The sequence below is a fragment of the Bombina bombina genome, chromosome 3 (assembly GCF_027579735.1).
Source record: "Bombina bombina isolate aBomBom1 chromosome 3, aBomBom1.pri, whole genome shotgun sequence".
NCBI classification, from domain to species: domain Eukaryota; kingdom Metazoa; phylum Chordata; class Amphibia; order Anura; family Bombinatoridae; genus Bombina; species Bombina bombina.
In genome coordinates, this window is record NC_069501.1 from 645,901,649 (window position 1) to 646,162,675 (window position 261,027).

The window sequence follows — 261,027 nt, forward strand, 5'->3', positions numbered from 1 at the left end:
TGTTCTCAATGTATTTTTTTGTTAAAGAAATACCTAGGTATGTAGTGTGCACGTGTCCCAAGAACTATGGCAGCATATTTGCAAAGAATACTTTTTAAGCACTAGATGGCAGCAGTATTTTTACAATATATAACACTTCCAAATGCATTATACAAAAACTACTGCCATATAGTGCTGCACACACATGCACCCTCCTGAGCCTTCCTAACTGCTTATCAATAAAGGATGCAAAGAGAGCAAAGAGATTAGGGTCCCTGGCATCTATTCATGATGGGATAAGCTACATACAGATGTCTTGTTATAGTGCCCAGGTATTGCTATAGGTGCAGTGACATCCATGCAGCCTTTGCCAGTGCAGTTGTTTCTGGATTAATTTAGTCTAACATAGTGCCCATATTATATGCTACCCAAGTGTCAAGACCTTCTGTCCCAAATCCCATTTCATTAACAGGACTACTTAATTCCTAATTCTAGATAATAATGTTATACAGACAAGGTAATGCTATTATTACTACCGGTTTAGACTTCAATATAAGCAGCAGAATCTGAATTAATATTTCACTGTTGTGTCAAAATCATAATCCATGATTAATTTTGATACTTATTTTCTTCATAAATGGAAAGAGTCCACAGCTGCATTCATTACTTTTGGGAATTCAGAACCTGGCCACCAGGAGGAGGCAAAGACACCCCAGCCAAAGGCTTAAATACCTCTCCAACTTCCCCCATCCCCCAGTCACTCTTTGCCTTTCATCCCAGGAGGTTGGCAGAGAAGTGTCAGAAGTTTTGAATAGTATCTTATGGAGGGTAGTACTCTTCGGCATGGGACTGGAGTTTTAAGTAGTCCTGTCAGCCTTTAAGTGAAAGCTTGGATGAAAGTTAGAGTCCGGAGATGCAGGTAGAGTCTTTCAGCGAAACCATCCCGATTAAGTTTAACAGCTCCACAAGCAATCGGCATTGACGAGTTTCGCTGCCTGCTTTCTTCTCTCAAGTCCATGGCAGAAGCAATGCACTATCTGTCACACTTGAAGGGCTGTGTTCCTGTTCCACGACGTAGATTACGGTAAGATCGTTATATTTTACTTCATGAAATGTACTGTATTACAGATGTTTTCCCAAGGGGCTACTACCTAGTGGGACTAACTTATACCAAAGGGTCTCAGTGATGCTCCTTTTGTATCTTGGAATCAAGGGTTAATATCTCCTGAGGGGGTTTTATTAATCATGTTTGTTATATGATTCAACCTGCTTATGTGTAGTGTTGTTTGGCTCATGGCTTGTGGAACATAACAGCTTTTTGGAAAGTGAAGCAGCCTTACGGTTGGGCATGCTTTTTTGGACTATACGGTTTTCCTGGTGACTGGGCGTGGTCAAGTTTTTGGCCTCCATTTCCGCATTCTCCTGACCGTGGCAACAGAGAAATTCTGGTCTGCTGGTGTTGGGTTCATAGGAGGTGGTGAGTGCCTCGGACATTGTGGGTGTCAGGTGCCGTTTAGATTTTTTGGCCCAATCTTTTGTATTTAATATCCTAGTTATGGAGGAGACTGATATTGTGTAGACGGACGCCTTTGTTTCAGTTTCTCCTCCTTGCGCAGAATGCGTATTGCCCCGGATGATACAAGACTATCAGTTATGTTCTGAATGCCATATTAGAGTGCTTAATTCCTTGGAATCGGGGAATCAAGGGGCCGCTGAGCCATCCGCCTCTGGGGCTTCTGTCCTCAGTGTGGCGAGTTCCCTTCAACCATCGTTTACTACGCATGCAGGTAACCCTTCTCTGGAAGGTGGCTTGTTCCCGCCGGTGGTTTCGGCACGTTTTAGCATGTCCATAATTTTGGCGCTGATGCATCTGCAACTTCCAGAAGTTGGTTTAAGATATTGTTCGTGTTCCGTAATCCAGGGATCTTCAGGCATGGGATGGCCTGTTCAGCTCTCTGGGGGAACGACTGTCCCTGAGGCTTCAGGGGATCAACCTTTGGGGCCGGAGTCGTCTTTTTGCTCCGGTGGGGGTATGCTGTGCTTTTCATTATAGACTACGCGCCTTCGTGTTTTATTGAGGCACGCTTTGGCATTGTCGGAAGATCCAAGGGGATGAGGTAATCTTCTTATAGTCTTGTTTATTGAGTATCCCTTTCCAGCTCTGAGCTTGGAAGAACAGGGTCCCTGTTGGGCCGGTCCTGCGTGTGTGCCTGTTCTTCTTAGGCCATAACCTTCGGGTTGCCTTATATTTTCTTTATTTCCGGTTAGGATTGTCTTTATTTGGTTAAAGCTCATGTTGGTTTTATATTTCCTCCTGGAATTTTATCTGGAATCGATACTCGCGATTGTTTGATTGCACTGTTGCTTCTAAGGAAGATTGTTCTGGACGTGTTTTAGTCCTATGTTTGCTGTTTATTTCTCCCTCTCTAGGGGGGATTCTATGCGGCCTTGACAGTGAGCGCCCTTGGTTTCAGGCTGGTCCTGATTGGGTTCAGATCCTTTTGTTTAGGGGCCTAATCACACATGTGGCGTCTGTTTTGCCTGGCTGGTCAGGTTAGGACTCTGAGTGCTTCGCATTATTTGTGTTATTTTTGTTTTTCTTAAGTTTTAGCTAAGCATTCTGAGAGGACCTGAGGGTCCGTGAGGCATGGGGAATTGGCTCTGTCCTCATTAGCCTGTCATGTTGGCCGACTGGGTCTAGGAGTGCTACGGCAACACACTCAATTGATTCCATTTTTCTGTCGAGTCTTGGAGTGTCTCCTTCCCCGCATGGGTTGGAGGTCTTCGGTCCTCCTTTGCTGCCGGTTCCTGGCGGTCTTGCCTTCAGGGGCTCTTTGGTCTTTTGAGGTTCTCTTCCTTCGGGACGAGATTTCTGGACTTTGTCTTTTTCTACTTGATGGTTTTTGCCGTCTAAATTTGGAAGTGAGGGCTTTTCATACTTCTGGAAGTTAGTAGTCTCAATATCAGGGATGATAGGCTGTGTTGTCTCCTTCTCCAAGCTTCGCTTAGGGTTTTTTTTCTACCGGGGTTTGGGATGCTTTGCATTCTTCTTCCTTGGGTGTGGTCCTCAGGTTATATATCCTGAGAGGACTATGGAGTCTAGCCTTTGTTCTACTTTCTACATTCGGGTGACTCTGTCCTTGTTTTTCCCCTTGGTCTTAGACTTCCTGTGGTTGTCCTTGACGCCCTTGGGCTCTAGAGAATTTGCGCCCTAGCTTATTTTTGGAGGGGGACTCCTGCTAGGGGTGTCTCTTCCCTTGGGCTGGGAACACAGGCTTTGGCTTCATGGCTAGCTCGTTGAGCCTGCATACAGCTGAGCCAGGATTTACATTCAACTTTGGGTGCTAGCATGTTCCTTATGGCCTGTTTTGTCCTTGGACAGTGTCCCGCAATGGTTTAGTTGTAGGCTTTGCGGGCTTGTAAGCTGGCAGTTGAGAGTTCAATTCCAGCTATGGCTACATGTTCTTCACAGTGCATGTCCTTTCACTTTGTGGTGGTTCTGTGTTACAATAGTATGCACATGGACTTTTACGAAGTGTGTTTAGGGAGTTTTTTCTCTGGTGGTGTCTGGATGAATTATATTCGGTCCGTGGTTTGAGCAGACTGTTTTTATTGTCTTGTGGGCATGTGCGCTGTCATTTATCTGTGCTTCCCCTTTGAGGGGGTAGATTGTCTCCCTTAAGAGGTGGGGTTTTCCCCTCTCGAGAGGGTTGTTGTCCTGCCCTGTCTGCAGGAGGTTGGAACAGGTGCTAAGGGATAGTGATCTGCGGTCCTGGGGCTTGTTCTGTTCCAACTATGGAATTTGAAGTCTCCATGTCGGGACTGATATAGAGTTGTGCCAGATATTCTCAGGGAGCTACTGCACTTTTTTCTGTTCAGGTCCTAGGGGGTTCTCCTTGGGAGTACCTAAAATGAAAGCTCGGATTGGGTGACACTCAAGCTCTGTTGGGGTGGGTGAGATTCTCCCATTCTTTCCATTCCCTGGGGGCTTGTGGTTGGGGGTTTTCTGTTCCCCCTGTCTTTCAGACGTGCTGGTCTGGTGTTTGGAGCAGGATCTGTGATCGGTTACTCTGCTGCTTCGTCCTCTGGCCTCGAGGTATGGTGAGCCTCCTTGAGGGCTCTGTGTCTTCTCCACGTTCAGAATCTGTGGGAAGGACTGGCAGCTCTTGGATAGCCCGTGACGTGTCCACTGCATAGTGGATGCTTAGCAGTCTGACGGTTTGGAACCTTTCTTCCGCTGCTGTCAAATTTCAGAGTCATCTTTGGATGACTGTAGCATGCAGTGTTTTGACTCGGTTGTTTACCTATTTGTGCTGCACGTGGTTTCGGTCTCTGAAGATCTAGATATTCTGAGCGACCTTTGTGACTCTGGGGACTTTCATCTTCAGTTGTCTTCTAAGGTGCGGTTGCACTGTGTTTGGGAGAAGATCTCTTCTCTGTTTCAGATTCCCGGTCCTACTCTGTGGTTTCTGTACAATCTGCGGTCTGGGCGTTGCCTCCCCTTGTTTCTTCGAGACTGCTTGGGTCTCTGTGAGCTTGGCCCAGTTTCTCTGGTTTTTGCCTTGTATTTTTATTTGGGACTCATTGTACCCTCTTTAGGGTTTTTCTGGAAGTCCTTGATGGATGTTCATCCGTGTCCTTTCCCTTTGTGGGAGATTACGGTAGTCTGATCCCTTTCTCTAGTAAGGGGTGTGTTGTTTGGGACCGACTGCTTGGCGACGGTGTTTCCTGGAGGCTTGTTGGCTCAGTCGTGTCTAATTACTGCGGTCTCTAGCAAGGTTTGGGGACTATCTGTGGGTCAGTGTCATTGGGGCCCTTTCCTTTTTTCAAGGATTTCTCGGCTTTTAGCATTCAGTGTCCTCTATAGCTTTAGTATTGTTTTCCCAAAAATAATGAATGCAGCTGTGGACTCTTTCCACATCTCCCCGTGCGTATTTTTTCGGTGGGGTGTCTGGTATTTTTATTCTTCTGGCACCTTTTCACCCTGATATTTCTTTTACTGTTTCTTATTCCTCGGCAGAATGACTGGGGGGATGGGGGAAGTGGGGTAGGTATTTAAGCCTTTGGCTGTGGTGTCTTTGCCTCCTCCTGGTGGCCAGGTTCTGAATTCCCAAAAGTAATGAATGCAACTGTGGACTCTTTCCATCTGAAGAAAAGAAAATTTGCATTTCCTCAAAAGTTTTTTTTTTTTTTTTTTTTTTTTTGCTGAAAGTAGTCTGATGTTATGATGCAAGGTAGAGGAAGTTGCAGCAAGTAAGAAGTAATTTCCTCTAAGCTGTCATAATCGAAACCTTGTCTTAGAAGTATAAGATAATAAATCATTATTTTCTAGTGGTATTTTGAACTCATCCTTTCCTCTTTTCAATGCCACTTGATGCACTCTTTCAACTGGAAAGGGAATTCTGTCTTCTGGAAGCTGTAACATCCTTGGGAGGATAGTAAAAGCAAGTTCTAAAAAATGTCTGCTGGGTACTTACTGTCTCAGAAAGGACAACCAGGTGGATGTTCTCAGTATCTGATATTGGTTGTTCTGCATGAGACAATTGTGTGGAAAATTGCTTAATATCTCTTGTTAATGTCCATGCCATTTTGTAACTGCTGTAAGCTGTTGTACATTTAGGTGTAACCTATTTCTCCCAAAATCTTATGCTCTTTCTTCTATAGACTGATCAGCATGTACTTCTGTCAGGTGTTTCATTCTTTATTCATGGTGCCTATTTTTGGCTGCCAAAGTTTCTGATAATTTAGTAGGTTATTGCAAGATTGTTTCCATATGTAATCAAGATATTACGCACATTTATAATATACTGACCAGAAACAACATTGAGCAGGGGTAAGTGCTTTAAAAAGCTTTTAAAGAAAAAGAAAAACTTTGCACGCCCATAGCCAGATATTTTACACAGTCATTAGATTCCTACAATACAATGGATATATATTACAGATAACTTTAAATGTTAGTAACGTGCTTAGTATGATCCTTCCAACTCTGCTGGATTACCTGGTTACAGCCTGTCTATCACAAATTATAAACCACAACTGTTTGTGTCTATCATGTCTATTAATCACATTTTCTCTTGTAACCTATGAGGACATTTATGCAGTTATAAATCCAATAGGATTTGTTAGACTTCACGTAATCTTTCTTTTAAGTGCAATTAAATTTAATTTAAAAAATACAGGCCTTGTCATTGTTACAGTGTGTATTTTAATGCCCTCCTCTACATAGGCCTTCAAGAAGTTTTCCTGCCTTGTTAAGTCAGCACCCTGACAGGCCTGCCGCTGACTGATTCATCTCATTCTCTCACAGCTAATATCTAGTTCAGCATCTCCTCTGTGCATGTGGGGGAAGTTGGTGTCTGCTAGACATTATTTCCATGTTTTTGAGCTTTCTGATTTCTTTCTGTAAGCCTCTATTGCAGATTTTTCATCAGGTTAAGGATTTTCTCAGAACAAACTATTAATTTCTTACAAAGATGCTATGCATGGACACTATTAATCAGGGAATTATTGTACCTGTCTTTTTGTCCAGCTCCTAAGAATCTTAAAGGGACATTGTAGCCAAAATTTGAATTTACATAGATGCATTTCAGTTATGAATAGAAATGTCTGTATATTATATATGCATTAGCAAACATGCTTCTAATAAAAGCTATAGCTGTTTCAAAAGTATATTTAAATATGCACCGTGCACCAGTATATTAAACACAAAGCATTGCTCAGAGAGCCTAATGTGCTTTTACCATCTGGTAATGACTCAATGTGTTAATTGCTGACAGGATACAAGCCCCACTGGTGCTCTGAGCAGCTGCAACATTTAAAATGCTGGTTCACTGAGAATATCTTGCTATTGAGTCACATGCACGTGCAGAGAAAAAATGTTAACACTGAAACTGTGATAACTTTTACTAGAAGCATTTCTCCAACATTGGTGTGTCCGGTCCACGGCGTCATCCTTACTTGTGGGAATATCTCTTCCCCAACAGGAAATGGCAAAGAGTCCCAGCAAAGCTGGCCATATAGTCCCTCCTAGGCTCCGCCCACCCCAGTCATTCTCTTTGCCGTTGCACAGGCAACATCTCCACGGAGATGGTTAAGAGTATGTGGTGTTTAGTTGTAGTTTTTTTATTCTACTATCAAGAGTTTGTTATTTTAAAATAGTGCTGGTATGTACTATTTACTCTGAAACAGAAAAAGATGAAGATTTCTGTTTGTGAGAGGAAGATGATTTTAGCAGACAGTAACTAAAATCGATTGCTGTTTCCACATAGGACTGTTGAGATGAAGTAACTTCAGTTGGGGGAAACAGTTAGCAGACTTTTCTGCTTAAGGTATGACTAGCCATATTTCTAACAAGACTGTGTAATGCTGGAAGGCTGTCATTTCCCCTCATGGGGACCGGTAAGCCATTTTCTTAGTCTCAAACAGAATAAAGGGCTTAATATGGGCTATAAAACTGGTAGACACTTTTATGGGCTAAATCGATTGCTTTATTTGGACATTTTATACATGTTTATGCTGATAATTCACACTTATAAACTTGGGGAACGTTTTTTAACGTCAGGCACTATGTTAGACACCTTTTCCAGTCAGGAAGGGCCTTCCCAGTTGTAGGCTGAGCCTCATTTTCGCGCCATTACTGCGCAGTTGTTTTTGAGAGCAAGACATGCAGATGTATGTGTGAGGACCTGAAAGTAGTTGGAAAAGTTCCTAGAAGGCGTCTTTTGGTATCGTATTCCCCTCTGGGCTTGGTAAAGTCACAGCAAAGGGGTTAAATCTGTAACCGGCTCTGGTTTCGTTATTTTAAGGGTTAAAGCTCTGAAAATTGGTGTGCAATACTTTTAATGCTTTAAGACACTGTGGTGAAATTTTGGTAAATTTTGAACAAGTCCTTCATAGTTTTTCACATATTCAGTAATAAATTGTGCTCTGTTTAATATTTAAAGAGACAGTAACGGTTTTGTTTTAAAACGGTTTTTGTGCTTTATTGACAAGTTTAAGCCTGTTTAACATGTCTGTGCCCAGATAAGCTATGTTCTATATATATGAAAGTCAATGTGTCTCCCCCTTAAAAATTGTGTGATAATTGTGCCATAGCGTCCAAACAATGTAAGGACAATACTGTCACAGATAATGAAGTTGCCCAAGATGATTCATCAGATGAAGGGAGTAGACATGGTTCTACATCATCTCCTTCTGTGTCTATACCAGTTTTGCCCACGCAGGAGGCCCCTAGTACTTCTAGCGCGCCAATGCTTATTACCATGCAACAATTGACGGCTGTAATGGATAACTCCATAGCAAATATTTTATCCAAAATGCCTGCATATCAGAGAAAGCGTGATTGCTCTGTTTTAAACACTGAAGAGCAGGAGGGCGCTGATGATAATTGTTCTGTCATACCCTCACACCAATCTGAAGGGGCCATGAGGGTGGTTTTGTCAGATGGGGAAATTTCAGATTCAGAAAAAATTTCTCAACAGGCTGAACCTGATGTTGTGACATTTAAATCTAAATTAGAACATCTCTGCGCACTGCTTAAGGAGGTGTTATCTACTCTGGATGATTGTGACAACTTGGTCATTCCAGAAAAATTATGCAAGATGGACAAGTTCCTAGAGGTTCCGGTGCACCCCGACGCTTTTCCTATACCCAAGCGGGTGGCGGACATAGTGAATAAGGAGTGGGAGAAGCCCGGCATACCTTTTGTTCCCCCTCCTATATTTAAGAAATTATTTCCTATGGTCGACCCCAGAAAGGACTTTTGGCAGACAGTCCCTAAGGTCGAGGGGGCAGTTTCTACTCTAAACAAGCGCACTACTATTCCTATCGAGGATAGTTGTGCTTTCAAAGATCCTATGGATAAAAAATTGGAGGGTTTGCTTAAAAAGATTTTTGTACAGCAAGGTTACCTTCTACAACCCATTTCGTGCATTGTTCCTGTCACTACAGCAGCGTGGTTCTGGTTCGAGGAACTAGAAAAGTCGCTCAGTAGAGAGACTCCATATGAGGAGGTTATGGACAGAGTTCACACACTTAAGTTGGCTAACTCTTTTATTTTAGATGCCGCTTTGCAATTAGCTAGATTAGCGGCGAAAAATTCAGGGTTTGCAATTGTGGCGCGCAGAGCGCTTTGGCTAAAGTCTTGGTCAGCGGATGTATCATCCAAGACAAAATTGCTTAACATCCCCTTCAAGGGTAAAACTCTCTTTGGACCAGAATTGAAAGAGATTATCTCAGACATCACTGGGGGAAAGGGCCACGCCCTCCCACAAGATAGGCCTTTCAAGGCCAAGAATAAGTCTAATTTTCGTTCCTTTCGTAATTTCAGGAACGGACCGGCCTCTAATTCTGCATCCTCTAAGCAAGAGGGTAATGCCTCACAGTCCAAACCAGCCTGGAAATCGATGCAAGGCTGGAACAAGGGTAAGCAGACCAAGAAGCCTGCTACCGCTAACAAAACAGCATGAAGGAGTAGCCCCCAATCCGGGACCGGATCTAGTGGGGGGCAGACTCTCTCTCTTTGCTCAGGCTTGGGCAAGAGATGTTCAGGATCCCTGGACGCTAGAAATAGTTTCTCAGGGTTATCTTCTGGAATTCAAGGAACTTACCCCCAAGGGGAAAGTTCCACATGTCTCACTTATCCTCAAACCAAATAAAGAGACAGGCGTTCTTACATTGTGTAGAAGACATGTTAAAGATGGGAGTGATACACCCAGTTCCAATGACGGAACAAGGAATGGGATTTTACTCAAATCTGTTCGTAGTTCCCAAAATAGAGGGAACCTTCAGACCAATTCTGGATTTAAAGATCCTAAACAAATTTCTCAGGGTACCATCGTTCAAAATGGAAACCATTCGAACGATTCTACCCACTATCCAGGAAGGAATTTATGACTACCGTGGATCTAAAGTATGCGTACCTACATATTCCTATCCATAAAGAACATCATCAGTTCCTAAGGTTCGCCTTTCTGGACAAACATTACCAGTTTGTGGCCCTCCCATTCGGATTAGCCACTGCTCCAAGGATTTTCACAAAGGTACTCGGGTCTCTTCTAGCGGTTCTAAGACCGAGGGGCATTGCAGTAGTACCATACTTGGACGACATTCTAATACAGGCGTCGTCCCTTTCAAAAGCAAAGGCTCATACAGACATCGTTCTGGCCTTTCTCAGATCTCACGGATGGAAGGTGAACATAGAAAAAAGTTCTCTGTCTCCGTCAACAAGAGTTCCCTTCTTGGGAACAATAATAGATTCCTTAGAAATGAGGATTTTTCTGACAGATGTCAGAAAGTCAAAACTTCTAAGCGCTTGTCAAGTTCTTCATTCTGTTCCACGTCCTTCCATAGCTCAGTGCATGGAAGTAGTAGGCTTGATGGTTGCAGCAATGGACATAGTTCCTTTTGCGCGAATTCATCTAAGACCATTACAACTGTGCATGCTGAAACAGTGGAATAGGGACTATACAGACTTGTCTCCAGTGATTCAAGTAGATCAGAAGACCAGAGATTCACTCCGTTGGTGGCTAACCCTGGGCCACCTATCCCAGGGAATGAGCTTCCGCAGACCAGAGTGGGTCATTGTCACGATCGACTCCAGTCTAGTGGGCTGGGGCGCGGTCTGGGACGCGGTCTGGGAATCCCTGAAAGCTCAGGGACTATGGTCTTGGGAAGAGTCTCTTCTCCCGATAAACATTCTGGAACTAAGAGCGATATTCAATGCTCTCAGGGCTTGGCCTCAGCTTGCAAAGGCCAGATTCATAAGATTCCAATCAGACAACATGATGACTGTTGCGTATATCAATCATCAGGGGGGAACAAGGAGTTCCCTGGCGATGAAAGAAGTGACCAAAATAATACAATGGGCGGAGGATCACTCCTGCCATCTATCTGCGATCCACATCCCAGGTGTGGAAAACTGGGAAGCGGATTATCTGAGTCGTCAGACATTCCATCCGGGGGAGTGGGAACTCCACCCGGAGATCTTTGCCCAGTTGACTCAATTATGGGGCATTCCAGACATGGATCTGATGGCGTCTCGTCAGAACTTCAAGGTTCCTTGCTACGGGTCCAGATCCAGGGATCCCAAGGCGACTCTAGTGGATGCACTAGTAGCACCTTGGACCTTCAACCTAGCTTATGTGTTTCCACCGTTTCCTCTCATTCCCAGGCTGGTAGCCAGGATCAAACAGGAGAGGGCCTCGGTGATCTTGATAGCTCCTGCGTGGCCACGCAGGACTTGGTATGCAGACCTGGTGAATATGTCATCGGTTCCACCATGGAAGCTACCTTTGAGACAGGACCTTCTTGTTCAGGGTCCATTCAAACATCCAAATCTGGTCTCCCTCCAGCTGACGGCTTGGAGATTGAACGCTTGATTCTATCAAAGCGTGGGTTTTCAGATTCTGTGATAGATACTCTGGTTCAGGCCAGAAAACCGGTAACTAGAAAGATTTACCATAAAATATGGAAAAGATATATCTGCTGGTGTGAATCCAAGGGATTCCCATGGAATAAGATAAAAATTCCTAAGATTCTTTCCTTTCTGCAAGAAGGTTTGGATAAAGGATTATCTGCGAGTTCTCTAAAGGGACAGATTTCTGCTTTATCTGTCTTACTACACAAACGACTGGCAGCTGTGCCAGATGTTCAAGCATTTGTTCAGGCTCTGGTTAGGATCAAGCCTGTTTACAGACCTTTGACTCCTCCCTGGAGTTTAAATCTAGTTCTTTCAGTTCTTCAAGGGGTTCTGTTTGAACCTCTACATTCCATAGATATTAAGTTGTTATCTTGGAAAGTTTTGTTTTTGGTTGCTATTTCTTCTGCTAGAAGAGTTTCAGAGTTATCTGCTCTGCAGTGTTCTCCGCCCTATCTGGTGTTCCATGCAGATAAGGTGGTTTTGCGTACTAAGCCTGGTTTTCTTCCAAAGGTTGTTTCTAACAAAAATATTAACCAGGAGATAGTTGTACCTTCTTTGTGTCCGAATCCAGTTTCAAAGAAGGAACGTTTGTTACACAATTTGGACGTAGTCCGTGCTCTAAAATTCTATTTAGAAGCTACAAAAGATTTCAGACAAACATCTTCTCTGTTTGTCGTCTATTCTGGTAAAAGGAGAGGTCAAAAAGCGACTTCTACCTCTCTTTCCTTTTGGCTTAAAAGCATCATCCGATTGGCTTACGAGACTGCCGGACAGCAGCCTCCCGAAAGAATCACAGCTCACTCCACTATTGCTGTGGCTTCCACATGGGCCTTCAAGAACGAGGCTTCTGTTGATCAGATATGTAAGGCAGCGACTTGGTCTTCACTGCACACTTTTGCCAAATTTTACAAATTTGATACTTTTGCTTCTTCGGAGGCTATTTTTGGGAGAAAGGTTTTGCAAGCCGTGGTGCCTTCCGTTTAGGTAACCTGATTTGCTCCCTCCCTTCATCCGTGTTCTAAAGCTTTGGTATTGGTTCCCACAAGTAAGGATGACGCCGTGGACCGGACACACCAATGTTGGAGAAAACAGAATTTATGCTTACCTGATAAATTACTTTCTCCAACGGTGTGTCCGGTCCACGGCCCGCCCTGGTTTTTTAATCAGGTCTGATGAATTATTTTCTCTAACTACAGTCACCACGGTACCATATGGTTTCTCCTATTTTTTTCCTCCTGTCCGTCGGTCGAATGACTGGGGTGGGCGGAGCCTAGGAGGGACTATATGGCCAGCTTTGCTGGGACTCTTTGCCATTTCCTGTTGGGGAAGAGATATTCCCACAAGTAAGGATGACGCCGTGGACCGGACACACCGTTGGAGAAAGTAATTTATCAGGTAAGCATAAATTCTGTTTTTTGCCAAAACATGTATATTGGAAATATGTTTCTATTCAAATATGTAATTCATCTATGTGCATTTAAATTTTGACCGGAATGTCCTGTTAAGTAGAGGCTTCTTCAGTCTTGATACTGTTAAGGCTATAAAGTTTTATGTGGAGCAACCAAGTCTTTTAAACTGTCTTTCTTTTACAAGATATGACGAGTCCACGGATTTCATCCTTACTTATGGGATATCGCCTCCTGGTCAGCAGGAGGAGGCAAAGAGCTCCACAGCAGAGCTGTATAAATAGCTCCTCCCTTACCCCCCAATCCAGTCATTCTCTTTGTTTGTGATAGGAGAGAGGTAACGTGAGGTGTTAGTTTAGATTCTTCAATCAAGAGTTTTTTATTTTTAAATGGTGCCGATGCGTAATATTTTATTACAGGGCAGCTTCTGGATTGCCTTTTAGGCTATGGGAACTGGTGGATTTTTGCCTCCACTGCGCCTCCCATGATTAGGCTGCTTTTCTGTATACGGTCTGAAAAGTGTAACCAAGACCATTCTACTTTCACAGGACCTCAGGAGGAAAAGTGGACCTCTTGACACTGTGGATCTGACATGCTGGTCCTCAGCATAGAGGTAAGTGCAGTTTTTATTCTGAAGCACTGCAGCATTTTTCAGAATAACTGTGCTCATACCATTACTTGGGGGCTAGATTGAAACAAAGATTTTAATCAATGGTTCCCCTTAATTTGGACATATTACCCAGACACTCTAAGATTGTTATAACCTAGAAGCGCTGGGGTGGGTGACAGTTAACGGACTTTGATTCCAGGCACTCTGACATATTTATTAAGCTAGAAGCACTGGGTTTCATCGTATGGTCATACTTTGTTTCAGGCAGGGAATAAGGGGTTCCAATTTGTTTTTATTGAGGTGACTGATGCTGGGGTCTGTTCCGGAGGGGATATGTGTTTTAAAATACATTGCTCCGGTACATGGCGGCTTGATGCAATGGTATTACGCCCACGATGGGGGGGGGGCTTAATTTTTTGCGCGCTTTAGACAAGCGCAGTTCATATTAAACATCCCGGTGCACAGCATATTCTCACTGCTCCTAAGTCCGCTTGTGGTAATTGCAAGCGACGTTAGGTGTGCCGTGTTTGAGGAGTTCAGCTGAGTCGCGGGCAGATAGGTAGGAGCCGCGGCAGAGCTGCGGCGTGGTGACTGAAGTATTTTTCAGAATTTACCAGTGTATTATTTATGAGGCCTTCGTGCAGGGTAGTGAATGTCGCTCTCTGCTTTAGATCAGTTATTTGCCTTGCGTTTATTTAAAGACACAGTACTGAAACGCAGTGCTTTTATATTAGGCTGATATTTGCAAAAAAATTTTTATTATCAGTGATTTGCACCAAGATTGTTTCTTTGTTTGGGTTGTCATGGATGACCTGCAACAAAATACTTGCCCTATGTGTTTAGATGCTATTGTGGAACCCCCAGTTGCGCTCTGTCCCCCATATATTGAGAGGGCTTTACAATGTAGAGAGCAAATTTGATTTAATAAAGAAATGCCTGATGGATGTTCTCAGACTACTGAAACCCAGGGTATGCCGCACTCTTCTCCCCAAGCGTCACAACCTTTAACGCCCGCACAAGTGACGCCATGTTCTTCCACGGCGTCTGCGTCATTTACTCTGCAGGATATGACTGCAGTTATGTCATCCACTCTCACAGAGTTTTTGTCCAAGTTGCCAGTGTTGCAAGGCAAACATAGCAGGGCAGAAACCCATGGGGCCCCTGTGACTTCTGATGCTTTGATGGCTATCTCTGATGTACCCTCCCAGACCTCTGAATTGGGGGGTAGGGAGACACTGTCTGAGGGGGAACTGTCTGACTCGGGAAGTGCGTTGCCCCAGACAGATTCGGACGTCATGTCCTTTAGATTTAAGCGTGAACACCTCCGCCTGTTACTTCGGGAGGTTTTAGTGACTTAGGACGACTGTGACTCTATTGTGGTACCTCCAGAGAAATTGTGTAAGATGGACAGATATCTGGAAGTTCCTTCTTATTCCGATGTTTTTCCGGTTCCTAAGAGAATTTCGGAAATTGTTACTCTGGAATGGGAAAGACCGGGTATCCCGTTCTCCCCTTCCCCTATGTTTAAGAAAATGTACCCTATAGCTGACACCGTGCGGGACTCTTGGCAAACGGTCCCTAAGGTGGAGGGAGCTATATCTACCCTGGCTAAGCATACAACTATCCCTATTGAGGACAGTTGTGCTTTCAAAGACCCTATGGATAAAAAGTTGGAGGGTCTTCTAAAAAAGCTATTTGTTCATCAAGGGTTTCTCTTACAACTGACGGCTTGCATTGTACCAGTCACAACTGCGGCTGCCTTTTGGTTTGAAGCCTTAGAAAAGTCTCTGAAGACTGAGACTTCTTTAGTGGAGATAATGGATAGAATTAAGGCTCTTAAGCTGGCTAATTCCTTTGTTACAGATGCCGCCTTTCAGATCGCCAAATTGGCGGCTAAGAATGCAGATTTTGCCATTTTAGCGCGCAGAGCCTTATGGTTAAAATCTTGGTCTGCGGATGTGTCTTCTAAGTCCAAGCTTTTGGCTATTCCTTTGAAGGGAAAGACCCTTTTCGGGCCTGAATTGAAAGAGATCATTTCTGACATTACGGGAGGTAAGGGCCACCTCCTCCCTCAGGATAAGTCAGCCAAACAAAGAAGACAGAGTCATTTTCGTTCCTTTCGAAATTTCAAGAGAGTCCCTTCTTCCTCTTCCGCTAAGCAGGAAGGGAACTTTGCACAAGCCAAGCCCATCTGGAGACCCAACCAGGCTTGGAACAAGGGTAAACAACCCAAGAAGCCCGCTGCTGCCCCCAAGACAGCATGAAGGGGCGGCCCCCGATCCGAGACCGGATCTAGTAGGGGGCAGACTTTTTTCTCTTTGTCCAGGCTTGGATAAGAGATGTTCAGGATCCCTGGACACTAGAAATCGTGTCCCAGGGGGGTATCAACTGGAGTTCAAAAATTCCCTCCCAAGGGGAAGGTTTCTTCTTTCACGATGGTCTGTAGACCAGATAAAGAGAGAGGCGTTCTTACGTTGTGTAAAAGACCTGTCCACTATGGTAGTAATTCGTCCCGTTCCAATATAGGGGCAGGGGTTTTACTCAAATCTTTTCGTGGTTCCCAAAAAAGAGGGAACGTTCAGACCCATTTTAGATCTCAAGAGTCTAAACAAGTTTCTCAGAGTCCCATCCTTCAAGATGGAGACGATTCAGACAATTCTTCCATTGATCCAGGAGGGTCAATATATGACTACCGTGGACTTAAAGGATGCATATCTTCACATTCCTATCCACAGAGATAATAACCAGTTTCTAAGGTTTGCCTTCCTGGACAAACATTTTCGGTTTGTGGCTCTTCCCTTCGGGTTGGCCATGGCACCCAGGATCTTCTTAAAGGTTCTAGGGTCTTTTCTAGCGGTTCTCAGACCACGGGGCATTGCAGTGGCGCCTTATCTGGACGATATTCTAATCCAGGCGCTGTCTTACCAACTGACAAAGTCTCATACCGACATGGTTCTGTCCTTTCTAAGGACTCATGGGTGGAAGGTGAATCTAGAAAAGAGTTCACTAATTCCACAGACAAGGGTTCCTTTCCTGGGAACTTTAATAGATTCTGTTTCCATGAAAATCTTCTTGACGGATGTCAGAAAGTTAAAGATCCTGAATACATGCCAAGCCCTTCAGTCCAATCCTCGGCCATCAGTGGCTCAGTGCATGGAGGTAATTAGATAGATGGTGGCGGCAATGGACATCATTCCGTTTGCTCGTTTTCATCTCAGACCTCTACAACTGAGCATGCTCAGACAGTGGAATGGAGATTATGCAGATTTGTCTCCTCATATAGATCTGGATCAGGAGACAAGAGACAATCTTCTTTGGTGGTTGTCGCTGGATCATCTGTCCCAAGGGACGTGCTTCCGCAGACCTTCATGGGTGATAGTGACAACGGACGCCAGTCTACTATGATGGGGTGCAGTCTGGAATTCCCTGAAGGCTCAGGGTGTGTGGACTCGGTCAGAGTCTTTACTTCCCATCAATATTCTGGAGTTGAGAGCAATATTCAATACGCTTCAAGCTTGGCCTCAGTTGGCTTTGGCCAAATTCTTCCGATTTCAATCGGACAACATCATGACTGTGGCTTACATCAATCATGAGGGAGGAACAAGGAGTTCCTTAGCGATGACAGAAGTATCCAAGATAATTCGGTGGGCAGAGGCTCACTCTTGTTATCTGTCAGCAATCTACATCCCAAGAGTGGAACTGGGAGGCGAATATTTTGAGCAGACAGACGTTTCATCCGGGGGAATGGGAACTCCATCCGGAGGTCTTTGCCACCCTGATTCTCAGGTGGGGCAGACCGGAATTGGATCTGATGGCATCTCGTCAGAATGCTAAGCTCCCGAGATACGGATCCTGGTCCAGGGATCCTCAGGCCGAACTGATAGATGCCTTGGCAGTGCCTTGGTCGTTCAACCTAGCTTATGTGTTTCCACTGTTTGCTTTCCTTCCCCGGGTGATTGCACGGATCAAACAGGAGAGGGCTTCGGTGATTCTAATCGCTCCTGCTTGGCCTTGCAAAACTTGGTATGCCGATCTGGTAGACATGTCCTCTCTGCCGCCGTGGAAGCTTCCATTGAGGCAGGACCTTCTCATTCAGGGACCCTTCCATCATCCGAATCTAATTTCTCTGCAGCTGACTGCTTGGAGATTGAACGCTTGATTTTATCTAAGCGGGGGTTCTCTGATGCGGTCATTGATACCTTGATTCAGGCACGCAAGCCTGTTACTAGAAAGATTTACCATAAGATATGGCGTAAATATCTTTATTGGTGCGAATCCAAGGGCTACTCATGGAGTAGGGTTAGGATTCCCAGGATTTTATCTTTTCTCCAAGAAGGATTGGAGAAAGGGTTGTCAGCAACTTCCTTAAAGGGACAGATTTCTGCTTTGTCTATTTTGTTACACAAGCGTCTGGCAGATGTTCCAGATGTTCAATCTTTTTGTCAGGCCCTGACTAGAATCCGGCCTGTGTTTAGACCAATTGCTCCTCCTTGGAGTTTGAATTTAGTTCTTAATGTTCTTCAAGGGGTTCCGTTTGAACCCATACATTCCATAGATATTAAGTTATCTTTGAAAGTTTTATTTTTGGTTATTTCTTTTGCTGAGCTTTCGGCTTTACAATGTGATTCTCCTTATCTTATTTCTCCAACATAGGTGTGTCCGGTCCACGGCGTCATCCTTACTTGTGGGATATTCTCTTCCCCAACAGGAAATGGCAAAGAGCCCAGCAAAGCTGGTCACATGATCCCTCCTAGGCTCCGCCTTCCCCAGTCATTCTCTTTGCCGTTGTACAGGCAACATCTCCACGGAGATGGCTTAGAGTTTTTTAGTGTTTAACTGTAGTTTTTATTATTCAATCAAGAGTTTGTTATTTTAAAATAGTGCTGGTATGTACTATTTACTCTGAAACAGAAAAGAGATGAAGATTTCTGTTTGTAAGAGGAAAATGATTTTAGCAACCGTTACTAAAATCGATGGCTGTTCCACACAGGACTGTTGAGAGGAATTAACTTCAGTTGGGGGAACAGTGAGCAGACTTTTGCTGCTTGAGGTATGACACATTCTAACAAGACGATGTAATGCTGGAAGCTGTCATTTTCCCTATGGGATCCGGTAAGCCATTTTATTACAGACAGTAAATAAGGGCTTCACAAGGGCTTTTTAAGACTGTAGACATTTTCTGGGCTAAATCGATTTATATATAAACATATTTTATACTCCATAGCCTTGAGGAATTATTTTAATCTTGGGAATTTTGTAAAATAACCGGCAGGCACTGTATTGGACACCTTATTCACTAGGGGCTTTCCCTAATCATAGGCAGAGTCTCATTTTCGCGCCTGTATTGCGCACTTGTTTTTGAGAAGCATGACATGCAGATGCATGTGTGAGGAGCTCTGATACATAGAAAAGACTTTCTGAAGGCGTCATTTGGTATCGTATTCCCCTTTGGGCTTGGTTGGGTCTCAGCAAAGCAGATACCAGGGACTGTAAAGGGGTTAAATATAAAAACGGCTCCTGTTCCGTTATTTTAAGGGTTAAAGCTTCCAAATTTGGTGTGCAATACTTTTAAGGCTTTAAGACACTGTGGTGAAATTTTGGTGAATTTTGAACAATTCCTTCATACTTTTTCGCAATTGCAGTAATAAAGTGTGTTCAGTTTAAAATTTAAAGTGACAGTAACGGTTTTATTTTAAAACGTTTTTTGTACTTTGTTATCAAGTTTATGCCTGTTTAACATGTCTGAACTGCCAGATAGACTGTGTTCTGAATGTGGGGAAGCCAAGGTCCCTTCTCATTTAAATAGATGTGATTTATGTGACACAAAATTTAGAGAAAATGATGCCCAAGATGATTCCTCAAGTGAGGGGAGTAAGCATGGTACTGCATCATCCCCTCCTTCGTCTACACCAGTCTTGCCCACACAAGAGGCCCCTAGTACATCTAGCGCGCCAATACTCCTTACTATGCAACAATTAACGGCTGTAATGGATAATTCTATCAAAAACATTTTAGCCAAAATGCCCACTTATCAGCGAAAGCGCGACTGCTCTGTTTTAGAAAATACTGAAGAGCATGAGGACGCTGATGATATTGTTTCTGAAGGGCCCCTACACCAGTCTGAGAGGGCCAGGGAGGTTTTGTCTGAGGGAGAAATTTCAGATTCAGGGAAAATTTCTCAACAAGCTGAACCTGATGTGATTACATTTAAATTTAAGTTGGAACATCTCCGCGCTCTGCTTAAGGAGGTGTTATCCACTCTGGATGATTGTGAGAATTGGTCATCCCAGAGAAACTATGTAAAATGGACAAGTTCCTAGAGGTCCCGGGGCCCCCCGAAGCTTTTCCTATACCCAAGCGGGTGGCGGACATTGTAAATAAAGAATGGGAAAGGCCCGGTATACCTTTCGTCCCTCCCCCCATATTTAAAAAATTGTTTCCTATGGTCGACCCCAGAAAGGACTTATGGCAGACAGTTCCCAAGGTCGAGGGGGCGGTTTCTACTCTAAACAAACGCACCACTATACCCATAGAAGATAGTTGTGCTTTCAAAGATCCTATGGATAAAAAATTAGAAGGTTTGCTTAAAAAGATGTTTGTTCAGCAAGGTTACCTTCTACAACCAATTTCATGCATTGTCCCTGTCACTACAGCCGCGTGTTTCTGGTTCGATGAGCTAGAAAAGGCGATCACTAGTAATTCTCCTTCTTATGAGGAGATTATGGACAGAATCCGTGCTCTCAAATTGGCTAATTCTTTCACCCTAGGCGCCACTTTGCAATTGGCTAGGTTAGCGGCGAAAAATTCTGGGTTTGCTATTGTGGCGCGCAGAGCGCTTTGGTTAAAATCTTGGTCAGCGGATGCGTCTTCCAAGAACAAATTGCTTAACATTCCTTTCAAGGGGAAAACGCTGTTTGGCCCTGACTTGAAAGAGATTATCTCTGATATCACTGGGGGCAAGGGCCACGCCCTTCCTCAGGATAGGTCTTTCAAGGCCAAAAATAAACCTAATTTTCGTCCCTTTCGTAGAAACGGACCAGCCCCAAGTGCTACGTCCTCTAAGCAAGAGGGTAATACTTCTCAAGCCAAGCCAGCCTGGAGACCAATGCAAGGCTGGAACAAGGGAAAGCAGGCCAAGAAACCTGCCACTGCTACCAAGACAGCATGAGATGTTGGCCCCCAATCCGGGACCGGATCTGGTGGGGGGCAGACTCTCTCTCTTCGCTCAGGCTTGGGCAAGAGATGTTCTGGATCCTTGGGCGCTAGAAATAGTCTCCCAAGGTTATCTTCTGGAATTCAAAGGGCTTCCCCCAAGGGGGAGGTTCCACAGGTCTCAATTGTCTTCAGACCACATAAAAAAACAGGCATTCTTACATTGTGTAGAAGACCTGTTAAAAATGGGAGTGATTCATCCTGTTCCATTAGGAGAACAAGGGATGGGGTTCTACTCCAATCTGTTCGTAGTTCCCAAAAAAGAGGGAACGTTCAGACCAATCTTAGATCTCAAGATCCTAAACAAGTTTCTCAAGGTTCCATCGTTCAAAATGGAAACCATTCGAACAATTCTTCCTTCCATCCAGGAAGGTCAATTCATGACCACGGTGGATTTAAAGGATGCGTATCTACATATTCCTATCCACAGGGAACATCATCGGTTCCTAAGGTTCGCATTCCTGGACAAGCATTACCAGTTCGTGGCACTTCCGTTCGGATTAGCCACTGCTCCAAGGATTTTCACAAAGGTACTAGGGTCCCTTCTAGCGGTGCTAAGACCAAGGGGCATTGCAGTAGTACCTTACTTGGACGACATTCTGATTCAAGCGTCGTCCCTTCCTCTAGCAAAGGCTCACACGGACATTGTCCTGGCCTTTCTCAGATCTCACGGATGGTAAGTGAACGTAGAAAAGAGTTCTCTATCTCCGTCAACGAGGGTTCCCTTCTTGGGAACAATAATAGACTCCTTAGAAATGAGGATTTTTCTGACAGAGGCCAGAAAAACAAAACTTCTAAACTCTTGTCAAACACTTCATTCCGTTCCTCTTCCTTCCATAGCGCAGTGCATGGAAGTAATAGGTTTGATGGTAGCGGCAATGGACATAGTTCCTTTTGCGCGCATTCATCTAAGACCATTACAACTGTGCATGCTCAGTCAGTGGAATGGGGACTATACAGATCTGGAACTGAGAGCGATACTCAATGCTCTCAAGGCTTGGCCTCAGCTAGCAAAGGCCAAGTTCATACGGTTTCAATCAGACAGCATGACGACTGTTGCGTACATCAACCATCAGGGGGGAACAAGGAGTTCCCTGGCGATGGAAGAAGTGACCAAAATCATTCAATGGGCGGAGACTCACTCCTGCCACTTGTCTGCAATCCACATCCCAGGAGTGGAAAATTGGGAAGCGGATTTTCTGAGTCGTCAGACATTACATCCGGGGGAGTGGGAACTCCATCCGGAAATCTTTGCCCACATTACTCAACTGTGGGGCATTCCAGACATGGATCTGATGGCCTCTCGTCAGAACTTCAAGGTTCCTTGCTACGGGTCCAGATCCAGGGATCCCAAGGCGACTCTAGTAGATGCACTAGTAGCACCTTGGACCTTCAAACTAGCTTATGTATTCCCGCCGTTTCCTCTCATCCCCAGGCTGGTAGCCAGGATCAATCAGGAGAGGGCATCGGTGATCTTGATAGCTCCTGCGTGGCCACGCAGGACTTGGTATGCAGACCTGGTGAATATGTCATCGGCTCCACCATGGAAGCTACCTTTGAGACGAGACCTTCTTGTTCAGGGTCCGTTCGAACATCCGAATCTGGTTTCACTCCAACTGACTGCTTGGAGATTGAACGCTTGATCTTATCAAAGCGAGGGTTCTCAGATTCTGTTATTGATACTCTTGTTCAGGCCAGAAAGCCTGTAACTAGAAAAATTTACCACAAAATATGGAAAAAATATATCTGTTGGTGTGAATCTAAAGGATTCCCTTGGGACAAGGTAAAAATTCCTAAGATTCTATCCTTTCTTCAAGAAGGATTGGAGAAAGGATTATCTGCAAGTTCCTTGAAGGGACAGATTTCTGCCTTGTCTGTGTTACTTCACAAAAAGCTGGCAGCTGTGCCAGATGTTCAAGCCTTTGTTCAGGCTCTGGTTAGAATCAAGCCTGTTTACAAACCTTTGACTCCTCCTTGGAGTCTCAATTTGGTTCTTTCAGTTCTTCAGGGGGTTCCGTTTGAACCCTTACATTCCGTTGATATTAAGTTATTATCTTGGAAAGTTTTGTTTTTGGTTGCAATTTCTTCTGCTAGAAGAGTTTCAGAATTATCTGCTCTGCAATGTTCTCCTCCTTATCTGGTGTTCCATGCAGATAAGGTGGTTTTACGTACTAAACCTGGTTTTCTTCCGAAAGTTGTTTCTAACAAAAACATTAACCAGGAGATAGTCGTGCCTTCTTTGTGTCCGAATCCAGTTTCAAAGAAGGAACGTTTGTTGCACAATTTGGATGTTGTTCGCGCTCTAAAATTCTATTTAGATGCTACAAAGGATTTTAGACAAACATCTTCCTTGTTTGTTGTTTATTCTGGTAAAAGGAGAGGTCAAAAAGCAACTTCTACCTCTCTCTCTTTTTGGATTAAAAGCATCATCAGATTGGCTTATGAGACTGCCGGACGGCAGCCTCCTGAAAGAATCACAGCTCATTCCACTAGGGCTGTGGCTTCCACATGGGCCTTCAAGAACGAGGCTTCTGTTGATCAGATATGTAAGGCAGCGACTTGGTCTTCACTGCACACTTTTACCAAAGTTTGATACTTTTGCTTCTTCTGAGGCTATTTTTGGGAGAAAGGTTTTGCAAGCCGTGGTGCCTTCCATTTAGGTGACCTGATTTGCTCCCTCCCTTCATCCGTGTCCTAAAGCTTTGGTATTGGTTCCCACAAGTAAGGATGACGCCGTGGACCGGACACACCTATGTTGGAGAAAACAGAATTTATGTTTACCTGATAAATTACTTTCTCCAACGGTGTGTCCGGTCCACGGCCCGCCCTGGTTTTTTAATCAGGTCTGATAATTTATTTTCTTTAACTACAGTCACCACGGTATCATATGATTTCTCCTATGCAAATATTCCTCCTTTACGTCGGTCGAATGACTGGGGAAGGCGGAGCCTAGGAGGGATCATGTGACCAGCTTTGCTGGGCTCTTTGCCATTTCCTGTTGGGGAAGAGAATATCCCACAAGTAAGGATGACGCCGTGGACCGGACACACCGTTGGAGAAAGTAATTTATCAGGTAAACATAAATTCTGTTTTTCCATGCTGATAAGGTGGTGTTACGTACCAAACCTGGTTTTCTTCCTAAAGTTGTTTCTAACAAGAATATTAATCATGAAATTGTTGTTCCTTCTTTGTATCCTAATCCTTCTTCTAAGAAGGAGCGCCTGTTACATAATCTGGATGTAGTCCGTGCCTTGAAGTTCTACTTGCAGGCGACTAAGGATTTTCGTCAGACATCTTCATTATTTGTTGTTTTTGCTGGAAAACGTAGGGATCAGAAAGCTACGGCTACCTCTCTTTCTCTTTAGCTAAAGAGTATCATCCGTTTTGCATATGAGTCTGCTGGACAGCAGCCTCCTGAAAGAATTACGGTTCATTCTACTAGGGCTGTGGCTTCCTCATGGGCATTTAAAAATGATGCTTCAGATTTGCAAGGCTGCAACATGGTCGTCTCTTCACACTTTTTCCAAATTTTACTAATTTGCTACTTTTGCCTCGTCTGAGGCTGTTTTTGGAGAAAGGTTCTTCAAGCAGTGGTGGTTCCTGTCTTGTCCCTTCCTTTCATCCATGTCCTATAGCTTTGGTATTGTATCCCATAAGCAAGGATGAAATCCGTGGACTCGTCATATCTTGTAAAAGAAAAGGAAATTTATGCTTACCTGATAAATTTGTTTCTTTTACGATATGACGAGTCCAAGGCCCACCTTGTCAATTTCTAGGACAGGTTTTTATTTTTGTTAAACTTCAGTCACCTCTGCTCCTTGGCTTTTCCTTTCTCTCCCTAACTTCGGTCGAATGACTGGGGGGGAAGGGAGGAGCAATTTATGCAGCTCTGCTGTGGAGCTCTTTGCCTCCTCCTGCTGACCAGGAGGCGATATCCTATAAGTAAGGATGAAATCCGTGGTCTCGTCATATCGTAAAAGAAATACATTTATCAGGTAAGCATAAATTTCCCTTTTGCCCTTTTTGTTTACTTTTCTGGACCCTGCAAGGGTTAATTACAGCTACTACTTTAGCAGCCTGGCTTAAAGGTATACTAAACCCAATTTGTTTTCTTTTATGATTCATATAGTGCATGCAATTTTAAGCAACTTTCTAATTTACTCCTATTAATTTTTTTTTCATTCTCTTATGAAGGAGGAATCTAAGCTTAGTAGTTGGCCCATTTTTTGTTCAGAACCCTGGATAGTGCTTGCTGATTGGTGGCTACATTTAGCCACCAATCAGCAAGCGCTACCCAGGTGCTGAACCAAAAATGGCCCGGCTTATAAGCTTGCATTCTTGCTTTTCAAATAAAGATACCAAGAGAACAAAAAAATGAATAGGAGTAAATTAGAAATTTGCTTAAAATTGCATGCTCTATCTGAAAAATGAAAGAAAAAATTGGGTTTAGTGTTCCATTAAGGGGAAGAATGAGAATTACCGTAAAGAAAGAAAGTATATAATTAGTCATCCAGGGCTTAATTTTTGTTGTCATACCTGGCAGGAGCGTGGGATTGCCTCGAAGAGGTAAATAATTACTAATATGATGTCATAGGTCCCACCATTTACATAATCCTAGCCCAGGCCTACAATGGATCACAAAACAAAATATTATGCTTAATTTCTGGCGGCAAGGAATGGAGCGAAAAATGAGGCAAATAGGGTGCTGTCATAGAAGTAAAACGTGCCGTCAGCCAATCAAGACAGAGCAATATAGTTTACTTGAGTTTTTGGTAATTAACCAAAATACACAAACTGCTCATTTTGATAGCTGTTGACTGCTCTTATTTTTAGCAGATTACAGTCATGAATTTTGTTGATTGTAATTACTTAGTAAATATAAAGATGTGATTGTGTTGGACTAAAAATATCAATACATTTAGGAGAAAAGTACATGTTCCACCCTGGATTGTTTTCTACAGTTATGGATCCATCCATTTTACCCACACAGTCAGTCTTAAAGGGATTTGAAACCCAATTTTTATTTGCGATTCAGACAGAGCATACAATTATAAAAAACATTTCCAATTTACTTCTTGCATCAAATTTGCTTTATTCTCATTGCTGAAGAGATACCTAGGGGTGTCTGGAGCACTACATGGCAGGAAATAGTGCTGCTATCTAGTGATCTGGCAAATGGATAACATTCTTCCAAAACTGCTGCTTTATAGTGTTCCAGACACGTGCATACTCCTGAGCTTACATCAACAAAAGATACAAAAAGAACAAATAACATTTGATAATAGTAGTAAATAAGAAAATTGTATGCTCTTTCTGAATCCTGAAAGAAAAAAAAAATGGATTGTATGTCCCTTTAAGTGTTAACTAGTTGTCTTTCATTTGAGTGGTTCCTAATGCTGAACCATTTTGGGTTTTCTCAGAGATATCGTTGGCAGCTGGCAGGCAGAGGGCTGCAGCTTATGATGGCATTTCAGAGGATGTATTATAAGCACAACTGATTTGGCAGAATACAGGGAGCAACGTTCACTCTGTTACAGTGAGGTATGCAAACCCTAGATAGTATACACCAGAGAACACTGACAATCATTCATTGTTTGTTCTGTGTTTCTTCCTTTTTTATTGACTAAGGTATGCACAGATGCAAGTGAGGTTAATAATGGCAATGAAAAGCTAAGACTGAACCTGTGGAATTTATCTGTAAAATGTGCAAATGTATTTTTTTGTCCTTAAATTCTCTAATCAAATAGAGAGTACAAGAGTTATGTGAGGGCAATTGGTAAAGATATTGAAGAGCAATAAAGTGGTTTTCTTAATTGGAAGGATAGAAAATATTCGTATTTAGAGGAAAAAAAATCAGATTGAATGTGTTTTATTAGGTCATACTTAAAAACAAAGTCTCTCTTCTTATAATTTTGAAATATTTTGTTTCTGTTATTTAGTGCCGTTCAGAAGGCAGGTTACAGAAATCAGCTCATCACCTGAGTACAGAATAAAATGGCAAATTTAACCAATCACAAATAACCAATCCTGTCCTGTATCAGTTTACATGTATCTATAGCATCAAATCGGTTCAGGAATACATTACTTAGATTTTATGTTTTAAATATTATCCATTCCTGTAAAATATATATACAGTTGTGCTCATAAGTTTACATAGCCTGGCAGAATTTGATTTCTTGGCCATTTTTCGGAGAATATGAATGATAAAACTACTTTTCTTTTACTCAAGGTTAGTGTTTGGCTGAAGCCATTTATTATCAATCAACTGTGTTTACTCTTTTTAAATCATAATGACAACAGAAACTACCCAAATGACCCTGATCAAAAGTTTACATACCCCAGTTCTTAATACCATGTATTGCCCCCTTTAACATCAATGACAGCTTGAAGTCTTTTGTGGTATTTGTGGATGAGGCTCTTTATCTTCTCAGATGGTAAAGCTGCCCATTCTTCCTGGCAAAAGCCTCTAGTTCCTGTAAGTTCTTGGGCTGTCTTGCATGAACTGCACGTTTGAGATCTCCCCAGAGTGGCTCAATGATATTGTGTTCAGGAGACTGAGATGGCCATTCCAGAACCTTCACTTTATTCTGCTGTAGCCAATGACAGGTCGACTTGGCCTTGTGTTTAGGATCATTGTCATGTTGGAATGTCCAATTACGTCCCATGCGCAGCTTCCAGGCTGATGAATGCAAATTTTCCTCCAGTATATTTTGATAACATACTGCATTCATCTTGCCATCAATTATGACCAAATTTCCTGTGCCTTTGTAGCTCACACATCCCCAAAACATCAGTGATCCACTTCCGTGTTTCACAGTAGGAATGGTGTACCTTTCATCATAGTCCTTGTTGACTTCACTCCAAATGTAGTGTTTATGGTTGTCGCCAAAAAGCTCAATTTTGGTCTCCATCACTCCAAATGAATTTGTGCCAGAAGGTTTGAGGCTTGTCTCTTTGCTGTTTGGCGTATTGTAAGCGGGATACTTTGTGGCATTTGTGTAGTAATGGCTTTCTTCTGGTGACTCGACCATGCAGCCCATCTTTCTTCAAGTGCCTCCTTATTGTGCATCTTGAAACAGCCACACCACATGTCCTGATGTCCTGTATTTCACCTGAAGTTATTTGTGGGGTTTTCTTTGCATCCCAAACAATTTTCCTGGCAGTTGTGGCTGAAATTTTATTTGGTTTACCTGATCGTGGTTTGGTTTCAACTGAATCCCTCATTTTCCACTTCTTGATTAGAGTTTGAACAATGCTAATTGGCATTCTCAATTCCTTGGATATCTTTTTATATCCCTTTCCTGTTTTATACAGTTCAACTACCTTTTCCTGCAGATCCTTTGACAATTATTTTGCTTTCCCCATAACTCAGAATCCAGAAACATCAGTGCAGCACTGGATGAAAGGTGCAAGGGTCTCTCAGGAGTCCAGAAACTTATTGACCTTTTATACACACACACTAATTACAAGCAAACAGATCACAGGTGATGATGGTTACCTTTTAATAGCCAATCAAACCCCTTTGTGTTAACTTGTGTTCATGTTATCAGGCCAAAATCACCAGGGTATGTAAACTTTTGATCAGGGTCATTTGGGTAGTTTCTGTTGTCATTATGATTTAAAAAGAGTAAACGCAGTTGATTGATAATAAATGGCTTCAGCCAAAAACTAACCATGAGTGAAAGAAAAGTTTTTGTGTTATTCATATTCTCTGAAAAATGGCCAAGAAATCATAAATTCTGCCAGGGTATGTAAACTTATGAGCAAAACTGTGTATATGTATGTATGTGTATATATACATACACACACATACACACACACACACACACTCACACTCGTAATCTCCTTGTTCCGTACAAGTCTTAGCCTGTAATGGTTACACAGTTAGACATCCCAGTACCAGATAACTAAAGTGATGACATTTGTTGTTTAAAATAGGCAATAATCTAAGTTTAACATACAGATCAGCAGACCCTGCTACAGATCAATAACATTTCTTCTGTTATGTGTGATCAGTCCACGGGTCATCATTACTTCTGGGATATAACTCCTCCCCAACAGGAAATGCAAGAGGATTCACCCAGCAGAGCTGCATATAGCTCCTCCCCTCTACGTCACTCCCAGTCATTCTCTTGCACCCAACGACTAGATAGGATGTGTGAGAGGACTATGGTGATTATACTTAGTTTTTATAACTTCAATCAAAAGTTTGTTATTTTACAATAGCACCGGAGCGTGTTATTACCTCTCTGGCAGAGTTTGAAGAAGAATCTACCAGAGTTTTTTACTATGATTTTAACCGGAGTAGTTAGGATCATATTGCTGTTTCTCGGCCATCTGAGGGAGGTAAAAGCTTCAGATCAGGGGACAGCGGGCAGATGAATCTGCATTGAGGTATGTAGCAGTTTTTATTTTCTGAATGGAATTGATGAGAAAATCCTGCCATACCGTTATAATGACATGTATGTATACTTTACACTTCAGTATTCTGGGGATGGTATTTCACTGGAATTACTCTGTTAAAAGTACATTAAACCTTTTAATAGGTATTTATTATGTTAAACGTTTTTGCTGGAATGTAGAATCGTTTGCATTTTCTGAGGTACTGAGTGAATAAATGTTTGGGCATTATTTTTCCACTTGGCAGTTGCTTGTTTTAATTGTGACAGTTTCGTTTCTCTCTCACTGCTGTGTGTGAGGGGGAGGGGCCGTTTTTGGCGCTCTTTGCTACGCATCAAAAATTTCCAGTCAGTTACTCTCGTATTTCCTGCATGATCCGGTTCATCTCTAACAGAACTCAGGGGTCTTCAAACTTCTTTGGAGGGAGGTAGATTCTCTCAGCAGAGCTGTGAGACTTATATATTGACTGTGATTAAAAACGTTGCTCTATAATTTTTATGTTTCAAATTTAATTATTGTTACTTTACTAATGGGAACAAACCTTTGCTAAAAGTTGTGTTGTTTTCAAGGATTGATGCTATAACTGTTTTTCAGTTCATTAATTCAACTGTCATTTAATCGTTTAGTGCTTCTTTGAGGCACAGTACGTTTTTGTTAAATAAGATTGTAACCAAGTTGCAAGTTTATTGCTAGTGTGTTAAACATGTCTGATTCAGAGGAAGATACCTGTGTCATTTGTTCCAATGCCAAGGTGGAGCCCAATAGAAATTTATGTACTAACTGTATTGATGCTACTTTAAATAAAAGCCAATCTGTACAAATTGAACAAATTTCACCAAACAGCGAGGGGAGAGTTATGCCGACTAACTCGCCTCACGTGTCAGTACCTGCATCTCCCGCCCGGGAGGTGCGTGATATTGTGGCGCCTAGTACATCTGGGCGGCCATTACAGATAACATTACAAGATATGGCTACTGTTATGACTGAAGTTTTGGCTAAATTACCAGAACTAAGAGGCAAGCGTGATCACTCTGGGGTGAGAACAGAGTGCGCTGATAATACTAGGGCCATGTCTGATACTGCGTCACAGCTTGCAGAGCATGAGGACGGAGAGCTTCATTCTGTGGGTGACGGTTCTGATCCAAACAGATTGGATTCAGATATTTCAAATTTTAAATTTAAATTGGAGAACCTCCGTGTATTACTAGGGGAGGTTTTAGCGGCTCTTAATGATTGTAACACTGTTGCAATACCAGAGAAATTGTGTAGGTTGGATAAATACTTTGCGGTACCGGCGAGTACTGACGTTTTTCCTATACCTAAGAGACTAACTGAAATTGTTACTAAGGAGTGGGATAGACCCGGTGTGCCGTTCTCACCCCCTCCAATATTTAGAAAGATGTTTCCAATAGACGCCACCACACGGGACTTATGGCAAACGGTACCTAAGGTGGAGGGAGCAGTTTCTACTTTAGCTAAGCGTACCACTATCCCGGTGGAGGATAGCTGTGCTTTTTCAGATCCAATGGATAAAAAATTAGAGGGTTACCTTAAGAAAATGTTTGTTCAACAAGGTTTTATATTGCAACCCCTTGCATGCATCGCGCCGATTACGGCTGCGGCAGCATTTTGGATTGAGTCTCTGGAAGAGAACCTTAGTTCAGCTACGCTGGACGACATTACGGACAGGCTTAGAGTCCTTAAACTAGCTAATTCATTCATTTCGGAGGCCGTAGTACATTTAACCAAACTTACGGCTAAGAACTCAGGATTCGCCATTCAGGCACGTAGGGCGCTGTGGCTAAAATCCTGGTCAGCTGATGTAACTTCTAAGTCCAAATTACTTAATATACCTTTCAAGGGGCAAACTTTATTTGGGCCCGGTTTGAAAGAAATTATCGCTGACATTACAGGAGGTAAGGGCCACGCCCTGCCTCAAGACAAAGCTAAGGCTAGACAGTCTAATTTTCGTTCCTTTCGGAATTTCAAAGCAGGAGCAGCACCAACTTCCACTGCACCAAAACAGGAAGGAGCTGTTGCTCGTTACAGACAAGGCTGGAAACCTAACCAGTCCTGGAACAAGGGCAAGCAGGCCAGGAAACCTGCTGCTGCCCCAAAGACAGCATGAATCGAGGGCCCCCGATCCGGGACCGGATCTAGTGGGGGGCAGACTCTCTCTCTTCGCCCAGGCTTGGGCAAGAGATGTTCAGGATCCCTGGGCGCTAGAGATCATATCTCAGGGATACCTTCTAGACTTCAAATTCTCTCCCCCAAGAGGGAGATTTCATCTGTCAAGGTTGTCAACAAACCAGATAAAGAAAGAAGCGTTTCTACGCTGTGTACAAGATCTGTTATTAATGGGAGTGATCCATCCGGTTCCGCGGTCGGAACAAGGACAAGGGTTTTACTCAAACCTGTTTGTGGTTCCCAAAAAAGAGGGAACTTTCAGGCCAATCTTGGATTTAAAGATCCTAAACAAATTCCTAAGAGTTCCATCGTTCAAAATGGAAACTATTCGGACAATCTTACCCATGATCCAAAAGGGTCAGTACATGACCACAGTGGATTTAAAGGATGCTTACCTTCACATACCGATTCACAAAGATCATTACCGGTATCTAAGGTTTGCCTTCTTAGACAGGCATTACCAGTTTGTAGCTCTTCCATTCGGATTGGCTACGGCTCCAAGAATCTTCACAAAGGTTCTGGGTGCCCTTCTGGCGGTACTAAGACTGCGAGGAATTTCGGTAGCTCCGTACCTAGACGACATTCTGATACAAGCTTCAAGCTTTCAAACTGCCAAGTCTCATACAGAGTTAGTTCTGGCATTTCTAAGGTCGCATGGATGGAAAGTGAACGAAAAGAAGAGTTCTCTCTTTCCTCTCACAAGAGTTCCATTCTTGGGGACTCTTATAGATTCTGTAGAAATGAAGATTTATCTGACAGAAGACAGATTAACAAAGCTTCTAAATGCATGCCGTGTCCTTCATTCCATTCAACTCCCGTCAGTAGCTCAATGCATGGAGGTGATCGGCTTAATGGTAGCAGCAATGGACATAGTACCCTTTGCACGTCTACATCTCAGACCGCTGCAATAGTGCATGCTGAGTCAGTGGAATGGGGATTACTCAGACTTGTCCCCTACTCTGAATCTGGATCAAGAGACCAGAAACTCTCTTCTATGGTGGCTTTCTCGGCCACATCTGTCCAGGGGGATGCCATTCAGCAGGCCGGACTGGACAATTGTAACAACAGACGCCAGCCTACTAGGTTGGGGCGCTGTCTGGAATTCTCTGAAGGCTCAGGGACAATGGAATCAGGAGGAAAGTCTCCTGCCAATAAACATTCTGGAATTGAGAGCAGTTCTCAATGCCCTTCTGGCTTGGCCCCAGTTAAAAACTCGGGGGTTCATCAGGTTTCAGTCGGACAACATCACGACTGTAGCTTACATCAACCATCAAGGAGGGACAAGAAGCTCCCTAGCAATGATGGAAGTATCAAAGATAATTCGCTGGGCAGAGTCTCACTCTTGCCACCTGTCAGCAATCCACATCCCGGGAGTGGAGAACTGGGAGGCGGATTTCTTGAGTCGCCAGACTTTTCATCCGGGGGAGTGGGAACTTCATCCGGAGGTCTTTGCCCAAATACTTCGAAGTTGGGGCAAACCAGAGATAGATCTCATGGCGTCTCGCCAGAACGCCAAACTTCCTCGCTACGGGTCCAGATCCAGGGATCCGGGAGCGGTTCTGATAGATGCTTTGACAGCACCTTGGAACTTCGGGATGGCTTATGTGTTTCCACCCTTCCCGCTGCTTCCTCGATTGATTGCCAAAATCAAACAGGAGAGAGCATCAGTGATTCTAATAGCGCCTGCATGGCCACGCAGGACTTGGTATGCAGATCTAGTGGACATATCATCCTGTCCGCCTTGGTCTCTACCTCTAAGACAGGACCTTCTGATACAGGGTCCATTCGAACATCAAAATCTAACTTCTCTGAAGCTGACTGCTTGGAAATTGAACGCTTGATTTTATCAAAACGTGGTTTTTCTGAGTCGGTTATTGATACCCTGATACAGGCTAGGAAGCCTGTTACCAGAAGGATTTACCATAAGATATGGCGTAAATACCTATACTGGTGCGAATCCAAAGGTTACTCCTGGAGTAAGGTTAGGATTCCTAGGATATTGTCCTTTCTACAAGAAGGTTTAGAAAAGGGTTTATCGGCTAGTTCATTAAAGGGACAGATCTCAGCTCTGTCCATCTTGTTACACAGGCGTCTGTCAGAAAATCCAGATGTCCAGGCCTTTTGTCAGGCTTTAGCTAGGATCAAGCCTGTGTTTAAAACTGTTGCTCCGCCATGGAGTTTAAACCTTGTTCTTAACGTTCTACAAGGAGTTCCGTTTGAACCCCTTCATTCCATTGATATAAAGTTGTTATCTTGGAAAGTGTTATTTTTAATGGCTATTTCTTCGGCTCGGAGAGTCTCTGAGTTATCAGCTTTACATTGTGATTCTCCTTATTTGATTTTTCATTCAGATAAGGTAGTTCTGCGTACAAAACCTGGGTTCTTACCTAAGGTAGTCACTAACAGGAACATCAATCAAGAGATCGTGGTGCCTTCCCTGTGCCCGAATCCTTCTTCAAAGAAGGAACGTCTTCTACACAATCTGGATGTAGTTCGTGCCCTCAAGTTCTACTTGCAGGCAACTAAGGATTTTCGACAAACGTCTTCCCTGTTTGTCGTGTACTCTGGTCAGAGGAGAGGTCATAAGGCTTCGGCTACCTCTCTCTCCTTCTGGCTTCGTAGCATAATTCGTTTAGCCTATGAGACTGCTGGACAGCAGCCTCCTGAAAGAATTACAGCTCATTCTACTAGAGCTGTGGCTTCCACTTGGGCCTTTAAGAATGAGGCCTCTGTTGAACAGATTTGCAAGGCTGCAACTTGGTCTTCGCTTCATACTTTTTCCAAATTTTACAAATTTGACACTTTTGCTTCTTCGGAGGCTATTTTTGGGAGAAAGGTTCTTCAGGCAGTGGTTCCTTCTGTATAATGAGCCTGCCTATCCCTCCCGTCATCCGTGTACTTTTGCTTTGGTATTGGTATCCCAGAAGTAATGATGACCCGTGGACTGATCACACATAACAGAAGAAAACATAATTTATGCTTACCTGATAAATTCCTTTCTTCTGTTGTGTGATCAGTCCACGGCCCGCCCTGTTTTTTAAGGCAGGTAAATATCTTTTAAATTATACTCCAGTCACCACTTCACCCTTGGTTTCTCCTTTCTCGTTGATTCTTGGTCGAATGACTGGGAGTGACGTAGAGGGGAGGAGCTATATGCAGCTCTGCTGGGTGAATCCTCTTGCATTTCCTGTTGGGGAGGAGTTATATCCCAGAAGTAATGATGACCCGTGGACTGATCACACAACAGAAGAAAGGAATTTATCAGGTAAGCATAAATTATGTTTTTTCAAAACTTTTTTCTTTCATGTAATTAGCAAGAGTCCATGAGCTAGTGACGTATGGGATATACATTCCTACCAGGAGGGGCAAAGTTTCCCAAACCTCAAAATGCCTATAAATACACCCCTCACCACACCCACAATTCAGTTTTACAAACTTTGCCTCCGATGGAGGTGGTGAAGTAAGTTTGTGCTAGATTCTACGTTGATATGCGCTCCGCAGCAAGTTGGACCCCGGTTTTCCTCTCAGCGTGCAGTGAATGTCAGAGGGATGTGAGGAGAGTATTGCCTATTTGAATGCAGTGATCTCCTTCTACGGGGTCTATTTCATAGGTTCTCTGTTATCGGTCGTAGAGATTCATCTCTTACCTCCCTTTTCAGATCGACGATATACTCTTATATATACCATTACCTCTGCTGATTCTCGTTTCAGTACTGGTTTGGCTTTCTACAAACATGTAGATGAGTGTCCTGGGGTAAGTAAATCTTATTTTCTGTGACACTCTAAGCTATGGTTGGGCACTTTGTTTATAAAGTTCTAAATATATGTATTCAAACATTTATTTGCCTTGTCTAAGAATGTTCAACTTTCCTTATTTTTCAGACAGTCAGTTTCATATTTGGGATAATGCATTTGAATTAATCATTTTTTCTTACCTTCAAAAATTTGACTCTTTTTTCCCTGTGGGCTGTTAGGCTCGCGGGGGCTGAAAATGCTTCATTTTATTGCGTCATTCTTGGCGCGGACTTTTTTGGCGCAAAAATTCTTTTCCGTTTCCGGCGTCATACGTGTCGCCGGAAGTTGCGTCATTTTTTGACGTTATTTTGCGCCAAAGATGTCTGCGTTCCGGATGTGGCGTCATTTTTGGCGCCAAAAGCATTTTAGGCGCCAAATAATGTGGGCGTCTGATTTGGCGCTAAAAAATATGGGCGTCGCTTTTGTCTCCACATTATTTTAGTCTCATTTTTCATTGCTTCTGGTTGCTAGAAGCTTGTTCTTTGGCATTTTTTCCCATTCCTGAAACTGTCATTTAAGGAATTTGATCAATTTTGCTTTATATGTTGTTTTTTCTCTTACATATTGCAAGATGTCTCACGTTGCATCTGAGTCAGAAGATACTACAGGAAAATCGCTGTCTAGTGCTGGATCTACCAAAGCTAAGTGTATCTGCTGTAAACTTTTGGTAGCTATTCCTCCGGCTGTTGTTTGTATTAATTGTCATGACAAACTTGTTAATGCAGATAATATTTCCTTTAGTAAAGTACCATTGTCTGTTGCAGTTCCTTCAACATCTAAGGTGCAGAATGTTCCTGATAACATAAGAGATTTTGTTTCTGAATCCATCAAGAAGGCTATGTCTGTTATTTCTCCTTCTAGTAAACGTAAAAAATCTTTTAAAACTTCTCTCCCTACAGATGAATTTTTAAATGAACATCATCATTCTGATTCTGATGACTCTTCTGGTTCAGAGGATTCTGTCTCAGAGATTGATGCTGATAAATCTTCATATTTATTTAAAATGGAATTTATTCGTTCTTTACTTAAAGAAGTACTAATTGCTTTAGAAATAGAGGATTCTGGTCCTCTTGATACTAATTCTAAACGTTTAGATAAGGTATTTAAATCTCCTGTGGTTATTCCAGAAGTTTTTCCTGTTCCTAATGCTATTTCTGCAGTAATTTCCAAAGAATGGGATAAATTGGGTAATTCATTTACGCCTTCAAAACGTTTTAAGCAATTATATCCTGTACCGTCTGACAGGTTAGAATTTTGGGACAAATTCCCTAAAGTTGATGGGGCTATTTCTACCCTTGCTAAACGTACTACTATTCCTACGTCAGATGGTACTTCGTTTAAAGATCCTTTAGATAGGAAAATTGAATCCTTTCTAAGAAAAGCTTATCTGTGTTCAGGTAATCTTCTTAGACCTGCTATATCTTTGGCTGATGTTGCTGCAGCTTCAACTTTTTGGTTGGAAACTTTAGCGCAACAAGTAGCAAATCATGATTCTCATGATATTATTATTCTTCTTCAGCATGCTAATAATTTTATTTGTGATGCCATTTTTTATATTATCAGAGTTGATGTCAGGTTTATGTCTCTAGCTATTTTAGCTAGAAGAGCTTTATGGCTTAAGACTTGGAATGCTGATATGGCTTCTAAATCAACTCTACTTTCCATTTCTTTCCAGGGTAACAAATTATTTGGTTCTCAGTTGGATTCTATTATCTCAACTGTTACTGGTGGGAAAGGAACTCTTTTACCACAGGATAAAAAATCTAAAGGTAAAAACAGGGCTAATAATCGTTTTCGTTCCTTTCGTTTTAACAAAGAACAAAAGCCTGATCCTTCATCCTCAGGAGCAGTTTCAGTTTGGAAACCATCTCCAGTCTGGAATAAATCCAAGCCTGCTAGAAAGGCAAAGCCTGCTTCTAAGTCCACATGAAGGTGCGGCCCTCATTCCAGCTCAGCTGGTAGGGGGCAGGTTACGTTTTTTCAAAGAAATTTGGATCAATTCTGTTCACAATCTTTGGATTCAGAACATTATTTCAGAAGGGTACAGAATTGGTTTCAAGATGAGACCTCCTGCAAAGAGATTTTTTCTTTCCCGTGTCCCAGTAAATCCAGTGAAAGCTCAAGCATTTCTGAATTGTGTTTCAGATCTAGAGTTGGCTGGAGTAATTATGCCAGTTCCAGTTCCGGAACAGGGGATGGGGTTTTATTCAAATCTCTTCATTGTACCAAAGAAGGAGAATTCCTTCAGACCAGTTCTGGATCTAAAAATATTGAATCGTTATGTAAGGATACCAACGTTCAAGATGGTAACTGTAAGGACTATCTTGCCTTTTGTTCAGCAAGGGAATTATATGTCCACAATAGATTTACAGGATGCATATCTGCATATTCCGATTCATCCAGATCATTATCAGTTTCTGAGATTCTCTTTTCTGGACAAGCATTACCAGTTTGTGGCTCTGCCGTTTGGCCTAGCTACAGCTCCAAGAATTTTTACAAAGGTTCTCGGTGCCCTTCTGTCTGTAATCAGAGAACAGGGTATTGTGGTATTTCCTTATTTGGACGATATCTTGGTACTTGCTCAGTCTTTACATTTAGCAGAATCTCATACGAATCGACTTGTGTTGTTTCTTCAAGATCATGGTTGGAGGATCAATTTACCAAAAAGTTCTTTGATTCCTCAGACAAGGGTAACCTTTCTGGGTTTCCAGATAGATTCAGTGTCCATGACTCTGTCTTTAACAGACAAGAGACGTCTAAAATTGATTGCAGCTTGTCGAAACCTTCAGTCACAATTATTCCCTTCGGTAGCCTTATGCATGGAAATTCTAGGTCTTATGACTGCTGCATCGGACGCGATCCCCTTTGCTCGTTTTCACATGCGACCTCTTCAGCTCTGTATGCTGAATCAATGGTGCAAGGATTACACAAAGATATCTCAATTAATATCTTTAAAACCGATTGTTCGACACTCTCTAACGTGGTGGACAGATCACCATCATTTAATTCAGGGGGCTTCTTTTGTGCTTCCGACCTGGACTGTAATTTCAACAGATGCAAGTCTCACAGGTTGGGGAGCTGTGTGGGGATCTCTGACGGCACAAGGAGTTTGGGAATCTCAGGAGTTGAGATTACCGATCAATATTTTGGAACTCCGTGCAATTTTCAGAGCTCTTCAGTTTTGGCCTCTTCTGAAGAGAGAATCGTTCATTTGTTTTCAGACAGACAATGTCACAACTGTGGCATACATCAATCATCAAGGAGGGACTCACAGTCCTCTGGCTATGAAAGAAGTATCTCGTATTTTGGTTTGGGCGGAATCCAGCTCCTGTCTAATCTCTGCGGTTCATATCCCAGGTATAGACAATTGGGAAGCAGATTATCTCAGTCGCCAAACGTTGCATCCGGGCGAATGGTCTCTTCACCCAGAGGTATTTCTTCAGATTGTTCAAATGTGGGAACTTCCAGAAATAGATCTGATGGCGTCTCATCTGAACAAGAAACTTCCCAGGTATCTGTCCAGATCCCGGGATCCTCAGGCGGAGACAGTGGATGCATTATCACTTCCTTGGAAGTATCATCCTGCCTATCTCTTTCCGCCTCTAGTTCTTCTTCCAAGAGTAATCTCCAAGATTCTGAAGGAATGCTCGTTTGTTCTGCTGGTAGCTCCGGCATGGCCTCACAGGTTTTGGTATGCGGATCTTGTCCGGATGGCCTCTTGCCAACCGTGGACTCTTCCGTTAAGACCAGACCTTCTGTCTCAAGGTCCTTTTTTCCATCAAGATCTGAAATCCTTAAATTTAAAGGTATGGAGATTGAACGCTTGATTCTTCGTCAAAGAGGTTTCTCTGACTCTGTGATTAATACTATGTTACAGGCTCGTAAATCTGTATCTAGAGAGATATATTATAGAGTCTGGAAGACTTATATTTCTTGGTGTCTTTCTCATCATTTTTCTTGGCATTCTTTTAGAATACCGAGAATTTTACAGTTTCTTCAGGATGGTTTAGATAAGGGTTTGTCCGCAAGTTCCTTGAAAGGACAAATCTCTGCTCTTTCTGTTCTTTTTCACAGGAAGATTGCTATTCTTCCTGATATTCATTGTTTTGTACAAGCTTTGGTTCGTATAAAACCTGTCATTAAGTCTATTTCTCCTCCTTGGAGTTTGAATTTGGTTCTGGGAGCTCTTCAAGCTCCTCCCTTTGAACCTATGCATTCATTGGACATTAAATTACTTTCTTGGAAAGTTTTGTTCCTTTTGGCCATCTCTTCTGCCAGAAGAGTTTCTGAATTATCTGCTCTTTCTTGTGAGTCTCCTTTTCTGATTTTTCATCAGGATAAGGCGGTGTTGCGAACTTCTTTTGAATTTTTACCTAAAGTTGTGAATTCCAACAACATTAGTAGAGAAATTGTGGTTCCTTCATTATGTCCTAATCCTAAGAATTCTAAGGAGAAATCATTGCATTCTTTGGATGTTGTTAGAGCTTTGAAATATTATGTTGAAGCTACTAAATCTTTCCGAAAGACTTCTAGTCTATTTGTTATCTTTTCCGGTTCTAGAAAAAGCCAGAAAGCTTCTGCCATTTCTTTGGCATCTTGGTTGAAATCTTTAATTCATCTTGCCTATGTTGAGTCGGGTAAAACTCCGCCTCAGAGGATTACAGCTCATTCTACCAGGTCAGTTTCTACTTCCTGGGCGTTTAGGAATGAAGCTTCGGTTGATCAGATTTGCAAAGCAGCAACTTGGTCCTCTTTGCATACTTTTACTAAATTCTACCATTTTGATGTATTTTCTTCTTCTGAAGCAGTTTTTGGTAGAAAAGTACTTCAGGCAGCGGTTTCAGTCTGAATCTTCTGCTTATGTTTTTCATTAAACTTTATTTTGGGTGTGGATTATTTTCAGCAGGAATTGGCTGTCTTTATTTTATCCCTCCCTCTCTAGTGACTCTTGTGTGGAAAGATCCACATCTTGGGTAATCATTATCCCATACGTCACTAGCTCATGGACTCTTGCTAATTACATGAAAGAAAACATAATTTATGTAAGAACTTACCTGATAAATTCATTTCTTTCATATTAGCAAGAGTCCATGAGGCCCGCCCTTTTTTTGTGGTGGTTATGATTTTTGTATAAAGCACAATTATTCCAATTCCTTATTTTATATGCTTTCGCACTTTTTTATCACCCCACTTCTTGGCTATTCGTTAAACTGAATTGTGGGTGTGGTGAGGGGTGTATTTATAGGCATTTTGAGGTTTGGGAAACTTTGCCCCTCCTGGTAGGAATGTATATCCCATACGTCTCTAGCTCATGGACTCTTGCTAATATGAAAGAAATGAATTTATCAGGTAAGTTCTTACATAAATTATGTTTTTTTCTGGAATTTACAATCTTCCAATTTCAGGTTGAGTCTTTTGAGCTCAATTGTTTGTTTAACATTTACTACAATAATATCAAAGACTGTAACTCATGTACTAGCATTTATAATGTAAGCAATATGTTGAAAGTTATATGATTGAGTACTCCATGGTGGATTTGATTTAAATTATTAGTCAGTAAGAATTTTACAATAACTTTTCAAATTAGTTTTAAAGTACCGCATCATCTGCACAAATGTGTCTGTTAGGGAGGCCTGAGGGCAGGTTTGAAAACCAGTGATTTAGTAGAATGTATCATAGGCCCCTCCTTCAGCCTGACAGAGAGAAACAAGGAGTACCCAATTTAGAAGGGCCCCTTGCTCTGGTAAGGTATCTGTGACTTCTAAGCAGTTTGAAAGCATGCAAAATATAACCAAATAACAATATGGAGGTTTGTGTAAAGGCGTCTACAGTACTAAATGGGGAAATACAATTTAATATGATTAAACAGAACACATTTGTTATTTCAGTAACCACAGAAGTCACTTCACAAATGAGAAATTCTAGATCAGTAAAAAACAAACAAATGCACAAACAAATGAGACACAACAGGGTGCATATTGTCAGCGCTCATACTCACTGTATGCATCTATAGCTGCATCCCCCATTCAAGATATCTCACATTAATATTCGGGGGGATACTCATTTTGTGCGGATGATACAGAACTTTAAAACTAATTTGAAAAGTTATTGTAACTTTTGTGTGTTTTTTTTATTTTTTTTTATTTTTTTTACTAATCTAGAATTTCTCATTTGTGAAGTGACTTCTGTGGTTACTGAAGTAACAAATGTGTTCTGTTTAATCATATTAAATTGTATTTCCCCATTTAGTACTGTAGACGCCTTTACACAAACCTCCATATTGTTAATTGGTTATATTTTGCATGCTTTCAAACTGCTTAGAAGTCACAGATACCTTACCAGAGCAAGGGGCCCTTCTAAATTGGGTACTCCTTGTTTCTCTCTGTCAGGCAGAAGGAGGGGCCTATGATACATTCTACTAAATCACTGGTTTTCAAACCTGCCCTCAGGCCTCCCTAAAAGGCAACATTTTGTGGATATCTTAATTAGAGCACAGGTGAAATAATCAGCTTATTAGTAACCATGGTTATTTTATCTGCTCTCACCCAAGGTAATGCTGAAAACCACCTGGCCTGCTAGAGAGGCCTGAGTGCAGGTTTGAAAGCCAGTGTACTAAATTAGAAAATTATGAATTTAAAGAAAAAAATACATTTTTATCATTTTTATGATCATGTTTTTACAGTTTATGGATGTATATACATTGTCTGTCTCTTGTTTGTATTTAGGTTTCAATGTTAAATGCCTATAACATTTTGGTTACCTATAGACAAACAAATATTTTAAGTTCAGACCTTAAAAGCTTGCAGTCTCATACTTGTAGGGTCTTGAAAATCTATCCATGCAATTGTGTTTATTTGACTGTCACACGTGCCTTCCCTCATTTTTGATGACCCCATATGATTTTATATGATCTTTCCTACAATAATCCATTTAAAAAAAAATAATTTAAAAAAATAAGTCTCTAAAATGTTTTTTTTCTTACAGATGTTTTAAAACAGAAGAAATATCTCAGAAGATGTATGCTGCTTATTCCAGATTATTCTAAATTAAATGTTTGTTTGGCCCTAAGAGGGTGTTTGTTTCAAACTAACCACATAATTTGTTATATTGTATTAATTTGAGAAAATGAAGAAACACCTTTTAAGAAAAATTGCTTTTCATAACATGTTTAATGTACCAATACTTGAAGATGACAATATTTAAACTTAATTTTTATTATTGTAATATTTTTTTTTAAAGAACATTGTTCTAAAAATACTATCTAATGTCTTCCATAAACATATATGAAAAATATTGTAACAACTTATCTTCTGTCAGTAATTTAATTATTGATAAGATTTGTTTGATTAGCATATTTTCCCCAATTCTCTGCCAAAACGCCTGTGTGGCAGGAAACAGCAGCAGCCATTTTATAGAGTGACAAGGATATGTTTGCTTTCCTTATTTTTAAGGAAATCTTATCTCTAAATATAACTTTAATGGATGGTTTGTTAAAATAGAAACCACTATCTTATATCCTTTTTTTTTAAACTATATTCTTTTAAGTTGGCAGAATTTTTATGAGTGAAAGTCACGTCAACATTAAAGCATTAGAGTAGCCTTTGAACACTTGCATATAAGTAATTGATAAATAGCACACAAAAAAGAAGTGCATTTATTTAAATAAATATATTACAAATAATTATCTTTCTCTGCTCCCCTGGTACCATATATGTAAGCGCTAGAAATACTGGAGAGGGCGTGCACCTGCTTTTGTCGCCTGCAGGCAAGTGTTTGCACTGCATTTACTGCTATATGTTCTCAGACACTACTGTGGCATGGAAAGGGAAACCATTTATTTTTCTCTGCAACTTTTATCTAAACAAAAGGTATATTACATTTAAAGACAAATGACAAATAAAATGTCTCTTTTTATATATGCATAGGTAGATAGATATAGATACTTCAACTATGCAAAAAACATGGAAATAACCTTTGCACAATTGAAGGGCTATACCACTAATTAAATCTGCATTAACCCCTGATTTGGGGCAAATTATTAACATTTTATCTGTAAAGTTGTATACATTTCAAAACTATATTTTTAAATTCTAATTATAAAAGCTTGGTTTGTATCTTCTTTTTTTTCAATTGATACTTGTGCTAAATTAGTGTTTAAACAATACTGTCACTGATCAGAACAAAATTATACCTGTCTAAATGCATTCCAGGTAGAGCAATGATTTCAGTTTTAATAAAAAAATAATAATTTGTTCTCTCTTAATGTTTAATCACTGTTTATTAAAAACAAAATACACATTTTCTTGTATGACTGTTTTTATTTTGCTCCATTTTAACATATCTTTAGAATGGTGACGGTATTCATTTTAAAGGCACTTTGATCTAGTATCCCCCTGCAAGACCCCTGTTAATTAGATTGGCTCTTCTGTTTTTCCTTTTTGATTTAGTATCCCACAAAATTTTCATTAGCTACAGTTTTGCAGCACAATAGAGAAATAAACCCCACTAAAAACCATACAGTTTAACTTAAACCACTCAATACAATAGAATTGCATAATTAACAAGTGCGTAATAAAAAGACAATGTAATAACTACTCTGAATTTTAAATAAGCAGTAGATTTTTTTTCTGGTAAACTTATTTTTCTTTCTAATGACATGGTGAGTCCACGGATCATCATAATTACTATAGCGAATATCACTCCTGGCTTGCAGGAGGCGGCAAAGAGCACCACAGCCAAAGCTGTTAAATACCACTCCCCTTACCCACAAACCCAAGTCATTCTCTTTGCTTGTAGTTGCATGGAGGTGGTAAAGTAGGTGTCTGATTCTTCAATCAAGAGTTTATTTTTAAAGCAAAGCAAGCTGCTCTAACTTTTTTTCTGGGGTATAGCCGTAGTCCATGTTATTCTCTTCAGTAGAGCAATGGTGGCTTTTAAGCATTTGGGAACTTGGGGGGTATATTCCCCTCTGCGCCTCCGATGTAGTTTGTGCTGCCCTTTCTTTAAAGAGTCTTGAGTAAGTTTATTCAGCCTTTTGTTTGTTTTCCACAAGTCCATGTAAGGAGTGTTCCCTTTCAAACTTGGTGAGCTGCCCTGCTGCCAGCAGATTATTTTTGAGGTAAGTGCTGTTTTTAGATAGACATGGCACTTAAGCTTTTAATTTATTTCTGACTGTGTTCAGTTTTTATTTGACTCATGGCAGTTTTGTGGGGCACTGTTGTGAATTTTGCAGCTGAGGCTGTTTTTGTGGCTCTTTTTATTAGGAGTTATATTGGGTTTGTAGGTGTGTTTAAACGCTAGTAGCGTTTTTCTGACAGGCAGCTTCAGTAAGCATTTTTGGGTCCTCTGTGTTTTCCTCCCGGCGGTGTTTTACTTTGATAGCTGTCATGCCGACCGGGAGGTTGTGTAAACGCCCTCAATGGGCAGAGTTTTGTTTGTTTGGAGCGAGGGTTGCGTGCTCTTCCTCTCTGTGTGCTTAGTCTACAGAAGTGAGAGGTTCATTCTGTGTCTGCTCCAGTGCTGCAGTTTCTTGGTGGAGCTTCAGCGTGACCAGTTCGTCGTGTGCACAAGTTATCATCCAGTTGGTAGGAGGTTCATTTAGCCCCTCAGTTGGTAGTGTGCACAGGTGCTTGAAGGGGCTCAGGGCTTTTTATTTTTTCTGGGTAAAGAGACAGTAGCGTTATTTAAAGATACAGTAGCGTTTTTTAAGATTTAATTTCTTTTGTGTGTAAAATGGACTAAGAGGACTTACAAGCTGTTACCTGCAATTTGTGTCTAGATTCTAATGTAGAGCCACCTATCCCTTTCTGTTCCTCATGTATAGAGAGAACTTTGCAGTATAGGGATAGGCTTTCTCCTGAGAGCCTTCTTTTTCTCAGGAGAATGTTGTTCAGGAGCCTCCTGTTCAGGATGTAACGCAGCTTTCTCCCCATTCATCTCAATCTCCACATGCAGTGCCCTGTGTTTCGTCTCAGGTTGTTTTTTCTTTACAGGATATGGCTACTCATATATCCTCTGCTGTAACTGAGGCTTTGACTGCGTTGCAGGGTAAGCGTAAAAGGAGTTCTGATTATGTTTCAACTCTGTCTGTCTGTTCTCACAGGATTGAGGAAGAAGATATTTCAGTAGCATCTGAAGGTGAAATTTCAGACTCCGATAGTGTGCCTCCTTTGGCTGATTCTGATGTTGTTTCTTTCAGATCTAAGCTGGAACACCTCCATTTTTTACTCAGGGAGGTTTTGGCTACTTTAGATGACTAGTAAGCTTAACAAGTTTTTTGAAGTTCCTTCTGTGGTGGAAGTTTTTCCTGTTCCAGATCGTGTTTCAGAAATTATTTCACAGGAGTGGGAGAAGCCTGGTATTCCTTTTTCCCCCTCTCCAATTTTTAGGAAGATGTTTCCTATTGCAGACTCTATTAAGGAATCTTGGCAGAGGGTTCCTAAAGTAGAGGGAGCTATTTCCACTTTAGCTAAGAGGTCCACTATTCCTATTGAGGATAGTTGTTCTTTTAAGGATCCCATGGATAAGAAGTTAGAAGCTATTCTTAAAAGGATTTATGTTCACCAGGGGTTCCAATGGCAACCTGCTGGGTGTATTGCGACTCTTACCAGTGCGGCTGCATATTGGTTTGATGTATTGTCTTATTCTATTCAACAGGAATCTCCTTTGGAGGAAATTCAGGATAAAATTAAGGCTTTAAAATGGGTTAATTCTTTTATTGCGGACGCTTCTTTACAGGTCATCAAGTTGGGAGCAAAAATTTCTGGCTTTGCAGTTTTGGCGTGCAGGGCTTTATGGTTAAAGTCTTGGTCTGCGGATGTATCATCTAAATCTAAGATTTTAACCATTCCTTACAAGGGGAAGACCTTGTTTGGGCTTGGATTGGCTGAAATTATTTCTGATATCACTGGAGGGAAGGGTCATTCTCTTCCTCAGGATAGGTTAAATAAACAGAAGGGTCGTCAGAGTAATTTTCATTTTTCGTAACTTCTCTGGTAAGTCTTCCTCCTCCTCCAAGCAGGATCAGTCCAAGCCTTCTTGGAAGTCCAATCAGTCTTGGAGCAAGGGGAAGCAATGTAAGAAGCCTGCTACTGATTCAAAGTTAGCATGAAGGGTCTGCCCCCGATCCAGGAATGGATTGCGTGGTGGGCAGGCTGTCTTTGTTTGCTCAAGCCTTGGTAAAGGATGTTCCATATCCCTGGGTGGTAGATATTGTGTTCCAGGGATACAAGCTGGAGTTAAAAAAATTTCCTCCCAGGGCCAGGTTTTATTTGTCCAAGGTTATCTCTAAATCAGATAAAGAAGCATTCTTAAGTTGTATACAGGATCTTTCTGACATGGGAGTGATCATTCAGGAGCAGGGTCTAGGGTTTTTTTCCAACCTGTTTATCGTTCCCAAAAAGGAGGGAACTTTCAGACCCATTCTAGATCTCAAGTTAGTAAACAAATTCCTCAAGGTTCCATCTTTTAAGATGGAAACTATTCAGTCAATTCTTCCTCTGGTTCAGGAGGGTCAGTTCATGACTACAGTAGATCTGAAGGATGTGTATCTACATATTCCTATTCACAAGGATCATCACAAGTTTCTGAGATTTGCTTTTCTTGACAAGCATTTTCAGTTTGTGGCTCTTCCCTTTTGGTATTGCAACAGCTCCCATGGTGTTTTCAAAGGTCCTGGGTGCGTTATTGGCAGTGCTCAGACTGCAGGGGGTTGCAGTAGCTGCTTACCTGGACGACATTCTAGTTCAGGCTCCATCTTTTCAACAAGCAAACTCCCACACAGAGTTTGTTGTTTTTTTCTGCGCTCTCTCGGTTGGAAGGTGATTTTAGGAAAAGGTTCCTTGATTCCGGCTACAAGAGTGGTATTCTTGGGAACCATTATAGATTCTCTGGAAATGAAGATGTTTTTGACAGAAGCAAGGAAGTCAAAAATGTTCGATTCATGTCTGGCTCTTCAGTCATCTCCTCGGCCGTCGGTGGCCCAGTGTATGGAGGTTATTGGTCTGATGGTTTCTGTCATGGACATCATTCCCTTTGCCCGGTTTCATCTCAGACCTCTGCAGTTATGCATGCTGAGACAGTGGAACGGGGATTATACGGATTTGTCTCCAAAGATTGTTTTAGATCAGGTGGCAAGAGATTCTCTTCTGTGGTGGTTATCTCAGGATCTTCTTTCCCAGGGAACCTGTTTCCGCAGGCCTTTCTGGGTGATTGTGACCACGGATGCCAGTCTGCTGGGTTGGGGTGCTGTCTGGGGTTCACTGAAGTTTCAGGGTCTGTGGACTCGGGAGGAATTGGTTCTTCCTATAAATGTCTTAGAGCTGAGGGCAATCTTCAATGCTCTTCTGGCCTGGACTCAATTGGCTGCAACCCAATTTATCAGATTTCAGTCAGACAATATAACGTCCGTTGCTTTCATCAATCATCAGGGAGGAACCCGGAGTTCCTTGGCGATTGAGGTAGCCAGGATTTTCAGTGGGCGGAGGCTCACAATTGTTGTCTGTCTGCAATCCACATTCCTGGGGTGGACAATTGAGAAGCGGATTTTCTGAGCAGACAGTCTTTTCATCTGGGGGTGTTTTCCAGTTTAATTCTCAAGTGGGGTCAACCGGAGTTGGATCTTATGGCATCTCGTCACAATGCCAAGCTTCCGAAGTATGGTTCGAGTTCAAGGGATCCTCAAGCTGTACCGATAGATGCTCTAGAAGTTCCTTGGAAGTTCAGTCTGGCATACCAGTCTGGCATACGTATTTCCTCTGTTTGCCCCTTCTTCCTCGAGTTATTGCTCGAATACGACAGGAGAGGGCGTCGGTAATTCTCATTGCAACGGCGTGGCCTCGCAGGATTTGGTATGCAGATCTGGTGGAGATGTCATCCTTTCCACCTTGGAGTCTTCCGTTAAGGAAGGACCTTCTACTTCAGGGTCCCTTCCTTCATCCAAATCTCGTTTCTCTGATGCTGACTGCTTGGAGATTGAATGCTTGATTCTATCTAAGCGTGATTTTTCTGAGTCAGTTATTGAGACTATGATTCAGGCGCGCGTAAGCCTGTGACTAGAAAGATTTATTACAAGATATGGCGTAAATATCTGTATTGGTGTGAATCTAAGGGCTACTCTTGGAGTAGAGTTAGGATTCCTAGAATTTTGTCTTTTCTCCAGGAGGGTCTGGAGAAAGGTTTCTCTGCTAGTACCCTGAAGGGTCAAATTTCTGCCTTATCTATTTTGTTACATAAACGCCTGGCGGTTGTGCCAGATGTTCAGTCTTTTTGTCAGGCCTTGGTTAGAATTCGGCCTATGTTTAAGTTTGCGACTCCTCCTTGGAGTTCTTCAACAGTCTCCATTTGAGCCTATGCATTCTTTGGATATTAAGTTGTTAACCTAGAAAGTTTTGTTTTTGGTTGCTATCTCTTCAGCTCGAAGAGTTTCGGAGCTTTCTGCATTGCAATGTGAGTCTCCTTTTCTTATTTTTCATTCTGATAAGGTAGTACTTCGTACTGCATTAGGTTTTCTTCCTAAGGTTGTTTCTGATAAGAATATTAATCAGGAAATTGTGGTTTCTTCTTTGTGTCCTAATCCTCCTCCTCATAAAGAACGTTTGTTGCTCAATCTGGATGTAGTTCATGCATTGAAATATTATTTGCAGGCGACTAAGGATCTCCTTTATTTGTTGTTTTTTCTGGGAAACGTAAAGGTCAGCAAGCTACGGCTACTTCTCTTTCTTGTTGGTTGAGGAGTGTTATTCGCTTGGCATATGAGACTGCTGGTCAGCAGCCTCCTGAGAGAATAACGGCTCATTCCACGAGGGCTGTTTCTTCTACTTGGGCTTTCAAAAATGGTGCTTCTGTAGATAAGATTTGCAAGGCTGCCACTTGGTCATCTTTACATACTTTTTCTAAATTTTACAAATTTGATACTTTTTGCTTTTGCTGAGGCTGTTTTTGGGAGAAAGGTTCTTCAAGCAGTGGTGCCTTCCATTTAGGCTAACTGTCTTGTCCCTCCCTTATCTGTGTCCTCTAGCTTGGGTATTGATTCCCAATAGTAATTATGATGACCCGTGGACTCACCGTGTCATTAGAAAGAAAATGAAATTTATGCTTACCTGATAAATTTGTTTCTTTCTTGACATGGTGAGTCCATGGCCCCGCCCTGTATTTTCAGACAGTTTTTTTTTTTTTTTAAATAAACCTCAGACACCTCTACACCTTATTACTTTCCTTTCTCCTTTCCCTTCTCCTTTCCCTTTGGTCGAATGACTGGGGTTTGTGGGTAAGGGGAGTGGTATTTAACCGCTTTGGCTGTGGTGCTCTTTGCCTCCTCCTGCAGGCCAGGTGTTATATTCCCAATTGTAATTATGATGATCCGTGGACTCACCGTGTCAAGAAAGAAACAAATTTATCAGGTAAGCATACATTTTCATTTTTCTCCCATTTTCCAGCTCCCTGTATCATGTGACTGACATCAGCCAATTACAGACTAGTATACGTATACCCTGTGTGCTTGTGCACATGCTCAGTAGTATCTTGTTCCCCAGAAAGTGTGTATATAAAAACATTGTGCAATATTTGATCATGGAAATACATTGGAAAGGGTCTTAAAACTGCAAGCTCTGTCTGAATCATAAAAGTTTATTTTGACTTGTGTCACTTTAACTGCAATGGTGGCTCACACATGAGCATTTCATTTTTGTATATTTAAAGAAAAGGTAGGTAGCCAAATAAATAAGACCCTCCATCACTGATTCTCAACAAGGGTATGTATGTAGAGAATTCTAGGGAATTACACCCAGAAAAAGGGTTCAGGTTGAAAAATCTTATTTCTCCAACATAGGTGTGTCCGGTCCACGTTGTCATCCTTACTTGTGGGATATTCTCTTCCCCAACAGGAAATGGCAAAGAGCCCAGCAAAGCTGGTCACATGATCCCTCCTAGGCTCCGCCTACCCCAGTCATTCTCTTTGCCGTTGCACCGGCAACATCTCCACGGAGATGGTTAAGAGTTTTTTGGTGTTTAAATGTAGTTTTTATCCTTCAATCAAGTGTTTGTTATTTTAAAATAGTGCTGGTATGTACTATTTACTCTGAAACAGAAAAGAGATGAAGATTTCTGTTTGTAAGAGGAAGATGATTTTAGCAAACGTTACTAAAATCGATTGCTGTTTCCACACAGGACTGTTGAGATGAAGTAACTTCAGTTGGGGGAAACAGTTGGCAGACTTTTCTGCTTGAGGTATGACTGGCCACATTTCTAACAAGACTTTGTAATGCTGGAAGGCTGTCATTTCCCCTATGGGGACCGGTAAGCCATTTTCTTAGATTAAGTAAAAGAATAAAGGGCTTTATAAGGGCTTAAAAAACTAGTAGACATTTTTCTGGGCTAAAACGATTACTTTGCTAAGCATATTTGGCAGATTATAACTCTTAATAGTTATTATAATCTTGGGGATTGTTGTTAAAAAATGGCAGGCACTGTATTGGACACCTTTTCAGATGGGGGCCTTTTCTAGTCATAGGCAGAGCCTCATTTTCGCGCCACTAATGCGCAGTTGTTTTTGGAAAGCAAGGCATGCAGATGCATGTGTGAGGAGCTAAGAACCACTGAAAAAGCTTATAGAAGGCGTCATTTGGTATCGTATTCCCCTCTGGGCTTGGTTGGGTCTCAGCAAAGCAGATACCTGGGACTGTATAGGGGTTAAATGTAAAAACGGCTCCGGTTCCGTTATTTTAAGGGTTAAAGCTTTCAAATTTGGTGTGCAATACTTTTAAGGCTTTAAGACACTGTGGTGAAATTTTGGTGAATTTTGAACAATTCCTTCATGCTTTTTCAGATATTCAGTAATAAAGTGTGTTCTGTTTAAAATTTAAAGTGACAGTAACGGTTTTATTTTAAAACGTTTTTTTTGTGCCTTGTTGACTAGTTTAAGCCTGTTTAACATGTCTGAACCATCAGATAAGCGATGTTCTATATGTATGAAAGCCAAGGTTTCTCCCCATTTAAATATATGTGATGATTGTGACATAGTGTCCAAACAAAGTAGGGACAATGATGCCACAGATAATGATATTGCCCAAGATGATTCCTCAAATGAGGGGAGTAAGCATGGTACTACATCATCCCCTTCTGTGTCTACACCAGTTTTGCCCACACAAGAGGCCCCAAGTACATCTAGTGTGCCAATACTTATTACCATGCAACAATTAACGGCTGTTATGGATAATTCTATTGCAAACATTTTATCTAAAATGCCTACTTATCAGAGAAAGCGCGATTGCTCTGTTTTAAACACTGAAGAGCAAGAGGACGCTGATGATAACTGTTCTGACATACCCTCACACCAATCTGAAGGGGCCAGGAGAGGTTTTGTCTGAGGGAGAAATTTCAGATTCAGGAAAAATTTCTCAACAAGCTGAACCTGATGTTGTAACATTTAAATTTAAATTAGAACATCTCCGCGCACTGCTTAAGGAGGTATTATCTACTCTGGATGATTGTGACAATTTGGTCATTCCAGAGAAATTATGTAAGATGGACAAGTTCCTAGAGGGGAAAGGCCCGGCATACCTTTTGTTCCTCCCCCTATATTTAAGAAATTATTTCCTATAGTCGACCCCAGAAAGGACTTATGGCAGACAGTCCCCAAGGTCGAGGGGGCGGTCTCTACTCTAAACAAACGCACTACTATTCCCATAGAAGATAGTTGTGCTTTCAAAGATCCTATGGATAAAAAATTAGAGGGTTTGCTTAAAAAGATGTTTGTTCAGCAAGGTTACCTTCTACAACCAATTTCATGCATTGTTCCTGTCACTACGGCAGCGTGTTTCTGGTTCGAAGAACTAGAAAAGTCGCTCAATAAAGAATCTTCGTATGAGGAGGTTATGGACAGAGTTCAAGCACTTAAATTGGCTAACTCTTTTATTTTAGATGCCACTTTGCAATTAGCTAGATTAGCGGCGAAAAATTCAGGGTTTGCTATCGTGGCGCGCAGAGCGCTTTGGCTAAAGTCTTGGTCAGCGGATGTGTCTTCCAAGACAAAATTGCTTAACATCCCTTTCAAGGGTAAAACACTGTTTGGTCCTGATTTGAAAGAGATTATTTCAGACATCACCGGGGGAAAGGGCCACGCCCTTCCTCAGGATAGGTCTTTTAAGGCTAAAAATAAGCCTAATTTTCGTCCCTTTCGCAGAAACGGACCAGCCTCTAATTCTACATCCTCTAAGCAAGAGGGTAATACTTCTCAACCCAAACCAGCCTGGAGACCGATGCAAGGCTGGAACAAGGGTAAGCAGGCCAAGAAGCCTGCCACTGCTACCAAAACAGCATGAAGGGATGGCCCCCGATCCGGGACCGGATCTGGTGGGGGGCAGACTTTCTCTCTTTGCTCAGGCTTGGGCAAGAGATGTTCAGGATCCTTGGGCACTAGAAATAGTTTCTCAGGGTTATCTCCTGGAATTCAAGGAACTACCCCCAAGGGGAAGGTTCCACAGGTCTCAATTATCTTCAAACCAAATAAAAAGACAGGCATTCTTACATTGTGTAGAAGACCTGTTAAAGATGGGAGTAATTCATCCAGTTCCAATAGGAGAACAAGGGATGGGGTTTTACTCCAACCTGTTCATAGTTCCCAAAAAAGAGGGAACATTCAGACCAATTTTAGATCTCAAGATCCTAAACAAATTTCTCAGGGTTCCATCGTTCAAAATGGAAACCATTCGAACGATCCTTCCTACCATCCAGGAAGGTCAATTTATGACCACCGTGGATTTAAAGGATGCGTACCTACATATTCCTATCCACAAGGAACATCATCAGTTCCTAAGGTTCGCTTTTCTGGACAAGCATTACCAGTTTGTGGCACTTCCATTCGGATTAGCCACTGCTCCGAGAATTTTCACAAAGGTACTAGGGTCCCTTCTAGCGGTTCTAAGACCAAGGGGCATTGCAGTAGTACCGTACTTGGACGACATCCTGATTCAAGCGTCGTCTCTGTCAAAAGCAAAGGCTCATACGGACATCGTCCTAGCCTTTCTCAGATCTCACGAATGGAAAGTGAACATAGAAAAAAGTTCTCTGTCCCCGTCAACAAGAGTTCCCTTCTTGGGAACAATAATAGATTCCTTAGAAATGAGGATTTTTCTGACAGAGGTCAGAAAGTCAAAACTTCTAAGCTCTTGTCAAGTACTTCATTCTGTTCTTCATCCTTCCATAGCGCAGTGCATGGAAGTAATAGGATTGATGGTTGCAGCAATGGACATAGTTCCTTTTGCACAAATTCATCTAAGACCATTACAACTGTGCATGCTCAGACAGTGGAATGGGGATTATACAGACTTGTCTCCGACGATTCAAGTAGATCAAAGGACCAGAGATTCACTCCGTTGGTGGCTGATCCTGGACAACCTGTCACAGGGAATGAGCTTCCGCAGACCAGAGTGGGTCATTGTCACGACCGACGCCAGTCTGGTGGGCTGGGGCGCGGTCTGGGAACCCCTGAAAGCTCAGGGTCTATGGTCTCGGGAAGAATCTCTTCTCCCGATAAACATTCTGGAACTGAGAGCGATATTCAATGCTCTCAAAGCTTGGCCTCATCTAGCAAAGGCCAAATTCATAAGGTTTCAATCAGACAACATGACGACTGTTGCATATATCAACCATCAGGGGGGAACAAGGAGTTCCCTGGCGATGGAGGAAGTGACCAAGATAATTCAATGGGCGGAGGATCACTCCTGCCACTTGTCTGCAATCCACATCCCAGGAGTGGAAAATTGGGAAGCGGATTTTCTGAGTCGTCAGACATTCCATCCGGGGGAGTGGGAACTCCATCCGGAAATCTTTGCCCAAATAACTCAATTATGGGGCATTCCAGACATGGATCTGATGGCCTCTCGTCAGAACTTCAAGGTTCCTTGTTACGGGTCCAGATCCAGGGATCCCAAGGCGGCTCTAGTAGATGCACTAGTAGCACCTTGGACCTTCAACCTAGCTTATGTATTCCCACCGTTTCCTCTCATTCCCAGGCTGGTAGCCAGGATCAATCAGGAGAGGGCTTCGGTGATCTTGATAGCTCCTGCGTGGCCACGCAGGACTTGGTATGCAGACCTGGTGAATATGTCATCGGCTCCACCATGGATGCTACCTTTGAGACAGGACCTTCTTGTTCAAGGTCCATTCGAACATCCGAATCTGGTTTCCCTCCAACTGACTGCTTGGAGATTGAACGCTTGATTTTATCAAAGCGTGGGTTTTCAGATTCTGTAATAGATACTCTGATTCAGGCTAGAAAGCCTGTAACTAGAAAAATTTACCATAAAATATGGAAAAAATATATCTGTTGGTGTGAATCTAAAGGATTCCCATGGAACAAGATAAAAATTCCTAAGATTCTATCCTTTCTACAAGAAGGTTTGGAGAAAGGATTATCTGCAAGTTCTCTGAAGGGACAGATCTCTGCTTTATCTGTTTTACTTCACAAAAGGCTGGCAGCTGTGCCAGACGTTCAAGCGTTTGTTCAGGCTCTGGTTAGAATCAAGCCTGTTTACAGACCTTTGACTCCTCCCTGGAGTCTTAATCTAGTTCTTTCAGTTCTTCAAGGGGTTCCGTTTGAACCCTTACATTCCGTAGATATTAAGTTATTATCTTGGAAAGTTTTGTTTTTGGTTGCAATTTCTTCTGCTAGAAAAGTTTCTGAGTTATCTGCTCTGCAGTGTTCTCCGCCCTATCTGGTGTTCCATGCAGATAAGGTGGTTTTGCGTACTAAGCCTGGTTTTCTTCCGAAAGTTGTTTCCAACAAAAATATTAACCAGGAGATAGTTGTACCTTCTTTGTGTCCGAATCCAGTTTCAAAGAAGGAACGTTTGTTACACAATTTGGACGTAGTCGTGCTCTAAAATTCTATTTAGAGGCCACTAAAGATTTCAGACAAACATCTTCTTTGTTTGTTGTTTATTCTGGTAAAAGGAGAGGTCAATAAGCAACTTCTACCTCTCTTTCTTTTTGGCTTAAAAGCATTATCCGATTGGCTTATGAGACTGCCGGACGGCAGCCTCCTGAAAGAATCACAGCTCATTCCACTAGGGCTGTGGCTTCCACATGGGCCTTCAAGAACGAGGCTTCTGTTGACCAGATATGTAAGGCAGCGACTTGGTCTTCACTGCACACTTTTGCCAAATTTTACAAATTTGATACTTTTGCTTCTTCGGAGGCTATTTTTGGGAGAAAGGTTTTGCAAGCCGTGGTGCCTTCCGTTTAGGTGACCTGATTTGCTCCCTCCCTTCATCCGTGTCCTAAAGCTTTGGTATTGGTTCCCACAAGTAAGGATGACGCCGTGGACACACCTATGTTGGAGAAAACAGAATTTATGCTTACCTGATAAATTACTTTCTCCAACGGTGTGTCCGGTCCACGGCCCGCCCTGGTTTTTTTAATCAGGTCTGATGAATTTTTTTCTAACTACAGTCACCACGGTATCATATGGTTTCTCCTATGCATATTTCCTCCTGTACGTCGGTCGAATGACTGGGGTAGGCGGAGCCTAGGAGGGATCATGTGACCAGCTTTGCTGGGCTCTTTACCATTTCCTGTTGGGGAAGAGAATATCCCACAAGTAAGGATGACGCCGTGGACCGGACACACCGTTGGAGAAAGTAATTTATCAGGTAAGCATAAATTCTGTTTTCTCATATCTTTGGATGTATTAAAAATGTCTTGCACTGTGTAAAAATGCAGGGAAACAATAAGAAGGAATGTGCTTATCTACCACATTTCTATTACATAACAAAATTCATTCCAAGTAGATAAATCGGATAAGACAACTTGGTATGCATAGTTTAAAATACAGTTTGAGAGCCACAGAGAACTGCTGGTCTTGAGCAGATACAAACAGTAAGCCAATCAGCAAGGGCAGGCACACAATTGGGTGATGTAAATGCAGCTGTATCCGCTCTGGTACAGCAGTGCTCTGCAGCTCATGAGCTGTACTTTTATCACTCTGTTTAACACGACTGTGGAGGTGTAATAAATTTCAGCATTTCATTTTTTCACTATCCCTTTAAACTTAAGTTGCTGATACATATTATGGATTTACGAGAAAAATTACTGTTTCTTTAATATCCATTTAAATTAAAGATATACCCTAGGCAGAATTGTTTTGAGGATTATCTTCAATTTCGGCACACAAAGGTGTGTGACCCCTGCTTTAGACAGTCACTTAAAGGGACAGTCAATTCTAAAAACAACTTTCCAATTTACTTGTATCACCAAATTTGCTTTGTTCTCTTGGTATTCCTATTTGAAAGCTAAACATAGGTAGGCTCATATGCTAATTTCTTAGACCTTGAAGGCAGCCTCTTATCTGAAAGCATTTTGACAGTTCTTCACCACTAGAAGGCATTAGTTTGTGTCATATAGATAACACTGTGCTCATGGACGTGGAGTTACCTAGGAGCCAGCACTGATTGGCTAAAATGCAAGTCTGTCAAAAGAACTGAAATAAGGGCAGTTTGCAGAAGTTTAGATACAAGGTAATCACAGAGGTAAAAAGTATATTAATTTAACAGTGTTAGTTATGCAAAACTAGGGAATAGGCAATAAAGAGATTATCTCTTTAAACAATAAAAAAAATGTGGTGTAGACTGTCCCTTTAGATCTATGTACCAGCTTTACCACAGTTCTAATGAATAGGATATATATATATATATATATATATACCCTGTGTGTGTGTGTATATATATATATATATATATATATATATATATACCCTGTGTGTATGTGTATATATATATATATATATACCCTGTGTGTGTGTATGTGTATATATATATATATATACACCCTGTGTGTGTGTGTATGTGTATATATATATATATATATAGTACCATTTACCAGACTGTTGGACAATTATATGCTAATGATAGAATGAGTTCCATCTATCGTGCTCTGTCTCCTTACATTCTAACAATTAAATAGTACATTTGACTAAGTAAGATTTTTATTACAAAATATATTTCTAGTGCCTTGCACTTATTAATATGTTTATGGGCTGATATTAAAGTAACATAGCATTGTGTAAAGTTGGTAGTTGAAGCAGGCACCTTATTAAGCAATGTAATGCAACATCCGCAAAAAATTTGATTTTATAGTGTCCCCTCCCCCATATTAATGCCTGAGATATCCAGAGAAGGCGGATGCAGCTAAGGGTACATAAAGCGAGTATGAGCGCTGATAATATGCACCCTCCTGTGTCTCATTTTTTTTAATGTGTAGCGTTGCAGTATAATATGTTAATGATCCATCATCTTTCTTATTGCTAAACTGTTCTTTATGTTAAGATGTCTAATTCTAAGATATAGAAACACCTTTTATCCCTCCCAACATTTACTGAGCTGTATCCAATACTGGGAGTCTGAGGGCTGCGTCATGGCAGGTCTGGGGGCTGATTCAGGATGGGTCATGAGTGGAACAGAGTATGTTTGTGGCATGGTTGAGCATTTTGCCACCATGGATGAGATTTCCATGGTCATTGCTTGGTGCAGTATAGATGACCCCCACATTCACTTTGTAAAACTGAGGCACTTATAGGGATAGGAGATTAGGTTTAAAAATCACACAAATTGTCCCAAATGATGCTCTCTCTTTGCCTTTCTCATTTTGTTAAAACTTTGGCCTGTCAATTAAAATTCCTTATTGCTCTGTGGGAAAATTATTGTTCAAAGTATGGGATAAATCAAGTGTGTTTAACCCCTAAATGACCACAGCACTTTTCCATTTTCTGTCCGTTTGGGACCAAGGCTATTTTTTCGGTGTTTGTGTTTAGCTGTAATTTTCCTCTTACTCATTTAATGTACCCACACATATTATATACCGTTTTTCTCGCCATTAAATGGACTTTCTAAAGATACCATTATTTTTATCATATCTTATAATTTACTCTAATTTGTTTTATAAAATATGAGGAAAAAATGGAAAAGAACACACCCCCAAAATCTGTTACACATCTACAACCACCAAAAAAATCCCATGCTAAATAGTTTCTAAATTTTGTCCTGAGTTTAGAAATACCCACTGTTTACATGTTCTTTGCTTTTTTTGCAAGTTATAGGTCCATAAATACAAGTAGCACTTTGCTATTTCCAAACCACTTTTTTTTAAAATTAGCGCTAGTTACATTGGAACACTGATATCTTTCAGGAATCCCTGAATATCCATTGACATGTATATATATATATTTTTTTAGAAGACATCCCAAAGTATTGATCTAGGCCCATTTTGGTATATTTCATGCCACCATTTCACTGCCAAATGCGATCAAATAAAAAAAAATTGTTCACTTTTTCACAATTTATTTCATAAACTTTAGGTTTCTCACTGAAATCATTTACAAACGGCTTGTGCAATTATAGCATAAATGGTTGTAAATTCTTCTCTGGGATCCCCTTTGTTCATAAATAGCAGACATATATGGCTTTGGCGTTGCTTTTTGGTAATTAGAAGGCTGCTAAATGCTACTACGCACCACACGTGTTTTATGCCCAGCAGTGAAGGGGTTAATTAGGGAGCTTGTATGGTTAATTTTATCTTTAGTGTAGTAGACAACCCCAAGTATTGATCTAGGTCCATTTTGGTATATTTCATGCCACCATTTCACCGCCATATGCGATCAAATTTAAAAAAATGTTAAATTTTTCACAATTTTAGTTTTCTCACTGAAATTATTTACAAACAGCTTGTGCAATTATGGCACAAATGGTTTTAAATGCTTCTCTGGGATCCCCTTTGTTCAAAAATAGCAGACATATATGACTTCGGCGTTGCTTTTTGGTAATTAGAAGGCTGCTAAATGCTGCTGCCCATCACACGTGTATTATGGCTAGCAGTGAAGGGGTTAATTAGGTAGTTTGTAGGGAGCTTGCAGGGTTAATTTTAGCTTTAGTGTAGAGATCAGCCTCCCACCTGACACATCCCACCCCCTGATCCCTCCCAAACAGCTCCCTTCCCTCCCCCACCCCACAATTGTCCCCGCCATCTTAAGTACTGGCAGAAAGTCTGCCAGTACTAAAATAAGTCTTTTTTAATTTTTTTTTTTTTTCAGCATATTTACATAAGCTGCTTTGTAGAATCCCCCCTTAGTCCCCAACCTCCCTGATCCCCCCCCAAAACAGCTCTCTAACCCTCCCCCTCTGCATTATTGGGGGCCATCTTGGGTACTGGCAGCTGTCTGCCAGTACCCAGTTTCAAGAAAAAAACGGTTTGTTTTTTTTAAAAAAAAAAAAATTCTGTAGTGTAGCTCCCCCCCCCCACAGACAAACCCCAACACATTAATTGATTTTTTTAAAAAAAAACTTTTATTCCCGTTTAAGTATTTTTTGTTTAACTTTTTTCTGTAGTGTAGCGGTTCCCACCCGCTCCCTCTCCATGCACGCGCGTCAGTGCGTGCCCCCGGTCATCCACGCCCACGATCCCACCCCCCCTGCACATCACCAAAGCCATCGATGCCCACCACCTGCCTCCCACACCGGCTCCCACCCACCAACGCGGTAAGCCAACGATCTCCGGTGCAAAGAGGGCCACAGAGTGGCTCTCTCTGCACCGGATGGCTTAAAAAGGTTATTGCAGGATGCCTCGATATCGAGGCATCACTGCAATAACCGGAAAGCAGCTGGAAGCGAGCAGGATCGCTTCCAGCTGCTTTCCAGACCGAGGATGGCAGGGTACGTCCTTGGTCGTTAAGGGTATTTTTTTTGAGGACGTACCCTGCACGTCCTCGGTCGTTAAGGGGTTAAAGGGACACTGAACCCAATTTTTTTCTTTTGTGATTCAGATAGAGCATGACATTTTAAGCAACTTTCTAATTTACTCCTATTATCAAATTGTATTCATTCTCTTGGTATCTTTATTTGAAATGCAAGAATGTAAGTTTAGATGCCGGCCCATTTTTGGTGAACAACCTGGGTTGTCCTTGCTGATTGGTGGATAAATTCATCCACCAATAAAAAAGTGCTGTTGAGTCTTAACCAAAAAAAAGCTTAGATGCCTTATTTTTCAAATGAAGATAGCAAGAGAACAACGAACAATTGATAATAGGAGTAAATTAGAAAGTTGCTTAAAATTGCATGCTCTATCTGAATCACGAAAGAAAACACATTGAATTTTCTTCACTTGCGGGACCAGCTAATACATTAAATGAAATAAAAACATACACATCTGCCTAATCAGACTTAAAAAGAGCAATTCTTTAGCACAATCTTTACCAAGCCTAGATACACGCCATGAAAAATATGTTTAGGATTATTTCAATAAGAACAGGTCAGCTGTGATCTATCTAAAAAAAAAAATAATGCAAATTTGTCTAAATGCATTAGTATTGCGGATCTAGATACAATTTATACAAGATCCCTGTTGTTACCCTGTACAGGTTTATAGTGAATAAAGAATACCTGCATACAACTTTTTTATAACCTATAACTAAACATCCATATATATTGCTAGAAAGTAAAAGTTAAACCTCAAGTTGATTGATGCAAATGTAATCTGGGAATGGGGATTAAAATTGACAAATTAGTATTTAGTACTGAACTAACAATGATCATGTATAAAATGATAAATAAGAAAGCTATTTTATTTTACCTATCTGCACTATAAGTGTACAAAGTCCCTGTATGTTCAAAGCTGGTCTAGCATTAGCAATACTATAATACTGCCTGTAAAGTAGCATGTGATTAATAAGCAACGTTAACATTATACATTGTTCAGTTCTGTTATTTCTGATACAGAAGCTAATGCAGATTCACGGTTAACCTAATAATAAGCCCAATAAGGAAAATAGAGATCATAGCGAGTGTTGTCAGAACACGTTGGATAATTATCTTCTTCAGAGACTGTTCATCCTTCACTTTAAGTAGTGCAAAAGATTGTCTTTCATGTGGTTCTGTCTCACTATTGGTAGAGTTTATCGATGCATAATTTTTTTGCTCCACTGTATCTGCAAATAAAAAAAAAACACATTAAAACTAATTTTGTGTATCATAGATCAAAGCTTCAAATGAGTTATATATATATATATATATATATATATATATATCTCACAGAAGTACATAGGTAGCGTCAGCACTGTTCCTTGATAAGATAAATTTCTTTATTGAAGTGACATAGGGATAAAAAAGCAGCAACATTTCGGGTCCACCTGACCCTTAATCATGCTATGGAGCACTGTTATCCACCTCCTTATATACCACCTGTATGCAAAATAATTTAATTAAATTTGATTTAACTCTTTTGGTTCTCATACCTAGATTTGATGCTATTGCACCCTCTATAGGTCAAATTTAGAACTTTTTTTGCTTTTTTAGGAATGAAACTTTTTCCCCCTCTTTTTTTCTTTTTTTGTGTTAAGTTGTGGATATCAGTGATATTATATTACAATCAAAATATAACAAACAAAAATAAAATCATTTATAAAAACAAATGACGATCGGGATCTTTATTCAAACCTAATGGATATACTGTTTTAGATGTTGTATCCACCATACCTCCCTCTTTTTCAGTACCAACTCTCTATTACCACCTCTTCTTTGTTTAGGAATGTGATCTATGACCTGGAATCAGTTGGCTAACTGTGTGACCTGCTGATACAAAATGGGATGAAACTGGAAGGGTCATGTCATTACACCGAATTAATGATTTGTGAGGACTAATCCTATCCTTGATGGGGAGTATCGTTTCTCCAACATAGCCCCGCCCACAGAAACACTTCAAGATATACACAACATAGTCAGTGTCACAAGTGTAAAAACCATTGATTTGTGCAATATATTTGCCTTTGATCATGGAATTGCACTGTGCACAGCCTAAGCAAGGGTATGATTCTATATTGGGGGTAGTTAAGTAATTTACTTTATGACACTTACTAGTGTCCACATCAGTCTTAAAGGGACACTCAAGTCAAAATTAAACTGTCATGATTCAGATAGAGCAGCAATTTTAAACAACTTTTCAATTTACTTCCATTAACAAAATGTGCAATCTTTTTCTATTTACACTTTTTGAGTCACCAGCTTCTACTTAGCATGTGCAAGAAATCACAGAATATACGTTTATGCATTTGTGATTGGCTGATGGCTGTCACATGATGCAGTGGGAGTGGAAATAGACATAAGTTTAAAATTTGTCAGGAAAAAAAATCTACTCATAAGAAGTTCAGACTAAGTGCTATTGCATTGTCTTGTTATCATACATGTGTTGATTATGCAAATCTACTGTATTTACTAGTCCTTTAACCAATAGTTCCCTGATATTTCTTACTCTCCTAAAAGACTGAATATGGGGTTTACTAAACTCCTGCAAATGAAGGTTAGATTTATTCAACAAATACCAATGCTTCCTTATTATAGAGGAAATATTTTCACTATGTGAATTATACTCTGATGCAAAAAATATTTGTTGTTTATCTTTCTGTATATGTCCACTATAATAAGGAAGCATTGGTATTTATTGAATAAATCTAACCCTCATATACAGGAGTTTAGTAAACCGCCTATTCAGTCTTTTAGGAGAGTAAGAAATATCAGGGACCTATTGGTTAAGGCTGATGTGGGCACTAGTAAGTGTCATAAAGTAAATGACTTAAAGGGACACTGAACCCAATTTTTTTCTTTCGTGATTCAGATAGAGCATGACATTTTAAGTAACTTTCAAATGTACTCCTATTATCAAATTTTCTTCATTCTCTTGGTATCTTTATTTGAAATGCAAGAATGTAAGTTTAGATGCCGGCCCATTTTTTTTTTAACAATCTAGGTTGTTCTTGCTAATTGGTGGATAAATTCATCCACCAATAAAAAAGCTTAGATGCCTTCTTTTTCAAAGAAATATAGCAAGAGAACGAAGAAAAATTGATAATAGGGGTAAATTAGAATGTTACTTAAAATGTCATGCTCTATCTGAATCATAAAAGAAAAAAAATTGGGTTCAGTGTCCCTTTAACCCTTTAAGGACCACAGCACTTTTCCATTTTCTGACCGTTTGGGACCAAGGCTATTTTTACATTTTTGTGTTTAGCTGTAATTTTCCTCTTCCCCATTTACTGTACCCACACATATTATATACCGTTTTTCTCACCATTAAATGGACTTTCTAAACATACCATTATTTTAATCATATCTTATAATTTACTATAAAAATAATTATAAAAAATGAAAAAACCCCACACTTTTTCTAACTTTGACCCCCAAAATCTGTTACACATCTACAACCACCAACAAAAACCCATGCTAAATAGTTTTTAAATTTTGTCATGAGTTTAGAAATACCCAATGTTTACATGTTCTTTGCTTTTTTTTTTGCAATTTATAGGGCAATAAATACAAGTAGCACTTTGCAATTTCCAAACCACTTTTTTTCAAAGTTAGCGATAGTTACATTGGAACACTGATATCTGTCAGGAATTCCTGAATATCCCTTGACATGTATATTTATTTTTTTTAGAAGACAACCCAAAGTATTGATCTAGGCCCATTTTGGAATATTTCATGCCACCATTTCACCGCCAAATGGGATCAAATAAAAAAAATTGTTCACTTTTTCACAAATTGTTTCACAAACTTTAGGTTTTTTTAGGTCTCGTACACAGTGTAAGAATGCCTCTCTCTTTATCTGGTGTGCAGATAATTGTGAAAGGTGAAATCTCCCTTTTGGGGGGGAAGCTTTGAAGTCCAGAAGATATCCCTGGGATATAATTTCCAACGCCCAGGGATCCTGAACATCTCTTGCCCACGCCTGGGCGAAGAGTGAAAGTCTGCCCCCTACTAGATCCGTTACCGGATAGGGGGCCGTTCCTTCATGCTGTCTTAGAGGCAGCAGCAGGCTTTTTTGACCTGCTTACCTTTTTTCCAGGTCTGGTTTGGTCTCCAGACCGTCTTAGATTGAGCAAAAGTTCCCTCTTGTTTATTTATTAGAGGAAGTTGATGCCGCACCTGCCTTGAAGTTTTGAAAGGCACGAAAATTAGACTGTTTGGCCCTAGATTTGGACCTGTCCTGAGGAAGGGCATGACCTTTTCCTCCAGTGATATCAGCAATAATCTCCTTCAAACCAGGCCCGAATAGGGTCTGCCCCTTGAAGGGAATGTTAAGTAGCTTAGATTTTGAAGTCACGTCAGCTGACCATGATTTAAGCCATAGCGCTCTGCGCGCCTGTATAGCAAAACCAGAATTCTTAGCCGTTAGTTTAGTCAAATGAACAATGGCATCAGAAATAAAAGAATTGGCTAGCTTAAGTGCTCTAAGTTTGCCAAGTATATCATCCAATGGAGTCGCTACCTGTAAAGCCTCTTCCAGAGACTCAAACCAGTACGCCGCAGCAGCAGTGACAGGGGCAATGCATGCAAGGGGCTGTAGGATAAAACCTTGTTGAATAAATATTTTCTTAAGGTAACCTTCTAATTTTTTATCCATTGGATCTAAAAAAGCTCAACTGTCCTCGACAGGGATAGTAGTACGCTTTGCTAGAGTAGAAAAACTGCTCCCTCCACCTTAGGGACTGTCTGCCATAAGTCCCGTGTGGTGGCGTCTATTGGAAACATTTTTCTAAAAATAGGAGGGGAAGAGAACGGCACACCTGGTCTATCCCATTCCTTATTAATAATTTTTGTAAACCTTTTAGGTATTGGAAAAACATCAGTACACACCGGCACTGCAAGTATTTATCCAGTCTTCACAATTTCTCTGGCACTGCAATGGAATCACAGTCATTCAGAGCAGCTAAAACCTCCCTAAGCAACACGCGGAGGTGTACAAGCTTAAATTTAAATGTAGAAATATTAGAATCAGGTATCTTCCTGAGTCATTAACATCACCCACTGACTGAAGCTCTCTTTCCTCAGCTTCTGCATATTGTGAGGCAGTATCAGACATGGTTCTTAAAGCGTCAGTATGCTCTGCATTTTGTCTCACCCCAGAGCTATCTTGCTTACCTCTAAGTTCAGGTAGTCTGGCTAATACCGCTGACAGTGTATTATCCATGACTGCCGCCATGTCTTGTAAAGTAAACGCTATCCTAGATGTACTTGGCGCCATTTGAGCGTGAGTCCCTTAAGCGGGAGTCAAAGGGTCTGACACGTGGGGAAAGTTAGTCGGCATAACTTCCCCCTCGTCAGATTCCTCTTTTTTAAAAGACAGAAAATGATCTTTATTGCCTAAAATGAAATCAGTACATTTGGTACACATTCTAAGAGGGGGTTCCACCATGGCTTTTAAACATAATGAACAAGGAGTTTCTTCTATGTCAGACATGTTTATACAGACTAGCAATGAGACTAGCAAGCTTGGAAAACACTTTAAATCAAGTTAACAAGCAAATATAAAAAACGGTACTGTGCCTTTAAGAGAAACAAATTTTGTCAGAATTTGAAAAACAGTGAAAAACAGTGAAAAAATGCAGTAAATCAAACGAAATTTTTACAGTGTATGTAATAGACTAGCAGAGCATTGCACCCACTTGCAAATGGATGATTAACCCCTTAGTTCAAAAAACGGATCAAAAAAATGAAATAGACGTTTTTTAACAGTCACAACCAACTGCCACAGCAAGCTGTAGCCCTACCTTCCCCAATAAACGACTTTGGAAAGCCTTTGAGTCCTTTAGAGATGTCCTATAGCATACAGGGGACTCCTGAGGGAATCTGGATGTCTTAGTTTGTAATTTTAACTGCACAAAAAAAACGTTAAAATAGGCCCCTCCCACTCATATAACAACAGTGGAAAGCCTCAGGAAACTGTTTCTAGGCAAAATTCAAGCCAGCCATGTGGAAAAAACTAGGCCCCAATAAAGTTTTATCACCAAAGCATATATAAAAACGATTCAACATGCCAGCAAACGTTTTATATTGCAATATCATAAGGGTATTACCCCTGGGAGTAAGCATGATACCAGTCATTATTAAATCACTGTATTCAGGCTTAACTTACATTAATCCGGTATCAGCAGCATTTTCTAGTGTTTTCCATCTCTAGAAAAAATTATAACTGCACATACCTGATAGCAGAATAAACTGCACGCCATTCTCTCGCTGAAGTTTTACCTCATCTGTGTAATCCCCTCAGACATATGTGAGAACAGCAATGGATCTTAGTTACAACCTGCTAAGATCATAGAAACCTCAGGCAGATTCTTCTTCTATTTACTACCTGAGATAAAATAGCACAACTCCGGTACTATTTAAAAATAACAAACTTTTGATTGAAGAAAATAAACTAGCTATGTTTAACCACTCTCTCTTACAACCTCCTTGCTTGTTGAGAGTTGCAAGAGAATGACTGGCTATGACAGTTAGGGGAGGAGCTATATTGCAGCTCTGCTGTGGGTTTCCTCTTGCAACTTCCTGTTGGGAAAGAGAATATCCCACAAGTAATGGATGATCCGTGGACTGGATACACCTTACAAGAGAAAACGTAAAATGTTTCACAAGTTTCGGTTTCTCACTGAAATTATTTACAAACAGCTTGTGCAATTATGGCACAAATGGTTGTAAAAGCTTCTCTGGGATCCCCTTTGTTCAGAAATAGCAGACATATATGGCTTTGGCGTTGCTTTTTGGTAATTAGAAGGCCACTGTAACAACCTATATGTCAGAATGGTTGTTTATGCTGATGCAGTCCGAGATTGGAAATTGTGGACCTCAACTGCAGTATCACCTTGAATGTTTTGAAATGTTTTTTACTTAAAGAAGTAGCAATGGAAGAATTATCCCTGATTATTTGGTTACAGGAGATGAGATGGTAAATCCTGTCAATCCTGTTTCAGCTAGTGTAGAGGATAATTAGATTGTTTTTATGCAAACAAGAATGTCCTTTGCGTTTTAAAACAGTGTATTTGAGCTTTGTTTTCTGCAGCAGTGTTTGAGCTGCTGCAGGCAGAAGTGAAACTGAACTCTGAGTGCTTACAACAGCATACAGGGTGTGTTGGAGGCTTGTCCAATTGCAGGCGTATACATCCAAGTTTGAATGACGCTGGAGGGGGCGGAGCCAGCGGCTCGATCCGAATTATAGAAATAATAACTTTAAAGTTCAAGTTATATAGGTAATACCTTTGCGGTTATGAACCTGTGTGGCTGCAGACCGGAATGAGTTCAATCTTGAAGATGTAGGAAGTTTTTCAGTTTAGTGTTTACCGTAGCTCCGTGTTGGTATGAGAGGCTGGAGCCGTTCACAGCAAGTACAGCTGCTTGCCTGTAGATTTCCTCCGAAGATAAGTTTTGGAGATGATAGGAGAAAACGCTTCACCACATATAAGTATGAAAGATCAGGTTTCTAATTTCTAGCAGGAAAACTTAGGTATAATATATGTAATCTTTTCCAAGAAAGCACAGAGCGAGTACTAAACGTACCTGTGCAACAAGCTAACAAAATTAATTAGCATCTGGTGCTGAATGACGTGAGGATATAAAGGCAGGATTTAAAGATATACTATGCAACATAACAGAAACCTGACGCCACTAAATGCCGCTGCACACCACACTTGTATTGTGCCCAGCAGTGACGGGGGTTAATTAGGTAGCTTGTAGGGGTAATTTTAGCTTTAGTGTAGAGATCAGCCTCCCACCTGACACATCCCACCCCTGAACTCTCCCTGACCCCCCTAAAATAGCTCTCTTCCCTCCCCTACCTTACAATTGTCACCGCCATTATAAGTATTGACAGAAAGTCTGCCAGTACTAAAATAAAAAGCATTTTTAATTTTTTTTCATTTTTTTTTTTTAATTGATTCTGCAGTGTTGGATTATTATTATTATCGGTTATTTGTAGAGCGCCAACAGATTCTGCAGCAATATAAACAAAGGGAGAGTACAACAAAACAATTATAGGGATTAAATGGGTAGAGGGCCCTGCCAAGAGTTGCACTGTTGTAGTCAATTCTTAAGAAGGTGATCTACAAACAGCTGGACTCTTAGGCTTACATGCTAAGGGGGTTCAGGGGATAGCAATGGAGGAGTGGAACTGGTATAAAGAAAGGTTAGCGTAGGTTGTATGCATCCCTGAACATTAGAGTCTTTAGGGAGAGCTTGAAGCTTTCAAAACTAGGGGAGAGTCTTGTGGGGGGCGACAGTCTGGAGAAGTCCTGTAAACGGGAGTGTGATGAGGTAACCAGAGAGGAGGAGAGTAGGAGGTCATGAGCAGAGCGAAGGGGATGGGAGAGAGAGTATCTGGAGACAAGGTCTGAGATATAGGGGGGAGCAGTGCAGTTGAGGGCTTTGTATGTCAGAGAGGATCCCCTCTTAGCCCCCAACCTCCCTGATCCCCTCATACAGCTCTCTAACCCTCCCCCTCTACCTATTTGCCGCCATCTTGGGTACTGGCAGCTGTCTGCCAGTACCCAGTTTGCCCCTAAAAACGTGTATTTTAATTATTTATTTTTATAAACCTTATTTTCTGTAGTGTAGCTGCCCCCCCCTCGATATCCTACCTCCCTCCCCCTCCCAGATCTCTTTCCCAAAGCCAGGAGAGCCCCATCATCGTTATATACATTATTTTCTTAATAAAAATTTTGCTGATCGCTGGACGTGCACAGGTAATCCAACCCACCCCCCCTCGCCGCTTCTGCTGACAACCGGAAACGTCACCAGGAAGTGATCCGATGGCAAGGACATTGATGGGCCGCCCACCCACCTCACAGCTGATGCTCCCACCCACCAACGCTTGGCGACATCAATGCACGATGCAGAGAGGGCCACAGAGTGTCTCTCTTTGCATTGAACTGCTAAAAATTGTTATTGCAGGATGCCTCAATATCGAGGCATCACTGCAATAACATGAAAGCGGATGGAAGTGATCAGGATCACTTCCACCACTTTCAAAGACCAACGACGTACGGGGTACGTCCTTGGTCGTTAACTGCATTTTTTTGCAGGACGTACCCCATACGCCGTTGCTCGTTAAGGGGTTTACTACCCCTAATAAAGGATCATACCCTTGCTTAGTCTGTGCACAGTGCAATTCCATGATCAAAGGCAAATATCTTGCACAAATCAATGATAGGAAAAAACGTGAGATCAATGGGTTTTACACTTTTGACACTGACTATGTTGTGTATATCTTGAAGTGTTCCCGTGAGTGGGGCTATGTTGGAGAAACAATATGCCCCATCAAGGATAGGATTAGTCCTCACAAATCATTAATTCAGTGTAATGCCATGACCCTTCCAGTTTCATCCCATTTTGTATCAGCAGGTCACACAGTTAGCCAACTGAGATACCAGGTCATAGATCACATTCCTAAACAAAGAAGAGGTGGTAATAGAGAGTTGGTACTGATAAAGAGGGAGGTATGGTGGATACAACATCTAAAAACACTATGTCCGTTAGGTTTGAATAAAGATTACAATCTTTATTTGTTTTTATAAATTTTTTTATTTTTGTTTGTTATATTTTGATTGTAATGTAATCTCACTGATATCCACCACTTAACACAAAAAAGAAAAAAGTTTAATTCCTAAAAAAAGCAAAAAAAGTTCTAAATGTGACCTATAGAGGGTACAATAGCATCAAATCTAGGTATGAGAACCAAAAGAGTTCAATCAAATGTAATTAAATTAATTTGCATACAGGTGGTATATAAGGAGGTGGATAACAGTACTCCATAGCATGATAAAGGGTCAGGTGGACCCGAAATGTCGCTACTTTTTTATCCCTATGTCACTTCAATAAAGAAATGTCGCTGACGCTACCTTTGTACTTCTGTGGGATTATGTATGAGGGGTAATACAGGCCTCTCTAGCGTGATTGCACTTGGACAATCTATACTGAGACTTTTCATTGGATGGTGTATTTATATAAAGTGCTGTACCTACCTTTCGGCTAGATTACGAGTCTTGCGTTAGCCTTAAAAAGCAGCGTTGAGAGGTCCCAACGCTGCTTTTTAACGCCCGCTGGTATTACGAATCTGGCAGGTACAGGTGTACCGCTCACTTTTCTTCCGCGACTCGAGCTTACCGCAAATCCCCTTACGTCAATTGCGTATCCTATCTTTTTAATGGGATTTTCCTAACGCCGGTATTACGAGTCTTGGAAGAAATGAGCAGTAGACCCTCTCCTGTCAAGACTCCTACCGCATTTAACATAAAACTCTTAACTAAAGTGCTAAAAACACAAACACCCATAAACTACCTATTAACCCCTAAACCGAGCCCCCCCCACATCGCAAACACTTAAATACATTTTTTAACCCCTAATCTGCTGACCGGACATTGCCACCACTTTAATAAATATATTTACCCCTAAACCGCCGCACTCAAGCCTCGCAAACACTAGTTAAATTTTATTAACACCTAATCTGCCGTCCCTAATATCGCCGACACCTACCTACATTTATTAACCCCTAATCTGCCGCCCCCAATGTTGCCGCTACTATATTAAATTTATTAACCCCTAAACCTAAGTCTAACCCCCCCTAACTTAAATATAATTTAAATAAAACAAAATAAAATTACTACAATTGAATAAATTATTCCTATTTAAAACTAAATACTTACCTATAAAATAAACCATAAGCTAGCTACAATATAACTAATAGTTACTAATTTGGCTGCTGACACTATGGATTGGCTTAAGACTTACAGCCCTTTTGTCATAAATACCACAACCCTGAAATACCTTGGTGTTAGATTCTCCGCTAGAATAGCAGATATTTTTGAGGCCAATTACGTTGCTCTCAAGAAAGATATTTCCAATGACTTATCAGCGTGGAAACACAAAATGATATGACTGGGAAGAATCAACGTCATTAAAATGAATATTCTCCCCAGGGTGCTGTATTTCCTGCAGACCTTGCCAATCCCTCTCCCGCACTCCTACCTCCCCTCCCTACAGAGGATAATAGAAGATTATATCTGGAAGGATGTTAGGCCTAGGGTAAACAGGAAGACCATGTATCTCCCTAGAGTTGAGGGTGGGCTAGGGCTCCCCAACCTCCTTCACTACAGAAGGGCTATCCTACTTCAGAGGGTGGTAGAATGGTGCCATAACAATCCCCAAAAAGATTGGATAGAACTAGATGCTAGTATACTTGGGTCGGGGAATCTCGCCTCTCTCCCATGGATAGACAAAAGATTTAGGCCTATGGTGACAGCTCTCTACCCCTTTATAGGTGTGATGTTGGATGAATGGGACAAGACTTTACGGACAGACACACATATCCACAATGTACTCTCCACTGTCTCCAGTGTATGGGAATCCGGGGATTCCGATACAGGCACAGTTACCATCTATACAGACTCAATTTACTATCAATCGGGTTGGACAATTTGTTATTAATGGGGGTCTGAAGAGTAGAGAGGAATTACTGGCTGACGATCCCGCCTTTAAGATACCTTGGTTTGTGTATTTACAAATAGGCCACTACATTGCAACACAAACACAAACAGTCATTCTTCAGGGACCAAACGCTCTTTGAGGGGCTGTGTACTCAGAATGCTGTCCCCAGATATTTAACCTCAAAGTTATATGGTCTCCTTCTGAGAGGGGAGAGTGATCTCCCGACTTATGTCAGGCAATGGCATTTGGAGTTGGGCTTGGAGTTGGACTTGCAGGAGTGGCAACGGATTTTCCGGGCCTCTAGGAGTGTGTCAGTTTCTGCACGCATTCAGGAGTCACATTACAAATTACTAAGTCGCTGGTACCTGACACCATCCCGCCTGAAGAAAATGTATCCTAACTCCTCGGACAGGTGCTGGAGGGGTTGCGGGGGAATGGGTTCCATAACACATATTTGGTGGGATTGCTCAATGTTGGGGGAGTTTTGGACAGAGGTGTGGGGTCACATTCAATCCATTCTGCAATTGGAGGTCCCAAAAACTATGGAGACATTACTATTTCATTTTCCATCTCGGATCTCAGACTCCACTAAAAAAACTCTACTGTTGTTAATGTTGACAAGTGCCAAAAACCTGGTTCCGGCCAGGTGGAAATCAAACAGGATCCCCCTGGCCTCAGAGTGGAGGCTTAGGGTAGATAATTTGCCAAGTCTTGAAAAATTCCACTATGCCCGGATTGGGAAACTAGACACCTATGAAATGTTGACCCAACTCTGGAAACATGGTACCCTATGAGGAACTGATTCTTGTCAGAATCAGTGTGCTGCTGGCTGTGTCTTTCCTCCCCCCCCTTTTTTTTTCCCTCCTTCCCCTTCCCTTTCTCTGCTTCCTGCCCTCTCCTCCATCCCCTTCACCCTTTTGAATATACAAAATAGAAGAGTAATCATTTGCAGATGCAGAGCCATAGAAATAACACATTACAGGATAACCTCTATGCCTCTTTAGCATATTACGGCTTAGCCTAGCCGACTGCAGTGAGTTATTATTATATTATTATATGTTATTATTATATGTTTATATTGTGTAGTAATTGTAAAGTGATTTTTCTGTTAAATCTGCTCCTTGGAGCCTCTTTTGTGCTCAATATCATTGCTTTTTGGATTGATGTAACAACCTTTGCACAGCAAAACCCTAAGAAAAAGTGAAAATTTGGAGCCTGATCATATTGAACTCTCATGCTTATTGCTCATTGGACATAAACTCCATCAGACTTTAAAAACCTTCTTAAAAACTTACCAATGAGAGGTTTGGTTTGTTCTATTGCTAATTTATGATGTACTCTTATATGGCATTATTAACAATGCATATGTGTATGTACTTATATTTTTCAATAAAGCTCCTTTGAAAATAAAAATAAATAAATAAAATAACTAATAGTTACATTACATCTAGCTTAGGGTTTATTTTTATTTTAGGCAACTTTGTATTTATTTTAACTAGGTACAATTGTTATTAAATAGTTATTAACTATTTAATAACTACCTAGCTAAAATAAATACAAAAGTACCTGTAAAATAAATCCTAACCTAAATTACAATTACACCTAACACTACACTATAATTAAATTAATTTACTAAATTACCTACAATTAACTACAATTAAATAAATTAAACTAAAGTACGAAACCCCCCCCACTAAATTACAGAAAAAAATAAAATAATTACAAGAATTTTAAACTAATTACACCTAATCTAATCCCCCTAATAAAATTAAAAAGCCCACCAAAATAATAAAAATCCCTACCCTATACTAAATTACAAATAGCCCTTAAAAGTGTTTTTTGCGAGACATTGCCCCAAAGTAATCAGCTCTTTTACCTGTAAAAAAAATACAATACCCCCCCAACATTACAACCCACCACCCACACACCCAACCCTACTCGAAAACCCACCCAATCCCCCCTTAATAAAACCTAACACTAACCCCTTGAAGATCACCCTACCGTGAGACGTCTTCACCCAGCCGGGCACAAGTGGTCCTCCAGAGGGGCAGAAGTCTTCATCCAATCCGGGCAGAAGAGGACCTCCAGACGGGCAGAAGTCTTCATCCAGGCGGCATCTTCTATCTTCATCCATCCGGAGCGGAGTGGGTCCATCTTGGAGCCAGCCAACGCAGAGCATCCATCCAGACTGAGGACTACACGATGAATGACGGTTCTTTTAAATGATGTCATCCAAGATGGCGTCCCTTGAATTCCGATTGGCTGATAGGATTCTATCAGCCAATCAGAATTAAGGTAGGAAAAATCCTATTGGCTGATCCAATCAGCCAATAGGATTGAAGTTCAATCCTATTGGCTGATCCAATCAGCCAATAGGATTGAGCTCACATTCTATTGGCTGTTCCAATCAGCCAATAGAATGTGAGCTGAATCCTATTGGCTGATTGGATCAGCCAATAGGATTTTTCCTACCTTAATTCCGATTGGCTGATAGAATCCTATCAGCCAATCGGAATTCAAGGGACGCCATCTTGGATAGGGTGATCTTCAAGGGGTTAGTGTTAGGTTTTATTAATGGGGGATTGGGTGGGTTTTAGAGTAGGGTTGGGTGTGTGGGTGGTGGGTTGTAATGTTGGGGGGAGGGGATTTGTATTTTTTTTTACCGTTAAAAGAGCTGATTACTTTGGGGCAATGCCCCGCAAAAAGCCATTTTAAGGGCTATTTGTAATTTAGTATAGGGTAGGGATTTTTATTATTTTGGTGGGCTTTTTTATTTTATTAGGGGGATTAGATTAGGTGTAATTAGTTTAAAATTCTTGTAATTATTATTTTTTTTGTAATTTAGTGTTTTTTTTTTCCGTACTTTATTTAATTTAATTGTAATTAATTGTAGGTAAATTAGTTAATTTATTTAATGATAGTGTAGTGTTAGGTGTAATTGTAACTTAGGTTAGGGTTTATTTTACAGGTAAATTTGTACTTATTTTAACTATGGAGTTATTAAGTAGTTAATAACTATTTAATAACTATTGTACCTAGTTAAAATAAATACAAAGTTGCCTGTAAAATAAATCCTAAGCTAGATACAATGTAACTATTAGTTATATTGTAGCTAACTTAGGGTTTATTTTATAGGTAAGTATTTAGTTTTAAATAGGAATTATTTATTTAATTGTAGTAATTTTATTTAGATTATTTTAAATTATATTTGTTAGGTGGGGTTAGGGTTAGACTTAGGTTTAGGGGTTAATAACTTTATTATAGTGGCGGCAACGTTGGCGGCGGCAGATTAGGGGTTAATAAGTGTAGTTAGGTGGTGGCGGCGACATTGGGGGCGGCAGAGTAGGGGTTAATAAATAAAAAGTAGGTGTCGGCGATGTTGGGGGCAGCAGATTAGGGGTTCATAGGGATAATGTAGGTGGTGGCGGTGTCCGGAGCGGCAGATTAGAGGTTAATAATATAATGTAGGTGTCAGCGATGTCGGGGGCGGCAGATTAGGGGTTAATAAGTGTAAGATTAGGGGTGTTTAGACTCGGGGTTCATGTTAGGGTGTTAGGTGTAAACGTAAATGTTCTTTCCCCATAGGAATCAATGGGGCTGCATTAGAAGCGGAACGCTGCTTTTTTGCAAGTGTTAGGTTTTTTTTTTCAGCCGATTCTGCCCCATTGATTCCTATGGCGAAATCGTGCACGAGCACGTTTTGCCAGCTCACCACTACTTAAGCAACGCTGGTATTGAGGTGAGATGTGGAGCTAAATTTTGCTCTATGCTCACTTTTTTGCGGCTAACACTGGGTTTAAAAAAACCTGTAATACCAGCGTTGTCTTAAGTCAGCGGTGAGAAAAAACTGCTCGTTAGCAACGCACCCCTGTTACAGCAAAACTCGTAATCTCTGTGTTTGTGAATTTTACGGATATGTTTTTAACCCCTTTGCAGAGTGGATCACAATCCTTTAGAAATGCTTATATAATCCTTTTACCATTAAAGTATATGGGTATTTTTGTAGATAAATCATTTGATAAACTTTTCAAAAGGATTGGAATCGACTCCAGTCGCGAAATGTAAACAAAAATTGAGAAGCATCTTTTACTCTATGGGCTCCATTTATCAGAGTGGGCTGACGAGATTAGCTGTCATGAAGCAGTATGCTGCCCACATTTTACTTTGCCCAAGATGCTGCTTGTGCAATGCTGCCCCCTGCTTGCATGCGCCAAATCTTGCACAAGAGGGGGCTGTCAATCATCTCATTCAGGCTGATTGCAATCCGCAACGCTTTAGGTGGCCAGAGAGGTTAAGTAGCAGTGGTCTTAAGACTGCTGCTACTTAAAGGGAAACTGTACACTAGATTTTTCTTTGCATAAGTGTTTTGTAGATGATCCATTTATACAGACCATCTGAAAGTGTTTTTATAAAAATGTATAGTTTTGCTTATTTTTTAAGAACATTGTGCTGATTTAAAGACTTCTAGCCAAGCCCCACAGTGTCAGAAGTATACATGTGCTTACAGACTCCTGCAGGCTCCATTTATGTTATTTGTTTCATATGCAGGGGAGGGGGGAGTTTCTTCTCTTTTAGTTTATCCAGCCCCTTTCACTGAGTGTCCCAGACTACCTCATCAACAGTGCTAAACTTGGAGCTTCTAATTAAGTTTTTCAAAAGTTTTATACCGGATTTTTAGATCAGTATCTGTGCATATTCTTCTTTATAGTAGTGTCCATTACATGCAGTTGTATGAAAATTGGTGTATACTGTCACCTTTAACTAGCAAGCCTGAAATGCTGGGGCTCTGAAGCTGCTGTTGCAGCTTGATAAATGAAGCCCTATATCTGTTGCTTCACTGGTAATATAAAATGAACCTACAATACCTTACTAAATTTTTAGACACATTGGTCAAAAATCGTAATTTTGATATTTATTTTATATTTATTCTCATTGATTTTTTAGTTTTACAACATTTCTTATTCCATGTTATACTGGCAATATCTCCAATACATATTTACGTGTAATTAGATGTAATATTACTAAAAGATTTGGTAAATTAACAAATGTTTTACAGATGGGTAAACAAAGTGACTTGTTATTAAAGAAAGTCAGTCAAATTGACAGTCTTTTGAAGGCAAAAAACTTTGCAGAACAAAATTAAAATTGCAGTTCTGTAAAGAATAGTGAGAAAAATGGATTGCGGGGATGATTTGAACCCAATACGGAAGGGCGCTTGTGATTAACATCATGTTACTACACCAAGAACTGACAGAACAATTCAAAATATATGTACTCAAAATAGGAAACTGCCTGTTATAGTCTTGACCCACAATCCATTATTCAGAGAAGGGGGAAAAATAAATAATGAAAATATATTGCAAGGAGGCGTGAGGACAGGTTTGAAAACCTGTGCTCCAGTGCAGGGGTTGCCAACCTTTCGGACCTCTAAACTCACAATTTTGAATCCCATGGACCACTAACATAATTTTTTTTAAATAGGTACAAACCTCTATAATGTATTTTTTTTAAAATTATTATATTATTATTAAAATTATTTTATTTAGCAGTTAGGGCCATGCCCTCTTTTATAAAATGAATGGTGTTAGCATGTTGCTTTATCAATAACATTGCTGATACAAATAGAAACATTTACCATCAGCTGTTTCACAGCATACAAGAGGTTACCAACAGGTGTACACTGATTAATTAGGTTTAGGGAAGAGGGTGGGTGCATCAATTAACCAATGATAGGGGTTGTAAGTGTATATAGCAAGTGTATCAATGTTATATTTTTAATGTTTAGGCTTAGGAAACAGCCCTTAAGGGCTGAGAAACGCATCACTTTGTTTTTAATAAATACATTCTTTAATGTGATACACTTGCTGTATTTATTTTGGATTTATCTCTTAGATCTATACCGGTTGACTGGTGAACAGATGCCATCTATTCCTGAGCACAGTCTGCTGGGTGACTGAGAGGTTCCAGCTTGCCTCTATTGCACCTGTGGGTGCGCTACTTTCTGTAAGTCTGACCAATAATTGTGCACTTTGCATACCCAAACTGTACTAGGCTATGAATTTTGTCTTATGTCACTCACAGTAATAGGATTACTGCCTGCTGCCTGTTTCTTTTCATCTGAGCATTTCCTCTGTGAGCTGGACCACTGCTAATTGATCCAGTCTGTGTGATTGGCACTTTTGTGTGCTCTATGTTTGTGAGTATCTTTCTACTCCATATAGTTTCTCCAGTGTATACACTGCAGATGTTATTAGGCCATGTTGGCACCTCTGTGTCTTCCTTTTTTCTAGATTCTTCATTACCAGGGACTAACCATCCTTCTGACAGAGTGCTGCCCTCCATTGGATGTTGGATTATAAGGACTTTCTATTGTATGGTATTTCATTTTATGCTGTTTATCATACCCTTGTTGAGCTTTTGTGGTAGCTCACACCAATGTGATAGATGTTTTTATACATTGCTTTTGGGTTATATATATATATTATAGTGTTTTTTGTATTTCCTACTTTCTCCTGATAGCCAGAAACCCTGCTCGGAAATCATCCCCACAATACATTTTTCAGAGCTAAATTACACAAAAAGGGGGAAAAATAAATAATGAAAATATATTGCAAGGAGGCGCGAGGACAGGTTTGAAAACCCGTGCTCTAGCACAGGCGTCGCCAACCTTTCAGACCTCTAAACTCACAATTTTGAATCCCATGGACCACTAACATATTTTTTTTTAAATAGGTACAAACCTCTATAATGTGTATATATATATATATATATATATATATATATATATATATATATATATATATATATATATATATATATATATATATATATATACACACATACACACATACTGTACATAACTAGTATAACCATAGCTAAGTTTACATTATATATATATATATATATATATACACACATACTGTACATAACTAGTATAACCATAGCTAAGTTTACATTATGTATATATTTACATATTTTTAATTCAAAATGACAGATGAAGGGTGAGTACCAACTTTTGAGATGAAAATAGAGAGGTAGAAAGTGGGGGAAAAAATATTATGTTTAAAAGGACCACAAGACTTCCAAGTTACCTCCCCAGTTAGGAATTATTCAAAACTACTTATGATCGTGGACAGACATTGGAGTAAAAAATTAAGTTTATATCAGAAAGTTCTCAATATGGATGTGAGCTAACCACGATTGATGTTATTGGCAATTACTATAATACTGGTGGGATATGGCTGATCTGCTGGATGGCAATTACTGGAATTCAGGTGGAATGGCTTTGTGCGCGGGAAAATTATTAGAATGAAAAATAATATTTAATTTAAAAAAAGAAGATGGAGGGGAGGAAGACAAACAGTGATGTAAGTCCATCTGAAGGAATTCGGAAAACTACTACAAAGAGACAGGTAAAGGGAAGAAAATAAATGAAATATAAGTAATTTTTTTTAAGATTTTCTTTTTTTATATGCTTTATTTCCATTATTTCAAGCCAAGACTATTCCAACCTCTGCTGGCTTTAGAATGGAAGCATCTTCCTCTGAGCAGCCCACTGGGAGGAGTTAAAAATACAATCTAGCTACGCAAGTTGCGTACTACTATGCAATGTGCGTAGGGAGTTTGTAATTTAACTCCTCTGTCGGTTTTCACTGATGTCCAGCCAGGCACTGTAGGAAGTTGCGGCGCGATGGGGATGACACCATCAGAGGAGATTAATTCCTGCTTGATGGTGTCACGGACCACCATCATCTTCTCACGGACCACTGGTTGGCGACCGCTGCTCTAGCGCACGGAAGAGACAAACTTATCCTGACCCTTCTTCACAGAGCCCCAGGATGAACTAATAGGAGGCTTAGTGCAGCAGCTCCCAGGGCCTGCGCTAAAGGACCTTCGCCTTTAGTGCATGCCCTGGTATTGGCGACACTAAGCCTCCTAAGAACATACAAGGGCTCTTTGAAGAAGAGTTAGGATTAGAGTGACTCTCCAGCATGCTAAAGGTATTTTTAACCCTAAGGTAATTTAAAGGAAATAAATTAATACTGATGAATTTTGTCAGTATTTATTCATTTTCTTTAAATGTTGTGGTTGTTTGAATATTCGTCTTGTAAAAATTAAACGAATATCTGTTTTGTTAACGAATTTGCATTTGTAATAAAACAAATGCACATGTCTACTGAAAAGTATTGTTACTACTAGTATTGTTGATATTGGCACAATGTGGTTTAGGGGTTTATCTTATCAATGCCTAAAGCGAAAATGTAAAACAAGCCCTTATACTAAAGCTAGCTTGTAAAAGCCAATGTTGTTAGCATTTGGTAAAACCTTTTACAAGAACAAAGTGATCACTTCTATCATGCTTAACAGGTAAACATACTTTTGTGCTATTAGCTATGACACATACAACACATTTGCCGCAACCCAAAGGATCTGTAGTTTATATTACAGTGATTATATACAAATACACTTGGAGACTCATGTACACAAACACATTTTATCTAAATATCTTTTGGCATGTAAACCTTACATCTAGTTATAAACCATATAACAAAAACTATGTAACAGTAAAATGTTTTAATTAGCATCTAAAATGAATCTAGATGTGTTCTTAGGAAACGTACCTGCTGTATCTATACTGGCACTAAGGATAGAGGAAGGCTTATTCTTCGGTTTTAACCCTGCTCGCTCCTGAGCCTAATAAAGAAAGAAATTTATTATGGTAACAAAAATATTTCTTATACTTAATCATACACATATTAAAACATAGCATATTTACTAGATGATAGTGAGGGCAAAGCTGAGTGCTTCATCTGTGATCAGCATTTATATAGTATTTTAGTAATATTAATAGGTCATTTGCGTCTGTGCTTATTACAATAGTGTCTAAGACAGTGGTTCTCTTATTGTACTACATATGACATGCCTGATTTATTGTAATGTATACATTGATGGAAAAAAACAAAAAAACATTGTGTCACTAAATGCTTTCAATATTGAGTTTCTTAAAATTAAAATCCCACAATCTTTTCATCATTAACCTAATTTCTGTGTGTGACATCCTTAGCTGGGGTTGTGACAATGCAGTGCATCCCTACACTTCTAGGGCACAGCCATCTGATTAATTTATTTATATGAAATTATAGCAGTAAGAAATAAGACTATTTATATTTTTACTATATTAAAGGCACTGGAATGTATACACTCACCGGCCACTTTATTAGGTATACCTGTTCAATTGCTTGGTAACACAAATTGCTAACCAGCCAATCAAATGGCAGCAACTCAATGCATTTAGGCATCTAGTGGTGGTAAAGACAACTTGCTGAAGTTCAAACCGAGTATCAGAATGGGGAAGAAAGGGGATTTAAGTGACTTTGAACGTAGCATGGTTGTTAGTGCCAGACGGGCTGGTCTGAGTATTTAAAAAACTGCTGATCTACTGGGGTTTTCACGCACAACCATCTCTAGGGTTTACAGAGAATGGTCTAAAAAAAGAGAAAATATCCAGTGAGCGGCAGTTGTGTGAACGAAAATGCCTTGTTGATGTCAGAGAACAGAGGAGAATGGGCAGACTGGTTTGAGATGATAGAAAGGCAACAGTAACTCAAATAATCACTCGTTACAACCAAGGTATGCAGAATACCATCTCTGAACGCACAACACATCAAACCTTGATGCAAATGAGCTACAGCAGCAGAAGACCACACCGGGTGCCACTCCTGTCAGCTAAGAACAGGGAACTGAGGCTACAATTCGCATAGGCTCACCAAATTGGACAATAGAAGATTGGAAAAACGTTGCCTGGTCTGATGAGTCTCGATTTCAGCTGCAACATTAAGATTGTAGGGTCAGAATTTGGCGAAAACAACATGAAAGCATGGATCCATCCTGCCTTGTATTAACGGTTCAGGCTGGTGGTGGTGGTGTAATGGTGTGGAGGTTATTTTCTTGGCACACTCTGGGCCCCTTAGTACCAATTGAGCATCGTTTAAACGCCACGGCCTACCTGAGTATTGTTGCTGACCATGTCCATCCTTTTATGACTGCAGTGTACCTATCTTCTGATGGCTACTTCCAGTAGGATAATGCACCATGTCACAAAGCTCAAATCATCTTTAACTGGTTTCTTGAACATGACAATGAGCTCACTGTACTCCAGTGGCCTCCACAATCAACAGATCGCAATACAATAGAGCACCTTTGGGATTTGGTGGAATGGGAGATTTGTATTATGGATGTGCAGCCGACAATCTTCAGCAACTGTGTGATGCTATCATGTCAATATGGACCAAAATCTCTGAGGAATGTTTCCAACACGTTGTTGAATCTATGCCACAAAGATTTAAGGCAGTTGTGAAGGCAAAAGGGGGTCCAACCCCGTACTTACAAGGTGTACCTAATAAAGTGGCCAGTGAGTGTGTATATATATATATATATATATATATATATATATATATATATACACACACACATATATATATATATATATATATATAATTTTTATTTTTATTGAGCACAGTTCAAACATAATTAATTTGTTGTTAAAAACATCAAAATGAAATTTTAATGATTCAGAAAGCACAAGCAATTTTAAACACCTTTCCAATTTACTTCCATTAACAAAATGTGCACAGTCTTTTTATATTTAAACTTTGTGAGTCACCAGTTCCTACTAAGCATGTGCAAGAATTCACAGAATATACGTATATGCATTTGTGATTAGCTGATGTCTGTCACATGATGCAGTGTGAGTGGAAATAGACCTAACTTTGAAAATTGTCAGAAATAAATGTACTTCTCATTTAAAGTTGAGACTAAGGGATAGATTTTTCATATCCTGGTCTATAGCAAATCATGTCCGCCCTGCATCGTTAAATAGTGACAGCATACACTGTCAGCATTTAACATTGCACAAGCAGTTCTGGTGAACTGCTTGTGCAATGCCACCCCCTGCAGATTCGCGGCCAATCGGCTGCTAGCAGGGGGTGTCAATCAACCCGATAGTATAGGTTTGGGCGGATTGCTGTCTGCCGCCTCAGAGGCGGGGGACGAGTTAAGGAGCAGCAGTCTTAAGACCACTGCTTCTCAACTCCTGTTTCTGCCGAGCCTGAAGGCTCACATGGAAACAGGGGCATTAGGGTAGGGGCCATTCGGCCCTTAATAAATCAGCCCCCATGTGCTATTGCATTGTCTTGTTATCATGCATTTGTTGATTATACAAATCTACTGTATTTACTGTGTACGATTTGTGCGTTGATGTTATCTCAATAAATGATGATGAAGGTGATATCCTGTTTCTTTAGATTCTGTCCAGTAAAACTCCAGGATCAAATATATAGGATGTTTCTATTACCTTGCAAAAACACTTTTCTGTCTAGGTAGATTGTTAAGTCAGGATATTCTTCTGTAATTCTGATGGCTGTGGATTGAATAGCCTGTCAGTGACAGGGTCAGTTTCTGGCTGTGTGATGATCGATGGTCTCGCCTGACCGGAAGTGACGTCAGTGGTGGGCATTGCAGAAGAATATCCTGACTTAACCAACTACCTAGACAAAAAAAGTGTTTTTCCAAGGTAATAGAAACATCCTATATATTTGATCCTGGACTTTTACCGGACAGCACCTAAAGAAACAAGATATCACCTTCATCATCATTTATTGAGATAACATCAACGCACAAATCGTACACAGAACGTTTTGGCAAACAGGACATTTGCATACCCATTGCCAATTAACGTTCAACAGTCTACTTCCTTTTGGGACTGTTTAAAAAGGAGGACTTTAAATGTAACATCACAAATATTTGTTTTGAGTTTTTTAGATATTATCTAATAAAGTAGTTTTTAACAGCCACCTAGGTTGCCTCAAAACATAATTTGGCATTGCATAAATTATGCACTCCATTTTCCAGTAAACATAGGAGGAATTTTAAACCTTACCACTACTTTGTAAAGGTTTTTACCTATACAAGAAAATTGTACCATACTCCATAGAGGAAAAGTCTACCAACAAGAAGCGTACCATACTCCACGGGGAAGAAGTACATCACCTTTCACACAGGGAGGCTCACCATACCCAGCAGAAGGAAGGGTTTACCATACTCCGTAGAGAAGAAGCCACCCATACCCTTAGGTACTTGAAGAAGGAAGTACAACACTACAAGTGATAACCCAAACGGTAAAACAGCTTTAACACAGATAGGGATTAAATTCCCCTCCATGCTTCCAACATACCTCACATGTTTGAGGTTTTAAAAGGTGAGCAATATTTTTTCACTTTTTTTTGTCACACGACACACCAGTGCTTTCATACTTCACCATAATTTGTTTCTTTGTTTTTGTTCTCTCCCTTATATGAGCGCTGACATCTGAACCCCATACTTCACACACACACATATATTTATATATATATATATATATATTGGAATTCCAATGTTATTAAAGCTTTCAAGTAAAAAAAATGTTACAATCAATGGATCAACAGTAAAATATTATTGTGTAGCGAATATTGAGAAATCTTGTTCAGTTTTGTCACATACGCCAGTGCTCACCTGTTTTGCGGCGCTCACAAAGTCATTCTGTGGCGATCACGATACCTGAGGCCCCTGCTTCCCGGTCATTAGCCTCTCTAACTAATCCCGCAGCCGAGGTCACTGCAGCGGTACTTCAGTCTATCCAAGATAGCGACCACCATGCGGGAGAGCCGTTCACCATGGCGGAGCTTGAGAGCATGGTCGGAGGGTGGGGCAAGGAGAGTGAGGTAACCTACCTCCACTTATATTGACTTCAGGTAACAAATACCAACAGGTGAGGCCAGGTCATGTGATTCAATAACCCCTTTATAAGAAGAGCACGCCTGTCAGTCTGTGCTTGGTAGTTTTGCAACCTGCTTATGAACTCCTGGCATTTATTCCTTGTGAATCCTGTTTATTGTATTTTGTGACCTTTGCTTGTCCGTGTCTTCTCTGATTGTCGCCTGCCCTGACCTTTGGCCTGTTTGATGCTGATTTTGCCTAACCCCTTTTTGGATACCTTGTTCTCTGGACATTTGTTTGTGCTGTACTTGAGTTCCAGTTCCTGTTCTAATAAACCACTACAGGTTGTTACAAAGCAACCAAGCCATAAAAATGGAACTCACAGGAGCAGCTGAAGCCATAACCACTTTGACCCAACAGGTGGCGGTATTGACCCAAACATTACAAGAATTACAGACCAGTCACACCACCCTGCTTCAGCGTGAACAATTAAGAGCCAATGCTGTTCCATCTCCACCTACACCACCACCTCCCGCACAGCCTCCGCTGTCACCTACTGTTCCTGAGCCTGCAATTTCTATGCCTGAAAAATTTACTGGAAGCAAGTCTGAATTCTGAACCTTTATAACTGCTTGTGAATTGCTTTCTACTCTCAAACCACGTACATATCTCAATTTCTATATAAAAGTTTGGTCCACTATTACCCTACCCTCTGGTCAACCTCAAACCTGGGCTCATCATTTGTTACACAACAATAGTCCACATCTAGAGATTTGAGAATTTTTTGCAGCTGCTATGCATACTTTATATGATGACTGTCTGCTGCCAGAGCCGCCTTACGTTCCTTACGCCAAAACAGGCGTCCTGTCGAGGACTAAATAACAGACTTTCGTGAATTCTCTCCTGACACTGGTTTCAATGAGACAGGTCTTGTGGAACAGTTCCATCTAGGACTTTCAGAACTCTTAAAGGACGAATTGGCAAGAGTGGGCATTACCACCTCTCTGGAGGGACTAATTCTATTAGTAACTCAATTAGATAGACGTTTCCGTGAACGAAGAATGGAATGTACTCAAGCTCTACCACCTTTATGCCTCACAAGTTCTTCAGGAACACCTGATTCTTTCACAATCACATCTTAGGAACCAATGCAGATTGGTATGGTTCGTCGTCATCTATCTGAGGAAGAACGTAAAAGGCGTTGTTCATTAGGTCTTTGTCTGTATTGCGGAAAACTGGATCATCAGCTTAAAACTTGCCCAGTTCGCCCAACCTCTTCACCGGGTAAGGGAACTATTGCACATTTCTCCTGGAATACAGCAGCTCCCGCTATAACTACTTACCTATCTGTTTCTCTTTCCATACAGTGGGAAAATAAAGAACATGCCATTACAGCTATTATCGACTCTGGTGCTAGTGGATGCTCAATGGATCGAACTACTGCACAATCCTTGAAAATACCAATTAGGGACAAATACTATCCATAATTGTTATGTGTTGTAGACGGAACTCCTATCAAAACTGGTTCTGTCCGTCACAAAACAGATCCTATCCATTTACTTACCGGAGAACGCCATGTTAAAACACTTTGTCTTGATCTTGTACCCTCACCAATGTTTACCCTCATTCTCGGACTACCTTGGCTTTGTACCCATAATCCATTCATTGATTGGGAAAAAGGTACCCTCACATTTTCCTTGAACCATTGCAATACAACTTGTATGTTGTCTTGTTCTACCACCATAATGTCCCTCATGTCTCCAGCCTCTATCATTCGTCCTTAGAAATATATTGAATACTCTGATGTGTTCAATAAAAAGAATGCAGACGTCCTACCACCTAGACATCTATATGATTGCCCCATTGATCTACTCCCTGGGGCTCCCATTCCATATGGACATATTTTTCCACTTGCTGAAGCTGAACTAAAACACCTTAAAGGGACAGACAATTCCAAAAAAACTTTCATGATTCAAATAGGGCATGTAATTTTAAACAACTTTCCAATTTACTTTTAGCACCAATTTTGATTTGTTCTCTTGGTATTGTTAGTTGAAAGCTAAACCTAGGAGGTTCATATGCTAATTTCTTAGACCTTGAAGGCCGCCTCTAATTTTGATAGTTTTTCACCACTAGAGGGCGTTAGTTCATGTGTTTCATATAGATAACATTGAGCTCATGCACGTGAATTTACAGAGGAATGAGCACTGATTGGCTTAAATGCAAGTCTGTCAAAAGAACTGAAATAAGGGGGCAGTTTGCAGAGGCTTAGATACAAGGTTATCACAGAGGTAAAAAGTGTGTTATTATAACTGTGTTGGTTATGCAAAACTGACGAATGGGTAATTAAGGGATTATCTATCAAATTCTGGTGTTGACTGTCCCTTTAAAGAATATATTTCAGAAAACTTGGCCAAAGGATTCATTAGACACTCAACCCCACCTGTCGGGGCTGGGATCTTTTTTGTTGGCAAAAAAGATGGAGGTCTTCGTGCTTGTGTTGATTTCCATGCCATGAATAATATAACCATCAAAAAATGGTACCCCTTACCACTGATACCAGAGTTACTGGATCGGCTTTGGAGAGCTTCTATATTCACCAAAATAGATCTACATGGGGCATACAACCTAGTGCATATGCATGAAGAAGATGAGTGGGAGACGGCCTTCAGAACTTGTTATGGGAATTTTGAGTACCTGGTTATGCCCTTTGGTCTCTGCAATGCCCCTACCACCTTCCAACACTTCCTTAATGAAGTCTTCAGAGATGTTTTGGATTGTTTTCTTTTCATCTACCTAGATGATATCTTGGTATTCTCTGATTCTCCAATTCAATACACTGAACATGTAAAGAGGTTTCTTCAATGTCTTCGAAAACATGGGTTATATGCCAAATTGGAAAAATGTGTCTGAAACAAATAGGGTAGAATTCTTAGGGTATGTCATCACCCCTGGTTGTATAGAAATGGACTCTGGTAAAGTCAAGACCATCCTAGATTGGCCCAGTCCCAAAGATAAAAAAGCCGTACAAAGATTTATGGGATTCACAAACTTTTATCAACGATTAATACGTAAATTCTCCCAAATATGTGCCCCTATTACTATCCTCACCAAGAAACAAGATAAGTTCACCTGGACACCCCAAGCTCAGGAAGCCTTCCACACTCTTAATAAACTCTTTACTCAAGCTCATATAGTGGTACAACCAAATACCTCCAAGCTTTCTTTCTTGAAGTGGATGCTTCCAACATAGCAGTAGGAGGTGTTCTATCACAACGAGGAGACAAAGATGAACGCCTTCATCCTGTGACCTTCTTTTCCTGTAACTTGACACCTCCTGAAAAGAACTATGATGTGGGGGAAAGAGAATTGCTTGCTATCAAATGTACCTTAGAAGAATGGCAACATCTATTGGAGGGGTCCTCCTTTCCCATCACAGTGTACACTGATCACCGCAATCTAGAGTATCTACCTTCAGCTAAATGCCTTAAGCAATGACAAGCCAGATGGGCCCTATATTTCTCTCGATTTCCTCTACAGATCACTTATCTGAATTGGAGAATCAGAGAATGCCAAGATGTTGTCTAGGTAGATGACAAGAAAGGAATCCAAAACATCTCTGAAGACTTCATTAAGAAAGTGTTGGAAGGTGGCAGGGGCATTGCAGAGACCAAAGGGCAGATCACTTATCGACCAGGCTCAAAGAACCAAAAGCAGATGCTTTATCTCGAATGCATGACAACATAGAACCAGAATCCACTTCCCTAGAGAACATTCTATCACCTCAGAATTCAAAATTTGAAAATGTATCCTACCTAGGATAGATCCACCACTTACTTTGAAACAAGGCTTATGGTACTATTGTTCCCAAATATTTGTTCCCCACCTCTTCAACCAGAGATTCTCAATCTGTTCCATGACTCTATAACTGCAGGCCATGGAGGTATCACTAGAACTTTAAACAGTATTACTCATTACTTCTGGTGGCCTAGTGTTAAACAAGATACCAAACACTATATCCTTTCTTGTGATGTATGTGCTTGTACAAAAACTCTTAACACCAAACCCACTGGGCTCTTACATCCTGTCTTGTTAGCCTCTGGTCCATGGACGGATATTGCCATGGACTTCATAGTGGATTTACCACTTACTAGAAGTCTACCGCCTTCATGGTGTACCCTGTTCTATCATCACTGACCGGGGTACACAATTTACATCACGTTTCTGGTCTCATTTTTGTAAACATCTACAGATACAACAGAGCATATCTTCAGCCTATAATCCTCAGTCCAATGCCCAAACTGAAGGAACCAATCTGACCTTGAACAATATCTTCGTTGTTACACTTCATACCTATAGGATGATTGTTATTGTTGCTGCCAACTGCTGAGTTTTCATACAACAACCACGTTCACCATTCTACAAAATATACACCTTTTTATGCTAACTATGGTTACCATCCTCTTGCCTTGCCAGATCTTCCATGTCCGACAAATGTTCTTGATGTTGCCCAACAAATGAACACCTTAAGACAACACAGACAATTGTTACAACAAGCCTTAAGCATGGCTCAACAATGCCATAAGAGAAATGCAGATAAACTAAGATCTCAGGAACCCCCCTATATGCCAGGAGATAAGGTCTGGCTGTCAACTCACAATTTACGTTTGTCCTGTCCATTCAAAAAATTAGGACCACATTACATAGGACCATTCAAGATAACCAAGATGATCAATCCAGTAGCTCTTCGTTTGGATCTTCCTCCAACGTATAAATTACACCCTGTCTTCCAATGTCTCTCTATTTACGCCATGGAAACCCAATAGGTTTCCTTTGCGTAATTACACTTCACCTGCTCCAATTATGGTCAACAGCCCCCAAAGAAAATGAGGTCCAGGAAATCTTAGATTCCAGAAGACACCAAGGCCATCTAGAGTACTACATTCATTGGAAAGGTTATGTTCCAGAGGAACGATCTTGGGAGCCAGCCAAGAATGTTCATGCACCAGCTAATATAAAGGCATTTCATCGAAAACATCCTAGTAGACCTATGCCAGTCTGCGCCCTGAGGTCGCGCCTGCTGAGGAGGCTCTGTCTCATACGCCGGTGCTCACCTGTTCTGTGGCATTCACAAAGTCATTCTGTGGTGATCACAATACCTGAGGCCCCTCCTCCCCAGTCATTAGCCTCTGTAACTCAGCCAGCAGCTGAGGTCACTGCAGCGGTTCTTCTTTCTATCCAAGATGGTGGCCTCCATGAGTGAGGTAACCAAGATGGCGCAGAGTCCTACCTACACTTATATTGACTTCAGGTAACTCCTACCAACAGGTGAGGCCAGGTCATATGATTCAGTAACCCCTTTATAAGCAGAGCATGCCTGTCAGTCAGTGCTTGGTTGTTTTGCATCCTGCTTATGAACGCCTGATGTTTATTACTTGTAAATCCTGTTTATTGCATTTTGTGACCTTTGCTTATCCCTGTTTTCTCTGATTGCCGCCTCCCCTGACCTTTGGCCTGTTTGACGCTGATTTTGCCTCACCCCTTTTTGGATACCTTGTTCTCTGGACATATGTTTGTGCTTACTGCTGCTTTTCTGCACTTGAGTTCCAGTTCCTGTTCTAATAAACCTCTACAGGTTTGTACAAGTTTAAAGAGCCATTGATACCTGTTGTAAAACGTAGGAAGTATGAATTTGAAAATAGCGCTCATTTATTTTCTTTTATCATTTATATTTATTTTCTTCTCATGGTTTACGGCACATTATCTTGATATCCAGCTGTACTAGTTGGAATGTGTAAAGAAAATCGTCAGAGTCCTCATTTAGGGGACGATGATAAAAGGATAGTTAGACCCATGAGAAATTACCATTTTGTCTTGCCAGTCTCGCAATCTGTGTGTTTGGCGATATTTTATAAAAAAGTGGGCTGACTCTCTCTTTCCTGACAAGAGGCAAATTGCCTTCCGTATGAAAGAATACTGATTGTTGTGTGAGAAAAAATCCACCCACTTCGTCAGTGAACTTCAATCTTGGCAGTGGGGCGATGGCAGGATCCCATAAGCTCTGTTCGTGCCAAAATGCAAACTGACCAACAGAGGCACCACTGGTGTCTTGTCTGAGATAGAACCAGGAACTATAGGTTCAGAGCCCAGTTTGCTCTGTTTGTGCCACTAAAAGATGTTTACTTGCAAAGAATTATGCAAGAATATTATCATCAGCAGGTGTGTCTCCCAGCTCCACTCTCTCTGGATGTCAGCCAATCAGGGAACTGCTCTCTGGCTATATATTGAGCAATCTATGCCTTTACTTCTGGCATTGGAGTCTTTCATGTGTTTGTGGTTCTGGTTCCTGTTTGTTGCTAGATTTCCTGCTTGTGACCTTGCCTAAGTTTGGATACTTGCTACCTGCCTTTGAACTTGAACTGTCCTGACGTTTTATCTGCATTTGGCAGAGTTAGTACTTTTGCTTCAACTTTCCCTGTTGCAATTCTCCAGCTCCAGTACCTTACTGCCTGCGGTGCCTATTTGTTTGTCCTGTCTTCAGCACTGCCTTTGTCTGCTGCTGCTTGCAGACTGTATTCAGTACCCTGGTATTCCTTGCTTTGCCCAGAAGAGGGCACTCTGATTTGCTTAGTCCAGAAGTAGGCACTCAGTTTTCTGGACCCAGAAGCTGGCATTCCCTTTTGCTTGGCCTAGGAGTGGACACTTTTTTTGCATGGTATTGTTTTGCTTGGGCCAGTTGCGGGCACTCCCTTTTGCTTGGTATCCTTTTTCTTGGCCCAGAAGTGGGCACTCTCTTTAGCTTGGCCAAGGAGCAGGTAATCCCTTTCACTTGGTATCCTTTTGCTTGGTTCTGAAGAAGGTACTCCGTTTTGTTTGTGGGTATATTGTATATGTGTATGCAGTTCCTTACATGTATGATACTGTAAAATACATAATATGTTTGTTCATTTCTTTTTAGAAAGACGATTCTGTGTACAGGATTCTAATAACCCATAGAAAACAGTAGCCATGGCTCCTGCATGACAGTGCATACATCATTGAATTTGTAATCTGTAAAAAACATTCACAAATGCGCACAGGCAGCAGGGTCACAAATTAAAGTTTAAACGAAGTGAAAATACTGTTTAATATATATATATATAGTGTTGTGCATAGAAATTATTGATTTACAATCATGGATTAAAATCAAATATAATAAAATTCCATTTGATATTTCGAAAGTAGGCAGTTATTAAATGACAAATTGTTTTTTAGCAGCTTTTCGGTTGAAAGCACGTTAGCAGCAGCAGGTTTTTAACAAATATGATATGGCAGTGTGATCACTCGAGAAATTCGGATCCCAATTTAGCTGCGGAGCAAAAAACATTTTCTCTCAAAGTAGACACCTTTTGCAGATATAACAGGTAAACATTGTGGCATTATTTCTACAATAGAAATCAAATATTGTTCAGAAAGTTTTTCCGAACATTATTGCAGAGGTTCCCACAAATGTGTTGCACTTGTAGGTTGCTTTGCTTTCACAATTCTGTGCAGTTCCTCCCCAACCAGCTTGATGGGGTTTAACTCTGGAGCTTATGTTAACCATTTTATGATTTGAAGCTTACCATCTTGTTTTTTTCTTTTTAGGTAGTTCTGACATTGAGTCCTATTTATCAAGCCATCAACTGTGCTGCATTCGCTGGCACCAATACGCTCACCTGACATCGCCTAACATCGCTGCCGTGGACCTGAATACGCTCTCCATATTTAACAAAACAACTGTCAAAAATACGCCCACTAAGTATGGGGCGATGAGCAGCGGACTGTTGTTAACTAACAGTCATCAATCTTGCTCCTATTCGGCTTTTTCCCAGCTTTATTTGTATACTGTCACTAAGCACTGCCACTATACTAAACTGTTTAACCCCTATCCCGCCGCTCTCGGAGCCCACCGCCACTCTAATAAAGTTATTAACCCCTATTCCGCCGCTCCCGGAGCCCACCGCCACCTACATTATGTTATTAACCCCTAATCTGCTGCCCCCTACACCGCCGCCACCTACATTATGTTATTAAACCCTATCATGCCGCTCCCGGAGCCCACCGCAACGAAATAAATTTATTAACCCATAAACCGCCAGCCCCCCACATCGCCATAAACTAAATTAACCTATTAACCCCTAAACCTAACAACCTTTATATTAAATATTAACTCATCCCTATCTTATAATAAATTTAAACTTACCTTTAAAATTACATTAAACTATATTAAACTAATAATTAATCTACCCTAACTTTTATACTAAAATTACATTAAACTACAAATTAAATTAAATATATTATATATTTAAACACCTAACCCTACTCAAATAATTATATCTACACTAAAAAATTACTAAGTTACAAAAAACTAACAACTAAGTTACAAAAAATAACAAACACTAAGTTCCAAAAAAAATAAACACTAAGTTACAAAAACTAAAAAATAAATTATCAAAGATTTAAACTAATTACACCTAATCTAAGGGCCCTATAAAAAGAAAAAAGCCCCCCCAAAATAAAAAAAAACCCTTAACCTACAATAAACTACAAATAGCCCTTAAAAGGGCCTTTTGCGGGGCATTGTCCCAAAGAAATCAGCTCTTTTACCTGTAAATAAAAAATACAAATACCCCCCCAACAGTAAAACCCACCACCCACACAACCACCCCCCCAAATAAAATCCTAATCTAAAAAAACCTAAGATCCCCATTGCCCTGAAAAGGGCATTTGGATGGGCATTGCCCTTAAAAGGGCATTTCGCTCTATTGCTGCCCAAAGCCCTAACCTAAAAATAAAACCCACCCAATACACCCTTAAAAAATCCTAACACTAACCTCAGAAGATTCACTTACAGTTTTGAAGAGCCGACATCCATCCTCAATGAAGCCGGGAGAAGTTCTGAACGAAGCGGCAAGAAGTCCTCAACGAAGCCAGGAGAAGTCTTCATCCAAGCGGCCGAAGTCTTCCTCCAAGCCCGCAGAAGACTTCACCAAGACGGCATCTTCTATCTTCATCCATCCGGCGTGGAGCGGCTCCATCTTCAAGACATCCGACGCGGAGCATCCTCTTCAATCGACGGCTTCTTCGGAATGAAGGTTCCTTTAAATTACGTCATGCAAGATGGCGTCCCTTAGATTCCCATTGGCTGATAGAATTCAGAATTAAGGTTGAAAAAATCCTATTGGCTGTTGCAATCAGCCAATAGGATTGAGCTGGTATTCTATTGAAGTTCAATCCTATTGGCTGATTGCAACAGCCAATAGGATTTTTTCAACCTTAATTCCGATTGGCTGATAGAATTATATCAGCCAATCGGAATCTAAGGGACGCCATATTGAATGACGTCATTTAAAGGAACCTTCATTCAGAAGAAGCCGTTGATTGAAGAGGATGCTCTGCGTCAGATGTCTTGAAGATGGAGCCGCTCCGCGCCGGATGGATGAAGATAGAAGATGCCGTCTGGTTGAAGACTTCTGCGGGCTTGGAAGAAGACTTCGGCCGTTTGGATGATGACTTCTGACGGCTTTTTGGAGGATGGATGTCGGATTTTCAAAACTGTAAGTGAATCTTCTGGGGTTAGTGTTAGGATTTTGTAAGGGTGTATTGGGTGGGTTTTATTTTTAGGTTAGGGTTTTGGGCAGCAATAGAGCTAAATGCCCTTTTAAGGGCAATGCCCATCCAAATGCCTTTTTCAGGGCAATGGGGAGCTTAGGTTTTTTTAAATTAGGTTTTTATTTGGGAGGTTGATTGTGTGGGTGGTGGGTTTTACTGTTGGGGGGTATTTGTATTTTTTATTTACAGGTAAAAGAGCTGATTTCGTTGGGACAATGCCCCGCAAAAGGCCCTTTTAAGGGCTATTTGTAGTTTATTATAGGTTAAGGGTTTTTTTTATTTTGGGGGGGCTTTTTTATTTTCATAGGGCCCTCAGATTAGGTGTAATTAGTTTAAATTTTTGATAATTTCTTTTTTATTTTTTGTAACTTAGTGTTTATTTATTTTTTGTATCTTAGTGTTTGTTATTTTTTGTAACTTAGTTGTTAGTTTTTTGTAACTTAGTAATTTTTTAGTGTAGATTTAAATTATTTGAGTAGGGTTAGGTGTTTAAATATATAATACAGTTAATTTAATTTGTAGTTTAATGTAATTTTAGTATAAAAGTTAGGGTAGATTACTTAATAGTTTAATATAGTTTAATGTAATTTTAGTATAAAAGTTAGGGTAGGTTAATTATTAATTTAATATAGTTTAATGTAATTTAGTATAATAGTTAGGGTAGATTAAATTAATTAGTAGTTTAATATAGTTTAATTTAAATCTAAAGGTAAGTTTAAATTTATTATAAGATAGGGATGAGTTAATAATTAATATAAAGTTAGCGGGTTGTTAGGTTTAGGGGTTAATAGTTTAATTTAGTTTATGGCGATGTGGGGGCTGGCGGTTTAGGGGTTAATAGGTTTAGTAAGTGCTAGTGATGTGGTAGGCCAGGGGTTTAGGGGTTAATACATTTATTTAGTTGCTGTGGGGTCCGGGAGCGGCAGGATAGGGGTTAATAACTTTATGTAGGTGGCGGCGGTGTAGGGGGCACCAGATTAGGGGTTAATAAGTATAATGTAGGTGGCGGCGGTGTCAGGGGCGGCAGATTAGGGATGTTTAGACTCGGGGTACATGTTAGGGTGTTAGGTGTAAACTTAAATTTTATTCTCCCATAGGAATCAATGGGATATCGGGAAGCAGTGAACATGAGCTTTCGCTGTTTTCAGACTCCCATTGATTCCTATGGCATCCGCCGCCTCCAGGGCGGCGGATTGAAAACCAGGTACTCTGGGCCGGAATAGATGCAAGCGTACCTGGTAGTAATTTGATAACTAACAAAAGTAGTCAGATAGTGCCGAATATGCATTTGGAACATCTGTAGTCGCATTGATCTGTGTCGGACTGAAACCGGCGGATCGTATGTTACATCACAAATTTCTACTTTTGCTGGTCTGTAGGCTTTGATAAATAAGGAGAATCAAGCTCGCCACAATTACACTGCGGAATTACAGCGTATTTGCGGTTGACGGCTTGATAAATAGGCCCCATAGCCTAAAGCTAAGTTTTGGTTCATTATCTTCTTGAAGTAGGATAAACACCAAATACTACAAAATGCTGTCATAGTCTTTTTGGATTAACCGACATTTACTCTGTAATGAGTATGGGTTAAGTTTGAATATACATTAAGACAGCCCCGACTATTGAGCTCCTCCTTCATGTTTGATAGTTGGTGTCAAACAAAGAGGAACCACCTTTTTGCCTACTGAACTGTGTGGTGAACTGAAATGTCCAAATTTGGATTATTTGGTCCATAGGACCTTCTTCCAGTCTTCAGTAGTCCACTGGAAGTGTTCCATTGCCCAGGCAAGCCACATAACATGTCAAGCCAGTAGCTTAATGTTTTCTTTTCACAGTTAAAAGTTAGTCTTGCTAACTTTATCCTTAGTTAATTGCCTTTTAATCACCATTATGAAATAAGTGTAGTACTCCATACAGTACAATGCTGTCCAAATATTGCTTAAGATGTTTTAGTAACTGGATATGTGCATTTATGCACATTGGGAACAAAAAATATGCGGAAGAAGGCGACTACAAGCTTAATTTGGCTCTTTTAAGAACCAGATTTATTCTTGTGTAAGGGCAGCTCAATGAGATCTGTGCTGCACTTTTACAAGAATAAATCCGGCTCTGAAAAGAGCAGAATGCAGCTTATGGCCGCCTTTTTCTGCATTCGTTATCTCCTGACGTGCATGAATGCACATATCTATTGGTAACACAGCCTATGCAACACTACTTATTTACAGATAGAGGGTTTATAAGTAATCAGCAAAAATTGGGACATCTGTAGGACTTGTTAGCTTCAAATTTCAAAGCCCAATTTACTTCCATTGCTGCAGAACATCTGTAACTTGTTAACTAATTACTTGTTCCCTGAAAAGGGTTTTGTCTATAACTCTGAAATGTACATTATTTTCAGTTTTTGGTAAGCTTAGCTTGTTTCTTTATCCTCTGTCAGTTTACCCCTTACCTTAACAGTTCAAGGTTATTCAATGGACTTGAACTAAATGGAGTTCTAAAACATTTTACCAGTAAATGGTATATCTTTTAAAATACAGACAGTCAAGAGGACACTTAATTAAGGTGCTGTATTTTCCTCTTAGTTGATAATACATGTTTAAATTATTTTATTTGAATTGCTTGTAAAATATAAAATAGCAAACAGTATAACGTTATTTCCATGACAAAAATGATATGGATGACCAAACACAAATAACCATACGCCCAAAGTAATCCTATTGTGTTAAACCGCCAAATACATTGAAGCCATCCATCTACATGAGGGACCCTCCCAACATGGTAACCCATCAAGGATACAACTCCTAGGCCTCTAAGGTCAAGGTATGTTGGTGCCTTAACAATTGTTGAGCATTGCCTTATCTTCAGCAGCAAGTATGCCCAAATCTAAGGGGTAGATTTATCAAAGCTTCAACTGATAATACGCTGGAATTCCATGTCAAATTTGACGTGAGATTGATCCGCCATAGTTAACAAAGCGTCAAGATCGTCAAATGTTAAAACATCTGACGTAATATACTCTCCCGCGATCTCATTCCAACGCACATCGATGCTTGCGTCATTTCAGATGTTTTGAATTCATATTCGACTCTATTTGACCCTCTTCCCAATTTATCAAACATTCAACAGGTACGTTTGCGTCAATTCCGACGCAGCGTACCTATCATTCAAACCGTCACCCTTGAGGCCGCGAATGCCATAGAAATCAATGGGAGTCTGAAAACACAGAAAGGTTATGTTCGATGATGCAAGACAATGAAGCATATTAGAAAATAAAAGTAAATTAGAAACTTTATTAAGATTGTATACTCTTTCTAAATCAAACAATATTATTGCTCCAAATTTGGTGCAAAGTATTGCTCCAAATTTGGTGCACTAGTAGATATAGGGATACAAATTAAATAAGTACATTACTATTTATGGATTATGTTACATCTTTGTCTCTCATTACAAAGTAAGGGGACAATATTATTGCTCCAAATTTGTGTGCGAAATATTGCTCCAAATTTGGTGTGAAATATTGCTCCAAACTTGGTACAAAGTATTGCTCCAAACTTGGTGCACTAGTAGATATAGAGATAAAAATTAAATACATAACATAATATAGCTAACTTCCTTTAATTTAAATTTTTTTTTTTTATAAATCTATTAGCACCATGTTTAAGACATGTAATACAAGTCCCACTCTTCACTTTGCACTAAATTTGACACAACACTTTTAGCACCAAATTTGATGCAATACTCCTATTGTATTTATTTGCAAATGGATATTTTAAGAGCTGGGCCAATTTTCTCTGTGCACCTGTGTTACCCCATCCTGATTGCAGTCTAGTTTTAAACACCACCCCTACACAGGTGTTATAAAATGGGCTGGCATATAAATGACATTTCTTAATGAAAATTAAATTCAAGAGAAGGAAGAAAAACACTGAAAATAGCATGACAGTAAAGTGGTGATGTTAATTTCTGCTGTATCTGAAGCATGACAGTTTAATGTTAGGTAAACTATCCCTTTGAGCTATCAGTTTAAGATTATATTGAATCAAACATCATTCGAATTTTAAAATCATTGTCTCTAAAGTATTACATTGTGTGTTCTAATGTCATCATCAATGTTTAACTGTAATACTAATTTCACATGTACATACTTTCAAAGTATAATACACAATGTAACAAATGACACTTACAAGTTCTGATGAGTGATCAATGACACAAATATCGAGCAATATGATTAGGTAGTGATAGTATAAAATGTATATTTAAATCAGATTGGCTGATGTCATAAATCATGGGATTATGCATTTCCCAATCAAAAGTAGTGGAAACTTTCATTAGTTTGTGGGTTGTTTAGGAGTATTGCGTCAAATTTGGTGCGAAAAGTGTTGCGTCAAATTTGGTGCGAAGTGGAGAGTGGGACTTGTATTACATTCCTTAAATATGGTGCAAATAGATTTATCAAAAAAAAAAAAAAAAAAAAGGAAGTTAGCTATATTATGTATTTCATTTTTATCCCAATATCTACCCTAGTGCATCAAGTTTGGAGCAATAGTTTGCACCAAGTTTGGAGCAATACTTCGCACCAAATTTGGAGCAAGAAATATTGTTTGATTTAGAAACAGTATACAATTTTAATCCAGTTTCTAATTACATGTTATATTTGCAATTATTCATGCTCAGAATAATATTAAATTTACACTATATACATATAGTGGTATAAATAAACACAGAGATATGAAAGACAACCCCTAATCTGCCGTCATTATCCAATAGAATGAGAGCTGCTTAAATCCTATTGGCTGATTTGAACAGCCAATAGGATTTTAGCAGCTCTAATTCCTATTGTCTGATTCAAATTTTTCAGCCAATAGGAATGCAAGGGACGCCATTATGAAACGACTCCCTTGCATTAAAGATTCAGTGTACGACGGCGACCGTATGAAGAGGATGCTCCGCGCCGGATGGGATCAAGATAGAAGATGCCACCTGGATGAAGATAGAAGAGGCCGTCTGGATGAAGACTTCTCATCGCCTGGATGAGGACTTCTCTACCTGGATGAAGATAGTAAAGACCACCTGGATGAAGACTTCTCGCTGCCTGGATGAGGACTTCACCAACTGGATGAAGATAGAAGAGACTGCCTGGATAAAGACTTCTCGACGCCTGGATGAAGATCGTTCAAGCGGTATTTCAAAAACTGTAAGTGGATCGTCAGGTGTTAGTGTTAGTTTTTTTTGAAGTTTTTTTTGGGTGTTTTTATTTTTTAGATTAGGGTTTGGGCAGAAAAATAGCTAAATGCCCTTTTAAGGGCAATACCCATACAAATGCCCTTTTCAGGGCAATGGGTAGCTTAGGTTTTTTAGATAGTTTTTTTTATTTTGTGGGTTTGGGGGGTGGGGCTTTGTAATGTTAGTGGGTCTTTGTAATTTTTTTCAGGTAAAAGAGCTGTTTAACTTAGGGCAATGCCCTTTTTAAGGGCTATTGGTAGTTTATTCTAGATTAGGTTTTTTATTTTGGGGTGTTTTTTTTAAATAGGTATTAGAATAGGAATAATTTTTATTATTTTTTTTAAATTTTTTTTTGAGGTTTTGCATTATAAACAAACATTAATAAGTAACACATTTCACATAGAACATAATACAATAGTGAGAAGATGGCAGAATAAGTAAGATTCCAAGTAAATAGTATAGTATGAGCCTCTAAAACCTCAGTTATATAATTGTAGCAGATTTCATAGATGACTAATTGATATAGGACAAACTAATAAATTATGATAGCCATATCAAAGGCCCTATAGTGCCCAAAAGCACAAAGGGGTATAAGTTTAGCAGTGGATAAGCACCGCTTAAGATGTATACTCTAAGCGCTAACAGTGAGATGTAAACTTGTTTTAAATCCAAGAAATTGTTACTAGAGGGGTATGGTGGGTTTAGATATAGGAGGAACTATAGGAATATGCTTAATCTGGAGGGGAATTGTGACAAGGCGGAACAAACTAGTTTATTATGATAAAACTTGCTATGGGTCCATGTAATCTTTTGGCTATGTCACCCACACAGTTGGGGAATTCTACAGAGGTGTGATAGCATGTACATAAGCTCGATTGAGGTGACATGTCCGCTTTTGTGGTGATGAATGTGGAGTATTTAATTAAGCCTATTAGCTAGCGGATGTGAGGTAAGTTGCTGTAACTATTGTTTGCATAGTTCAAGGCATCAGAGTAAAGAAAGAGAGTGCTATAGGGGTCTACCGTGTTCATATGCACATAAACTGTACCTCAAGTTATCCCCTGACAAAAATTAGTACCACAGGTTGCTGGGAGTCTCATTAAGTCATATTTATATGATAACAGAGTAGTTAGGAATCTAAAGGCTACTTTGCGACACGAAAATCCAAACAAATTAAATATAAACAGATAACAAGCATTAGCAAATTCTGAGTTATACTCTGAGCACTAATAGTGAGATGTAAACTTGCTTAAGAACCCAGAAAGTGTTACTAGATGGGTATGGTGGGTATTAATACTATATAGATATGCTTAATACAAAGGGAATTGTGACACGCCGGAATAAACTAGCTTATTGTGACAAAGCAAGGGAACTTGCTATGGGTTCATGTAGCCTTTTGGATGTGTCACCCACATAGTTGGGTAATTCTACAGGGGTATGCTTGTATATACATAAGCTCGTTTAAGGTGACCTATGTTGACTTTTATAATGATGAATATGGAGTACTTAAGCCTATTAGCTAGTGGGTGGGAGGCAGGTTGCTGTATCTATTGTTTACACAGTTCAAAGCATCAGAGTATGGAGAGAGTGCTATAGGGGCCTACAATGTTAATATACACATTAACTATACCTCACGCTGAAAATACATTAAAATTATCTTATACATATAAATTAAAACTTGATGAAGCAGATTATTGTAAGAATGCACCAAACACAAACAGGAGCGTAAAATTTAGCTAGCATAGTATAAAAATTGTTTGCATAGTACACAGGGATACTTGGTCTAGGATTCTTTATGAATGGCGGTAGAACTAGTCCATTTTTATGCAAGTTAGGTATCTACAGGCTACTTTGCAACACAAAAATCCAAACAAATGAAATAGAAACAGACAAAAAGCATTGGAAAATTCTAACTAAATTCCCAAACATGTATTGGAACTCTGTTCTAGGAGTATTAAGGAAAGAATCCTCTAAAGTGGGTAAATATTTTCTTTAAGCTACACCAGATCTGAAGTCTGTCTGAGCATATCGGTAAATGACAAGCTTGTTAAATATGTCATTCAACTAGCAGGGGAATAGGGGTCCAGTTACTAAGCCTCTCACCTCCCACTCCAAATGTCCCTCAGCAATAGGTAGAATAAACCCTGGAGCTCGCCGGTGAGAGTCAGCCGCACCTCCTCGGTACAAGTCCGGGAGTAGTAGATTGAGTCTCAGTTTATCACAAGAGCATGGGATGGGGGGAGTCAAGCACTGTGGATTCTGCCAGTTATAGATCAGGCAAGGCCCCTCATCAAAGGTGGGAATGTCCCGGCTCTTCAGCGGCAAAACTTCAGCTAGTGATGAAAAGCTGTCAGCGCAGTACCGATCAGTTTTGTCATCTATGCCATTTTTTGGAAGATACTCCAAAGCCCCACCGGGCCTCTCCTTCACAAGTAATGGAGGCTGCTTTATGATGAGCATATATTCCGTCAGCTCCATAGAATCAATTCCATGGCTTGTAGGTTCCATGGCTTGTAGGTTGGCGTGTTTCTGATAGTTGTCGTGAGATCGTTGAACCTCCTTACAGCTTTGCGCTCCAGTTCCTCCAGTAGAATGGATATATTTAGATAAGATTCCTTCATCTTGGATCTGTAGAAAGGTGGCTTTACCCGACTAATTGTCAAGCCGGAGGTGGGGGGGTGATGGTAAAATGGTTCAGGCCTTTGGTCGGATTGGATCTATTGATAGTAGAATCTACAAGATAATGGTATCAGTCGACTCTCGATCATCTCCTTTGTTAACATTCAAAGTTATATAGCAGGATGGCTAATTAGTTGTATAATAGTCAATAGACTAAGTTAGATTGCCGTAGGAGCCCCTAAGTTTAGCATCCGATCATTGCTTCGGCTTGGACACGCCCACAATTTTTATTATTTTTGATCATTTGTTTGTTATATTGTGTAATGTATTTTTTTTGCATTGGGGTGTTTTTTTTTAGATTAGGGATTGGGCAGCAAAAGAGCTAAATGCCTTTTTTAAGGGCAATGCCCATACAAATGCCCTTTTCAGGGCAATGGGTAGATTAGGTTTTACTTTATTTTTATTTTGTGGGTTTGGGGGGTGGGGGTTTGTATACTGTTAGGGGGTGTTTGTTTTTTTTGTAGCAAAAGAGCTGTTAACTTTAGGGCAATGCTCTACAAAAGGCCCTTTTAAGGCCCCCAAAAGGCCATTTTAAGGGCCCTTGGTAGTTTATTATAGATTAGGTGTTTTTTTTTTTTTTTTTTTAGGGTATTAGAATAGGAATAATTTTTATTGTTTTGTATAATTTCATTTGTTATTTTTTGTAATGGTAGTTTTTTTTATATTCTTTGTAATTTTAGTGTTTTTAATTTTTTGTAATGTTAGGTTTTAGTGTAAGGCAGCTTAGGTTTTTTTTTTTTTAACTAGTTTACTAACTAGTCTACCTAGTTAAAATAAATAAAAACTTACCTGTGAAATAAAAATAAAACCTAAGCTAGCTACAATATAACTATTATTTATTGTATTGTATTGTATTGTATTTTATTGTAGCTAGCTAAGGTTTTATTTCACAGGTAAGTTTGTATTTAGTTTTAAAGGTATTTTAAGGTATTATTTAGTTAATAATTGTAACTTTAGTTTAGCTCTATTTTAATTATGTTAACGTTAGGGGATGTTAGGGTTAGGGTTAGGTTTAGGGGTTAATATAGTTTAACATAGTTTAATTTAGGTTGTTGCGATGATGGAAGATTTGGGGTTAATAACTTTATGTAGATGGAGGCGATGTCGGGTGGCAGATTAGGGGTGTTTAGACTCTGGGTTTATGTCAGGGTGTTAGGTTTAAACATAACTTTTATTTTCCCCATAGACATCAATGGGGCTGCGTTACAGAGCTTTTCATTCCGCGATCGCAGGTGTTAGGCTTTTTTGATGTCTATGGGGAAAGCGTGCACGAGCACGTCAAAACAGCGCTTGTATTTTGTGCAGTATGGAGCTTAAAGCCACCATATCTCACGCACAAGCCGGCTGTTTGAAAACTTGTAATGGCTGTGCTATAGGGGTTAAATAACGCAACTTTTGTTGCGTTCGTTAATTTCCCTATAGCGCGCATTACTCATAATCTAGCTAATCATGATTTATAGAAATACAAATACACATTAATTTATCTGGAAATATATCAGTTTTTGGTATAACAAATACATAGAAAATAACTTTCTATGAGATATTGTTTGCTCAGGTATAAATCTAGCTATTTCTTGGACAGATGAAAAATAAAAGGTTAGCTTTAGAAAAATGTGCTTGTTCATGGACAGTAATGAAATGGTATAAGTAAAGTTGGAAAAAACAGAATATCCGCAACATTGATGACTCTTATTTATCAACAGTCCAATGCTCAATAAGGGCGTTGTATGTAGATTCGCGGCAGCGATGTCTAGAGATGTCTGGCGAGCTTATTGACTCCAGCAAATGCATTGAGATTGACGCAATAATAAATAGGCCCCTAAGGCTTAAAGTGATGGTATAAGAGGTACAAAATGTTATGTTTTAATTATCATCTATCAGTTTGATTATTCCCTGTCTGGCGGCCCTCTACAAATGCCTTTTTTTTTTCTCTAAGTGATGTTTTCCCTTTTATCCAATACAAGACACTGACTAAGATAAATTAGAGCACATGAGCAGCTCTGCAACACTTTGTGTTTTTTTCCCATGGTGTCTGGCACCAAAACAGATTGGATAAGAGGTGAAAATGTGACCTATAAAAAAGTCATTTGTAGAGGCGGCCAGGGAATATAAAAATTCTAAATGATAATTAAAATAAAATGATTTTGCGCATCTTTATTTTTTTTTATAAATGAAAGTACTATTAAAATAAAGGTCGATTCAGGATTTACTTTCATATACTATACACTTTACCATCACTTTAAATAGAGTAGGAGAATCTTGAATTTGGTTCACAAGTTTGGGAGCATAATCCCTTTGTACCAATGGGTAAATTAGCTTTTAGTTTCTTAACCCCTTAATGACCAGACCATTTTTCAATTTTCTTACCCTTAATGACAAAGGCTATTTTTACATTTCTGCTGTGTTTGTGTTTAGCTGTAATTTTCCTCTTACTCATTTACTGTACCCACACATATTATATACCGTTTTTCTCGCCATTAAATGGACTTTCTAAAGATACCATTATTTTCATCATATCTTATAATTTCCTATAAAAAAATATAAAATATGAGGAAAAAATTGAAAAAAACACACTTTTTCTAACTTTGACCCCCAAAATCTGTTACACATCTACAATCACCAAAAAACACCCATGCTAAATAGTTTCTAAATTTTGTCCTGAGTTTAGAAATACCCAATGTTTACATGTTCTTTACTTTTTTTGAAAGTTATAGGGCAATAAATACAAGTAGCACTTTGCTATTTCCAAACCCCTTTTTTTCAAAATTAGCGCTAGTTACATTGGAACCCTGATATCTGTCAGGAAAACCTGAATATCCCTTGACATGTATATATATTTTTTTTAGAAGACAACCCAAAGTATTGATCTAGGCCCATTTTGGTATATTTCATGCCACCATTTCACCGCCAAATGTCATCAAATAAAAAAAAAAGTTCAGTTTTTCACAAATTTTGTCACAAACTTTAGGTTTCCCACTGAAATTATTTACAAACAGCTTCTGCAATTAAGGCACAAATGGTTGTAAATGCTTCTTTGGGATCCCCTTTGTTCAGAAATAGCAGACTTATATGGCTTTGGGGTTGCTTTTTGGTAATTAGAAGGCCGCTAAATGCTGCTGCGCACCACACGTAAATTATGCCCAGCAGTGAAGGGGTTAATTAGGTAGGTTGTAGGGAGCTTGCATGGTTAATTTTAGCTTTAGGGTAGTGTAGTAGACAACCCCAAGTATTGATCTAGGCCCATTTTGATATATTTTATGCCACTATTTCACCGCCAAATGCGAGCAAACAATTAAAAAAAAATTCATTTTTCACAATTTTAGGTTTCTCACTGAAAGTATTTACAAACAGCTTGTGCTATTATGGCACAAATTGTTGTAAAAGCTTCTTTGGGATCCCCTTTGTTCAGAAATAGCAGACATATATGGCTTTGGCATTGCTTTTTGGTAATTAGAAGGCCGCTAAATGCTGCTGCGCACCACACGTAAATTATGCCCAGCAGTGAAGGGGTTAATTAGGTAGGTTGTAGGGAGCTTGCAGGGTTAATTTTAGCTTTAGGGTAGAGATCAGCCTCCCACCTGACACATCCCACCCCCTGATCCCTCCCAAACAGCTCTCTTCCCTCCCCCACCCCACAATTGTCCCTGCCATCTTAAGTACTGGCAGAAAGTCTGCCAGTACTAAATAAAAGGAGTTTTTCTTTTTTTTTAATAAAATAAAATAAAATGTTTTAGCTGTGATGGACCCCTGCCTTAGCCCCAACCTCCATGATCCCCCCCCAGCTCTCTAACACTCTCCCCTACCTATTTGCCGCCATCTTGGGTACTGGCAGCTGTCTGCCAGTACCCAATTTGCCCCCAAAAACAAAAGTATCTTTTTCTCTTTTTGCAATTATTAATATTTTCTGTAGTGTAGCAGCCCCCCACAATACCCCAACCCCCTCCCCCTCCCAGATCCTTATATATTTATATTTTTAACATCTTTTTCCCCCCCTCTTCCCTCCTCATTGGTGTCAGTGTGGCCAGCTAATCGCACGCGCGCACGCTCCCGGCACCCGGCGTGCACATTGCACTTACAGGAACCGGATGCCGGGTAGCGATGGGCCGCCCACCCGCCTCCCTGTTATGCTCCCACCCACCAACGAACCGGCACCATCGCTACCGGTGCAGAGAGGGCCACAGAGTGGCTCTCTCTGCATCGGAGTCTTCTAAAAAGGTATTGCAGGATGCCTCCATATGGAGGCATCACTGCAATACCCTGAGAGCTGCTGGAAGCGATTGCGATCGCTTCCAGCACTCTCTTAGACAACTGACGTACCAGGTAAGTCTATTGTCATTAACTGGTTGTTAATGCATGACGTACCTGGTACGTCAGTTGTCATTAAGGGGTTAAAGGGCCAAAATAGTAAAAAAAAAATACATTCTCTAATTCGTTAGAGCATGTAATTTTACATCTGCCCTGCACTACTGTGTGTTTAACCCCTGCAAACGGTCACTAGTCTTAAGATTACATACTCTAATAAATTAACATGTAATGGTCCTTTAAGACTATAGGTTTATCACAATCTATTGTTTGATTATTATCTGCATATGAACTCATTTCAATGTCAATGCTTTTCAATTAGACATTTTCATTACTTATCGGAAGCACTTTTTAAGTTATCGGTTTTGCAAAAAACAGCCCTTTACTTAACATGTACCTGTCCTGTTTGTTCTGATCACAATGATTACCCACCATCATTCCATTCATTATTAAGCACCCCCTAAACATTTTGGGATGTTGCATTGGTTTTATGCATAAGCAAAATAAACTGATATTACCACAGCCATATTGCATGATGTTAGAAAGCAACATCACAAAACAGATACAAATGCTAAATGCTCAATAAAAGTTAAAGATTGTAAGCAGGAAAAGACATTACGCAAGGCATTATCTTCTTTTTTGCCAAAGATGTTACATTTTTAGAATGTTAATTTTGAATTTGTTGCTCTCTATCTATCTATCTATCTATCTATCTATCTATCTATCTATCATCTATCTATCTTTCTATCTATCTATCTATCTATCCCTGAACATCTATAGCACATGAACAGGGCATACCGGATTACATGTATAGTAACATAGTAGATGACATTTAAATAAGACAAGAAAATATAACTCAATATTTATTAATTTGTGCATTCGTGCACTGCGGAAGCAAACAAATGCAGAAGAAGGCAGCTGCAAGTCGCATTTAGCTCTTTTCTGAGCTGGATTTAATTCTTTTGAAAGTTAAACACACTGAGATCTGGATTTGCAAATATCTCAGGGTGCTGCACTTTCACAAGAATAAATCAGGCTCCAAAAACAGCTGCTTGCGGTTGCCTTCTTCCGCATTTGTTAGCTCCCGAAGTGCATGAATGCACAAATCTAATAAATAAGCAGAAAGAGAGAGCAGAGTTATGTCTTGTTTTATTGGGGCATTCTTTGCTATTTTTTTCTTAAATTATATTCTTATCAATACTGAGAATGAAATAATATTATCAGACTATTTTATAAAATATGGTCAAATTACCTTGTCAGTCATATCCTGCCAATTTATCCTCCAGAAATGTATGAACAAGAAAATATTAATGCAAACACAACAAACTGATACTCCAATCCAAAAACCTGTCAAAATGGAAGAAAATTTGTTATACATATGTAATAGATTAGTTCACCGAAACAGGCATTAATTGTAAGGTTCACATTTTAAATGACAATATAATACAACTTCCTAGCCATGCACATCAATGTGTATCTTTCCATAGACTCAGAAAACAAAACTCTGGTAACCTTACTCACATTCCTCTTGTATCTAAAGCCACTACCCCCTTCACTTGTGCACTCTAGAACTCTTGCTCTGTTTGCAACAAGCTCACTTCTATCCATGACCTCTTTATCTCCCACTCCCTCAACCTTCTGGCTCTCACAGAAAGTCTCTCTTCTTTAGACACACCATCCAATGCTGCACTGTCACATGAGGGTCTCCACTTCAGCCACACTCCTAGGTCTGGTAATAGACAAGGAGGTGGTGTAGGTATTTTACTTTCCTCTAATTGCACCTTTCAACAAATACAACCCATCTCTTCCCTCACATTTTCCTAATTTGAAACCCACATGATTTGCTTATTCTCTCCCCTATTTTGGGGTCACATTTGACTCAGATCTTTCTTTCACTCCTCACATTCAGTCCTTGGCTAAATCCTGACGCTTTCACTTTAAAAACATCTCTAAAATTATACATTTCCTCACACATCTAAGATTTTAATCCACTCTCTCATCCATTCCCACCTGGACTACTGCAACTCCGTCCTCTCTGGTCTCCCTAGCTGCCGCCTAGCTCCTTTACAATCCATAATGAATGCCTCTGCCAGGCTTCCTCTTGCCTCCAGGATTAAACACAAAATTTTGACTCTGACACACAAGGCCCTCAACTGCACTGTTTCTCCCTATATCTCAGACCTTGTCTCCAGATACTCTCCCTCCCGTTCCCTCCGATCTGCTCACAAACTCCCACTCTTCTCCTCTCTTGTTACCTAGTCACATTCCCATTTACAGGACTTCTCCAGACTGGCTCCCATCTTGTGGAACTCTCTGCCTTGCTCCTCAAGACTCTCCCCTAGTTTTGAAAACTTTAAACGCTCCCTAAAGACTCTACTATTCAGGGATGCATACAACCTACACTAAACTTTCCTAATACCAGTTCCTCTCCTCCATTACTATCCAATATGAACCCCCTTGGCATGTAAGCCTAAGAGCCCAACTGTTTGCAGATAACCTTCATAAGAGCTGACTACAACAGTGTGACTTTAGGCAGGGCCCTCTACCCATTTGATCCATATAAATGTTACCTTGTATACTGCCTATGTTTATAGCGCTGTGGAATCGTTTGCTGCTCTACAAATAATCAATAATAATAATAATAATAATAATAATAATATATGCATATGACATTTACTGAAGGCAAATTGTATAAAGTTTGGACAAGACCATTTAGTCTACTTTTAAAATCTTGTTGTTTAGGTGTAATTTATAGTAGCTTCTCTTCCATAAAATCTTATTTCATCAAAAAACATTTCCTCAAATAAATATATCTTAAATACCTACATTTAAAAACCCCATGTAAACCTAGCCTTGCAGCATTTTTTACTGTCAGTCTCATTTGTATTGAGATTCTAGTTTAAATGTTGCTCAAATCATACTTTTAAACAATTAAACACATTCAGAACATATATGAAAGTATTAACTGTACACATAATTAATTGATATTACTAATTAATTGAAACTAAAACAAACATTTAAACATAAGAAGATGGGATGTATATCCTGCGCAAAAAACAGATTAGGGGAATAGGGATAGGGGATACCTCTAGCTCTCCTCAGCGGGTACCCTAGTGTACCCAAAGTAAAGATAAATTGTTAGAAAGTGGAGGTGAGCGCCAGACAGGCTGAGGAGGGGGAAGGAAGCACCAATTGGGCTGAGAGTGCACAGATGAAAAAATAGCGTTTAAAAACGGTGGTTATGATAATGGTTAAAATTATAATTATAGAATTTATTCCACACAGTTGTTTAAAATAACAGTGAATTTCTCATAAGACATATACAATAATAACAAATCATGGATCCATGTTACAATAACAAAAATAAAGATAAAAATAGAGAAAAAATAAAATAAAAAATAAAAATAAAATAAAATTAAGCTGATACACTCAATGAACGGATGATAAAGGGGTGACTTAATAAGCCTAGTGTCCTATTGTAGAAGGTGCACCATTGGTGCAGTCCAGATTGTGATATATACTCTTAAGGCTGTATATAGATGGTCTTTATCCAATCATAGAAATTTTTGTGTGACAAAAGAAAGTGTCTTAATCTGTGTCCAATATCCAAAAAATGTCCAGTGCTTCAAAAATCAGTCGACGCGTTTCGGCCATGTACTCCTGGCCTTTATCAAGACCCTTGAGTCTTGATAAAGGCCAGGAGTACATGGCCGAAACGCGTCGACTGATTTGAGTAAGTCTAATACTGATATATTAACTGAACAGTTTGTATATATTATAGTATTGTTTGTTTTCTTTACAGGTTTTTTCACAGTATAACTTGTTTTATATTGCATCAACACTGAGCCACTGTCCCATTGCACAGAAATCACTACATCACATTGGACACTTTGGATTACTTTTGATATTACTTATTTTGCTACAACATTTTTTTGGAGGACTTTCACTTTTTGTATTTTGTATTTTATATTTTTTATTTTTTGAATATATATTTTTTGCAACACCAAGCGATCACAATTAAATCACATTTTTTGAAGCACTGGACATTTTTTGGATATTGGACACAGATTAAGACACTTTCTTTTGTCACACAAAAAATTTCAATGATTGGATAAAGACCATCTATATACAGCCTTAAGAGTATTTATCACAATCTGGACTGCACCAATGGTGCACCTTCTACAATAGGACACTAGGCTTATTAAGTCACCCCTTTATCATCCGTTCATTGAGTGTATCAGCTTAATTTTATTTTATTTTTATTTTTTATTTTATTTTTTCTCTATTTTTATCTTTATTTTTGTTATTGTAACATGGATCCATGATTTGTTATTATTGTATATGTCTTATGAGAAATTCACTGTTATTTTAAACAACTGTGTGGAATAAATTCTATAATTATAATTGTAACCATTATCATAACCACCGTTTTTAAACGCTATTTTTTCATCTGTGCACTCTCAGCCTCTAACAATTTAAACATATAAGTTAGTTATTATCAATGCTAATTCGATGATATGTCATAGTTTCCTTTTTGCATCAGCTGCATATATTTTGTTTCCTTGTAGGTCTTGGAAAACCCTCTTAGAAAACTCAGCCAAATGTCTGTTCCTTACATTATTTGTCTTAACACATTGGGAGAAGCTGTACATTACAAGCTGCCCCATGGGTGCTCACACCTTTCCTGTTCTTTTGTAGATTTCTTGGAGCTCCACCCACAATTATGGTGTTACCTGGGAATGCTATTTTAGAACAAACAAGGGTGTGTCAGATGCTTGGTTGTCCTATGTGCTATTTATTTGTGGCCTCTATGCCTACAATTGTATCTGTTGTCCATTAACCACTGCTGTGTCCACTCCTGATTGCCTATATCTGCCATTATACATGCTGGGCATTGCCAGCTGGTGTGTCCTGCCATACACACTGACCTGTGCTAATGATCAATACTTGATAGTAGTAACCTACTGATATACTAGTTACTTACCTGTTGATCATTAACTGCTATCAGTATTAGGCATGTTTACAATTTTGGGATTCAGCATTTGTTTGCAAAACGAATGCTGCTTATGGCCACAGGCAGTGGCATTCATCTTGTTTCAGTACTGGACATATCATTGTGAAAGAGCAACACAAAAAGATCTGTCCAAATCTAGATCTTTGTGTTTTACACCCATGAATTAATCAGCATTCTGTTAGCATTGCCAGTTCATCTGAACCTTGTTCTGTGGCTACCTGCTGGGCTCAACCTCTTCCAGATGCAGACCTCAGAAATTGCATCCCAATGCCATAGCTCTATTATCATCATATCTTCTGATTAGGTTTTTTTTCTGGACTATCTATCTATGTATCTATCTATCTGTCTATCTATCTATCTGTCTATCTATATATCATCTATCTATCTATATCTATCGATCTATCTATCATATATCTAGTATCAGTCCTGCAGTTTGCAGAAAAAGAACAGTTAAATATTGTCTGTGATACAGAGCCAGTTTGTAAATGACCTCTAGATAATTTATAAACTAATCCTAATGTAGGAAAACCAGTTGTTCTGGATCTATTGCATTTCTAAATATTTTGATGCCATAAAAAGTAAGTAAAAGCACACCGGTGTTGATTTTGAAGTTTTCACAGAACATATTCATATACAGTATACAGTATAATGTTTAAGTCCAAGGGCACATTTTTCTCAATGTAAACTGTATAAAAAACATTTTGGAATCTTGTATTTGGTTGTAATTTTTCTTTGATGCATATTTATCATCTTTATGTACATGATGTAAATTTTTTTTCACTATTGTTATAAGTATCACATACACATACATAAATAATGTATTTCTAAAGTTAAATTATTATTTCCAATGAAAAATGGCCATTTAAAATGTTTACTCCAATAGTGGTGTACCTTTTATTCCAAGTTTCGCTACAAACATAAGAGGTGCTCCAATAGGGAAAGTGATTAAACAATATCCCAAGACAGTTGCTAAAGCTCCAATTTCTGGTTTGCCAATTCCTCTGAGAACTCCACAAAAAACGTACTGTAAAGAAACAAGTAAGTGCAATAAAACAAAATACAGATCTGAACCCACTCTGTGCATTTTATTCAATATTTTATAAACAATGCTCAGTTCTGCACAAAAATATTATTTTTTTGTTGCTTGTTATATATTTATCTGTAAAAATAAACCAAATATTTAGTTTAACATAAATGAATATGGAAAATATATAAACTGAAGTATTATTATAATTTGTATTATCCGGGATATGTAAGGGAGGAAAACTGTACAAGGCTCTGACTTATGGCTTGGATGAGGACTTCAAGGGGCCTTGCTGCTAATCCCAGAGGAGGCTGAAGAAAGAGAATAATGGAACAAGGCTTAAAGTAGGAAAAGAACTTTGGGGGAAGAATTGTTTTTTTTGGGGAGTTCTATTAGTTAGTTAGGGGTTTATAGTTGTTAGGGTTTCCTTGGGAGTTGGGTGGCCATTAAGCTGACCTGATCATGTTTTGGTGGGGTCACTTGGCTGCTAGGTGATTGACACACTGGAGGGTTATGTGGTGGCCCCAGCATGCTAACAATGGGTGTAATCAGCAGTAGGATTAATTGAAGTGGGAAAGGTTGCACGTAGGGTTATATGACATACAACATCTGGACACTTAGAGTAGGGGGCAGGGATTACATGTTTAATTGTGTTGTTAGGGGGGACATGGTCAGTGAGTAGTCTGCAATTTCTGAGTATCCACCATGATATATTTATATATACAGTCATGTGAAAAAGAACGTACACTCTGTTTGAATTCTATGGTTTTACATATCAGGACATAACTATCATCTAGTCCTTATCAGGTCTTAAAATTAGGTAAAAACAACCCCAGATGAAGAACAACACATGACATATTACATTGTGTCATGATTTATTTAACAAAAATAAAGCCAAAATGAAGAAGTAATTTTTGCAGTGATAAACAAATTTTACTTAATATTTCTCAATAGATTACATCACTACACTTACTGCTCTCTTCAAAGAGCATTGGAGTACCTGCACTGTACCTTTATTGAGTATACAAACTCAATTTCGTAAAAAATTTAGGAGGATAGAAAAACAAGGGGCGCCAACATAGTGTGAATCAGTTTGGAAAACTGGAAAACAGTAGTTATAATAAAATCTACTCACAAGTGGAGTGGCACCTAGAACCAACTGGGTGCATACAGGCAGGCTGACATTCAGGACCAGCAGTCAGTACGCTGGGGGTCTCACCCGGGAGACCTGTGGGTGGGTCAGATGAGGTAGATGGAGTCGGCTGTGTGTCGTCTGGTGAGCCGGATCGCCACTGTGGAAGTCCAAAGGGCTGTGTTGTTTATCCCAAAAGGGTAGCTGCTCACACGATCAGCCTTGTTTCCAAACGAGTTTCCAATGTCAGTGTATGGAACAAAGGGATAAAAACCAAACTGGGTATAACCACTGCAAACTGTGGTAATATTAAAAAGGCACAGAAAACCGGGTCTGTCTAAAAACAAGTATTTAATTGCTACGCGTTTCTCAGTCCGTAAAGGACCGTTTCCTCAGGCATATACAAAGGTGTTCAACAGGCTACCATTTATACCTGACAGCTGTTTTTATGTTTGTTCTTTTTGTTTTTTGTTTTTTCATGATATGAATATATTATCTGATTGCTGCTCAAACACAATTTTGATACATGTTCCATTTTTTATTGTATTTTTGTTTTTTAACATTTTATTGTCAATTCTTTGGAGATGACCTCCACATTTTGATTCCGGGTCACTGTCAGGTATAAATGGTAGCCTGTTGAACACCTTTGTATATGCCTGAGGAAACGGTCCTTTACGGACTGAGAAACGCGTAGCAATTAAATACTTGTTCTTAGACAGACCCGGTTTTCTGTGCCTTTTTAATATTACCACAGTTTGCAGTGGTTATACCCAGTTTGGTTTTTATCCCTTTGTTCCATACAATGACATTGGAAACTCGTTTGGAAACAAGGCTGATCGTGTGAGCAGCTACCCTTTTGGGATAAACAACACAGCCCTTTGGACTTCCACAGTGGCGATCCGGCTCACCAGACGACACACAGCCGACTCCATCTACCTCATCTGACCCACCCACAGGTCTCCCGGGTGAGACCCCCAGCGTACTGACTGCTGGTCCTGAATGTCAGCCTGCCTGTATGCACCCAGTTGGTTCTAGGTGCCACTCCACTTGTGAGTAGATTTTATTATAACTACTGTTTTCCAGTTTTCCAAACTGATTCACACTATGTTGGCGCCCCTTGTTTTTCTATCCTCCTAGATTTCCTGATTCATCACACCTTGGATTCAAGCGGAGCAAGCCATTTGTTTTGATCCTTTGAACTTTTGTTCTTTATATATCCTTTACATTGAATTTGGACTTTTTATCTCTGAACACTTATCACATATTGGACTTTTCAGTTTTTTGAGTTTAATCAAATTCAACTGTTCACATATTTTGTTGCAAGTCTTTAGTTCTTTGCAATATTCCAACTGATTTTTTGTTTAGGTATCACAATTGTTTCATGATTTTTTTGCATATGTATCACAATTGTTTCAAGTCTTACGGTTTGTAACAAGTCATACATTCTCCTTTGATTAACAAGATTTCACCCAATCATATACACATATACACCTCTACTCTCACATACTTATCTGTCACGGTTCAACTCACACGATACCAGAGGAATTTCATTCACATCAACACAATTTCTATCAACACTACAGCGCGTCCCCTTAGTTTTTTCTTATAGAAAATACTTCTATACTTCGTAAAAAATTTCAACTTATTTCTCAGTCTTTTCAAATAATTGCCTGGTGTTTCGGGGCTGTACTGACCTTACTCGGCGGGATCAGACTGATATACTTCAGGGAAGTTTTCCTCTGTGAAAAGCACAACTGGGCTAAGAGAGGCTGCTCCTGGGTGGTAACTCGCCATAGAACAAGCTACTGAGCTGTTGTTCGTTCCTAGTAGAGCGCTTCACTCTTTGTATGGAAAAGTATAACTCACACAACAAATTTGAATGAGAGATGAGGAGTTGGTTTCAATAAATAACCACTGTGTCTTGCCAAGGGGATTTAAATGTTTGTAACTTAACATTCCCATACAAATCTCCAGCCTTTAAACCCTGTAGTATTGCGGATATTCTAACTAACACAGTAGAACACAGGTAGACAACTTCAATAGGTGCATGGCAATCTCTGCAGTTTAACATTACATTTACAGGAATCCTAGAACCTCACTGAGTGAAGTATTGTATAATCCATTACATTCCTGCGTGTTCATGGGAACAGCAGTTATTACAGATTTAGATTTAGAAGTCAAAATGAAACAACTTTACAAATTACTTCTATTATCAGTTTTACTTGACTCTCTTGATATCCTTTGTTAAATAGTAAATCTAGCTGTGATCAGGAGCGTGCATGTGTCTATAGCCATCTGGCAGTAGTGCTTGCAATATTGTTTATAGCAATGTTATACAGGTGGCCCTCGTTTTACAACGGTTCAATTTACACCGTTTCAGAATAACAACCTTTTTTTCCAGTCATGTGACTGCTATTGAAAAGCATTGAGAAGCAGTGCATTTATTAAAATAGCCAGTAGGTGGAGCTGTCCGCTTGTGTTGCATCAAAGCCAAGCAAGCTGAAATTAATCAATTTAACCAGACCTGAGCTATTGAGCAGATTTCAAAGGAACAAGATCTTCCTGTCTATAAATCAGTCCAGATTGGAATGCATAGAAAGAACTGTTTGCAGAAAAATGCAAGTGAAGTCTGTGTTGTGTGATTATTTTATTAGGTTTATAATGCTGTTAGCAAATGTTTTTGTTCATTTAACTTAGTTTAATTATATATTCTGTGTTGTGTGATTATTTTTATTAGGTTTATAATGCTGTTTAGCATTTAAAGTCTTCATTTCAAAGCTTTAAAAATAATGTATTAGGTGTTACTTATGACAATTTTGAGAGGGGCCTGGAACCTATCTCCCTCACTTCCCATTGACTTACATTATAAACTGGGTTTCAATTTACAACGGTTTCGATTTACAACCATTCCTTCTGGAACCTTACCCCGGCGTAAACTGAGGGCTACCTGTATATAGTTTTCAAACACTGCTGCCATAGACTGCTATAGACACATGCACACTCCTAATATCCTATCAGTTTACATAGTTTTAGTCTTGAACAAAGGATGCAGAAATAAATTGGAAAGTTGTTTGAAATCGCATGCTTTATTTGAATTATGAAAGTTTAATTTTGACTTTACTGTCCATTTAAAGGGATATGAAACCCAAATGTTTTCATTCATCATTCAGATAGCACATGCAACTTTCTAATTTACTCCTACTATCATTTTTTCTTCATTATCTTGGTACCTTTATTTAAAAAAGCAGGAATGTAAGCTAAGAAGCCGGCCCATTTTTTGGGTCCAGGACCTGGGTAGCACTTGCTGATTGGTGGCTAAAAGTAGGAGTAAATTAGAAAGTTCCTTAAGAGCGCATGCTCTATCTGAATCATGAAAGAAAACAATTGGGTTTCATATCCCTTTAATCTTGTGTTGTGATCATGTGAGTGCATGTTGTGAAATGGATGTCAGCATAAGATTATGTTAATTAGAAGCATGATTATTAATCATAATCACTTTTATTAGTAATTCAATTTAACTAGATGATTATAAAAAAGGTCTGGATGATCATTACCTTAGAATATAATTAACAATAAAACCACCCAAAAGCCCCATAAAGACTTCCAAATGTTTATGGTTTAAATGAAAGGGTTTTCACATAGAAAAATATATTCTATTTATTCATAAATACATATTTCTATTTATATCTTGATGTTTTGCACAAATATATATTTATACCTATATATATTTACACATGATTTTACTGTATATAGGTATAGATATATACAGATATACATAGGAATATACATTATATGTATGTAGAACATAGGAATATATACAGTATGTATGTAGAAAATAGGAATCTGATTTTTTTACAGTAAATACACAGTACAACAAATTTTAATATTGCATAAATATGTTTTTACATGTTTTCATCTACTTGACTGCAAAGGGCACCATTGCACACACACACATATATATATATATATATATATATATATATATATATATATATATATATATATATGGATAAGCACAGTCTTGCAAAGTCAGCTGCCAGGGTGCACTTCCACATCAACAAAAGGGCACACTGTGGGACTATCTGTTTGACATTTGACAAAAGTGTGAGAAGCACACTGAAACGTCATTATTATTGATGGAATAGACGTTATGCTTTATTATACAAGTCCAGTGAGTGCCTTTTTTGCCTGATGGAATATATATATATATATATATTTATATACTGTATATGTTTATATGTCTGTAAATACATATATACACATATAAATACATACATATATATGTGCACACACATACACACACACACACACATATATATATATATTTATATACTGTATATGTTTATATGTCTGTAAATACATATATACACATATAAATACATACATATATATGTGCACACACATACACACACACACACACATATATATATATATTTATACATACATATACATCTTTAGACATGTGTACGTATGAATCTCTGTGTTAAAGCCCTTTTGCTGGATTTTTTTTCTTACACCTGAGACCTCATATCTTGGAGCCCTTATAACTTTTTTGTGCAATATATTTTTTATATAATTTTATTAGATGGTGTTATTTTTAGTGTAACTGTACTTTGTAAAGTTTTTTTTGGATGTATTTGCAACACTTTTTTATTTTACGAAACAGTTAACCAGAGCTCTGAGGTTGTGCTAACCCGATGCGAGTCAACTTCAATTGTGCTCCAGCGATCACGTTAACTTTCAACTTGTAATACGAGTGTAAAGCCACGCAAACACCCGCTATAAACCCATTTTTGCTTGTGCGTAACTTTAATGTTCCACTCATAATCTAGCCCAAAAAGTGTTCAGTGAGCTCCCAATAGTGCACCACTGCTCTGGAGCTGACTTTAACTATGTGTTTAACCTCATTGCATTGGTTAAACACATAGGGGCATGTTTATCAAGCTCCTTATGGAGCTTGAAGCCCTGTGTTTCTGGCGAGCCTTCAGGCTCGCCAGAAACACAAGTTATGAAGCAGCGGTCTAAAGATCGCTGCTCCATTACCTGTCCGCCTGCTCTAAAGAGGCGGACAGAGATCTTCAGAAATCACCCCCTGCTATCGGCCGATTGGCCGCAAATCTGCAGGGGGCGACATTGCACCAGCAGTTCACAAGAACTGCTGGTGCAATGCTGAATGCGGAGAGCGTAATGCTGTCCACATTCAGCGATGTCTGTTGGACATGATCCGCTGATCGGATCATGTCGGACAGACATTTGATAAATAGGCCCCATAGCTACCTGCAAGTTATAGTTCCATAATAAAATGCTCTAAAACATTAGAGCATTTTCTTTTTGCACTTTTATGTCACATTAAGATCCTCATTTATGCTTTGTCATCATATTTATTTATTATACCCGGGTATATTATTTATGCATTATGATATGTTATTTTCATACTTTTGAACAACGTGAAAGTCTTTGTAGTGAAAATTATAGCAAATATGAGCAAAATCAGTTATTTGTGTGTTTTTTATTTGTTGATGGGGTATGAATATGTTGTGCTGTTTTGTAGCAGTAACACACAAACTTAAATGGACAATAAAGTCAAAATTAAACTTTCAAGATTCAGATAGGGAATACAATTTTAAACAACTTTCCAATTTACTTTTATTATCACATTTGCTTTGTTCTCTTTGAACAGCCAATAGGATTTTAGTAGCTCTAATCCTATTGGCTGTTTTGAAAAAACAGCCAATAGGAATGCAAGGTACCCCAAATTGAGTATACCACGGACATCGGATGAAGAGGAGCCTCCATGTCGCTGAAGACCGCTGCCGAGGACAACCGCCGCTGCCACAGATGACCATCGCAGAGGATCGCTACATCTGGGAAGACCACTCCGGACCTCTGCTCTGCACCGCCTTTGTTGTGGCTGAAGATGATGGACCTGCCTGGAAGAAGACCTTCTCCGCCGGACCTCTGAAACCATGAGTAACTATTTGGGGCTTTAGTGTTAGGTTTGTTTTAAATTTTTTGGGGGTTTTGTTTTTTTAGATTAGGTTTTTTTGGGGCAAATCTCAAAAGAGCTGAATGCCCTTTCAAGGGCAGTGAAAAAGAGCTGAATGCCCTTTTAAGGGCAATGCCCATACAAATGCCCTTTTCAGGGCAATGGGTAGATTAGGTTTATTAGTGTTAGGTTTTTTAATTTGGGGGGTTTGGTGGGTGGGGGGTTTTACTGTTTGGGGGGACTTTGTATATTTTTAATGTAAAAGAGCTGTTTAACTTAGGGCAATGCCCTAGAAAAAGCCCTTTTAAGGGCTATTGGTAGTTTAATATTAGATTAGGGGGTGTTTTTATTTTGGGGGGGATTTTTTTTAGATTTTTATAGAGGTATTAGTTTAGGTTTAATTTTATTATTTTTGATAGCTTTGTTTATTTTTTTCTGTATTTCTATTTTTTATTTTTTTTAGCTTGGGCAGTTGTATTTTCAACACATAGGGGCCTATTTATCAAGCTCCTTCAGGCTCGCCAGAAACACAAGTTATGAAGCAGCAGTCTAAAGACCGCTGCTACATAACCTGTCCTCCTGTTCTGAGGCGGTGGACAGACATCGCCGGAAATCAAATATTCTGCTCAGAGCAGAATATGTTCTAAGTATTTTTAAATAGAGATTTATATCTATATATCTATATCTATATATACATATTTATATATATATATATATATATATATATATATATATATAGGCATTAATACATATTTGTTTAAAAAAAAAACATTAGATATATGAAGTAATATTTAATTATGAATAAATAGAATATATTCCGTTATGATAAGATTATTGGAATATGAAATATTCATATTTTTATGTTGGGTTAGCGTAATTGAGAAAATGCGATTGTGATTGTGCGATAGTCGGGTGTTAGTTTTGCTTTTTACAAAATACGTTTTTTGAACTTGTAATACGCGAAAAAGCAATATACTGCGCCACTTGTAATCTAGCCCTAAAAGTTTTTAGGTAGGCTGTATTTTAAACTAAATATATACTATAACATACATTACATAACTATATACTTACACTTCCTGCTGTTGCGACGTGATGCAAGACTCCTATGGGTATCACCTGAATCACCAGGGTTTGTATCACTCTGAGGATAAGCAGTACAATAAAGATGTAAATGGAATTTCTCAAAAACAATAAAATCAACAGAATATGACTAAATAGTAGGCACTAAAATCATTGTTGCTAAAAAAGGCATTCTATGATTTTTTTTCAGTTCTTTGTGAAAATTCCTTTAACTTAGGCCCAAACAACAGATTAGCAAATCTTTTCGTTAATGACAATACATATTAATCCATATATATTTGTATATTCACAACAAAGGGACAATCTACTCCAAAAATGTTATTGTTTAAAAAGATACGTAGATAATCCCTTTATTACCCATTCCTCAGCATAACCAAAACTGTTATATTATTATACTTTTTTTTCATGTAATTGGCAAGAGTCCATGAGCTAGTGACGTATGGGATATACATTCCTACCAGGAGGGGCAAAGTTTCCCAAACCTCAAAATGCCTATAAATACACCCCTCACCACACCCACAATTCAGTTTTACAAACTTTGCCTCCTATGGAGGTGGTGAAGTAAGTTTGTGCTAGATTTCTACGTTTAAATTCGGTTTTTAAACCTCATGTAGTTATTCCAGAGGTTTTTACAGTTCCTGATGCTATTTCAGATGTAATTTCTAGGGAATGGAATAGTCTGGGTATTTTATTTACTCCTTCTTTAAGGTTTATAATACTGTACACTTTGCCGACTGATAGATTGGAGTTTTGGGAAAAGATCCCCAAAGTTGATGGGGCTATCTCTACTCTTGCAAAGCGTACTACTATTCCTACGGCGGATAGTACTTCTTTTAAAGATCCTTTAGATAGGAAACTTGAATCTTATCTAAGGAAGGCTTATTTATGTGCAGGTCATATTCTTAGGCCTTCTATTTCTTTGGCTGATGTTGCTGCAGCTTCAACTTTTTGGTTGGAAACTTTAGCGCAACAAGTACCAGATCCTAATGTGTATAGCATTGTTAAGCTTATTCAACATGCTAATAATTTCATTTGTGATGCCATTTTTGATATCGTTAGAATTGATGTCAGGAATATGTCTTTAGCTATTTTAGCTATAAGAGCTTTATGGCTTAAAACTTGGAATGCAGATATGACTTCTAAGTCAACATTGCTATCTCTTTCTTTCCAAGGTAACAAATTATTTAGTTCTCAGTTGGATTCTATTATTTCAACTGTTACTGGGGGGAAGGGAGCTTTTTTGCCTCAGGATAAAAAGTCTAAGGGTAAATTTAGGGCTCCTAACCGTTTTCGTTCCTTTCGTCAGAATAAGGAAAAGAAATCTGACCCTTCCCCTAAAGGATTGGTTTCCAATTGGAAGCCTTCTCCAGTCTGGAATAAATCCAAGTCTTTTAGAAAACCAAAAGCAGCCCCCAAGTCCGCATAAAGGTGTGGCCCTCATTCCAGCACTTCTGGTAGGGGGCAGACTAAGGTTTTTCAAAGATGTTTGGATCAATTCAATCCAAAATCATTGGATCCAGAACATTGTTTCTCAAGGGTACAGAATAGGTTTCAAGGTAAGACCGCCTGTGAGAAGTTTCTTTCTCTCACGCATTCCAGTGAACCCAGTGAAGGGTCAGGCTTTCCTGAAGTGTATTTCAGACCTGGAGTTATCCGGGGTAATTGTGCCAGTTCCCTTTCCGGAACGGGGTCTGGGGTTTTATTCAAATCTGTTCATTGTTCCAAAGAAAGAGGATTCTTTCAGACCAGTTCTGGATCTAAAGATTTTGAATCGTTATGTAAGAATACCAACATTCAAAATGGTGACTATAAGGACTATTCTGCCTTTTGTTCAGCAAGGGCATTATATGTCCACAATAGATTTACAGGATGCATATCTTAATATTCCGATTCATCCAGATCATTATCAGTTCCTGAGATTCTCTTTTCTAGACAAGCATTACCAATTTGTTGCTCTTCCTTTTGGCCTAGCAACAGCTCCAAGGATCTTTTCAAAGGTTCTCGGTGCCCTACTCTCTGTCATCAGAGAGCGGGGTATTGCGGTGTTTCCTTATTTGTACGATATCTTGGTACTTGCTCAGTCTTTACATTCTGCAGAATCTCACACGAATCAACTTGTGTTGTTTCGTCAAGAACATGGTTGGAGGATCAATTTACCAAAAAGTTCCTTGATTCCTCAGACAAGGGTAACCTTTTTAGGATTCCAAATAGATTCAATATCCATGACTTTGTCTCTAACAGACAAAAGACGTCTGAAATTGATTTCAGCTTGTCGGAAACCTTCAGTTTCAATCATTCCCTTCAGTAGCTATGTGTATGGAGGTTTTTTGCCTCATGACTGCAGCATCGGACGTGATCCCCTTTGCTCGTTTTCACATGAGACCGCTTCAGGTTTGTATGCTGAGCTAATGGTGCAGGGATTATACAAGGATATCACAATCAATATCCTTAGATCCCAATATTCGACTTTCTCTGACTTGGTGGTTAGATCACCATTGTTTAGTTCAGGGGGCCTCTTTTGTTCATCCAACCTGGACTGTGATCACAACAGATGCAAGTCTTTCTGGTTGGGGAGCTGTCTGGGGGTCTCTGACAGCGCAGGAGGTTTGGAAATCTCAAGAGGCAAGATTACCAATCAATATTTTGGAACTCCGTGCGATTCTCAGAGCTCTTCAGTTTTGGCCTCTTCTGAAGAAAGAATAGTTTATTTGTTTTCAGACAGACAATGTCACAACCGTGGCGTTTGTCAATCATCAAGGTGGTACTCACAGTCCTCTAGCTATGAAAGAAGTATCTTGGATACTTGCATGGGCGGAATCCAGTTCCTGTCTAATCTCTGTGGTCCATATCCCAGGTATAGACAATTGGGAAGCGGATTATCTCAGTCACCAGAACTTACATCCAGGAGAATGGTCTCTTCACCCTGATGTGTTTCTTCAGATTGTTCAGATGTGGGGGCTTCCAGAAATAGATCTGATGGCTTCTCATCTAAACAGGAAACTTCCAAGGTATCTGTCCTGGTCTAGGGATACTCAGGCGGAAGCAGTGGATGCGTTGTCACTTCCTTGGAATTATCAACCTGCTTATCTCTTTCCACCTCTAGTTCTTCTTCCAAGAGTAATTTCCAAAATCATAATGGAGCATTCATTTGTACTGCTGGTGGCTCCAGCATGGCCACACAGGTTTTGGTATGCGGATCTTGTTCGGATGTCCAGTTGTCAACCTTGGCCACTTCCGTTAAGGCCAGACCTTCTATCTCAAGGTCCTTTTTTCCATCAGGATCTCAAATCATTAAATTTGAAGGTATGGAGATTGAACGCCTAGTGCTTAGTCATAGAGGTTTCTCTGACTCAGTGATTAATACTATGTTGCAGGCTCGCAAATCTGTGTCTAGAAAGATTTATTACCGAGTTTGTAAGACTTACATTTCATGGTGTTCTTCTCATAAATTCTCTTGGCATTCTTTTAGAATTCCTAGGATTTTACAGTTTCTTCAGGATGGTTTAGATAAGGGTTTGTCTGCAAGTTCCTTGAAAGGACAAATCTCTGCTCTTTCTGTTATGTTTCACAGAAAGATTGCTAATCTTCCTGATATTCATTGTTTTGTTAAGGCTTTGGTTCGTATCAAGCCTGTCATTAAGCCAATTTCTCCTCCTTGGAGTCTTAATTTGGTTTTGATGGCTTTACAGGCTCCTCCGTTTGAGCCTATGCATTCTTTGGACATTAAATTACTTTCCTGGAAAGTATTGTTCCTTTGGCCATCTCTTCAGCTAGAAGAGTTTCTGAAATATCTGCTCTTTCTTGTGAGTCTCCTTTTCTGATTTTTCATCAGGATAAGGCAGTTTTGTGGACTTAGTTTAAATTTTTACCTAAAGTTGTGAATTCCAACAACATTAGTAGAGAAATTGTTGTCCCTTTGTTGTGTCCTAATCCTAAGAATTCTCTGGAGAGATCTTCACATTCTTTGGATGTGGTAAGAGCTTTGAAATATTATGTTGAAGCTACTAAAGATTTCAGAAAGACTTCTAGTCTATTTGTTATCTTTTCTGGTTCTAGGAAAGGTCAGAAGGCATCTGCAATTTATTTGGCATCTTGGTTAAAGCTTTTGATTCATCATGCTTATTTGGAGTCGGGTAAATCCCCGACTCAGAGGATTACGGCTCATTCTACTAGGTCAGTTTCTACTTCCTGGGCTTTTAAGAATGAAGCTTCTGTTGATCAGATTTGCAAAGCAGCGACTTGGTCTTCTTTGCATACTTTTACTAAATTATACCATTTTGATGTTTTCTCTTCTTCAGAAGAAGTTTTTGGTAGAAAAGTACTTCAGGCAGCTGTTTCAGTTTGATTCTTCTGCTTATAATTTCAGTTTTTTTTCATTATAAAGATTAAAACTTTTGATTTGGGTTGTGGATTAATTTTTCAGCGGAATTGGCTGTCTCTCTAGTGACTCTTGCGTGGAGTTCCACATCTTGGGTATTTGCTATCCCATACGTCACTAGCTCATGGACTCTTGCCAATTAAATGAAAGAAAACATAATTTATGTAAGAACTTACCTGATAAATTCATTTCTTTCATATTGGCAAGAGTCCATGAGGCCCACCCTTTTTGTGGTGGTTATGATTTTTTTTGTATAAAGCACAATTATTCCAATTCCTTGTTGATGCTTTTGCTCCTTTCTTATCACCCCACTTCTTGGCTATTTATTAAACTGAATTGTGGGTGCGGTGGGGGGTGTATTTATAGGCATTTTGAGGTTTGGGAAACTTTGCCCCTCCTGGTAGGAATGTATATCCCATACGTCACTAGCTCATGGACTCTTGCCAATATGAAAGAAATGAATTTATCAGGTAAGTTCTTACATAAATTATGTTTTTTACCTCTGCGGTTACCTTGTATCTAAGTCTCTGCAGACGGCCCCTTTATTTCAGTTCATTTGACAGACTTACATTTTAGCCAATCAGTGCTGACTCATAGGCAGCTCCACATGAGTGAGCACAATGTTATCTATATGGTACATATGAATTAGCGCTGTCTAGCTGTGAAAAACTGTCAAAATGCATTGAGATAATAGGCAGCCTGCCTAGGTTTAGCATTCAACAAAGAATACCAAGAGAACAAAGCAAATGTGATGATAAAAGTAAAAAGGAAAGTTGTTTAAAATTGCATCCCCTATCTGAATCATGAAAGTTTAATTTTGACCCCTTGAAATGGGTATATATAACATAACTAAAATACTTTGAAATGCATGTAAAAGGTAAAAATATTAATAATAATGCACTATTTTAACAGCTAAATATAATCACCTACATGTCAGTGGTAAACAAACAAGCAAAGGGTCTCCTTAGGCCAAGTAGTAGGCTGACATTTATACATATAGTGATACCTGAAAAATACATAAGATCAGAGAAAAAATATTCACAATTTTCCACCAATAAACAGTTGAAACCACACAGTATGCTTATAGAGAGAGAGAGACTGATAAAGACATTTAGCTCTGCTTTACAAAGCTGAGACTGTTACAACCAATCATATTCCCAAAACTTCAGCTATTCACTATGGATGGGCGAATGATTTACAACATTCGTAAAAAATGAAACGAATTTAAACACATTTGTTCGTTCGTTTCAAATTTGGAATGTTTGTACAACATTCTAACATTAATTTAATGTTATAGTAATTTTAATGCTATCTTTAAATATAATATTCAAATTATGCAATATTCGAAATAGAAAAATTTGAATCAATATATTTGTATACGTATCATTTTACTAAATTCCCTACTGCAAGAACTATTGAACTTCTGAATAGTATTTGCTAAATCAAATGCTACATTCAACATTTTTAAAGTGGAAATTCGATCATATTATGAACAAAAGCAACATTCTAAAACCGGAAGTAACATTTGATTACCGAATTGTAATGGATTTTTCTTCTTATCAACATTCTATTATCCAAAAGGAATGTCCACAGGACTATTCGTTCTACCAAACAAATTGCCCTTTCAGCACAATCGCCCATCCATACTATTCACTAAGCTATCCCATTACATCTCAGTTCAGGTACACCTTGTGCTAATGTGTTGCCTTTGTATTAATACACAATAGCACAGAACTTTGGTAATGTCCTAGATGTTTTCTAAGAAAAAAGAGACAGGGGATTTAAAACTAATACATACTGTTTTTCATTGTTTGTATTATCTAAATTGTGATTAGTGACATCTGGAAATAACATACAATAAAACAAGTCTGTAATGAAATAAAGGCAACAAGACCTACACACAAATGCTCACATGCCCACACATTGCTTTTTTTAAACTTAAGTGAATAGAAAGATTGTGGACTATTGGATAACAATAAATTGACCGACTAAAAGATGGATATTCACTACTTTTATACAGAAAATATAGATTTGTATCAAAAGAATGACTAAACAATATGCAATAAACTGTTAATATGCAGACATAAACAGTTAAAACATAAATAATCAGATAACTGACCAGTCCAGCCAGACCCCACAATAATATATGGTCCTTGTCCAGACAGCTAAATGCTAGAAGATCTTAAGAGTTGTTTACTTGACATCACAATTATATACACAATTATATATTCTAATTATTAATAAAAAATATCAGTCAATATTTTTGGAGATATACATGTCGTCATATATCTATGATAAGAAATAAATATCAAAATTCCCTTATAACCTGTTAATATATAATACATCATTAGTAAAAAAAAACAGTAACGCGATTTGCCCGTTTGCGGACGTGGGATAAATTAGCGCTCCACTTGCAATCTAGTCCTATATATTTTTACACTTTCTTTCATGTTAACATTTTAATACTGGTTAAAAAATGCCAGCTTTTCCTTTCTATTGTGTATATTAAACCTATTCATCCATACCTGTAATTAGAAAGCTCAGTTTTGCAGACATCTTAGCTTGATCAGTCTCACCAGCACCTAAGAAATTACCAACTCTAATGCTGGTAGCTGTGCCAATTGCATTTGCAATCTGAAATACAATACAACCGCAATAAGTGCATGTTACATATCATATCTAATGTGAAAACAATACAACCGCAATAAGTGCATGTTACATATCATATCTAATGTGAAAACAATACATAAAGCTTTTTAAAATGTTCACAAAATGCAAAGTTATAGCACACAATACATTTGTTTGCAGATCAGATTAAAATGCAATACCCTCAGAAATACAACCATCAGCTGGTACACAACTGACTGTGCTCCAAGTTCCACCAGGTTAATGAGCCCTAGAATGGAAAAATAGATTATAGCACAATAAAAGAATAATCTTTTTTTTATGTGAGGAGTAATAAATAAATTAATATATTATAGATACCTGTTAAAAATATTGCTATTTCAAAAGACCACCATTCCATACACATTATCACCATACTTGGAATTCCAAGAGAGAGAAAGGACCCCCAGTCCCTCAAACACTCAGTAGACCAACCTGTAAATAAAACAAATGGATAGTGAGGTATGCAATATTTATGAAATATTACAAAATGCCTTGATGGTAATGAAATTATGTTTTACACTAAATATTAAGGGAGTAAATAAAAATAACATTTACACTGACTCCGTTGAAAGATTGATATATGCAGAATTTGTGTATTATGTCTTAAAATTGTTACAAATCACCAAGTTGTACAGATAGATAAATAAATAGATAGCTATATAGATATAGATAAATAAATAGATGATAGACAGAAAAGTTATGCAAGACCAACCTAAATACATTATTTGCCATATTCATACCTCACAGTAAACTAAATGAACATCTCATTAAGAAAAAAAGTCCATTGAAAATAAATATTACTTCCTATAAAAATAATTATACATTGGTATCATAGAAAAATAACATCATTTATGTAAGAATTTACCTGATAAATTAATTTCTTTCATATTGGCAAGAGTCCATGAGCTAGTGACATATGGGATATACAATCCTACCAGGAGGGGCAAAGTTTCCCAAACCTCAAAATGCCTATAAATACACCCCCTCACCACACCCACAATTCAGTTTAACGAATAGCCAAGAAGTGGGGTGATAAAGAAAGGAGTAAAAAGCGTCAACAAAGGAATTTGGAAATAATTGTGCTTTATACAAAAAATCATAATCACCATAAAAAGGGTGGGCCTCATGGACTCTTGCCAATATGAAAGAATTAAATTGTAATTGGCAAGAGTCCATGAGCTAGTGACGTATGGGATATCAATACCCAAGATGTGGAACTCCACTCAAGAGTCACTAGAGAAGGAGGGATAAAAATAAACAACAGCCATTTCTCGCTGAAAAAATAATCCACAACCCAAAATATAAGTTATTCTCATAAAGAAAAGAAAAACTTAAAACATCAGCAGAAGAATCAAACTGAAACAGCTGCCTGAAGAACTTTTCTACCAAAAACTGCTTCTGAACAAGCAAATACATCAAAATGGTAGAATTTAGTAAATGTATGCCAAGATGCTGCTTTGCAAATCTGATCAACCGAAGCTTCATTCTTAAAAGCCCACAAAGTGGAGACTGATCTAGTAGAATGAGCTGTAATTCTCTGAGGCGGAGCCTGACCCGACTCCAAATAAGCTTGATAAATCAAAAGCTTTAACCAAGAAGCCAAGGAAATAGCAGAGGCCTTCTGACCTTTCCTAGGACCAGATAATATAACAAATAGACTTGGATTTATTCTAATTTGAGGAAGACTTCCAATTGTAAACAGATTCCTTGGGGGAAGGATTTGATTTTTGTTCCTTATTTTGACGAAAGGAACGAAAATGGTTAGAAGCTTTAGATTTACCCTTAGGTTTTTTATCCTGAGGCAGAAAAACCCCCTTTCCTCCAGTAACCGCTGAAATAATAGAATCCAAACTGAGAACCAAATAAATTATTACCTTGGAAAGAAAGAGATAATAATCTAGACTTAGATGTCATATCAGCATTCCAAGATTTAAGCCATAAAGCTCTTCTAGCTAAAGACATGGATCTAACATCAATTTTGATAATATCAAAAATGGCATCACAAATAAAATGATTAGCATGTTGCAGTAAGCGAACAATGCTAGATATGTCAGAATCCAATTGTTGTTGTGCTAAATTCTCCAACCAAAAAGTTGATGCAGCCTCAACATCAGCCAAAGAAATTGCAGGCCTGAGAAGATGACCTGAATATAAATAGGATTTCCTTAGATAGGATTCAAGTTTCCTATCTAAAGGATCTTTAAAAGAAGTACTGTCTTCCATAGGAATAGTGGTACGTTTAGCAAGAGTAGAAATAGCCCCATCAACTTTGGGGATCTTTTCCCAAAACTCTATAGAAATTGCTGGTAAAGGATGCAATTTTTTAAACCTTGAAGAAGGAATAAAAGGAGTACCTGGCTTATTCCATTCCTTAGAAATCATATCAGAAATAGCAACAGGAAAAGGAAAAACCTCTGAAGTAACCACAGGGGGTTTAAAAACAGCATTTAAATGTTTACTAGTCTTAATGTCAAGAGGACTAGCTTCCTCAATATCCAAAGTAATTAACACTTCTTTTAACAAAGAACGAATATACTCTATTTTAAACAAATAAGTAGATTTGTCAGTGTCAATATCTGAGGAGGATCTTCTGAATCAGATAGATCCTCATCAGAGGAAGATAAATCATTATTTTGTCGGTCATTTGAAATGTCATCAACTTTATGAGAAGTTTTAAAAGACCTTTTACATTTATTAGAAGGCGGAAATGCAGACAAAGCCTTCTGAATAGAATCAGTAACAAATTCTTTAAAATTCATAGGTATATCATGTACATTAGAAGTTGAAGGAACTGCAACTGGCAATGTACTATTACTGATGGATACATTCTCTGCATGTAAAAGTTTATCATGACAACTATTACAAATGACATTCGGAGATATAATTTACACAATCTTACAACAAATGCACTTAGCTTTGGTAGAACCGATGTCAGGCAGTAAAGTTCCAACAGATACTTCTGAGGCAGGATCAGATTGAGACATCTTGCAAAATGTAAAAGAAAAAACAACATATAAAGCAAAATTATCAATTTCCTTATATGTTTCAGGAATAGGAAAAAAATGCAAACAGCATAGTCCTCTGACATAGAGAAAGGCAAGAGGCAAACAGCAATGGGGTATAAAATTAATGAAAAATTTGGCACCAAGTATGACGCACAACGTAAGAGAAAATATTTTGGTGCCAACAATATCCGGAAATGACACACTTGCGTCACTAACGACGCAACCGTGTGTAAGGCTTCCACGTCAACTACAACACCGGAAATGATGAACTTGCGTCAACAGACGTAGTTTTCGCGCCAAAAAAGTCTCACGCCAAGAATGACGCAATAAAGTCTAGCATTTGCGCACCCTCTGGCCTAATGCTGCCCGCAATTTGAAAGAAAAAAGTAATCAATTTGAAAAAGACTGAACCCCAGGTAAGAAAAAAATAATTAATTAATTAAATTAATATGTTAATTTCCCAAATATGAAACTGACAGTCTGCACAAGGAAATACATTAACCTGACTCATGACAAATATAAGTACAATACATATATTTAGAACTTTATATAAATGCATAAAGTGCCAGACCATAGCTTCTGGGTGGTGTCTTAAGTAATAAAAAACATACTTACCAAAAAGACACCCATCCACATATAGCAGATAGCCAAACCAGTACTGAAACAGTTATCAGTAGAGGTAATGGTATATGAGAGTATATCGTCGATCTGAAAAGGGAGGTAGGAGATGAATCTCTACGACCGATGACAGAGAACCTATGAAATAGACCCCCATTAGGAAAATCATTGCATTCAATAGGTGATACTCTCTTCACGTCCCTCTGACAATCGCTGTACTCTGAGAGGAATCAGGCTTCAAAAACAGCTAAGAAGTGCATGTCAACGTAGAAATCTTAGCACCAACTTACTTCACCACCTCCATAGGAGGCAAAGTTTGTAAAACTGAATTGTGGGTGTGGTGAGGGGTGTATTTATAGGCATTTTGAGGTTTGGGAACCTTTGCCCCTCCTGGTAGGATTGTATATCCCATACGTCACTAGCTCATGGACTCTTGCCAATTACATGAAAGAAACATATATTTTGCATTCTGAATTACTGGATGGCTTTTGTGCAAGTTTCTTTGATGAGGAGCCCTGACACAACGATTTTACAAGATGACTGCTGTTGGCTGTTACTGTGACCCCTTAATGAGAGACATAGTTATATGACTGGAAGGGACAAAGAGTGCTGTAGAATAATTCCATCTCCCAAAATAAAGCCTACATATCATTTAAAGAATTATTTTATCAAAATGCTGAATAACTTGAATGTGATGCATGCAGCATATCTATAAAGACCTGACTAGAAAATACCACATAAACATCTCTATGTAAGAATGAAAGACATTTTACCACATCATTTCTTCAATAGCCACATCCCATTTTTAAGGGACTTAAATGCTGAATAATTTTTGATATTCAATTAGGAGACACGTCCAGGGACTTGCATGGGAGCATGCATCTGGCATGTGCAGACACAGTCACTTTATTTCCCTCCTCAGATTATGGTGAATTCCCACAACATCACAGTAAGACAAAGTCTGAAGTAGCTGTAGAACAACTGCTCAAAGGGCACTTACTCTGGTGAGCTGAAGACATTGTGAGGTAAAATATTGTGCTATTTTCTAGTCAGCGTTTTACAGATCTGCTGCATCATTTTCATGTGAGTTAGCATAAGGATAAAAGCACAAAAAAGAAAGAACGAAACACCAGCCGGGAGTAAATAAAACCATAATGTTTTATTTCGGTAAACTTGTTAAAACCCAGGATACTCAGGCAAAAAAGTGTGACAAATGAAGGTCAGCAAGCAACAGCTGACGTGTTTCAGCTAAGAGCTGTATTCAAAGCTGCTGGCCATGTATTCTAAAACAGCCTTTTAAAACCATAAGCTACCTCCTATTGGACAACTAATTAGTTGACACCTCATATCGCTCCAAGTAGCGAGCGCATTAAAACAACAGTACATAGACCCATTGCATACAATTATACAGTACATTGATACATAACATGTGATGATAAACATTTATATTCCGAATCCAAACTATAGTCAATAGTGTACAATTCCAAAAAGGGGGATAGAATGCAGACCTTGAATATACCCCTCACAAATATATAATTATGTTGAAAGCAATGTTGTAACCAACCTGCGAGATACACATTTATTCTTCAAATTATTGGTACCAGGCCACAACTTATATTGAGTTTATTTGAATCAATAAAATCCATGCATTGGGGTCAAGGTAAACATGTAACACATATGGAATGTTAGAAGCACAAACCAGCTTATTGCCAGAACTTTATTAAATCATAGTCAGAGTTAAGTCCCACTGGATATCTGGTTTTCAATGTGAAAATCCAGAAAACCTCTCCTTTCCCTAGCAATTTCTCTCTATCACCCCCCCATGTGGGGGCATGATTCTCTTAATACATGTCCATCTGAAAGAGTCAGTGCTCTTATTGTGTACCTGAGCGAAATGTTGCACTAGTGGAGTACTGACTATACCCATTTTAATACTGGACAGGTGCTCCCTGACCCTAGGTCTCACCTCATGAGTGGTGAGACCTAGGTACTGCTTATCACATTACACACATGTAATCAGGTACACAACAAAAGTCGACCGACAGTTCAGACAAGAGCGTTTTTGGTATGGATGCCCTGTTGCTGAGGATTTAAACCATTTCTCTGTTTCTACTTTTTCACAGGCCACACACGTTCTATTGTAGCATTTAAACATGCCAACCATAGCAAGCCAAGAAGATTCTCTCTGTACTTTCATAGGAAGTTTGGTGGGTGCTAGCATATTTCATAAATTCCTGCCCCCTTTATAAGCAAATTTTCAATTTTTGGGAGATACATTAGCCAGACGATCATCAGCTCGTAGGAGCCGAAAGCGCTTTTTGATTATATCACAAATCTGGTGATACTGTTCAGAATAATCTGTGATGAACAAAACATTTTCTCCTCCAAGCTTCTGATCACGAACTGGGGGTTCTTTCTGGCTAAGCAAATAATTTCTGTTCAATTTCTTTACAGATTTCACAGCCAAATCGATAGTATTTTAACGATAATCCCTTTCCTGAAGTTGTATAGAAAGCTTTTGTGAATCCTGGTGAAAATTAGCTTCATCTGAGCAATTCCGTCTGACCCTTGGCAATACCCCTGAAACAAGCTCCTGAACAAGCTCCTGGGGTGGCAGCTGTTTGCGTGCAAAAGGGTATTACGGGAGATCAGTTTTCTATATACATTAGTAGAGACTTTGTTGCCACAAACACTTGTCAGAGTAAGGTCCAAATAGTTAATGCTAAAGGGGTCCCATTCAAAGGTGAAGCTTATCCCCAAATCATTAGCATTTAAGTATTAGACAATAGAGTGCAGGTCTTGCCGATTTTCTCTCCAGATAAACAAAAGATAATCAATAAAACTTTTGTATATAACTATCTTTGAGCTGAAGGGGTTAAAACTCCCAAATATGTGTTCCTGCTCCCACCACCCCATATAGAGGTTGCCATAGGAGGGGCAAACATCCCTCCCCATAGCAGTACCACAGATCTGGAGGTAAAAAAAACCCTTCAAACTCAAAGTAGTTATGGCGCAGTAGAAAGTCCGTTACCCTCCAAACAAAGTCACAAAACTCAACATCCTCCCCATGGTATTTTCTCATAAAGAAGGCTATTACCAGAAGACCTTTCTCATGGGGAATTGAGGAGTAAAGCACACTCACATTCACTGTTAACCATTTGTATTCTGGGTCCCATACAATTTTAGAGACTATGTTAAGAACATGTTTGGAGTCCTTCACAGGACTCCATAAATCAGTCACCATAGGCTGCAAAATTTGGTTGAGCCACTCTTACAGGTGTTCTAGTAAAGACCCTATACAGCTGACTATTGGTCTCCCAACTACATTGTTCAAGGACTTGTGTACTTTAGGGAGGTGGTTATACACTGGTACTACGGGGTGTGAGACAAGTAAATATTCACCGGTTTCTTTGTCGATGAAACCCTTTTCCAGTCCAGCATCCACCAGATCTCTTAATTTAATTCCAAATAATCTGGTTGGGTTTGTATTCAAAACCCTGTAATTATGTGGCTTGGTGAGCTGTCTTAGGGCCTCACCGACAAACATATCCTTATCCATCACCACCACTGAACCCCCCTTGTCAGTGGCCCAGAGCACTAATTCCGAGTTGGAAAATAATTTATCCAAAACTTCCCTTTCTACTTTTGAAAGATTATACTTGGAATTCCTCTGCTGATAAAACAGGTCAGTTAAATCACTTTCTATTCTCTTTTGAAACTTCTCAATAATAGGACCCCTACTCTGAATTGGATAAAAGTTAGAGGGGCACTTAAGTTTCGGTATATGGCTCGAACCAGGGACCTTTTCATTATTTACTTCCATATTCAGTGACTCCAATGCTGATAATCCACAGAGATTTTGGAAATTTAAAGTTTCTACATCCAGTCTGTTAGAAGTAATAGAGTCAGTAGTCATCTCTGTGGAATCTGCATTGCTGACACGATTTGTAACAGAAAAGTGTTTTTTTATAAACCTGTTAACATCCAAGAGAGTGTTAAACAAATTAAATGAGTTGGTCGGTACATATATGGATAGCATGTCCCTTTTAGTTAGTGAATTATTAGTTTATTTCAAGTATGGCAATTATTTGATGAGTGAATCAGTTTCTTGATCTCACTGAGGTACAGAAGAAAGGGGAGTTCCTATATCCTATGTGCTTAAGTGTTCACTGTATTGCACAGTGAATCTCAAAGACACTTGTGGTTTGACAATTTGGCACCTGGGCTCTATCAAAACATAGTTTAGATGCCCAAATTTGGTCAATGGGTGCATTATGGTCCATAAAGAGCCCACAACCTTAAAATTGGTTAGCATTTCTATGACAGCCACTTGCTATCTAGATCAGCAGAAAACCCCTTATTTGATAGACGGAAATGCCTTATGTCTAGGGCAGACTGATCAGTCGGGCAAATAGGACCTGGACCAAAAGCCCAGCATGTAGCGGGCCCCACAAATTTCCATGGCTCCTGGTATGCTGCTTAAGTTTGGGTTGACAACTGCCATATCAGTAACTAAACAGTTAACTGTGGGTTTAGTGGGGGCCTTGTGCCTGGATGTGGGGTTTATTGCTTGGGGGGCCCAAGATAGTGGGGGGGGGGGGTCCTGTTGGGGGTCTATTGCTGTGAAGGCCATGGAGTGTGGGATCTGGAGGTTGGGGGTCCTTTCTCTGGCCCTTGACGTTGGGGGACCTTGCCCTGGAGGTTGGGGGGGCCTGGTGGTGCAGGGCAGGGAGGCTACCATGTTCATTTGCATATATTTGAATACATTTGGGTCATTGTGAGACAGTGGGGGCCTTTCCCTAATTTTTGTCCAGGGCCCTGATTGGTCTCAGTCTGCCCTTGTTGTCCTCATTCAAATATTATTATGTATACCTTCATATAAAAAAAAAGTAAAATATAATCATGAAATTGAAGGAGACATATGTGTAACAATTCAAAAGTGAAAGAAACAAATGACTAGGTATAGATTCATCAAGAATTGTTACTTACCTGACCATGACTCCACATGGATTTTTCTCAGCCAGATATAGAGGTACATGAATATCATATCTGCTACATAAGTAATTGTCATAGTCACTGCTGCTCCTCTGTAATGAGAATGAGGATGAGTTATTATCTGCTTCCAAAATAAAGGATGAGTACAAATTAACATATTTTCAGTAGTGAAACTATGCATTTAGTAATTTATATGAGAAAGTCTTAATGTTCATACATGTTAATCAAAAAGCATACAATGTTTAAATGCTGAAAAAAAAGGGTAAACAAAAAGTACAGGAATCTCCCACCAGTGTGATATGAACACTAACGCCTAGATTACGAGTTTTGTCGGTAATGGTGTGCAGTGCTAACGAGCAGTTTATGCTCACCGCTCACCTACAGACAACGCTGGTATTACGGGTTTTTACAAACCCGGCATTAGCCGCAGAAAAGTGAGCGGAGAGCAAAATTTAGCTCCACATCTCACCTCAATACCAGCGCTGCTTACGATAGCGGTAAGCTGGTAAAACGTGCTTGTGCACGATTTCCCCATAGGAATCAATGGGGCAGAGCCGGCTGAAAAAAACCTAACACTTGCAAAAAAGCAGCGTTCAGCGCCTAATGCAGCCCCATTGATTCCTAAGGGGAAATAAAAGTTATGTCTACACCTAACACCCTAACATGAACCCAGAGTCTAAACACCCCTAATCTTATCTGCCGCCCCCGACATCACCGACACCTGCATTATATTATTAACCCCTAATCTGCCGCCCCCAACATCGCCGCCACCTACCTACACTTATTAACCCTTAATCTGCCGCCCCCAACGTCGCCGCCACTATATTAAAGTTATTAACCCCTAAATCTAAGTCTAACCCTAACACCCCCTAACTTAAATATAATTTAAATAAATCTAAAATAAAATAACTACAATTAACTAAATTATTCCTATTTAAAACTAAATACTTACCTATAAAATAAACCCTAAGCTAGCTACAATATAACTAATAGTTAAATTGTAGCTATTTTAGGATTTATTTTTATTTTACAGACAACTTTGTATTTATTTTAACTAGGTAGAATAGTTATTAAATATTTATTAACTATTTAATAGCTACTTAGTTAAAATAAAGACAAATTTACCTGTAAAATAAAACCTAACCTAAGTTCCAATTACACCTAACACTACACTATAATTAAATTAATTTTCTAAATTAACTACAATTAAATACAATTACATAACATTATCTAAAGTACGAGCCCCCCACTAAATTACAGAAAATAATAAAATAATTACAAGTTTTTTAAACTAATTACACCTAATCTAATCTGCATCAGCCAATAGGATTTTTTCTACCTTAATTCCGATTGGCTGATAGAATTCTATCAGCCAATTGGAATTGAAAGGGCGCCATCTTGGATGACGTCATCTAAAGGAACCTTCATTCAGTCGTCGGATGAAGAAAGAAGAGGATGCTCCGCGTTGGATGTCTTGAAGATGGACCCGCTCCGCGCCGGATGGATAAAGATAGAAAATGCCATCTGGATGAAGACTTCTGCCTGTATGGAGGACCTCTTCTTCCCGGCTTGGATGAAGACTTCTGTCTGTCTGGAGGACCACTTCGCCCGGCTTTGTTGAGGACTTCGGCCCGGTTGGGTGAAGACTTCTCAAGGTAGGGTGATCTTCAAGGGGTTAGTGTTAGGTTTTATTAAGGGGGAATTGGGTGGGTTTTAGAGTAGGGTTAGGTGTGTGGGTGGTCGGTTTGAATGTTGGGGGGGTATTGTACTTTTTTACAGGTAAAAGAGCTGATTACTTTGGGGCAATGCCCCGCAAAAGGCCCTTTTAAGGGCTATTTGTAATTTAGTATAGGGTAGGGCTTTTTATTATTTTGGGGGGCTTTTTTATTTTATTAGGGGGATTAGATTAGGTGTAATTAGTTTAAAAAACTTGTAATTATTTTATTATTTTCTGTAATTTAGTGGGGGTTTTTTCGTACTTTAGATAATTTTATTTAATTGTATTTAACTGTAGTTAATTTAGGGAATTAATTTAATTATAGTGTAGTGTTAGGTGTAATTGTAACTTAGAAAAAAAGAAGGAGATATGTATGCGTGCTAAAAGCTAGGGGTAATTTTTATAGACCTTTAAAAAGGATTTCCAGGGATATATATCAAAACAAGGTATGTATATACAATTAAAGGGACACTGAACCCACATTTTTACTTTTGTAATTCAGAAAGAGCATGCAATTTTAAGCAACTTTCTAATTTGCTCCTATAATCAATTTTTCTCTTGCTATCTTTATTTGAAAAAGAAGGCATCTAAGCATTTTTTTGTTTCAGTACTCTGGACAGCACTTTTTTATTGGTGGATGAATTTATCCACCAATCAGCAAGGACAACCCAGGTTGTTCACCAAAAATGGGCCGGCATCTAAACTTACATTTGTGCATTTCAAATAAAGATACCAAGAGAATGAAGAAACATTGATAATAGGAGTAAATTAGAAAGTTGCTTAAAATTTCATGCTCTATCTGAACCACGAAAGAAAAAAATTGGGTACAGTGTCCCTTTAATGTTTTATTAAAAAGAATTAACTAAAATATACTATTCATGAAATTCATACAGTATATGAAATTAATATATAACAATTAATCTAACTAGATTAAGATATTCATAAAATGCAACAAATTCACAAATTTCTTAAAAACCAATGTATAAATATATATGACCGGTCATATGAAAATAAAAAATATATAAAAACATATAAACTGATTCCACACCAAATACAATCTTAAAGCTCCAATAGAATAACCAAAGAGACAAGAGGGAGGTGGTTCTGGGCAGTCCGTACTTTCCCTTGTAGTTAAGAACAGCACTGTCTTTTTAGTATAGAGTGTAATACACCTCATAATAGAAAAAGTCCCACTCTATAGTGATGGAGCTGTATATAATGGCGGTATTGCTGTAATCCCACGCCGGGATGTTGCATACAAATTAACAGGTCAAAGGGATGCATATATTGTGCTGTTATAGTGCACATAGACCAATGCCAAATCAGTAAGTTACAGCACTGTCTCTATTTAATAGAATGCAGTCCGCTTTGTGATTAAAGAGACGCAATCTTTTTTTATAATAGAACTGTATGTGATAGCGGTATTCCTGTGGTCCCACACCGGGACCGCCGCTATCACATACAGTTCTATTATAAAAAAAGATATGTATATTTATACATTGGTTTTTAAGAAATTAGTGAATTTGTTGCATTTTATGAATATCAATCTAGTTAGATTAATTGTTACATATTAATTTCATATACTGTATGAATTTCATGAATAGTATATTTTAGTTCATTCTTTTTAATAAAACATTAATTGTATATGCATACCTTGTTTTGATATATATCCCTGGAAATCCTTTTTAAAATTTCCCCTCGCTTTTAGCGCGCATACATATCTCCTTATTTTCTTAACTTCAATTCCTTTTTTGCTTTATGGGAGCAAAATATTGTATGTGCAGGGGTTAGAACTGCGCACCACTTACTCTTGTAATTGTAACTTAGGTTAGGTTTTATTTTACAGGTAAATTTGTCTTTTTTTTATTTTTTATTTTTATTTTCAAAACAAGCTTTATTATTGAAACACAGAAGCAGTACAAAAATGAGGAGGTCACACTAACATATAGTACAAAAAGTCTGCAAATATATATATATATATATATATATACATACAAGAATGAGGGTACCCTTTGACACATTATAGTCCATGTATTAGCGGTGATAAAAAACTGGAGCACGTTATTTCCTTGTGCCCGTTGATTGTCTCTGTCTTCTTGTATATTTAGCTTTGAGCTTGCTCCAGCGAGTAGTGACACCCGCTGTATGTGAGTGGTGGATAGTCCAGTACAATTATGGTAACTGGAGCTTAACTTTGGGGTTATTTTACTTTGATATATAAAGAACTCAGCATTTTTGCTACATACCGCTGAGTTTTAACAGTTCCTGAAGTTATTACCCATTTGGGTAGGAAAAGGAGATCAAGAAAGAAACGAAAAGGTATAGAGAGAGTAAAGAGGTGTTAGTGGGTGAGAGGGAGGAAGGGGAAGAGAAAAAAAAAAAAAAAAGGGGGGGGGAGGAAGGTAGAGGGAGGGGGGCTGCAGTATGTTTGAGGTAGGTAGGGGAGGGGGCAGCGAGGCTGGAGTGGATGGACGGGGGTGTCGACAGAACACAGTATGGTGGTCCACCCCTAAAGACTGATGCTTGTTTGATAGGGTGTTTCTGTTGTTGGGTCAGGAGCTTAGGACCTGTTAAGTAGCATTACAGTCCTCTTCCCGTCCAGGTCAGAGTCATCAGTTCATGTGTGGCTAGTCTACTAGTCTTGAGGTAATGATATCTTTCTAAATTCAGCAATTCTTCCACTCTCCCGTTGGTCTGGAACCCGATTTGTTTTCCAATGCCTGGGGATCAAGCCTTTTGCACTGTTCAACATGAGCAGTAGGAGTAGATATCTGTCTTCCCCGATAATCTTGGGAAGCCCATAGTAAATTAGATAGGATGGGTTTGGTGGGATTATGACCCCCAATATCCTGCTCATTTCCCCCAGCACCTCCTCCCAATAAGACAGTATTTGTGGGGAGTTCCACCAGATATGTAGTATGGTTCCCTCCCCCCCACACCCTCTCCAGCAGTCCCCACTTGTATGGGGTAAATCTTTTGTAACCTATGGGGAGTCATGTACCATCTGCTAAGCAGCTTGTAGTGAGCTTCTTGTATTTTCATGGAGATTAATGCCCTCCTGTTAAAGATCTGGAGCCATTCCTCTATCTCTAGGCCTAATTCTGCTTGCCAAGCGATGGTGTAGCTGGGAAGCTTATTTCCATCCCTCAGCAACAGAATTTTGTAAATCTGAGAAATAAGGTGAGACGGTGTCTGTGTCATCGTACAAAGAGTTTCAAATAATGTCCTCTCCCTAGTGAGTGAGGATTTGTCTTTGTGTGTCTTGAAGTAATGTGTGACCTGTGCTGTTCTGTACCAGGAGGTAAAAATATCAGTTCTGCCTGTGTCTTAAGCTCACCCTGGTGCAAGATGTTGTGTATAGAAATTTCTTTGTGAGTGTGGTGTGCTCTTGCCTCATATGGTGTTATTTCTATTCCCAAGTCTGGGTTTCCTCGGATCTGTGTGTTTGGTGAGTCTTGTGAGGACAGGTGAGAGTTCTCCCTAATTAGTTTATCCCAGGTCATGAAGACCTCCATCATTAGAGGGTACTGCTGTAGCATAGGTGGGCGGTTTTTAGCCGGTACCCATGCTAGTGCCCCTGTATTGATACGCATCATAATATCATTATCCATTTGGACCCATGCCTTATTTTGGAGATTGTGACTCCACTCAACTAATCTTTGTAACAATATTGCTCTCTGGTACTCCCTCAATAGAGGTATACCCAGTCCCCCTCTGTCTCTGGGCAAATAGGTGGTCTGTTTCTTGATTCTGGGTTTCACCCCATTCCATATATAGGATTCTATTGCGGCTTGAATGTGCTTAATATATGTTGAGGCTGGAGAGATCGGGAGTGTTTGCATAATGTATAACACCCTTGGTAGGATATTCATTTTAACTACCCCGATGCGCCCCATCCACGAGATGGTTTTATTTTTCCAATCATTTAAATCCTTAAGGATTTCATCTCGAATTTGTTTATAGTTAGTCTCTGCCATCTCATGGACGTCTGAGGTAATCGAAATACCCAGGTATTTAATTGAATGTTGTGCTATTTTAACAGGACAGACCGCCATGTGATTATCAAATACCACAGGTGGCTCCGTGATATTTAGTATCTCTGATTTCTGGGGGTTGAGAAGAAAATTTGAGACTTCTCCAAAGGCGGAAAACTCTTGTAGTGCCTCCGCCAGTGAATCAGGGGAGTTCGACAACGTCAGTAAGACGTCGTCAGCATACATCGATAGCTTATACTCTGTATTTCCGATCTTAAGACCCTTAATGCGTGGATTGGCTCTGAGTTTGCTCGCCAGGGCTTCAATAGTGAGAGCAAACAGGAGCGGTGACAGGGGGCATCCCTGCCTAGTCCCGTTGTGGATCTGGAAAGTATTTGAGAGTGTACCGTTTACCCTGACTCTGGCATTTGGTGTCGAGTAGAGGGACATGATCATATTTATTAGTCTGGGCCCAAAGCCAAACCTCGCAAGGGTATGTTGTATAAAAGACCAACTCACCCGGTCAAACGCCTTCTCAGCGTCCATTGTGACCAAGGCGAGTGGCAGATTATGGACATGGGCATACGTGATCATCTGGAGAGTTTTGAGAGTATTATCTCTCACCTCCCGGAAGGGGACAAATCCCACCTGATCGGTAGAGATTAGGGTCGGTAGCAGCCTATTAAGGCGATTGGCTATGACTTTGGCCAATATCTTTACGTCTGAGTTCAGCAAGGATATTGGCCTATAATTTTCCGGTTTATTAGGTGGTTTACCAGGCTTAGGGATCACAGTTATATATGCTTCGAGCATAGAACTTGGCAAGGCTGGGGAGTCAGAGAGAGTATTGAATGTCTTCAACATTATTGGGGCCAAGGTGTCTGCATATTTTTTGTAATATTAAAGACCGAAGCCATCCGGTCCCGGGCTCTTCCCGGAAGGCAGGTCTTTGATCGCATCCTTGACTTCTGTCAAGGAAATTGGAGAGTCAAGTGCTTCCATTTCCTGCTCTGTGATTTTAGGGAGATCAGCCCCATCTAGATATTCCACAATCTTTCTCTCCTCCCTCCCCCTCCTAGAGGGGTCAACCGCTTCTCCCCCCACCTCTTTAATGTTGTATAGTGATGCATAATACTTTCTAAAAATGTCTGCTATCGAGTCCGCGTCAGACCTAGTTTCTCCTCCCTCGTCCTCCATTTGATGTACATGTGATTTTAGTTTTTTACGAGCTAGTGCTCTAGCCAGGAGTTTCCCTGGTTTGTCCCCTTGCTCAAAATAGAGTTGCTTCATTTTTAAAGCCTGCTTCTGATAGTCTTCCTGTAAGAATTGCAATAATGCCTCCCTAGATGTGGTCAGTGCTTTTGTGTGAAGTTCATCTGTCGGGTGTGTTTTATGGAGCAATTCTGTTCTATCTACCTGTGTCAGTAAAGTTTGGTAACGCTCTCTCCTGGCTTTCTTAAGCCTGGATCCCCTTTTGGTGAGGAGGCCCCTAATAGTGCACTTATGTGCCTCCCATATAGTTGTATCTGGCATTTGATCATCCGAATTTAGATGAAAATACTCTATGATTGCTTTATTGAGGTCTGTTCCAAACAGAGGGTCATCGAGGAGGGTATCGTCTAGCCTCCATATATAGGGTGTGATAGGTACAGGGGGCCACAAGATTGCGCACCCCACCGGAGCGTGATCTGACCATGTGATCGGATAGATGTTACTGCTTTTCGTGATCATGAGGCCAATTGTGTCTGTGAACAGATAATCAATTCTAGAGTACTTTCTGTGGGGATATGAGTAGAATGTATAATTTTTAACCAAGGGGTGATGCGTTCGCCACACGTCATAGATAGCTAAGTCTGTCAGTGAGGAAGCGATACGCTTCAGTGTCTTATGGGGGACGCTGGAGAGGCCGTCAGATGTGTCCATCGATGGGACAAGTGGTGCGTTGAAGTCCCCTCCCACATACAGGACACCTACCCTTAACTCTAGGATTTTGCGGCTAACTTTTGATAAGAAAAGGTGCTGGGAGTGGTTAGGGCAGTAAACATTCGCCAAGGTAATGGGTCTGTTATGTAGGAGCCCCGTGACTACCTGGTATCTTCCCTCTGGGTCTTTGTAGGACTGTATAACCTGGAAGGGCGTTTTGGCGCTGAGAAGTATTCCCACCCCATTCTTCTTATTAGGGCCTGATGCAAAGAGTGCTGTGGGGTAGTGGCAGGAGTACCACCTCGGTTCATTATCCGCCTTAAAGTGCGTTTCCTGCATAAATATGATGTCCGCACCTAGTCTGTGCATGTCTCTAACAAGTATTGAGCGTTTGTTAGGGCTGTTCAACCCCTTTACATTAATTGTGATAAGCTCCACAGGACGTGGGTGTTTCTGTCTTTGCGTCATATTGTAAGGGCTAGGGTGTAGATGGTTGGAGTATTGCGGGTGACAGGGTGGAGGGGGGGCCAGGAGAGAAGGAGAAGAAAGAAAGAAAAAAAAAACTAAAAAGGGGGGAGGGAGGGGGCTCAGAGGGAAGCTGGTAAGGGGTAGGGAGGAGAAAAAGGAAGAATGTAAGGAAAGTGTAGAAGGTGTAAAGAGAGAGGGGGAATAGTATTATAGAATGGGTTAGTTAGAGGTCAGGAAGAAGGGTAGAGGGGGATTGGTAAAGGTAGGGGCAGGTTACCTTCACTATGAAGGCACTTAACAGTAAGGTAGACTAGTTGTCAGTAAGTAATTTACTTACTAGAATTTTAATAACTTCTATAACAAAGCAGGGGTAGTTATCCCTGCGCTTTCGCATTAAATATAAACCTATGAAAAATAACTTAGTGAATTAACGTTCTCTAGATACATTAACATTAACAGTGCATATAACATTTAGGGAGACCAGTAGTGCTGGGTCCCACAGGTCTGACAGTTAAACATTGTTTTACTTAAGCAGAGGTATCAGTAAAAGTCATAATTAATTTCCTCAGCATTTCTAGTGATATACTCCGTCTGAAATATATGTTTGCTCACTATTACTGTATGCTCTGTTTTCCTACCCCCCAATACAGGAATATCTTCGTTCCCTCTGTGCATTCCAACTTTACTAATGTATCTTCTCAGTTTAAGCATACCAGATTGTCCCTTGTCCTGCGTGTCTACTGTGTGGTGCTGGGAGTTGCTGTGGGAAGGCCCTATTGTGTTTTGCGCCTAACTTCTGGTACACCCATAAAGGGGAAGCATTATCTCAGATACACTCGTTAGAGGGGTTTAATTGATCACTGTAAGGGATGGGGGGGCATAGCCTGAATCTCTATCCTGTGTGTTATGGAGGCAGGAGTGTTTATTAGCCAACTGCGTGCCAGGCCTGGTCGCATCGTTAGTGGTCTACGCCCGCTAGCGTGTTTAATGGGTAGTGTATTCCTTGTGTGGCAGCCCCTACGTGTGCAAGTTAATTCAATACTTATCAGTTGACAGAGAATAAAAACAGATAACATTCAGTATACAATAACAAGTTTAACATAATACCAGCATACGACCTGTCAGGAGTCCAAGCACAGCCCGATCTGCTAGTGCAAATCGTGTATGAATTAAATCAGGGAATAGTTTCAGTCACTTTTAACTCTGTTTGGCCTGGTATAGGCTAATGGCCTTCCTCACGGGGTCTACCAGGAGCCCTGCGGGTATCTTCCCCTGAGTCCTGCGGCGGAGTGATGCGGAGACCCAGGGCTTGGTTAAAGCTTGGGAGGTCTTCTATGGATTTAAGGACATGTGAAGCATTATTCTTGGTTGCAATCAGACAGGTGGGGAAGCCCCATCTGTAAGGGATCTTTTTATCCTTGAGGACCGCTGTGATGAACCTCATGTCTCTTTGCTTCTGCAGCGTGGTTGGACACAGGTCGGAGTAGATCTGGATTTCGGAACCTTTGAAATCTATTGGATGCTGTGTTCTGGCTAGCCTTAGTATGTCTTCTTTGTCCCTGAATGACAGCAACTTCATGATAACATCCCTGGGGGGGCTCTGCTTGGCGGTTTGGGTCTCAGGGCCCTGTGAGCTCTCTCTATTTGGACCTCTGAGGCTGAGTCGTCTCTTTTAAGATGCCTGATAAAATCTTGTATGTAGGCATGTAGGGCAGGAGGGTTGACTGCTTCTGATATTCCACGCAGCCGAAGATTGTTCCTCCTGCTCCTGTTCTCTAAGTCTTCAACACGGTCCATGAGAGACTGTACCGTGCCATCTTGGGCCTGCATATAGCTGGTTTGATGCTGTAAGTCTGAGCTTAAGGTTTCCTGCCTCTCCTCAATTAGGGTGACCCGCTGGTCCACTGCCGCAATGTCCCTTTTGAGTTCCCCAAACATGCTTTTAAAATCATGCATTGCTTCTTAAATAATCCTCTTTTGAGGAGAGATGTTTAATATCCTCTTTTGTAAGGTAGAAGGAGCTGTGTGCCTGCCCCCCAGGTTCTTGTGTCTGTGCCATTGTGATTTGTTTCGCTGTACCCTGACTAGGCCCACCGCCCGGTGTCACAGGGTCAGCAGGGATCAAGTAGTTTTCAATGGCTGAGGATTGGACACTCTTTAGTGGTTTGGCAGCCCTTTTACTTGCCATCACATATGCTTACACTCAGTTCTCACTGGGATCTTGTCCCCCTCTAGTTCTCTGTGGAGAACTAGAGCTTCTCTAAAAGGGTAATCTGCAGCTGTATTACACCGTGTCTTCTGGTGAGGTTTTTTCTTATTCCCAACAGAGAGGTGGCCTTGCTTATGTGTGCTTATAGTTCATTCCCCAATGTTGCAAAACTAGGCCTCTGTAAAGTTTGAGGGGCGCCTAAACAGGAACAGCTTGTGTCAGTTGCTATTACCCCCGCAGCCCGACGGCACTGTGCGGGATGATTGTCTGTCTCTGTGTGTTGGGGTTACTTACTGGCACCACTTCTAGCTTTTGTCCCCACCAGCTCCCTGCTGTATGGTCAGCTTCTGTAGAGCCCGGTCCGGTCACGTGGGCGTGGCCTAGTCTCGCCGCCTGATGCCGCGGCCGGGTGTGATGGTCCTTTACCAGATAATAAGAGCGGAGGGAGTCTCCGATACAGAGGTATGTACCGGGTGCGCTGCGGGGGCAAGCGGGTGCATTCCGGTCCTTTGCAGTTCTGCTCCGGGTATGCAGGGAGCCGTAGTTTGGGCCGTTAGTGTCGATGAGGGCTGGCTCTCCGGGTAACACGATGCTCTCTTCAGATATGGGTTTCAGGTGATCACCTTTGCCGCACTGATGCTTTATGTGCTGTTTAAATTAGTTTGAGAACGCAAATTCTGTGCGAAATACAACAGGGACTACGGAGCTCTAGAATAATGCTGCCATCTCTGTTTGTGGCTAAGCTCCGCCCCAATTTGTCTTTATTTTAACTAGGTAGTTATTAAATAGTTAATAACTATTTAGTAACTATTCTACCTAGTTAAAATAAATACAAAGTTGCCTGTAAAATAAAAATAAACCCTAAGCTAGCTACAATTTAACTATTAGTTATATTGTAGCTAGCTTAGGGTTTATTTTATAGGTAATTATTTAGTTTTAAATAGGAATCATTTATTTAATTGTAGTTATTTTATTTAGATTTATTTAAATTATATTTAAGTTAGGGGGGTATTAGGGTTAGACTTAGATTTAGGGGTTAATAACTTTAATATAGTGGTGGCGATTTTGGGGGCGGCAGATTAGAGGTTCATAAATGTATGTAGGTGTCGGCGATGTTAGGGACGGCAGATTAGGGGTTAATAAAATTTAACTAGTGTTAGTGATGCGGGAGTGCGGCGGTTTAGGGGTTAATATATTTATTATAGTGGCGGCGATGTCCGGTTCGGCAGATTAGGGGTTACATTTTTTTTTAGTGTTTGCGATGTGGGGGGGCTCGGTTTAGGGGTTAATAGGAAGTTTATGGGTGTTAGTGTACTTTTTAGCACTTTAGTTAAGAGTTTTATGCTACAGCGTTAGACCATAAAACTCTTAACTACTGACTTTAAAATGTGGTACCAGTCTTGACAGGAGAGGGTGTACCTCTCACTTTTTGGAAGACTTGTAATACCAGCGCTATGCAAGTCCCATTGAAAAAATAGGATACGCAATTTACATAAGTGTATTTGCAGTATTTTCGAGTCTGGCCGAAAAAGTGAGCGGTACACCTGTACCTGCAAGACTCGTAATACCAGCGGGCGTTAAAAAGCAGCATTGGGACCTCTCAACGCTGCTTTTTATGGCTAATGCAAGACTCGTAATCTAGCAGTAAGGATGGTGTACGTACTTAGGATGCCGCTTCCCATTTTTTTATACAGGTAGTGAGATTCCATGATCTTTTACTCATGGGAATTACTCTTCTCAACCACTAGGAGGAGGCAAATATTCCCAAACCCCAAGAGCTCTATAAAACCCCTACTACCTCACACTTACCTCAGTCTTCAGAGAAAGTGGTTTCCAGTCTATTTTGAGTCCTGGTTCCCCTTAAAATACAGTGCTTGTCAGAAGGATGTATGTGGGGTATGGTTTATAATCCAATGGTTTCACGTCATGGGAAAGCTTTCGTAAACCCTCTTTAATCGGTCACTAGGACGTGTCTTATGCCTCCCTTTATTGATCTACATTATACTCCTATTCCATATGTTTCAGTACTTGTTTTGCTGTCTGCTACTTGCTTGTTAGTGGATGAGTGTCTATAGGTTTGTATATTTTATTTTTAACCTAAAGATACTCATGTAGCTACATTATGGGCAAGTTTATATTTTATGGGTTTGGCGCACTTAGTTTTTCACACATCAGGATTGTGTACATCAGGTTTACGCTCTTCGGGTTAGTGCAAGCTCCTCAGTCTGTTAGGAGCTGTCGGGTTAGCACACATCTTACATTTTCCCCATGCGTTAGTATACGCATATCGGGTTAATGCATGTTTGCTTCAGATTTTTTTGCAAGCTTTCTTCTATTTATATATATGTTGTTTGGCACGTGTTCAGGGGTTCAGCAGCATGCATTGTTAAAACTACTTAACTGGGGTTTAATGGTTTCCTTTCCTCAAGAGCCTTTACAAGGGGGATAATAATTCTAATTGCATTGCTCTGTCATATGCTATAATGGAGCAGCAGGTTTCTGTGCCTAAATATACCCTAGAAACTGAGTCTCCTTAACACCTTTCTACCATTTTTAGGTGTAGGTATTGTAAAAAAGTTGAGGTTTCCTCTTCAGCTCATTTATGTGGCTCATGGTTAGATTTGTTAATGCATACAGACCAATCTAATGCTGTTTCTTTGGGTACTAATGCACCTACTCTTTGTTCATTAAAGGTTAATGCCAAAGTGGTGCCTCCTGCCATGAAAACATTTATCAAGGCTGCAGTATCTGAGGCATTGACTGTTCTTCGCCTTCAAATAAGCATAACAGGTAATTCCAGATTTTACCTTCTGCAAGTGCTATGTGCCCTGCGCTCAGGGATACTGTTGTGTCAGATGGTGAAGTTTCCTCTAAAATGAAGATTCCTCATCTGAAGTTGAACTTGATGTTTCCTCTTTTTTGTTTAAAGTTGAACATTTTCGTTCTCTTATAAAAACGGTCTTGATTACTTTAGGGGTTAAATATCCTAAAGCCTCTGATAATAAACCTTGTAATTGTTTAAATTCAGTTGTTAGAACTGTTGTTAATCTCTGAGGTTTTTCCTGTGCCTGATGCTTTCTCTGAGATGATTGCAAAGGGATGGTCTAAGCCAGGTGTGTATTTTAATCCTTCTGCAAGGTTTTAAAAAATGGTCTGCTAGATTACGAGTCTTGCGTTAGCCTTAAAAAGCAGCGTTGAGAAGTTCCTACAAAGGGGCTATAAGATGGACCTCATAGAAAAGGTTATACAGGAGGTGGTTACTCAGAAAGGTCACCAGGATAACCAAACAGGTCACGTCAATAAAGACAGGATGGTCTTCACCACTACATATAATAAAGGGAAGAACAAACTGGCTGAGACCATAAGGAATAGATGGGAGATCCTGGCAACAGACACAACCCTGCCGTTTGGACAAATGGACCCCCCGATTATGGGTTACAAACGCAGTAGGAGTTTGAGGGACCTACTAATGTCCACGGACCCACAACAATGCTACATGAAGCAACAGTTGCTTAAAACCAAAAAAACGGGCTGTTATAGATGTTCGGGATGCACCACCTGTAGCGTTATGATCCCATGTAAAGTCTTCAGAACCCACATACGACTCAAAAGTACACAATCAGACATTTTATCACATGCACGACAAGTCATGTGATATACCTGCTCAGCTGTTGTTGTGGTCAGTTCTATGTGGGTAAAACAACTGACAATGCACGACTTAGGATGGCTAACCATCGTTTAGCCATTCGGAGCGCTTTGGATAAGGGGGTGTCTGATCAACCAGTGGCGAAACACAAAGTAACTGATCTGAGATTTATCTTGATAGACCATGTTCTACCCCTTAAACGGCGAGGGGATTGAGACAGAACCCTACTCCAGATGGAATCGAGATGGATACATCGGCTTGGTACCCTGTATTCTAAAGGCCTAAATATGTATAATGATTGGCACTGCTTCCTCTAATACAATTGTGGATGGGTAAGTGACCATGATACACTTGATACTGGAAGGTTTAACCAGTGTGAGTCACATGTCATAGTGGGACACACACTAGGTAGAGCCAGTCCAGTTCTTAACATGAGGCTAACTGACCAGTGGGTTTCACATGTTATAGTGGGATACACACTAGGTTAGGCCTTTTTAAGCACTACATAGTAGTCCCTGTCTGGCACACCCATAAGAGCATTACACAGTTAGGGGCTTGTAACATTAGTACATGGCATATGGATTGGACAGGGTGCTTTTAATAAACTCTAGTATGAATGGTTTTGATGACCAATAACTATGATCTATTGAATTTTCCTGATGATCCCCTCCTGTATGGGTACAACTAATGATCAGACGCTATTTTTTATGTTTAACCTTTGTTTGTGGTCCATATTAACCTTGATTGCCATTTATTACAGGGAACCAATGATATAATTTGAGGTTTCACTGTATGAGTATGGCCCTACTCAGGCACAAGGATGTGTTATGAATTGACTGCTATTCACTTATTGTTAGACATGTCAGTAGTGAGGTTAATACGACTAAGAGTTGTCACTATTTAAAGCGTATATGGTTATATTCAAATGTGCACGGTGACCATATGACTCAAAGGTATATTTATTGGATACAAGCTTCATATACATAGAACTATGGGAGCATTGAATACATTGAATATTGGTTATGGGGAGCCAGATGACTCATGGGCCATGATACATGGACTGTATGATAAATTTAACACACAGTATGTTACTTCTTATGGCTTATAAAACGTGATTCACAAAGTAGTGACACTAGTATTAAGCACCTGATACTAGATGTTTTTAGCCTCATACAGAACCAGGTATATACTCACATATCATACTCGATACGCTGTGTGATGGTATTCACACATACATTGTTACTTATAGGATTTAGCCTAGAAACTTGATACACTGTTTTGTTACCCTTAACAATACGGATACATATGATAGCCTTGAAGCCCTGTTAGATATGTTGCTGCGCACAGTGCTCACGCCTAGGTGCTGACGTCACCCTCCTATGCAAATTAGCCATGCGGTCTGAGGAGGAACACTGCAGACGTCGGAGGTCAATTCTTTGCACCTCTTTTTTCAAAACATTGCTCTGACGGTTGCTTAGCCACGGATTGTACATGTACTCAGCAGACACTGAACAAATATCTAACAGTGAGTACAAATAAACAAACTCATTGGGGGAATAAGGTACATAATCCTAGTAACATACTCATACAGATAAGCCAGTTTTCGGCCCCAGTATTCTTAAACGAATATTGTGTGTGATAAATTATCTGTTTTGGGACTATACCACGTTGCTGTTATTTTACATGTATCTGGTGATCTATGTATTTGAATGGTATTAACATCTTTATTCTGGAAATGTTCATAAGGATGTTCTGATGTATTGATTATTGTGGCTGATATGTATGTGTGAGGGTGTGTATATATAGATAGATAGATGGTGATGTATTTACTGCACATAGGTTTTATTTCTTTTTTTCTTGCGCTGATCTTTTGGCTTATGATATTGCCACAGTTAAATTTGATTGAATTTTTTTCTATATGTATATATGTATTCCAGGATAGGTATCTAGATATACTTGATTATACAAATGAATTGGTTCTGAGATAATAAATAATATAATGGGGGTTGTTGCCATGGCAACCGAGTTTTGGTGCAATTTTGCACTAAATGTTTAATGGGTGGGGCTTAATAGCTTTATATTGCACAGTGTTCACTTGTATGTTTGTTCTGGTCTGAGGAAGGGGTCTGAGGACTCTGAAACGTTACCACAATAAAAGTATTTATATCCAAAATCCAGCAAGTGCAGTCCTTTACTGGAATTGACTGTGAATACTATTGACTTGGCACCCTGGTTGATGAATGAAAGATATTGTGAGTGCAGGTACACATGGAGGATATATATATATATATATATATATATATATTTATTAATTTTAATGTAAAATATATATCTATACCTATATATATATAGGAATAGATATACAGGTATATGTATAATACCTATAACATTGGATTGTGACATTTTCATAATTCCGAGTTTTGCATGAGCGATAGGTTTTTTTCTTCAGCGCTCTCCATTGACTTCTATGCAGAGAAGAAGTTAAGGAGGGTTGCGATATTTGGTTAGTGTGCGCCAGGTTTTGCTTGAGTGCAACATTTTTTAACTTGTAATATGTGCTCTAACCGTCGTGCGCAAAAAGCCTCCACCTAGCGCTTCACTCATAGTCTAGCCCTATATTGTAATGTATGTGTCTCTCCTTTGCATTCATAACTCTGCATAGCAAGATAAACATCTTTCAAGCTACATAATTTTTTAATACTAAACTAATTTAAACCAATTTTCTTAGTGATCAGTATGCAACTAAAATTTCTGAATGTCAGCAAAATTTGTTCTTCCAATAATAATGTAGAAGCCTATGAAAATTGTAATTTAAAGGGACATGAAACCCAAATTCTATCTTTGTGAGTCAGATAGAGGATACCATTTTACGCAACTTTCTAATTTACTTATTTTTCTTAACCTTTGTTGAAAAGTATAACTAGGTAAGCTCAGGAGCTGTGGCTAGCTAGCTTCTGATTGGTAGCTGTACATATATGCCTCGTGTGATTGGCTTACTGATGTGTTCAGATAGGTCCCAGTAGTGCATTTCTGCTCCTTCAAGTAAGGATACCAAGAAAATGAAGCAAAATTGATAATAGAAGTAAATTGGAAAGCTTTATACAAATGTATGCTCTATCTGAAACATGTTGGTTTTCATGTCCCTTTAACACTAAGGGGCCTATTTATCAAATGTCTTGCAGACCTGATCTGACAGTGCGGATCAGGTCCGCAAGACATAGCTGAATGCGGAGAGCAATATGCTCTCCGTATTCAGCATTGCTCCAGCAGCTCAGAAGAGCTGCTGGTGCAACGCGGCCCCCTGCAGACTCGCGGCCACCAGCAGGGGGTGTCAATCAACCCGATCATACTCGATCGGGTTGAATTGTGGCGATCTCTGTCCGCTTGCTCAGAGCAGGCAGACAGGGTTATGGAGCAGCGGTCTTCGGAACTTGATAAATGGGCCCCTAAAAGTTTGATTTAGATGAACAATATAAATATATTAGTTTCTTATGCTACAGGTCATGCACATTTCACATAATACATTTGAAACATTATACTCACATCACTCCAGTTTTGATTACGAACAGAAAAATGTAATTCAGGATGATATTAACAATGTTTCCAATAAGACTTACAAAAATTTGAGGCCAAATAATTCCCTGCAATGTAAAAAGACATACAATGAATTATATGAATATATATTAATTATATCTGTTTCCTTTATAGTGGGTGGTGTATGAAAAAAATAGGTTACTAATAATATGCAAACTAAAAAGTAACAGTGAAGACGATTGGTTATGAAGTTCTGATGTAGAGTTGAGGATGTAGCAGGCTATGGGAATAAATATAATACAGGGAGGGAAAAGTGATGGGATTTGTGGTTGAATGACAGAGGTTAGGAGTCACATGTCAAGTTGAAAGCAGGTTGGTCGATGATATTGTGGCATTATTTTAAATTACATTCATTTTGAATAAGATTGGGATTTACATATGCAGAGAGTAATTGTGTGTATGTGGGATAATGGCATGATGAAGATAAAAAAGAGAGGGCAAAGTAGCTTCTGAGTGAAAATAAAGTGAGCCTTTAAATCAAATTTGAAATAAATGAAATAATGCAATATTTCAGAAGAGAAATAGGTGAAAGCCATTATCATAAGCAACATTACTTCTCTACTCTTATGTCTAGGCCGCGATCCGATATGCAGCGTCGCCCGCAAAAGCCGGCGACGCCAAATATTGCGCTGGTTTGGTATCCTATATACGGCGTAACATAGAAGTTACGCTCGTATATTTCTGCCTTTGGACGTAGTTTTTTGGCCCATAGACAGGTATACCAAACCAGCGCAGTTTGGTATCCAATATGCAGCGTAAGGAATTACGTGGCGAAAATGGAGAAATCTTACTCCATTTTCAAATCACCACAAAATGCAGGTGTAGTAAGCCTTACGCTGAGTATTGGAGCCCCGTAACTTCCTAAACTACCTGCAAAATAAAACCTAACACCTAACGCATGCGCAATGTCTATCTACCTGTCAACCGCGATCCCCAGCCGCAATCCCTAATAAAGTGTTTAACCCCTAAACCGCCGCTCCCAGACCCCGCCACCACCTACATTAAATGTCTAACCACCTAATGTGATCCCCCTACACCGTCGCCACCTACGTTAAAATTATTAACCCCTAGTGTAACCCCCCTACACCACCGCCACCTATATTAAAATGATTAACCCCTAAACTAATCCCCCTACACCAGTGCCGCCACCTATAATAAATGTATTACCCCCTAAAATGTCCCTACCCTAAACTAAATTACAAATAGCCCTGAAAAGGGCCTTTTGCAGGGCATTGTCCCAAAGTAACCAGCTCTATTACCAGCCCCTAAAAGGGCCTTTTGCAGGGCATTGTCCCAAAGTAATCAGCTCTTTTACCTGTAATATAATCCCCCTACCCCGCCGCCACCTATATTAAATAATTAATAATTACATTGTAGCTATTTTAGGGTTTATATTTATTTTACAGGTAACTTGGTATTTATTTTAACTAGGTACAATAGCTATTAAATAGTTAATAACTATTTAATAGCTACCTAGTTAAAATAATTACCAATTTACCTGTAAAATAAATCCTAACCTAAGTTACAAATAGACCTACAATATCAATAAATTAAATAAACTACAATTATCTAAACTAAAATACAATTAAATAAACTAAACTAAATTACAAAAAACAAACAAACAAACACTAAATTACAAAAAATAAAAAAAAGATTACAAGAATTTTAAGATAATTACTCCTAATCTAAGCCCCCTAATAAAATTATAAAGCCCCCCAAAATAAAAAAAATCCCTACCCTATTCTAAAGTGCAAAGTAATCAGCTCTTTTACCAGCCCTTAAAAGGGCTTTTTGCGGGGCATTGCCCCGAAGTAATCAGCTCTTTTACCTGTAAAAAAAATAGAATACCCCTTCAACATTACAACCCACCACCCACATACCCCTATTCTAACCCACCCAAACTCCCCTTAAAAAAACCTATCACTTACCCCCTGAAGATCTCCCTACCTTGAGTCGTCTTCACCCAGCCGAGCCGAAGTCTTCATCCAATCCGGGCGATGTCTTCATCCAAGCGGCAAAGAAGAGGTCTTCTATCCGGGCGATGTCTTCATCCAAGCGGCAAAGAAGAGGTCTTCCATCCGGCCAATGTCTTCCTCCAAGCGGCATCTTCTATCTTCTTTCTTCCGGCTCCATCTTCAGACCTCCTACGCGGAACATCCAGCTGGCCCGACGGACTAACGACGAATGAAGGTTCCTTTAAATGACGTCATCCAAGATGGAATCCCTCGAATTCCGATTGGCTGATAGGATTCTATCAGCCAATCGGAATTAAGGTAGGAAAAATCAGGTTGGCTGATTGAATCAGCCAATCGGATTGAACTCGCATTCTATTGGCTGATCGGAACAGCCAATAGAATGCGAGCTCAATCTGATTGGCTGATTCAATCTCCCCTTCGCTCTGCTCATGACTTCCTGCTCTCCTCCTCTCTTGTCACCTCATCACACTCCCGTTTACAGGACTTCTCCAGACTGGCTCCCATCTTGTGGAACTCTCTGCCTCGCTCCACAAGACTCTCGTCTAGTTTTAAAAGCTTCAAGTGCTCCCTAAAGACTCTACTGTTCAGGGATGCATACAACCTACGCTAATCTTTCTCTATACCAGTTCCTCTCCTCCATTGCTATCCCCCTTAGCATATAAGCCTAAGAGTCCAGCTGTTTGTAGATCACCTTCTTAAGAACTGACTGCAACAGTGCAACTCTTGACAGGGCCCTCTACCCATTTGATCCCTATAATTGTTTTGTTGTACTCCGCCTTTGTTTATAGAGCTGCGGAATCTGTTGGCACTCTAAAAATAACCGATAATAATAATAATAATTGTCTGTACTTATAGATTATGACAGGTATTACATTTGATTCAATCACTTTTGTAAAGTGTGGATGAAATGTACAGCTCTAACAGATTAAGCAGATCTGTAAACATTGGTGCAAGATACATTGGTAACAATGGTTATAAGAGGCAATAATAGACCAGATGAATGGGTGGAGGGCCTGACCAATGAGTTGACTTCCCTTTTAGATTATTTTACTTGATTTACGGAACAGCTGTGTTACCAAATTAATTATTACAGGTACATATTACCAAATCCATAATTCCAAAATCCAAACTTATTCTAAAATCCAAACTTTTCCACTAATATTTAAAAAACTAAATATAAAAAATTAAATTTTTTCCCGCCTTTAAGTCACAAAAGTATTACAATATAATATAAAACTACCTTTAGTTACATGTATAGGCTGCATTATGTAAATATTGCCTAAATTACATAAGATATTGTTGTTTACACTTGGTCCCATCCACTCTCCTAACTGTCCCATTTTAAAGATGCAAATATTCCAAAATACAAACTATTAAAAAATCCAAACCTCTTCCAGTTCCCAGCAGTTTGGGTAAAAGAGTTTTCTTCATGTATAACATTTTTACTCATATACACACGTAAGTGACTTTGCTATTTTCTATTAATCTTTGATAAAATGAAAAAAATCATTGAGAAAATGTAAAATATTTAAACATTTTTACGTAAATGTAACTTTTTAATTTGGGGTTATTATATATAAAAAAAAGCATTTAAAAGGTGTTTAAAGACTTTCTCCAGGATCAAATTGTTTTTGTGAATTTTATCATAGTTGATTATCATGGCACGGTTTGAAATTTAACTTAAAAATATTTGCAAAATATCCTAAACAACAATTTTTAGAAGGTAATATACATATGGTAATCAACTGCATGATGTCATAATCTGTATTTTGGAAGGCTAGATTAATTAACATTATCCTTGTTGACTCCCTACAGAAGTTTTTAAAATACGTTTATATATCATGTTTACATTTAGCACGTGTAGTATAATTAAGGGTCTAAGTAAATCTATTTTGGCCCAAAGATAAAAGATGTTAAACATTACCTGATTTTGTAGGAAACGTATCTGAAGTTGATAAAAAATTACTGCCTGTAAGAAAAAAAGGTTAAATTTTATTAAAGGGACAGTATAGTCAAAATTAAACTTTCATGATTCAGATAGGGCATGCAATTTTAAACAACTTTCCATTTTACTTTTATCATCAAATTTGCTTTGTTCTCTTGGTATTCTTTGTTGAAAGCTAAACCTAGGTAGGCTCATATGCTAATTTCTAAACTCTTGAAGGCCGCCTCTAATCTCAGTGTGTTTTGACAATTGTTCACAGCTAGAGGGCGCTAGTTCATGTGTGCCATATAGATAACATTGTTCTCATGCTCGTGGAGTTACCTAGAAGTCAGCACTGATAGGCTTAAATGCATATCTGTCAAAATAACTGAAATAGGGGGGGGGGGACAGTCTGCAGAGGTTTAGATACAAAGTAATCACAGAGGTATAACATTTTTTAATATAACCGTGTTAGTTATGCAAAACTGTGAATCGGTAATAAAGGGACTATCTATCTTTTTAAGCAATAAAAATTCTGGAGTAGACTGTCGCTATAATAAGATTTAACCCATCATTATTTTACTTATGCTTTGAAATAACAATTTATGGATTCATCAAAATACATTTAGGGAAAGAGCAAAATTTATCTAGATTTCTTGACTCCGTATGGAGCTTAAGGGCCCATGTTTGAGGGCCTGTGTTTCTGGCGAGCCTTCAGGCTCACCAGAAACACCAGTTATGAAGCAGCGGTCTAAAGACAGCTACTCCATAACCTGTCCGCCTGCTCTGAGGAGGCGGACGGACATCGCCGCAATTCAACCCAATCAAATACGATCGGGTTGATTGACACCCCCCTGCTAGCGGCCAATTGCAATTCATCAGATGCGCCTCTGAGGAAGCGCATGTGCACAGGTGTCCATTTGCATACTCAGCTGCACCTTGGCAACTCTGCTGAATAAATTCTACTTTTGATCAAGTTTTTGTCTCCGGACTCACCATTTCTTTCCCTGCTTGGAATTAATCCTTTTTTCATATAGCGGAAGGGATACCGCTTGTGGTAGTTTGTGGACTTAAGCCGTGCCACTTGGAGAAGCCACTTATGCTTTCACCTTTGGGATCTTGTCATCAAGCACTGACTGTGCAGCGCATACCTCTGACGTCAGAGGGGGGGGACATCCATCGAAGACGGTGTGTGGTGTAGATGCGGACATTTCCTGCAGACGGGACTATAGGGTTTCTTACCTGACCACGAACATCGGCGGAGGTTGTCTACATTTGCCACACACACGGAGCAGTCCAGCACATTGATCCTAAAGGATTTTGACCTTTCCAACGTTCACTATTCCAGGCTCCTTCGATAACAGTGGAGACTAGATAAGTATTGGCTTACACACTCAAGTCACTTTAGTGACTTTGCCTTGGAACTTTCCAAAAAATGCTTTACATACTTTACAGCATTTAAATAGTGACACTTATTGGATGCTACCAGTCTAAAGTACCAATCTTGCTCTGGAACTCTCCTTACATGCCTTAGTGGCATCTATTGTACGCTACCAGCTTTAAGTACCACAGAGGACAAAAGTCACTTTCTATGGAACATTTTCTAAGACATACTAGCCTTTTCTTGAAACTGAGTTTTGAGAATTAGCCTTACTTATCTGTCTTTTACACTTGCTACTGGCTCATATGTGATATATATATATATATATATATATATATATATATATATATATAATGAAGATGTATATTGAGTTGAGCTATTTCAATTGATTTTGTTTAATTTGTTTATTGCAAACAGCTGAAAGTCAAAAAGTAAATTTTGAAAATAAACCTGATTTGTAATGGGGGTTGAATAATTTTGATTACAACTGTATATATATATATATATATATATATATATATATATATATATATATATATATATATATATATATATATATATATATATATATATATATATATATATATATATATATATATATATATATATATACACATACAGTTGTGCTCATAAGTTTACATACCCTGGCAGAATTTATGATTTCTTGGCCATTTATGGCCAGAATATGAATGATAACACAAAAACTTTTCTTTCACTCATGGTTAGTGTTTGGCTGAAGCCATTTATTATCAATCAACTGTGTTTACTCTTTTTAAATCATAATGACAACAGAAACTACCCAAATGACCCTGATCAAAAGTTTACATACCCTGGTGATTTTGGCCTGATAAAATGCACACAAGTTGACACAAAGGGGTTTGAATGACTATTAAAGGTAACCATCCTCACCTGTGATCTGTTTTCTTGTAATTAGTGTGTGTGTATAAAAGGTCAATGAGTTTCTGGACTCCTGACAGACTCTTACATCTTTCATCCAGTGCTGCACTGACAATTCTGGATTCTGAGTCATGGGGAAAGCAAAAGAATTGTCAAAGGATCTGCAGGAAAAGGTAGTTCAACTGTATAAAACAGGAAAGGGATATAAAAAGATATCCAAGGAATTGAGAATGCAAATCAGCAGTGTTCAAACTCTAATAAAGAAGTGGAAAATGAACCAAACCACGGTCAGGTAGACCAACTCAAATTTCAGCCACAACTGCCAGGAAAATTGTTCGGGATGCAAAGACAAACCCACAAATAACTTCAGGTGAAATACAGGACATGTGGTGTGGCTGTTTCAAGATGCACAATAAGGAGGCACTTGAAGAAAGATGGGCTGCATGGTCAAGTCGCCAGAAGAAAGCCATTACTACGCAAAGGCTACAAAGTATCCCACTTACAATACGCCAAACAGCACAGAGACAAGCCTCAAACTTTCTGGCACAAAGTTATTTGGAGTGATGAGACCAAAATTGAGCTTTTTGGCCACAACCATAAACGCTACATTTGGAGAGGAGTCAACAAGGCCTATGATGAAAGGTACACCATTCCTACTTCTAAACACAGAGGTGGATCGCTGATGTTTTGGGGATGTGTGAGCTACAAAGGCAAGGGAAATTTGGTCAGAATTGACGGCAAGATGAATGCAGTATGTTATCAAACAGAACGCCTCATTTTCCACTTCTTAATTAGAGTTTGAACACTGCTGATTTGCATTCTCAATTCCTTGGATGTCTTTTTATATCCCTTTCCTATTTTATACAGTTCAACTACCTTTTTCCCACAGATCCTTTGACAATTCTTTTTCTTTCTCCATGACTCAGAATCCAGAAACATCAGTGCAGCACTGGATGAAAGATGCAAGGGTCTGTCAGGAGTCCATTCAAACCCCTTTGTGTCAACTTGAGTGCATGTTATCAGGCCAAAATCACCAGGGTATGTAAACTTTTGATCAGGGTCATTTGGGTAGTTTCTGTTGTCATTATGATTTAAAAAGAGTAAACACAGTTGATTGATAATAAATGGCTTCAGCCAAACACTAACCATGAGTGAAAAAAAAGTTTTTTGTGTTATCATTCATATTCTTTGAAAAATGGCCAAGAAATCATAAATTCTGCCAGGGTATGTACACTTATGAGCACAACTTTATGTGTATATATATATATATATATATATATATATATATATATATATATATATATATATACACATACACAGACACACACACACACACACTCAATGGCCACTTTATTAGGTACACCTTGATAGAACCTGGTTTGGACCCCCTTTTGCCTTCAGAACTGCCTTAATTCTTTGTGGCATAGATTCAAAAAGGTGTTGGAAACATTCATCAGACATTTTGGTCCATAATGACATGATAGCATCACACAGTTGCTGCAGATTTGTCAGTTGCACATCCATGATGCGAATCTCCCGTTCTACCACATCTCAAAGGTGCTCTATTGGATTGAGATCTGGTGACTGGGGAGACCATTGGAGTACAGTGAACTAATTGTCATGTTCACTAAACCAGTTTGAGATGATTTGAGCTTTGTGACATTGTGCATTATCCTGCTTGAAGTAGCCATCAGAAGATGGGTACACTGTAGTCCTAAAGGAATGGACATGGTCAGTAACAATACTCAGGTAGGCCATGGCATTTAAACGATGCTCAATTGGTACTAAGGGGTTCAAAGTGTGCAAAGAAAATATCCCCCATTACACCACCAAAACCAGCCTGAACCGTTGATACAAGGCAGGATGGATCCATGCTTTCATGTTGTTTATGCCAAATTCTGACCCTACTATCTGAATGTCGCAGATGAAATCGAGACTCATCAGACTAGGCAACATTTTTCCAATCTTCTATTGTCCAAGTTTGGTGAGCCTGTGCGAATTGTAGCCTCAGTTTCCTGTTCTTAGCTGACAGGAGTGGCACCCAGTGTGGTCTTCTGCTGCTGTAGCTCATCTGCTTCAAGGTATGATTTGTTGTGCATTCGGAGATGATATTCTGCATACCTTGGTTGTAACGAGTGGTTATTTGAGTTACTTTTGCCTTTCTATCATCTCAAACCAGTCTGCCCATTCTCCTCTGACATCTAAAATCAACAAGACATTTTCATCCACACAACTGCCTCTCACTGGATATTTTCTCTTTTTAGGACCATTCTTTGTAAACCCTAGAGATGGTTGTGCATGAAAATCCCAGTAGATCAGCAGTTTTTTAAATACTCACCAGCCATCTGGCACCAATAACCATGCCACGTTCAAAGTCACTTAAATTCCCTTTCTTCCCCATTCTGATGCCCGGTTTGAACTTCAGCTAGTCGCTTTCACCACGCCTAGATGCCTAAATGCATTGAGTTGCTGCCATGTGATTGGAAGATTAGCAATTTGTGTTACCAAGCAATTGAACAGGTATTACCTAATAAAGTGGCAGGTGAGTGTATAAAAATCATATAGATATATCTATCTAATAAGAGAGAGTGACAGAGAGAGAGAGAGATCTGCTGCCTCTAGAAACTCACCCATCCCCAACAGGTTTAGTTCACATTTGCCTCATGTATTTTTAACAACTGGAACACAGGGACTAGTGGAAAGGTAATTTACCCCATTAAACAAACAGGGATTCATAATAAAATTAGTTAATAAAACATTTGGAAAACATTGGGGTAGAAAGTCATATTGCCACAAACCTACCTTAGGCACAAGCCTAGTTGCCCTGAGCCAAAATAAACCCTTTACTGTTATCCACTTATTTAGTATATAATGAACATGTGTTTAAATTCCTAAACAAAACAGTGATCAAGTAGTTCATAACCAGATTATTATATGATTATTAGGGTACATAATAAATTAAACATCCCTGTCATGGTCCACAAGCTCTGAAATATATATCCTTAGTTCAAAGAAAAATGGCCACTGACTCTACTTAGAACTGATGCCATCTGCCCTGAAATTTGCATGTTAATATTCACTACTCCTGGAAAGAAGAGGTAAAATAAGAAAAAGAGTTATCTCAAAAGGTAAGGCAAAAAACAGTAGCAGAAGGCCTCCGCCAGCGATATTTAGCTTTCTGTCCAGCTTTGTTAGCGTCTTTAAATGTTATGGTATAAAACAACTTCTTCCTACTGAATAGACTCCAGAGTGTGTCAAGCCATCTTACAATCTAACTTTTAAGTTCTTTAAAGAACCAGTAAATACAGTAGATTTGCATAATCAACAAAATGCATGCTACCTCAGCTATTGGATGATTAGAATTTAAAATAAAATACTTTCTTTTTATTGGCTGATTAAAATCAGCCAATAAGGAATGACTGATTAAAAACAGTCATTAGGGATGAAGTAGTATCCCTATATAAAGGAGTTTTGCACTTCTGGAAATTCAGTGTGCGGCGGCAACCACATGAAGACAAGGGCTCTTGGAAGACAGCTGAAAATTAGAAGTAAGAAGATGCAGAGCGGAGGCGGCGGAAGAGGCCGCCAAAGTCTGCATCTGCCGCCGTAAAGATGGGCCACTGATGTCTGGATGAAGAGGACCCCAGTGTGGAAGAATATGCAGAGCGGAGGTGGCAGAGGAGGACACTGAAGTCCGCCTCCACCACCATGAAGATGAGCCCCCTGCGCCTGAATGAAGAGTACAATTTTTGGGGTTAGTTAGGGCTTTTTTAGAATGGATTATTTAATTTTGGAGAATAGGCTTTTGAATTTTATTTTTATTTTTTAGGATACGTTTTTTAAGTAGACATGATTATTTTGGGTGTTTGGGGTAACTTGTATTGTAGAGGAGGGTCTTGTAATTATTTTTTGGTAAAAGAGCTGTGTTATCTTTAGGGCAATGCAATACAAAGGCCCTTTTAAGCGTTTAGGATTTATTTGTTTTGGGTGGTTTTTTTTATGGGGTATGAATATTAGTGTTAGGTATAATGGGTTTTTTTTTGTTTTGGATACAGTGTTTTTTATTTATTTTTTCTGTAAATTAGGGGGTTTAGTTTAGAGGGGGGTAGGTGTTAGGTAAAGTAAGGTTAGTTTGTGTTGGGCTTTGTGGCTGTTTAGGGTTAATAGTGTAGGGTACTTGCGGTGGGTATATGGTGGTATATGGTTAATAGTCTAGGTTACTTGCAGTGGTTATGTGGTGGTATAGGGGTTAATAGTGTAGGGTAATTGCGGTAGGTATATTGCGGTATAGGGGTTAATAGTGTAAGGTACTTGCAGTGTGTATGTGGCGGTATAGGGGTTTATAGTGTAGGAAAGATACTTGTGGTGGGTATGTGGTGGTTAAGATAGTTATATGTGGTTAGGCATGGCAGTTCTATTCCAAGGGATCCTTTACTATACATCGCCAATATGGGAGCGACGATGCTGGGTGTTATCTATAGCCAGCATTCCAGACCAATGGCATGTATAGTAAATGACTCTCGGACAAGCTACCTTTTAGCCGCTATGGAATATTTAGACAGGCTCACTCAACATAGTGGCAGATCCCTTGGAATATTTTACTGCCTCATAGCATTTTCGATCATCGGGCCTTAGTCTGTACTTTAAATGAGTAGTAGAATTTTGTCTGACGAATTTCAAAGTTATGTCTATTTCCACCCCTCCTATATCATGTGACAGCTATCAGCCAATCACAAGTGCTTATACAAATATTCTGTGAATTCTTACACATGCTCAGTAGGATCTAGTGACTCAAAAAGTATAAATATACAAAGAGTGTGCACATTTTGTTAATAGAAGTAAATTGGAAAGTTGTATAAAATTTTTTTAATTGAGTGTCCCTTTAAGTAAGTGCTCTCCTTGATTAAATTATGTGCCAGAATAACACAGATAAAAAAGTAAGAAAACTTACAGGAAGAGCTGGGATAAGCACTATAACGCACCATTCCGCCAACCTGCAGAAAACATAAATGATTGTTAAAGCAAATAAATAAGAAAAAGAAGTATTAGTGTAATATTATTGGTACAGCAATATGCTAGCACTAAATCCTACTTCAGGTAAAACATTATTGGCAATAAATGAAATGAAATAAAAAAGTTCATGCATGTATTTTTCTATGTTATAGTAAACCAATAGAGTTTTCATTTGAGGTTTGCTGCTGTTAAAGGTTCACACCTTTTTAGTGTATTGGATCTGATGGAACTACTTAGTGTTTATCTTTTTTAGGGGATACTGCCACATTAATGTTTTTTGTAAAACATTAATTGAATTTGTATTGTGGCTTAGGTGCTATGTATCAAATAACAACAATTTACAAATTCAGTTTAAAGAACTGAAATAAAGGATAACATTTTTCTTTCATGATTCAGAGAGAGCATACAATTTTAAACAACTTTTCAATTTACTTCTGTTATCAAATTAAAATGTATCTCTTCGTAACATTTGTTAAAGAAGCAGCAATGTACTACTGGGAGCTAGCAGAATGCATTGAGTGAGCCAATACAATGAGGCTTATATGTGCAGCAACCAATCAGCAGCTCCTGAGCCTACCTATGTACCCTTTTCAGCAAAGGATACTAAGAGAACAAAACAAATTAGATAACAGAAGTATATTGGAAAGTTGTTTAAACTCACGTGGTCTATTTGTATCATAGAAGAAAAAAATTGTGTTTCATGTCCCTTTAATCCCTTAAATAAATTGTGTGTGGTTTTGTGTATTAAAAAATAATACTTTATTATATTACACTTTAAAAGTCGGTTAATGATTAAAAACTTTTATACTGTAAATATTGGCATTTATTGATACTTTACAGTTTGTCAGTGACTATGGCCTAATTATTAATTCAATAATTTACCAATTTTAATTTTATTTGAAACTGTTAATAACAGTAAGGTAGATGTTTGATTATTTGGTATAGGTGCAAAAATGATACACTCAGTTTCTCATAACAAAAACTTTATTCCGTATGATGACACCAATATATGGCTGTTACATTGGTGTATGTGGCAACATTGCATTTATTTTATAATTATAAACCATATCTACACATATGATGATATCATTAAAGAGGCATCTCTTTGTTGGCATACTTTTTGTTTCTTTAAGAAAATGCTAATTGCGTAATAGTGATCTATATTATTTTTGGAAAAGATTCCTTCTATACCTCTTTACTTTCTTCTGGTAGAATTATTAGTCTTCAGGTAATGTCCTATATTATACATTGCTAATATGTATCTTATCCATCAATACTATATCCACTTTATATAGTGCAATAAATAGGGACTGATTATTTAATAGCTGTACCATATGTGTTTACAGTGTTGTCATATCTTCACTTGGTGTAGTATAATTCAATAAGAACTGTTCCTTTACATAACATAAATGAAAAGTCATCTCATTAGTGCTTCTTTAAACCATTCCGTTTAAACCATTTCAAACCTGTCCTCAGGCCTCCCTAACAGGCCAGCTTTTCAGGATTACCTTGGGTGAGAGCAGGTAAAATAACCATATTTACTAATCAGCTGATTAGTTCACCTGTGCTCTAGGGCAGATATCCTCAAAATCCGGCCTGTTAGGGAGGCCTTAAGACTGGTTTGAAAACCAGTGCTTTATATAATATAAAGATGTTAATATTTGCACTCTTTGTTAGATATTAGTATATTGCTTACAAGAGAAAGTGTCTGCATTGGAGCTCTTATAATGATGTTAGTTTGTCATAGAAAAATCCTGCGCACCGGTCTACCTTATTTGTGCTATAGGCTGTAAACACCTATGATACAAAACCATGCACAGTTTATTTAAGGGATTAAGTAAGTGATCGATATCCCTTTTTCAGTTCTATAAACTGGATTTGTTAAAGGATCAAACCTTGTAATTACAAGACATTAACTATATAATGTCTAGCTATAGAATTACTAGAAAAACCCATCAGCCACATTTAAACATTCTAAAAATAAACACCTTGTTTGCTGCCATTGTTTTTCAACAGCAAAACACCACCCACCACTTGCTCTGTAGACAAAAAGACCAACCGTTATGTTGGTATAAAGTGCAGTTGCTATCAGCAATTCGGGAAAATATGTAGGAAGGTTAGGAGGTCTGAGACTTAAAAAACAAACAAAAAACAACTCACTTTTCAGAGCTAAATGACATAAAAGGGAGCAAAATGAATTCTGAAAGTATAATGCAAACTGTTTTTCTAATTATTTAACTTAAAAAAATCTAAAATTGTTTACTGTCCCTTTAATGCCTAATGTATTACTTCTTATATTCCTTATAAAGTTAATCAGGCCCATTTATCAAGCTCCGTACGGAGCTTGAAGGGCCGTGTTTCTGGCGAGTCTTCAGACTCGCCAGAAACACAAGTTATGAAGCAGCGGTCTAAAGACCGCTGCTCCATAACCCTGTCCGCCTGCTCTGAACAGGCGGACAGGAATCGCCGGACATCAACCCGATCGAATACGATCGGGTTGATTGACAGCTCCCTGCTGGCGACCGATTGGCCGCGAGTCAGCAGGGGGCGGCGTTGCACCAGCAGCTCTTGTGAGCTGCTGGTGCAATGTTAAATGCGGAGAGCGTATTGCTCTCCGCATTTAGCGAGGTCTTGCGGACCTGATCCGCAGTGTCGGATCAGGTCCGCAAGCCCTTTGATAAATGGGCCTGAATGACTCATTTGGTCCGTAGCTTCTGTAATGAGTTCTTATTTTTCCCAGGACTATAGGGGAAGTCTACAATTGCTACTTATTGGGGCAAATGTCCTTTTTTTTGTTCAAATTACATTTAAGCCTTCCCATAAAGTCCTGCAAAAGAAACACATTTCCTTCCCATTTCTCCTCCTTCAGATTGAGATTTTTTTCAGAAAACATTGTGGGCAAGATTACAAGTTGCGCTTTCTGATTTTTCCGTGCACAATATGGTCTTTTCACAATCTATTTCCATTGCGCAGGTATCGCAAGTATTGAAAACGCAGCAATCCTTTCCGCGCTCGAATACATTACAAAGTACACTTACACTCATATTAACACTGTCTAATCAAAATTATTTCAAAAACATATTGCACACAAAAGTTATAAGGGATCAAAAATATGCGATCTCGGGTGTTAGAAAAAAAAGCCAATGCAGGGATTTTACATTGACATACATATATACATAGAGAAACATGGATTTATATGTATAGAGATACGTTTAAAGGGACACTGAACCCAAATTTTTTCTTTTGTGATTCAGATAGAGCATGACATTTTAAGCAACTTTCTAATTTATTCCTAATATCAAATTTTCTTCATTCTCTTGATATCTTTATTTGAAATACAAGAATGTAAGTTTAGATGCCGGCCCATTTTCGGTGAACAACCTGGGTTGTTCTTGCTGATTGGTGGATAAATTCATCCACCAATAAAAAAGTGCTGTCCAGAGATCTGAATAAAAAAAAAAAGCTTAGATGCCTTCTTTTTCAAATAAAGATAGCAAGAAAATGATGAAAAAAATGATAATAGGAGTAAATTAGAAAGTTGCTTAAAATTGTATGCTCTATCTGAATCACAAAATAAAAAATTGGGCTCAGTGTCCCTTTAACTATGGAGATAATGAAAAGATTTTACATAACAATCTTATGCACATTAAACAATATCTCAGAAGGATTTTCAAAGAGATATTCGCATTTTGATCTCGAGATATCTAGACACACACACACATATATATATATATATATATATATATATATATATATATATATATATATATCACTATAAATAGATATATCAGTCCAAAAATCATCACATACTGTATATAGAGAAATATTTATACATAAATAAATAGAACATTTTCCGTTATGAAAACATTTTCGCAATATGAAATAATAGAATTTTCATGTACACGTTTTGAGGAGAATACGTCATGGGCTTTGCGCAACAGAATAGGGTTTTGTGTTTTTTTTTCTATTTGTCTTCTCCATTGACTTCTATGGGGATTACGTGATTGCACAAGCAATTTCGCTGTTTGCATTACACAGTTTAGCGTGTGCGCAAAATAAATTACTTTGCAACTTGTAATAGCTGCTCAACTCTAAATGCGGAAAAGCCATAATGCGTGTAGAGTTTTCACAACTGATTTGCTGCGTGACTTGTAATCTTGCCTTATATTTTTTCAGATTTATGGGCAAACAGAATTGTATACTAGGGACAGCTCAGACGCAGACACAGTCTACCTTCTTCAACTGGTAATGATAAAAATGGTACAAACATTTTCAATGACATTGTATTCTTTCCAAAAGCTATGTAGTACCATCAGGCTGGTTTCATTCATTATGGATCTTTCTGGACCTTATTCTGGTTTGACCAAAGCAGTTAGGGAAATACTGCAGATGATGGTTCCTTGTTCAAAGGATTGATGGTGGTGCTAGGTTTAATGGAAGACACTTTAGATGTAGTTCCATTTGCAGTTTGACTTAAGACCATTTAATTTAAGTGTCTTGACACACTGTAACTCTGACTCACAGAGTTTATTGCTCTCACCAGGAAATATGCAGGCACTGCAAATGAATTAAATTCTGCACCAAATAAAAATATGGATTTTTTAATGCCATTTGTGTCACATTTTTGGTCTCCTCAGGACACATTCTTTACCTTAAATGTTTTAGAGCTAAGAGCAGAGATTTATTTGCTCTCACTTGCTAATTCATTGTCTATCATGTTTGTATCCTGTTTGACAACATGATTGTCGTTGTATTTCATAATCATCAGGGAGAGCTCACAGCAGGCTGGCTATGCCTGAGGTCAATTGAATACCTAAGTAAATTTACTGAGTCACCAGAAGACTTATCACAGGGAGTGCTTTCTCCTCAAAGATTTGTTTCTGGTAATTATTCAGAGAAGGTGGTTTTCAGAATAAGATCTGATGGTAACGTGAAGTCTGGAAGGTTGTCTGGTATGGGATCATCCTGATGCCTTGGTGGTGGATTTAATAGCAATTTCTTGGAGATTCAGACTAAATGATGTCCTTCCTCTAGTTGATTAGCAGATTAAACCAGTGTTAATTTTGACGACAAATTTCAATTTAGTCTTAGTTTTAGTCTTTTGACTAAAATGCCATTTTAGTTTTAGTCGTATTTTAGTCATCTGAATTGTTTTAGTTTTAGTCTAGTTTTAGTCGACTGAATCTCCAGTAGATTTTAGTCGACTAAATCTCCAGTATCTACTGGAGATTTAGTCGACTAAAATCTACTGGAGATTTAGTCAACTAAAATCTAAGGGGTTTAGTTAAAGTGTAATGCATTATTTAAGCATTTCTCTATAATTTGCAAACTGATTATATAATCCAGAAGTAAACACCTGTTATTATTTATGGTATTAAGGTTTAAACCCTCAATACAGACACATATTTAGCCGTTGTGATATATAACATCTTTATTAAACTTAAAATTAAATAAAACCAAGTTTCATAAACAAACAGAAGTGCAACTTTAAAATATAAAAAAACAAAACTGTAAACTGTATTGGCTGTATTGCACATATTACCCAATATAAAAACTTTAACAGTTCTCTGTTAATAATTAAAACAAGTATCAAGTAACTCAACATAACAAAATGTTTCTGCAGCTAGCACAGGCACAGCATAACTTAAATCCATACTCATGGGTTATGCTTATTTCTATAGGAAGAATCAATTGATTGTTCACAGATTCGAAACATTTTCGGCAACGAAATTATCACTGCTCTAGAACTTCCAAACAAATTATATAGTCCTGGAGTAAAGGTTTATTAACCTGATTTTATTTATGGTATTAAGGTTTGAACATGCAATACAGATTTAACAGATTTAACTGTTGTGGTATATAACATGTCTTTATTTATCTTAAAATTTAATAAAATTAAGTTTAGTAAATTTTACAAAAGAGCAGTAATTGCATAGGGATTGATTAACACCTTGCATAAAATGTTTTTGTCAGCAAATTTTGATTTAGTTTTAGTCATAGTCTTTTGACTAAAATGTCATTTTGATTTAGTTTTAGTCATAGTCTTTTGACTAAAATGTAATTTTGATTTAGTTTTAGTCATAGTCTTTTGACTAAAATGTCATTTTAGTTTTAGTCGTATTTTAGTCATTAGAATTTCTTTAGTTTTATAGTCATTTTAGTCTAGTTTTAGTCGACGAAATTAACACTGGATTAAACATAATATGAATTCTCTAGATCCTGCTTTACCCAAAATAAAATAGATCTAGTTCCTCTGTTAAGAAAAATGTACTGACTTCATCCTCATTTTCTCAATGTTTTGTCTTAAGATCAATTTCTTTTTTGTCATCAAGAGTTAAAGTTCTCACACTGTCAACTTAATGGCCTCTATTTATCAAGCTGTCAACCACAAATACGCTGGAATTCTGCAGCGTATTTGTGGCGAGCCTGATTCGTCTTAGTTATCAAAGGCTAGAGACTGGCAAAAGTAGAATATAGTGACGTAACATACGATCCGCCGGACTCAGTCCGACACAGATCGATGGTTATGTCACTCCAGATGTTCTGAACGCAAGTTCAGCACAATCTGACTACTTTTGCTAGTTATCAAGATCCTACCAGGTATGCTCCCCACTATTCCGGCCCAACGCACCTGGTTTTCAATCCGCCGCCCTGGAGGCGACGGATGCCATAAGAATCAATGGGAGTCTGACAGCAGCGAAAGTTCATGTTTGCTGCTGCCCGATATCCCATTGATTCCTATGGGAAATGTCTACACCTAACACCCTAACATGCACCCCAAGTCTAAACACCCCTAATCTGCCCCCCCCCTACACCGCCGTCACCTACTTTATACTTATTAACCCCTAAACCGCCGCTCCCGGACCCCGCCACAACTCTAATAAATGTATTAACCCCTAAACTGCCACTCCCAGACCCCGCCGCAACACTAATAAATGTATTAACCCCTAAACCACCGCTCCCGGACCCCGCTGCAACTAAATAAAATGCTTAACCCCTAAACCGCCGCTCCCGGACCCCGCCGCCACCTACATTATATTTATTAACCCCTAATCTGCCCCCCCTACACCACCGCCACTATATTAATTTTATTAACCCCTAAACCTAAATCTAACCATAACCCTAAAGCCCCCCAACTTAAATATTATTTTAATAAATCTAAATAAATTTACTATTATTAACTAAATTATTCCTATTTAAACCTAAATACTTACCTATAAAATAAACCCTAAGCTAGCTACAATATAACTAATAGTTACATTGTAGCTATCTCAGGGTTTATTTTAATTTTACAGGCAACTTTGTATTTATTTTAACTAGGTAGAATAGTTATTAAATAGTTATTAACTATTTAATAACTGCCTAGTTAAAATAAATACAAATTTACCTGTAAAATAAAACCTAACCTAAGTTACACTAACACCTAACACTACACTATCATTAAATTAATTCCCTAAACTACCTACAATTACTTACAATAAAATAAAATAAACTAAAGTACAAAAAACAACAAACACTAAATTACAGAAAATTAAAAAAATTACAAGAAGTTTAAACTAATTACACCTAATCTAAGCCCCCTAATAAAATAAAAAAGCCCCCCAAAATAATAAAAATCCCTACCCTACACTAAATTACAAATAGCCCTTTAAAGGGCCTTTTGCGGGGCATTGCCCCAAAGTAATCAGCTCTTTTACCTGTAAAAAGAGAAATACAACCCCCCCAACATTAAAACCCACCACCCAACACACCCAACCCTACTCTAAAACCCACCCAAACCCCCTTTAAAAAAAACTAACACTAACCCCCTGAAGATCACCCTACCTTGAGCCTTCTTCACCCAGCCGGGCACAAGTGGTCCTCCAGAGGGTCCGAAGTCTTCATCCTATCTGGGCAGAAGAGGACCTCCAGACCAGCAGAAGTCTTCATCCAGGCGGCATCTTCTATCTTCATCCTTCCGGGGAGCGGAGCGGGTCCATCTTCAAGACATCCGACGCGGAGCATCCTCTTCTGTCTTCATCCGACAACTAAATGATGGTACCTTTAAGTGACGTCATCCAAGATGGCGTCCCTTGAATTCCGATTGGCTGATAGAATTCTATCAGCCAATCAGAATTAAGGTAGGAAAAATCCTATTGGCTGATGCAATCAGCCAATCGGATTGAAGTTCAATCCAATTGGCTGATCCAATCAGCCAATAGGATTGACCTCGCATTCTATTGGCTGTTCCAATCAGCCAATAGAATGCAAGGTCAATCCTATTGGCTGATAGGGCTGATTGGCTGATTTAGGGAATTAATTTAATAATAGTGTAGTGTTAGGTGTAAATGTAACTTAGGTTAGGATTTATTTTACAGGTAACTTTGTATTTATTTTAGCTAGGTAGTTATTAAATAGTTAATAACTATTTAATAACTATTCTACCTAGTTAAAATAAATACAAAGTTGCCTGTAAAATAAAAATAAACCCTAAGATAGCTACAATGTAACTATTAGTTATATTGTAGCTAGCTTAAGGTTTATTTTATAGGTAAGTATTTAGTTTTAAATAGGAATAATTTAGTTAATAATAGTAAATTTATTTAGATTTATTAAAATAATATTTAAGTTAGGGGGGTGTTAGGGTTAGGGTTAGACTTAGGTTTAGGGGTTAATATGTTTATTATAGTGGCGGCGGTATAGGGGGGGCAGATTAGGGGGTTAATAAATGTAATGTAGGTGGCGGTGGGCTCCGGGAGCGGCGGTTTAGGGGTTAAAAATTTTATTTAGTTGCGGCGGGGTCCAGGAGCGGTAGGATAGGGGTTAATAACTTTATGTAGGAGGCGGCGGTATAGGGGGTGGCAGATTAGGGGTTAATAGGTATAATGTAGGTGGCGGCGGGGTCCGGGAGCGGCGGTTTAGGGGTTAATATATTTATTATAGTTGCGGTGGGGTCCGGGAGCGGCGGTTTAAGGGTTAATAAGTTTATTTAGTTGCGGGGGCTCCGGGAGCAGTGGTTTAGGGGGTAAAACAGTATAGTATAGTGTGGGTGCTTAGTGACAGTATAGCAAGAAATCTGCGAAGAAGCCGAAGAGCAGCGAGATCGATGACTGTTAGTTAACAACAGTCCGCTGCTCATCGCACTGCACTTGGTGCGCGGCTTTTTGACAGCTTTCTTGATAAATTTGGCGAACTGCGATGTTAGGCGATCTTAGGCGAGCGTATTGGGGCCGTCGAATGCAGGTAAGTAGACAGCTTGATAAATAATTAATAATTTTCAAGAGTAAAAGATAATAAAGTAGTTTCTACTTTCCTAAGGGCACGTTAACCTGTTTCCTTTTATCCTGAGGTTCTGACACCTTTTAAGCACCAGAAAATAAGTCCCCTGTCTTTGACGGGTTCATTTATCTACAGGGCCTAATTTTAGTTTTGCAGATTTTATCATTTGGAAACTACTAAGAAAAGTAGGCATTTATTCTGAAAACAATCCTGCTGGTGGTTTGGTTTATGGCAAGTCATATTTTTGAGAATGGTGCTTCTCTGAATTTCCAGGATAAGGTTATTTGAGAACTTCTACTTTATTCTTTTTAAAATTGTATTTCTGAGATTCTGGTTACTTTATTCTGTCTGATTACTTATACAGTTGCAAGAAAAAGTATGTGAACCCTTTGGAATGATATGGATTTCTGCACAAATTGGTCATAAAATGTGATCTGATCATCATCTAAGTCACAACAATAGACAATCACAGTCTGCTTAAACTAATAACACACAAAGAATGAAATGTTGCCATGTTTTTATTGAACACACCATGTAAACATTCACAGTGCAGGTGGAAAAAGTATGTGAACCCTTGGATTTAATAACTGGTTGAACCTCCTTTGGCAGCAATAACTTCAACCAAAAGTTTCCTGTAGTTGCAGATCAGACGTGCACAACGGTCAGGAGTAATTCTTGACCATTCCTCTTTACAGAACTGTTTCAGTTCAGCAATATTCTTGGGATGTCTGGTGTGAATCGCTTTCTTGAGGTCATGCCACAGCATCTCAATCGGGTTGAGGTCAGGACTCTGACTGGGCCACTTCAGAAGGCGTATTTTCTTCTGTTTAAGCCATTCTGTTGTTGATTTACTTCTAAGCTTTGGGTCATTATCCTGTTGCAACACCCATCTTCTGTTGAGCTTCAGCTGGTAGACAGATGGCCTGAAGCTCTCCTGCAAAATGTCTTGATAAACTTGGGAATTCATTTTTCTTTCGATGATAGCAATCCGTCCAGGCCATGATGCAGCAAAGCAGCCCCAAACCATGATGCCCCCACCACCATACTTCACAGTTGGGATGAGGTTTTGATGTTGGTGTGCTGTGCCTCTTTTTCACCACACATAGTGTTGTGTGTTTCTTCCAAACAACTCAACTTTGGTTTCATCTGTCCACAGAATATTTTGCCAGTACTGCTGTGGAACATCCAGATGCTCTTGTGCAAACTGTAAATGTGCAGCAATGTTTTGTTTGGACAGCAGTGGCTTCCTCTGTGGTATCCTCCCATGAAATCCATTCTTGTTTAGTGTTTTACATATTGTAGATTCGCTAACAGGGATGTTAGCATTTGCCAGTGACTTTTGTAAGTCTTTAGCTGACACTCTAGGATTCTTCTTCAGCTCATTGAGCAGTCTGCGCTGTGCTCTTGCAGTCATCTTTACAGGACGGCCACTTCTAGGGAGAGTAGCAGCAGTGCTGCACTTTCTCCATTTATAGACAATTTGTCTTACCGTGGACTGATGAACAGCAAGGCTTTTGGAGATACTTTTATAACCCTTTCCAGCTTTATGCAAGTCAACAATTCTTAATTGTAGGTCTTCTGAGAGCTCTTTTGTGCGAGGCATCATTCACATCAGGCAATGCTTCTTGTGAAAAGCAAACCCAGACCTGGTGTGTGTTTTTATAGGACAGGGCAGCTGTAACCAACACCTCCAATCTCATCTCATTGATTGGACTCCAGTTGGCTAACATCTCACTCCAATTAGCTCTTGGAGATGTCATTAGTCTAGGGGTTCACATTCTTTTTCCACCTGCACTGTGAATGTTTACATGTTGTGTTCAATAAAAACATGGCAACATTTCATTATTTGTGTGTTATTAGTTTAAGCAGACTGTGATTGTCTATTGTTGTGACTTAGATGATGATCAGATCACATTTTATGACCAATTTGTGCAGAAATCCATATCATTCCAAAGGGTTCACATACTTTTTCTTGCAACGGTAATTATTTGCAGGATTGATGTCAGAACTCTCTAATATAATTTGAAAACTACTAAGAAAATCAAGATTCCTGAGATTTATTTTATCCAGATGCCAGAAAAGGCTGAAACAATCTGTATTTGTTCACAAAGATAAATGTCTTGATACTCAAGGAAGAACCATATGAAGGCCTGTAATATTTCGTACATTTTTTTGGTTCATGCCTTTTTGGACCAAACCAATTTGCCATTAGGCATATGTTAATAATTTTCTTATTATTTTACAAATTTACATAGAATTTGGTAAGCAGTACTTTTTATTTAAATAGATTTTAATCTTTCAAGATTTCCTGTCTTGAAACTTGATGATATTTAAACAATTATTCTAATTGGATTACAAAGTTCTTGAATACATACAGAACTAGATTACAAGTTGTACAGTATGGCTTTTCTGTGCACAATATGATTTTTGCGTGCGGAATGGTCGTTGATTTGGTATTACAAGTCATGCGTTCAGTCTTTACCACATGTAATATGACCGATACCGCAACGATCCATGGCACATTAAAAGACCTGTAGTAATGTGTTTCAAGAAAAAAAAGTTTCCCAAAACACATTAAAAATACCTTACAAAGTACACCTACACCCATAATCTACACTATTAACCCCACCACCGCCTGCATCGCAACCACTAAATAAACTCTATTAACCCTTAAACTGCCACCCCCCCGCAACACAAACACTAAATTAATCTATTAATCCCTAAACCGCCACCCCCGCATCGCAAACACTAAATAAATGTAATAACGCCTAAACCACCATCCCCCATATCACAAAGTATTAAACTAATATCTAAACCGCCTAACCTAACACCCCCTAACTTAGCCCCAATTAAAATGCACCTAAATGAAAGTAAAAATAAACTAACTATCTTTAAAAAAATAAAAAACTTACCTGTAAAACAAAATTAAAATCTAAGCTTAAACTAAAAAAAAAAACACCTATTACTTGTAAAAAAACTAACATTACAAAAAAAATAATACTACCATTACAAAAAATAAAAAAACTACCATTTCAAAAAACAACTAAATTATCCAAAATAAAAAAAAATATTCCTAAAAGGGCACTCAGCTCTTTTTCTGCCCAATGAAAAAAAAAAGAAGCCCTAATCTTAAAAAAATCCCACCCTAAAAATAAAAAAACCCTAACACTAAGCCCAAAATTGGTACTCATTAATGATGAAGGGGGGCACTCCATCTTCATCCCAGTGGTGATCCATCTTCATTCATCGCGGGACCATCTTCTTCAATCTTCATCCAGGCCGCGGTCCATCTTCTATATTCATCCCGATGGCGACGGAAAAGTCTTCGGCGATGTCATCGGCACTAAATAGAGGGTACCCTTGCATTCTTATTTGCTGAATAAATTCAAATCAGCCAATAGGATGAAAGCTACTTTAATCCTATTGGCTGATTTGAATTAGAAGATTAATATCAGCCAATAGGAATGTAAGGCTAACCCTATATAAAAGGGTTTCCTTGCATTCAATCTTCAGTGTGTGGCTGGAGACCGCATGAAGAGGAGAGCTCTGTGTCAATGCTCTGAAGAGGAGTGCCAATGACATCGCCGAAGATTTCGCTGTTGCCACCGGGATGAAGAAAGAAGATAGTATGTATCTATCTTAAAATATTACATTTTGTTTCATTCTACCTCCAAAATATACATATAACATTAAATAAAGTTCATATGATAGGCATAACATAAAAATTTACCGATATTCCAGCTTTGTATATGTAATAAAAAAAAAATCCCCTTTTTTTTTTCTTTTACCCCCTGTTTTTTCTTCTCTTTTACCGGTCTGTCTACCCACATGTGCTTCTCATCATTTTTTTAAATTATATAAAACAATCTACAAAATGAGAAAAGAGGAAAAAAAAAAAAAACCCCAAAAACAAACAAAAAAAAAAGAAAAAAAAAAGAAAAAAACGGCAAAGAGAAAAAAATGTATTCCCCCCTGTGTCGCTCCCCCTCAAACCGTGGCACGAACTATAATTCGACTACCCTAGGATCACTATATTTGAACATAAGACCATAATACTTCAGGCTCCCTTTGTCTCTAAGTTTTCATACATCATTGGCTAGAGTATTACACCTCTCTAAAAGATGAGTACCAGCTTGCTGGGAATATGTCTAATACAACTAGCTCTGCAAATGTCTCAGAACTTAAAAAAGGATACAGTATTTGTTTCTGGATCTGCAGTGTATATGTTTTAATTATAGGTAACCATCCTAATATGAATCTTTTTATTTATGTTCTTTCACGTTCTTCATGTGGTAAGATTCAAAAATTTGCTGACTACCAATTATTAGGGTTGATATTAAGCTTTATACCTAAATAGTTAAGAGCTTCTGTGATTTTAAATGGAAGCTCTTGCAGACTCGTACTTGTTTTATTTAACCACATAATTTCACTCTTGTTGCAATTTATATTATAGCCAGAGAAAGAAGAAAAACACTGTAAACTATCTACAATTAATGGGATTATTTGTGTGGTATTCTGAAGAAAAATCAGCAGATCATCTGCATAAAGCAGAATTGTTAGACTATTTGATCCTATCTTTATTCCTGGTATTATATTCCTAAGCCATATTGCCAAAGGTTCTAAAGCCAAGTTAAACAAAAGTGGCGATAGGAGGCAACCCTGTCTCGTACCTCTACCCATAATAATTTTAGCGGAAAGAGAACCGTTAACAAGCAAATAGGAAATAGGATTCTTATAAAGATTACGAATGAAACAGAGAAATTGGTTCTGCAAACCGAACTGTGAAACTGATCTAGATACTCCAAAAAAGTGATTATCCAGCCTCCAGTAAAATTTAAAAGACCTTTATTATCTCTTTACAGGGTCCATCATACAAACAACGTTTCAAACCACAACCTGGTTCTTAATCATGTCTCAGACATTAATCATGTCTCAGATTTCAAGTTTAGCTATGAATTCCTTAGCTTCTATTATAGTATTTAGATTTATCCTGGTATCATCCTTCTCTATAATGATTCTGGCAGGATATACCATACGTGCCTTCATACCTTTATCTATCAATTATGTACAATAAGGAGCCATATTTCTCCTCTTTGAGGCTGTCTCATTTGAAAAGTCTTGAAATAAAAATACTATCTTATTTGCTATAGTAAATTTATCAGTTTTCCTATATAACTTAAGCAGCTCAACTTTATCTTGAAACCTCAAGACCTTAAATATGCACATTCTGTTTCTTAAAGAACCATCTTCATTATGCTTCCTTGGACCTACCCTGTGAGCTCTTTCTATCTGCAATGGTAATTTAGAGGGGGAAAATCCTAATGACTGAGATAAGATATTAGAGGCGAAGTTTCAAAGATTTTCAAACTCTAATGTCTCTGGGAGACCCACAACTCTTAAATTATTATGCCTGAAGCGATCTTCCATGTCTTCAAGGCGAGTTTGTAAATTTTGTATCTTAGCTTCTTGTTTGGTTAGTATATTATCATGGGAATTTACTAGGTCTTCAACATCAGAAATTCTGTTTTCTGCTTCTGTCATTCTAGCAGAGAATTGTTTTACCTCAGTAGAAAGAGTATCTAGATTTGTAGAAATGTTAGACAAATCTTTATTGATTGCCTCAAATTGAGGTGTAAAAAGCGAGTTTATTTGAGATAGCGTTTGAAAATCATTTGGGGATTCATTAATAGCCTCAGTACTAGTCTCTGGTATTTTTTTTTCTCTAGACTTGGAAGGCATTATTGGTGAACTTTGTATGGCTTGTGTAACAAACCTTTCCATTTTAAAAAAAGGAAATACAAAAAACAAAAAATGTGACTAATGATAATAATAGGGTACTCGTAAGATTACCGAACGGAAAAAAAAATTAAGTGAAGGTGTATATTTAGTGAATAGGTGTGAATGTGAGACTCTATCAGAATGTGAGGGGAAAAAAAATATATATAAAAAAGAAAAAAGAAAATGTGATGTGTGTAGTTGTTCAAATAAAGATTAAATGAATATTACTAAATAATGTTTCAGTGCACTCAAGTGCTTGGTGCTCACATTAGATGCAGACAAATTTACTATATGGATGACAAGGAAATAATTTGCCTATGCTTATGACAATTAACCCCTGAATATTTCAGATAGAATTCGGTATTCCTTGTCCTTCCTCCTAGTAGGAAAAAAATAGCACAATACTTAAAGCAGATATAGCCACAATGAATCAATATTAACCTCGCTGTAATAAACACAGCTGGCTCAATCTCAATAATTTTTATACCATCTACCTGTACTCACTTAACCAGAAAGTGAAAAAACAAAATACTATCACACTAGCAGGTAATATTTCATGCTGCTACCGCTTTGCTTATCTCGTCTAACTCTATTAACAAAATTAGACATTAGATGTAGCTCCTTTTACATATAATATATTTTTCAGCGAGTCAGGAGTTAATGAGCTGCAAATTTTCTCTAGGGAATTCTAGTAATTAATAATTTTACATCTTAAAAGGATTGTAACAAAGCCTCTATTACCTGCATATCTGATTCATCTTAAAGATTCAAGTTAGTCCAGAGAAAATGTCCCAAACATTAATATCATCACTGCCAAGCACTTTTCCTTATATTACTTAGTGGATCTAGATTTTAGTATTTTGTTCAATAATCACAATGTCTTAAATTAAAGCACTTAAGACCCGCAGGAAAAGTTCCAATACTGAAACTAATAGATGTCCCGTTGTACAGAAATACAGTAAAAAAAAAGAAGAAAGAAATGCTAATACTTGCACTTCCGAAGATACTGAAGTTACTCAAACTGGACTGTAGTTTTTATACATTATCCTGCTCAGCTTCAAGTTACTCGGCTGTAAACCTATCAGTCCGATATGACAAAGCACAACTCCCTGGTAAGACCTGTAGCTGGACGATCCAGCAGCTGCTTGGTTCCGTCTTGCTCCTGTAGCTGGGCGTTCTACGAGGTCGGGCGTGAAGCTCGGATCCCTCCGGGTGTCAGCAGCTCCGTCCTCCAGCAGTACAACCTCAGTATTTGTTGTGCTCTATGAGCACGTCGCTTGCGGTTTCCTTTCCAGTTTTTTTCCTTATCAGGGAGTGTGTATCGTAGCTGCCAAGGATGTGGATAACAAATACCCGGTCTCTTGAGCTCAGCTGACTTAAGCTCAGTATTCTTTCGGATTATTATCCTCTATCTCCGCTATGTCACTTCTGAGCATAGAGTGTTAGGCAGACTGCGGCATAGCCGCTGGCCAGTATCGGCCAAGTAGATTTTCCAACTCGGGTGAGAATGGTTTCAAGCCAGATTGCCACAGATATCGAGCCCCAAAAAACAGCAAGATTCCGAGGGCTATGTGGCTATGAGTTTAGGAGTAGCTTTCCTTGTGCTTTCACCTGAACGCCTACCTGGAGCAGGTGTATCGGAGCTCCACCCCTAACGGAAGATCCTCTCAATTGTTTTATTTTTTAATGTAAAAGGCCCTTTTAAGAGCTATTGGTAGTTCATTTGTAGATAAAACATTTTTTATTTTGGGGTGTTTTTTTTTAAATTATTTTGGGACATTAGAATAGGAATATTTTTTTTTATTTTGGATAATTTAATTATTTTTTTGTGTAAGGTTAGGGTTTTTGTAATTTTTTTGTATTTTTTTTTACAAGTAAGGTTTTTTTTGTTTAATCTTAGCTTTTAATTTTTTAATAAACAGGTAAGTTTTTATTTTTTTAAAGGTAGTTAGTTTATTTTTACTTTAATGCAGGTGTATTTTAATTGGGGTTAAGTTAGGGGGTGTTAGGTTTGGAGGGTGTAGATATTAGTTTATTACTTTGCGATGTGGGGGGGCAGTTTAGGGGTTAATAGATTTATTTAGCGTTTGCGATTCGGGGGTATGGCGGTTTAGGGGTTAACAGATTTATTTAGTTATTGCGATGCGGGGGATGGTGGTTTGGGGTTAATAGCTTTATTTAGTGTTTGTGATGTGGCGATGGCTGTTTAGGGGTTAAAAGATATATTTAGCGTTTGTGATGTGGAGGATGGCGGTTTAGGGGTTAATAGATTTATTTATTAAAGTTTGCAATGCAGGGGGGTGGCAGGCCACAGGATTTTGATGCAGGTTACTATAAACTTCCTTATTTCTTACATCTGAGATAATATACAGTAAGTGTAGGTAAATGCATTATTAGAGGGACACTAAACACTTAATACATTGGCCTCTATTTATCAAGGTCTGGCGGACCTGATCCGACAGTGTGGATCAGGTCCACCAGATCTCGCTGAATACGGAGAGCAATACGCTCTCCGTATTCAGCATTGCACCAGCAGCTCACAGGAGATGCTGTTGCAACGCCGCCCCCTGCAGACTCGCGACCAATCAGCCGCCAGCAGGTGGTGTCAATTAACCCGATCGTACTCGATCGGGTTGAATTGCGGCGATGTCTGTCCGCCTGCTCAGAGCAGGCGGACAGGTTATGGAGCAGCAGTCTTTGTGACCACTGCTTCATAACTGATGTTTCTGGCGAGTCTGCAGGCTCGCCAGAAACACGGGGCATCAAGCTCCATTCAGTAGTGTACCCACAAAGTGTATAATGTGTTTAGACACAATAAATATTATGGAACCTCTATATCATTCTGATAATATATAAGGATGCATTTATTGCAAACGACTGGTTTGAGGGTAACTTTTTTTTAAAATGATGTTAATTCAACTATTGAGATAAATAAGTGTAATTTTTAAGCTCATATAAAGTACAGTGTTTTGCCATTTTCTAGCATATGTTTTACTAGGTTTAAAATCCTGTTATCTTATTTTGTCTCCTTGCTAAAGCCAATAAAAGAGCAGTTATAAATGAGCTGATAAAGTAACAATCTTACAGTAGATTCTACTGGGTTAAATCAATCCCCCAGGCATTAGTATTGGGGTTAACATATATTAAGGCTGCAGAAATGTCAGGACCGGCTAAAAATATTGTGCTGCCTAGGACCGAGAATGAAATGACCCCCCATAGTAGCATTACTAATTAGCATATCAACCTACTAGCCTGTCTTACTGACCTTACTAAGCCTACCTGCATACAACCAATGCACAATTGCACAATAAGTGGGAATGTAGTAAAGGAAGAGATACACTTGTCCCACCTTGAATGTCACCTGTGACTGTTCTGTGTCTTTGTGCATGACAAGGTTAAGCTGCTGGGAGCTTGGAAAAACACAATCTAATAAAATAGCTGTGTGTAAGAGGTACGCCAGCTATATGTGGATAGGAGAAGTGCAATCTAAGAACAAAAATATAATATATAAAACCAATTAATCAAGTTGCTTAACGTGAGTTAATCAATAAAACAAATTAAATAAATAAAAGTAAATAATTCAATAATAAATGAATTAATAAGTGGAAGTCCAGTTCCAAACCACAAAAATGTTTGTGATGTGGGGTGGCAGAAACCACCCCAAGAGGAAGAGCAAGGCACCGTTTTAAAAGAATTTATTAAAACAAATTAAAACAGAATGGTTGCACAGCAACGCGTTTCTCAGCAGCAATTCCATTTCCTCAGGCTGTCCACAGCCTGATGAAACAGCATTGCTGCCGAGAAAGGCGTTGCTCCGCAACCATTATGTTATAATTTGTTTTAATAAATTATTTTAAACCTGTGCCTTGCTCTTGGGTTATTACCGTCACAGACCACACTTCACCTACTTGGATAAGTAGACCTATCGTAGGTACTACTTCCTGTTTGGTTACCATCACTCCTGACTTGGAGATGCCACTGGAGATGTACCCCTTACAGCGCAGCCGTTGGTCTTGGATGTCTGAGTCAGCCGAGTGGCTTTGAAGCTTCGGTCTGCCAAATATTGCACTGGATGTGCAATCACTTTGATGAGTACCCAGCTGTTCTTATTGCTCATTAAATCATTGGTCCTCACGATACTACACTATAAGGGCCTCTTGTTCTCCTGTTTCCTAGGATATTGCTGGGAGCTTGCTGCCCCTTATCAAGTGCTGCCTAGGTCCATTGGACCAACTTTGTCCCATTGTTGAGCCAACCCTGATGACAGTTGCCACTTTGCAATCACTATAATCATTTATTAATCTTCAGATAAAAATATATTAATTAAATGTACATATTAAATAAAATGTCAAAAATAGAACTGTACCTTGCGACTCTTGGCTCTTGTCCACAAAGTAGCAGAATATTCTGAGTGTTAATATATATTGCCCAACATGGGAAGCATGAAAGAAACAGGATAAGGATCCCACGTTGAATGACTACTCCAATGAGCTTGAGGTTTTTTCCTCCATAGATCTTAAAAGGTAAAAAAGAAATTGTTATTGCCTTTCCTTTAACAACACCGTAGATAATTAAAGTGACATTAAAGCTGAAAATTTAAGATTTTCTCATTCTGAGAACTTGAAATGCACCCTCTCAATTTCTCAAAGCTAACCATGCTACATATATTTCCATTATTGGGAATTGATAACAACTGCAAAACCATGCAGGGCTAGATTTATAATAAGACAGAGTAGGCATGTGCCTACAGGCACCCTCATAGAGGGTCGCCTGTCTCTGCCTATTATAAATACAGGTCAGCCGGCGACCTTAACTAAGATGACCACTGCAAGTATCACATGGCATCCAGCTTCCCCAGCACATGCACAATGCGTTTGGTTGCCTTCCTTAGTCAAAAAGGATGATCTTCCTAGAGTCATTCTGAAGTAATTGATAACTCCATGAAGTATGTCCACAGGCCGAAATATTTAAATGAGATGACTCTAGATGCACTCACTGGCTGTTCATGCTTGTGAAGTAATCAATTAGGTAATTTGCTAATCATTCTGAAGTCATCAATTTTTTTATCTTATCTGATAACTTTACAAGCCTAATTATGTCTGATGATGTGCAAATTACTTCTAAAGTAGTTTAATAATCATCAAATGACTCCAAGATGGTCTCTAAAGTAATCCTGTTTGTCTTGGGTTAACAAAAATGTTGCACACACAAGCAATTCTGTTGTTTCACTCCCGGCGCCCATCTCAGTTAAGGTAGCCGGCACATTGGTGAGCGAGAATTGTGGGGGGCGCAGGGGTGCTTTCCGATTTTTGTGTCTACAGGCACCTGGGCTTTAAATCCGGCCCTGAAACCATGCATTTTATACCAGCTTTATGACAGTGGCTAACCTTGTTGTCTGCACACTGATTTTAAAGGTTAATGGTGGTTGGAATTTGACTCTTAAAAATTGCAATGAAAAGGATGTTAGTTTGTTCTAAAAACATTTAGCCTTAGCTGATAATTTATTCTATAGCAACACAACAGACATGTCTTGTAATAGTATTTGTTGTCCCCTTAAGTAAACAAAAAGCTACAACTTTTTTTTGTAAACTTGTTTTGTCATTATTTTGCCATAATATATGGCACAATATGCCATATTGTGATGAATAGTCCTAGGTATCATATCCATGCCTGGACTGGCCATAGGGCATACAGGGCAAATGACTGGTGGGCCGTGCTCTTATGTCGGCCTTGCTGATATATAGAGGCTTCACCCTCTCTTAATATGGGTAACAATAGGAAAACTGTTGCATTCTGCCTATTTATAAAAAAGAAAGTACATTGTCTATTTGGCTATTAAGCAGAAGTGCTGCAAGATGAGAGATCTTGTCTATTATTGCTACTTTGCTGACATAAGTTTAACTTTTGTGGGCTGCTCCACCTTTAAATGTCCGGGACTATTTTTGGTCCCAGCCCATTCCTGATCATGTATACAAGTACACATTTAATTAGACAAAACGTTCTAATATAAAGTTTACATGTGGTTATCCTTTAGATTGTCTCTTAAAAAAGTGTTAAATACCCAAGGCCTTTACTTCTACATCTAAATTCATAATTATTATAAGATGGAGCGTGTCTTCCTGTTGTTCATTTACTGCAACATAACAGAGATATTGAAAAATACATACATATGTCAAGTATATAGTCTAAATCTCCCAAATTGTTATAGTTACAGTACTTGGTAAATTCAGTTACATTTAAAGGACATGAAAACCATACTTGTTCTGTTGTGGTTTAGTTAGAGCATGAAACTTTCAACTTTCGAATTTAGTTCTAATATATAATTTGCTTCATTCTCATGGTATCCTTTGATAAAAAGCATACCTAGGTAGGCTCAGGAGCAGCAATGCAATACTGGGAGCAAGCTGCTGATTGGTCGCTGCACATGCAGTATATGCATCTTGTCATTGGCTTACCCAATGTGTTTGGCTACTTAATAGTAATGCTTTACTGCTAATTGAACAAAGGATACTAAGAATAAACAAAGCAAATATCTTTATAGAAGTATATTGGGAAGTTGTTTAAAATTGTTTAGTCATCTTGGCTACGTAAGGTGGATTTATTAATACCCAGCAACCAATACACTTGGTAATCTTAGCTACTGTATGTAAACACAAGTCATCAGTATTCAGGAAACTCAGTTATATTCGCTGGCCTAGATTCACCTATATCTATTAGTGTAGAAGTAAATGTATTACTGATTGTGCTCAAGGGAAAATCTTTCTTCTCCTATATGTATTGTCTGGCTTTTAGATGTAATGTAGGCCTCTATAGCACTGCACAAAATGCTGGAGCTTCATACATTATGGATAATAATAAACATATGTAATATCAAGGAGTTCAGCTGAACCCAAGTATGGTTGTAGATCTGAGTAGGCTAACTATGGTCTAGGGGCCAAATCTGGGACACCACCTATTTTTTTCACATACTGTGTGAGCTAAGAATGATTTTTTTAGCAGAGTAGTTGCAGCAGAGACTGTGCAGGTGCAGCCAGTGATTGACTCTAGAGTTACCTCATTTGACCTGTGGGTATACTTCATGATGGCTTCTGATTACTAGTCTTGAGTTATTAATTACTTCAGAAAGACTCCAGGAAGATCATCCTTTTTGACTAGAGAAGTCTCCGTATTTCCCTCCTCAGTTTAAAGGGACATTAAATTGCTGGATACTACTGAACATGCTGTTGTTTTTCCTCTTGCTAGCAGCTCACTTGAAAGCTGTTCTCTTATTTTTACACTTTTACAAGTGCTGGTTACTGAAGCTCTGCATCTTCACTTTCAAGGGATTTAGAGTTTGGGTAGCATGTTCCAATTAAGGGGCTGATCACAATCTATCATTTGATAATTACTTAAATGTTAACAGCTGAGTACAAGCTCTTTTCAATGTCAATGTGATCACAATAAGCCTTTTTATTATTTATCAACAACACTTTTTACATGATCTGTTTGTTGAAAAATGTCCTTTTACTTAATGAGCCATTCATGTTTTACTGATCACAATCAAAAGTCTCCATACTTAAAGGGACATGAACCCCACCTTTTTTCTTTCATGATTTAGAAAGAGCATGCAATTTTAAAAAACGTTCTAATTTACTTATATTATCCAATTTGTTTCATTCTCTTGATATTCTTTGCTGAAAAGCATATCTATATAGGTTCAGTAGCTGCTGATTGGTGACTGCACATAGATGCCTCCTATGATTGGCTTACCCATGTGCATAGCTATTTCTTAATCAAAGGATATATAAAAAATAAGCATATTGGATAATAGAAGTAAATTGGAATGTTGTTTAAAATTGCATTCTCTATCTGAACCATGAAAGAATTTTTTTGGGTTTAGTGTCCCTTTAATGACATATTTACAGGGCCATTTTTACACATTGAATTCCAGTGATAAAAATACTTGATAAAACCTCTTATCTACTTACTACTGAGTACCCCAAAAAGTATGCTACACTGGTTTTGCGCATGAAAAAAAACTACTGATATTACACCCCTGCTATACTGACTGACATATGGAAGCAAGGTCACCAAACAGATGCAAATACCACCTGCCTAATCAATTTAAGTTAAAAAATGAATAATAAATTATTTTCCACTAATACAAATTAGGCAAATTTATAACCCAACAAACAGACTTGCCTGCAATACCAATAATATCTATGTTTAATTTCCTTAAAAAACATACACATAGCTATATGGTTTTGTAGCTCTTATTATGCACTATTAAAAGAGATAAATTAACATGTGGGCCCTTAAACTGTGTTTTTGGTTAACCCAACAAAATTCACCATTTTGTTGGATACAAATTTTGCACATTAGATCTTTCGGAGAAAATAATTATGACATTCAGAGGGGATTAATGGCAGATACATCATTGGAAAAATGCACTGACAATACTGGACAAAGTTCAAAATTTGTCATCTGCTGAAAACAAGTGCAAGATTGTCATCAATTCTTTAGTGTGCTAGATTTTTTAGTGTTATCTGATTATGTTACAGAGGTATAAAAAAGCAAAAAACTATTAGCGGCACAGCCAATTGTTGTACCTGGGAGATTAGAGTGTCACATGCTGATGTTAATCCAAGCCCAACAGACTGTCCTGTCACTGCAGCAATCTGAAAAGAAATATATAGATAATTTGGATGGGCAAATATTTCGCAACATTCGAAAAATTAAACAAATTTGAACACATTTGTTAGTTCGTTTCGAATTTCAAATATTTGTACAACATTCTCATATTCGTTTAATGTAATAGTATTTCTAATGCTTTCTTTAAATATAATTTTCGATTAGATTTTTTAAATAATTTTATTCGAATTATGCAATATTTGAATTAGAAAAATTCAAATTTATATATTTATAATAGTATTTCTAATGTTCTCTTTAATTGTGATATTCAAATTATGCAAAATTTGAATTAGAAAAAATTTGAATTGATATATTTGAAATAGTATTTCTAATGCTTTCTTTAAATGTAATATTCGAATTATGCAATAGTCGAAATAGAAACATTCAAATTAATATATTTGTATCTATTATGTATCAATTTACTAAATTCCCTACCTCATGAACTATTGAACTTCTGAAAAGTATTTGTTATATTAAATGTTACATTCGAAATTTCAAATGTGGACATTCGATCTAATTATGAGCATTCAAATTTGAAAGTAACATTAAAAAAAAAATGTAAATAGCATTAGATTATTGAATTTTAAGAATATTCATTCTTATCAACATTCTATTATGTAAATCGAATTTCTACAATAACATACGTTCTAACATCGGAATTCGTAAATAAACACATTCGCCCATCCCTAGACAGCTTTATAGATAGCATTTTAAAATTCATCTTGTGAATTACATCTATTCAACATAAACATCTTACATCATGACATCAAATTAGAAATTAATGCCATGTCTATTTTCTGATATTAAATGGCAAAAAATACGTTCATGGCAGAGTTGAAATTCTTAGTCAAAAATAAAAAAACAGGGAAATCCCTGGATCAAGCTGTCTCTTAATGGTAATCTAAAATGAAAGTTTGGAATAAACGCTCTTCCTCATGCAACCCAAACCATAAAAATGACTGCACCACCTTACTCCAGAGCTCGCAATATAATGGCACAGCTAAGCTTCATATATGACAAGCAGATTTCAATAAATAATGTGACTTTGTTTTGTGAAATAAGTAAAGGTTTATGTTTTTTTTTACTTGATAATTGTTCAGCTTGCCAGAGAAAAAGAACCATTGCTAACCAGTCATAACCCTGTCCACATGGATTTGATATGCATTGTGGTTTAAAGGACCATTAACTATTACAGTAGACTTGCATAATCAACAAATGCACAATAAAAAGACTATGCAATAACACTTCCAAATAAGCAGTAATTTGTTTTCTGACAAATTTCAAAATAACTTCAATTTTCCTGCCCCGTGTATCATGTGACAGCCATTGGCCAATCACAAAATGCATATCTTTATATACTGTCAAATCTTGTACATGCTCAGTAGGATCTGGTGCCTCAGAAAGTGTGCACATATAATGATTGTGCAGATTTTCATAGTGGGATTAATTTTGAATTTTTTTTTTTTTTTTTAATTGCAAGCTGTATCTGAATCATAAATGTTTACTTTTCACTTTCAACATGTGCCGTTAGAAAAGAATGTGACTCCACTCTGGTGTTATGCTGGTTTTGGTTGTGTGTCAGCAAGATGTTTGTTCCCTGAAGACGAACTAACAGTTTAAATGAGTGTATAAATTGTGAATGGGATTGATCAGCAGATGTATTTTTTTATCCTCATACAGGTTACACATTGATAACTATAATTTGTTTATAAAGCCCTCAATTCCCCCTGTATTTGTCTGTAAAATTTTGTCTTTTATTGTATTTTTTCACCCTTGTACTTTTTTGTACCCATGGAAAGTGCTGCGGAACCTGTCGGCGCTTTATAAATAAAGAACAATAATTATAAAACACTAGGCAATAAGCCTGCCCAGAGGGCAGTCTATGTTTAAAAATACAAACCTCCAAGCTAAAGTTGCAAAAAAAAAGGAAAATTACAGGAAAAAATAAATAAAGCTATCAAAATAAAAAAATTAAACCTAAACTAATACCCCTATAAAAATAAAAACTCCACCCCAAAATAAAAACTCCCCCTAATCTAATACTAAACTACTAATAGCCCTTAAAAAAGGCCTTTTGTTGGGCATTGCCCTAAGTTAAACAGCTCTTTTACTTTCAGAAATGACCAATTACCCCATAACAGTAAACCCCCCACCCAACCAACCCCCCCAAAATAAAAAAACCTAACACTAAAAAAACCTAAACTACCCATTGCCCTTAAAGGGGCATAAATATGGGCATTGCCCTTAAAAGGGCATTCAGCTCTTTTACTGCCCTTAAAAGGGCAATCAGATCTTTTATAGCCCATTAAATCCCTAACCTTAAAAACAAAAAACCCCAAAAATAAAAAAAAAAATGCTAAAACTAAGCTCCAAATAGGTACTCACCATTCCGGAAGTCCGTAGGAGAAGGTCTTCTTCCAGGCGGCTCCGTCATCTTCTATCTTCATTCTGTGCGAAGGCGACGCGTAGGTGCAGAGCGGTCTTCCCCAATGCGTGGATCCGGAGCGGCAGTCCTCAGCTGAGTTTCTCAGGGGCTGTCCTCAGCGGCGTTCTTCAGTGGCGGCGATCCTCGGCAGTGTGGAGGCTCCTCTTCATCCGATGTATGTTGCAAACTGAAAATTAAATGCAAGGTAACGCATTCAATTTGGGCTACTTTACATTCCTATTGGCTGAAATTTTGAAATCAGCCAATAGGATTAGAGCTACTGAAATCCTATTGACTGTTCAAATCAGCCAATAAGATTTCAGTAGCTCTCATCCTATTGGCTGATTTCAAAATTTCAGCCAATAGGAATACAAGGTAGCCCAATAAATATGGGGTACCTTGTATTAAATTTTCAGTGTGCGATGGACGATCGCATGAATAGGAGCCTCAAATGCCACTGAGGACCGCTGCTGATGACTACCGCTGAGGATCCGTGCATCGGGAAAGCCAGCTCCGCATCTCTGCTCCACGCCACCTTCACTCTGGATGAGAGAGAAGATGATGGAGCCGCCTGGAAGAAGACCTTCTCTGTCGGACTTCAGGAACAGTGGGTAACTATTTGGGGCTAAGTTTTAGGATTTTTTTTTTTTTTTTTTAAGATTAGGGATTAAATGGGCTGTAATAGAGCTGAATGCCCTTTTATGGGCAAAGCCCATACAAATGCCCCTTTAGGGGCAATAGATAGTTTAGGTTTTTTTAGTGTTAGGTTTTTTATTTTGGGGGGTTTGGTGGGTGGGTTTTTTTTTTTACTGTTAGGGGGGACTTAGTATTTTTTTAAATGTAAAAGAGCTGTTTAACTTAGGGCAATGCCCTACAAAAGGCTCTTTAAAGGGCTATTGGTAGTTTAATTTAGATTAGGGGGTGTTTTTATTTTGGGGGGCTTTTTTATTTTCAAAGGCCTAGATTTGGAGTTTGGCGGTAGCCGTGAAAACCAGCGTTAGAGGCTCCTAACGCTGGTTTTAGGCTACCGCCGGTATTTGGAGTCATTCAAAAAAGGGTCTAACGCTCACTTTTCAGCCGCAACTTTTCCATACCGCAGATCCCCTTACGTCAATTGCGTATCCTATCTTTTCAATGGGATCTTTCTAACTCCGGTATTTAGAGTTGTGTCTGAAGTGAGCGTTAGAAATCTAACGACAAAACTCCAGCTACCTACAATAATTAACCCCTAATCTGCCGACCGCAAAGAGCCGCCACCTACATTATAGCTATGTACCCCTAATCTGCTGCCCCTAACACCGCCGACCCCTATATTATATTTATTAACCCCTAATCTGCCCCCCTCAACGTCGCCTCCACCTGCCTACACTTATTAACCCCTAATCTGCTGAGCGGACCGCACCGCTACTATAATAAAGTTATTAACCCCTAATCCACCTCACTAACCCTATAATAAATAGTATTAACCCCTAATCTGCCCTCCCTAACATCGCCGACACCTAACTTCAATTATTAACCCCTAATCTGCCGACTGGAGCTCACCGCTATTCTAATAAATGTATTAACCCCTAAAGCTAAGTCTAACCCTAACACTAACACCCCCCTAAATTAAATATAATTTTAATCTAACGAAATTAATTAACTCTTATTAAATAAATTATTCCTATTTAAAGCTAAATACTTACCTGTAAAACAAATCCTAATATAGCTACTCCACTCCATCAGCCAATCAGAATATTCCTACCTTAATTCCGATTGGCTGATAGAATCCTATCAGCCAATCGGAATTCGAGGGACGCCATCTTGGATGACGTCATTTAAAGGAACCGTCATTCGTCGTTCAGTCGTCGGCCAGGATGGATGTTCCACGTCGGAGGTCTTCAGGATGCTGCCTCTCCGCTCCGGATGGATGACGATAGAAGATGCCGCTTGGATGAAGACTTCAATTGGATGGAAGACCTCTTCTGCCCCGCTTGGATGAAGACTTCTACCGGATGGAGGACTTCTTCTTGCACCGCTTGGATGAAGAATTTGGCTCGGCTGGGTGAAGACGACTCAAGGTAGGGAGATCTTCAGGGGCTTAGTGTTAGGTTTATTTAAGGGGGGTTTGGGTTGTAATGTTGGGGGGGGGTATTGTATGTTTTTTTTTACAGGCAAAAGAGCTGAACTTCTTGGGGCATGCCCCGCAAAGGGCCCTGTTCAGGGCTGGTAAGGTAAAAGAGCTTTGAACTTTAGTAATTTAGAATAGGGTAGGGCATTTTTTTATTTTGGGGGGCTTTGTTATTTTATTAGGGGGCTTAGAGTAGGTGTAATTAGTTTAAAATTGTTGTAATATATTTCTAATGTTTGTAAATATTTTTTTATTTTTTGTAACTTAGTTCTTTTTTATTTTTTGTACTTTAGTTAGTTTATTTCATTGTATTTATTTGTAGGAATTGTATTTAATTTATTTATTGATAGTGTAGTGTTAGGTTTAATTGTAGATAATTATAGGTATTTAATTTATTTATTGATAGTGTAGTGTTAGGTTTAATTGTAACTTAGGTTAGGATTTATTTTACAGGTAAATTTGTAATTATTTTAACTATTTTAGCTATTAAATAGTTCTTAACTATTTAATAGCTATTGTACCTGGTTAAAATAAATTCAAAGTTACCTGTAAAATAAATATTAATCCTAAAATAGCTATAATATCATTATAATTTATATTGTAGCTATATTAGGATTTATTTTACAGGTAAGTATTTAGCTTTAAATAGGAATAATTTATTTAATAAGAGTTAATTAATTTCGTTAGATTAAAATTGTATTTAATTTAGGGGGGTGTTAGTGTTAGGGTTAGACTTAGCTTTAGGGGTTAATACATTTATTAGAATAGCGGTGAGCTCCAGTCGGCAGATTAGGGGTTAATAATTGAAGTTAGGTGTCGGCGATGTTAGGGAGGGCAGATTAGGGGTTAATACTATTTATTATAGGGTTAGTGAGGCGGATTAGGGGTTAATAACTTTATTATAGTAGTGGTGCGGTCCGCTCGGCAGATTAGGGGTTAATAAGTGTAGGCAGGTGGAGGCGACGTTGTGGGGGGCAGATTAGGGGTTAATAAATATAATATAGGGGTCGGCGGTGTTAGGGGCAGCAGATTAGGGGTACATAGGGATAATGTAAGTAGCGGCGGTTTACGGAGCGGCAGATTAGGGGTTAAAAATAATATACAGGGGTCAGCGATAGCGGGGGCGGCAGAATAGGGGTTAATAAGTGTAAGGTTAGGGGTGTTTAGACTCGGGGTACATGTTAGAGTGTTAGGTGCAGACGTAGGAAGTGTTTCCCCATAGGAAACAATGGGGCTGCGTTAGGAGCTGAACGCGGCTTTTTTGCAGGTGTTAGGTTTTTTTTCAGCTCAAACAGCCCCATTGTTTCCTATGGGGGAATCGTGCACGAGCACGTTTTTGAGGCTGGCCGCGTCTGTAAGCAACTCTGGTATCGAGAGTTGAAGTTGCGTTAAATATGCTCTACGCTCCTTTTTTGGAGCCTAACGCAGCCATTCTGTGGACTCTCAATACCAGAGTTATTTTAAAGGTGCGGCCAGAAAAAAGCCAGCGTTAGATACGCGGGTCGTTACCGACAAAACTCTAAATCTAGCCGATAGTGATTAGGTTTTATTTTTCATATTTTTGATAATTTTGTTTATTTTTTTCTGTAATTTGAGATTTTTTTTGTAATTTAATGTTAATGTTTTATTTAAAGGGACAGTATACACTCATTTTCATATAACTGCATGTAAAAGACACTACTATAAAGAATAATATGCACAGATACTGATATAAAAATCCAGTATAAAACTGTTTAAAAACTTATATAGAAGCTGTCAATTTAGCTCTGTTGAAAAGGTAGCTGGAAAGCCCACTGCAAGTGGGAAATAAGGCACTCCCCCCTCCCCCTTCTTTTGCATATGAAAAGACCCTTTACACAAACAGGAGCAAGCTGGAGAAGGTAGCTGACGGTATTCACATAAAACTTTGGGGCTTGGTTAGGAGTCTGAAAATCAGAGCAATGTTATTTAAAAATAAGCAAAACTATACATTTATCTAAAAAAAAAACTTTATGGGCTATATAAATAGATCATCTACAAAACATTTATGCAAAGAAAAAATGAGTGTATAATGTCCCTTTAAGTGTAATTTAGTATTGGGTTAATTTAGGGGGTGTTAGGTTAGGGGGCTTATTAATTAAATTAGTTTTTTGCATTGTGGGGGGTTGGCAGTTTAGGAGTTAATAGATTAACTAAGTTTATTGCGATGTGGGGGTTTGGCGGTTTAGTGATTAATAGGTTAATTAGGTTTATTATGATGTGGGGGTTTGTCGGTTTAGGGGTTAATAGGTTGATTAGGTTTATTGCGATGTGGGGGGTTGGCGGTTCAGGGGTTAATAGGTTGATTAGGTTTATTGCGATGTGGGGGTTTGGCGGTTTAGTGGTTAATAGGTTAGTTAGGTTTATTATGATGTGAGGGTTTGTCGGTTTAGGGGTTAATAGGTTAATTAGGTTTATTGTGATGTGGGGGTTTGTCGGTTTAGGGGTTAATAGGTTAATTAGGTTTATTGCGATGTGGGGGGTTGGCGGTTTAGGGGTTAATATTTTAATTATGTTATTTGTGGATTAGGGGTTAATTACTTTATTATTTTGCGATGTGGGGGTTTGCAGTTTAGGTTAGGTATTCGTTAATACTTTGTGCCGGAGGTTAGGTTTTTATTTGTTATACTTCCTGCAGGCGGTTACATGTTTTTTATTTATTTATTGCGGGCAGTTACGTGTTTTTTCATTTTTTCTTGCAGTTGCGTGTTTTTTTTTAAGGCTTCGGGTTTGCCTCCAGGTGGATTCTTTTGGCTGCAAGGGCAGTCAACATTCTTTTGAGGATGCGTGAGCAACTGACGACACAGACAGATGCATTACAAATGCAATTATAGTATAGATTGTATTATCTTGTTTGTGTATTTACTACCAATTTGACAATTAAAATGTTTTCTTTATATAACGTGTCTGAATGATAATGTGCATCATCATTGAATTATGAATGTGTATGTCGCTTTCTTCAGTTTCCAATTAATGTATTTATTTATTTTTTAAGTTCCTACAGTTGTAGCACAGAGTCTGTTTAGTTAATTGTTTATAACACATAAACAAGTTTATTAAACAAACAGACCTTTAATTAGTTGACCCTGTTAATTCCCAAGGTGCTAGAATCCATGGAGAAGCATACCCCGGGGTTCCATTGCAGAAGATGTAACCAATTCATCCAACAATACACATTTTATTTTATTCTGGGTGAAATAGGAACATGAACTGACATTTAATGTTTCCAATCTCTACTCTATAACTAAGTATAAACTAATAACTAAGTATAAACTAAGTATAAATATTGATATTATACATTTATAACCTCAGAGGATCACAGTCCATAATTGCTGAAATGCAGCCATTAACCTGTAGGTTACTGTGCAAGTACAGGCTGCTGCTATCTGACTAGTGTCTTACAATAACATCCATACTTATGCACCTAGTGCTATTGCAAATAATGTTTTTGTTTTTCATGACCAGCAAAGCTAGTAGACAGTGAAGTTTACTGATGAAAAAGATGTCAGTCACTGAGAAACTACCCTCATTGTTAAGGAGGAACTAGCCAGATAGAAATCATGGCTACTAAAAATGTTGCTTCAAAGTTATTTATTTAAAATGTCAACATTCAGCTTTCTGAAGACATATGAGTGCTCTAAGCATTTATTCTCAAGCTTGCTGCAGTGGTGAGTATTATTTTGGGCTTTTAAGCCTTAGTTCAAATAGAAACAAAAGATTAAAACTGGTTAGGGGAGCTAGCTTACACCAGGAATTTCTACTTGACCAAGAATTTACACTCTTGCTTGAAAACACATTTTTGACATTTAATTATGACAGGTTGCTAAAAGCAACTAAATAAATAAATAAAAAATACATTGGATGGATATGAAAACCCTCTGATATTCTAATATGAAATGTTTGTAATAAAACAACTGTGCATTATAATTGTATTACATAGTTTGCTGCCTTTTCCTGTACTTTAATTGTGAAATTTATGTGAAAAGAATTGGCAAGGTTCATATACCTCACCCTTGCTACATATCTGTCACAAATTGGCCTCAGCAGGAAGGTTCAGACAGTGAAGGAACTGCAGAACAATTATAGATTTGTTTACTTCTAACAAAACTCAAGACTGGCTCCTCCAAATAAGTGGTGGTGGGAATTTTGGCTATTGTAAAAATAATTGCAGCAAATATGGTGTTAATTCGTTAAACATTACACTCAACTAGCACATTAATTATTGCAAGATGGCAGATAAACTTTGTAATTACGAGGTGTGTATGTGTGTATATACCAATTAGCTGTAACACTATGTATGCAAAGTGTTTAAGTAACTTGAGCCAATCATTTTCTATAAACTACATATTCTAAAAAGTACACTATATACACTGCAAGTATGTTTGTACATTTTTCTTCATTTTGTATGAAGTGAAAATATAACTATTAATAAGTACAAAGCATATATGCTAGCCCATACATAACCTGCCTTGCAGAAAATGTGATAGTAGTTTTCTTTTTCATAATTATGTAAAATAGCAGGTCATTAAATCATTGTTATGGTAGCAATTTTCTTGTTCATAATGTAATGCAAAATGTAGTAATTATATAGATATTAAAGATATACCTACAGCATGAGCAAGCGTGATGGAATCTAGTTCAACCTTTCCTAGATGTCCACAAAATATAGCCGTTATGACGTATGGTGTATAGTCCAATACACTGATCAAAGTCTAAAAAAAATAAGAAAATATAGATTTGAAACAATACACATTGAATGAAAACTACTGATAATATTGTTTTCATGACTATAGACAATAAGATAAATTAGCAATTTTATGCTACATGGTACTTGCATGTGAACCATTATGGGATGTGTGTCATTGAGAGAGAATGGGTCAGGTCTCCAGTTTCAGGTGCAGGTGAAGAAATGTATTTTATAGCTTGTTACACAGATTATAATGCATTTACATAATGTCTCACTGGTAGGTATACATAGAAATGTATTTTATAGCTTGATACACTGATTATAATGCATTTACATAATGCCTCACTAGTAGGTATACATAGAAATGTATTTTATAGCTTGATACACTGATTATAATGCATTTACATAATGTCTCACTGGTAGGTATACATAGAAATTTATTTTTATATCTTGTTACACAGATTATAATGTATTTACATAATGTATCACTGGTAGGTATACATATAAATGTATGTTATATCTTGTTACATAGATTATAATGTATTTACATAATGTATCACTGGTAGGTATACATAGTAATGCATTGCATAGCTTTATACACAGGTTATAACACATTTACATAATGTCTCACAGGTAGGTTTACATAGTAATGTTTGTTATATCTTAATATACAGATTATAACACATTTACATAATGTCACACTGGTAGTTATACATAGTAATGTATTTTATAGCTTGTTACACAGATTATAATTAGTGATGTCGCGAACCTAAAAATGTTGGTTCGCGAACGGCAGACTTGAACTTCCGCAACTGTTCGTGAACCGGCGAACCGCCATAGACTTTAATAGGCAGGCGAACTTTAAAACCAACAGGGACTCTTTATGGCCACAATAGTGATGGAAAACTTGTTTCAAGGGGACTAACACCTGGACTGTGGCATGCCGGAGGGGGATCCATGGCAAAACTCCCACGGAAAATTACATAGTTGATGCAGAGTCTGGTTTTAATCCATAAAGGGCATAAATCACCTAACATTCCTAAATTGTTTGGAATAACGTGCTTTAAAACATCAGGTATGATGTTGTATCGATCAGGTAGTGTAAGGGTTACACCCGCTTTCACAAGCAAAAGACAGTTTGGAGCACCAAAAAACGATTGAAAAACAAAAATTTATTATTAACAATAGGGTTAAATAACCCCAGGGTAAGAGTGTATAAACAATAAAGCGAAATACAGAGAACAAAAAGGCTGACCGGTTTCGGCGTGTGCCTTAATCCTAGCCTGCTTAAAAGTGTTAGTAAATTCACAACTTAAAAACCCACCTCTGTGTTTCAATTGGGTGTGAGATTCACACCTTTCTAATAGTTGACCAATGTTCAACTTCCTAATTTATCAGACACCTGTGTTGCCTACTGACATCACTTTTGTTATTAGGTGTGGCGATGTCGGTACAGCCCTCTTAAAGTTTTAACTGTAAACTTTCCTTTGCTGTCACCCAGACCGCACAAAAGTGCTCATCGCCACATATAATCTACTACTGAAACAAATTGTAGTTGTATAAAATTAGACTTATTGCTTATATAGCCAAAAATTGCATTTGTCTGTTCCCATTTATATATCGACATATCTTCGTGTATGAAATGCTGTCTAATATCTTACGTTCCTTGAACGTTACAACATCTTGGAATAGATAGAAAAAGTTGTGGAACCTGGGACTGCCTGGGTCCGATATTGCCCACTGTCTCTTTGTGTATGAATCTTCATAGCAAAAAGGATTTGAATACAGCTGTTCGAGGATGCGTGTGTATTTGTTTACTAAAGTGACGTGTAAGTCACACCTCTAGTAGCGCCCTATAGGCTTGCGTGCCCCTCCGCTTCCACAGCATTACTTCGCCTTCCACTTTAATGATATGCGTGGAGGAGGTGTGTTAGCAAAACCCCTAGCCTCTTGTTAGACGGATTCTCCAATGTGACCACTCAAAGTGAAGTGCCCTCACTCAATCAATGTACGTTTATCCCTGGTAGATGCAGCTAAATGGCTCTATCCAGGAACTTTTGCTGTACATCCCCTTGCGTTACTACTTAACTGTATAGAGTGCGTGTGCTTCGCTAAGGGGGGGGGGGGTTTAGGGGTGGGCAATCAAGGCTCTCATCAATTTAAAGTTTAAGCAGATATTTTCTTTCTCTAAGAATACTGTAATGGATCTGCTCTGTGAACGGAACACTGTATAGCTTTTGCTCACTGGTACCTCATTATAATCGTGTGGGCATTGCTCTTCAACCAGTTAAATGTCAAGTAATAAATTATTATGATTGAGTTATCCTTAGTTGTATGTGTTTATAATTAATGTAGTTTGTATTCTTAAGTGCTGGTTAGAAATTGTTTGTGTTGTATGTAATTATAAGGGAATTAGGGAAAATGGGGGTTGGGGGTAGGAACTGGAAAGGGGTATGAAGAAGAGGGAAAAAGAAGAGAGAAAGATAGAGAGAGAGTGTGAACGAAGTGGTAAAGGGGGGTTATGAGTAAGGAGGGAGGAGAGGGGGGGGTTGTGAGGGGGATATAAGGGGGGAATTGGAGGGGGGGGGAGGGTTAAGGGGGGAAAAATGGGAAAGGAGGGGGGGGGGTTTGGGGGTGGGGGAAAAGGGGGAAGGGAAAGGTAAGCGGGGACTGGGCCTGGAGTATGTGTGACTACAGCTACCAAAAATTAATTAAATCAAATTCTGAGTTCAGGCCCTCTGGAGACCTGGTTCTCAACCGAAAAATCCAGAAGGCCTCCCTCTCTCCCAGTTTCCGGGTTCTATCAAGCCCTCTATTCTGTACAGGGACTTTCTCAATGATGGTCCACGAAAAGTACCTGGGATCTTTTTGGTGTATCACGGAAAAGTGATTGATCAGAGGCGTTGTTAATTCACCTGCTCTTATATCAGCCAGATGTTCTTTTATTCTGACTCGTGCCTCCCTGGTCGTTAGACCTACATATTGGAGGGCACAATGTGTGCATGATATTAGATATACCACGAAATTTGACCGACAGTTTAAGCACAGTCTCTTCTGGAAAGTTTCACCTGTGACCAAGGACCTGAATGAATCCCCCACTACCACTCTTTCACATGCCTTACAGGAAAGATAATTGCATCTAAATGTACCATTAAGTCTTAGCCAGGTTGAGCCACTGGCTTCTTCCTGTTTCAGTCTAGTGGGGGCTATTATGTTACCAATCGTACGATTCCTTTTGTAAGCGAATCGTATGCCTTCATTCACTATATCTTTTAATGCATCATCAGCCGAGAGTAATTGATAGTTATTTTTGATTATCTGGCATATCTGGTGGTACTGCCGTGAATAATCAGTTATAAACAGAATTTTGCTACCTTCTTTTAGTTGTTCCCACTCTTTCCTATCTTGCCTCCTATTCCTATTTCTATTCTTTGGCCTTCTTTTAGATTGTTCAAGTAACTTAGCCCTGTCCATTCTACTGACAAAATTTCTTTCCTTGGTAACTATCGACTTTTGGTAACCTCTTTCTAACAACCTAGTTGTGAGCTCGTCCGCTTGTTCTTCGTATATACGCTGACTAGTACAATTTCTTCTTAAGCGGATAAACTGCCCCCTTGCTACACCTTTGAAAACCTTCTTTGGATGGCAGCTTGTTGCATGTAGGAGTGAGTTACCTGAGATCAGTTTTCGATAGGTTTCAGTCCTAATTTTCTGACCTGTCTGGCCCTTCAGTGTGATATCTAAAAAGTTGACTGTGTGTTCCTGAACATCTGAAGTGAAACTGATCCCTGCCGTGTTTTGGTTTAGACCCTTGATAAACTCTTCCAGATCTTCTCTCGATCCCTTCCAGATGAACAACAGGTCGTCTATGAACCGTCGATACCACACTATCTCCTGCCTGAAGGGGTTTCGCTCTCCAAAGACGTGGGAGAGCTCCCACCAACCCATAAATAGGTTGGCGTACGAGGGGGCAAACTTGGCCCCCATAGCCGTCCCACGCCTCTGGAGAAAGAACTCCCCCTCAAACAGGAAATAGTTGTGGGTAAGAAGAAACTTAGTGACTCTTATAACATACACAATAAATGCCCGGTTCCCTGTGTACCATCTGGAGAGGAAGAATTCTAAAGCCTCAAGTCCCTTCTCATGGGGTATAGTGGAATAGAGAGACTTGACATCAACAGTTAACCAATGATAATTGCTTTGCCAAGTTACTTCAGTGAGTAAATTGAGGACATGTTTTGTTTCAGCTAAAAAGCTCCAAAGATTGTTTACCATTGGCTGTAGAATGTCATCCAGCCATTCTGAAAGATGTTCAGTGAGTCAGCCGATCCCGCTGACAATTGGTCTCCCCTGGACATTATCAGTAGACTTATGTATTTTCGGAAGGTGATTAAACACCGGTATAGCCGGATTCTGTACAAGTAGATACGTTTTGGTTTCCTGATTAATAAAGCCCAGGTCTACCCCATCATCCACCAAGGAGACCAGTTGTCGCTGGAATGACCTAGTAGGATCCTGTTGTAGTGTTTCATAATCTGATTCTGTTCTCAGCTGCCTCCACGCTTCTTGGACAAATTTGGTTCTATCCTGAACCACAATGTCTCCGCCCTTATCAGCAGATCTTATCACCAAACCCTTGTTATCTTTCAAGCTATTTAGAGCTTCCTTCTGTCTGCGTGTTATGTTGGATTCCTGGCCCCTTTGTGTGGTATATTGGAGCCTGACTAGATCGCCTTCTACTCTTTTTTGGAATTTCTCCAAGAGGGGACCCCTACTTTGTAGGGGGTAAAATGAAGATTTGCTCTTTAGTTTTGGAGTACTTAGGCTCCTGGCCCCTTCCTCTTCTAACTCCCCTTGGAGAGATTCCAAGACTCTAACGTCACAGAGTTCTTGAAAATTCATACAATCCCCACTCTCTATCTCATTGTCTGTGGACCGTGGACTCTCATCTGATTCGTGGTACTCCCTTGTTTCTGACTTGAAATGCTTCTTAAGGGTCATGTTACGTATCATCTTATTAACGTCCAAAAGGGTCTTAAATAGGTTAAAGTCCATGGTTGGTACAAAGGTTAAACCTAAGCTGAGAACCTCCAATTCAGATTTATTTAATACATAACTTGACAAATTGATAACATTTAGTCCCTGTAGTTTCCCCTCTTTCGTCCTCTTCTTTGGGGGTATCTTCTTTGTTCCCTCGGTTGTTGATAATGTTCTGGAATGTCTCTTCCCCCCCCTTCTGATGTTCTTGGGGGTACCTGAAAAACCTGCTCGATCTGGGCTCTTTCCGTGTCCCCTGAGGGCCCTTGGCTTATTCTAGGTTGTGTCGGTTCTTCCCTGTAGTGTGAAGTGGTTGGTACTGAGCCCTGCCCTTTGTTCTTCAAGATCGGGGGGAGCCTATTCGAACCCTCCTTCGGTCTTACCGTTGCTTCCGGTGCTGCTAAATCCTCTCCTGAGGAGGAGCCTTCATCCCAGGATTCCCCCTCACTTTCTTGAAAATTCACTCGTCTGTCTCTATTTGCCCTTGATCTGTTGCCCCTTCTGCCCCTGTTGTAAAACGGGGTTTGTTTGTTTTGTTCCTTTCTTAGGGCAAAACGATCCCTCCTGTTCCAGACGTAGACTCTATTTAGATTATAATCTTGTAAGTCACGTAAATATTTCGTGCGTTTTGCTTCTAATAATACAGATTTGGCTTCTGCCAACACTTTTTGCAGAGTGGCATCAAATTTCAAGAAGCTTGGTTCCTCACTTCTCTTATTGAGTTCGTCCTGTAATTCCTTAATTTTGGTGCCAAGATCCTCAATGGCCTTTACCTTAAATTCGCAAATCAATTTCATTAACTTGTAAGAACACTGTGTTAAATTTTCATTCCACCTCTCAATAAAAGATTTGTCATCTGTGATGAAGGTTGGAAATTTATTCAATCTCAAGCCTCTAGGTACCAGGCCTAGCTCTAGATATTTATTCAGGGTGTTCACGTCCTACGATTGGTAACATAATAGCCCCCACTAGACTGAAACAGGAAGAAACCAGTGGCTCAACCTGGCTAAGACTTAATGGTACATTTAGATGCAATTATCTTTCCTGTAAGGCATGTGAAAGAGTGGTAGTGGGGGATTCATTCAGGTCCTTGGTCACAGGTGAAACTTTCCAGAAGAGACTGTGCTTAAACTGCCGGTCAAATTTCGTGGTATATCTAATATCATGCACACATTGTGCCCTCCAATATGTAGGTTTAACGACCAGGGAGGTACGAGTCAGAATAAAGGAACATCTGGCTGATATAAGAGCAGGTGAATTAACAACGCCTCTGATCAATCACTTTTCCGTGATACACCAAAAAGATCCCAGGTACTTTTCATGGACCATCATTGAGAAGGTCCCTGTACAGAATAGAGGGCTTGATAGAACCCGGAAACTGGGAGAGAGGGAGGCCTTCTGGATTTTTCGGTTGAGAACCAGGTCTCCAGAGGGCCTGAACTCAGAATTCGATTTAATTAATTTTTGGTAGCTGTAGTCACACATACTCCAGGCCCAGTCCCCGCTTACCTTTCCCTTCCCCCTTTTCCCCCACCCCCAAACCCCCCCTCCTTTCCCATTTTTCCCCCCTTAACCCTTCCCCCCCTCCAATTCCCCCCTTATATCCCCCTCACCACCCCCCCTCCCCCCCTCTCCTCCCTCCTTACTCATAACCCCCCTTTACCACTTCGTTCACACTCTATCTTTCTCTCTTCTTTTCCCCTCTTCTTCATACCCCTTTCCAGTTCCAACCCCCATTTTCCCTAATTCCCTTATAATTACATACAACACAAACAATTTCTAACCAGCACTTAAGAATACAAACTACATTAATTATAAACACATACAACTAAGGATAACTCAATCATAATAATTTATTACTTGACATTTAACTGGTTGAAGAGCAATGCCCACACGATTATAATGAGGTACCAGTGAGCAAAAGCTATACAGTGTTCCGTTCACAGAGCAGATCCATTACAGTATTCTTAGAGAAAGAAAATATCTGCTTAAACTTTATATTGATGAGAGCCTTGATTGCCCACCCCCAAACCCCCCCCCCCTTAGCGAAGCACACGCATTCTATACAGTTAAGTAGTAACGCAAGGGGATGTACAGCAAAAGTTCCTGGATAGAGCCATTTAGCTGCATCTACCAGGGATAAACGTACATTGATTGAGTGAGGGCACTTCACTTTGAGTGGTCACATTGGAGAATCCGTCTAACAAGAGGCTAGGGGTTTTGCCAACACACCTCCTCCACGCATATCATTAAAGTGGAAGGCGAAGTAATGCTGTGGAAGCGGAGGGGCACGCAAGCCTATAGGGCGCTACTAGAGGTGTGACTTACACGTCACTTTAGTAAACAAATACACACGCATCCTCGAACAGCTGTATTCAAATCCTTTTTGCTATGAAGATTCATACACAAAGAGACAGTGGGCAATATCGGACCCAGGCAGTCCCAGGTTCCACAACTTTTTCTATCTATTCCAAGATGTTGTAACGTTCAAGGAACGTAAGATATTAGACAGCATTTCATACACGAAGATATGTCGATATATAAATGGGAACAGACAAATGCAATTTTTGGCTATATAAGCAATAAGTCTAATTTTATACAACTACAATTTGTTTCAGTAGTAGATTAGATGTGGCGATGAGCACTTTTGTGCGGTCTGGGTGACAGCAAAGGAAAGTTTACAGTTAAAACTTTAAGAGGGCTGTACCGACATCGCCACACCTAATAACAAAAGTGATGTCAGTAGGCAACACAGGTGTCTGATAAATTAGGAAGTTGAACATTGGTCAACTATTAGAAAGGTGTGAATCTCACACCCAATTGAAACACAGAGGTGGGTTTTTAAGTTGTGAATTTACTAACACTTTTAAGCAGGCTAGGATTAAGGCACACGCCAAAACCGGTCAGCCTTTTTGTTCTCTGTATTTCGCTTTATTGTTTATACACTCTTACCCTGGGGTTATTTAACCCTATTGTTAATAATAAATTTTTGTTTTTCAATCGTTTTTTGGTGCTCCAAACTGTCTTTTGCTTGTGAGACTTGAATTGTTTGGCCATTGTGAGCACACACAGCGAGTTCAAACACCTTTTAATTCCCCTTTTGCGGAGGTTTAGCAATTCCCAGCTTGGATACTCACCATTTGCAAACAGGAGCATCACAATAATATCAACAACACCACTAGGATACAGGAGAAAGATTAACCTGAAACAGGACTGTGGTGAGTTTGTTTGCGATATAACTAAAAGTGATATCATTTGACTGCATTGGAGAGTTTCACACTCATATACACATGTCATTTTCATTCAAATTTGGCTATTGTCAGGGGAGATTGGGGTTGACCCACTGACATAGCAAGTTTATGAACTTTTGTCTGTTTAATCAAGCTGGCTGTGAAATTGTGATTTATTATTATTTTTACATATGAAATTACACACTACGTACACACCCAACCTTAGCACCCCCACTTCTCTCTGACTGTTACACCCGCTTTACAGTGACAGACCAAACTCCCCGTGTAACGCACCGCAAACAACCGCAAACAGTCCATTTGCACAACCACCAGATAGATTTGATAGATACATAGATCAATAGATGCAATATACATATGATAGATACAAATTACATAGATCAATAGATGCAATATACATTGGATAGATACGAATTACATAAATCAATAGATGCAATATACATTTGATAGATACGAATGATAGTTAGATAGATTTAATAGATAAATAGATAGATTTGATAGATATATAATTTCACCAGACAGAGAATTACAAGACGTGTGGTCTGGGACTGATGTAAAAGTTTTTTTTTTTTAAATTTACACTAATGTTACAACAGAAATGAGTGGTTGCACTGAGGATGGAAGTAGGCACAGTATATGCTGTGAGCCTGACACACAGGCTGGCGGCACTAGTGGCAGGCTGGCCTGGCAACTAAAATTAAATAACACTAGCAGAGTGATGTAAAAGTTTTTTTTTAAAAAAATTTACACTAATGTTACAACAGATATGAGTGGTGGCACTGAGGATGGAAGTAGGCACAGTATATGCTGTGAGCCTGACATACAGGCTGGCACTAGTGGCAGGCTCGCCTGGCAACTAAAATTAAATAACACTAGCAGACTGATGTAAAAGTTTTTTTTTAAAAAATTTACACTAATGTTACAACAGATATGAGTGGTAGCACTGAGGATGGAAGTAGGCACAGTATATGCTGTGAGCCTGACACACAGGCTGGCACTAGTGGCAGGCTGGCCTGGCAACTAAAATTAAATAACACAAGCAGACTGATGTAAAAGTTTTTTTTTTAATTTTACACTAATGTTACAACAGATATGAGTGGTAGCACTGAGGATGGAAGTAGGCACAGTATATGCTGTGAGCCTGACACACAGGCTGGCACTAGTGGCAGGCTGGCCTGGCAACTATAATTAAATAACACTAGCAGACTGATGTAAAAATTTTTTTTTAAAAAAGTTACACTAATGTTACAACAGATATGAGTGGTGGCACTGAGGATGGAAGTAGGCACATTAAATGCTGTGAGTCTGACACACAGGCTGGCGGCACTAGTGGCAGGCTGGCCTGGCAACTAAAATTAAATAACACAAGCAGACTGATGTAAAAGTTTTTTTTTTTTTTAAAGATTTACCCTAATGTTACAACAGATATGAGTGGTGGCACTGAGGATGGAAGTAGGCACAGTATATGCTGTGAGCCTGACACACAGGCTGGCACTAGTGGCAGGCTGGCCTGGCAACTAAAATTAAATAACACTAGCAGACTGATGTAAAAGTTTTTTTAAAAATTTTTTACACTAATGTCACGAAAGATATGAGTGGTGGCACTGAGGATGGAAGTAGGCACATTATATGCTGTGAGTCTGACACACAGGCTGGCGGCACTAGTGGCAGGCTGGCCTGGCAACTAAAATTAAATAACACAAGCAGACTGATGTAAAAGTTTTTAAAAAAAAAAAAGATTTACACTAATGTTACAACAGATATGAGTGGTAGCACTGAGGATGGAAGTAGGCACAGTATATGCTGTGAGCCTGACACACAGGCTGGCACTAGTGGCAGGCTGGCCTTGCAACTAAAATTAAATAACACTAGCAGACTGATGTAAAAGTTTATTTTTTTTAAATTTTACACTAATGTTACAACAGATATGAGTGGTCGCACTGAGGATGGAAGTAGGCACAGTATATGCTGTGAGGCTGACACACAGGCTGGCGGCACTAGTGGCAGGCTGGCCTGGCAACTAAAATTAAATAACACAAGCAGAGTGATGTAAAAGTTTTTTTTAAAAACATTTACACTAATGTTACAACAGATATGAGTGGTGGCACTGAGGATGGAAGTAGGCACAGTATATGCTGTGAGCCTGACACACAGGCTGGCACTAGTGGCAGGCTGGCCTGGCAACTAAAATTAAATAACACTAGCAGACTGATGTAAAAGTTTTTTTTTAAAAAATTTACACTAATGTCACGAAAGATATGAGTGGTGGCACTGAGGATGGAAGTAGGCACAGTATATGCTGTGAGTCTGACACACAGGCTGGCACTAGTGGCAGGCTGGCCTGGCAACTAAAATTAAATAACACAAGCAGACTGATGTAAAAGTTTTTTTTTTAATTTTACACTAATGTTACAACAGATATGAGTGGTAGCACTGAGGATGGAAGTAGGCACAGTATATGCTGTGAGCCTGACACACAGGCTGGCACTAGTGGCAGGCTGGCCTGGCAACTAAAATTAAATAACACTAGCAGACTGATGTAAAAGTTTTTTTTAAAAAAATTACACTAATGTTACACCAGATATGAGTGGTGGCACTGAGGCTGGCAGTGGCAGGCTGGCCTGGCAACTGAAATTAGATTACACTAGCAGACTGATGTAAAAGTTTTTTGTTTTTTTTAAATTACACTAATGTTACACCAGATATGAGTGGTGGCACAGAGCAATTAATCACAGTATATGCTGTGAGCCTGACACACAGGCCTGCTGGCAACTGAAATTAGATTACACTAGCAAACTGATGTAAAAGTTTTTTTTTTAAATTTACACTAATGTTACACCAGATATGAGTGGTGGCAGTGAGCAAGTAGGCACAGTATATGCTGTGAGCCTCACACACAGGCTGACAGGCAGGCAAATGCAATTAGATTAAAAAAAAACAAAAAAACGACTGAAGTTATAGCCCTAAAAAGGGCTTTTTGGGGTGCTGTCCTTACAGCAGAGATCAGATGAGTCCTTCAGGACTGTAGTGGACACTGAATACACTAGCCTAGCTATCAATTTCCCTATAAAATCACCAGCAGCAGCACTATCACTCCTCTCACTAAGAATGCAGGATCATAATGAATCTAAAATGGCTGCTGCCCAGGAGCTGGGAGGGTCTGGGAGGGAGTGTCTGCTGCTGATTGGCTGAAATGTGTCTGCAGACTGTGAGATACAGGGTCAAAGTTTACTCAATGATGACGAATAGGGGGCGGATCGAACATCGCATATGTTCGCCCGCCGCGGCGAACGTGAACAAGCTAAGATCGCCGGGAACTGTTCACCGGCGAACTGTTCGCGGCATCATGTAGGTATACATATAAATGTATTTTATACCTTAATACACAGATTATAATGCATTTACATAATGTCTCACTGGTAGGTATACATAGAAATTTATTTTTAAGATTGTTACACAGATTATAATGCATTTACATAATGTCTCACTAGTAGGTATACATATAAATGTATTTTATAGCTTGTTACAGATTATAATGCATTTACATAATGTTTCACTGGTAGGTATACATAGTAATGTATTTTATAGCTTGTTACAGATTATAATGCATTTACATAATGTTTCACTGGTAGGTATACATAGTAATGCATTTTATATCTTACACAGATTATAATGCATTTACATAATGTTTCACTAGTAGGTATACATATAAATGTATTTATACCTTAATACACAGATTATAATGCATTTACATAATGTCTCACTGGTAGGTATACATAATAATGTATTTTATAGTTTGTTACACAGATTATAATGCATTTACATAATGTCTTACTGGTAGGTATACATAGAAATGTATTTTATATCTTGTTACACAGATTATAACATATTTACATAATGTCTCACTGGTAGGTATACATAGTAATGTAATTTATATCTTGTTACACAGATTATAATGTATTTACAAAATGTCTCACTAGTAGGTATACATATAAATGTATTTTATAGCTTGTTACACAGATTATAATGCGTTTACATAATGTTTCACTAGTAGGTATACATATAAATGTATTTTATACCTTAATACACAGATTATAATGCATTTACATAATGTCTCACTGGTAGGTATACATAGAAATGTATTTTATAGCTTGTTACACAGATTATAATACATTTACATAATGTCTCACTGGTAGGTATACATAGTAATGTATTTTATAGCTTTTTACACAGATTATAACACATTTACATAATGTCTCACTGGTAGGTATATATAGAAATGTATTTTATAGCTTACACAGATTATAACACATTTACATAATGTTTCACTGGTAGGTATACATATAAATGTATTTTATATCTTAATACACAGATTATAACACATTTACAGAATGTCTCACTGGTAGGTATACATAGTAATGTATTTTATAGCTTTATACACAGGTTATAATATATTTACATAATGTCTCACTGGTAGGTATATATAGTAATGTATTTTATAGCTTGTTACACAGATTATAATGTATTTACATAATGTCTCATTGGTAGGTATACATAGAAATGTATTTTATAGCTTTTTACACAGATTATAACACATTTACATAATGTCTCACTGGTAGGTATACATAGAAATGTATTTTATATCTTGTTACACCGATTATAATACATTTACAAAATGTCTCATTGGTAGGTATACATAGAAATATATTTTATAGCTTTTTACACAGATTATAACACATTTACATAATGTCTCACTGGTAGGTATACATAGTAATGTATTTTATAGCTTGTTACACAGATTATAATGTATTTACATAATGTATCACTGGTAGGTATACATAGTAATGTATTTTATATCTTAATACACAGATTATAATGTATTTACATAATGTCTCACTGGTAGGTATACATAGTAATGTATTTTATAGCTTGTTACACAGATAATAATACATTTACATAATGTATCACTGGTAGGTATACTTAGTAATGTATTTTATAGCTTGTTACACAGATTATAACACATTTACATAATGTCTCACTTCTAGGTATACATAGTAATGTATTTTATATCTTAATACACAGATTATAACACATTTACATAATGTCTCACTGGTAGGTATACATAGTAATGTATTTTATATCTTAATACACAGATTATAACACATTTACATAATGTCTCACTGGTAGGTATACATAGTAATGTATTTTATATCTTGTTACACAGATTATAATGTATTTACATAATGTCTCACTGGTAGGTATACATAGTAATGCATTTTATAGCTTGTTACACAGACTATAATGCATTTACATAATGTCTCACTGGTAGGTATACATAGTAATGCATTGTATAGCTTGTTACACAGATTATAATGCATTTACATAATGTCTCACTGGTAGGTATACATAGTAATGTAATTTATATCTTAATACACAGGTTATAATATATTTAAATAATGTCTCACTGGTAGGTATACATAGTAATGTATTTTATATCTTGTTACATAGCTTGTTACACAGATTATAACACATTTGCATAATGTCTCACAGGTAGGTATACATAGTAATGTATTTTATAGCTTGTTACACAGACTATAAGGCATTTACATAATGTCTCACTGGTAGGTATACATAGTAATGTATTTTATATCTTGTTACACTGATTATAACACATTTACATAATGTCTTACTGGTAGGTATACATAGTAATGTATTTTATAGCTTGTTACACAGATTATTATGTATTTACATAATGTATCACTGGTAGGTATACATAGTAATGCATTTTATAGCTTGTTACACAGACTATAATGCATTTACATAATGTCTTACTGGTAGGTATACATAGAAATGTATTTTATAGTTTACACAGATTATAATGCATTTACATAATGTTTCACTGGTAGGTATACATAGTAATGTATTTTATAGCATGTTACACTGATTATAACACATTTACATAATGTCTCACTGGTAGGTATACATAGTAATGTAATTTATATCTTGTTACACAGATTATAATGTATTTACATAATGTCTCACTGGTAGGTATACATAGTAATGTATTTTATAGCATGTTACACTGATTATAACACATTTACATAATGTCTCACTGGTAGGTATACATAGAAATGCATTTTATAGCTTGTTACACAGATTATAATGTATTTACATAATTTCTCACTGGTAGGTATACATAGTAATGTATTTTATAGCTTGTTACACAGATTATAATGCATTTACATAATGTTTCACTGGTAGGTATACATAGTAATGCATTTTATAGCTTGTTACACAGATTATAATGTATTTACATAATGTCTCACTGGTAGGTATACATAGAAATGTATTTTATAGCTTGTTACACAGATTATAATGCATTTACATAATGTTTCACTGGTAGGTATACATAGTAATGCATTTTATAGCTTGTTACACAGATTATAATGTATTTACATAATGTCTCACTGGTAGGTATACATAGTAATGTATTTTATAGCTTGTTACACAGATTATAATGTATTTACATAATGTCTCACTGGTAGGTATACATAGAAATATATTTTATAGCTTGTTACACAGATTATAACACATTTACATGATGTCTCACTGGTAGGTATACATAGTAATGTATTTTACAGCTTGTTAAACAGATTATAACATATTTACATAATGTCTCACTGGTAGGTATACATAGTAATGCATTGTATATCTTAATACACAGGTTATAATATATTTACATAATGTCTCACTGATAGGTATACATAGAGATGTATTTTATAGCTTGTTACACAGATTATAATGCATTTACATTATTTTTAAAGCTTTTAAAAGAAGACTTTAAATGCTAAACAGCATTCTAAACCTAATAAAATAATCACACAACACAGAATATATAATTAAACTAAGTTAAATGAACAAAAACATTTGCTAAACAGCATTATAAACCTAATAAAATAATCACACAACACAGACTTTACTTGCATTTTTCTGCAAACAGTTCTTTCTATGCATTCCAATGTGGACTGATTTATAGACAGGAAGTTCCAATGCAAGCTGTTCGATAGCTCAGGTCTGGTTAAACTGATTAATTTCAGCTTTCTTGGCTTGCATATCTTTGCTGCAACACAAGCGGACAGCTCCACCTACTGGGTATTTTAATCAATGCACTGCTTCTCAATGCTTTTCAATAGCAGTCACATAACTGAAAAAAAAGGTTGTTATTCTGAAATGGTGCAAATTGAACCGTTGTAAACCGAGGGCCACCTGTATTTTATAGCTTGTTACACAGATTATAACGCATTTACATAATGTCTCACTGGTAGGTATACATAGAAATTTATTTTATAGCTTGTTAAACAGATTATAACACATTTATATGATGTCTCACTTGTAGGTATACATAGTAATGTAATTTATATCTTAATACACAGATTATAACACATTTACATAATGTCTCACTGGTAGGTATACATAGTAATGTATTTTATAGTTTGTTACACAGATTATAACACATTTACATAACGTCTCACTGGTAGGTATACATAGTAATGCATTTTATAGCTTGTTACACAGATTATAACACATTTACATAATGTCACACTGGTAGGTATACATAGTAATGTATTTTATAGCTTGTTACACAGATTATAACACATTTACATAACGTCTCACTGGTAGGTATACATAGTAATGTATTTTATAGCTTGTTACACAGATTATAATGTATTTACATAATGTCTCACTAGTAGGTATACATAGTAATGTATTTTACAGCATGTTACACAAATTATAATACATTTATATGATGTCTCACTGGTAGGTATACATAGTAATGTATTTTATATCTTGTTACAGACTATAAGGCATTTACATAATGTCTCACTGGTAGGTATACATAGAAATGTATTTTATAGCTTGTTACACAGATTATAAAGCATTTACATAATGTCTCACTGGTAGGTATACACAGAGATGTATTTTATAGCTTGTTACACAGATTATAATGTATTTACATAATGTCTCACTGGTAGGTATACATAGTAATGCATTTTATAGCTTGTTACACAGATTATAACATATTTACATAATGTCTCACTGGTAGGTATACATAGTAATGTATTTTATAGCTTGTTACACAGATTATAATGTATTTACATAATGTCTCACTGGTAGGTATACATAGTAATGTATTTTATATCTTGTTACATAGATTATAATGTATTTACATAATGTCTCACTGGTAGGTATACATAGTAATGTATTTTATAGCTTGTTACACAGATAATAACACATTTACATAATGTCTCATTGGTAGGTATACATAGTAATGTATTTTACAGCTTGTTACACAGATAATAACACATTTACATAATGTCTCATTGGTAGGTATACATAGTAATGTATTTTACAGCTTGTTACACAGATTATAACACATTTACATAATGTCTCACTGGTAGGTATACATAGTAATGTATTTTATAGCTTGTTACACAGATTATAACACATTTACATGATGTCTCACTGGTAGGTATACATAGAAATGTATTTTATAGCATGTTACACAGATTATAATGTATTTACATGATGTCTCACTGGTAGGTATACATAGTAATGTATTTTATAGCTTGTTACACAGATTATAACACATTTACATGATGTCTCACTGGTAGGTATACATAGTAATGTAATTTATATCTTGTTACACAGATTATAACACATTTACATAATGTCTCACTGGTAGGTATACATAGTAATGTATTTTATATCTTGTTACACAGATTATAACACATTTACATGATGTCTCACTGGTAGGTATACATAGTAATGTATTTTATATCTTGTTACACAGATTATAACACATTTACATGATGTCTCACTGGTAGGTATACATAGTAATGTATTTTACATATTGGTTAACAGATTATAATATATTTACATAATGTCTCACTGGTAGGTATACAAAGTAATGTATTTTATATCTTGTTACACAGATTATAACACATTTACATGATGTCTCACTGGTAGGTATACATAGTAATGTATTTTATTTGGGTGATATTTAATTGTATCTGTGTTATGCAAAATGTAAATGTTATGTTCCCTTGCATTAGCAGAAAGATAATTCTTCATGTAGAAAACCAGCTTTACTCTATTGCCTCAGGATGTTCTTGTAGATGGATTTGTACCTTGTGATACTGAGAAGAAGGATTAATAATGTAGATTATAGGGTAGGTATGGTTGTTTTTATATTAGTAACAATGTTATACATTGTTGCAAACACTGATTGTTTTTCTAGTGCTCAACAATGTAAAGTATTGTTAAAATAAATGTTATAAACACAGCTGTCATACAGTGCTCGGGACACATACATGCTTCTCAGCCTACCTAGGTATGCTCTCCAACAAAGGATAACAAGAGAGCAAAATAAATGTAATAATAGTAGAGATGCAAATTGGAAAGTTATTTAAAACTTTCTTTCTTTCTTTCTTCCTTTCTGTTGATATTAGTAGAAAGTGCATAGTAAAGAAACTGAAAAAGCTGCACGTATTTAGCACTCAGTTACCTTATATTCACTAACAGGTAGATTACAGGTTTTGCACTATAGAGGGTATTTAATGAACACAGCAAAAGTTGCGTTATTTCACTCTCCATAGCGCTGCCATTACAAGTTTTAGAAAAGCCAGCTTGTGCATCCGATATGGTTGCGTTGAGCTCCATACCGCACACAATACAAGAGCTGCTTTGACGTGCTTGTGCACGCTTTTCCCCATAGGCATCAATGGGGAAAAGCCTAACACCCTAACATAAACCCCACGTCTAAACACCCCTAATCTTCTGACCCGGACATCGTCGAAATCTACATAATGTTATTAACCCCTAACCTGCCGCTCCCTATATCGCCACCACCAAAATAAATCTATTAACCCCTAATCTGCCGCTCCCGATATCGCCACCACTAAATAAAGTTATTGACCCCTAAACCTCTGGCCTCCCATATCACTACCACTAAATAAACCTATTAACCTCTAAACTGCCAGCCCCCCACATCGCAACAACCTAAATTAAACTATTAACCCCTAATCCTAACCGTAACCCTAACCCTAAACCTAACACCCCCTAACTTTAACATAATTAAAATAGAGCTAAATTAAAGTTACAATTATTAATATAATAATACCTGTTTAAAACTAAATACATACTTACCTGTGAAATAAAACCTAAGCTAGCTACAATATAACTAATAGTTATATTGTAGCTAGCTTAGGTTTTATTTTTATTTCACAAGTAAGTTTGTATTTATTTTAACTAGGTAGACTAGTTAGTAAATAGTTATTAACTATTTACTAACTACCTAGTTAAAATAAATACAAACTTACCTGTGAAATAAAACCTTAGCTAGCTACAATATAAGTATTAGTTATATTGTAGCTAGCTTAAGTTTTATTTTTATTTCACAAGTAAGTTTGTATTTATTTTAACTAGGTAGACTAGTTAGTAAATAGTTATTAACTATTTACTAACTACCTAGTTAAAATAAATACAAACTTACATGTGAAATAAAACCTTAGCTAGCTACAATATAAGTATTAGTTATATTGTAGCTAGCTTAAATTTTATTTTTATTTCACAAGTAAGTTTGTATTTATTTTAACTAGGTAGACTAGGTAGTAAATAGGTATTAACTGTTTACTAACTAACTAGTTAAAATAAATACAAACTTACCTGTGAAATAAAACCTAAGCTTTAGGACACAAAATAAAGGGATTGGGGGTAGCCGAGTTATATAATAGCAGGTAATCTCTTAGTATAACTATGCTTGTATAATAAATTTGTAACTTTAGAGTACCACTAGAATTATTACCTGTCGTGGAGACTAAACAAACAGAACATAACAACTAGCTAAACTAATTGTAAAAAAGTGTACAATTAAGTGTAGAAGGATTAGCTCCACAATATGAAATATCTGTTAACTCAGCAAAAACGGATTGGAATTAGTAGAAACATATTATTCCATTGTAGTTCCATTTAATTCACACATTGTAATCTTTTTTTTTTAAAAAAATCTCAGTCACAACTAGGAATAGTCAATCATACAAAAGCTTAAGCTAAATTTTTAAAAACACTTGAACCAGGTTAGTCTTGAATATAAATTTACAGCAAAAATACTCATGAATAATCGCTATCAGCCAACAGTTAATAGTGAAATTAAATAAACTAAGCCCTTACAATCCGAGGGCTAGATTAAGCTTATAATTATACTTAGAATATAACTGTAAGGCTGAAATAAATAGTGATGGTATATCGGCTAGCTAATATTTAACCATGGTAAGCAGTTACAATAAACAACAAGGAGAGACAAAGCTGCTCCTGTCGGAACCCTGACGCGCGTTTCACAAAGAACGCTTCCTCAGCGGGGGGTGCGGGCGCTGCTATTGGACACTCTTTATTGCGCGTAATCTTCCACCTCACAGCGTGATTGGTACTATTCATGGGATGGTGAAGCTGGATTGGCTACTTATAATGTCAATCAAATGATGTAACCTAAAGTGTCATAAGGCTCATGACAAAAAAGAAGGCGTGCTTGGGGGAGTCTGTCAAATAGAAACACAATTCGGCAAACTGTCATACCTAACATCAGAGGGGTAAGTATCTATAGACAAAGCTGATTGGAGGATCGTGTTTACAAGTGGACAGTGCCAATACAGCTATGATCGTTCCTAAAATAGCTTCCGATCCCTAATGAACTTATGATAAGTGAATCGCATATATTTGCCCTCATTAGTCCTTTCCTCTGCATCACGGAGCTGGGAGTATGCATGTGTGATAATGTGAGATCGTATATAAGGGATCGTGTGTGCAGAAGTCTCAATATATGAGCTGACTTTAATATCTAGCATCCTTACTCTAATGCTTGTGATTTTGTGATGATTACATTTAACAAAATACTCCTAGGTAGTATCACTAATATTAAATAATAGCATTAATAGTAAAATGCATATAATATATTACTGCATTATATGTGACAAATGGGCAAGAGGATTATGTGTATGACAGTACTTAGAGCATTAAGTTTCCTCTGGAAAATAAAATTCCCCTCTTAAGATTGAGGCAACTAACATAGTTCCATTGTCCATAATAAAGGTATGTTATCATATTAGACCCAAATCCCAATTTTAAAGTAAGGATAGATTCATATGCATGAGGGTCTAGAATATACGCTCAAATTACAGGTTAATAGGCTACAGGATTACTGAAATTTAGGTTTTAAATTATACAATGACATTTTCATTATGCTACATGCATTGTAGGTAGAATCAGTACTAAAAGATGAATGACCTGGCATAATTATTCTGAATTTTATACGTAAAGCCAAATAATGAGTGGATTAAACCAGGAAAATTAACCAACATTCATTTATGTCAAACAGTAAAATACTGAATGATTCCTAGATTATAAATTTACTCTAAATAATAATGTGCTTGTGAGCAGTGTCATTGTAAGTGGTTATCGTCTACAATCAACCCTTGAAAGAGAAATGGATCTCAATAAGAGATCTCAAATAAAATATATATAATAAAATTATGTTAGAATAATTTTCGTAATGTGCAAAATCTTGGTGATATCAAAAACATAATTGTTGAAAATGTGAAATGAAAGAAAAGGGGGAAGAAATTAGTGCAACTAGAAAACATTTTTTGCTAATGAAACCTAAAAGTGAATAAATGTGCATAAAATAATAGTGAGGCTTATAAGTATAGATAATAATTATTGAAATCCTTCATGCCATTAGGTTTGACCGAATCTAGTAAGTAAATCCACTTACACTCCATCTTTAGCTATATTTTTTCGATATTTCCACCCCTAATTCCTAAGGATGCTTTTTGGATTACTGTATATTGTAATCCCGTGGTCAACACTGTTATGATATAATAAAAAGTGTTTGATGTAATTTTCTTGCCGCTGTTTTCATCTCTATGAGCATTCTTGATGTTATTGTCATGTTCAAGGATACGTGTTCTTACTTCTCTTGTAGTCATCCCAACGAAGGCCACTTTACATGAACAAAAAAGTACATATATGACACCTATCATTCTACAGGAGAAATGGGAAGATAGTTTGTATACTTTGCCAGTTTTCTCTGCTATGGTTTTGGTTTTCCATACATATTTGCACGCAGAACATGTGCTACGGGGATACATTCCTGGATCACTGTCTTTTTCTTCTTTACAGATCTGACAAAATGACTGGATACCAGCTTATCTCTTAAATTATTGGGTCTTTTGTACCCTACTGATAGTTTCTCTCCAATTGCAGACTTCAGAGTTGCATCATTCTGCAATATTTTCCAAGCATTGTTTATAATTCTGACTACTTGTGTCATCTGGGGGTTGTACGTAGTTATTAATCTTGGATAAGACTCAGTCAGGACTTTGTCTTTAGGAACCAATAATTCCTCTCTTTGAATTCTTAGTGCCTTGTACTTTGCTCTCTTCACCGATTTTTTGCTTTATCCTCGTGTGATTAATCTCTGCATTAAAGCAATACTTTCTGTCATATATATTTCAGTGTTTGAGAAATTGCGGCAAAGACGTAAAAATACGCCATAAGGTATAGCCTTTAAAGTGCTGGGTGGATGGGCACTAGAGTTGTATAGAAGGGTATTGGTAGCTGTTTCCTTTCTATAAATGGTGGTGTTGATGAATCCATCATCATTATTAAATATTGTCAAATCCAAGAAACAGATTTTCTGTTGACTTGCTAGATGAGTTAACTTTATGTTCATTTTATTCTCATTTAGTTTGTGCATGAATTTTTCTAATTCATCAGATGTTCCTTCCCAGAATAATAGAACATCATCTATATCTTAACTTAGCCACAAGGGTATATGGTCAGTATATAGTTTTAGTTGATCGGAGAATACGTAAAAAAGTTCCCAATATCCAAGGAATAAATTTGGGTAGGTCGGCGCACAGGCAGTGCCCATCGCGGTACCCTGTGTTTGTAAAAAATATTTGTCATTAAATGTAAAGAAATTATGCGTCAGGATGAAGTGTAACAATTTAACTATAAACTCATTATGAGCCCTGTTGTCACAGTTGTTAGTAGATAGAAAATATTTGATGGCTTCAATTCCATCACTGTGTCTGATGTTGGTGTACAGAGATTCTACGTCGGCTGTAGCTAACCTCATTTCATCTGTTAATTTTATATTTTGTAAAATTTGAAGTACCTCCATGGTGTCACGTACATAGGAGGGTAGGGTGGTCAGATATTCTCTCAATCTCAAATCTACAAACTTACTGGCATTTTCTGTTAGATTTTCGTTTCCCGACACAATAGGTCTTCCTGGAGGTGTTATAGGGTCTTTGTGTACTTTTGGTAGAAAATACAAAGTAGCAATTTTAGGGTTTTCCCTAATTAGGTACTTTTTTTCTAAGTTGGAAATTATACTACCTTCCCAGGCATCCTTGATCAGTTTATTATATTGTGTTAGATACGATCCCTGAGGATTAAATATCAGCTGTTTATAGCACAAAGTATTGGATAATTGTTTGGTAGCTTCATCCATATACATTTGTCGTGGCCAACTGGCCATGAAACCACATTGCCACCCTTATCAGATGGTTTAATTATGATGTCGTACCGGGATTCAATGTCTTTCAATGCATGAAACTCAATTGTAGTTTGATTTTGTTGGGCATTATAGATCGGTAATTGATTAATTTTTTGACAGACCATCTTACAGAAGATCTGTATCTCTGGTGACATAGATAAAGAGGGAGCATAGGTGGATTTTGGTTTCAAATTTGATTTACAGGCCTGGGGACTAGATGATACCTCATTAACTGCGATATCTGTACCCTCTTCTGCTAGTTCCTGTAAAATATCGACTGTGACTAAATCTTCTGCATTAAGAATGTTTGGATTATAAGCATATGACTTTTTCTGTAACAATTTTCTAGAGAATAAATGAATGTCTTTAATTAATTAAAATTTGTTCAGTGAATTGATTATTGGTTCCAAAAGACAAAGTCCTGACTGAGTCTTATCCAAGATTAATAACTACGTACAACCCCCAGATGACACAAGTAGTCAGAATTATGAACGATGAGTGGAAAATATTGCAGAATGATGCAACTCTGAAGTCTGCAATTGGAGAGAAACTATCAGTAGGGTACAAAAGACCCAATAATTTAAGAGATAAGCTGGTATCCAGTCATTTTGTCAGATCTGTAAAGAAAAAGACAGTGATCCAGGAATGTATCCCCGTAGCACATGTTCTGCGTGCAAATATGTATGGAAAACCAAAACCATAGCAGAGAAAACTGGCAAAGTATACAAACTATCTTCCCATTTCTCCTGTAGAATGATAGGTGTCATATATGTACTTTTTTGTTCATGTAAAGTGGCCTACATTGGGATGACTACAAGAGAAGTAAGAACACATATCCTTGAACATGCCAATAACATCAAGAATGCTCAGAGATGAAAACAGCGGCAAGAAAATTACATCAAACACTTTTTATTATATCATAACAGTGTGACCTTGGGATTACAATATACAGTAATCCAAAAAGCATCCTTAGGAATTAGGGGTGGAAATATCGAAAAAGTATTGCTAAAGATGGAGTGTAAGTGGATTTACTTACTAGATTCGCTCAAACCTAATGGCATGAACACTTTTAGGTTTCATTAGCAAAATTTTTTTTCTAGTTGAACTAATTTCTTCCCCCTTTTCTTTCGCTTCACGTTTTCAACAATTATGTTTTTGATATCACCAAGATTTTGCACATTACGAAAATTATTCTAACATAATTTTATTATATATATTTTATTTGAGATCTCTTATTGAGATCCATTTCTCTTTCAAGGGTTGATTTTAGACGATAACCACTTACAATGACACTGCTCACAAGCACATTATTATTTAGAGTAAATTTATAATCTAGGAATCATTCAGTATTTTACTGTTTGACATAAATGAATGTTGGTTAATTTTCCTGGTTTAATCCACTCATTATTTGGCTTTACGTATAAAATTCAGAATAATTATGCCAGGTCATACATCTTTGAGTACTGATTCCACCCACAATGCATGTAGCATAATGAAAATGTCATTGTATAATTTAAAACATAAATTTCAGTAATCCTGTAGCCTATTAACCTGTAATTTGAGCGTATATTCTAGACCCTCATGCATATGAATCTATCTTTACCTTAAAATTGGGATTTGGGTCTAATATGATAACATACCTTTATTATGGACAATGGAACTATGTTAGTTGCCTCAATCTTAAGAGGGGAATTTTATTTTCCAGAGGAAACTTAATGCTCTAAGTACTGTCATACACATAATCCTCTTGCCCATTTGTCACATATATGCAGTAATATATTATATGCATTTTACTATTAATGCTATTAAATATTAGTTACACTACCTAGGAGTATTTTGTTAAATGTAATCATCACAAAATCACAAGCATTAGAGTAAGGATGCTAGATATTAAAGTCAGCTAATATATTGAGACTTCTGCACACACGATCCCTTATATACGATCTCACATTATCACACATGCATACTCCCAGCTCTGTGATGCAGAGGAAAGGACTAATGAGGGCAATTATATGCGATTCACTTATCATAAGTTCATTAGGAATCGGAAGCTATTTTAGGAACGATCATAGCTGTATCGGCACTGTCCACTTGTAAACACAATCCTCCAATCAGCTTTGTCTATAGATACTTACCCCTCTGATGTTAGGTATGACAGTTTGCCAATTGGTGTTTCCGTTTGACAGACTCCACCCCCCCAAGCACACCTCCTTTTTCGTCATGAGCCTTATTACACTTTAGGTTACATCATTTGATTGACATTTTAAGTAGCCAATCCAGCTTCACCATCCCATGAATAGAAACCAATCACGCTGTGAGGTGTGTGATTACGTGCAATAAAGAGCATCCAATAGCAGCGGCCCGCACCCCCGCTGAGGAAGCCTTCTTTATGAAACGCGCGTCAGGGGTCCGATAGGAGCAGCTTTGTCTCTCCTTGTTGTTTATTGTAACTGCTTACCATGGTTAAATATTAGCTAGCTGATATACCATCACTATTTATTTCAGCCTTACAGTTATATTCTAAGTATAATTATAAGCTTAATCTAGCCCTCGGATTGTAAGGGCTTAGTTTATTTAATTTCATTATTAACTGTTGGCTGATAGCCATTATTCATGAGTATTTTTGCAGTAAATTTATATTCAAGACTAACCTGGTTCAAGTGTTTTTAAAAATGTAGTTTAAGCTATTGTATGATTAACTATTCCTGGTTGTGACTGAGATTTTCTAATAAAGATTACAATGTGTGAATGAAATGGAACTACAATGGAATAATATTTTTCTACTAATTCCAATCAGTTTTTTTTGAAAGTGAGTAATATAACCTTTTTTTTATTTGAGAAATATTATAAACGAAAGTGCCATAAAGATTATCATATATCAGATACAGGACAACAATTTGAGGCATAAGTCAGATAAATTACTATTCCCTATAAAGAAAAACAGTTGTGTTAAACATATAACATATGAATGATAGTCTACATCAGGCATCCTCAAACTTGGCCTTCCACAGGTTATGGAACTACATTTCCCATGATGCTCAGCCAGCATTTCCTAAAAATAGTAACCAAATTCTTCACCTAAAATCGTATTTTTTTTATTTTTTTTAAAATATTTTTATTGAGGTATATCAAAACATAACAAAATACAATTCACATTCGGCAAATAACAAAAGCAGTCTAATGCAAGTGCTCAGACTATTACAGAAAGATCTATGTCCACATTATACATCATTAAAGTACAAAAAGCCTAGAATGACTCATTACTAGTGATGTCGTGAACCTAAAACTTTGCGTCAGCGAACGAGAACTTTCGCAACTGTTCGCAAACGGGCGAACCAGGCAAACCGCCATAGACTTCAATAGGCAGGCGAACTTTAAAACCCACAGGGACTCTTTCTGGCCACAATAGTGATGGAAAAGTTATTTAAAGGGGACTAACACCTGGACTGTGGCATGCCAGAGGGGGATCCATGGTAAAACTCCCATGGAAAATTACATAGTTGATGCAGAGTCTGTTTTTAAGCCATAAAGGGCATAAATCACCTAACATTCCTAAATTGTTTGGAATAACGTGCTTTAAAACATCAGGTATGATGTATCGATCAGGTAGTATAAGGGTTACGCCCGCTTCACAGTGACAGACCAAACTTCCCGTTTAAAGGGACAGTCTACACCAAAATTTTTATTGTTTAAAAGATAGATAATACCTTTATTACCCATTTCCCAGTTTTGCATAACTAACACATTTATATTAATATACTTTTAACCTCTGTGATTATCTTGTATCTAAGCCTCTGCAAACTGCCCCTTTTTTCAGTTCTTTTGACAGACTTGCAGTTTAGCCAATCAGTGCCTGCTCCCAGATAACTTCTCGTGCACGAGCACAGTGTTATCTATATGAAATACGTGAACTAACACCCTCTAGTGGTGAAAAACTGTTAAAATGCAATCTGAAAGAGGTGGGCTTCAAGGTCTAAGAAATTAGCATATGAACCTCCTAGGTTAAGCTTTCAACTAAGAATACCAAGAGAACAAAGCAAAATTGGTGATAAAAGTAAATTGGAAAATTGTTTAAAATTACATGCTCTATCTGAATCATGAAAGTTTATTTTGGCCTAGACTGTCCCTTTAACACACTGCAAACAACCGCAAACAGTCCATTTGCACAACCGCAAACTCCCCATTTGCACAAGGTTGGATACCAAGCTAGCCATGTCCCGTTCCTTGTCCTCACTGATGTCATTGAAGGTCTTTTCCTCCACCCAGCCACGTACAACACCAAGGGTCCCCGAAAGGTGACAACAAGCCCCCTGGGACGCCTGCTGTGTTTGGTCTTCCACCTCCTCAAAGCCACCTTCCTCCTCTGACTCCTCTTCTTCAGACTCCTCTCTCTGCGTTGCCTCTCTCTGCATTATTATAAGGTGTGTTAAGTAGTACTATTCCTATCAGTTTAATCCCTGTTACGTCCCCTATCAGGGGACGTGTATATGGCATGGATTTTAGGAACCAGGAGATGGAAAAAGATGCTTGGTCGGTCCTCCTACTTCAAATTTGGGGCACTGCGCGTGCAATCTACTGTGCCACCAGATATGAGTGGTGTGTTAAGTAGTACTATTCTGATCAGTTTAATCCCTGTTACGTCCCCTATCAGGGGACGTGTATATGGCATGGATTTTAGGAACCAGGAGATGGAAAAAGATGCTTGGTCGGTCCTCCTACTTCAAATTTGGGGCACTGTGCGTGCAATCTACTGTGCCACCAGATATGAGTGGTGTGTTAAGTAGTACTATTCTGATCAGTTTAATCCCTGTTACGTCCCCTATCAGGGGACGTGTATATGGCATGGATATGTATATGGCATGGCCGAAACACAAGTGGCTGTCAGATAACAGTTCGGCCACGAGATAGATAGATTTGATAGATAGATACATAGATTAGATAGATAGATCAATAGATGCAATAGATACATTTGATAGATAGATAATTTCCAAGACAAAGAATTAAAAGACGTGCGGTCTGGGACCCATGGTAAGGTTCCCAGAGGCAGTTGCGGCGTCCGAGGCTCTGATTAGAACAGAGCACTCTGGAACATATCTGCCCTCGGCCGAAATCGGAACATTCTTTAGCTTTTTAGCCAAATGTCCGTCTGCCAAATGTCCGTCTGCCAAATGTCCGTCTGCATTTTGTCAGAGCACCGTGTGCAATCTACTGTGCCACCAGATATGAGTGGTGTGTTAAGTAGTACTATTCTGATCAGTTTAATCCCTGTTACATCTCCTATCAGGGGACGTGTATATGGCATGTATTTTAGGAACCGGGAGATGGAAAAAGATGCTTGGTCGGTCCTCCTACTTCAAATTTGGGGCACTGCGCGTGCAATCTACTGAGCCACCAGATATGAGTGGTGTGTTAAGTAGTACTATTCTGATCAGTTTAATCCCTGTTACGTCCCCTATCAGGGGACGTGTATATGGCATAGATATGTATATGGCATGGCCGAAACACAAGTGGCTGTCAGATAACAGTCCGGCCACTAGTGATGTCGCGAACCTAAAAATTTGGGTTCGCGAACGAAGAACTCGAACTTCCAAAAAAGTTTGCGAACCGGCGAACCGGGCGAACCGCCATAGACTTCAATAGGCAGGCAAATTTTAAAACTCACAGGGACTCTTTCTGGCCACAATAGTGATGGAAAAGTTGTTTTAAGGGCACTAACACCTGGACTGTGGCATGCCGGAGGGGGATCCATGGCGAAACTCCCATGGAAAATTACATAGTTGATGCAGAGTCTGGTTTTAATTCATAAAGGGCATAAATCACCTAACATTCCTAAATTGTTTGGAATAACGTGCTTTAAAACATCAGGTATGATGTTGTATCGATCAGGTAGTGTAAGGGTTACGTGTAAGGGTTACGCCCGCTTCACAGTGCGCAGTGTATTGCGCAAGTATTGATCTAGGCCCATTTTGGTATATTTCATGCCACCATTTCACCGCCAAATGCGATCAAATAAAAAATTTTTTTTTCACTTTTTCACAAACTTTAGGTTTCTCACAGAAATTATTTACAAACAACTTATGCAATTATGGCATACATGGTTGTAAATGCTTCTCTGGGATCCCCTTTGTTCAGAAATAGCAGACATATGGCTTTGGCGTTGCTTTTTGGTAAATAGAAGGCTGCTAAATGCCACTGCGCACCACACGTGTTTTATGCCCAGCAGTGAAGGGGTTAATTAGGGAGCATGTAGGCAGCTTGTAGAGTTAATTTTAGCTTAAGTGTAGTGTAGTAGACAACCCAAAGTATTGATCTAGGCCCATTTTGGTATATTTCATGCCACCATTTCACCGCCAAATGCGATCAAATTTTAAAAAACTTAAATTTTTTCGCAATTTTAGGTTTCCCACTGAAATTATTTACAAACAGCTTGTGCAATTATGGAACAAATGGTTGTAAATGCTTCTCTGGGATCCCCTTTGTTCAGAAATAACAGACATATATGACTTTGGCGTTGCTTTCTGGTAATTAGAAGTCCGCTAAATGCTTCTGCGCATCACACGTGTATTATGGCTAGCAGTGAAGGGGTTAATTAGGTAGTTTGTAGGGAGCTTGCAGGGTTAATTTTAGCTTTAGTGTAGAGATCAGCCTCCCACCTGACACATCAGACCCCCTGATCCCTCCCAAACAGCTCCCTTCCCTCCCCCACCCCACAATTGTCCCCGCCATCTTAAGTACTGGCAGAAAGTCTTTTTTTTATAGCATATTTACATATGCTGTGGTGTAGCATCCACCCTTAGCCCCCAACCTCCCTGATCCCCCCCAAAACAGCTCTCTAACCCTCCCCATCTGCCTTATTGGCGGCCGTCTTGGGTACTGGCAGCTGTCTGCTATTTCACAGTCAAAAAAGTTTTTTTTTTTTTAAATGTACACTACTGTTACACTAGATATGAGTGGTGGCACTGGGCAAGTGGGCACAGTATACGCTGTGAGCCTGACACACGCTGGCAGGCAGGCAACTGCAATTAGATTACACAGGAAAAAAAAAAAAAGCAGACTGATGTTCTAGCCCTAAAAAGGGCTTTTTGGGGTGCTGTCCTTACAGCAGAGATCAGATGAGTCCTTCAGGACTGTAGTGGACACTGAATACACTAGCCTAGCTATCGATTTCCCTATTTAATCAGCAGCAGCTACACTGTCCCTCCGCTCACTAAGAATGCAGCTTCCAAATTAATCTAAAATGGATGCTGTCCAGGAGGTGGGAGGGTCTGGGAGGGAGGGTCTGCTGCTGATTGGCTGTAACGTGTATTCTGATTGTGAGGTACAGGGTCAAAGTTTACCCAATGATGACGAATAGGGGGGGGGAATCGAACATCGCATATGTTTGCCCGCCGAGGCGAACGCGAACATGCTATGTTCGCCGGGAGCTATTCGCTGGCGAACAATTTGCGACATCACTACCGGCCACGAGATAGATTTGATAGATAAATAGATTTGATAAATAAATAATTTCCAAGACAGAGAATTACAAGACGTGCGGTCTGAAACCCATGGTAAGGTTCCCAGAGGCAGTTGCGGCGCCAGAGGCTTTGATTAGAACAGAGCACTCTGGAACGTATCTGCCCTCGGCCGAAATTGGAACATTCTGTAGCTTTCTGTCTGTTGGCCAAATGTCCGTCTGCCAAATGTCCTTCTGCATTTTGTCAGAACACTGCGTGAAATCTACTGTGCCACCAGATATGAGTGGTGTGTTAAGTAGTACTATTCTGATCAGTTTAATCCCTGTTACGTCCCCTATCAGGGGACGTGTATATGGCATGGATTTTAGGAACCGAGAGATGGAAAAAGATGCTTGGTCGGTCCTCCTACTTCAAATTTGGGGCACTGCGCGTGCAATCTACTGTGCCACCAGATATGAGTGGTGTGTTAAGTAGTACTATTCTGATCAGTTTAATCCCTGTTACGTCCCCTATCAGGGGACGTGTATATGGCATGGATTTTAGGAACCGGGAGATGGAAAAAGATGCTTGGTCGGTCCTCCTACTTCAAATTTGGGGCACTGCGCGTGCAATCTACTGTGCCACCAGATATGAGTGGTGTGGTTTTTGAAGCCACAGTGCAGCACCAGAGGCCAGAAAAAATTGGCATGTACACATGCCTAAAAAATTAGGTATTGTTGCAGCTGCTGCTGTAGCAGCAGCCAGAAAAATTGATGTTTGTTTCCCAGGCAGAAAGTGCCCATAAACATTGTGGCTTGAACCCTAGTTGGTGGCGGATAAGTCACGCAAGTCATCCGGCATTCGAAGATAAAATGCAGCAGCGTGTAGACCATTTTTAGCCCAAGGCAGCTCATCTCATCAGGCCTTTTTACTCGAATGTATCGCCCAATGTCAGTCCCTTCGGGATCCATCCCTCATTCATCTTAATAAAGGTGAGGTAATCTAGACTTTTTTGACCTAGGCGACTTCTCTTCTCAGTGACAATACCTCCTGCTGCACTGAAGGTCCTTTCTGACAAGACACTTGAAGAGGGGCAGGCCAGAAGTTCTATCGCAAATTGGGATAGCTCAGGCCACAGGTCAAGCCTGCACACCCAGTAGTCAAGGGGTTCATCGCACCTCAGAGTGTCGAGATCTGCACTTAAGGCGAGGTAGTCTGCTACCTGTCGGTCGAGTCATTCTCTGAGGGTGGACCCCGAAGGGCTATGGCGATGCATAGGACTTAAAAAGCTCCACATGTCCTCCATCAACAACACGTCTGTAAAGCGTGCTGTCCTTGCCAGCGTGGTCGTGGAAGGAGGAGGTTTACTTTCACCTCTTCCCCTGTTAGATTCCCGTTGTGCTGTGACATCACCCTTATACGCTGTGTAAAGCATACCTTTTAATTTATTTTGGAACTGCTGCATCCTTTCCGACTTGCGATAATTCGGTAACATTTCAGGCACTTTATGCTTATACTGGGGATCTAGTAGCGTGGACACCCAGTACAGGTCGTTCTCCTTTAGCTTTTTTATACGAGGGTCCCTCAACAGGCACAACAGCATGAAAGACCCCATTTGCACAAGGTTGGATGCCGAGCTACTCATGTCCCGTTCCTTGTCCTCAGTGATCTCACTGAAGGTATCTTCTTCCCCCCAGCCACGTACAACACCACAGGTACCAGATAGGTGACAACGAGCACCCTGGGATGCCTTTTGTGGTTGGCCTTCCTCCTCCTCCTCAAAGCCACATTCCTCCTCTGACTCCTCTTCCTCACAATCCTCTTCCAGCATTGCCGCTGGTCCAGCAAGCAATGCTGATAAGGCTGTTTCTGGTGGTGATGGTGACCACAACTCTTCCTCTTCACGCTCATATATGGCCTGATCCAGCACTCTTCGCAGGGCACGCTCCAGGAAGAAAACAAATGGTATGATGTCGCTGATGGTGCGACTGACTAGGTTTGTCACCTCCTCAAAAGGACGCATGAGCCTACAGGCATTGCGCATGAGCGTCCAGTAATGTGGCAAAAAAATTCCCAGCTCCGCAGAGGCTGTCCTAGCACCCCGGTCATAAAAATACTCGTTAACGGCTTTTTCTTGTTGTAGTAGGCGATCGAACATTAGGAGTGTTGAATTCCAACGTGTCGGGCTGTCACAAATCAAGCGCCTCACTGGCATGTTGTTTCGCCGCTGGATATCTGAAAAGTGCACCATGGCCGTGTAGGAACGCCTCAAATGGCCACACACCTTCCTGGCCTGCTTCAGGACGTCCTGTAAGCCTGGGTACTTATGCACAAAGCGTTGTACGATCAGATTACACACATGTGCCATGCACGGCACATGTGTCAACTTGCCCAATTCAATGCCGCCACCAAATTACTTCCTTTGTCAGAAACCACTTTGCTGATCTCCAGTTGGTGTGTTCAGGGTGGACAGGAGTGCTGGTCCGGTGTGACTCTCTGCTTTCAGGCAAGTCAACCCCAAGACGGCATGACACTGCCGTATCCGGGATGTGGAATAGTACCTGGGGAGCTGGGGGGGTGCCGTTGATGTGGAGCAAGACGCAGCAGCAGAAGAGGACTCAGCCGAGGAAGAGGTTATGGAAGAGGATGGAGTAGGAGGAGTAGAGGAGGTGGCAGCAGGCCTGCCTGCAAGTCGTGGCGGTGTCACCAACACCTCTGCAGAGCCACGCATTCCATGCTTGGCAGCCATCAGCAGGTTTACCCAATGCGCAGTGTAGGTGATATACCTGCCCTGACCATGCTTTGCAGACCAGGTATCAGTGGTCAGATGGACCCTTGCCCCAACACTGTGTGCCAGACATGCCATTACTTCCTTTCGCACAATCGAGAACAGGTTGGGGATTGCCTTTAGTGCAAAGAAATTTCGGCCGGGTACCTTCAACTGCGGTGTCCCAATAGCTACAAATTTTTGAAACACCTCAGACTCCACCAGCTTGTATGGTAAAAGCTGGCGGGCTAAGAGTTCAGACAAGCCAGCTGTCAGACGCCGGGCAAGGGGGTGACTTTGAGAAATTGGCTTCTTACGCTCAAACATGTCCTTGACAGACACCTGACTGTGGGCAGATGAGCAGGAAATGCTCCGGAAGAGAGACGGAGTGGCGGATGGTTGAGAGGGGGCAAGGAGGACAGCAGTGGTTGACGTGGCTGAAGATGCTGGACCAGGAGGAGGATGGTGGCTTTGAGTTTGTGTGCTGCTTCTACTCATGTGTTGATCCCATAGGCGTTTGTGATGTGCGATCATGTGCCTTCGCAAAGCAGTTGTACCTAGGTGGGTGTTGGACTTCTCATGACTCAGTTTCTTTTGGCAAAGGTTGCAAATGGCATCGCTGTTGTCAGAGGCAGACACACAAAAAAATGCCACACTGCTGAGCTCTGCGATGACGGCATTCTGGTGGTGGCAACAGCATGCGTTGATTGGCGTGCTGTCTGGATGACCCCGGGTGCCGATGCATGCTGTCTGACTGTGCCACTAGCTCCTTGCAACGACCTCCCCCTGCTTCCAACTCGTCTCCTCCTCCTCTCTGTCTCCCCATCTGAACTTTCCCCCTGTTCTTCTTCTCTTCTAGCGGGCACCCACGTGACATCCACGGACGCATCGTCATCATCAACCGCTTCACTTGTATCTGACAAATCAACAAAGGAAGCAGCAGCGGGTACAACATCATCATCATCACACCGTACGTCCATGTCTGTAATGCTGCCTGACTGAGACATATCACTGTTATCTACATCCTCTGTCAATGATGGTTGTGCATCACTCATTTCTTCCAACTGATGTGTAAATAACTCCTCTGACAGATCAAGTGAAGCGGCTGTGGTGCTAGTGTTGGTGGTGGCAGCAGTCAGGCGAGTGTTTTTTTTTTTTAAATTTACACTTACACTACTATTAAACAAGATATGAGTGGTGGCACTGGGCAAGTGGGCACAGTATACGCTGTGAGCCTGACACAAAAAAGCAGACTGATGTTTCACAGTCCAAAAAGTTTTTTTTTTTAAATGTACACTTACACTACTATTAAACAAGGTATAAGTGGTGGCACTGGGCAAGTGGGCACAGTATACGCTGTGAGCCCGACACAAAAAAGCAGACTGATGTTTCACAGTCCAAAAATTTAAATTTTTTATAAATTTACACTTACACTACTATTAAACAAGATATGAGTGGTGGCACTGGGCAAGTGGGCACAGTATACGCTGTGAGCCTGACACAAAAAAGCAGACTGATGTTTCACAGTGCAAAAAGTTTTTTTTTTTTAAATGTACACTTACACTACTATTAAACAAGATATGACTGGTGGCACTGGGCAAGTGGGCACAGTATACGCTGTGAGCCCGACACAAAAAAGCAGACTGATGTTTCACAGTCAAAAAAGTTTTTTTTTTTTTAAATGTACACTTACATTACTATTAAACAAGATATGAGTGGTGGCACTGGGCAAGTGGGCACAGTATACACTGTGAGCCTGACACAAAAAAGCAGACTGATGTTTCACAGTCAAAAAAGTTTTTTTTTTTAAATTTACACTACTCTTACACCAGATATGAGTGGTGGCACTGGGCAAGTGGGCCTGGCACACACGCTGGCAGGCAGGCAACTGCAATTAGATTACACTAGCAGACTGATGTTTCACACTCAAAAAAGTTTTTTTTTTTAATTTACACTACTGTTACACCAGATATGAGTGGTGGCACTGGGCAAGTGGGCTTGGCACACACGCTGGCAGGCAGGCAACTGCATTAGATTACACAAGCAGACTGATGTTTCACAGTCAAAAAAGTTTTTTTTTTTAAATTTAAACTACTGTTACACCAGATATGAGTGGTGGCACTGGGCAAGTGGGCACAGTATACGCTGTGAGCCTGGCACACACGCTGGCAGACAGGCAGGCAACTGCAATTAGATTACAGTAGCAGACTGACGTTACACAGTCAAAAAAGTTTTTTTTTTTAAATTTACACTACTGTTAAAACAGATATGAGTGGTGGCACTGGGCAAGTGGGCCTGGCACACACGCTGGCAGGCAGGCCACTGCAATTAGATTACACAAGCAGACTATTGTTTCACAGTCAAAAAAATTTTTTAAAAAAATTTACACTACTGTTACACCAGATATGAGTGGTGGCACTGGGCAAGTGGCCTGGCAGGCAGGCAACTGCAATTAGATTACACAGGAAAAGAAAAAAAACAGACTGATGTTCTAGCCCTAAAAAGGGCTTTTTGGAGTGCTGTCCTTACAGCAGAGATCAGATGAGTCCTTCAGGACTGTAGTGGACACTGAACACACTAGTCTAGCTATCAATTTCCCTATTAAATCAGCAGCGGCTACACTGTCCCTCCTCTCACTAAGAATGCAGCTTCCAAATGAATCTAAAATGGCTGCTGTCCAGGAGCTAGGAGGGTCTGGGAGGGAGGGTCTGCTGCTGATTGGCTAGAATGTGTCTGCAGACTGTGAGATACAGGGTCAAAATTTACTCAAAGATGACGAATAGGGGGCAGATCGAACATTGCATATGTTTGCCCGCCGTTCGGAACGCGAACAAGCTATGTTCGCCGGGAACTATTCGCCAGCGAACAATTCACGACATCACTACTCATTGCCAGTGGAGATCAAATTATAATGATACACTTATGTTAACATAGTAGTAAAACCTCAAATATTTTTCTTTTTCGTACATAGTTCCAGATAGCTTCTTTTTTTTTTTAACAAATAAGAGTTTAAACAAACACGCTCTTTCTATTCAGCAACATAGAATAACTAACTATAATAAATGAGCATGGGTTCACCCTTATGATCAGTTTTATAGGGAGAAGGGAAATATTTTGAAAATAAGAGACGAAGCATTTGTCTAATTCTATATAGGACTAACAAGTGCTCTAAAAATATATAGTGCAATGAATTTAACACAGTAAAATTGCATAATACCTAAGAGTTTTGTCATATACTGTATATTCTGTAAGGGGCATAAACTATAATATTCTAACAGATAAGAATAAAAGTACCAGTGTTGTTTCTGTGATTTATGCGTTATCCCGCTATAAGGCATTACTCTATGCACCTATCAAAAATCCCATGTCACTTAAACTACTTGCAAGAAACATATGCTTCCTAAAATTGACACACATACTTAGAATTTAGGGAAAGTTCAATGGAATATGTGTTCCTCTGCTTATCCAGTAAACAGATATAAATATGGGGGGGGCGGATCCAATATTAGAAAAGAACCTTTGAGAGGGACATCTTTTATACAATGGGGCCATCTCACACAAAAATAAGATATACATATTGGTATCCTCGCTGTGGAGAATATACATACACATGGGCCTGTGGTAAACAGTTGAAGTGAGAGTAGCAACTATGTTAATAGTTACATGTATATAAAAACTCAGGTAAATAAGAGGTTAAAGGTCTAGATTAATCTATATCTTTAGATAGCCACCATTCTCCTCACAGTCAGATGTTATGATCAAAGTGCTTAAATCTCTAGTATCAGGTACAAAATATACTATCCTTTACTAAGAATTCTCTAGGAGTTCACCATAAGCTATTTCATAGTTCTAGTTACTTCTATGCTGAAAATATAAACAGAAAAATAAAGACCCACTTCGCTAGTAAATTTAAAATTGTGATTGTACTCCCACCTAGTGGACATATCCAGTATGGACGTATAGACCTAAAATAAAAATTAAATCACGAACTAGGAAAGAGTACAATGGAGATTTATTGTCTGCCCAAATAGCGAATTCCTAAAATGTCAAACTAAGAGATGAAAATAAAAAAAATATAAGTATGCATTGACGCCAGAATCTAATACTGTTCAATATGTAACTATCTGAAAGTAATCAGCTTAAGCCTGAATATGTATATGAAACTAACCACAAATATGGGGAATAAAAATATAAAGTAGTATATATGGGCTTCCAATTGCTGCATACCCACATTGAACCAGTATAGTTAGTTCCTCTTATAACATATAAAAATAAAACATTACAACAGTACCTTGCGATTAAAACTGACATATAAAATAAATAAAAAATTATATGCTAAACTGTGGACATATGAACCCAAAAATACAGAATTCACTATCACATGAATAAAAACATTAAACTATGAATAAGAATAAACTTTAAACTAGGCAATGGGCCATGTATAGATATCTTACGGGTTGGGCCACAGAACATAACAGGAGCAACATGTCCCACCGTAAACACGGTAATTGTCCCACATGTTCGTCAGAGTCTAGTATTTCAGACATTACTGTCGTCTTGGAAAATTCCATATAAAACGAACATGAGTAGTAGCAGGAGAATAAATGAGCATGTTACTGCCTGACAGTAGAGGTTATTGTGGCTAACCAGCAGTAGTATGCATCTCCTATCCCACTCCTGTACTTGAAAATGCATGCCCCAGGTAAGTCGTGTGGGGTGGTGTCAGTTCTCGGGGTCTAATTCGTCGACTTCTTGCAGGAGCCTGTCTAATAGAGGAGCTGCAGAGTCGGTACTCACTTTTTTTTTTTTTTAAATATAAATTTTTATTCAGTTTCAAAAGTATAAGTAACAATTGGGGACACGCAGGACCCCTGCTCCAGTGGACACAAACAAATGGAAAGGACTTGCAGGTCCGGTGAAAGTTATTGTCAAAACATTGATATAGTACATATAAAAAACAATAAACAAGGTACCTATGTCCCCAAGGGCAGACTAGGATATAGAAGTACAGAAACCAATATAAATCTGACCATTGGGAACTCACACTTCTGTAATATAATATTTTTGGGAAAGGGGACAAAGAAGGGGGGGAATGGGTAAAATGAAGGAATTGGTGGTGAAAATAGTTCACCTAGATGGAACCCTGAAGTGGGCTCGGAATATGAGAGGGGGGGAGGTGGTGCTTATAAATCAAATGTAATACTCCAAAGAGCAAGTCAGGATAAGTTACTGTAGTATGTATTAATGGGCTTGACCATATAGATTGAGGAGCAGGTTCAGCCAACATCTTGAAATGTAGGTAACAAAGAAATCCAGAGACAAGTGAGATGTACATTGTACCTAGTACACATTGTACTTAGCACCCCCTGTACCTAGCACACACTGAACCTAGACTCATTGCAAAGTAGCACTCATTGCACCTAGCATGCATTGCACCTAGCATGCGTTGCACCTAGCACGCGTTGCACCTAGCACGCGTTGCACCTAGCACGCGTTGCACCTAGCACGCGTTGCACCTAGCACGCGTTGCACCCAGCACTCGTTGCACCCAGCACTCGTTGCACCCAGCACTCGTTGCACCCAGCACTCGTTGCACCCAGCACTCACCGTACCCAGCACTCACCGTACCCAGCACTCACCGTACCCAGCACTCACCGTACCCAGCACTCACCGTACCCAGCACTCACCGTACCCAGCACTCACCGTACCCAGCACTCACCGTACCCAGCACTCACCGTACCCAGCACTCACTGTACCCAGCACTCACCGTACCCAGCACTCACTGTACCCAGCACTCACTGTACCCAGCACACATTATACCTAGCACACGCTGTACTTAACACTCATTGTACCCAGCACTCATTGTACCCAGCACACACAGTGCCCAGCGCGCATTATACCTAGCACACACTGTACTTAATACTCATTGCTCCTACACCTCATTGCACCTAGCACACATTGTACCCAGCACACACTGTACCCAACACACACTGTACCCAACACACACTGTACCCAACACACACTGTACCCAACACACATTGTACCCAACACACATTGTACCCAACACACATTGTACCCAACACACATTGTACCCAACACACATTGTACCTAGCACATATTGTACCTAGCACACATTGTACCTAGCACACATTGTACCTAGCACACATTGTACCTAGCACATGCTGTACCTAGCACACACTGAATCCAACACACGCTGTGCCTAGTACACATTATACCTAGCATACATTGTACCTGGCACACATGATACCTAGCACCCACTGTACCTAGCTCACGCTATACCTAGCACACGCCGTGCCCAGCACCCACCTTGCCTAGCACACGCAGTGCCTAGCACATATTGAACCTAGCACACATTGTACCTAGCACACAAGATGCCTAGCACACACTATACCCAGCACACACTGCACCTAGCACTCATTGTACCTAGCACACACTGTACCCAGCCTACACTGTACCTAACACTCATTATACCCAGCACACATTGCACCTAGCACACATTGCACCTAGCACACATTGCACCTAGCACACATTGCACCTAGCACACATTGTACCTAGCACACATTGTACCTAGCACACATTGTACCTAGCACACATTGTACCTAGCACACATTGTACCTAGCACACATTGTACCTAGCACACATTGTACCTAGCACACACTGTATCCAGCACACACTGTGCCTAGCACATATGATACCTAGCACCCACTGTACCTAGCTCAACTTGTACCTAGCACATGCCATACCCAGCACCCACCTTGCCTAGCACACGCAGTACCTAGCACACATTAAACCTAGCACACATGATGCTTAGCACACACTATACCCAGCACACACTGCACCTAGCACTCATTGTACCTAGCACACACTGTACCCAGCACACACTGTACCTAGCACTCATTATACCCAGCACACATTGTACCTCGCACACATTGCACCTAGCACACATTGTATCCAACACACGCTGTGCCTAGCACACGTTATACCTAGCACACAGTGTACCTAGCACCTACTGTACCTAGCTCAACTTGTACCTAGCACACGCCGTACCCAGCACCCACCTTGCCTAGCACATGCAGTACCTAGCACACATTGAACTTAGCACACATTGTACCTAGCACACATGATGTCTAGCACACACTGTACCCAGCACACACTGCACCTAGCACTCATTGTACCTAGCACTCATTATACCTAGCACTCATTATACCTAGCACACATTGCACCTAGCACACATTGCACCTAGCACACATTGCACCTAGCACACATTGCACCTAGCACACACTGTATCCAGCACACGCTGAGCCTAGCACACATTGAACCTAGCACATATGATACCTAATACCCATTGTACCTAGCTCAACTTGTACCTAGCACACTCCGTACCCAGCACCCGCCTTGCCTAGCACACGCAGTACCTAGCACACATTGCACCTAGCACACAATGTACCTAGCAAACACTGTACCTAGCACACAATGTACCTAGCACACAATGTACCTAGCACACAATGTACCTAGCACACAATGTACCTAGCACACGCAGTATCTGGCACATGCAGTATCTGGCACACAAAGTACCTAGCCCACAAAGTACCTAGCCCACAAAGTACCTAGCACATACAGCACCTAGCACATACAGCACCTAGCACAAACAGTACCCAGCATACACAGTACCTAGCACAACCCATACCTAGCACACACAGTACCCAGTGCTCTCCTGTCAGAAGTGTTCTAGGGTTGCCCTATACAGGTACGTTCTGTTGGTATAGACGTGGGATATGTTAAGCACTTGGGATCTCTATAAAACATGTAAATGATAGAAACCTTGGGGAAAAATAGATAAAACACTGTCCAGATGAGCTAAATACAAACCAGTACATGCTAAATACATATTCAGAAGTCACTTTACAAATGTTAATAAACATATAGTAGAAGGGAGAAAAGAAAGGTTCTGGAAGCTGCGGGGAGTCAAATGACAAGTAGGGTGAATTAGTTGCATTGAAAGGAACCTTGGATTAATTAAGGGATATAGTGTTAAGGCAACATGGTTAATATGCCTCAGTAGATCAGTGCTTCACATGTAAGTAAAATGGGAGGAGCCATTAATCTATATGGTAAAGGAGGGTAGCCATGCAAACAGGGCACAAGTAGGGAAGTAAACTTGGACTCTTATGGGGGATCACTAAGAATTAAATCAGTACATAACAAGCAGATAGACCCCAACTTTCAAACCTAATTGTGATCATCAAGGGCATGGGAACTGTTAGTGTACATTGCTAGTAAGGTAACAGCGTTATGTCTCCTAAGTTCTGAATTGCTTCAGGAGAAAAGCAGAGTCAGACATTAGTATGCAAGCACAAAATCCTGCCTTGTCCTCATTGTCAGTTCCGCTTACTCCTGGTGTAATATCCTTGATGACTCGTGAGTGGTCCACAAGTCTCCCCCCAAGCAAGAATCAAAGCCAGTGTCCTGTCAGCAGTGCCACCAGATAAAAGTAGTGATTCTTCCTCAGGCATCTTGTCTCCCAGCCTTAAACACCGGACAATAGAACAGTCCTGGCACTGTACAGATTACCCACCTCCTGGGACAGTGTCCACCCTATTACCCCCCACAACCACTTATCTCAGACCACCAAGTCGGTCCTCAGTCTGTGTGTAAGGATCAGGCGAAAATCAAAGCTCTTCTTCTTTCTCTATATCCCCAGCAATCCACCCCATCTGGCCTCTGCAGGTATCCCAATATTTCTGTATATTGCCGGAGATTCATTTTTGCGCCCTGTGTACACATTCACCACCGCTGTTGTGAGCTATATCTGCTCTGCTATCCAAAAGATCAGCTGCTTTCTTCTCGGCAGGGGCAGGAATCAAAGGTAGGTGCTTCTCTATTCACTAGGGGCATCAAGTAATCCAGCAGGGGATGATACGGTGAGGCTATGTCTCGAGACCGGTAGAGAGATAATGCTGCGGTCATGGAGCCTTCTTTTTTCCCTCAGCTACAGTAGGTGTGTGGAAGGATTCCTTAGCATGCAGCATTCCCAGTTCCATGGTTAGGCTATTGTAACCTTTATTTATCTATCTTTCTTCCAAGTTCCATAAGCAAGGTTTGTATTTGTAGGAGATTTTCCTCCATAGCTTACAGGAGTGGTACAAAGTTGGTCAGTGTTCCGGTATGTGGCATCAAAGGCACAGCTCCCTATTTGTGATAAGTGCGTCACATATGAAGGCCAAAGTTTAATAGGCTGGGTGTACAATGCAAATAGAATGCTAGTGCAGTAACCGGAGGCTGAAAAAGTTCTCAAGTGGTTGCTCTTTATTTTACAGGAGGGTGATTACCTCTGATCGGGTATGGCATTCCGCTCAGCTCTATCGCCATATTAAGTGGGCCGCATCATATCTTCTTTTTGGCCTCCTGCAGCAGGTCTGTAGTAGCGAGTTTGCCCATGATCAATAAGTGCGGTTCTAATGCCCAGGATGATCCATAGGAGAGGATCTTCATTCGTGGGTAGCATAAAGTTGGCGGTAGCGATCCCAAGTGGGTTATTACAGGGTATTGGTGTCTGACATACACAGAGCTCAAAACAATAGCAGCCATCACACTCCTGGCCAAGCTCCGAAGGGCCAAAACGTTGCTTGCGGCTGCTGCATCAGGTTTCTCTTTGCCTTACATTCTTATGTGGATGCACATGCGATCTTAGGCGTTATAAGAGGAAGAAGTCGAGGCTTGTATATGGAGATATTTACTATTTTATATTCCATAAGCCTGGAGCTCTGCTTAGGCACGTCTGACCTCTTCGGTGGTTGGCTCCGCCCCCGGTACTCACTTTTTCAGGCAAGGACTTGATAGTCTCCTCCATAGGAGCAATCCAGGCAGGCCATCGCCAATATGAGGTCAGGCAGTTAGGACCCATCACTACCAGCCTCAACAAGGAAGATTAATCTATTCTTAGGCTGACGTGTAAATCGCTCTGTAAGATCCCCCGTTCCTCCATCCCATGGATTGGGCATTCGCAGAACTGTCTCTGAGGATCGGCTGCGACCTGTAAAACATAAACTGCCAGTGTAGTCTTAAAATTCACATCTGCAAGCCTTTGTTGTTCCGTAAGCTGCAGTACTTCAGAAGTAGCTGCCAAAAAGTCAGGCTGACTACCGTCTCCTGTCGTTTGTGACTGTATTTCACCAAAAATCTGGAGCATATTCCTTTCAAAGTTCGCTAGCAGAGCGTGTAGTACCTGTAAAATGTTCTCCATGTTGCATCCGTATTCTAGGCAATTGAGGATGACACACGCTAGACTAAACTCCAACAGGTTCCAGTCTCCAGTCAAGTCTCATAGGCCTCACTGCAAAGAATGTCTCTCTATGACTATTCAAACGTGCCAAAGAGCATAGGTCAGGGAAGTGTTCAATGGGCAAACTCCCACATATCCTCAGGATTATTGATGTGCACCAACTTCCACAAAATTGGTGAAGTAGCTAGTAAAATATTGATTATAGTGAGGAGCTCCTCCAAAGCACGTCCTGACGCTTCAGCATCAGGCTCCGCCATTCCAATCAGTTCTTGCTGAGTTAACAGATATTTCATATCGTGGAGCTAATCCTTCTACACTCAATTGTACACTTTTTTACAATTAGTTTAGCTAGTTGTTATAAAACCTAAGCTGCCTTACACTAAAACCTAACATTACAAAAAGAAAAACCTACCATTACAAAAAATAAAAAACACTAAAATTACAAAAAAGAAAAAAAAAAACTACCATTACAAAAAACAAAAAATAAAATTATCCAAAATAATAAAAATTAGTATTCTAATACACTGTTAAAAAAAAAAAAAAAACACCCCAAAATAAAAAAACCCTAATCTATAATAAAACTACCAAGGGAGGGCCTTTTGAAGGGCATTGCCCTAAAGAAATCAGCTCTTTTCCTACAAAAGAAACACAAACACCCCCTAACAGTATACAAACCCGCACCCCCCAAACCCACAAAATAAAAATAAAGTAAAACCTAATCTACCCATTGCCCTGAAAAGGGCATTTGTATGGGCATTCAGCTCTTTTTCTTGACCTTTAAAGGGCATTCAGCTCTTTTAAGAGAAGCCCAAACCCTAATCTAACCCCCTCCACCCAAAACGAAAAAAAATTACACAAAGTAACAAATGAATTATCCAAAATAATAAAAATTATTACTATTCTAATACCCATTTTAAAAAAACCCACCCCAAAATAAAAGAAACCTAATCTATAATAAACTACCAATAGCCATTAAAAGGGCCTTTTGTAGGGCATTGCCCTAAATAAATCATTTTTTAATCTAAACAAAAATACAAAGACCCACTAACATTACAAACCCCCACCCCCCCAAAACCACAAAATAAAAAAAAATATCTAAAAAACCTAATCTACTCATTGTCCTGAAAAGGGCATATGTATGGGCATTGCCCCTTGATGGGATGAAGATTGTTTAAGCAGGACTTCAGCAACTGTGAGTACCTAAAGAGGGGTTAGTGTTTTATTCTTTTTATGTTTTTTGGGTGTTTTTTTTTAGATTAGGGGTTAGCCATTTCTTAAAAGAGCTGAATGCCATTTTAAGGGCCGGAAAAAGAGCTAAATGCCCATTTAAAGGTAATGGCCATACAAATGCTCTTTTCAGGGCAATGGGTAGATTAGGTTTTACTTTATTTTTATTTTGTGGGTTGGGGTTGTATACTGTTAGGGGGCGTTTGTTTTTCTTTTGTAGGAAAAGAGCTGATTTCTTTAGGGCAATGCCCTACAAAAGGCCCTTTTAAGAGCCCTTTGTAGTTTATTATAGATAAGGGTTTTTTATTTTGGGATGTTTTTTTTTTTTTTTAAAACAGGGTATTAGAATATGAATAATTTTTAATATTTCGGATAATTTTGTTTGTTATTTTTATGTAATGGTAGTTTTTTTTAATTTTCTGTAATTTTAGTGTTTTTTATTTTTTGTAGTGGTAGGTTTTTTATTTTTGTAATGTTAGGTTTTAGTGTAAGGCAGCTTAGGTTTTATTTCACAGGTAAGTTTGTATTTATTTTAACTAGGTAGTTAGTAAATAGTTAATAACTATTTACTAACTAGTCTACCTAGTTAAAATAAATACAAATTTACCTCTGAAATAAAAATAAAACCTAAGCTAGCTACAATATAACTATTAGTTAGTTAGGTTTTATTTCACAGGTAAGTATGTATTTAGTTTTAAATAGGTATTATTTAGTTAATAATTGTAATTTTAATTTAGCTCTATTTTAATTAAGTTAAAGTTAGGGGGTGTTAGGTTTAGGGTTAGGGTTACGGTTACGGTTAGGTTTAGGGTTAGGTATAGGGGTTAATAGTTTAATTTAGGTTGTTGCAACATGGAGGGCTAGCGGTTTAGGGGTTAATTGGTTTATTTAGTGGTAATTGTTTTAGTACCACTAAGGAAAAGTAAACTGTGGATAGTGCCTATTGTATTTCTACTGCAAATCTAATATAAAAGTGCAAGTTTGTGAACTACTAACAAGTATTCACTGGCTAAGGAGAATGCCCACAGCACAATCTATGCAAGGGATAACGAGACACTAGCTTTATTTAATCACAGAAATGTTTAAAAATGAGAGAAAAAGAAATCTGAATTGCATTTTAAAGCCCATTGTAACTGTGATAAAGAAAACTAATTGTGTTTGCCCTGGTGTAATATAAAATTGGTATGATGCAATTTGAGTAAATATATTAGAATGTTTTAAAGAAACCACAAAAAATGTGTCAGAGACTTACCAGAGGGCCAGTAAACCATAGAAGCATCTTCAATTCCCCAATATTGTCTATAAAGAACTGCTGAATCCTCTTAAAGCCTGTGCTGCAGCAACCAGAAGAGCAATTTAGTTTCATTGTGATAACGTCTTAGATAGTTTATGTTTTCTTTACAAAAATCACAAATGTAAGGTTCCTTGTCTGTAGCTGTGGTACATAAACCGTCACAAAACGAACTGAATTACACCTGATTTAGAGTGCATGAGAGTTAAACTAATGGACATGTTTGTCAGCTTTTTTTGTGGCTGGGCAGGATTTTTGGTGCAGGAATGTAAAGTAAGAATTTGTCTTTTAATTAAAACAAGTATATCCTGCAGGGGACTTGATTTATTTTATAATGCGTTATTGCTAACATATTGATTGTTTATGTACTACTAGTTTTAATGTAGTGTAAAGTGGTGGAAACACTTCAATTCTATGAAAAATTGTTTTTAGGGATACAATTTTATAGATGGATATTAAAGGGATATAAAAGTTGAAAAACAAAATACTCTAACAATAATGGAGTCAATCATAATGCTGTAGAAAAACATATACTAATTGTTTTTTTAATAGAAAATCACCATTAATATCTACAAGGATTTTTGTAGATAAATCATTTCATCTTTATGTGGATCCCTATGTGTTTAAACCTTGCAAATGTATTAATCTGCAAAAAAAAATATAGAGTGAAGACTTCTATCAGGCATTGGAATCCTCTCTTAGCTTTAGCACCATGTATTATATCTATCAATATCCATATTAGTTGGTTAAGGACAATATGGATGTCAAAGGGTTAATATATTTGTAAGCTTCTCAGTATACGTAGATCTTTATTAGATCTGGGCTGTTGTTGGCTGTCTGGATTCACACTCAGTGCTTATTGTAGGCCACCCATATAGCCCTCTAAACCAATCAGAGAGACTGTAACATAATGCAACACATACATTCTGAAAAAATAAAATAAAAAATGTTGGCCTTTGAAACCAGCCCTTAAAGCGTTATTATTACTCAAGTGTGCTAAAGGCAAAATGACATATCTGTGAACCCTAGGCCCTAGGTAGGCATTTCTTGCTAATGTATACGTGTATGGTGCAGAATTCTAGATGAAAAAACAGGTTTTCTTTTGAATACAAATAAGAAATCTAGGTATAACATAATTGTTTAAAGAAAATAAAACAATGTCTTAATTCAGAAAAATTTAGTAAATCTTACATGGGTAAATTTTGAGTTAAATGTTTATTTAAAGGGACATTTAGTCAAAATTAAACTTTCATGATTCAGATAGGGCATTCAACTTTAAACAACTTTCCAATTTACTTTTATCAATACATTTGCTTTGTTCTCTTGGTATTCTTTGTTAAAAGCTAATCCTAGGTTGGTTTATATGATAATTTCTAAAACCTTGAAGACTGCCTCTAATCTCAGTGCACTTTGACAGTTTTTTGTTTACAGTAGATAGCGCAAGTTCCTGTGTGCTATATAGATAACATTGTACTCACTCCCGTGGAGTGACCTAGGAGTTAGCTCTGCTAGGCTTAAATGAAAGTCTGTCTAAAGAACTGAATTAAGGGGGCAGTCGGCAGGGGCTTAGATACAAGGTAATAACAGAGGTAAAAAGTATATTAATATAACCGTGATGGTTATGAAAAACTAGGGAATGGGATTATCTATCTTTTTAAACAATAACAATTCTGAAGTAGACTGTCCATTAAAGTAAAATTTGATTTTACATAAGAGTCCAAAAACTAACCATGCCCAATATTAATTTACCAATAAACAGAACTATCTAAATATTCAGTAAAGAACTTTACCACATAGAAATTTCCCAGTGTCTGACGTTCCTCACCTCAATAGGCCCCCTGAGATCTGAAGTTAAAAATCTGTTAATAATCTCCAGAATATTATTGCTATATCTAGATCCAACATTTTTTGTATGCAGCACCAAACATGAGCTTTCTTTGGGATTTAAAAAAAGAATTAAAAACACTGTTGATTACAAAGCCAGTGGATAAAACATAATCTCTAATTTTTGCACATTATTTTATTAAACATGTTTTCTACTCATGCTCCATTCTTTTATTATATTGCTTTGATTTAACTTCAAAAAAAGGTTGGCGTAGGACGGCGCTAATTTGGCTCCCATAGTGTTCCACATCTTTAGAGATAGAATCGACTCTCAGACAAAAAATAATTGTGGGTAAGTAAATATTCAGTGGCCATTAGTTAAAAGACTATGGTGGCTTCATCATAATTGGACCTATTTCTAAGAAAAAAATCCAAAGCTTGTAGTCCCTTCTCATGAGGAATAGACGTATATAAAGAAGATACATCCAAAGATACAAGAGTATACTTGGAATTCTAAGGTATATTTTGAATCTGTTGTATAAAAGAAGTGGTGTCCTTTATGTAGCTAGGAAGTGTAAAAACAAGGGGCTGCAAAAAAGTGTCAACCAATTCTGAAAAAGGTTCATTGAGAGACCCGATGCCAGCCACAATGGGGAGGCCGGGAGGATTCAACAAATCCTTATGAATTTTTGGGAAATAGTGAAAAATGGCTACAACAGGCCAATTAGTTATAAGATATTCAGACATATTTAGTATAATAACTCCATTGTCTAAGCCATATTTACTATTTCCACAAGAATATTTTTATATATATATATTAGTGGGATTAGATGGCAGAACAAGATAGGTATCTTTATCATATAACTGGCATGAGACCTCTGATATATAATCGCATCTATTCAAAATTACCAGATTGCCACCTTTATCAGAGTCACGTATTACTAAATCCTTGTTGGATAACAATTTGCGTAACGCCTTATTATCTGCTTTGGAAAAGTTGCTTTTTTGAATATTTCTAGTTTTTTCTGGTTTCAGATTTTCTGATATACTTGAATTACCCTTTAATTCTGAATCCAATTTAACTAATTGAGTTACAATTGTTTGTTGGAAAATATCCAGAGAATTAGATCTAGTTTGTATGGCATAAAAAGTACTCCTCTTTTTCAATTTGAAAAGATCTATGTCTGACATGGAGGGGCCATGTCTAGTAATATTAGTGTTGATTGCTTGGAGATCTTCCATGTCTTGAATGCAACAATTGTCGTCAAACGTTAATTTATTTCTATCATTGCCACTAGGAATAACAGATTGAGTGGAACTCTGCTGTCCTAGAGCCAGATATGTTTTGATAGTGTCATTCAAAAAATGTTTCTTTAAAGTAAGCAATCTTATAAATTTGTTTAAATTTAGTATGGTCTGAATAAATTAAAATGACAGGAAGGGGAAAAATTAAGTCCTCTCAATAATACATTCATTTCTCCTTAACTCAAAACATAGCTAGATAAGTTAATCACATTTTCTCTTGTAAGGTGTATCCAGTCCACGGTTTCATCCATTACTTGTGGGATATTCTCCTTCCCAACAGGAAGTTGCAAGAGGACACCCACAGCAGAGCTGTCTATATAGCTCCTCCCCTAACCCCCACCCCCAGTCATTCTCTTGCAACTCTCAACAAGATAGGAAGTATCAAGAGATATGTGGTGACTTAGTGTAGTGTTACCTTCAATCAAGAGTTTGTTATTTTTAAACGGTACTGGCGTTGTACTGTTTTACTCTCAGGCAGAAATTAGAAGAAGAATTCTGCCTGGAGGTTGATAATTTTAGCGGTTTGTAACTAAGGTCCATTGCTGTCTCACACATAACTGAAGAGTATGGGAAAACTTCAGTTGGGGGAACGGTCTGCAGATTACCTGCTTTGAGGTATGTTCAGTATTTTTATTTCTAGAGAGTCTATAAGTTCTAGAAAATGCTGACAGAGCCTTGTGTATTTGAGGTAAGCTTGATGCAGTGATTTAACAACGACTGGGATCATACAAAACAGGGTAATACTCATGTTAATAACTTAGTGACAAAACGTTTACATGTTTTCATAAATAGGACGTTTATTCTCTGAGGGAAATAAGTCTTTATTTGGGGCCTAGTTTTCCACATGGCTAGTCAGATACTCCTAGGAGTATTTTCTTAAGGCCCCTCTGACATCCAGGTGGGAGGGGCCTATTTTCACGCTCTAGATGCGCAGTTTCCTTCAGACTGAGACATCCAGCTTCCCTAGAGGAGTCCTTTGGTATCTGAGGACCATTATAAAGGGTTTATTTTTTCCCTAAATCGTATGTGAGGGCAGGTAGGAGCCTCAGCAGGGCTGTGGCAAGGTGCTCAACTGTCTTTTATCGGTGGTTGACGTTTTTTAAATCCTGTTTGGGGGCTAAGGGGTTAACCATACATTTGCAAGTGGGTGCAATGTTGCTTTAGTCCCTTACACACACTGTAAAAATTTCGAAGACTTTACTAAATTTTTACACTGTTTTGTAGTTTAAGTGCTATTTTTTTTCTCTTAAAGGCACAGTAACGTTTTTGTTTAATTGCGGTTTCACCTTTATTAAAGTGTTTTCCAAGCTTGCTTGTCTCATTACTAGTCTGCTAAACATGTCTGACATAGAGGAAACTCCTTGTTCAATATGTTTGGAAGCCATTGTGGTGTAAAGTCTATTTCAACTATGTAAGTGGAACACAACTGCAGATCAATTATTGTTTTGTATCACCAGGGTTTTTGGGCTATTTAGGTGAGCATAGACCAGTAAACCTGTGGTGAATTAATATTAAGTTAGAGGTTCAATGCTGTTAGTACTATCACAGCATGAATCCTTCTAAGCACAATATTTCCAATACTGTTAGACTGGCACAGTATGGAAAAAATAATGAAAAAATGATAGAAGAAAAATATGCTTCTAATTTAAAGAACTTGAGAGAACAAAAATTATTTTTTAAGCTTACATTAAATAAACATGTAATGCAGGAGAGAGTTGGTTAATCCTTGTAAGAAGTAAGCTTGGTTTGCAAGAGATATACTTTTAACAAGTCACAGAGAATGCTTCAGTTGTCATGTAGCTGCTAGTTTGTAACTGTGTTTATTGAGAGCAGGTGCTGCAGAGTAAGAGAGGAATTTGGCAAGATGCCCAGACTTGCAGTTGCAAAACCAAGTAACAGTTTTTATTTTGAAATAGTTAAATCCTCTTCAGTTCAAGCTTGCAAATTTAGAGCTCAAAGTCTTGTTCTTAAAGCAGCATATATATTATGAAGTGAGAAAGGAGACAGTGATTCCCCAGTATGAAATAGTGTGCAGAGTAATTTAGAAAACTGCAGTGCCTGTCAGCTCCAGTTAAATTAAGAGTGATGCTGTAAGTGTACAATAACAATTCAGCAGTTAAGTTCTCAAATAGTATGCAAGGAATACAATTAAGAGGTAACTTAGCTGTAAGTCCAAGGATGCAAGCAGGATATTTCAGGGGATGTAATCCTTGTAGAAAATAGTCCAGAGTAATCCAAGCAAACAGTCCTTTGTGAAAGCAGTTGGTTTGAGAAAAACAATGCAGCTCAGAGACTGTGTGTAAGCTGTTACTCCTGCTAATGAAAATAACTAAGCACCTGTTTGCTGACAGGTGGAGCCTTAAGTAACATGAAAGTGAGAGAACCATGTGATGAGAAGTGAGAGAAGTAAAACATGAAAGGGAATCCTGACATGTGGAACCCCCTCTTAGAATGTGTACCAAATGTACTGAAATTTCTATAAACTATAAAGACCATATTATGGCGATTAAAGGGACACTGTACCCAAAAATTTTCTTTTATGATTCAGATTGAGCATGACATTTTAAGCAACTTTCTAATTTACTCCTATTATCAAATTTTCTTCATTCTCTTGGTATCTTTATTTGTAATACAAGAATGTAAGTTTAGATGCCGGCCCATTTTTGGTGAACAACCTGGGTTGTCCTTGCTGATTGGTGGATAAATTCATCCTCCAATAAAAAAGTGTTGTCCAGAGTACTAAAATAAAAAAAAAGCTTAGATGCCTTCTTTTTCAAATAATGATAGCAAGAGAACAAAGAAAAATTGATAATAGGAGTAAATTAGAAAGTTGCTTAAAATTGCATGCTCTTTCTGAATTACAAAAGAAAAAATTTGGGTTCAGTGTCCCTTTAAAGATTTATCTCCAGGGGATTCTCTGACTGAAAAGAGGGAGATTATGCCATCTAACTCTCCCCATGTGTCAGAACCTATAACTCCCGCTCAAGTGACGCCAAGTACATCTAGCGCGTCTAATTCTTTTACCTTACAGGACATGGCGGCAGTTATGAATGCTACCCTCTCAGAGGTATTGTCCAAACTGCCAGGGTTACAAGGAAAGCGAGACAGCTCTGGGGCTAGAACTAATACAGAGCTTTCTGACGCTTTAATACCTGTGTCCGATATACCCTCACAATACTCAGAAGCTGAGGCAGGAGAGCTTCTATCTGTGGGTGACATTTCAGATTCAGGGAAGGCGTTGCTTCAGTCTGATTCTGAAATGACAGCGTTTAAATTTAAGCTCGAACACCTCCGCTTATTGCTTAGGGAGGTTTTAGCGACTCTGGATGACTGTGAACCCATTGTAGTTCCAGAGAAATTGTGTAAGATGGACAAATACTTTGCAGTGCCTGTTTACACTGATGTTTTTCCAGTCCCTAAGAGGTTTTCGGAAATTATTACTAAGGAATGGGATATACCAGGTGTGCCGTTCTCTCCCCCTCCTGCTTTTAAAAAGATGTTTCCCATAGATGCCGCCATACGGGACTCGTGGCAGATGGTCCCTAAGGTGGAGGGAGCAGTCTCTACCCTAGCTAAGTGTACAACTATCCCCGTCGAGGACAGTTGTGCTTTCCTAGATCCTATGGATAAAAAATTGGAGGGTCTCCTTAAGAAAATTTTTATACATCAAGGTTTTATTCTCCAGCCTCTTGCATGCATTGCCCCAGTTACTGCTGCAGCAGCTTTTTGGTTCGAGTCTCTTGAGGAGGATCTACAGGTGGAGACCCCGTTAGATGATATTTTAGACAGGATTAAAGCTCTTAAGTTAGCTAATTCCTTTATTTCTGATGCCGTTTTTCTTTTAACCAAGCTAACGGCTAAGAATTCAGGTTTTGACATTCTGTCGCGTAGGGCGCTATGGCTTAAGTCCTGGTCAGCAGATGTTACTTCAAAGTCTAAGCTTCTTAACATCCCTTTCAAAGGACAGACCCTATTCGGGCCAGGCCTGAAGGAGATCATCTCTGATATTACCGGAGGAAAAGGTCACGCCCTTCCTCAGGATAGGTCCAATAAATTAAGGGCCAAACAGAATAATTTTCGTTCCTTTCAAAACTTCAATAGTGGCGCAGCTTCAGCTTCCTCTAATGCAAAACAAGAGGGAAATTTTGCCCAGTCCAAACCAGTCTGGAGACCTAACCAGGCTTGGAACAAGGGGAAGCAGGCCAAGAAACCTGCTGCTGCCTCTAAGACAGCATGAAGGAGTAGCCCCCGATCCGGGACCGGATCTAGTCGGGGGCAGACTTTCTCTCTTCGCCCAGGCTTGGGCAAGAGATGTCCAGGATCCCTGGGCACTAGAGATTGTTTCCCAGGGATATCTTCTAGAATTCAAAGGTTCATCTCCAAAGGGGAGATTTCATCTCTCACAACTATCTGATAAAGAGAGAGGCATTCTTACGTTGCGTTCAAGACCTACTGGTTATGGGAGTGATCCACCCAGTTCCAAGGGAGGAACAGGGGCTGGGTTTCTATTCAAACCTGTTTATAGTTCCCAAAAAAGAGGGAACTTTCAGACCTATCTTGGATCTCAAGATCCTAAACAAATTTCTCATCCTTCAAGATGGAGACAATCCGAACCATCCTCCCTATGATCCAGGAGGGTCAATATATGACTACCGTGGACTTAAAGGATGCTTATCTCCACATTCCAATTCACAGAGATCATCATCAGTTCCTCAGGTTTGCCTTCCTAGACAGGCATTACCAGTTTGTGGCTCTTCCCTTCGGGTTAGCCACGGCACCAAGAATCTTGACGAAGGTTCTAGGGTCCCTTCTGCTGGTTTTAAGGCTACGGGGCATAGTGGTGGCCCCTTACCTAGACGACATTCTGATTCAGGCGTCGACTTTTCAAATCGCATACGGACATTGTTCTGGCCTTTCTGAGGTCTCACGGGTGGAAAGTGAACATAGAAAAGAGTTCTCTCTCTCCTCTCACAAGAGTTTCCTTCCTAGGAACTCTGATAGATTCAGTAGAAATGACAGAGGTCAGGATATCAAAGCTTCTAACTTCCTGCCATGCTCTTCATTCCACTTCTCGGCCATCAGTGGCTCAGTGTATGGAAATGATCGGCAATGGACATAGTTCAGTTTGCCCGCCTACATCTCAGACCACTGCAACTTTGCATGCTCAACCAGTGGAATGGGGACTACACAGATTTGTCTCCTCTGTTAAATCTGGATCAAGAGACCAGGGATTCTCTTCTCTGGTGGTTATCTCGGGTCCATCTGTCCATCTGTCCAGGGGAATGAGTTTCCGCAGGCCAGAGTGGACTATAGTGACGACAGATGCCAGCCTTCTGGGCTGGGGCGCAGTCTGGAACTCCCTGAAGGCTCAGGGTTCGTGGACTCAGGAGGAAGCCCCGGACAATATCACGACTGTAGCCTATATCAACCATCAGGGGGGAACAAGGAGTCCCCTGTCAATGATGGAGGTTTACAAGATAATTCTATGGGCAGAGGTTCACTCTTGCCATCTCTCAGCTATCCATATCCCAGGAGTAGAGAACTGGGAGGCGGATTTTCTAAGTTGGCAGACTTTTCATCCGGGGGAGTGGGAGCTCCATCCGGAGGTATTTGCCCAGCTGATTCAACTATGGGGCAAACCAGAACTGGATCTGATGGCATCTCATCAGAATGCCAAGCTTCCTTGTTGTGGGTCCAGGTGAAGGGATCCCCAGGCAGTGCTGATAGATGCTCTAGCAGTGCCCTTGTCCTTCAGCCTGGCTTATGTGTTTCCACCGTTTCCTCTCCTCCCTCGTCTGATTGCCAAGATCAAGCAGGAGAGAGCTTCAGGGATTTTGATAGCGCCTGCGTGGCCACACAGGACTTGGTATGTGGATCTGGTGGACATGTCATCCTCTCCACCATGAACTCTGCCGCTGAGGCAGGACCTTCTACTCCAAGGTCCATTCAAACATCCAAATCTAATTTCTCTGCATCTGACTGCTTGGAGATTGAACGCTTGATTTTATCAAAACATGGTTTCTCCGAGTCGGTCATTGATACCTTGATTCAGGCTTGAAAGCCTGTCACCAGGAAAATCTATCATAAGATATGGTGTAAATATCTTCATTGGTGTGAATCCAAGGGTTACTCGTGGAGTAAGGTCAGGATTCCTAGGATACTATCTTTTCTCCAAGAAGGATTGGAAAAGGGATTATCGGCTAGTTCCTTAAAGGGACAGATTTCTGCTCTGTCTATTCTTTTGCACAAGCGCCTGGCTGATGTTCCAGACGTTCAGGCATTTTGTCAGGCTTTGGCTAGAATCAGGCCTGTGTTTAAACCTGTTGCTCCGCCATGGAGTTTAAATTTAGTTCTTAAAGTTCTTCAAGGGGTTCCGTTTGAACCCTTGCATTCCATAGATATCAAGCTTTTATCTTGGAAAGTTCTGTTTTTAGTAGCTATCTCTTCGGCTCGAAGAGTTTCAGAGTTATCTGCCTTGCAGTGTGATTCCCCTTATCTGATCTTCCATGCAGATAAGGTAGTTTTGCGTACCAAACCTGGGTTTCTTCCTAAGGTAGTATCTAATAGGAATATCAATCAGGAAATTGTTGTTCCGTCACTGTGTCCTAATCCTTCTTCAAAGAAGGAATGTCTGTTACACAATCTTGACGTGGTTCGTGCTTTAAAGTTTTATTTGCAAGCTACTAAGGATTTTCGTCAAACATCTGCATTGTTTGTTGTCTACTCTGGAAAGAAGAGTAGAGGCCAAAAGGCTTCGGCAACTTCTCTTTCTTTTTGGCTGAGAAGCATAATCCGTTTAGCTTATGAGACTGCTGGCCAGCAGCCTCCTGAAAGAATTACAGCTCATTCTACTAGAGCGGTAGCTTCCATATGGGCTTTTAAACATGAGGCCTCTGTTGAACAGATTTGTAAGGCGGCAACTTGGTCTTCGCTTCATACTTTTTCTAAATTCTACAAATTTGATACTTTTGCTTCCTCTGAGGCTATTTTTGGGAGAAAGGTTTTGCAGGCAGTGGTGCGTTCCGTTTAAGTGCCTGCCTTGTCCCTCCCTTCATCCGTGTCCTAAAGCTTTGGTATTGGTATCCCACAAGTAATGGATGAACCCGTGGACTGGATACACCTTACAAGAGAAAATGTTTACCTGATAAATGTCTTTCTCTTGTGGTGTATCCAGTCCACGGCCCGCCCTGTCACTTTAAGGCAGGTGTTTTTATTTTTTAAACTACAGTCACCACTGCACCCTATAGTTTCTCCTTTTTCTTACTTGTCTTCAGTCGAATGACTGGAGGTGGGGGTTAGGGGAGGAGCTATATAGACAGCTCTGCTGTGGGTGTCCTCTTGCAACTTCCTGTTGGGAAGGAGAATACCCACAAGTAATGGATGAACCCGTGGACTGGATACACCACAAGAGAAAGAAATTTATCAGGTAAGCATAAATTTTGTTTTTTGTAGATATTTATGAGTCTGTTTCCTCCTTATTCTCTGTGGGTATCTGTTGTTTTTTTCTATGTCTATTACAGTATCTGTTTTTGCCCCCTCTATGTATATTCTTTTCTTTTTGGTTTTAGAATAGAGTGAAGTGGGCCTAATTCGTTTTTTGACTGTTCTTGTGCAGGAATGCTGGGTGTGTGTAGTACCGATGGTAGATTGGCATGTGTGTCTGAATTTTTGTGTGCTTCTGAAGCAGAATCGCTGTCTGAGGTGTCATAATCATATTCAGTATCACTGAATAATACTTTTTTATATTGTTTAACTTTTCTAAACCTGAGTTTTTTGTCTTTGTTATTTTTGGAATTTGAGTCTCTATGTGTCCAAAGATAGACATTTTTTTAATCGTAATTAATTTTGTCCCCATTAATCTTTTGTGTTTTAAAGTCCCAAAGCTCTCTCTGAAACTTTTTCATATTTAACTTGAATTGATTATCATATAGGCCACAATCTGGTTCTGTCTGTAACTGTTTTAATTCTCCTTGTATATCCTGCATTTTTTAATTCGAGCTAATCTTTTTGTTTTTTTGTAATTGACTAATATATCCATAAGTGTTTGAGAACATGTGGTTAATGCAGCATTCCACTCATCAATACATTTAGACATGTGACATGAAAAGATAGAAATTTCTTAATTTTAAGACCTCTGGGTCTATGTGTTCCCTTTGTTGGTAAATAATTAAAGATTTTATATCCATCTCTAGTCTGATGTCTTTCTTTTTCAAACTATCCATTTGTATAAAGAGACTCTCCAAATCATTCTCAACATCTTTAAGCCAAGTTTGTATAGTATCAGCAGAGGGATCCAGAGTTTTGGTAAGGTCTTCAAAAACAAAACATTCTGTTCCTTGTTGTTCCATATCCATGGTTGTTGGGACAGAGAGTCCCAGATATTAAATATATACTCAAGCTTTAAACTTAACCTAAAATGTGTTAAAGGTCAGGGTTAAATATAATTTAAACTGATCTAAAATTTTGTTCTTCAGTCAGTTCACTCTTAAAACGTACACATCCATATATACAATGAATATTGAAATAGAAATCCACATCCAAGATGATATTGTGTACAGACAAAAGTATAAACAAAAAGCTTGGCAGTCTTCTGTGCATACGCAAAAGACTTATAGCAATGTTATGATGTTAATGCCAAAATATATATGGTGATTAAAGAAAAACCTAAATTAGCACATATAGTAGCACATATAAATATTGCAAATACAAACCAAACCAAAAATATATACTGAAATGTATAAGTTAGGTCAGAATGTGGAATGAATAAACTGATCCAAGTTTTTGTTTTTCAGTCTGCACGATGTAAAGTGCACACACTGAGATGCCAATGTTGTCCAAGTTCAAGTGTTGTATTTACTCAAAAATTTGGACCAATGTTTGGCGGTCTTCTGTGCAGACACAAGACTAATAATAGTGTGGTGCCGTAAATGCCAAGATATGTGAAAGTCTATGAAAAGCCTTAATTAGCACTAGTGATGTCGCGAATAGTTCGCCGGTGAATAGTTCCCGGCGAACATAGCTTGTTCGCATTCGCCGCGGTGGGCGAACATATGCGATGTTCGATCTGCCCCCTATTCGTCATCATTGAGTAAACTTTGACCCTGTATCTCACAGTCTGCAGACACATTTCAGCCAATCAGCAGCAGACACTCCCTCCCAGACCCTCCCAGCTCCTGGACAGCAGCTATTTTAGATTCATTCTGATCCTGCATTCTTAGTGAGAGGAGGGATAGTGTAGCTGCTGCTGATTTTATAGGGAAATTGATAGCTAGGCTAGTGTATCCAGTGTCCACAACAGTCCTGAAGGACTCATATGATCTCTGCTGTAAGGACAGCACCCCAAAAAGCCCTTTTTAGGGCTAGAACATCTTTTTTTTTTTTTGCCTGTGTAATTTTGACTGTGAAACATCACTCTGCTAGTGTAATCTAATTGCAGTTGCCTGCCTGCAATGCCACCACTCATATCTGTTGTAACAGTAGTGTAAATTTTGTAAAAAAAAAACATTTTGGACTGTGAAACATCAGTCTGCTAGTGTAATCTAATTGCAGTTGCCTGCCTGCCAGCGTGTGTGCCAGGCCCACTTGCCAACTAGTGCCACCACTCATATCTGTTGTAACAGTAGTGTCAATTTAAAAAAAACAAAAACTTTTTTGACTGTGAAACATCAGTCTGCTAGTGTAATCTAATTGCAGTTGCCTGCCTGCCAGCGTGTGTGTCAGGCCCACTTGCCAACTAGTGTCACCACTCATATCTGTTGTAACAGTAGTGTAAATTTAAAAAAAATAACTTTTTTGACTGTGAAACATCAGTCTGCTAGTGTAATCTAATAGCAGTTGCCTGCCTGCCTGCCAGCGTGTGTGCCAGGCCCACTTGCCAACTAGTGCCACCACTCATATCTGTTGTAACAGTAGTGTAAATTTAAAAAAATAAAATAAATTTGACTGTTTATTTCGTTAGATAAAAATTATATTTAACTTAGGGGGGTGTTAGGGTTAGACTTAGCTTTAGGGGTTAATACATTTATTAGAGTAGCGGCGAGGTCCGGTCGGCAGTTAATACTTGAAGTTAGGTGTCGTTGATGTTAGGGAGGGCAGATTAGTGGTTAATACTATTTATTATAGGGTTTTTGAGGCGGGAGTGAGGCGGATTTGGGGTTAATAACTTTATTATAGTAGCGGTGAGGTCCGGTCGGCAGATTAGGGGTTAATAATTGTAGGTAGGTGGTGGCGACGTTGGGGGCGGCAGATTAGGGGTTAATAAATATAATATAGGGGTGGTGTTAGGGACAGCAGATTAGGGGTACATAGGGATAATGTAGGTTGCGGCGGTGTGCGGTCGGCAGATTAGGGGTTAAAAAAATTTAATAGAGTGGCGGTGATGTGGGGGGCCTCGGTTTAGGGGTACATAGGTAGTTTATGGGTGTTAGTGTACTTTAGAGCACAGTAGTTAAGAGCTTTATGAACCGGTGTTAGCCCAGAAAGCTCTTAACTCCTGGCTTTTCTCTGCGGCTGGAGTTTTGTCGTTACTTCAGCCAAGACTCTAAATACCGGCGTTAGAAAGATCCCATTGAAAAGATAGGATACGCAAATGGCGTAAGGGGATCTGCGGTATGGAAAAGTCGCGGCTGCAAAGTGAGCGTTAGACCTTTACCTACACGACTCTAAATACCAGCGTTAGGAGCCCCTAACGCTGGTTTTGACGGCTAACGCAGAACTCTAAATCTAGGCATAAATCTAGGCTTGTGTTTTTTAACATGCTGACTGAGCTTGCATAAGAACTGCAAAACTGAAAATAAAACATAAAATGGTGTTAGGAAATAACATTTAAAAAAAAAATGTTTTTTTGAATAGTCAAAAAATTCTGCAAATATGTATTTTTATGGACTGTATTGGAATACTTGGAATACTGCTGTTGAATTGTCATTACAAGGTAAAGGCTTTGTTACTGTGCCACAAAAGCATATGTAAATTGGTTATGGGGGGGGGGGGTTCTCATGCATGGGGATGCCATTCAATTTAAAAACCCTAAAAAAATCTATTGGAATTCTGATTGGAATAGAGTCCAATGTTACTCAAATAACTTGACAAAAAAAAAGCAAATGAGTATGCACAGTGATTTTTTTTTTACGCATGCATATAATGCAACATTAAAATGCCATATTTTCAAAACTAATCAGTAAAATGTTCCTAAACCATTCAATGAGTACTCTTCACATAATAAATTTAACTGACACATTTTATGAAGATTGGAATAGCTCTTTTTTTGCCATAACATTGTCTAGAAATTTTTCTCTCCCTGTTCTTTCTTAATAAAAAAAAGTCTAGATTGTCTTCCAGTCTGTGAGAGGTGGATCTTTATCTCAGTAGCTTGACATATAAAATCAGTGTCAAATGAATTTGCAGTGTATAACTGATAAACATAACAAACAAACAAAAATGTTTTAAATAAAATTGCAGTGTAGTTATAATAACAGTAAAATAATAATAATGATGGTAATTTTAATATTTATTAGTCTGTTATAGTTATATTCTTAAATACCAGTACTATACTGCCCTGGAAACTAAATTCAGAGATAGTTGAGTAAATAATTAACGCCTCTATAATTATTAACACCATTGTATATTAACCCCTTAGTGACCAGACCATTTTTCAATTTTCTTACTGTTACCAGTGTTATTTTTACATTTTTGCGGTGTTTGTGTTTAGCAGTAATTTTCCTCTTACTCATTTACTGTACCCACACATATTACGTATACCGTTTTTTGTCGCCATTAAATGGACTTTATACAGATACCATTATTTTTATCATATCATATAATTTACTTTAAAAAGAATTATAAAATATGATGAAAAAATGGAAAAAAATACACTTTTTCTAACTTTAACCCTCAAAATCTGTTACACATCTACAGCCACCAAAAATACCCATGCTAAATAGTTTTTAAATTTTGTCCTGAGTTTAGAAATACCCAATGTTTACATGTTCTTTGCTTTATTTGCAAGTTATAGGGCAATAAGTACAAGTAGCACTTTGCTATTTCCAAACCATCCTTTTTTTCAAATTAGCCATTGTTACATTGTAACACTGATATCTGTCAGGAATCCCTGAATAAACCTTCACATGCATATATTTTTTTTTAGTAGACAACCTGAAGTATTGATCTAGGCCCATTTTGGTATATTTCATAGCTGCCACCATTTCACAGCCAAATGCGATCAAATAAAAAAAAAAAGTTAACTTTTTCACAAACTTTTTTTACAAACTTTAGGTTTCTCACTGAAATTATTTACAAAAAGTTTGTGCATATATGGAACAAATGGTTGTAATTGGAATTACTTTTTGGTAATTAGAAGGCCAGTAAATGCCGCTGCGTACCACACTTGTATTATTCCCAGCAGTTAAGGGGTTAATTAGGTTGCTTGTATGGTTAAATTTAGCTTTAGTGTAGAGATCAGCGTCCCACCTGACACATCCCACCCCCTGATCCCTCCCTGACCCCCCCATACAGCTCTCTATCCCTTCCCTATTTGCTGCCATCTTGGGTACAGGCATATATATATATATATATTATTTTTATTAAAGTTTTTAAACATTACAAAACCAATAAAGATACGGTGTTGTGGTACATAACAAAAATGTCCTTTTTCCTCTGGAAAATCAGAGTCTCTCAAAAAGAAAAGAAATAAAAGTCATAAACAGCCAAATGCCTTCAAAATTATTCACATCAAAGCTTAGTTCTGGCATGTTCAATAAGGTGGTTTTGAAGTTAAAAGAGGCTTGAACATTGCGTCTTAGTATTAGTGAGCGGCTGACTGAGAGTTTGAATGTGAGCTAGATAGGGTGGTTGAGCCGAATCGTTTCTGGGCCAGAAAAAAGTTGGGTATTTAGGACTATATTAATGTTGTCAAATATGCTGGACCAGAATATTTTGAAATATTTTGGCACAGTCTTACCACATATGCATAAGGTGACCTTCCTGAGGATAGTATATGTACAGTATTTTATTTTAGCCGGGTCAGGTACCATCTCATCATTATTTTGATATTTGTTTCTTTCGCATGGGACGAGTGTGCCAAGTGCATTCGTTTTTTTAACCTAAGAGACCAAATATGGGGGGGGGGGGGGTGATGTTGGTGTTTAATTCTCTATCCCACCCTCTTGTGTATGTGCAAGGGTGTGGAAAATTATTTGTCAGGATAACCTTATACAGGGTAGAAATTGATCTGTTTAGGGTTTCTTTAGAAATGCACATTTGTTCAAACAGAATAGGGGGATTTGTGAGATCTTTTAGGGCCCTGTGTGTGATTATGAAGTGGTGAAACCAAAACCAAGACGAGAGAAAGGGTTGTTCTAATGTATCTAATTGTTGTTTGGTCATAACTTTGCTATTTTCTGTGAGCAGGTATATAGGTAATGAGTTGGGCAACACTGGATATAGGGAAGGGGTGTGAGTTAAGCCTTGGGGAAATTCAGGGTTATGTAAGAGAGTGGTGAGAGGAGAATATGTGGAAGTGATTTTTTTGAATGATTTACGGTTGGAAATCCCATCTGCCAATGTTTCATTAGTCATGGAGGATGAGGATATGATTTTTTTGGTAAGAAAGGCAGGGTTCCAACAAATTTCACCAAGATTTCGAGAAGATGACATGGATGATTCAATTTGTATCAACTTTTTGGAGTTTTCGACCCCCATATCTGCACCAGTTCTTTGTAAAGATATAGCTAGCTTATAAGAGCGGAGATGGGGACTCCAAGCCCCCATCTTTTGGGAGCTTAAATAAAGTGGGGGGTTTTAATGCGCAGGGGTCTGTGACGCCAAATGTAGTCGTTTTATGATTTTTTGTAAAATATCCAGGTCTTTTGAAATACCTGGAATGGGAACCATCTGTAAGGTGTATAGGACTTTGGGGAGCAGTATCATTTTGACTGCTTGTATCCATCCTAACCAGGATAAATTTTTTGGAAGCCATGAGGAGGTAATGGTTTGAAATTCTGTAATTAAGTTTCCATAGTTGAGTTTGCGTAGATTTGCTTTTTCTTGTGTGATATAAGTGCCAACATATTTCAGATATTTAGTTTGTAATTTGAGGGGACATTTTGATTTTATGTTATCTAGAGATTGCTGTGATAGGTTGATAGGGAGATATTGAGATTTAGACATGTTCACCGAAAAATTGGAGACCTGTCCAAAGTGCAATAGCTCTGAGAGTGTATGTTGGAGAGATTCTTGGGGATTTGTGAGCATCAATAATATGTCATCTGCAAAGATTGCTAGCTTGTGGTTTTGGTGACCTAACTATTCCATATATCTGGTTATTTAGTCTGATCTTGGTAGCTAAAGTTTCAAGTGAGAGAATATACAAGAGTAGGGAAAGTGGACATCCTTGTCTGGAACCGTTCTGGATTTCAAACGGTTTAGATAGAGTACCGTTAAACTTAACCTGAGCTGTGGGATTAGAGTATAGGGGAGAATTTTTTTTGATGAACAGTAGGGGGAAGTTAAAATGCTGTAATGTCG

General features: G+C 38.9%; 2 protein-coding genes across 4 annotated transcripts in view; one reads left to right on the forward strand and one right to left on the reverse strand.

The window, feature by feature from the left end:
* LOC128653829 (aldehyde dehydrogenase family 3 member A2) overlaps positions 1-43,306 on the forward strand; it is a 149,776-nt gene extending 106,470 nt beyond the window's left edge. For 2 of the 3 annotated variants that reach the window (XM_053707361.1, XM_053707360.1), the window contains exons 11-12: positions 26,047-26,167; positions 41,993-43,306. In XM_053707361.1, the coding sequence (XP_053563336.1) occupies positions 26,047-26,124 (78 nt within the window). In that variant the 3' untranslated portion in view covers positions 26,125-26,167; positions 41,993-43,306. The remainder of the gene's footprint in view (positions 1-26,046; positions 26,168-41,992) is intronic. The other variant, XM_053707362.1, reaches the window with a different exon arrangement.
* Positions 43,307-58,318: 15,012 nt separating this feature from the next.
* Positions 58,319-243,590, reverse strand: LOC128653831 (multidrug and toxin extrusion protein 1-like). The gene is made up of 17 exons (XM_053707363.1): positions 243,340-243,590; positions 197,376-197,477; positions 188,131-188,199; positions 183,909-184,057; positions 164,445-164,487; positions 157,216-157,260; positions 153,265-153,362; positions 135,779-135,876; positions 127,485-127,598; positions 127,328-127,395; positions 127,025-127,133; positions 125,430-125,505; positions 120,113-120,182; positions 111,791-111,923; positions 107,138-107,232; positions 79,917-79,989; positions 58,319-60,977 (listed from the first exon to the last, which is right to left on the reverse strand). The coding sequence occupies exons 1-17, from the start codon at positions 243,451-243,453 to the stop codon at positions 60,772-60,774; spliced, it is 1,662 nt and encodes a 553-aa protein (XP_053563338.1). The 5' UTR covers positions 243,454-243,590; the 3' UTR covers positions 58,319-60,771.
* Positions 243,591-261,027: the final 17,437 nt, after the last annotated feature.

What these genes read in the sequence shown, in the direction of transcription:
- LOC128653831 (XM_053707363.1), bottom strand. Translation starts at nt 243,453, where the DNA reads ATGAAACTAAATTGCTCTTCTGGTTGCTGCAGCACAGGCTTTAAGAGG. An exon ending in TGCTTATCCCAGCTCTTCCT is followed by an intron (nt 157,261 to 164,444) that starts GTAAGTTTTCTT and finishes TTTTTCTTACAG; the next exon opens with GCAGTAATTTTTTATCAACT. An exon ending in TGTTTGTTTACCACTGACAT is followed by an intron (nt 120,183 to 125,429) that starts GTAGGTGATTAT and finishes GCTTATCCTCAG; the next exon opens with AGTGATACAAACCCTGGTGA.